The sequence below is a fragment of the Macaca fascicularis genome, chromosome 5 (genome assembly GCF_037993035.2).
Source record: "Macaca fascicularis isolate 582-1 chromosome 5, T2T-MFA8v1.1".
Classification (NCBI taxonomy): domain Eukaryota; kingdom Metazoa; phylum Chordata; class Mammalia; order Primates; family Cercopithecidae; genus Macaca; species Macaca fascicularis.
In genome coordinates this window covers 113,508,127-113,796,484 of record NC_088379.1, presented here as the reverse complement: position 1 = coordinate 113,796,484, position 288,358 = coordinate 113,508,127, and the positions used below count along the sequence as shown (strand labels likewise).

Here is a 288,358-nt window from a genome sequence, read left to right as displayed (position 1 = left end):
TCTGTTTAGACCACAGACATTTCATTTACTACAATGAAAAACAGTTTAGAATACAAATTATTTCATGCAATTTACTTGGTCATTGTTTCAATTCAGCACTTCGATAGCCAATCCAATAACCTGAGTGCCATTTCTCTCCTTCCTGTTAAGTACATTACATTATTAGCATGTTTTCTAGAAAGGCATACTCTTAAGGTGACAGGTTGTTCAGATAGAGGAAATAAATTACAGAGTTGAGGAATATATCCAAAGCAACCAGTAAGAAAACCACAAACTACCAACAAATGACATTTCACCAAAAATGTAGCTTAAGCTTGGAAATAAGTTCATCCCATAGGGGAAATTTCCGGGACGACTGAAATGTTCTATATCGTGATGGAATGATAGTTTCACAGGTGTATATATTAACCAAAACACACTGGGGAGTCTTTCAGAATCACCTGTGACTCTGAGGGCTGCCTGATTAAAAAAACACACACACACACACACGTGTTGATTTGTACACGTAAGACCTACGCATCTCATTGTGTTCAAATTTTACCTTAAAAAAACCCAAAAAAAAACAGCCCATCTTTCTGATCGTTATAAACCAGGGGTGTCCAATCTTTCGGCTTCCCTGGGCCACAGTGGAAGAATAATTGTCTTGGACCACACATAAAATATACTAATAGCCGATGAGCTAAAAAATAAAATAAATCATAATGTTTTAAGAAAGTTTACAAATTCATATTCGACTGCATTCAAAGTTGTCCTGGGCCATATGTGGGCTGTGGGCCATGGGTTGGACAAGCTTGCTATAAACTGTCAAAGCCCTTTTGTATTGACCTCTGAGTGACCAGCAGGTGGCCCTGAAATTGTGTCTGCTATGATGCAGTGGCTCCAACACTGCCCCCAGTTCCTGATACTCTTCCTTTGTGATTTACTAATTTTTGTTGTTGTCAAAATTACCCAGGACAGCTCTTTCACTTTTTAAGATATTTTTATCACATAACATTTAAAATTATATTTTATTACTTTAATAATGTTGGTTCATTGCATATAAAATTTTCCAAATGCGGCCAGGTGCGGTGTCTCATGCCTGTAATCCCAGCATTTTGGGAGGCCAAGGCGGGTGGATCACCTGAAGTCAGGAGTTCGATACCAGCGTCGTCAACATGGTGAAACCCCGTCTCTACTAAAAATACAAAAATTAGCCAGGCATGGTGGCGCATGTCTGTAATCCCACTTAATCAGGAGGCTGAGGCAGGACAATTGCTTGAACCTGGGAGGCAGAAGTTGCAGTGAGCCGAGATTGTGCCACCACACTCCAGCCTGGGTGACCGAGTGAGACTGTCTCAAAGAAAACAAAAAAAAAAAGAAATTTCTAAAAGTACAAAAAATAAAAATCACAATAAAAATCTCCACTATTCAGAGAAAACCACTATTAGTATCTTACTGTCTATCCTTCCAGATATAGTCAACAGATATTGACTAAGTGCCTACTTTGTGCCAGGAATTGTTCTAGACATCAGATATACTGTGCTAAACAAGATAGTGCCCCTGCTCATAGAGTTTACATTCTAATAAATGATCTGTAGACAAATTTTTTTAAATGAGGCATGATTGCACTTATTCTCTTATAACTCTCTTTTTTAACTTAGTAATGTATCACTAATATCTTTATGGGAATAAAAATAATTGAGCATCATTATCAAAGGTGTGTGATATTTCACCATCAAGCTATATTAGAATTTCAGAAATCCACAGCTAGACCTTTCCAAGTTTTTCAAAGTTATAAAAGCTTCCTTTTCTTCCTCTTTGTCTTCTTCTTCCTCCTCTTCTTCTTTCTCTTTTTTCTTCTTTTTCTCCTTCTTCCTTCTCTTCCCTCCTCCTTGTTTTCTTCTCCTTCTTCTTCCTCTTCTCCTCTTACTCCTCCTCTTCCTCTTCTTCTTCTCTTCCTTTTGCTCCTTTTTCTCCTTCTTCCTTCTCTTCCCTCCTCTTTTCTTCCTCTTCCTTTTTCTTCTTTCTCAACTTCTTTTTCTCCTTCTTCTTCCTTCTCTTCCCTCCTCCTCCCCCTTTTCTTCTTCTTTTTCTCTTTTCCTCTTCCTTCTTTTTCTTCTTCCTCTCCTCCTCTTCCTCTTTCTTCTTTCCCTCCTTCTTCCTTCTCTTCCTCCCTCCGTTTTCTTCTCCTTCTTCTTCTTCCTCTTCTCCTCTTCCTCTTCTTCCTCTTCTCCTCTTCCTTTCTCCTTCCTTCTCGTCCTTCCTCCTCCTCCTCCTTTTCTTCTTATTTTCCGTCCTCTTCTCTTCCTTGTGCTTCCTTTCCTCCTCTTCCTTTCTTCTTTCTTTCCTTTTTCTTCTTCCTTCTCTTCCCTCCTTTTTCCCTCTTCTCTTCTTCCTCTTTTTCTCCTTCTTCCTTCTCTTCCCTCCTCCTCCTTTTTCTTCCTCTTCTCCTCTTCCTCTTTTTTCTCCTTCTTCTTCCTTCTCTTCCCTCCTCCTCCTCCAACTCTTTCTTCTTCTTCCTCTTCTCTTCCTTTTCTCTTCCTCCTTCTTTTCTTCTCCTTCTTCTTTCTTCTTTTTCTTGAGGTAGGATCTCACTCTGATGCCCAGGCAAGAGTGCAGTGGCATGATTACAGCTCACTGAAGTCTCAAACTCCTGGGCTCAAGTGCTCTTCTTGCCTTAAGCCTCCTGACTAGCTGGAACTACTGGCACACACCACCACATTCAGCTAATTTATTTTATTTGTAGAGATGGGGTCTTGCTATGTTGGCCAGGCTGGTCTTGAATTTCTGGCTTCAAGCAATCCTCTTGCCTTGATTCCAAAGTGCTGGGATGACAGGTGTGAGCCATTGTGCCCAGCCTACTCTCTGTACTTCGATGAAAATCTATGGTTCATTTTTATTTTTATTTTTTTTTCTTGAGATGGAGTTTTGCTCTTGTCACCCAGGCTGTGCAGTGCAAGGGCACGATCTCAGCTCACTGCAACCTCCTCCTCCTGAGTTCAAGCAATTCTCCTGCCTCAGCCTCCTGAGTAGCTGAGATTACAGGCGCCTGCCACCACGACCAGTTAATTTTTGTATTTTCAGTAGAGACAGGGTTTCATCATGTGGGCCAGGCTGGTCTTGAACTCCTGACCTCAGGTGATCCTCCTGCCTTGGCCTCCCAAAATGCTGGGATTACAGGTGTGAGCCACTGTGCCTGGCCTATGGGTCATTTTTAAAGTCACAGTAAAGGATAGTATGTTTATGTAATACTTCTCTTCCATAAAAGCACATCAAGGCTTTAGAGGTATATCTCTCAACAAAAGAGTCTTTACCCATTTCTTCCAGAAAATGACCTTGCTCTTTTGTTCATCTTTCTCCTCTTATTGCATCAGGTTTAAATCTCTGAAATGGAGAGGGATGACTTTTGCAACTAAAAGCATTTGCTAGGCCTAAGGCTAATGCCTTATTAAAGTATTTTAGTGAAAACTCAAGGCACAGGACAGAATAGACTTACCATTATATCCAGCGCATGTGTACCAAGAAGTAGTTCAGGAATTGTACTTGAAAATGAAATCTGCAGTGGGAGTAGGCACTCTCCATGGTATACATCTCTGGAGAAACCTTTGATCCTGGATGACTCTTACAGAACTGCAGGTTTGGCAGTTTTACAGGGAGGAGAAAGTTATTCTAGAGAATATGATACAGAAAACCTTCAACTTATGTATTTCCTGAAGCTCAATGATAAATCTATTATTTACAGCGTAGAAAAGTACTTAACTCAGCAACACATGAGAACGACAACTATTCATTGCACACCTCTGTTATGGGCAACGCACTGTTAAAATATACTTAAAATGATTATAATCTCAAGCTACTTCACCAAGACTTATTTCACCCTCCAATAAGTTGAAAGGCTGAATTTGCCATGAAAAATAGTATATAACAATACATTGTTATGATATTGATACATTTTTGATCACCTACTGTTTTGAGAAAAATGTGTAAGGCAGTATGGGGGTTACAAAGATGAATCTGACAAAGACTTGTCATTAAAGAGTTGACTAACTGCATACAGTAGCCTCTAGCTATACTCAAGCACTCAAAATGTGGCCAGTTAGAACTGAATCATGCTGTAAGTTGCTGGGCGGTGGCTCACGCCTGTAATACCAGCACTTTGGGAGGCCGAGGTGGGTGGATCACGAGGTCAGGAGATCGAGGCCATCCTGGCTAACACGGTGAAACCCCGTCTCTACTAAAAATACAAAAAAAATTAGCCGGGCACAGTGGCGGGTGCCTGTAGTCCCAGCTACTTGGGAGGCTGAGGCAGGAGAATGGCATAAATCCGGGAGGCAGAGCTTGCAGTGAGCTGAGATCGCGCCACTGCCCTCCAGCCTGGGCACAGAGTGAGACTCTGTCTCAAAAAAAAAAAAAAAAAAAAAAGAACTGAATGGTGCTGTAAGAAAACTGCACTGGATTTCAAAGACTTAATGTGAAAAAAGAACGTAAAATCTTTCATTAGGAAGTTTTAATAATGATTATATATTAAAATGGTAATAATTTCAACATCTGGGTTAAATAAAATTACATATGTGACTTGCATTATATTTCATTTGGCAGTGTTGATCTACATAATTATAGTATCACCTACTGAGTGTATCTACTGTATGCCAGGTAGTTTTATATCAATTATTTGTAATCTTCCATAAGGAAGGTATTCCAGATAAGAAACCTGAGGTTGTCAAAGGCATATTAATTTATTCTTCTACACACCTTGTATTTTCTATGCACCAAGAGCTGCCACAGGCAGTGAGGATAAAACAAAGCAAAGTCCCTACCCTCATGGAACTTACGAACCAGTGGGAGAAAAAGCTAATAAGTATAGTAAGTAAGTATAAAAAATAGGCCAGGCAGTGACACTAAAAGAAGATGAAGTCCATTAAAAAAATGGAGGGTGACCGGAATTGGAGTGAAGGCAGAAGGTTTGGGGGGATGGCTATTTTTTAAGATAACAAGCTCTAAGAAGGGGCTATCTAAGCAGAACCTGAATGAAGTCAGGCAGTGAGCCCTGTGAACATCTACCTGGCCAGGAGCTTCTGGGAAGAGGGAACAAGGACTGAGGTGTATTGTGTGTGTGTGGGGGGGGGGGGGGCGGTGGTGGTGTGTGTACACGTGCGTGCATGTGTTTTGCACTCTGAAGGAACAGCTGGAGAGCCCGTGGTGCTAGAGAGCAGTAAGCAAGAGGAAGCCAGGAAACAGTTTACGTAGGGACTTGGAAGCCACGAGTAGGAAATGTTGAAGGATGACTTTGGCTGCTCTATGAGGCATGGACTATTGTGGGGCATGCATGGAACCCAGCAAGAATAGACGCCAGAGCACTTTGAGAGGTCAAGGCGGGTGGATTGCTTAAGGTCAGGAGTTCACCAGCCTGGCCAACATGGCAAAACCCGCTGTCTACTAAAAATACAAAAAGCCGAGTGTCATGGTGCACACATGTAGTCCCAACGACTCAGGAGGCTGAGGCACAAGAATCACTTGAACCTGGGAGGCAGAGGTTGCAGTGAGCTGAGTTCACACCACCGCAGTCCAGCCTGGGCAACAATGGGAGACTGTCTCAAAAAAAAAAAAAAAAATGGAAGCCAGAGACTCATTAGGAGGCAACTGCAAAGGTGCAGGACAGGGAGGGCTAACAGTGAGAGAGCTAGAGCTTCAACAAGGTCTGTCTAACTCAGCCACTGTAAGATACAAAGTAAAACAATGTAAAAATTATCCCAGTAATTTGAACTGCAAAAATCAAATATCTGGGTAATTCAAATACATTTCAAAATATATTTGGGAGTCTGTGGTTATCAGAACTGGCAGTCAAAAATTACCATCTAACCTCATAGGATAGTAGTTTATCTCTGTCCCTTGCTTTCTGCCAATTTAACCTAAGGGAAGTAGACTTGAGATCCGTTAATTGGCAGAGCGGGATTGCAGGACCTTTAAGTCAAATTCAGATAAGGCAAATCAGCTTTATTTCTGCCAAAGAAAAGTGTTTGGTGGAGCCAGATGACAATTTTGTAGCCTAAACTATTTGCACTGGCTCTCTCTACCATCTGAATTCACTCCCGTTATTGTTAATTCTGAGTTTAAGCATAGCCATACAAGCAAGACAGAGTTAAGGAAGGAACTAGAAATTGGCCATGTCTTGGATAAATGTATATATGACTACGGGTAACCTCACTCAAGGAGTCTGTTTTTAAGGACAGAAGTGCTTTAAAACAGAAAGCATCCTCAAGGTCAAATGTCATACAGGCCAAGTTCTTCCTCTGAGAGGTAAATAAGGATTTAAAGCAGTCACCCAGTTTCAAATGAAAACAAATACAGACCATTCCCAAGGACACTCAAAAGCCATGTCATGAAAAAAGGAGGCTCAATCCTGACCCTCTAGGTTGGTTTATTTACTTTGACGGAACTCACTGGAAAATGGTTCAACTCTACGCTTCACTGTGCCTGTGCAGGATGTGTTTTCTGGGCATTGGATGTAGATCTTGTCAATCAGGCACTTTCCTGGAGCACTAAAATGTACAGATTACACACATCAAAGGCAGGCTGCAACCACTGTAGCTGAAATTTACACAAATCTGTGCGGCTAGTAACCGGATAAACAATGAGACTAATGACCTTGTTCTGCATTAATCTCCCAATGGCTCAGTTGGTACTGCAAGAAGGTTGTGGCTTTGGCTTCTAGCCTCAAACCAGGGATTATATGCTTGCCCAATGTCAACGGAGCCCAGGAAGCCTGAGAATACAGCCCCAGTCCATCCATTTTATGAGGTGCATTTACCACAATTCAAGAAACACATCCATTACCATATCCATCCAGGAAAGAGATTTATAAAAATAAGTAAATTCCTTGGCCATGCCTCCCCTTTCAGGGAGTTTATTTTCTTATAGAAGGCCCCAGGGTTTTCCTTGTTTTCAGGGTCTCTCCATTGCCCCGCAAAAGCAAGATAGAATCCTTGATCTATGTTCCTCTTTTGACCAAGAATAAATTTCAAAAAGGCTGCATCTGTAAAGAAAAGGGAAAGGAAGAATTGAAGTTGACCAGTGAACTTGATCAGCATCCACTTTTAATTTGGGACATTTGGGGGAAAGGTACATTGAAAATAGAAGGTGCTTTCTAAGTGCCAATAAAAATTGCTATAGAGTCCCTTCTACACAATTGGCAAAGGCTGAGGGTTGCTGCTAGCAGGAGGCAACTGAAGGAGATGGAGCATCTCAGGAGGAGTCTGCACCCTGAGCAGCGTTGGGCCATGCCAAAGGGACCTAGGAACCCTGGAACCCCATCCACCTCCCAGCCCTGCTGCTTTCATCACTTTGTACACAGGTCACACTGAAAAGCTTATATTGGAAAATGGCTCCCAATGAGCCCAGGAAATGGCTCCCTTGGTGGGGTTACCTTAGGTTAGAAAGGATCACACTGAAGTGCATTCAGCTAAATGCCCTATGTACCACACCTGTGGTACTCCTGTCACTTCACAGTCAGCCCTATCAATAATCTTCACTGCATTGTAAACTTGAGATACCTCTGCCTGGGATACATAATCACTTTCTATTTTAAAACATAGATTTTGGTGGCACTTACACAGTCCCAAGAAACAACTCTTATATACCTTTCTAGTCACTCTCCCTACTTCTGAGTCCTTACAACTGTTGTTGGGGGTATTTTATCCACATAAATATTACTACTTTCTCAGGCCATTATACTAAGACTGTTTTTAGAGCTGCTGTAATGTGTGTTAAATGTCTCACAAAAAGGTACTGTTTTTGGTGTTATTTTCTTCATTCATTTATAAATTCATTGAGAGCCCAACATAAACACGAGTTAAAGCATATTCACCCTGTTCTTAAAATGTTCTTTCATTACACTCACTTGGGGGGTAACAACCGCTTCAATGGCCTTTGTAACACAACTGATGGAGGCGTGGAGATGGTCATAGCGTGGACACGAGAGTGTAACACTGTCCCCATTTGCTCCTGTGGTAAGGGTTCCTAGGGCTTCAGAAGTTTTTGATTTTGCAACTTAACAGGTCCCCTTAAAAGGATCGTCTTTGCTTCATGGACTAATAATACCTTACATTTGTACATACTTTCACATGCATTATCTCACTTAATAGTACGGTATTATATCCATTTTTCAGAGAGGAAACAGACTTTGGGAGAGGTTAAATGGCTTGCCTGAGGTCACCAATGGCATGAGAGGGAGTGGCAGGGCCCATCTCCAGCCCAGGATTTCTGACTTTTCGCATCACAGTATTTCAAAGCTGTCTCTTTATTTTAGTTACTTCCATAACAACAGAAGTGAAGGGACCTATAGTTTTTTAACCTTAAAAACACAAAGGTGTCTGATTGAGTGGCCTGTAAGAAAAGATCTCTGCAGTCTATCGACGAGAGGGTTTCAAATTATAGGGATCAACTGTGATAGTGAGTACTTTGATAAAAATATTAACATTGGTTTTCCAGAATCTAACTTCTGTGAAAGAAAACTATACGGTGCACCATATCATGTGTAGAAAAAAAGGACCACTATACACAACGAACATATCCACACGTGTTGCGTCAACGTTCTCTTCCCAAATGTGGCCGCAGAAGAAAGTGCGAAGCGTGCTGAAATAAGACAATATTTACGACTGAAGAAATTCGGCTTCACATACCAGTAATTATGAACAAGACATTTTCCCTAATAAAAGTACTCCAAAACGAAATATAGAGAAACTGTTTCCCTATGTTCTCTTTATTTCATTCCATGTGCTCAAGAATGGTCACAGAAAGAGGCAAAGGGAGCAGAGAGAGAAAGAAAGAGAGCTATATAGAGAGCCGGCCTCTGCTGAGGGTTGGTTTTGCTTTAGAAACTGGAATGTGTCCAGGCTTGATTTTTATTTTCAATTCACATTTCAGATCCAGCTCCCCAAACTCTTTGATCTTTCTCCCTGTCTCCTTACCCGGAAGAGAACCCTTGGCCTTCTCAGCTGGGAGCTGGGAGCACACGTGGAAAGACTGGCTCGGATCCATATTCTTGCCAAATTTAGTCACACAAAGGGGCCTGCGAGGGAAAAAAGAAAGGATGAAAGCGGCAGCCGCCGCGACTTCAAAGGCCGCGCCGCCGCGCCGGGCCCTGCGCAGGCGCCGCCCTCAGCCGATATAAGGCGCGACTCGCGCGCGCGGGCGGCCTTTCCGCGCGCGTCCCCGACCCGGGGGGCGGGCCGAGGGACAAGGAGGGACTGGGCGAGGAGGGCCCAGGGCTGGACGCCGCGGCCGTGCTACCCGCCGGCCTTCCGAGGCCGGTCCCCGTGCCAAGTTCAGGCGCCTGAGAAAAGTTTTTCAGAAAGGAGGGACAAGAATGTCACGTCCTGCCCACGAAATGAGCAGTCCTGTGGCCCGCAAAATGACTCCAGCTCCCACCTCCATTCCTGCTCCATTCTAGGCATTCCCCATGCGTGGGAGCCCGGGTTCCCGTCGCGGAGAGCAGCCCAGCGACGAGGGCGCGTGGCCGGGCCCTGTCTGGCTCGTTCGGCTCCCCTGTGCCTGCCTTGCGTTGCTGGTTCCCGTGCGCTCTCCTACCGGCGCGATTCCTCGCCCTCTTGGGCAGCCTTAGGACGTGTACCCTCGCCTCCCAGCTGGCAGAGGGGCGGCCTGCAGAGCGGGGTGGGTTGCGCCCCTTGCCCGCGGGCCGCGGGAGGAGGCGGCCCTCTGGACAGCCGCGCCCGGGACCCCCACCCAGCGAGGCAGGGACGCGGGGCTCGGCCTGCACTGGCCCAGCGCGGGGAAAGCCGCAGGAGGGCGGGAGGGGTGGCGGACCCCGCTCGCTCGAGCCCCGCGAGGCTGCGCCGAGCTGCAGACGCCAACGGGCGCCGGCCCCGCGGAAGCCCGACGTCCGCAGGCGGCCGGATTTGGGAACGACTTTTTCACGGTCCCACGAGTTCCCAGATACCCCGGAGGGTGGGGGGTTGAGTTTGTTTGTCTTTAGGAGGCGGCAAGAAGAAGCGGAAGAACCCTTGGGACACAAACTGCCATTTCCCTCGCCCCCCTTCTCTCCTTTTCTGCGAGGTCCGTTAAACTGAAGATGCCCCACAGCTTTCGTCTCCAGGCGAAGACTGGGTGGGAATTCGAGGGGGTCGGAGTTCCGCCTCTGGAGTCACATTATTCGTTTTCTAGCCCTTCTCCTCGGCTCCTGAGTATCCTCTTCCGTAGGCCCCGCCACCTCCTTCCTTTGGGATCCCACCAAAGTTGTAGCTGGGAGAGAGTCCAGGCCACACAAAGGGGAAGACCTGGAGCCTGGGCGGGGGTTAGGACCGAGGGGGCGGAGAGGACTCGAGGGGCACCGTGCTTTTCTCTCGTCCTTGTAATTAAGGACTCACTGGACTGTCTGTAGCCGACTCGAGTTGGCAACAAAATCGCCGGGGGGGAGGGGTTTTCTGGTGTGAGTGGGGGTCACTCCTCTGGCTCTGCTGCCTGCTCCCGAGCTTGACTGGGCTCCGCTTACCCCTTGGGCAGCGAGGCCGTCTCTTCTCCCCGGCTCCTCTGTTCTTGTGCGGGGTGGGCGCCTCGCCCCCCACGCACAGTTGAGGCGACGGCGCCCGATGTAGAAGGAAGTGTTGATATAAAACAAGTTTGCTCCCAAACTAAACCCAAACCAAGCAAAGCCACCAGGAGGGGAAAAACCAGCAGCAATCCAGCCAGCCCCTAGCAATTGTTTTCACGGTCGGAATTAAATCACATCAAAACGCCCCCTGAAACCCACATCCTGAAGGAGTGAACCTACAACAGCCAACCTCCTCCAGTCGTTCGCTCGAGTTCACACCAACAACTTGCCTCTAACATCCGAGTGAAGGGGGCGGCGGGCGGCGGGTGCCTCTCCCGCACCGCACCCACCACATCCCGGACCTGGGATCCCACTCGCACCCGAAGAGGCGGCTGCTTATGTTAATACCAGCCCCCACACGAATTAGACAAGACCGCCCGGTGACAGAATTGCCTATGCCAGAAACTACACTGAATCCGTAAGGGAGGGGGAAGAACGTCTTCCCCGGGTTACTTCGCCCGTCCTGCGTCCTCCTGCTTTTTCCAAAAGAAAGACTTCACGTGGAAGTGTCAACCTCTCTCCCAAACGAAGCTTCACAAATTTGGGGCGCATGGATTTTACTAAAGCCCCTTCTAAGTGCTGCTCATCAGAAGATTTACAACAATCCTAAAGACAATCAGCTAACACCAGTTACACCACTGTAAGGAAAACAGTCACGCAAATAGAGCAAGGTGCTGGGTTATTTCGTTAGAAACAATGTTTTCAATGGACAGGGTCACAGTAAAATACCAAACGCAGCCACCTACCCTTGGCCCTTCAAGTAAACAGTTTCCACTATTGTTCTAAAAATTCGCATCTTCTTGAGCTTCTACCCTTCAGGAAACCTGGAGCATAGGCTCCAAATGGCTCGGGGAATCCAGAGAGTTAACATGAAGGAGAAAGTGGCATCTGAATTAGTTTCAGCACTTCAACAGCGGGGGGAATGTAAGAGTCATCATTTAATCTCTCTTTGGCTTCCAGAAACTACCCCCTAGCCATTTCTGTATTCCTCCCTCCCCCTCCTGAGGGTTTGATGAAAAGGAACCTCTAACTCTGCTTTGGTGAAACTGCATTTTCTAGTTGTTTTCCTATTGGTCAAATTGGTGCAGTTATGGGAGGACTTTTGACTTTATTTTCCCATATGTCTTTTAAGAATGGGGCTATAAATGTCTGACACAGCTATATATTCACCTCTCTGGGACACTCACACTGGTGCATAACTTTAAGGGAAGTGACATACCACCATCATCCAAAAACAAAAATTGGGTTTCTCACACACTGTAGCAGAATATACTCCTTTTCTTCTCTTGAGGCATAGCATTGTCAGCTATTAAAAGTGGATTTAATGTTTTACTTTTCGTGGATTCCTTCACCAACCCCTTAATTTTAATCCAATCTCCCAGATAGAATTTACATGTGACTACTGGCCATATTCTAGGGACCAACTGGATCCTTCGTAAAGTTTTAAAAATTGCTTCCTAGTAAATTCTCATTCCCAAGAAGTAGTAGTTATTAGTAGGTGAAGTTTTAAGTGCTCACTTAGATACAGCATTGTTAAAATCTTTACCCATTCAATATTCAGCAGCCTGAAATTTCACCTTTAGGAAAATAAGAGGAATCTTTGCTAGACCATTCCTATATAACAGAGCAAAATCTGATTCTGTAGTGTTTTCCTTATTTTCAATTTAAGGGAGATGAAGATACATTTCTTTATGTCCTTTGTTTACTGTTCTGAAGTTTTACAGATGGCTACTGTATTGGATATAATAATTTTGCCTAGATTTTTAACAGAGGGGGTTTGAGAACCAAGGGACAAAATGTAATGTGTTTTCAAACTTCAGCTTCCCTTCTGCTGTAACTTTCACAAAGTATCTCCTGAAAACTCCTGTCTTTGTACAAAATGCATCAAAGACATAGTGGAGACTGGGGAATTTTTGAGGTTGTATTCGGATTTGCATCTTCAAGGGTTCCTTTCAGCTCGCAGTCCAAGGTGCCAGGGACTACCCCGTCCTCCCTCCCTCTTTTGGCTTTGCTCTCCCGAGTCCTTTTGCCTTCTCTTCCCCCTTCTTGGATTATCTTTTCATTCTCGATGAGGTTCCCACACACTGCGGTGTGTGTCTTTGAAAACCCACGAGAGACCTAGCACAACTCTCCGTACATCCCGTGGTGAGGACAGAATGAAAGAGATATTGTTTAAAAAGCAATAATTAAAATCTAGTCTTCAGTTCCTTCTTCCTCGTCATATTTTTTCTCGGTAAGCCTGGAGATTTTATTTTCACTAGCGTGTTCCCTTGTTTCCAAAGAGCGTGTGTATGATATTATATTCGGGAAAGCCACAACTCTCTTTTCCTTGTCCTTCTGTTCTCTCTTAATAGTTGAGCAATGTCTGTTATATTTTTCCCTTTTCCTTCTTTTCTCAGTCCCAGATTCCCGCCTCTCCCCACTGTCAGAGCATCTATCAATGTGGTGTCGATCACAGCGGCGGCGGCTTTCTCTTTCATCTTCCTCCCCCGGCCAGAGCGAGGGAGGGAGAGTGGGAGGCGTCAAGGAGGTAGGGGAGAGACTGGCAGAGGAAAAGGAGTGGGTGGGTGGGGGCCAAGAAAATAGATACTTAGATGATGAAGTCAAGCCATTGCGGCAATGTTTCTTGTCAATTTCACGCGGGCAAAGCGTGCCTCTCGGTGGGTTATAAGCAGCGCCGGGTCATTCCTTCTCTCGCCAAGTTGCCTGATCCTTCCCTCCAGGCGCGCGCGCACACACACACTCACACACCCCAAAACCAATACTCGTCCTACAGGATCTGGGAAAAGAAAAAGAAAAAAAAGCCCTCAATCACCACCTCCTTCTCGCCGACTCCCCCTCACCCCCCGCCTCCCCTCCAGCGGGCAGCCAAGGAGAGCTGGAGGCGGGGGAGGGGAGAGGGAGGAGAAGCGACGCAAGTGGGTAGCTTTTCAGCGCCGGCTAGGCGCGGGAGGAGGAGAAGCAGTGGGGAGGCGCAGCAGCTCACCTGCGGGGCAGGGCGCGGAGGAGGGACCCGGGCTGCGCGCTCTCGGGCCGAAGAACCAGGACGCGCCCGGAGCCTCGCACGCGGCCAAGCTCGGGGTGTCCCCTCCCCTCGGCTGGGCGAACCCAAGGGGCGCAGCTCTTTGCTTTGACAGAGCTGGCCGACGGAGGCGTGCAGATCCGCGAGCCGGCTAGCCAAGCTGAGAAATTCGAGCCGGGAACAAAGAGGGGTCGGGCTGAGTGTGTGTGTCGGCTCGAGCTCCGGGCAGAAGCATTTGGGCCCGAGGTCCCCGCTGTGACTACCCGAGACTCCGCCGTGCCCTCCACTGCGGAGTCCCCGCGCTTGCCGGCAAAAACTTTATTCTTGGCAAACTTCTCTTTCTCTTCCCCGCCTCCTCGGCCCCCACCTTCTCCTCCTCCTCCTTCTCTAGCAGATTAAATGAGCCTCGAGAAGGAAAACCGAAGCGAAAGGGAAGAAAATAAGAAGCTCTAAAACGGACATCTCCAGCGTGGGTGGCTCTTTTTTCTTTTTCTTTTTTCCCACCCTTCAGGAAGTGGACGTTTCGTTATCTTCTGATCCTTGCACCTTCTTTGCTGGGGCAAACGGGGGCTTTTTGCCCAGACCCCCTCTCTTTTCTCGGCAAACAAACTACTAAGTCGGCATCCGGGGTAACTACAGTGGAGAGGGTGTCCGCGGAGACGCGCCGCCGGACCCTCCTCTGCACTTTGGAGAGTGGTGCTCCCTCCAGAACCGGCGTCCTCCGCGCGCAAATCCCGGCGACGCGGGGGGCGTGGGGTGGCCGCCGGGGCAGCCTAGCCTAGCGCGCGCCGCGCAGACGCCCCCGGAGGCGCCAGCTACCGCGGCCCTCGCCGCCCAGTGCCCTTCGGCCTCGGGGGCGGGCGCCGGCGTCGGTCTCCGCGAAGCGGGAAAGCGCGGCGGCCGCCGGGATTCGGGCGCCGCGGCAGCTGCTCCGGCTGCCGGCCGGCGGCCCCGCGCTCACCCGCCCCGCTTCCGCCTGCTGTCCTCCTGTACGAACCCTTCCAACTCTCCTTTCCTCCCCCACCCTTGAGTTACCCCTCTGTCTTTCCTGCTGTTGCCGCGGGTGCTCCCACAGCGGAGCGGAGATTACAGAGCCGCCGGGATGCCCCAACTCTCCGGAGGAGGTGGCGGCGGCGGGGGGGACCCGGAACTCTGCGCCACTGACGAGATGATCCCCTTCAAGGACGAGGGCGATCCTCAGAAGGAAAAGATCTTCGCCGAGATCAGTCACCCTGAAGAGGAAGGCGATTTAGCTGACATCAAGTCCTCCTTGGTGAACGAGTCTGAAATCATCCCAGCCAGCAACGGACACGAGGTGAGCGGGCCGCTGCCCCAGTTCCGAGAGGCGTGGCGGGTCCCTGGGAAACGCAGAGAGGGAGGAAGGGAGGGAAGGCGCCCGGCCGAGGGTCCCGAGTAGATCCCTCGTTTGTTTTGGGGTGTGTGCGTAGCTGGGGCCCCGGTCCGCATTGCATATATGTGTGTGTGTGTGTGTGTGTGTGTGTGTGTGTGTGTGTGTGTGTGTGTAGAATGGGAGGTAGAGGGGCAGGGAAACTTATTCCAACTGGATCAGTTTAGGGGGTTCGGTGGCTGAACGGTTGGTTCGTGGGCAGGAAAACGTGCCCTTAACCCACAATGTTTCGTCTTCGGTCTTTTTGTTGGGCTGAGGAGTGCCAGGCTTTAAAGCGAGTATGGCTGAATAACGCTACTGAGAAATTCTTCCGTGGGACGGAAAACAAAGTGCACCCGCTATCTTTTGGTAGATGTCTCTGCAAAAGTGCGTTAAACCACCAGAGGCTTAGGTGGAGACGAGCAGAGCCACAGGCAGGAGGAAGGGGAGGCGGGCGTGGGCTGGGGCAGGCGGGGCCGTCCCTACCACCGCCGAGACCGGCCGCAGGGAGCCGGCCGGCCTAGGGGGCGCGCGCCCGGGCTGCGGGGGCGGTGCGGGGTTCAGTCCCTGCGGCCCCAGAGCCTGGGCTGGCAGCTGGGAGCTGTGGGTGCGCCGAGCCGAGCCACCCCAAGCTGTACCGCCCCCAACTCTAGTTTTCTCCAACCGCCATCACTTGGAAACAAACCCACAACTTTTATTTGGGGTTTGGGACCGGATCAGGCCTTAAATCTATGTAAAAGAAAGGCGGAGAAGCGGCGGAAGCCGGACACTAGTCCGGCAGGGCGGAAGGCGCTTTATCGGGTCTTCTGGTCCGCTGCGGGCAATAGAGCTGGTAACCTGAGTAGAGTAAATAGAGACACGTGGGTGCTGGCTGGAGAAAGCGCGGAGCGGGGCCGCGCTGGAGGGCTGTTTGAAGCCTAGTCCAGAGCTGGTAGGGGGCGGATGGACCCTGATACCCGACACTCCACTGGTCACTCTTGTTCCACAACTGGGAAACCTTTCTCTGGAGGAAATCCGGTAGAAAAGTCCTGACACCCGAATGATTTAACCAACGCCTTTTCCCTCCAAAGAAACTTGAAGGATATACCTTTTTTTTTCCCTTAAATGGCATCTTTCTACCCCCAAAAAGAAAGTGTGTGGTTTTGAGGGCGGGGACATTTTGGGTTTTAAACAGCGCGTTTAAGAACATCTCAGATCTGCCTTCTCTATCCCAATGGCAGAGGTGAGTACGCATTTTGAAAGGCTGGGGGCCTGCGTTCAGAGAACAGAAGGGTGTTCTTTACCCGTTGAATCCAGTTTGAGCGGGATGGGGGCGGGAGTAGGGTGCACCTAACCCCGCGTAAAAGATTTGTGACTATTGTCTGTGCTAGGAAAAGGAGGTCAAAGGGAGGACACACGTTCCGAGAACCAAACAACATCCAAAACACAGGCTTTTTGCCAAACTCTCCTATTTGTAGAGCAGCCTCTTTTTCTACCCATTTTGCTAGTCCTGTCTTAGTCCGTAGATAATTTTGCCACCCACTTCATATTCTCCCCACTTTTCTGGTCTGGGTGAAGGACCCTGCGTTCGAATCCGAGCACTCGGGTGTTAAAGCGTTACTCTTCGCTGGGTGTTAAGTGGGCATGAGGCCTGAGGGTGAAGGAGTAATACCACTGATTTGCACGTGGTTGAGTCTGTCTGGGTGGATGGTGATTACCAAAACTGATATCAACTGGGCTACTTTTTAGATGTCTATAACCTGACTCTCTAATTTTCCTCCCTTTAACCACAGAATCGTTCTACTTTTGTAAGCCTGCGCTCAGCCAGCCATAGTAGGTTATAAGCTCGAGTGGAGCTTCTACTGAAACTGCGCTCAGGGCACTTGCCTTAAGGACTCATCTGAGTGGTTGGCTTGTTTATGTTTAAATGTCATTTTCAGTTGCAAAATGATATTTCAGCCTTCTTTTTATCAGATCTGATTGAAGTGAACAGTGGTTGAAGAGGCTATCAAAACCATCAACCCCATTAACTCCTACTCCTTTAATAGTAGTCATCCAGGGAGCCTTGATATGGCTTAATAAACAGCAGTCAGAACAGCATGTGGATCATTCCCAAATTTAACTGTATTTTTATTGGTGTTATTATTTATATGTTTTTGCTCTCGGGTGGATAATAATCACTCAAAAATACATGTTGACAAGAAAAAGATTTTGCAGTACTAAACACTAACTTATGTCTGTTTCTCAGAGTAATAAAACAGAGTTGCCCCTAAAAACCTTCCTTTGAATTACCAGTGCACACACAATTGTATCATTATTGTCACAAACTCTAAGGTGATTTTCTTTCTTTTGGGTGTGGGGATTCATGATGTTAGGTGGCCAGACAAGCACAAACCTCTCAGGAGCCCTACCACGACAAGGCCAGAGAACACCCCGATGACGGTAAGACACCCATTCTACTTCTTCTGACTTTAGCAGATAAGGTGTGCAATTTGTTATTTTTGAATTCAAGAAACTGGGACTAGGTCAGACTATGCCCACTATTTTAATAAAATGGTAAAGAAAACGCAGGAAACTTATGGCTTACCTCTAATGTATGTTACGTAATTTAAAAAGTGTTTTTGAATGAGTTAGGGACCTTTGGATTTCAAGTGGGTTCCAGATTCTTTGGGGAAGAGGGAATGTCTATAATGAGTTTTTCTCTTCCTCATCTTACTTTAAGTTCTAATTAGCTTAGATCTTTAGTATTTTTAATATATTATTAAGAAGAATGACAGTATATATTGATTTGTTTTCCAACCAGAATAGTTTTGAGTGGATTTTCACTTGCAAAATTGCTGTTTCTTGTTCCTTATTACAGTGAAAAGGCGCTCAGTAAATGAGCAGAGCAGAATCTAACTTGTAAAAACATAAAACTTATAATTAGGAATGTGCATATCAGAGATGATACACTTTCTCCGTATTTCTGATTCTTACTAAAAGCTTTAAAATTACATACATATGTATTTAGACTTAAGGAGAATTCCTTGTGACTTTAAAAGAATGAAGTCACCTTAGGGTTTCCTTGTCAGCCTGTCTGTTCTCCATTAATTACTTAACAATTGGCCTAACTGAAATGAAGTGTTTTTACATACAAGATGTTAACCAGGAGCAGGGAAGAGAGTTATATATTAGGCTTCTTCCTCAGCTACAAAATAGTTACACAGATTAACAAGAAGAAATATACATATTGAACAGAAATTTTTTGGCAAAATGATCTAAGTGTAGCACGTGAAATTAAACCTCCCAGAGTTAATCCTTTATAAATTTGGATAGTTGCCTATATACTAGATAACAACTCTTGCAGTAGAATCTAGAATTTTTCTGGAAATCTACAAGCACAGGTAGAATTTTTGAGTTTGTCTGCAAGGCAAAACATAACTTCACGTGTATAAATCTGTATGTGTGTGTAGCTAGATGGCTTAATATATTTATATTACAGTTTTAGATTTGTGTGTGTTCTGTATTTTTTAGTCCAGTTTGTTAGTGTTAGAACAAATTAAGTTAGATGGATAACACTTAGTTTTGTAAAAACATCAGTTAATAGTGGAAGAACTGTTTGAACCACATGTTTTTAAAACATCTGGTTTGCTGCTAAGCTATTTAAGAGAATAAATACTGTCAATCTAAAATAGAGCATAATAATCCAGTTACAGTATTTTGTAAACAAATCTTTTATATAAGGTCTGATTTATCTTAGAACGATTAGATTTTGAGATGAAAAATACAGTAATATAAAAGGAAAGTCATCATTGATTGTTCTTTGGATCCTCCCAGGAAAGCATCCAGATGGAGGCCTCTACAACAAGGGACCCTCCTACTCGAGTTATTCCGGGTACATAATGATGCCAAATATGAATAACGACCCATACATGTCAAATGGATCTCTTTCTCCACCCATCCCGAGAACAGTAAGTAACATGCTGATGTTGCAAATTATGTTCAGAAGTGCAAATTGATTCGTATTTTGGCAGAATGTTTATTTTTCCAAACTCATTGGAAATGCTTTCATTATATATAACTAGTCATTGCTAAATAAGAGCTGTTGTGAGGAATGGCCACCTTAAAATAGTGCTACCTTTGATGTCTTGCCTTTGGAATTTTAGCTTTTGGCTTATCGATTAAAATAAATATGTAACAGATCATAAGTTATAAAATCAAGTGAAGTTACATCAACAAATCCATGATTTTGTGAGTGTTGTACTCTCTATGGTGATAAGAGGAAAAAGAAACTGATTTATTTTTTCACCTAAATAAGGACTGTATAGCTTTTAATGCCCACAAGCTTTCTAGAACCTGAACTACTTTAGCTCATTTGGAGCTGAATGTTTGTTATGTTACTTTGGCTTTTAAAACAGTGTCTTATTTTGTTGTATCAGTCAATGTTTCCTTAGGATCGGTTTGGTGAGGATGAGTTATTTTTGCTTTATTGTCAATTGTAGAGAAAGCATCACTCAAAGATAACCCTAATGAAAGTTGTTCCTTTCTTTTAATCTTGTGGTTTAGTTAACTTTTAAAATTCTAAAAATGCAGTGGTATTATAACTGCATTATGCAAATGCATAACATTATAAAGAATTTCGGGTTTATTTGATGACATTTCTCTTAGGAAGTGGAAACCTCATTTAAGTGAGAAAACACCTAACTGGTAACTTGTGTAGTATGTAGATGTAAAATGTGCTGGTGATGGAGTTCTCTCTTAGAATTAGCCCACCGGCGGTGGTGATGGATTTTTTACTGACCCATCAATATATTTACCTTCTCTCCAGCCCCACTCTCCCTTTACCACGTAACCCCCAATGAAAAACACATGTGTGTGGGTCTCAGGGATTAGGGTTCCAGTCTCACTGACAGCCCTGGAGGTCAAATCTAGGATTGTAAAATGGAACCTATAGTGTTTGACTTATTTGCCCAGTGTTTCTACCAACTGAAAAAAATCAGTCACAAACATCTGGGAAGAGTAACGTTGTTAATACCTTAGTGAACAAAATCTGGGAGTGAGAAGATTCACCAAAGTAGCAGAGAATAGTGGTTCAAAATCAACAGTTATCAACAAGAGTATTTGTGGTTATCATTACATGTAATCTTCAGTTGTTGAAATGATACTTATATCAAATATGATCACTTTGAGCACTGTGATTTAGATGTACTGTAATTATTTTCCAATAAAGTTCAAAAGGATATTTGATCTCTCAGCTAGGGAATAAGATTTTTCTAATTTTTATATAGTAGTTAAAGTGAAGATCTTGGAGTTCTAATCTTGAGGGAGATCTTGTGATGGTTGCTATAAGAAATAGGTATTTCATATTTTAAGGCTTTTCAAGTATTTAATGATAAAGATATCTGTGTAATGAGGATGAATCTCCTACCTTAAAAGGAATTTTAAAAAGTGAAAATAGTTTAATATTTAGAGACCCCTCAAATAAATGCTTGAGTTTTAAAAGTTGTAGGAGACTTTAAATTTTTGAACAAAACATGCAAATATATAGATATCTCTTTAATATTTGGGAAGGTTTTTTGTTATTTTTTGGAGGGGGTGGAGAAGGGAAGGAGAATATGTTTTAGATAAGGAATAATTGAAGATGCCTGTTAAATCATTTTGAGAATAACAAATAATCTTGCCAAATCAAAGTACAGTGTTGGTGACAATAGAAAATAGCCACCAAAACAGCCTTATGTTTTTCAGCTGTGCGTATACAGCATTTGTGGAATTTATTTCTTAAAAAGATCAGCTACTTCTCCACTTCTCCTTTCAAAATGGTAATTTTTAAAAATCAGTATAATGAAAATGTATTGGTATTTATAAATAATCCCTAAGAATGTTGAAAATTAAGCTGGTCTTCCTCTTTATGCCAGCATTCTGTCTTCTGTTTCCACAGTCTTTTCTCCCAATCTACCAGTATACTAGTCATTTTGAAATTTTGATAGAAAATATCTTTTGATGGAAGGTATTTATTGTTAGTATATGTATTAAAATTTTGAGGTCAGTGAATCAAACAGTCATTCATTGTTTAGGAAAGATTTGTGGCCAGAATAAATGTTGGTCTGGGTAGAGTGTAAGAAAGGGGTGTGGTCAGGAAACAGTTACCCTGTTATCTGTTGCTTAGCTTTATTCTGTTGCATATTAGGATGTATTTATTTTAGGCATGTTTTCTTGAGATACTCTGCAGTTTGCACAATTCCAGAAGCTTTTCAGCTGTAACCACAAGACTATGTAAATTTTTTTTTTTTAGGGTGCAACCGAAGTGAGTTACAATCTTTGGTTTTTAATACCTAACAGCTGTTTTTAATGTTTCTGAGATCAAAAACACTAACCGGAAGACAGCCGCTCTTCTTCACCCCTAACCACACTTCTGCCTTCTTGCTCTTTAACTCTGTCCTTAGCAGAGCTGAGTGTTTCTGTCACTAACATCCACAATGATAGATTTACATCTAGGGTGTCAGGAGCATGGTGACCATTTGTGTTTGGGCTTAGGATGGGAGCATCCCCTTGGCATCCTGCTACTTGAATTTGCATTACAAACAATTGCTTGTTTACTGCATCTGCTTCCCAAAAGTGTTAGGACTGGAAAAACACCTGGGGTGGGGGAGGGACCTGACCACTCCTTCCCTAAATAGTCTTCTGCTTGTATGTAACTGCAGATAATCCAGAGGATACCAGCTATGGCCACCTGGCATGCAGAGAAATGTTTCTGCTGGAATCTAATTATAAAAAGTGCATATGCTTTTGCTTATTTTTTAGACAAACGCTAATTTATGTATGCTCGAACAGATTTTAGCTGTGACTAATATACAGTATTATCTGTTCAGGAGAACCACTTTAACCTACTCAGCTTTTTTTCTTCTCAAGGGGAATTTTAATTGGCAAATTACATCCTTCTAGAACTGGAATCCTTAGGGGTATGAATGTGTCTATACCAGAAGTCTTATGAATGGGTCTCTCACAGAGTTTTAAATAAGAATTCTTCGTTCAGATAAATTGAGTCTAAGAAGAAAGCACCTATCATGACATATTTGGTGTCAGCGTGAGTTCTTAGGGCATAGTAAACCTTGGCTTGAGTTGATCTTCTTCACAGAGAGTGAAGAGAAGATGCAGAAGCCTGTTAAATATTTTAGAGCCAGGACCCTGGAGAGTTTATTAAAAGCATACTCCCAAACCTTTCTTTCTCTGAACTTTATTTATGAAAATCCCTGTAGGCCAATGGTAAAGTATTAAAAGAAGAAAATCGTTCTTTACATCCCTAGTTTGGCTCTGGCAGTTGTGTGCCTGAACACCGTGTGAATGGTGAGCTTGGCTAGCTTTAATGTAGTGAAAGTTCCCGCTCGCCTAATGCACTGTGGTTATTCATCTTAGGTGTCAATCTTCCATTTGTCCCGCATGCAACCCAAATGTTTAACACCTCAGAAAAGAAACATCTCATTTCTCTTCAGATGCTTGGGGCGGGAAAAGCAACACAGTGCAGGAAGCTGCAGCAAACATTGCAGCTCAGTCACACCAAACCACAATAACACCTGGTCAGTGTAGCGCTGCGAACTTCATTGTTTTTGGTTCTTTGTGATCTTTCTAAGAGTCAATTTTTAGGTGAGAAAGGAAAGATAGGGGTGTTCTCATTTCAGCTATCTTTTAAAATGTTTATTTGTTTATTTTTTTTTAAGTAGAAATTGCTATGAAAATGTTCCATGAGTTCTTTTCTAATTACCTTGTATAACTTAGTTCTGTTGTGACTTTTACCTTAAGCGAATCAACACTTTGGTTTCTATTAAACAGAATTATACCTATTATAACTTGTCTTACCCTCCATATTTGTACTTGCTTATAAACAGGTAAAATCTGATTTTGTCATTGTTCACATCTGGAATTAAGGAACTAAGTTGGGCTTGTCTAATCAGTAAGCTTCTGAATATACTACTGTATGTGACATTGTTGGATACCTTTGAAAATAATCACGTAAATAATATTCAAGGATAGACGGAGACTAAGGCTTATATCTCATGCAAGATTTTTAAGGTAGAGTATCTTTTCACTTTATTGCAAGAAGCTATTGCGTTTGACTTACCTATAATTTTCACTTTTCTATTTTAAGTTGTACACTTTTTGAGTTTTCCCCTTCAAGTGTAGAATAAGTTTTAGAAAGTATATTATTCTAACTCAAATGTATATATAGATGTCAGGAGAATGTGTGGGAAAATTCCTCAGAACCCCCAAAGTTTCCTGTTTGATCCCTCCTTAACTGCATTGCTACAGTTTGGGACAGGATCATAGTCAGAATAATTGGGAGCTCTTGCCATTCCCCCATCAAATACCTTATGGCCAGTTTGCTTATTTAAGTGTCCCAGGGAGCCATACTACACGTAACCCTTGCAGAGCTAATATTGCATTTACATACTTGGTCCTTACTCAGATAGTGTTTTTGAAATGACCCTAGTAGTTTCTTCTTCATTCATAAAGACATGAGAACAACTCAAAAGATAGTCTGGAAAAAAAAAAAAGACCACACACTGAAAAAGAGACCATTGGGCCAATGTGCAAAAATCTTGCTTTTGAAGTGTTTTTTCCACCCCCATGCAGGTCTTAAATTTGCTCTCATCAACCTCATTGTTTTGATCGAGTCTTTCCTGTGGTCCGAGACTCTTAGGTGATTTAACAGAACAGAGATAGGGTCTCACAAATGGCACCCTCTGGACTTGAATTTGTGGACTCACAAGTACTTGCTATAATACCAATTTTGTAGCGGATGAGGTTTTTTTTTTTTTTTTTTTAAACGTTCTTTAGGCAGAACCATTTTGGGTTTATGTGACTGAATTTTTTTTGAACAATCAAATCACTTCATTTTTGACTCCTTTTGTTCCTCATTTATGTATCATAGACATGATTGGAATTTTATAAAGCTTATTTCCTTTTGATTTTGGTAAAAGACTTGGAATTTAAAGAGAAAACATGCTAGCACTGTCTGTGGCAAGCAGAAAAACATGTATGTTTTATTCCCAGGTAAAAGTAGAGCTCAGCATGATGTAGGTGCTGCTGTCCTGGGACTAAAGGTCTCTCTCTCTCTCTTTTTTGTTTTTTTTTTTAAGGGAATGTTCATTTAAAACTTGTCTTCTTTAAAGCTGTTGCTTAAGTGATTGTGCTGAGCTGAGCCAGTCTGTAGGAAGCTAATACTGTAGTAATCAAGAGACTTAATACTGCTCTGTGCTATCCTCTCATGTCCTTACTTATTTAGAAAAGGCAGCCATTGGATTTTATTCAGATAATTTTAAAAATTATACTTTAGGTTCATCATTACTTTTTACATATTATGATCTTGAAGTCCCTGCCTAGGAACTGTAGACTCTGCTATAAACTCTTTTAGGGATATAAATGATCCAGTCTTTCAAGAGAAGCCGAAAGCCTTAAAATGTCCTAGAGTACAACAACAAAGACTGAGGGTGGAGGTGGGGGGAATTGGGAGTTAAACTGTACCCAAGTGAAGAGTGGGGAGTTGAGCAGAGGACTGGACAGGGAGCAGGAAGCATTGCTAACTCAGAAATTCTGATAATCTAGCTGGGACTATTTGCAGACTGTTAGCAGTGGCTGTGTAGAGGATTATAAAGTCTCTGTAAAAGAGTGCATTTGTATACAATACCCACTCTAGCTAAACCTGTAAACCTGCTGAAATTATCCACTTGTAAGATCACTTACAAAGTTCACTGAGCGATGGTACTCACATGCCATCAATCTGTATAGGGAAAAATTGTAAGGGCAGTGCAGAGCAAACAAGAGTTTTGTTGCCAACCCCATTTTTCCATTTATAGGAGAAATAGGACTAGCAGACAGGTTGCATCACAGAATGTCTAGAAATATAGTTTATTTTTGCAGCTAACTAGGGACAAGTAGAATCTTTAAAAAGCTGGATTTCTTGACTGTTGTATCTACCTATGCCCACACGGAATCCTATGTGGAACTTGATGACAGTTTTGCAGGTGAAATTTTGATCTTCATCATAGTAATTTATAGTCATTGTTATGTTCGCTTGTAAAAAGTTGCCTATTGCTAGAGGCAGGTGGATCACCTGAGGTCAGGAGTTTGAGACCAGCCTGACCAACATGGTGAAACGCCATCTCTACTAAAAAATACAAAAATTAGCTGGACTTGGTGGCGGGCGCCAAGCTACTCAGGAGGCTGAGGCAGGATAATCTCTTGAACCCAGGAGGCCGAGAGAGAGAGAATGAAGAGGTAGATAGAAGGTAGGCTCTCTAAAAATGAGAGTGGTTCTAGGGTATATTTAATTTTCTTTTATTATTATTGACAGCTTCTGAATGAAACAGTAACCAGAGCAAAATTTTAAAATTTGACCTACTAAGATATATTTCTTTTATTTGTATAAGTTTATGGAGTACAAGTGTAATTTTGTTACATACATAGATTGCATAGTGGTGAAGTCAGAGCTTTTATAGAATCCATCATCCAAGTAGCATACATTGTATCCATTAAGAAATTTCTCATCATCCACCCCCCTCCTACCCCCTCACCCTTCCCAGTCTCTACTGTCTATCGTTTGACACTCTATGTCCACATTATTTGGCTCACACTTATAAGCAATAACGTGATATTTGCGTTTTTACTTAGATATTTTTATAAATTTTTTGAATCCTGGAAAACCTTACAATAAAAATTGTAAAAAATATTGATGATAGTTAATGACCTAGTGATCAGTTGCCATCATAAAGTAACTGGGGGCCAATCATCAGCAGTCCTCCAGTTTAAACTCAGGGACTGCTGATGAATTATGATAGTTACAGTCAGCCTAGCACAGAGTAGAAACCTCAGTAAATTTGCTGAGTTAACGAAGAATGTAGAAGAAATTTTGCGTGTGTGTTTTCTGGATATTTCCAAATGATCTGTCTTTATGAAACCAAATGCTATGTGAAAAGTAAAACTTGAAAGTGTTTACTAAGTAATCCTTAGTATTTGATTATTTTACTTTTTCTCTTATTTTTTGCGTCAGTGAATAAAATAGCATTAGACCAGTGTTTTTAATGAGGAAGTCAAAACTACTCCATATGGAATATTGAGTTTCCAGGTAACTCCTGAAAACAGCTGGGTGAGTGCACTACTGGAATAAAGAAAGAAGGGACTAGACCCTCATATGAGGATTTATCTTAGGAGTACTTATCTCTCAGTTAGATCCTAGAAACCTAATTGAAGAAATGGAGATGACAGAAATGCTTTTTTCAGAAGGATTCTTGAGATGGAAACACAGTACTAGTAAAAGGAAAACCATCTTCAAGTATGTTTCAGAATCATGTGGTTAATGCTTTTCAATTCATTTTTATTGATAGAAGGGACTTTTTTTTCAGTAACACGAGGTATTTTCAGGTATTAAAAAGTTCTGTCCTTTTCAAATACACATGGCAACCTCAGTGCTGACTGTTCTAGGCCATTGTGTGTTGTAAATTGATTCTATCGTTTTGCAATGTGGTGAACAAAATTTTTGAGCCTTAATTAGAGAGAGAGAGGTAGGCAGTGCCCTATGAAGACTAAACATAGAGGAGGGAAGGACTAGGCTAGATGTTAAAAGACCTGAGATCTAATGTCAGGTCTCCATCATCTGAAAACTTTGGGAAGGTAAAATGGCATATTAATATTTGGCTTGTCTACCTGATCTGGTTGACAAGAAGTTCAGATGGCACAAAGCCTGCAAAAGCGCTGTTTTCTAGCTGTGGCCGCAGAGCAGGAGTCTAAGATGGTGTCAGTCAGTGCCTTGGGCCCCACCTGGTGGGATTTCTGCAGCCATAAGAAGTGCTTGACTCTACCTGGGAAACTCCAGAGAAAGGGAAGAAACTTTCAGTTCCTCTTGTGCCATCATGCTGACTCAGAGTTTGGATACTGGGTGACAAACCTTTAGAAAATGTTTGCATAAATAAAAATTCAGGGGAATGTCATTGTATTTTTCCAGATCTGGTTTTCCTGTCTTGGGCTCACTTTCCTTGTGATTGTTAGGAGAGCAGCAGATTTTCCTCTTTAGCACCGTAATCCACCATGAAAGGGAATGAGACGTTTGAGGGAACAGATTTCTAAATTTCAGGTTAGCCGAAAGTCTCATAGCCTTCTAATATTTGATATGAAATTGCCAGATAACTCTTAACTACTTGAATGGAGTTGAATTGAGGTAAGAATATGTTTTTGGTTAGGAGATTTTTTTCCCCTTAATCCTGTAGGAGCTGGGTTTTTTCTCTCCACTGCAAAAATTATAGAGAGAGGATATCCAGGAGCCATATGAAGGACAACGGGCAAGTAATTTTTTTTTTTTTTCCCTTCGAATTTCCTTCTGGCTTAAAGTTTTCTAGCTTTCTTGTCACCAAAAAGGATCAGGTCCAAAGGGATATGTTGGCTGGCCAGCAAGGAGAAATCAGTGTTTTTCTAGCCTCCTGGGAAATTCCAGCTTCTTTCCTTTCAGGACTTTTCTTTTTCTTTCAGTAAAATCCCATGAATGTTAAATATTTATATATTGGATGCAGTTTTCTTTGTATGGGATTCCTCAATTTTGAACACTATAAATGGTACCTGAAAATAATTATGGTCGTATCATCTTGGTATACTAGTTAAAATGACCTGGATCAAGGGAAAAAGGTGCTGAAGTCTTATCTCAAATATATTAGACTTTGTTTTGGCATCTTAAAGTCTGTAACAAAACCAAAAGTACTGAAGTAAATAATATTTACTGTTTATTACAGTTGGGCTGACCAGTCAGCTATCTGGCAGTGTTAGGAAAATAATCATTGCTTGAATTTTTTTTTTCTTATTTGTATTCATACATTAGAATTTTAAGTTAACACTCAAGTTTGTTTGTTTTTTTTTTCCTTGAAAGAGAGAAGGACTGATTTTTTTTCCTTTTTTTTTTTTTGCTACTACCTTGTGCTACGTACTCTCCAAGGCACCTTACAGGGTTGTCATATTTAATTTAATCCTAATGTGAAAACTGGGGTGAGTGTTACACTTCTGGTGTTAAAGACAAGGAATCCATCCTCAGGAACAGCAGTAACCTGCCCCAATTTAATACACTTCCTTAAGGTCTAAAGACTTGTTTGTTTTCATTAAAAATAGCCATATTTACCTTTAAGAATACAAAGTACTTATTAAATTCATCATGATATTGATTGAAATTGAAAGAGGAGCAATTGTTAATACTTTTCTTGGAAATTTCGAAAATGCTTAACCATTTTTATTAAAATAAAAAGAAATTTAAAAAGCAATACATGTTCACTAGAAAAATTAGAAAACTCAAATAAGCAAAAATAATACCAAATATTAAATTCCCAGGATCCCATTGTTAAAGATGATCACTTTTTCTGTGTGGCCTTTTAGACTTCTTTCTATGCACACATATAAATGTAGGTAAACAAACGCAAATACTTGTTATATATTCATGGTGAAAGGAACATAATATATCATTTTGCAACTTTTTCCCCACCAACATATTATGTATATCTTTTTCTATTAATAAATACTCTTCTGTAACATCATTTTTAATAGATTGCCTAATTTGTTTAACCAGTATTTTATTGGTAGGCATTCAGATTGTATCACCTTTTTCCCCACCTTATGCAGTACTGTGATTAAATGCATATATTCTAACTAAAACGTTGCACAAATTCTGAATTGTTTCTTTGGAACAAATTGCCAGAATTGCAGTCAAAGGCAATGTACCTTTTTAGGTAGGAGTTACCTGCATTGCAATTTAACCTTAAAAACATGTTTTTTAAGTCAATATATAAAAATATGTACTTGTTTACATTCAACTTTGGTTGTGGTGTTTTGAGGCTAATTTTCATTCCTCTTCAAATCAAGAATTAGTCCAGCAAAATCACACAGAGGGAAAGTATAATATCAGCTTTATTATTAATAAGGCCAGACAATATCAGGCAGTATAATACGAACTCTATTATCAATAAGGCTAGATTAGAGAATGTGACTTGAACTGTGATACAAACCGTGGACTTCCTTTGGTTTTCCTAAATTGAACCCAACACCAAGCCACATGCCTCTTCCGCAGAGACAGGGTGCTCACATCCTGTAGAACTGGAGACCAGACCAAACCCATGTTTGGGCAAGCTGGCCCGACAGAGACAACAAAGGGTCAGTCTGTCCTTGCTCAGTTCCTTCTTCTAGGCTGCCAAAGAGATGAGTGTCCTTCCTTGTAGAGAGTGCATGAGGTGCTGAGGAGGGAAAAGGGCTACAGCCACTGCTGAAAGGGCAGCAGTTCCTACTTTAGTGGCCAAGCTAGGGAGGAAGGGAAAAGGGTGAGGTGATGGTCTCTATAGTCATGACTTGCAGTCAGTGAGACTAGGGTCCAACCAAGATAATGGTAAAATAAATGAGTAAATAAATGAGAGCAGCAGCAAAGCACTGCTGTTGGAGTCCATATACCTAGATGCCACCACTCTGCTACCGACTAGATGTGTGTTCACACGCTTTGACCCTTGGTCTCCTCATCTGGCATTGGTGGTGGTATGGCTGGAAGGTGGCCAGTGGCCTCTGAATTACAGGTGTTTCTGTTAGAAAGGCAGATTACTGGCCCCCTCTGCAAATGTCCTGAATCACACACTACAGGCAGGTCATGTAGATGCACTTTTAACAAACTCCATTGATTGTTCCATAAAATAAGTTTTGGAAAAACACTGGCACAGTAGATGCTCAGTAATTTAACTGAGGTTTAGATAATGTAAATTACTTTCCAGAGGTCTCACACCCAGACAGCAGTGGAGCTGGGACTCTAAGTGTGGCCCTTTGGCCCCAAGCTCACTTTCTCTTCACTCAACCATATCAGGCCCTAATTGAGACCACTGGCACTCTTCACTTCTAGTCAGACCTCGTGAGGTTTTCTCCCTGAGTGCCTTGCCCCACTGGCTAAACCACATTCTGGGGCATTATTTTTGAAAGCTTTCCACACCGTGGAACCATCTCCCTTTCAAGTCTTACCTCCTCCCCACTCTACCTTGCAGCTTACGATTCAGCTACACTCCCAGACCTGCGTCCTAAACCCTTTTCCAAAACGCTGTCTTTGGATTCTTATAGCTTGCTCTCACTGAAATGCCCTGTTCTCTATTCCCTGCCAGCAGGGTCTTGTCAATCCTTAAAGGTCTGGGGTAAGTGCTGCCTCCTCAGTGAAGTTCTTCCAGATCCCACCATCAGTCAAGACTGACTGCTATCTCTTTGGGGTCCTCATAAGTCCTCTCTCAGAGCTCTGTAGCCATGTTTTCCAATAGCTTTTTGTCTTTGTGTTTGTATTTCTCATTGATTATTAGTTTCCTTAGGATAGGGAGCATGTCTTATTCATCTTTGTTGCCCAGAACCTGTTATGTTACTTGCCACAGAGCAGGTTACTCACCAGATGTTTGTGGAACAAACAGAACAGAAATTTTAAAACTTCAAGAATGTAAGGCAGCAACACCAGATATCAATCCATATTTCAATGGAATCTCTTAAACATATATACATTTGTATGGAATTGCAAAGCCAAAATGGAGCTTAGAAATTACTTGACCATTTCGTATAGAATCCATGGACTAGACGTTAGTTATTAGTTTTGAGTACTTAGTACATGCCAGGAACTGTTCTAAACCCCTTCTATGCATTAGCCCATTTAATCCTCAGAGTAACTCAGTGCTATGTCTAATATCCCTGTGTTATAGTTGAGGGAACTGAAGTATAGAGAAGGTTGAGAAATGGCATGCAGGGCATAGAGAAGGGTAAGGACGACTATAAACAGGTCAAGAAGTAGAAGATCAGATAATTTACTCTGATTGCACGACTGGTAAGTAGTGGTACCAGATAGAGGCTCAAGTCTTCACTCTCACAGTAGGGCACTTTCTGTAACTTCAGTTTCTTATTACCATTTCTGCCACTAGCGTGCAGAAGATGCTAGATGATTATTGAATCATTGAGTTTCCCATAGGTAAGATGGAAATGATTCTTAGTTGGGTTTTGTGAGAATAAAATTAGAAATTGTACATTTCTTTAACATAGTTTGGGTAGTAATAGCTATTATGGTGCTAGTGGAGAACACAAGAGTTCAAAGGTGACCGGTTAGATGTAGAGGAGGGAAGGAGTTGTGTAAAAGATGATGAGTGTTCTAGCCTGATGGTGAGAGGACAGTATTAATGGAAATAATGAATTTGGAAAGAGAAGCCAGTTTGCAGACAGGCATTCATGAGTTTAGCTTAGGAAGCATTTTTTCGGTTTTATGCTAAGAAAACAAAATTGACCAAGATCTGGAACCAAACCATTTTACATTATGGGCATCTTTTTGGTCCATACTTTATTTGATGTAAGTCAACAATGCCTCACAAAATCACTTCACTTACCTGTGAAGCTTCCTGGACCTTGACCAGAAACCTCCATGTGATTATGAGAAATAGGTATTTTGTCCAAGGGTGAAGAGAGTACTTGTATTAATAATATACTAACATGTAATATTTAATGATGTACTTTACATGCATTTTTCTTATTAAATCTTTACTATAACACTATGAAGTGAACGCTACTAATATGTCTATGTTTCCAGTGAAGAAACTGAGGCACAGAGAAGTTACTTGAATGTCCATAGTCCCAACCAGAGTTTAATAAGTGGTAGAGAATTTGGATTCAAAGTCAGGTATTTTGATTCAGGAGCTGGGGCCCAATTCATAAATTAGTTCATCTCTCGAAGAGTTGAGAGTAATCCTTAGTCAATAAACTACTTTGAGGATTAAAGGTATCTGTTATACTTTTATTAAATAATGTAAATGGCTTAAATAAAAGGTTCTAAGAATACTTAGAAATTGTCTTCTGGTTCATTCAACACATAACCATGTGATTGCTCAATGTATTCTTGAAAATTCCCAGAAAAATACTGCTTCCTGGGGTATATCAGACATATTTTGATAAGTGTCTGATTTTTATGGGAATCTCTGTTGCTCACTTCTAGAGGCCCAGTGTCCCCAAGTCTTAAGGACTAAATAGATTAATCAAATAGCTGTATGACCAAAGGTTTCATGATTCTTATAATCTTTTTGGCAAATGATGTTGCCTCCTTATTACATAAGAACTGAGCATTTACAGGCAAAAATCTGCCAAAGAGCATTCTTTGCACAACAAGCAATTAAAATGTGGTATGTGCTTCATTTTTAGGAGCAGTTAGTGGTGATTTTTGTGGTATCAAGATGTTAGTTTAAATAAGAGAAATTAGTTTAGGATTAACTGGAACTGTGATCATTCCTGAGAAGTTGCAACAGTGAGTTTCCTTTAAAAAGTGAAGAAACTTTTCTTACTAAGGAGATATTAGGAACAGTCTTTTCTTTTTCTCAAAAGGAAATGTCTTTTTTTTGGTTGTTTGTTTAACAGTAATATATAAAAACAGGGGAAAACCCATGAAAGAACAGAAAAAATAAACAAAAAGTACCTATATTTCTGTCATTCTGATATAATGGTTTCATTTTGATGAATTGTTTCATTTCAGACATTCTTTTTGTATCTATACCTGTAATACAAACGTTTTTATAAATGAGCTTATAAGATTATTATTCTATTGTAATCTTTTGTCATTAAAAATGTATTACGCGTGCTCATCTTTTTATGTGAATGTAGGTCTGTGTCATCGGTTGTAATGGCTGGATAGTATCCAGCCATTTTATATATATGTATATATATGTGTATATATACACATGTATCTATATATACACATATATATATACACACTTTAATTTATTGGATTTATTCTCAGTTATGGATGTTAAAGTTTTTTCGTTGTTATTTTAAATACTACTACAATGAAACCATGTTAAAAATATATTTATAATCTATTTGTTTATGTTACTTGCTGGTTCATAGCTTTCTTGATTTAAGATAACTTTTTACATATTAAGCATGTAAACAGTTTTGACAAACTATTCATGAAATAATGGTTCAAAACTATTTTACACCAACATCATGTATCTGTTTCTTTACTCCTGCACAATTAAGATCTGCTTGCAAGTTAATATGTCAAGAACTCGCTGCTTAATATAAGAAAATTCATAGCAACCCAGTGCTATCTCTGATATCCCTGCAGCATTAGTTTGGTTCATAATTTATACTTAATTTCAGGAGTGAAGATGCTAATACAGCTCTTTTGACCGTCATAGGATGGTGCAATGACCAGAAAGCATATCTTATTCCAGTTCACTAATTAGAAGATATATGTTGTTTTAGGAGTTTCTGAACTAATCCTAAAGTTTAAGGATAAACAAGTTTCCTGGTAGAATGAAGATAAATACTGAAGAATGTTTTCAGGAATGATTTGTCATTCGTTCCATAAATATTCATTGAAGATACTTATTTTGACAGTCAGTGTGCTGAGCCCCATTGTGAATACATGATGATAAAAGCAAAATCACCACCCTCAAGAAGCTTACAGATTAGTGAGGGAGAGACACTTGTGCAAACATCCACAGCTGAACAGAGTGAGGCAGGCATGACATCAGTACTACAACCCAGGGATACAGGTGTGGGAAGAGCCTAGCCCGCTCACCCTGGAGTGTTGCAGCCTAGTAGAGCAGTTCCAGAGGACTGTCTTTATATGTGCGATTCATTCTTTACCTGCTTTCAGTTCCATGTGGCCCATTTGAAGCATGATGGGGGAATATTTGGTTTACTTGTTTAAAAAGGGCTGTGTAGACAACTCTGGGCTGGGCCAGGAAAGTTGCTTGATAAATTTTTTTTTTTTTATTATTAAAAGAGCATTCATGTTAAGTAACCTAAAACTATTTAAGAATAGAACTCAGAAACTCAGAACTATTTATAGAGCATTTGAAATGAACAAGTTTATAAACATTGCTGCCAAGTTAACTGATGGTTGGTAAGAGTGGAGGCCGGGACTTAGACCCTCTTCTGTTTTATGCTGTTGGTACTGTGTCACTGTTTCATTAGTACCACCACCAGAAACCTTTACCTTGTGTAAGGCACTTGCTTTGTGTACTATTTAACCACATTTTAAATTGTTGTTGTTAAATTTGACTACAATTTGAATTGGGCAAACAGAATATTATGAAGGTAGATAAGTTTTCATAGTTACGTATGTCATGTAGTGGCTGAGAACACATGCTCTGCATCTTAAGTGCCTGAGCCCAAATCCAGGATTAGCCACTTACTACAGGTGGGAAAGTTGTTTTACTTTTTTGTTTCTGTTTCTTTACTCATAAGTACTTTGAAAAAATTTCTGGCATCCTAAAAGTAAGTTGGAAAGAGTAGGAAATGAGTGTTTCAAAAATATTACTTAGTTCCCACATATAGGAAATACTTGGTCAGAATTCATTGCAGAGAATCACTATACTGCTAGGAATAAGGTGCCAACATAGGACTGTGAATTGCAGGCTTGAGGATATTAGATCCCATTTAGTGAATAATGTGAAGTCAACAAAAAGTTATGTAATACAGGATTATATGTACTAGATTTTATGAGGGCTTCTTATGTATCTATAGAGGAAAATGCAGATTACATTTTTCAAAAAGAAATATTTCCTCCTAAGATGGCTGGGTATCAGGAAAAAAACAGAGGCCTCTGTGTAGTGGTGAGAGAAATGTGACATTTAAGCTACAAATGAAAAAATGGTTCATAATTCAGGGATATCTGAGATGTTTGTTTTTGTTCTTATTTGTTATTTTAATAGTTCTTGAGTTAATTCAATAATGTCTATGCGAATTTGAAAATATTTTGGCTACCTGAGAAAAATCTTTTAAAGACTTTTTTTTTTTAGACTTCTATTGTTGCCAATCTCGTGGTAGAGGAAAAAATACTGACATAGAGTTAGGCAAGTCATTGACTAGCCATGTATCCCTGAACAAACTAGTCCCTAACTTCTTCAAGCCTGTTTCCTTTTCTCCCTCCCTCCTGGACCTCTCTCTGTAATCCAGGCTGGAGTGCAATGGTGTAATCATAGCTACTGCACCCTCAACCTCCTGGGCTCAAGTGCTCCTCCTGCACTTCCCAAAGAATCAGGTATGAGCCACCGCACCCCACTGAGCCTGTTTTCTTATCTGAAGTTCTAACGAAGGACTGTTGTATAGACTAAGGGAAACATAGTCGTATCACTGTGCTTCCCCTGCTTAAAAGCTCCTGGACTTCTTATGGTACCAGACTTTAGAGCTCACTCAAAGAAGACACACTTGCATTTCTCTTGAGTTGTTTTATCAATACAGGTTGAGTAACCCTAATCCAAAATCTGAAGTGCTTCAAAATCTGAAACTCTTTGAACACTAACATGAAGATCAAAAAACAAAAAACTTGTCAGAGCATTTAGGATATTGATTTTCCCATCAGAGATACTGAATTAATAGGTATATAATGCAAATATTCCAAAATCTGAAATGAAATCTGAAATGCCTCTGGACCTAAGAATTTTGGATAAAGGATACTCAACCTGTACCGAAAGCATCAAATTTACCTCAGTGCTTTAAGAAAGGAGTGTTTTTCTGCTCTAGAGGTGAAGCAAGGTCTGATGGCATGAGAAAGGTAGAAGATTGACTCAATACTTCTTTTTGCCTGGTTCTGGGAGGGCATCTCATACATTAATAACTTACTAGGGGCACCGCAAGTGCATACCTGTTACAGCAAATCAGATCTGGACATCTAATGGGAATAATTCCACCGGGTTGGGTTGCTCCGAAGGTCTGCCTTCGGAGCACCAACCCGTACCTACTTTCTGCTCATCCTCTGCTCACTCTCTCATAGAATCCTGGAATTCCTTGACCCCAGTCATCATCCGGATACTCCTTTCCATGAGCAAACATTTGGTGTTTTAAAGTCACAGGGTCGCTACGTGGACAAAGACTAAGCAACACAGTTGTTTTTACTCATGGAGAACATGTCCAGGAGAGCTTTTCCTCTGGCTTTTGTTTAATTGGGATAGGAGGAATTCATTCACTTATTCATTCAGCAAATGTTTTTTCAGTGGTTACTTATTTTTAAAATAGTTTCATTTTTATTGAGATATAATTCATATAGCATACATTTTACCCATTTTGAGTGTACAGTGTAGTGGTTTTTAGTATATTCCCATAGTTAATGCAGCCATCATCACAGTCAGTTTTAGGACATTTTCATCACCTCAGAAAGTAACCCCATAGCCTTTAGCTATTATCCCCTTATCTCTCATTCCCTCAGTGCTCACCCCAGGCCTAAGCAACTGCTAACCTAGTTTGTCTCAACACATTTCCCTATTTGGGACATTTCATAAGAATAGAATCATAGGCACATATAATGTGTAGTCCTTTGTGACTGGCCTCTTTCACTTAGCGTAATGTATTCAGGGTTTATTCGTGTCACAGTGAGTATCACAGTCTGGCTTCCATGGCTCCATCTTGCTTCCTGAAGGTTAGATCAGTACAGTGAGAAAAGGAGTTGATTTAATCTGTATTGAGAGGAAGGAAAGTGAAATCAATTGATATTTCAGATATCGAAATCCGTGGTGAGAATTATTTTATTGCAAGCCCTCATCAATTAAAAATTTTGGCCACTGTATAATTATGAATTATATACCTGAACTATATAATTATCTAATGGCTGTTATTTCAAATAAAATTGATAATTTCTCATTATTTTGGTCAGCTTCTTGACAAGTCTTGTCCAGTGTCATTATATATTTTAGCTTTAATGCAAGCTCTTAAAGTGTTGATATTAGTGGTAGAAGTGTTGGCTTTGCCATTTTCTTGATGTTTCTTGTGCTTACATTATTACTGTTATCTTCAATCCACTTGGCATTCTTGACCATCTGGCATACAGAGCAAATGGGGGCCCCAGTGGCAATTTGTATGTTAAATATTTTTGGTAAAACTTAAAATTTTTCATGTAAAAATATATATTGAAGTTGTAGTATTTTCTTCCTGCTGCACCCCAGTGGATAATGCTACTCTTTGTATGATGTGTGATAACCAACTATTCTAGATTGATGGCTGGGAAAAGTCAATGGGAACTCTATTCCTGTTTGCTCCAATAAGATACTTTGGAAAGTGTGGCTGTTGAGTGTTTCATATGAAGGATTTTTATGAGACCTGCAGATTATGCAGTATTCATGAGAATACTTTTTTTTTTTTTTTGGCTGGTTGGGTCAATTCTTTGCTGTACAGATTACTTGCAGATTGGTCAGAATCACCTGGGTTTGCTGCACACTGAGCTGTGGGCTGAGACTGTGTTTCACCCTCAGGTGGCCCAGCTAAATGACATCATTTGAGGTCATGCTTCATGGTGACCTTGTGACATCTCCTGTTCACCCCTCCTGTGGCCTTGCCCTCCAGCAGCTGTGTGGGAATTATGCTCCCTTCCTTCCCTCTAGATTAGATGTCTGCACTAGGGCGCTTGCTATTTTAAACCAAAGATGTACTGTGTGTGCAAGTGATGAAACCGCTTGAAAAGAAGGCTCTGTGCTATATGAGATGGTTCTCAGTCTTTCATGAGCATGTTGAAACTTGGGCACCATCCAGTTTTTGCCATATGATTGTAGATCTTGATGGCAGAACTCTGCCAGTTCCCAGGGGGATCTGCTTGATAAGCTGTTCATTTGACTTGGGGAAGACGGGAGAGCAGTTTAAACTCAACTCCAAATATGAGGACTGTTTCTTCAACATGTGCCTGAGACCAGCTTTGTTCTTCACTGAAGGAATAACCAAAGGAAATGGACTTAAATTGTTGGAAGAATTTAGGTTGGGAGAATTACTTCAGAGGGAGGGATTAATAAACATTGGAATGGTTTATCAAAGGAAAGCATCGAATCTGGTTATTTAAAGGTTTTAAGAATAAATTTGTATTTGTGTGAAGCGATTGGAAGGCCTCACCTGGAGGGGTCCCAGACTTTGGGCAGTGCCTATTAACTCCTGCTTCCCACCCGGCTTGCCTCCCCCACTTCTCACCTCTGAGGCAGTTTTCTTTTCTTTTCAGTAAGGAGCATACGGACCCTCCAGGTTCTTCAAGAGATTATATTCCTTCCTGAAGGGAAAAATAAATAGGCCAGCACATAGATTATGCTATATAACGAGTCTCCTGTGTATCATTACGGTGTTGTCACCTCCATTCTCAATTATGGCAATTTTTGCTGAGGGCAGTCTGAGGAATGTGTGGAGCCCACAGCTCGGGGGGCTACTGAGATTCCATATGCTTTTAGTTTGTCTCTGCTTAGCCACTGGAGTGCCTCTCTCAAGGTTGGTAGCTGAGCAAGTGGTGCTGTGTTCTCTCACATGCTGTTCAGGTGACTAAAATTCTAAGTACAGGTTTCTCTGAGGAGCGCCTTGAAGAAGGCGGGGGTGGGGGTGTTGAGGGGCTGCCATATATTGACTTTTCCTTTGGTTTGAATGAGAAGCCTGGGATGCTTCCAGTGACTATTTTGCTTGTTACTTTGCAAGAGAAGGCTAATGATAGAATCATAAAAGAAATTTTTTTTTTTTGCCTGATAATCTGAAATTAGAAGGGGGCCTTGGGATATGGAAAATGCAATAAGCTTATTAAGAATGCAACCTACAGAAAAATAATAACACTGGAACTTATTTCTGGCATTTTCCAAAAATGGTAAAATTAAGGAAAGATAGCACTTTTCCAAGAGAAAAAGATACAGATTTTGAGATGTTATTATTCAGGTTTTCTTGCCGATTTTGGTTTTGCAGTTCTGAATTCATGTAGTTTGTACCCTTTCCTCTAAAGCAAAACAAACCCTGAATGAAACAAACATAAAAACTGTAACCCAGTAAACTGAAGTAGGCAGGCTGTTAAAAGAAAGAGTTTTCCAGTTCTGCACAGTTACAGACAAATTTTCAAAGAAAATTTACAGTTGGGTACCTTACAGCCAGGTCTGTTGATTCAAAATCCTTTCAAACAAAGGTGGCTTTTGTTTGCCAATTACTTGGTGTTTCAGAACTAAGAAGTTTTGTGTAGAATGAAAGGAAGCAGTTATTTCATAGTCATTTCTCCTATGTCAATAAGTTTTAGAACTTTGTAGACTTGGAAAAGTTGAAGAGTGATGGTTCATTGACTACTGTCTACATAAACAATATTAAATCTTTGTGAAAAGGGGACTTTATTAAACGAGATGCATTTTGTTTTATAAACTCTCTTAAGATTCCACTTTCCTGCTCTCTCCGTCCATAATCTTGTCCTTTCAATGTGAGTGTAAATTCAGAGTTTCTCTGTAGAGCTATGTATATTGATTAGGGCAGACATTTTCAAAGGCAGTAATTAAAAATTAGAATTGGAATAACAGAAGGTTTTCTTACTAGGGAGTGATTACTGGACATACATAACACTAAATGTAACACCAGAGACATAGTATAGTGATTTATGGTCGCCCTGCTTGCTTTTTATGTTGATTTTAAATGTAATAATGGATGGATTAGACAATGTATTTAATCATAAGTCCAAAATGCCTTAATTATTTTAAAATAATTAGAAATAACTTTACTCTTAATTTCCATTTTAAGAACTAGGATACTAGTGTTGATGTATTTTGGTTATTATGTTCTTAGGAATTTTTCTGCCTCTTTTGGTGGCGTTAGATTTTGATTCAATTGTCAAGACGTGATCCTGTCAGACTGATCTGTGTCTGTGTATCTGGAACCAGAATTGAAAACCACCTTTGACTTTCCTGTTCTTCCTCTTTTGTTAAAGGAATCATACATTTACAACTTCCCAAATAAACCTGTGATTCTTACAAATGCAAGTATCTGCTCTGCATAGTCGATTAAAAAGGGCTAAGGAGGAGCAGGTAAGGCAGGGGGACAGGCTTGAGCAGCTGCATCCGTTCACCTTGCATCAGGTGTCTGCAAAGTCTGCAGACCAAATACATGTTAGAGTCCCTTTCCCAATTGGAATCACTTACCCCATAATTTTCATTTTACCCTTTAGGCTTGAAAAAGTGTGTATTTAGCTATCAGTTCATTTTGTGTGGTCTGAGTTATAAAATGCCCCTGCTGGTTTTTCCATATGAAAAACATGGTTTTCATTTGTGGAAACTTATATAATTTTTTTTTCTGGGCCTTTTGTGCTGCTTTAAATTAAAAGCAAATGTATTTCCCTCCCCTTCATTCTTACTTCCCCACCCCCATCTTTGCATGTTCCAATTACAGAGTTGTGAAAATAAGTCATCTTTCAGCTTTTGTTACTTTAAAACAGCTATCGGTGATGTCAGAGTCAATACTAAAAGCATTAAGAATGCTGGCAGAATGTAATGCAGCTGCAATCCAACATGATGCTGGAAATGGGGTTGAGAGCATAAAGGCTTTCCATATTCCCAGGGCGCACAACTGCTTGCGGCCTTGGCTTTGATCTCTTCAAAGGCTGCTGCCTCCTCCTAGATGGAGAGACTTGGCTGCCACTCGCTTGCATTGAAAAAAGGCAGAGGTCTCTATTCAGGCAGAAATCAATCACTGTGCAGAAACAATTATGTGTAATTCAACCATCATGAAAACAGGACGAGATTACGGGTTTGTTACCTGAGTGACTGTGTGAAGACGGGGAGCAGAGAACACTGGAGTCCCGCTGACATGCCACATCTCGATGACAATTATAGACATATGAATGATGTGGCGGGCGGGGGAGGCACTATGACAAATACTGGTCACGCTGTCCAGCAGAGCAGAAAATGAGGTTACAATTGGGAGATAATGTTTGCATATGTAACCATATTTCAGCAAGCTGAACAACTTCAGGGAACAGAACCTCAAAACTCTTGTGAATATTTGTATGTACAGAGACTAGCATATGAATTTGATATTGGCTGAATTAGGACAAAAATAATCCTAATAATTTGAGGATTATACTGAAAGAGAGAAGGAAAGTGAATTTAACTTTGGTTTATTACAGTTGCTAATTTGGAGTATATACTACTGCTGACACCAAACTCTGAAAACACAACTAACTTTCTAACCTAATATATATGGATCTGTCTTTAAACCTCTTCTGTTTCAAGAATAACATTTTTATTTTGAATCTGTAAACTTATCTCAAAAAAGCATGTTTTTTTCATCTTGATTGAGGCTTTTTGGGGAAATGATTTTTGTCAGTTGTACCATCTTCCCTTATTTTCAGATTTAATTTTTGAAAAGCAACTTTCTCAAATGTGTTGAAGTTTCCTTTCACTGAGAAGAAAAGCAAGGCATTTTTCTAGGTAGGAAATAACTTTTTGCTTTAAGTACAAGTATGCTTAATCTTGAAGCCCTGGCATGCAAAGCTATCGAGGTATTTATTTTTATTTTAACTTTCTTCTTGTCACCTAACAAAGGCGTAGGAGTAACCTCACACTTTGCTAGCTAACCCGACTCCGGGTGAGGGGAAAGGCAAAATAAGATGAAAACCTAGATGGCTGATTATAAAATGGTATTGCTTCTGCTCAGTTTGATACCCAGGCCTGGGTTTACCTTTTATGCTGCTCCAGCTTAGACATCAGAGGCGTGAGAGCTGCTTTGAGTTACAGATCTTCAAACAATAAGTCAAAACAAAAAATCAATCCCCTCCGGTCCCCGGGTGCAGTTATCGAAAGATAAAAGAGAAAAATAAAGTTATGCTAAAGCAGATAGAGGAAAGGAGCAGATATGCCAAGGAAACACGGAGGACAAGTGCAGAGTTGAAGTGGGCCTCATATGAGCCAACATCAATGAATTTTTATCTTATCAAAAAGTTTTAGGGTTGCCAGTTCTTTTCAAACTGGATCCAGTCTGCTCCAGGGCTGCCTGGAGCGTTGGCTTCAATGAAGTTGCTTTTCCCCCCCTCCCTCTAAAATATAACCACATAGGAATTAGATTGCATTTCACTCAAGATATAAAACTTGCCACAGACTTCAACAGCAAATTAGGGGTTTTGATAATCCCTTGATATTTTGAATATAAATTGAGGGGAGAGAGAGAGTGTGTGTGTGTATTTTTATGTTTATTGAAAGCTGAGATTTACATGAAAAGTAAGGCAAATCTCTAGTGTGTTTTTTCTTCAAGACGAATTTCTAAGGAGAGCTGGAAAGTCCCCATGAATTCTTTTTGAGGTAAGAAATCTGTGTTCTTCCTCTGTTTCTTGTGGGTAATGTCAGATCTTTTTGGATATTAATTATAACTGTCTGAACCATTTTCGATGGTATTTTAACATATGAGCCAGTATATATTTTTATGAATCTGAGTTATAGTTTGAAAAAAAAAAAGCCTTACATTTTTACATATTTTTAGAAAATAATAAACCAGTTTACTCAATTGTTTTACAGCTGTAAACGTTTGTGAGATGATCCAAGATACAGTTCTTCTATTAACGTCCCTAAAGGTCTCTCACAAAATGGCAGCACGTATTTCATTCTTGTCCTTCCCTTTGCTTCCTCTTTGTTTTCCTTACTGAGAGAGTCATGTTTTTGAGCTAATGCTAGCAGGGCCAGCGGGGCGAGCAGGGCCAGGGTGGAGGTCCAGGCTCTGCATCCACCTCCCTAACCACTGTGGAGCCCAGCCTGCACCTTGCCCTGTGATCTGTGCTGGACATAGTCACATTTAACAGCCCTTCAAGTTTCCAGGTTTTCAGAGAGAAAAGGATAGTTAGCTTGGCATTGTAGATGTAGATGCCCTGCTATTTAAAGATGCGTGTTCTATATATAAACTCTAGTTAATCATTTGAGTAAAACCATCATAACTTTCCTTTGCATAGTTCGGATGACTCACTGTTTTGAAAACTATGTGAACTCAAATGGAAAACAACCACGCACTGATGGTTGCAACTTATATTTCCCAGTATAGAGTTAATGAGCAGAAAAATGGCAGAGCCACTTCCACACATCTAAGGCTGAACATTTTTTGGAACTATTAATGAATGTACTTTACTGTAAACATTGAAGCTTAGCAGTATGTTCTATAGGCCCTGAGAGGAGGGGAATGAAGATTCTTTCTAGTTTCTTACAATTATACCATGGCAGGGCATCTCAGTCTGTATTTTTAGGTCTTTGTCCTCCAACTCTCCTTCAGGCTTGGTTCAGCTAGCATTTCCACTGCAGTCTCTCTTTACCATTTCCTAACCTTAATCCCTTCTTGTTATCCTTCCAGGCTACTTAGAGGATGTTGCTACAAGTGGCTTCATGTTTACATGCAAGGAAGGGAAGGCAGAGGAGGAAAATGGGACATGGTGGCACATGTAGGTCCCATAGGCATCATGCGTCAGCAAGCTCCGTTCTGTCCTCCATGGAAGCACCTTTGAATTTCTGATGTTCTCAGCCCTAAATTCTCAACTCTTCTATTCTCATATAGGCAGTGGCAACTTCAAGAAGTTTGGAGCCCCCACCATCTCCAGTAATACCCTTCGCCATCCCAAATAAACACCTATGCTAAGGAAAAATATTCTTCAGATACAACATTTACTTCAATCTTGCAACCAGATTGCTGTTCCTAAGCCCCCTTTATGTAGAAATGTATATGCTAGGTAAGCTGTCAGGCATATTCATGTGTGTGTGTGTACACACTTGTGCATATAATGCAGTGTTTAAAGCTCATGAGTCAGATGGCCTGTGCTGGAATTTCACTGCCAGGTGAGTTCCTAAAGCATTGTAATGCTCACTTTCCTTATCTGTATAATGGGAGTAATCATAGTAGCGACCCATGGGCTTGTGTAAAGGCAATGCAAATACAGAGCATACTTGATACCTCTTGTTGTTGGAAAAGAACAATTCCATTCCATACATCATGAAAACATTATTTGGATTTCATTACTGACCTTTTGAGATGTACTCTTTCATCTATTTATTTTATACATATTTGATATTTGAAATTCCACGTTTGACCAGCTCCCAGAGTAGAGGCCAGGGGTGGAGGAAAGAACTGAGTCCAACAAGTCTCATCTAAACCTGTATTTCTGTTGAAGAAGCAAAAATAGGAGATTTTGTTGGGGTTATCCTAAAGGCTGCATAATTCCGAGAGAAAGTTATGTGGTTAATAATTTGTTAACCTCTTAGGTTTCAGTAATTTGGAATTTAGGAAAGCAAAATCATAGTTCACATTTTTCCCTAGTCTTTTTAGTGTTAACATACTAAAGGAAATTAGATATCTCTTTCAAAGGAAAAATGTTTTAAAATTAGGCAAATGTTATATTTTGGCGTGTTATATTGGGTTGATATATTCTATTAGATAGTATTAAGTTTTTATTATAGAGTCTATGAGTATGTAATTCATTAGCATTTGGAATGGTAGCAGGAAAACCATATTCAAATATTTTGAGTCACAAAATATGAGTTAGTATCTACAATTTGTAATATTCAGGGATATGATGGGTGAGACGAGCAAGATTCAAGTTAATAAATTATTATAGTCTTCTGAATAAAACCAGACTCTGGACAGCAAAGTAACCAATACCGTTCCTTCCTACATTCAGACTTTGCTCTTCTTCCCCCACAGTCTCTAATCCTCATGCCAACAAATCAGTGCCACTTTCCTCTTTTCCTATCTTTGAGGGCATTTTTATCACACACAAGCTCCACATTGAAAAATCTAAGTTGCAGTATGAAGATAGCTTTATGATGTTTAAAATATTACTTGGACTTTCTGTTTTAATTTTTTTTTTGGATGCATGAATCAGTTTTTTTAGTGGTGATTTCTGAGATTTTGTTGTATCTATTACCTGAGCAGTGTACACTGTACCCAGTGTGGAGTCTTTTATCCCTCACCCCACTCCCACCCTTTCCCCTGAGTCCCCAAAGTCCATTGTGTCATTCTTATGCCTTTGCAATGAACTCTTTATTTTAATAGGAAATTGCTAGCTTTGATGATTTGTGATGTTTTGTAAAAAATGTTGAAAATAACTATTTAAAAAACTATTCTTTGTGGCTTCAAAATTCTGTACTGTTTGAAGAATAATTACAATACTTATTTAGGGAGAGGCACCAAATACATATTTTAACTAACATTAAAGCCAATTTTAAAGTACTTACAATAAAGAAAAAATTGACTTTTTAATAGGCCAAAAGAAACTTAGTCTGAGTTAATTAAATAGCTTTATCTTTAGCAAAAATGACCAGACAACCTATCAGAATTTTAAAGGAAGACTTAGAGCTCTTTTTGGCAGCTATTTAGTTTACAGAGACTACATACTTACATAATTTCATAAAAATTAGTGGAAGTTATTTCCCTTTTTACCCTTGGATATTTTGAGTTAGAACATTATTTTTAAAATCTTACAAGCACAGTAGGGTAAATAATCACAAACATTTATGTTTTTTAAAGAAAAAGACACCTTATTGGAGGGCAAATGACCCTAAATTATTAGATTTGACTATTCAGTCACTGCAGGAATTACATAGCATGTTTTATACAATGTGTGAATTGTAACTCTAGGTCTGCAGTTATAAGACCCCTGAAAGACAAACTTCTGGCTGAACTTTCCAGATCTGGAATCCAAACCTGGAATTGTTATAATACTATGCAGCATAAGCATCTAAAGTTTTTTAAAAAAGGCAATTTAAGGAGATGAGAAGTATTTGAACTGGCAATATGCTATATAACTGTACATGTTTTTATAAAGATTAATTCTTTGATTTTAGAATACTTGGTCAAATAGCCAGCAGAATTTAAGTTTTGAAGGTTTGGGGGGAATATACATGTAGTAGAAGGACAAAGCAGAAATGGTTAAGAAAGATACGAATTTTATAAAATGCTAAACCAATACCACATGAAATTTTATAGGTGCAGATTCTTCATGGAACTTCTAATGCTTGCACATTTGTTTTAGAAAAGATTAACTATGCTTCTGAAAGTTATTTTACATTTAAGTTCAGAGTTATTTCCTGTTTTCTTCTCTTGTCTACCATAACTTGTTTTGTTTTTTTCTACCTGAATTTTAACCCTTGAAGGATTTCATTATTTTCACATCACATCATCACCTTCCCCTGAGCAGCTAAGACCAGATTTTGCTCATTCAGCCTGTTTGTGTAGTAATTTTGTGACTGATTTTCTTCATGGATGGGCAAGGAAGAAGTCATACTGTTTGTACAGTTCACATTTGGGCAGGATTGGGGAAAAGGGGGATGAAGCCAAAAAGAAAAAGTTCCTTGGAGCCAGCCCATGGGGTGCGTGGGAGGAGAGCAGAAGGAATTGCAGGCTCCAAGCGGGTTAGCTTGAAGGACTCACAGTGGATAATTACCTACACTCTATGGCTGGAGGAGGGCTACAAGTCTCCACTTGCCTAAAAACATCTCCCCCGCTGGCAGGCCATTGAAGTGTCACTCAGCCAGCTTCCTTGCCCCCAGTTCCCACTGCTAGAGGCTCTCCACAGACAAAGCGGGGCGTTGTTGCCCAGAGGCCCCTGTTCTTGCTGGCTAGCAGACACAGCATTGTACCTTTCCTGGGGCATGCCAGCCCCCCAGTGGGAATAACTCCCTCGACCTTCACTCTCGCCATCCTGAACCTCCACTGGAAGGGATGCTTGCATTTCAGGGCCATCACCAGAAATAGATGGAAGTGCATCTCCATCTGTATTTGAGCCTGCTTTCATTTACCTCCTGCCACCCTTTATCACTCTTCCAGGCTAAACAGTCTTAGGTCGCCAAGCCTGCTGGTTTCAGAACATTTGCTGTTCTGGCCCCCCTCCTAGTTACATTCTTTGTTTTGGCCCAATAAAAGTTTGGGTTTTGAAGTGCACTCAGTGCTTCAGATTGAGCTGGCCCCTACAGGATAGGAGTGGTCTGTAACTTCCCTCATTCTGGACGTTTGAGTTCCATTAATGCAGCTGCAGGTTTTAGAGTCTTAATAGCCTCTTGACACCTGGGCTCAAAGTAGATTTTAGGCAGCTAAAACTCCTGTCTTCCTCTAACAAGTTTGGTTTATGGACCCATCAACTTGCAATGTTTTACTGTAATCTATATTAGCACCCCCCTTCTCAATTTACTTGGTCATTTTAATCATTTGGGGTCTTTTTGGATCCAGGGATGTAGTGTTTTTTATTCCTTCCATTTTCTTGTCATATGGGAATTTGAAAGGCAGGCATCTGTATCCCCTTTAAAGTCATTGATTAAAATGTATGAAGAAGCAGGGATGCTGGGTGGGTTATCATTACCCTTTGAGTATATGAAAGGGTTCTGCTTCAACTTGGGAATCAGATAAGAATCCTGGATATCCCTTTGGCTTGCTATATGACCTTGAGCCATTTACTTTAACTTCTCAGGGTTTTAATTTCATCGTATATAAAATGACGTTACCTCCTACTTCATAGAGCAGAGTAAGGACTGGAGAGTATGCATGCAAACCATCAGATGTGCCTCGCACATTGTAGTGGGCAATACATGTTAGTTCTTTTTTATCCTGTTTTGGAATCACATTGATAGAGTTTAATCCTTCATCTGTATGTCTTGATATATTTGGAATAACTCTGTGTGGCCCATCAGCTTCTCCAGTCTCCTCTTTTCTAGGATGGAGTGCCATTGTTGTAGCCTGCTCCTCCAGTGCCCTGTATTATTCCACATTTGAACTTTAAATAAAGAAATTAAGCTGCTCTGGATGAGTAGTGGAGCCCTTCCCTCGCCCTCTTCGATTACACTAGGTTAATTTGTCAGTTGATAATTTAGAAGTATAACGTGTGGAGGCACAGTGGATAAGGGAGCAGTGTAAGAGCTGTCTTCCAATAGTGGAATGACCGCTAGCACGGAAGAGAAGTGGACTTACTTGTGTATTCACTGAGGACAAAATAATATATGTCCACAGTTCTTTATTTGTAAATTTGGAATTGAAAGATATGTGAAAGTTGATTTTTATTTATTTTTTTGGTAAATTTGGTGGCAAAATCCAACTTTAATTAATGTGGAGTTATTTCTATATACTTGTTAGCCCACTAATTGTGAATATTTATATGCTTCACTGCAAAAATACAAATGCGTTTGATGATAGAGTGCTTCCCTGGACCCCACTGTGGAGAGTATAAAATACGCAGTATGTGTGCCCTATCTAAAACCTGAAAAATTAAGTTGTAAGACATGTAGCTCCAAGGATTTTGGTTAAGAGATTAGGGGCCTGAACCAATGAGTAGATAGAAGTCTTGACAAATACAACCAAGTTTAAGGAAGACATCCTCACATATTTGACAATAAAATGAGATTATTTTCTGATGTAATGACATCTCAGACACAGATCATTCATGGTGGAGGTGAGGGTTGCCATGAAACCATCTATTAAGGATATTATCACAGGAGTTAAGGATATTATCACAGGAGTTAATGATATTGAGTAGGAAACTGGACCTCTAAAGTCCTTCCTAACCCTGCATTTATTGATTTAAAAGACACAGTTTTGCCAGTGCAGTGGGCACATGCCTGTAGTCTCAGAGGCAGGAGAATTGCTTGAGCCCAGGAGTTCAAGTCCAGTTTGGGCAACACAGCAAGACCCGGTTTCCTTAAATACATTTTTCTTTTAAAGGACATAGTTTGTTTAGCCCTAGGTGGATGAGCTCAACAGAGGTTTCTCTGATGGAATGAGCTTACAGCCCAGGCCCATTCTGAGAATTAGGGCATAAACTGAACACGGGACACTGTGCTGGAGAGTACAGGCACGTAATGAAGGGCGAGTCTGTAATTGCTTAACATTTATTACTTGTATTCTATGATTACATAGTCACTGTCACATTTAAATAAAAGTTACATGATAAACTCTTATTTAATAAGGTTCATCTAACCCAGTGGTTTTCAAAGTGTGGTCTCCAGATCAGCCACATCGGCATCACCTGGGAACTTGTTGCAGACACCGAGGTGGGCAGATCATGAGGTCAGGAGTTTGAGACCAGCCCGACCAACATGGTGAAACCCCGTATCTACTAAAAATCCAAAAATTAGGCATGATGGTGTGTGCCTGTAATCCCAGCTACTCAGGAGGCTCAGGCAGGAGAAGTGCTTGAACCTGGGAGGTGGAGGTTGCAGTGAGCCAAGATTGCGCCACTGCACTCCAGCCTGGGCGACAGAGTGAGACTCCGTCTCAAAAAAAACAAAACAAAACAAACAAACAAAAAAACATATTTCCGGCTGGGTGCATCTGTAATCCCAACACTTTGGGAGGTAGGGGCAGGCAGATTGCTTGAACCCAGGGGTTGGAGACCAGCCTGGGCAACATGGCGAAACCCCATCTCTACTAAAAAATACAAAAAATTAGCTGGGTGTTGTGGTACATGCCTATAGCTCCAGCTACTCAGGAGGCTGAGTGGGGAGGATGGTTGGAGCCTGGAAAGCGGAGGTTGCGGTGAGCCGAGATCGCGCCGCTGCACTCTAGCCTGGGTGACAGAGCAAGACTCTGCCTCAAAAAAAAAAAAAACACCACCAGATTTTCGCTCTCATCCCGTATCTATTGAGAATGCTGTAGTTGAGGGCTGGAAACCTGCATTTTATTAATCCCTCCAGATGATTCTGATGCAGGCTAGTTCAGTAAACAATATCAACTACTTTTCATAAGGAAAATCTTTGGAGGGTCCATAGTACCCTGCACTCCAGGTCTCAAAGTATACTTGATCTAGGTTATCCTATGCCAAGGTGCTATCCTGAAAGGACTCTAAATGAGACTCTAGATGCAAAAACAGAATAGAAGAGGAAAAAGGGATTCTAATTGGGATGCCAAGACAAAGCTTTTTGGGAAGTATGTGCTTTAAGACATGGGTAGGATTTTGAGGGGATACAGAATGGGATAGTATTCCTCGCTGAAGGAAGAGAACAGTAAAACCTCTTCATTGGCTGGGGAACAGAATCATCTCTAGAATGTCAGTGGGGGTACGATACTAACAAGGGAGAGCTCCTATCAGCCAGACTAGTTAATTACATTTTTTACATAATGTGAATATGAAATAAATTCTTTTTGGACCCAAGTACCTGCCTTTATCCTTATTAAGGTTAGGCACATCAGTCTAGTCCTGTGATACATTTTGGATTCCTGAATCTCTAGCCCTATTGCCTAATAAGAGCGCCATCCTAATTGTCAATAAAAACCTTTACCTTGAATTCGAAATTTCGTTCCAGATCGACCTAAATCCTAATACTGCTTCAGTGCATTTTGTTGCACTAGAAAGAAATGACCCTGATTTCATGTGTGGTTTTATACAACCAGTATTTCATTGAACTCACTATTATATCATCATACCCTATGCAATGCACCTAAGTTTTTTACTGGGAGTTTTTACATTTTAAGTTTTTTATGAGATATATTTGATACAATAAGCTGCATAAAGGCAGGGTTTTATCTAGGACTCTTAGCATGTCAAAAACTAAAAAAAAAAATTTGTTTCCAAAGAGCCAATGTCTCATAGAAGCCATAATTGTGCCTAGTACCTTATATCAGCTTGTATACTACTCAAAACACAGGCATTTGGTGGGTATTCAACAACCTTGTTTTTCACACCATGTAGGCAATTTGTGGAGACTGGCTTTGATGGTGTTGCTTGAGTTTCCAGTGTTTCCAAATGTCTTTCAGCCAAAATTATGTCCAGTGATATATGGAAGTGTGGTTTTGTCTCTTGCATAGCTGTGTAGGCATTATGTAGATAATCTTGAATAGATTTTTATTTAAAACTTTTTTTTTTTTTTTTAAGAGATGGGGTCTTACTCTGTCACCTCACCCAGGCTGGAGTGCAGTGGCACCATGATAGCTCACTGCAGCTTGGACCTCCACATTAAATGACTAGCTAATTTTTAAAACATTTTTAAATAGAGATGGGTCCTTGCTGTGTTGCTCAGGCTGGTCTCGAACTCCTGGCCTGAAGTGATCCTCCTGCCTTGGCCTTCCAGATCACTGGGATTACAGGCATGAGCCACTGCTTGAGTAGTTTAAAATAAGCTGGATGTAGTGGTGCCACCTGTAGTCTCAGCTGCTCGGGTGGCTGAGGCGGAGGATCACTTGAGTCCAGGAGTTTGAATTCAGCCTGGAAAATACACTGAGACTCCTTCTCAAAAAACAAAATAAATAAATAAATAAAAAATAACTTGGGAGGAAAGATACAGTAGTTTGGCAAAAAGTTTCCTAGGTGATTTAAATTAAAGAAAACGTTTCTCTTTAGCACCTTACTACCACTACCACCAAAATACAGTTGTTTAATATTGTTAAAGAAAAAAAATTATATGTCTCATTAATTTTCTTTCTTTGCTTGTTAGTGGAGTGTCTAAGTTCTAAGAAGCAACTTGGGAAGGGCAAGGAAGGGAATGTGTTACTTTACATTTTAGCAAATTAACTGGAAAGTGTTTTTGTTTTTTTTTTTTGAGTCGGAGTCTCACTTTGTTGCCCAGGCTGGAGTGCAGTGGCATGATCTTTGCTCACTGCAACCTCTGCCTCCTGGGTTCAAAGGATTCTCCCACTTCAGCCTCCCTAGCACCTGGGATTACAGGTGCACACCACCACACCTTGCCAATTTTTTTTTTTTTTTTTTTTTTTTTTTGTATTTTTAGTAGAGACAGGGTTTCACCATATTGACCAGGCTGGTCTTGAACTCCTGACCTCAAGTTATTTGCCTGCCTCAGCCTCACAAAGTGCTAGGATTACAGGCATGAGCCACCGCACCCGGCCTGGAAAGTCTTTTGATGAGCCGTAAATAGTTAATAATATGATCTTAGACTGATAATGCAGCATCACAGGACTGGCAAGTAACATAAGAGAGCATTCTTGTGCCTTTAAGGATCTCATCAAAATTATCCAGGTAGATAGTTATCTGTCAAACTCTTAATGGTCTCATTTAAGGAGAATCATATAAGCAGTCTTAATAACTGGTTCTGGTCACTAATGTTATCATCGGTCCTCCTCTTTTTTTAACCTTAATTCCAGTTGCTGCTCTGAATGTCCTTGTATGAAGGGAGCGATTTGAAGGGCTATTTTAGCTCACCCTAAGACTCAAAGGGAAGTATATGAACTAGTATTTTCCTCTAGGTGATTATTGGAATTGATCTTATGGAAGAAAAGAAATGAAAAATGGGATCACTATTGAATACCTTGGTTGTCATTCACCCTGTAAATAGTATCTTTACTCATAACACAGCTTAAGAGGACCGTGTTTCTTTCCTAAATAGATACCATTTGTTATTGGTACTTGAGAAACACTAAGAAAATTGTTCAAAGCGTACACAGTGTGATTCCTGTGTGTAATCACAATGTGATTATACCCTACTAAGTACCCAAATTTGTATCACATTTTTTGTGCCTAGGATTTGCAGCCAGCTTTTACTAACATAAACTAAGCATATTTCTAACTTTATTCAACAATTAGAATGCCAAGGTATGACCTTGTTATTAATGGGGAATATTTTGTTGTTGAAAAGACTTATAGAGAACGAGTAGAACAACCTTAGTTTTGTTGTTTATGAAGTGGAACATCCTGGCAAGGTTTTTGTTCTCTATCTGGAATTTTCTCAGAATCCAGAAAAGTGTTGTTTTACTTGGATGGTTCCCTCTCTCCTTTGCTTCTCCATTATTCATGAAGGACCATGTTTTTATAGAACAAAGCATTCAAAATTTATGCAATCCATACATGGTTTGAGTTTCTAACTATTACAGGAAAAATTATGACCCTGAGGCTTAGAGAAACTATGATTCAGTGATATTTTTTCTTCCTAAAATTATAATTTGCTTTGGAATTCCAGTACTCTTGGAATGCTAGAGGTAAAGAAAGCATTCTAATTGGACACTGGTTCTTGGGAATGGAAAGGGTTTGTGTTTTTTGACCTCCTTCTAGTGATTTGGTTGACTAATCTACATTTTATAGTAGAAACAATGTGGAGTTGACTAGAGGGCCATATACTCAGAAGGACTTCGAAGTGGCCCCAATCCTGCAGAGGTGTTCAAAGGAACGTTCTGCTCTGTATTCCCGTAGAAGCAGCAGATTCAGTAATGTGAGGACTTTGAGGAAGAACAGACGCAGAGGGGATGTCCTGATTCGGCTTTGAGTGGTGGGAAAGGAGGGAGTGATGAAGCTGGTGCCCAGTGGACCCTCTCCAGGATTTTTCCTGGCCTTCTTTTTTAAAGTAAAAATGTTAGCCTATAATTTGGGAAATATTCTTTCATCTGTAATAATATTTATTTGATTGCTACTGACAACCACTTGTATGGACACTTTTATGGGTTTCTTCTCTCTTCTTTGTCTTTTAATCTCTATTAAACCAACAACAAAGGAAATATATTTAACTGTACTGCCCTGATAGAGAACTCTTGTCATGATTTACAATTTTTTCTAGTCCTGCCCATATACATAGATATTGTGTACATTTCTTAGTCTTACCCGATCAAGATATAAGAATAGGTTCATACTGATTATCTTTTCAATAAGTATGGCTTCTGTATCTTTATTTATTTGCTAGCTCAAATGAACATATTTTACATTTTAGAAAAGAACTCCTTTAGAATCAGCCTTAAAATAAGTAATGTATTTCCAAAGGGCAAAAGAAAGTCCAGTTTATCATAGGAAAAAAAAAAAAAAGTCCTTTCTCAGTCTGTTTTTTTCCCTGGAGAATTTTAATCCCACCTTGTTTTTCTGCCAATGACTTACTGATACCTTGCCAAGCTTTTATGAAGTTTTTCTAATGATAAATAATTTTGTTTATATTGTAATAATTGACATTTAGGAGTTCTTGTTCCACTTTGTTCATCTTTTTGTTGTTTTTCTTGAATCCATAACTGGTGTTTAGAGGGCAGGACTGAAGATTCTTGTGAAGGTTCTGACTTGATTGCTGGACTCTGCTACCACTGGTAAAATTTCCTTGGTGAGAACTCTGCTCCCTCCCAAATAGGTGAATACTCTCAGTTTTATAATAGAGTTTGCATGTGTATTTATTTTGAGAGTCTGCCATTCTCTCCTGAGAATGGTACATAATTCATTTGCTAATTTTTTCCAATAATCATAATTACATATACACACATTTATAAACACAAATAAAATATAACACCTAAGCAAACCTCCAGTGGTTGAAGAGTTAAGGAAGTAGAGCCCGTAGGGCTGAAATGGTCAGGACAGACCCTACAGAGAAGATTCAGGATTATGTGGAAACTCCAGAAAAAGGGACGCAAGGACAAACACCCAGTCCGTGACCTCGTTCTTTTTGCCTAGTCCCAGATCTTAAATTTCTGTTTCCCATAATCCAGACTTTTTGTCTTGTACAAGTTACATATCCCACTATTGCATCTCTAAGTTCTGTTGACTGCAATTTTCCTACTATTTATATTCCTAAAATCTTTGGTTTCCTACAGTCACGATAATTTATTTTCTGCTTAAATAAGTGAGAAATGGCTAGATACTTTGCCAAAGTAAGTGAGATGAGCTGTAAAACCTGTTCAGGATACTACCAGGAGTCCCATTGAGGTGGTTTTCAAGTAGAAGGGGAGAAGGAGAGAGAACATACATTTATGACAACATGATAGTCATTGTACATAATTTGTCAGCAGTGAATCCCTGGGTTTGCTTCTTTCTTGCCACTTCTTTCTCCAGTTCTCTCTTTAGCCTATCCCTGGAGAGTCACATGAGATTCAGCTTCAGTGATATATATAGCAGCATTCAGGCGGTAAACATTTCCGTAGATACACAACTTTATAAATGACATAAGTAATTTGTGGATATTTTTATTCCTTTAACCGTCCCCTAGATTAAAGGGTTTTGACATGACATGAGGAGACTTCCCGAAAAATAACCCAAAGAATTAACTCGTCAAATGAGAAGTCCCACGTCTGATCACCGAGCCTCTCCCTAGTTTTAGCATACTGTTCTTGGCCTCTGGGCCTTCACCTACCCTGTTCTTTCTGCCAAAATGAGCCCCCAGCACACATGAAAAACTCCTATTTCCAGCCTAGCTCCTATGTCTCCTATGTCCTATGTCTCCTGAGAAGGATTCTTCTAGCCCCTCATTGGCCATATAATTACCCCTGTAGTATTTTATCCATGTCTCACATACAGCATTTTTCACATTGTATCGAAAGTTGTTCATTTACATCTCATCCCCCTCATTAGACTACATACAGATTCTTAGGGACAGAGGCCGTATTTGTATGACTAGCCCCTGAAATAGAGCTACACACACACACACGTATCAGTAAATAATAGAGTAAATGAATGACATTTTCCACCTATTCTTTTTTTTTTTTTCTAAGAGAAAGTCTCCCTTTGTCACCCAGGGTGGACTGTAGTGGCATGATCTTGGCTGGCTGCAAACTCTGCTTCCCGGATTCAAACAAATCTCACGCCTCAGCCTCCTGAGTGACGGAAACTACAGGCATGCACCATCATGCCCGGCTAATTTTTGTATTTTTAGTAGAGATAGGGTTTCACCATGTTGGCCAGGCTGGTCTTGAACTCCTGGCCTCGAGTGATTTGCCCTCCTTGGCCTCCCAAAGTGCCGGGATTACAGGCCTGAGCCACCATACCCGGCTGCATTTTCTACCTAATTTTTATTAAAAAAGAATAAAAAATCAGGAAATGAGTATTTTGAGAAACTATTAAGTTATAATTTATCCTAATTCATGATTATTCCAACTACATTTTGTCCTGGTTCTTTTTTTTTTTTTTTTTTTTTTTGAGACGGAGTCTCGCTCTGTTGCCCAGGCTGGAGTGCAGTGGCCGGATCTCAGCTCACTGCAAGTTCCGCCTCCCGGGTTCACGCCATTCTCCTGCCTCAGCCTCCCAAGTAGCTGGGACTACAGGCGCCCGCCACCTCGCCCGGCTAGTTTTTTGTATTTTTTAGTACAGACGGGGTTTCACCGTGTTAGCCAGGATGATCTTGATCTTGTGACCTCGTGATCCGCGTGATCCGCCCGTCTCGGCCTCCTAAAGTGCTGGGATTACAGGCTTGAGTCACCGCGCCCGGCCTGTCCTGGTTCTTTTAACCACTTTTTCTTCATTCCTATCACACCCTAATGTACATACCAAAGACACAGGAAGATCAAATTCTATAATCAGTTTAAGTCCTGGTCGGGGACTTAGATGAAAAATTTTCAGTGGAGAGATTGGTAAAACTGACTAAAATAACTTCCAAAGACTTACAAAAATATCCATGATATCTCTGTTTATTTATTACTGTCAAAAATCTAGAACTGGCTTCTTATTCATGTGTATTTTGCAATTGAAGAAACTTATAACTGGAACTTTAAGTCCTTAGTGGAAAATGGAAGAGAGTTTCAGAACATTTTATGACCACTAGATTCAGGAATAGGACTATTTCCTGAAATAAACAACAACAGTAAAAAATTCCCTATTCCAGTAAAGTTGTTTCATGTACCTCTAAGTACTTAAACATTGTAATTGGCAGGTTACAGTTAGTGTTGTGAATTTTGGTGGTGAAAAATCTGATTGGTGTTAACGCTGTTATGATTAGTAACTTTTTGAACTTAGAGTTTTAAGTAAAACAACCTTTTTAGGATCCATAATACACCTAGGATTACCTTATAGATGAATCACTGCACAGTCACACTGCTGTACTTAAACTGTTGTGGGTCAATTATTTCCAAAATTTGACTACTAAACTGTTTTCCAAATATGTTAAAAAAAATGTGCCAAAGATGTTAAAAATGCGCTAAAAAAAAAAAAAAAATCCCAAGGTGTGTTATGTACCAAGCAAGTGATTTTTCTGGAAGAACTTAAAGTTGTAAAAATTTCTGTAATATCATAAAAACTATCAGTAATATGTACATATCTGCTGAACTTTCATAAATTTTCATTAATTTATTCAGTAAATTCTCAAACACTAAATATTTTATGTGTAATAGTGGGAAACTGGAAAATGATAGCATGTGGAAGGATATATTTAAAAGAGTTCGAGTCATACCACTGTAAATAATATTGGTATGGCCGGGCATGGTGGCTCATGCCTGTAGTCCCAGCTCTTTGGGAGGCTGAGGTAGGCGGATCACCTGAGGTCGGGGGTTCGAGACGAGCCTGGTCAACATGGCAAAACCCCATCTCTACTAAAAATACAAAATTAACCAGGCGTGGTGGTGGGTGCCTATAATCCCAGCTACTCAGGATGCTGAGGCAGGAAAATTGCTTGAACCTGGGAGGCAGAGGTTGCAGTGAGCTGAGATTGTGCCACTGCACTCCAGCCTGGGTGATAGAGTGAGACTCTGCCTCAAAAATAAATAAATGAATAAATAAATAAATAAAGGTACACCGATGACTAAATTATATTGAATTGATGAATGTAGTGAATACCAGTACAGTGCATAAGTTCAGAGACGTAATTACTGACCTATCATGGGAAAATATGTTGGTATGTTAGAATTCTAAGTCAGGAGGAGCTAAATTCTATATGATTAGCCTTTTAGTAGAGAAGTCATTTCAGATATAACCAGTCAAGAATAATGACTCCCACAGGTTGGTACCAGCTCTGCCCCATTCAAGTGTATGGAACAAACCTAGTGATACCTAGAAAGGAGTGTTAGAAAATCTGTTTTATTCCTAGGTCCAAGTTGACCTTTGGACAAATTGACGACAAAAGAATGTGGAAATCCGCAAAGCTCTGAAATCTTAGTGTTTTCATAACTTTTATGTGGTGGCCCAAACTGACCGATATTAAGACTTTTTATAGCCTTGTCTTTCCTACTTGGATGTTTCGCTAAAGCAGTGTTCATGTGCCGGGCGCGGTGACTCACACCTGTAATCCCAGCACTTCGGGAGGCCAAGGCGGGTGGATCACAAGGTCAGGGTTTTGAGACCAGCCTGGCCAACATGGTGAAACCCTGTCTCTATTAAAAATACAACAATTAGCTGGGTGTAGTGGTGTGCACCTGTAGTTCCAGCTACTTGGGAGGCTGAGGCAGGAGAATCACTTGAACCCGGGAGGTTAAGGTTGCAGTGAGCCTAGACTGCACCATTGCGCTCCAGCCTGGGGTACGGAGCAAGATTCCATCTCAAAAAACAAACAAACAAACAAAAAAACATTTCATGTATCTGTTTAAGGAGTATATACTCACCACACTTTGCTGGGGGTGTTACATAATGAACAGTGTGCATTCTGTATTTTTGTATATGTGAATATTTTGGAAACTGAAAAAATATCTGGCTTTGTGAGTTTCATCTAACACATATGAACCAAAATATCAGTTATCTCATGTAAATTAGAATAATAATACCATACAGTCTTGCTAAGAGAAAAGATTTTTGTTTTTAATTTTTTAAGGTAGAGTCTCTCTCTGTTCCACAGGCCGGAATGCAATCATAGCTCACTGAAGCCTCAACCTCCCGGGCTCAAGCGATCCTCCCACATCAGCCTCTGGAGTAGCAAGGGCTACAGGGGCATGCCATCCCACATGGCTATTTTTAGTTTTTATTTTTTTGTAGAGATGGGGGTTTCTCTATGTTGTCCAAGCTGGTCTTGAACTCTTGGCCTCAAGTGATCCTCCTGTCTCAGCCTCCCAAATTGCTGGAATTTACAGGCATGAGCCACTGTACCTGGCCCAGAAAAGTTTTTGATATCAGATTATAGATTGTTAATTTTAGATTTAAAGCTGATATTAGGCATCTTAAAAATTGATGTTCTGGCATTATGGTAGATGTAATACCCTGACCAACATCTGCTGAAGTACACTAAAAATATGGAGACATATTTTACTTACATACACATGCACACACACACAAATATCACATATACATAATATATACTCACAGACATACTTACACATATCCAATCTGTAAAGTTTTCCCCCCAGAATATACATTTTGAATGCATCCATGAGCTGAATGAAAGTTGAGGGTACTCAGAAAGCAGTAAATGGACCACTAAAGCTGGCTGCTGTAGAATGTGGTGAACCAAGCTTCAGATTCTATCTTGTAGGGTACACAGGACAAAAAGTAGACTAATAGGTAAAAACAAAAAACAAAAAACCAACACTAGCAGAAAGCTGGGGTCCCACACGCTATATCTTTAGTGTAAAGGCAAACTAGAAATAAACCCACCTTCCCAGGGAACTGCAGTGAAAATTTCTTGTCTCAAGTACTGTCACTGACTAGAAGAGGAAAAACGCTGTCCTGAGAATTCTAACGGCGGGTGGTTTTGATGCAGGTTTGCAGTCTTAGTTCATATTATCAAGGGAGACCAAAGGACCCCTAGCTGAGAATTTCCTCAACAGAGACCTGGTTTGGTAATGCTCTGCATAATATGGTAGAAGTGAAGACAGATTCATTCTGGAAGCAGATACTATATAGGCCTCAGGTAATTTCTGCAGCTAAACTTGTAAGAAATGGACACTTACAGTAAAGAAAAAGAAAAAAGAATAGAAAATCACAGCACACAGGAAACATGGCCCCATGAGCCAAAGTCAACATATGCAGTTGAGTCAGACAAAAATCTTTAAATCTGTGTTGTCATAAGTATTATCCAACCTAGTAGTTACTGCATGCATGTGACTATGGAACACTTCATTAGTGTAACTGAGAAACTGAATTTTTACTTTTACTTAAGTTAAATAGCTACATAGCTGATGACTATTCCACTGGGCAGTGCAACTTTAGAAAACAGAATTATTGGCTGGGCATGGTGGCTCACACCTTTATTCTCAGCACTTTAGGAGTCCAAGGTCGGAGGATTGCTTGAGTCCAGGAGTTTGAGACCAGCCTGGGTAACATAGTGAGACCCCATCTCTACAAAAAATAAAAATAAAAATAAATTAGCTGAGCATGGTGGTGCACGCTTGTACTCCCAGCTACTCAAGAGGTTGAGGTAGAAGGATCACTTGAGCCCAGGAGGTCGAGGCTGCAGTGAATCACTGCATTCTAGACTGGGTGACAAAATGAGACTCTGTGTCAAAAACAAAAATGAATGGGTGGTAACAGCAGATTAGATCTGACTAGATTAATGAAACGAGAGATCTGAAGAAGTGATGCAGAATTGTAGAGACCAAAAGGAAAATTATGAAAGGTATGAAAAAAATATGCTATGATCATCCCAGAATAAGCTGATGGAACTATGGTAACAACAGATAAAGGAAGATATAATTCTGAATCATTATGCATATAATAATATAACTTTAAGATCTATAAAGGAAAAATGGACCAGAACCACAAAGACAAATCTACCTTCCAGTAAGAGATTTCAACTTATCTCTATCAGTAGTTAGTAAATCAACAGGAGCCCCCTACCACCTTCAAAAAGTAAATAGGCTATAAAAGATTTGAACAACCGTTAAGCTTGATCAAATGGGTTATATGAGCTGCCATATCCAACAACTCTAGAATATAAAATATTGGGCCACGAGTAGAGTGTTAAAAAACTTCAAAGGATTAGTTGTGACACAGACCATATTCTCTGCTCAGAAAACCATTTAGAAGGAAACAACTAGAAAAACCCTCTTTTATCAATAAGGAAAACTCTTCAAAGGTCAAAGAAAAGATTTCAGGACTGAATGGTAATAAAAAGTTTACATATCAAAACCAGTGATGTACAGCCAACAGGTACTTAGAGGAAAGTTACGGCATTAAGTAGTTATACCAGCAAATAAAGACTAAAAGGTGCAGTAAAAATGTGGTGGATCAAAGAGAATGAATGGGGCACGAAGAATGATTGTAGCATAGTGCAGGCAGGGACTAGTGGCCTTTGCTGCTAGCAGTCCTTTCGCCCCTGTATTTTTGGGAGTGCTCATGATAATGTTAGGTGTGAGTTTTTTATAATCTTGGCCAGAAAATGTTATCCAAGTTATTGGCAATACCTGGTCTAGCAAGTAAGAATATTAAAGTGACAGCTCTGTAATGCCTGAAATAGTGGAGTGTAATTGACTTGTGCATTGGTATCTATATTTTTCCTCAAGAGTTAAAAAAATTCAGCTCCTTTTGTTCAGTATATCAGTAGCAGCAGCTTTGGTTTAGCAGGTAGATTCTCAGAGTGTAGTCTCTGTACCTCTGGGGTCCCTGAGACCTTTTTAGGGGGTCCATGAGATCAAAACTCTTTTCACAATAATACTATCACTTTTTGCCATTTTCGCTGTGTAGACATCTGCACTTGTATGAAAACAATAGTGGGAAAGCTGCTGGTCACTTGGCACAAATCATGACAGTGGCACCAACTGTAGTAGAAGTTCTTTAGTTACTATATTCATCACCGTGGACTCTCAGTTAAAAAAATGCTAGTGTCACTTAATAAAGCAATAGAAGTTATTAATTTCTTAAACATAGGCCCTTAAGCACATGTGTCTTTTTAATATTCTAGTGATGAGATGGGAAGTACATATAAAGCACTTTTACAATGTGGCAAAGTGCTATGGTTGTCTCAAATACCAGTGTGATTGAGTTTTTACTTTGCAGAATGATTGACAGGTCAGCTATGGCTCTTCAGACTTGGTTATTTGGTAGAAAAGTGAAATTAGCCTATTGTTTTAAGGAAAACAATTGTCAAGTATAAAATTCAAGCTTTCAAATACAAATTAGAATTTTGGAAATCTTGTATTCCGCAACATAAGCTTGACAGCTTTCTTATCCTTTAATGTCTCTTCTGATGAGTTCAGTGGTGATATTGACAAATGTGATAGTGATATTATATAATGAAACAGGTAAACAAACAGTGGGAAAATCTGCATGACTCAGTAAACCCAACATTTTTCAAATGATCAGTGTTTGTTGCAAAATCATACATGGATGAGAGATTCATTCAAAGTGTAGGACTTTGATAGATTAATGGATTTCAATATAACAGAGTAGGAAAAGTTCACTGATAGTTTCAGATTCCACATTGCAGCTGACCTTTAAAAAGTTACTGCTTTGTCCATTGTAGTATCAAAGAAGAATATTCATAATTATCTTAAAAAGCTATTAAAATAATTCTTTCCCTTCCAGTTATCTATCTGTGTGAGGCTAGAATTTCTACATGTACTTCACAGCAGATTTTATGCAGAAGCAGATATGAAAAGTTAGTTGTCTTCTATTAAGCCAGATGTTAAAGAGGTTTTCAAAAATATAAAATGGTGGCTGGACACAGTAGCTCATGCCTGTAATCCTAGTACTTTGGGAGGCTGAGGCAGGAGGACTGCTTGAGCCCAGGAGTTTGAGACCAGCCTGGGCAACAAAGCGAGACCACATCTCTACAAAATAAAAAGAATTATCTGGGCCCGGTGGCACATGCCTGTAGTCTCAGCTTCTTGGGAGGTTAAAGCAGGAGGATTCCTTGAGCCCAGGAGTTCAAGGCTGCAGTGAGCTGTGATCACACCACTGCACACCAGCCTGGGTGTCAGAGTGAGACCCTTCCTTAAAAATATACATACATATATACATATACACACACACGTATATATAAAATATATACATATAATGGTACAACTTCCTATAAAAATATTTATGTTCACATGTAACAATTTAAATAGATTTTTTTAAACAAATTAATAAATATTTTTTAATTTTCTCAGTTTCCAATATGGTAAACATTGATAGATACAGTCCACATAAACAGAAACTCCTTGGGTGTCCTCAGTAATTTTTAAGTAATTATGAATGGATGCTGAAACCAAAAGTTTGAGAACCACTCAAAATTAAGTCAAACTTGTAGGCTGTTTCTTAGGAAAGACTTGAGGCTACCAAATGCACAGATACATGTGTGTTTCTTTTTGTAATGAAGGCTATCGTGATGGGCCAGATCATTCAACATATTCCCAAACAGGGCACATCCTGAAATCCGCAAAGACCTTCACACCTTTTATTGAGGGTTTTTTATTTTAATTTTTTGCATTACAGTGGGACTTCTTGAAAAGTGTGGTGATTCTCAGTATTTCATTTGGTACATTACCATAATACTTTTACATGATATTTTGAACTCTGTTATTAGGTTCTATATATAATATGGACTCAGAAATTTCTTGAATGAAAATTTATGATGAGAATTAGTCGTGTCCCTAGGGTTTAGTCAGTGAAAACAAAACCTCAGTGTGTGCTTTCAAAGGTGATCAGGAATAGAAATTATCTATTCTAAATGAAAGGAAAAAAGATAGAAAATTTCCCCGTTTTAACAGAAAACAAAGACAAATGATTTAGAAGGCAAGGACTTGCTTTTCTCCTCAATATGTGATTTTCCATCACCTGATGTTGAACTTTTATCGTGTATGTGGGAGTTAGCTTTCAGTTCTACAGTTACAATCTGTATAGCTGACCTGCTTGAAAGGCAGGGAAATTGAAAAAAAAAGTTTTTTAAAAAATTCTTATTTTTATGTGTTTTTCTTTTGTGTAAGTTGCTTGACTGTATTTGATCACAAACTATGTGCTGTGCAGTGTAGTTCCCTCACAAGGATGCATGCTATTGAATATACACAAAAAAACTTTGTTTAAAAAAAATACTCAGAAAGTTTTTGCTTTAACCAAAAAGAAGCTCAAGAATAGATTAGACCATAACAACAAATTATGTAAAACAAAACCCAGAAAACAGGTCTGATGGAGTTTGTGTGTTATACTTTCTCATTAAAGAAAATTAGTCAAGATTGATCTAATTAACCACACAGGTTCAGTACATTTTACCTACTGGAGCAGGCTGCAGTGGCCATCTCCTGCCACAGCTGTTTGTTTAAATTGTTCACATGAGTCATACTGAGAAAGAGCCTTTAAAAAAAATAAGTAAACAAACTATTTGAAATCTCTGTCTTCTACCTGATAATCATCTAAGAGAAGCATTGTAATTATGTACTTGGAAGAGTCCCTGGCCTAAGGCCTTTCTAAACCTGAGATGGCCTTACATAGATATTTAGAAGTAATGTCTTTTCACATGTCATTCATTGGATGTGTAGTGTTTTATGCAGTCTTTTACCTCCATGTTAGTTTAACTATAGCATGACAATTGACAGTTCACATTAAGCCTAAGTTTTGCACTCAAAATCATTTTTCTATAAAATGTATGGAACTTGACTGTTGACAAATCCATCTGTTGAGTATTTTTATGTCACTGTTTAGCAAATGCAGTGATGCAGATTTGTAAAAAGATGACTAGGGATGAAAGCATGAATTCTTTGCCACCTTCCAAGTTAGCAGTATTAATAAGCTCATCTTTTAGAAAACAATGCAATGGAAATAAAAATAATTATTCGTTCTTGTGGTATGCTTGAAAGTATTGTGGACTTTGGTGAAAGATCTGGATTTGACTCCTACCTCTACTACTTGTTAGCTGTGGGATCTTATGCAACGCATTTAGTCGAAGCTTCATCACTCCCCACTCCCTAAAATGGAAATAATGATAGCAATCTCACAGGGTTGTCACTGGGACGGAACATTTATTTAGCATAATACTTGGCTCATAATGACTGCCCCAAATGCTAGTAATAGTAATTGTGGCTGTTATCACTGCTAATATTAAGTTGTATTTCACAAGTGCTAATTAAGTCCTGTTATCTTCCTGAACCTTGGTTTTCTTATCTCTAAAATGGGGACTTGGGAGGTGATCTCTAAGATTCTTCCAGTCAGACCTTTCCAGTCACCCTGCAGAGGTTGGCGAACTGCCCATTCCTGGGATCCTTCACGCCCACCCTGATCCCCTCCCTGCTCTTCCTCCCCCTTCCCTCGAAGCTTCTCTCTGGCCAGTTCTGCTCAGCAGGAGGTCGTTTGATCAAAGTCCTGGGAAAGGTCAGACATTCCTGGAGTGGTGACACTCAGCCGACTGCAAGAGCTGCCCTTACAGAACCTTGTACTGCAGAAGCTCTAGCTCAGATGGAGAGGCGTTTTCTAGGAGCCATTTTCTGAACACTGGGGCTTAGCCCAGCTGGGAAGAAAGTTACTGAAGAACACCTATTTGGGGGTGGCTATCAAAAGCTTTGTTATGCTTTCATTTTCTTTTGGGATGTGCAAGCGGTGGGAATAGAAAGGTGGAGGTTAAATCTTGTCATAAAGATGCTAACACGTGGTAAATTACACTGTAGTTAAACTGTGCAACCATTAAAAATTCTGTTAAAATATTTAATCAAGGGAAAATATTTACAACATGTTGAGTAAATTAGATTATAAAATAATATCAAGGTTTTAAAAAAATGTTTATACGTGAAGGTATAATGGAGAAAAAAGGTTAGAAAGAAATTTATCTCTACGTTTTTTTCTGGGTGGCAGTATTAGGTAATTTTTGTTTTGTTTTTGTTTAGATTTTCTAAATGTTTTACATGGGTTGATTCTAATGGGAAGAAACAAAAGAAAGAAAATCAAAGAAATAACCCTAATTGCATTTCAGATGAAAAGGCTAACCTCTTCACAGAAAAGAGGATGTGTGAATGTGAATTGTGTACAGTGATGTCTCAGAGTGAGGGCACCCTGTGTCACATGTTGCCACCTTTGGCGTCTTGTGGGCTTGAAGCTATAGAATGTGACCAGTCCCTTTACTTGTGAGCACTTACACAGTGCTTATGATGTGCCCAGCACTGTTCTTGGCACTCTTAATACTAACTTATTGAATCCTCTCCACAACTTCCTGAAGTAGATCCTGTTATCCTTACCTTACAGGAAACTGAGACACAGGGATGTGAAAACAGGGCATACAGCCAGTGAGAAGCAAAGCCAAGATTCACACCCAGGTTCATTGGGCCCCAGAATCCAGGCTCCCACCACATACTGTTCCACTTTGTCCTGACAGCCCTCAGGGCACACAACTCTCAAGTTGGATTTTATGTGTGTGGCCATGATGAGGGTTAACTGGGGTGTACTGTACTCTAGTGTGGTTCAGAAGTGGACTCAGAGGGCTCTTTGGACCCTTCTCTTTTTTTGAGACAGTCTTGCTCGGTCACCTAGGCTGGAGTGCAGTGGCGCAGTCACAGCTTGCTGCAGCTTCTACCTCCTGGGCTCAAGCAGTCCTCCCACCCCAGCCTCTCAAGTAGCTGGGACCATAGGCATGTGCCACCATGCCCAGCTAACTTTTATGTTTTTTTTTTTTTTTTTTGGTAGAGATGGAGTTTCACCATGTTGCCCAGGCTGGTCTTGAACTCCTGGGTTTAAGCAGTCCTCTCACTTTGGCCTCCCAAAGTACTGGGATTACAGGTGTGAGCCACTGTGCCTGGCCTGGACCCTTTTTTCTTGCTTACTGTTTCTCTTTCCTGTCAGCTGAATCCAGCTCATGTCCCCCTGCCCTTTTCACTGTTTGAGTTCCAAGCCAACTGCTACACAGCTACCTTGACCAGATTTGGCAGTCAAAATCTTGCCTGGGCGGGAGCACAGCAGTGAGCCTATAGCTTAACTTGGAATTGAAACCACCATCTATTTTCCTTCTGTCATTGTCAGGGACCTCAATTGTCTGTACAAAAATAGCTTTCCATAACTGCTCCTCAGTAGAGGTAAGAAAGCAGTAAAGAGGAAGGGGCACTGCAGCCTTCAGACTGCAGGCCTGTCTTACAGCCATGTGTGTGTGTGTGTGTGTGCGTGTGTGTGTGTGTGTGTGTGTATGTGTGTGTATGTTACATAAACCTCCCTGCGCCTCAGTTTCCTTATTGGTAAAATGCAAGGATTGAAGTAAATGAATTTCAAGGTCTCACTGCTCTGATGTTTTGAAAAGCTTCAGTGTATCTTTCAACATTTTCCATTACAGATTCTTTTTTCTCATGCTGTAAATGCCAGAAGCAGAGAGAGGTTAGTCTTATCTATTTCTACAGCAGCAGCTACACAACTATCTTATTCTTTCTCTCTTTAACCTCTTCCAGTCTGATTAGGACTCAGCTTCATCCTACTGTTTTGATAGCAATTATCTATTCTGTGGCATCAGCTACTATTTATTTTTGAGGTAGAGCTCAGAGTTACCAATTCTTGGGTTATTAGCACAATTATATTTAGAAAGACCAATAATGTGAACCATCTTAAAATTAACACTTAAATAGAAATTTTCTCAAGGTTACATAGCAGAATAATGACATGGATTCACCATAGCCACCGAGAGAGGGGGTAGCTTCCCAGTATTAAACTGAATTATATCTGAGTAACTTTCCTTGATCAAGTCTCACCACTGTTCCTACTTACTACTACTGTTCTTGCCCTCAGATTCATTCAGTTGTGTCTATTGATCTGATCTATTTGGATAGCTCATTTCCAATATATAAATTTGGATACTTGCATTGTCAGTAGATACTTTCTCCAAGAGATAGTATAGGTGTGCATATGGAATTATATGTGGACATAGATCTGTATTTGAAGCCTTACAACCTAAAATGGATTATAAATTGCTTCTTTAAATTTAGCCTCCTGGATTTAGGTTGTCCACAGCAGGCCAGTGGGAGCACAATTCAGATGCTCGTCTTCTCCTGTCCCATCCCGTCCCATCCCATTCCCTTCCTTTTAGGCAGCAGCTCCCTGCCCTCCCCGACCCCCAGAAGTGCTGCTTGAGATAATTCCGTCCTGGGCAAATGCAGGGCAGTGGTCTCTGGAGTTTCTGTTCGCAGAGGAAGCCGGCTGTTCCATTTAGAACAAGGAAGGGTAGTTCTCTCAGACATTGCACGTGTGCTTTGATGTGATGTGACCTGACAGCCCCTGACGGAAGTCCGAAGGCTCTCTCTTTAAACCCTTTTCCAAAAGGCAAGGTGTTTTCCTTCCTGTTTGGCTGCTGCTCACAGTATTTCATGTTATCTCCTCAGACATTAAGTCCCATATCTTTAGCTTGCGGAGTTTGTCTGCTCATATGCACCATACTTATGTCGACATCTAGAAAACACTCTTGTTTTCACATCACTTTGGGCTAGTTCCCCAAACTACTTACCTTTTCACCACTGAGGCTTTGCTGTTTTCCTCATTTTGACCTTTTCTTGTTAACAGAAGATGCTTCTGTGTTGTTTCTGCAATAACCACTTTCTGGAAGGGCCTAGTTGACATTTCTTATCATCCTGCTGTTTTGACTATGATGATGATGATCATCATCATCATATATATGATTCTTTGCATACAAAGTGCTTTTACAAACTCTTTATCGTTTAGGCCAAGCTTGGTCCTCCTCCCTGGCTTATTGTTACAGATTCCTTTACTTGACTCTGATAATACTTTTTAAATTAGTTTGCTTACCAAGTGGGTTAATAATAAATAAGAGAGAAATCTCTGAAGGACACTTTTTCTTTGTGTTTGTTTGCCTAAATGCTAAATAACTGGCCTATTACAGAGTCACAGAGTATGACTGTAACTACTGACTTAAATATGCTGATTTTCTGCAATGAAAAGAATAACTTTTGGTAAATGCTAATAAATAGCTGAAAATTTTTGAGTAATTGTAACTTCCTGATTTTTCACTAACATACTTGCCTTAAAAAAACTCTATATTGCTTTAAACTTATGTGTGTTTATTTTTTATTCTTTGTCTTCATATAGTGGTTTTTTAAATGAGTTTAGGGTCTAGAACTAAATCTTTTACAGCTGAAAGCAGAACAAAGCAACTTTCAATTGGATCCATTTTTTCTTTTATTCAAAATGATTATTCTAAGCAGTTGTGACAGTGGGTAGCTGAGTAGTAGAAATAGCCACATAGTGCTTCATCCTCCCTGCCTCTCTTACTTTTCTCTTAACATGCATACCTGCAGTTTATCCATGGTCCCACCCTCCCAACACATTACGGCTGTTTTGCATTTGCCCATCCTCCCATTTGAAAGAGTGCCAGGGAAGTCCTGTCGAATTCTTCGAAGAACAGATTTGTAGGTGTTGTATGTTTTGGTATTTTGACAGCACTAGATGCAGACTTGGGTTTAGGATGCTGTGATCTGTGGCAAAAACAGGATGTTTTAGGTGAGCCTGACTGTACATGCAGTGGGCTTGTGGCAGGGTGGGTACTCCCTAACTTTGGTCCCCATTTCCCTCCCACCCCCACAACAATTTCTTTGTGTGTGGGTTTGTTTCAGGACTTGTCAAAAGACAGTCGTTCAGTAGGTGTTCCCTTCTCCCCTGTAACGCAGCTGCGGAGATCTTCACTTCCCCCACCCAAACTCAGCCGGCTCTCCTCCCTGACCCATGCCCCTGGCAGCAGCTGGTGCTCTGGGGCTCTTCTACCTTTTTTCTGCCATCCTCAAAATGCTGTCTGGTTCCATGTAGCTTTCTTTCTGATTTCCAGATTGAAAAATCTGAATAGGTTTACTGGCAAAATGTGTTTCTTCCTCTTTAGTGAACAGTATGGCAGTAAACAAAGAGAATGGTTTCCATCATTGTATTAATTTAAAAACGCACCATGTCCATTTCACTTTAAGAATGTCTCACCTCGGATAGCATTCCACAGCTCAGAGATGTGGCAGCATTAGGCTTCCATGCCTGGGCTTCTGCTGTTCTAATGTTGTTTTTCCTCCAACAGGTTGGTTTCTGACAGTGCTTTGATGACGTTGTCTAATGGGGTACCTTATGGGTAGCTGGGGGACGTCTTAGAGACAGATAATATTTTACTTTGTAGAGTTAGACTCTGGTTTGACTCTGCCTTTTCTGAGAAGGCTGTTTCTGTACAAGAGTGTAGGATTAAAATCAGGAGCATATACTAATTATGTTTATGTGAAACTATTTGTATTAGTCCCACTTGCAGGCAATGACATTTGTTTACTGTGCAGCTGATGTTGATTTATCTTTACATTTTATCTAGTTAACAAACATACTTATATATCATTATGAGCCAGGAATCATTCTAAAAACTTAACTAATACCAGCTCACTTAATCCTTAACAACCCTATGAAATAGGTACTGTCATCATGATCCTTATTTTCCAATGAGGAAAAATCAAGGCACGGAAAGAATAAGTAACTTGCCCAAGGTTGTACAACAAGTGGCAGAGTTGAGATTCAGCCCCCGGCAGTCTGACTTCAGGCATCATCCTCTTACTGCCCCATGGCCGTGTGCCCATGGGTGGGTGGAGGTGGCCATCACACAGTCCTGAATGGCATTGCAAGGGACATTTTCTCGTTGCCTGGAGAAACCAGGATCAGAACACTCTACCCCAGGGATGGGGGCACATAGCGAAAAACTGACTCTCAAGCCTAGGAGCTATTTGTACTGACTTTGGCCCTTCTTGGACCTCTGCTTACAGAAGCAGGTACCTCACAGCCCTCGTCTGACCACACGAAAGCCATCATAAGCTCATAGGACAGAGTTCTAGAGATGGAAGCTTCTAAAGCCCCAGCACCCACACAGTGTGTATCAATGCCTGACCTCCCAACATCCTAGCACCACTGAACTCCTGACAGGTCATTACCACTGTTTTTTGCCTGTCTTCAACAGCCCAGGTCTTTGCATACTCAGATCACTAGCTACTGAGCCTTGGAGGGGAATTAGGGCAGGGTTGATTTCACAGATGAGAAGATACAGTGTCAGTAGTCCACCTTAAGACTAGGACCTAAATCCTGCTGCCACTTTTTTTGTATGTCAGTACTTTTACTTTATAACCTGAGACAGGGTCTCACTCTGTCACCCAGACTAGAGTACAGTGGCGCATTCACAGCTCACTTGTGCTCCCAAGCTTAGGTGATCCTCCCACCTCAACCTTCCGGGTAGCTAGAATAGAAGGGTGCACCACCACGCCCAGCTAATTTTTTTGTATTTTTTTGTAGAGACAGAGTTTTGCCATGTTGCCCAGGCTGGTTTAGAACTCCTGACCTCAAGCAATTCACCTGCCTTGGCCTCCCAAAGTGCTGGGATTACAGGCATGAGCCATCACACCTGGCCTGTATGCCAATACCTTTCTTGCCTCCCTCTACCTCATTCTTCACTCTTCCTCCTCTGATTAAATGAGGTAAATAGGGATACATGACAGTTAGGGCTAGAAATATATATGGTGGCTACAAAAGGTAAAGAATCACTTTTTGCAGGCCGCTCCTGTTTTCCCCTCCTTTCTCCCTTCAGGCAGGAGTTGTGTGGCCTGCAAGATGGCCTGGTTGCTGGAAGGTGACTTAGCCAATAATGCAGTGCATTGGCTGGGTCCCCAGGTGCACTCAGCAGGTGGTGCTTTCAAAGATTAGCTACAGGCCAATGTGCTGAGAGTCAGGATAATAATACAGCTCTTCTGCAGTCATCACAGCTTTAGATACATTCAGGAAAAAAGCCAGTGGGAATGGAAGGAAGGCAGAGACTGTCACAAGCACCTGGGCACATCTTACATTTCTTCATTTGTTCTTACAGAGGTTCTGTTTGCATCATTAACACGAATAATTCTGTCTTCTTTTTCATTATGTGTTCTTTCATTTGGTGTATCCTATGGAAATATTGGGGGTAGTTATTGATTAGCACTATATTTTGCCTTGGAAGAACTTAGAGAAAATTGTTGATCCAGTTTTACCCAATTGTTAGGTCATCTTTCTATATGCTAGATTACCTATCTTTCATCCAATTTAGTAAGTGCTCATTTTCATTGAAATGCCATAAAATGAATTGTAACCTAGAGTCTGGACAGATTTCAGAGGTACTGTGGTTCTAGGACCTACTCAAAGTTTGAAATAATATGAAAGATTGCAATGTGCTTACTAAGCAGCTTATGAAGGGCTGTGAATTCTGCATATTTTCTGTAATTCTTACTACAACACTGTAAGGTGGATATTATCTTCATTTTACAGTGGAGGAAGCGGAGGTTAAGTCACTCAACGAGGATGAGGGAAGGGAGCAGGGTCAAGGTTTAAGCCCAGGTCTGTCGGTCTTGTCCCATACCCTAGGAGACCCGCATGATGTGCCCATGCAGGGGGTGGGGCACAGATCAGCTGCAGTGATTTCCTGAGAGAAGCGGTGATAGAATTTTTAGGATAGTAAAGAGATAAAGAACATTGATATGTCTGTCTCTTTAGTGGGGAAAAAAACTCCATTGTGTGTGTGTGGTTTTTTTGTTTGTTTGTTTGTTTGTTTTTGCTTTAAAATATCCATACAAATTCAATCTCAAAGAAAATTGCAATCATCTTATTAGCAACCTTCTAGGCAACAGACAAACAGTAGTTTCACTAGGGGCATATTAAGGCTACTAAGTTGTAGAGATAGTAAATGCTTGCAATGTTGGATGTTTGAGAAAAATTCTGACTTCAGAGAAACAAGAATAGTGAAATTTGTTAATTTTAGAAAGTGAAAACATGCTCCATAAGGAAATGATTTATAATACTTAGTGACCCCTGCTGCTCTACTTAAAATAGGAGAGACAGAAACATTTAACAATTAAGTATTGTTTGGAGAATGTTAGTTTTCTACCCGGAAAACTGTTTAGCCAACAATGCCACCTGCCTTTCTTCCGCATCTCCCCTCCTAGTGGAGGCTGTGTGCTCTTGCTGAAGAGAACAGTTCTAATACAAATCCTCATTACTTTCCCTTTCACACCTTTCCCCCACTAGACTTTAGAAGTGATAATTGCTTGAAATACTGGGAGAAAGTAATTTGTATTGGTAAAGCTCCCGTGAACTTCAAACAAATCTGTGTTCTCTAATGGTGACTTCTTTTTAATTATGGGGCTGGGCAGGTGTGTATTTTGTGGACCTGCCGCATCTGCCCTCCTACCCCAAGAGCCTCCCATCTCAGCCTGGGACACTTGATGATGGAAAATAACTTCTCTGGATTAAAAAAAAACTGTATGTATACAGTAAGAGGCCGTAGCTTAGAACTTGACGGAATGTCTTAGTATTCAGGACCCTGAATATTTTGCCTTCTGTTTTCTAGATTAAAACTTACATTAGATAGGAATGGTAATATCTAGTGCCTGTTGGTCATCATTCTAAACACTTTACATGTTTTAACACTTACATAGTACTTGCTATGTGCCAGATGCTGTTCTAAGTGGTTTGCAAATATTAATGCATGTCCCGCTCATACAGTCCTTCAAGGGTTATTCTGGGTTTTTTTGTTTTTGTTTTTTTGTGTTTTTGTTTTTATTGAGACGGAGTCTCGCTCTGTCGCCCAGGCTGGAGTGCAGTGGTGTGATCTCGGCTCACTGCAAGCTCGGCCTCCCGGGTTCCCGCCATTCTCCTGCCTCAGCCTCCCAAGTAGCTGGGACTACAGGCGTCGCCACCATGCCCGGCAAATTTTTTTTTTTTTTTTTTTTTTTTTTTGTATTTTTAGTAGAGACGGGGTTTCACCGTGTTAGCCAGGATGGTCTCGATCTCCTGAGCTCGTAATCCGCCCTTCTCGGCCTCCTAAAGTGCTGGGATTACAGGCATGAGCCACCGCGCCCGGCTGTTCTGTTCTTAATACCATTTTACAAATGAGGAAACTAGGCACATGGAGATGGAAAGACTTGCCAAAGGTCACCCAGTTGGTAAGTGACAGAAGTGATATTCAAACCCAGGCAGCCTGTCTCTGGAGTTCATGCTTAATCACCTTCCATACTGGAAAACAACTTGTCCTTTTTCATTTTTAGAGGCCTTTCTAGATGATTACAGCCTCCAGCAAGTCAACAGCGTTTAGCTTCTGTCTGTTAATAATTGAAACAAATTGAGCTCCGAGGAAGTGCTCAGGCTAAAACACTGAGACGTAATAGTTGATGGCCCTACAAGGAGTGGATTTCTCTTCTTTCCTCCAATTTAATTAGTTCTGCACAGGGGCTAACTGAAATATGCCTAAAGATTGCATGCCCACAGCAGATAAGTAGCTTCTAGCAGATTTAACAAATTACCCTTTGTCTGCCAAGCTCCTTTTTTTTTATCAAAACTACATCCCTAGGTAGAAATGTTAAGTTTTTACACATCAAAGTTTGCAGGCTGAGCTGGGGACACTGGAGAGACCTATTGAATTTGATTCAGTCCTGCATTCCCGGTTACAGATACAAAATGAAATACACACATAAGTCAACTCTAATTATTTGTACGATCTTCACTCCAGATCTTTTTAATGTAATTAAGAGGGTAAGAGTATGAAGGAGGAGAGAGAAACTTGCAGTTCAACAGGAAGAGCTTGTTTGCTTGTTTTCTGTTTATTTTTTAACCTAATATTTAACTGCTAATCCTAACTCAGTGCCTGTATGTCTTATAAATAAAGAAACTGAGAAGTTAGTGATTTGTGTCAATTTTATGAGTGATCCTGTTTACCACATGGAAAATTCTGGTAAGATCAACAAGTGGGACTCCAGCTACTTGAGTGTTTCTCCTTACAGTGTGGCTGCTCTTATTTTGATAGAAGTATCCCCGGTTCCAAGACCACTGGACATCTCCTACATTTTAATATAATTTATTTTACACATACAGAAGGAGAACAGCAATCTTTATCCATGTAATACTTTAATTTGGATAGGAAAAATCAAGTCCAGAAAAATATTATTGGTGCTGCACCTCTTAACCAGGTCAGCTTGCAAGGAGAAAGGGTATATACTACGAGTGAGTCAAATCTAGAAGAAGCTGAAAGTAAGAAAGAGGCGCTGTGACAAACTGATTGCAGATAAGATGATGATAATCTAAGACCTTTTTTTATTACCAGCACAATATTAGGACTTGTTACAAAACAGTCATCTCTTGCAAAGCACCTGAAGGTTGATGTGGAAAATCTGAGCAATTGGAAAGGAAACCTCAAAGTCGAAGCACACTATTAAAAGCCATGTATCACGGTTGAGGTCCTTTGCAACTATACACTTTCCAGAGTGATTGAATAGATGGTTGGGTCTCTTCGAAACTTGCATCTCTCTCTTGAATTAAAGTGAAGACCAGCCTCACTTTATAGCTTGCTTTGCTTTTCCCTATCCCTGCCCAGGAGACCTGTCCCTTTCTAGCCTGCTTTTGCACTGTGGATGTCTGACTCTGAATTGAATGGTGGGAGCTGTGCTTTCTGGGGATCTCCTGGGTGTAAGCATCTAGAAGATCAGTATAAGCATCTTCATGTGGTAATTGTCCTTTTGAATTATGTGCCTGTAGTAGGTTTTCTGTCTATTGTTCTTTCTCTTATCAATAACAGGGAAAATGGCAGTGAGAAGCAGCATGTTGGGAGGGGGTGAAGAGTGAAATTGGACTGTTAGACTCCATGATAGTCAAAGGACATAACATCCTATTTTACTGTCCTTCAGAAGAGCTAAAGTGTTCTCAGAGAGTGACAAAAAGATGGTATTTACTTCCTTGACATCAACATAGGGTGAAACTTTATGAAAAGTAAAAAATCTCATATGCGTCTGACTTTAGTGACTATCCAAAATAAATTTCAAAGTATACAACTGTTTTTTTTTTTTACAAGACAGCTCAAGTAGCACTATCATTTCCCTTTTTTAAAAAAAATAAAATAAGCATTTTCTCTGATTGTAAGGATAATACACAATATTCTAGATAAAAAATTTGGAAAGCATGAGAGACGAAAATTACCTATAGTCTCACAAGTTAACATTGTGGTTTACATTTCAGTGCATATACTTCTGGTCTTTTTTTCTCTTTGTAGACTTTCTACGAAATTTTATATTTTTCCCAGAAGTCAGGCTACTAGATCTGTGTGATCTTTACCGAAAAACAAAAAACAAAACAAAACAAAAAAAACAAAAAAACACCTTTCTCTCTCTGTGCTTATAAATTCTATCATGTTTGCCTGCAAAGGTCATTGACCTCAGCTCTTCTTCCGAGGCATGAGGCCATACATTTGTGCAGAATAAAACCAATAAGAGTCATAATGAGAGGCAGAGAGAGTGGACTGTTTAAAGGCTCAGTCCTTTCGAGCCAGCTTAATGAGTCTTTTTATCTTAAGAGGCATGTGAGGTGTGGGGTTTTTTTTGTGTTTTCCAATCATGCACAAGTGACCAGCCAGCTGTTGGACTCTGGGTGACAATGCTTGTGTCTGACCTGCTGTCTGATTTCTTCTCATTCTTCTGTCACTACCCATTTTTCAGCCTGTGTACTGCCTCCATGCAGATGGGTTTCCTCTATGCACTCACAGAAATAGAAAAGGAATGTAAATATGTGTAAACTCCCCTTCATTGTTGAGTGTTTTTGGATGACCATGTCATGTCAAGTTTTCTTGCATATTTTTGACCAACTTGACTCACTTTTGGAAAAATAATTTGTATTTCTTCCACTGATCTTTGCAACTCATCCATGATAGATAGTCTTCTGGAGCTATGGGATGGCTCGGAACCAGAAGTTGAGCCTTAGAGTCTAGTGCTGGCTCTACTACTTTGCAGCCCGATGACCTCATGCAAGTCACTTTGTAACTTTTGTTGCATGAAATGACAACAACAAAAGTACCCTAATGTGTACATCAGTGTACCATATCGTCACTGACTTGCTTCCACTGGACACTGAAAATGAAGCCCATCATCTCTCCTTATCCTGCCTGCCTGCCCCATCCTAGTCCATAAAGACAGCCTCAATCTTGAAAACCTAGAAGCCTCTTTCTCCTGGCCTTTCCCCTTCACCCAGCACACCCAGGCTGTCACTGTCTTCTTCCCATCCTTATTACCTCCTGCCTGGACTTTCATCTCCTAATAACTGGCTTTGTTCTTAACATTCCATATTATAGGTGTTTGCATATATATCTTACCTCCTTGAGTAGATACTAAGTTCCTTGGGAATAGTGATGAGATTTTACTTATCGTTGTCTCCTTGTCATGCTTCCTTGGGATGGCACCTTAACATGGTAGGCGTTCACTTAAGTGCTTTTTGAGTTGGATAGATTAACTTAATTGACGGAACCGTTGATCTCCCTGAGCCATATCTGGGCTCACCTCTGAGCATTTGTGACTGAGTCTGGTAGTAGCTTTGTATCCCAGGTGGGGCACTGGATTCGGAGTGGCAAAATTTGGAGCCCGACTGCAGACCCAGCTGCCTGACTTCTCTGAATATCACTTTCGTCGTTGACTGACTGAGGGTAGTTAGAATTTATTGAACCCTCAGGCTCCTTCAGCTCTGGAATTCTACATTCATAAACTGCTTTGCACTTAATTACTTTGAAGTGGAAGTTTCCTGCCTTTCTTTATAAGGTAAATGAATTTTTCATTTGGCCCAGGAGTCACTTTGCACATATCCTATGATGGGAGGCTAATGAAAGCTTTGATAGAGACCTTAAATTGGGAGAGATGGGATCATATCCATTGCTCTGTCATAAGAATTTTTTCATATCTATAGAGAAACGAGATAGAAGACTTAAAAATTTCATTCATAGCTGTACAAATCATGATTTGAAACATTATTAAAATTAATTTTGAAAACACTTGGGAAAATGGAGATGTTTGAGATAAAAACAATTTTTGAAATTCTAAGAGTGGCTTTTAACCTTTTCATTAGAACCCTAGTAGTCTTCTTAAGGAGTGGATATTTTGAGTGGATTCAGGCTGGGCGCGGAGGCTCACACCTGTAATCCCATCACTTTGAGAGGCTGAAGCGGGCAGATCACCTGCGGTCAGGAGTTCGAGACCAGCCGGGCCAACATAGGGAAACCCCGTCTCTACTAAAAATACAAAAATTAGCCAGGTGTGGTGGCACACACTTGTAGTCCCAGCTACTCAGGAGGCTGAGGCAGGAGAGTTGCTTAAACCCGGGAGGCAGAGGTTGTGGTGAGCCAAGATTGCGCCACTGCGTCTCAAAAAAAAAAAAAAAAAAAAAAAAAAAGAGTGGATTCTTCATGCAATTCTAAGTTTAAAAAAACAGTGTTTTTAAATGTAGGAAAAACATAAACCCATAGTCTTAAGCTCTGAGGGTTAAATATGTATAGCTTCCAGGTTATTGATGAAGACTAACTGGGCATGGTAATAGAGACCTTTGCTCATGCCTGTGATTTTAGAGTCTGAACGTTCTCTTCAGTTCCCATGTCACATGCCTGTCTCTCACCTGGCAGCTGAGAACAAGCCTAGAAGACAGCATGGATTCCCAGGAGGCTTGCACATTCCCTAATTGTCCTCTGGCAGTTTGGAGGAGACCTGAAAAGGCACACCTCCAACTCCCAGCTGTCAGTTCACCGGCATGCCTACAGAGAGTCAGATTGATGCCATTTATGGAACTCCAGAGAGAGCCCTGGAAGGGGAGGGGCAAGGAAGACTAATAACAGCCCTTTTGCCATCATGGGGAGATAGGCTTAGGAATTGGGGGCGGGGAGTGGGAAGGAGCATTCCTAGGTATGTCCTTCATACGATAGTTTGGGTGTCATCTGTCTGCCTAAACATACACAATATGTCATACTTTTGCTGTGGGTTGGACACTGGTTATATAGCATTCCAATTTTAGCTTGCTAGGATTCCCCTGTCATGACTACATGTGAAATTACAATATTCAGAGATATAATATGTATACATGGTAAAATTTCACTTGGATTTGCCTTCTGTACAAAGTAAAATTAGCCTTCAATTAGTCCGAATCAGTTTTTGTGCCTTTGGTTTGTTGTTTAATTGGATATAATTCACATAACTTATAATTCATCATGAAATGTGTGCAGTTCTGTGGTTTTTATAGTACATTCACTATGTTGTACAACTATCACCACTGTCTAATTCCATCACTCCAAATAGAAACCCAGTATCTGTTAGCAGCCATTCTCAATTACTTCCTCCATTTAGCCCCCGGCAACCCCTCATCTACTTTGTTACTATGGCTTTGCCTGGTCCGGACATTTCATATACATATACATATCATATAATATGTGGCCTTTCTGTTTATGGTTTATTCACTTAACAGAATGTTTTCAAAGTTCATCCATTGAATGTCAGTACTTTGTTCTTTTTCATAGACGAATAATATTCCATTGCATTTTATATACCACAGTTTGTTTATCCATTCATCAGTTGATGGACATTTTGAATTGTTTTTAGTTTTTAACATTGTTAAGAACATTTTGTATATATGTATTTGTGTGAATATATGATTTCAATTCTCTCAGAAGGAGTGGAATCACTGGGTCATGTGGTAGTTCTGTGTTTACCTTCTTAGGAACTGCAAAACTGTTTTCTATTTCTTTTGAATATCTTTAAACCTCGAAATATCAACTACTTAGAATTTTTTAAGAGGGAGAGGGAGTTAAATTAACACATTTGGTTAGAGAAAACAACTGGATTAGTAGAGGAGAAGGAAAAATTCAGGTTATGTTAAGCAGAAGGAAACATTATTTACATTGACTTACAGTATCTCCCTGTTTACACATAGAAATGATTAAATAGGGTGGGTGGAGAAATTGAATTCCCACAGATCTTTTAATAGACATATCCAAATTCTGGTGAAATAAGTTGTAATTATTGTCAAGAATTAGATGTAACAAGGTAGAGAAGATATCCTGAGCATTTCTAGTTAGCTGGAAGAATTGAGAGCATGAAGAAATTACCATTATTAGCGTAAACTGGAAAATTAAGGGGAAGGTGAAAAACATAGGCACATAAATTCATTCCTTAAAATGGATGCTTCTTTGTTCTATGGATGGGATTTTTCTGAATATGCAAGAATAGCTTACATTCTTTCTTGACATCCCATTTATCAGCTTGTCCTGGGACTCACAAGGCTTGTGAATAATATATTGATTGATTGTACTGTTTGTTAGCACATTCACATGATATTGCATAACCATTTCTAAAACATAAACACAGATGATGACAGCATTTTAGGAGGAAGGTGAAGGTTACATGGTGATTCTTTGTTGTTTGGCTGTGTGTTTGCAGCTTGACAATTCTCACTCTTGCCTCTGAGGCCTATAGTCGCCCACTCTAGGTCAACTTTTGAGACCCATGTAGTGACAGGAGCTGCGTGCTCTTAGAGAACCAGAAAATGACAGATTGGATTAAGAAAATGTGGCACATATACACCATGGAATACTATGCAGCCATCAAAAAGGATGAGTTTGTGTCCTTTGTAGGGACATGGATGCAGCTGGAAACCATCATTCTTAGCAAACTATCACAAGAACAGAAAACCAAACACCGCATGTTCTCACTCATAGGTGGGAACTGAACAATGAGATCACTTGGACTCAGGAAGGGGAACATCACACACCGGGGCCTATCATGGGGAGGGGGGAGGGGGGAGGGATTGCACTGGGAGTTATACCTGATGTAAATGACGAGTTGATGGGTGCAGCACACCAACATGGCACAAGTATACATATGTAACAAACCTGCATGTTATGCACATGTACCCTACAACTTAAAGTATAATAATAACAAATAAATAAATTAAAAAAAAAAAAAAAAAAGAGAACCAGAAAATGGACTGCATCATGGTTTGGCAAAAGAAAACAGGATTGAGTTCTACTTTGTTACTTACTGTGTGCTTTTGGACTTTGCTGAGCTTTCTTGTCCTTCTCTGAAACATGGGATATTTATTAATACCTTTCTTGCAGACTTGCAGGGTGATAGTGAGATCCAAATGAGATAAGGGTCATGGAAGCACTTTGTAAACTAATGTAAATTTGATGGTTTTCATTATTGTTTAATTCTAGCTGTCTCCCTCAAGACATCACCCTTTCGTTGGAGGAGCTCATTCATAGCTATACCACACTGCCAAAGATGTGTCCGCTTTGAAATAAAGTACTTACTGGAGACCCAGAATCCAGACCACTGGAATAAGACAGGACTCTTATTCCACGTTTGCTGTATGTAAGACCCTAGCTCTGTAATCATACAAGGCATAGAACTTAGAACCACTGAACATCATATCCCTGTATCTGCTGGAGTCTTTGGACTGACTTTATGTCTATGCAACTGACTCCAGGTGCCTGCCATCTCCTTCCCTTCTTCTGAGACTGAGGAATGCCACTTTTCTCATCACAGACTTGTCCAACTGAGTTTTTCTGTGAAGGTTAATTTAGTGATAGAGATTCGAGGCAGGTCGAAGGCGTAGGAGTACAGAGTGGTGCCTTTGCTGAAGAAAGGGCATAGCCCTTTGTGAAATTTTGGCAGGATGACCACATCTCATCTGTAGGTTGTAGTGATTAGCACAACCTTACAGGTCCCTACACTGGAAGAAATCAGGTTAGTAGTAATTTTAATGATAATTGAAGTAATGTAATGACAGAATGCTCCTGCTCTGTGTCTTAAATCTGTTCTGTAAGCTTTATTGATGTTCCTTCAAATTACCATTTATGTTCTTTCAGATTCCCAGTGCACATTGCCATTAAACCAGTGTCCACCATCAGCAGTGTGGCACTGATCCATCTTAAAACTGATTCTTAAGATGTAAATAAGTCCTTTCATTTTTTGTTTTTTTGAGACGGGGTTTCACTCTTGTTGCCCAGGCTGGAGTATAATGGTGTGCTATCGTGGCTCACTTGCAACCTCTGCCTCACGGGTTTAAGTGATTCTCCTGCCTCATCCCTCCAAGTAGCTGGGACTACAGGCGCACTCCACCACGCCCGGCTAATTTTGTATTTTTAGTAGAGATGGGGTTTCTCCATGTTTATCAGGCTGGTCTCAAACTCCTGACCTCAGGTGATCCGCCTACCTGGGCTTCCATATGCAGTTCTTTCTTTTGCTTTCCTGACTTTTTTCCATAGCTGCTTTTAGCCATAGTGTCAGAACTACAAAATATTAGAGTGTTGAAATTCAAAGCTTTAGAACCCATAGGATCACGGGATCACTGGAGCTGGAAAGGGCATTGGAGATAATCATTCCCATACTTTATCATTTGTTGATAGCAGGAATCCAGTGCTCACACTTTATCATTTCTTGATAGCAGGAATCCAAGGCTCATGGGTCACAAACTCCAAATTGTCGTACACAGGATCTTGCCTACCCACTCCTCTCACTTGTGTTTACCATTCTTGCTACATACAAGAGTAGACTGTCTTGAGAACATTCTTCAGTAAGCCCTTAAATTATTTTTACTTCTTTACCCCTCTTCCTGAGATTCACAGTGGTTTTCAGAAATCCCTAAACTGATTTTCATATTGTCTAGAAAGAATTTGTTTCTTGAGTGAATCTGCTGCAAAGACAAAAGTGTCTCATCTTTCTCTATTATAATGCTGTATTTAGCCCAATGTCAGCTTGTGTGCATTTGGCCTGGAAAACTGCTCTCTGATATACTGCCTCATGTCAAAAGCTGCATTAATTATTATTTAATGCACTTGTGAAATAGTCTCAATTATTTGCTTTTTTGTGTAAAATTTGTGTCTTATGGATAACTTTCTAAAATAATCATTTCAAGCGTTTTACATTATGCCTTACATTAACTATTTCCTTGAGAAGTAAAAGGAAGAAAACACCTGTGAATCTTCTACAGATCTCTTCTCACTGCTGTGCAGTAAAGCTCCTCCTTGTATCCAGTGACTCAAACCCAATGCTGTCTAGGCTCGAGGCAAGGAACCAGGCAGAGTAATTAGGGACGAATGCCTGCACATCCCTCCAGTGTTAGCAGGAAGTGGGTCATGAAGCAGGTCACCCCAGGCAATGTTAAATGATGATCTTTGAAATTTTTCATCTGAAATAGTTTCAGACAAAGATCAAGATTATGATCCTGTTGTTTTTCAAAGAGAAATAAAGAAAAGAATTTTTCACCTAGTAATTTAGTAAGGGATTCAACGTTTGCCAGTGGGGTGCTGTTACATGTGAAACAATTAGCTCAAGGGAGAGGGGACTTTTCACATGTGCCAATTTCCATGGTATAAATAATCCTACCATGACCAATTTCAGGCTACCAACATGATAATAACAGGCTCTCAAAATTCCTGAAAATTTAGCCATCAGCTCTCTGAGCTAGAACAAGCCGCTCCTGGACACTACTGTAAATTCAGGATAATGTAGATTGCTCTTGGGAAAGGTATATAGATTAGGCATTCAGTATCTGTCTTGAGTTCTTCAGCATGTTCCCCTAAAAGAGATGGAAATAAAAATAAACTTCAGGAGGAAAATTTTCTATTTTTAATACATGGAACAAAATGGAGTTTATCTTTGATTTCATATCCACAGAAGTGCCCTTTTTCACTAGCAGAGAATAGCTGTTGTTGTCTTTGCTACTACAGTTTTCCATGGTCTATAGAATATTTCCTTTTTATAATTTATTAATAGAATTGAATGTCTTTTAAAAGGTCTTTAAATTTTGCTTCCTCTTCTTTGAAACAAATGTTTTCAGGGAAAATGTTCTCTTCTGGCTTGACTTATTTGAGAGCTTTAAGATGATGCAAAGTTACATAGAACCCAGTTTATGTAATCTGCTTTCTTTCTCATTTAAGTTTTCAGACTCAATTTCCAACTCATTTCAGCTTTTGTTTTTAAGTCTACAACAAAAGGTTATTTTTTTTTCTTGACTCATATAAATATATCCTGTGAATAGTGTTGTCTGCAGCATCATTTTTCACTCAAGATAAGCTCTGTTTTTTCTTTCTAGATAATGTGCTATGATGTGAAATGGAAAAGATAGTTACCTGTCAAGAAATGAGTTCATTGGTAACTTGTAACGAATCTGAAAATGTGTATTAGGTATTTGTAAAAGTTATCTGAGCTGACTGACAAGTTGAAGAAGTTACATATAACTGCCTCAAGACACACCATTTAATCATAAGGATCATTCTACCCTGCTTTTAGTAATTTTTTTTACACCATAAAATGAAAGGTTATAGTTCTGTACTAGTTGTCATATAAATATTTTTTGGTTTTAAATATATTGACTTTAGCATTAGGAGAAATATCTATTGTAGATGATGGGTTGATGGGTGCAGCAAACCACCATGGCACGTGTATACCTATGTAACAAACCTGCACGTTCTGCATATGTACCCCAGAATTTAAAGTATTATATATATGTACACATACATATATAAAAACATACATATATACACACACACATATACACATATATATACACACACACATATATAGACTTGACTCTCAGTATGGGATATTGAAATGCAATGTTAAATTACCAGCTCTACCACTTACCTTCTCTGATTTTCAGTATTTTTACCCATAAGTTTTCTTTTCCATAAAAGGAACCTTTGTTTTTAAAACGCCAATTTTTTTTTGTTTAAGTCAAATTGGAGTACAAGATGAAAAGGGGGCAATCCCACCTACAAATTTTTAAACTATAAGCAGAACTGCCTGATGGAAATATAATGCAGATCACAACTGCAAGTAATATTTGTAGTATTATGTTTTCTTAAGCTACATCCAAAGGTAAAGACAGGTAAAATTAATTTTAGTAATACATTTATTGAACATAATATGCCGAAAATGTTATTTGAGCATGTAATCAATATAAACATACTGAGATCATTTACATTCTTTTCACACAAAATATTTGAATTCTAGTATGTATTCTACACTTATGGCATGTCTTGACTTGGACTAGCCACCTTTCAAGGGCTCGACCTAATGCCTAATGGCTACCATATTGGACAGCACAACTCTACAACACTATAGAATATCTTTAATGCTGATCTTACAGTGTAAATATCAAATTTACATGTTCGTAGAAAATGATTTGAGTTTTCCAATAACTTTAGCTCTCAATTATTCATACTTTTAGTCCCAATCTTACTGTTAGTAGCTGAACCCAATTAATTTGTTGTATTTTCCCCATTTGACTTCTGAAAGGCTCTTCAGAAGTTCTGTAGAAAGATGGGGACCCCTGTAGACATAAATGTTATCTTTGCACTTATTAAAACACCCAATTTTAAGCAGAGAATACTGTATACATATGGCACTTATTAAAATCAGAGAAGGCTTGGTGGGACAAAATCGTACACATAAGCATTTATGTTACTGTTCTGTAAATCCTTCACACCTGATCTTAAAATAAGAATCAGTTTTACTTAAACTAAAATCAGGCAAATGCTTTTCATAGAAACTTAAGCGTGAAAGACACCCCCTTTGAATAGGAAATAATTAGATTTAAGTCTGTTGGCTTCGCCTATGGAATTTTACACCCTCCATTTGCAGTCTGAACATATAAACAGATCATCTGCACTTCGCGTCTGGGTAGCTGTGGGACTTCTCTGACCTTGACCTTGGGCAGGCTGTAGCTTGCCGACCCCCGCAACCCCGCCACAGGAGATCTAGAGTCCATATCTCAGGCGCGACCATTCGTCATTTCCTGCTGGACATTCTGCATGCCAAGGAGAGCTCTTCCACCCTCTAAACTGGGTAATAGAGAGGTGTGGCTGTGGTGGCTGTGGGAAGTCCCTCCCTCTTAATATGCCATCCCTGGGCAGTGGAGGCAAAGAGCCTTTTCAACCAACATGTCCCCAGACCAGCACCAGAAAACCTTGTTGAGTCTATTCAGGATTGGTGGCTGATGAGGTTCTGAGGAAATCTTTCTGGAATTTGTCCCCCGCTGAACCAACCCGCCCCAAAAGTGCCCCCCCTCTCTGGTTCTGGAGTCCCTGGGGTTGCCTCATGCTGCTTCCGGTCTGAGCTCTCTGCATGGTAGACAGAGAAAGCTTTTGCTCCTGACTTCTCACTCACCTTAATTGATTTGTTTACCTTGCATTATTTTCCAGTGACTTGCACAAATACTACTTTCATCAAGCTGACTACACTTCAGCTTATTAATCATAATAAGTTATTATGCAGTGATTGGATTGGTAAAATACTTCTCTCAGAATAAGGCAGCAGATATTTAAAAATTTCTAGGTTTTAATTATTATGGGTACATAAATCGGTGTGGATATTTATGGGGTACATGTGATGTTTTGATGTAGGCATACAAGGTGTAGTAATCACATTGGGGTCATTGTGGTATCCGTCGCCTCCAGCATCTATCATTTCATTGTGAGGAACATTCCAATTCCACTCTTTTACTTATTTTAAAACTTACAATAAATTGTTGTTGACTATAGTCACCCTGTCGTGCTAGCTATCAAAACTAGATCTTATCCTAACTGTATTTTTGCACTTATTAACCATTCCCACTCCCCCACCCCCCATCCCAAGCTGCTGGTAATCATCATTCTACTCTGTCTCCATGAGTTCAATTGTTTTAATTTTTAGCTCCCACAAATGAGCGAGAATGTGATATTTGTTTTTCTGTGCCTGGCTTATTTCACATAACATAATGTCATCCAGTTCCATCCATGTTGTTGCATATGCAAAGATGTCATTCTGTTTTGTGGCTGAATATTATTTCATTGGGTATATACCACATTTTCTCTATCCATTCATCCATTAATGGACACTAAGGTTGATTCCAAATCTTTGCTATTGTGAATAGTACTCAGCAAATATGGGAATGCAGATAGCTCTTTGATATACTGATTTCCTTTCTTTTGAGTGTACCTGGCAGTGGGATTGCTGGATAATAAGGTGGTACTATTTTTAGTTTTTTGAGGCAACTCCACACTGTTCTCCATAGTCATCATATTAATTTACATTTCCACCAGCAGTGTACAAGGGTTCCCTTTTCTTTACACCCATGCCACCGTTAGTTTTACCTGTCTTTTGGATAAAAACCATTTTAACTGGAGTGAGATGATGTCACATGGTAGTTTTGATTTGCATTTCTGTGATGATTATTGATGTTGAGCACCTTTTCATATACCTGTTTGCCATTCATGTGTCTTCTTTTGAGAAATGTCTATTCAGACCATTTGCCCATTTTACAATGGGATTATTTCACTTTTTCCTATTGAGTTGTTTGAGCTCTTTATATATTCTAGTTATTAATCCCTTGTCAGATGGGTAGTTTGCAGAAATTTTGCCCATGCTGTGGGTTGTCTCTTCACATTGTTGACTATTTCCTTTGCTCTCCATCCCATCTGTCCATTTGCTTTGGTAAGGTAGCAGCTTTAAATCTAGGGATCATGGGCCACTTGTTTCCCTGTCCTCCCCTGTGCATACTGTAACTCCTCTGCCCCAACCCATTGATATGTGATTATATTTGTGTATAAAAACATTTATACACAACTTTCATCTTATTTTTCATGTCTGTGATCCAGAAAAGATGAACCATTGGACTCTTGCTCTGCCCATGTCCTTCCACTACAAAGTTTTCCATACCCCATAGAATCCCTGCACCACTACAGCTAGTGGTCCAGGCAGGCAGCTGCTGCTGCTCCTCCTCCTCCTCCTCCTCCTCCTGCACCTCCTCTTTCTCTTCCTCCTCCTCCTCATCCTGTTTCTCTTTCTCCTCGTCTTCCTCTTGCCTCCTTAGAATCTGGTGAGAATCTGATGGTCCTTTCTTTTACTTATGCCCCATCCCTTTATTTGACCTCTGAATTAACCACTGTAATGCCGTACTTGTATTATTTTACCACTAAATAGCACAAGTAAGTAAATTGCAAATTGTAGTTTTAGTTTGTTTTTTGGCTCATTTATCTTGAATGACTCCAGTTCCTTCTCTTAATTTTCAAAGTATTTTCTTCAACATGAAAAATTAATGGAGTACTTAGATGATTAGGGGTGTGGTGAGGATGTTGTGAAATCAATCAAATAATAGGATGTTGCAACTTTACATAATTAGATGTCATTTTCCCTTTACCCTGATCTTTTCTCAGCGTCTAACCTTAACCCCACTCCCTCTATTTACAGGCTCCAGTTACTGAAAACAGTGGGTCTCCTTTTGGCTCCCAGAATGAATTATTTTCAGAGCCTTGTTTCCTTCTCAATAAAACAGAAATCTTAACACCTAACTTAGGAGTGGCTTTAGGATTAAACGACGTAGTGTTTGGAATTCATCACCTTACAGAGAATGTGGAGAATAGTGAGTTTTCCATGTTTTTTAAAAGGGAGCCCTTCCAGCATTCTGTTTGTAGTCTCATTGACTCTGGGGACATCAGTCTTCTCCCGGTGGTCCACTGTTCCTGTCCAGATGCTTCGTTGCAGTTGAGTCCACAGCTAGCCACATTCACTTGGTTGGGGGGTAGTTTGGAACAGAGATGGAGAGAGGAGCTGAGCACCAAACAGTATGGGGCAGGAAGAGCAGGGACTTCGATATCAAACAAATGCCGGCACAAATCCTCTCTCCACTAATTATTACTTAGCTCTGTGTTCAAAAAGACTCAGCCTTCTCATCTGTAAGTATGGGGGTAATAATACCCACTTACATGGGTGAGTGCCAGAGTATATAAAAGCACTACTGTAATGACTGGTACTTACTAACTGTGCAACCCATGTGTTAATTCCTTTCCCTGTGATATGTTCCTTCCCCTCTTAAGAAAACATTTCAGTTGTCTGATGATAGTGCAGGTCTCTAGACCGTCCCTTTCCCTCCAGAGGTGGACTCATGGACCATTTGAATCTTAAGAGCCTGGAGCCTCATTCTTACCTGAAAAATGCCAGCTGCATCACCACCAGTAGGGGGTCTTAGATTTGAAAGCCACATCAGACCTGAAGCAAGTGTTTGGCTTTGGTGCATCTTAGAAAATATTTCCAGTACTTTATTTCTGAGGTCTAGATGCGAGAATCAATGTATCCTTTTGGAGTAAATATGCCTCTCTTTCTGAGAAGGCTTGAGAAGCTCAGATTCTCAGAAAAGGAGGGAAAGGCGCAACATGAAGTTACATGGCTTTATCTCACGAGTACCAGACTTCTGAAGTGTTTATGAAAAGCAAAAATGCCACCTCATGACAATCAAGGCCAGATGAAAATTCCTGAAGTGTTAAAATTCCCCTGGATTCAGTTATTACCAGAGGATTATTGATTAAATGCACAGCCAGTTGAAATTCAAGACCTTTATGCACAGCCAGATCCTGCACTTTGGGTTTAGTTTAGTTAGAACCTGGAGATGTGGAAAATGAGAACTAGCTACCCGGCCAGCAGGTTTCTCCCCCAGTTACTCCTCTTACCAGGAGGCCCCAGGCCTTAGCCAGTAGGGAGTTGAACCACCTTTTTAGTTCTTCCCAGAACCACATCCTCTGAGGCTAACAGCTTTCATGACACCTTCAATTCCTGCCAGCGGTGAGTGGGTCATTTCTGGGAATGCTGCTTTGGGGGTGGCTCTCAGGATCCCTAAGTGGCACCCACTTCGTGTCCACAGGAGGTGTGGGTTTTATTGGCTGTGATGCCAAAGAGGTCCTTACCTGCAGGGACCAGCCTGGGTGGCAGCCAACCAAGCTTCCTTGGAATGTTTTCCAGTCCTGGAGAGAAAGGCTGCAGTTGAGTCTCCATAGCTCTAACCACTTCTGCTGAGGTGCTTCTTTGTCTGAAGTGATTCCTGTGCCTGGGACAGAGACCACACACCCATTTCATAGATGTCACATGCTGTCAGGTGTGGCCCAGATGGTCACCTCAGTGTCCAAGATTTTATGAACTTGGCTTTCAGGAAGGCCACATGATGTACGGGTAATGAGCTTGACCTCTAGAGCCAGACTTCTGCATTTGAATCCTGGCTTGGCTGTTTGCTAAGGCACATACCCTTCAAGAATATTTTCTTCTCTGTGCCTGTTTCCTCATCTTTAAAAGGGGATAATAATAGTACCTGCCTCAAAGCTGTTGTGAGGATAAAGTGCTTAGCACACAGTAAGCAGTTGATAAGTATTAATTGCTATAATTACTATGTATTATGTGGGTAGGTTGGCCTGATGGTGATTTGCAAATTTAAGAAAGGGTTTCAAGCTTCTCCCTGAACAGCCATCCTTGATATTTTCTCCGTTTTCTTTTTCTTTTTTTTTTTTTTAAGTATCTACTGTTTTCATCTTTTCTTTGGCTCACCCACCAATCACCTGCCTGAGATTAAATAATGTGCAGTTGGAATCAGAAACCAAAGGGTTTTGACCTCCTACTGCCTTGTGAGCTTAAACAAGTCACTGAACCTCTGAGCAGAAGTGGAGAATTTGGGGTGACTTAGGGCTGCCAGGTATCTTGTAAAGCTGGAGTACCCGTGCATCCTGTTACCCTGGGATAATGAAACAGAGCACACATTAGGACTACCTGGTGATTCTTAGCTGGAAGCTAAGACTTACCTGATTGTATCTGTGAATGAAAAAACAAGGTGATTTTTATCCTTTTTCCCTCCTTCCCTCCCTTACAGCAAGATGTGTAGTAGGGAAAGCACCTGAGTAGAAATAGGGAGACTTGGGTTCTATTAAGTGAGGTACTTACTATGTGTACAGTACCCAGCACAGAGTAAGAGCCAAAAGGATGGAATTTCTCTGCTGCTTGATTCCACTGTATTGGGCAACCCAGGGGGTTCATTCCTATTGTACTCAAAGTGTCCCTGTGTTACTGGAGTTGTGTAGTGAGCAGCGCTGTACTATTTTGTACAGTAGTCCTGACTTGAGCCATCCATTCCCTGATGACCTCTGTTTCTCAGCTTCCAGTCTGTAAAATTAAAATATGGAGCTAAAATAAGCTACTAAATGTACTTTAGGTTTCTTAGAGCTTAAACATAATACAAAGGCATATTCTTAGATACATACTTTCTCCTATCACCAGGTTCATTTTCTTCATAATACTTGATGCTGCCTTTTCAGATTTTGCTTGTCTTTTTTTGTCCTTTAGATATTCATTGTTTCCAACACCCACCCTCTGCTGCTTGATCCCACTTCCAGAGCCCCAGAAAGTAAACTGCATGAGTTAGAGACCTTATCTGTGTGTTGGTCATTGGTGCTAGAACAGTGCTTGGAACATTTTAGGTGCTTAATAAATACAAATGCACACGGGCATGTGTAACTCTGCATATAATGTAGCCACTTAATTTGTCTACAAACACTTAGATAGTTGGTTGATTATTCTTCCCCTTACCTACTCCCCACAGGAAAATACATACCACATAAATGAATGGAATTAAGAATGGTTATACTGGCTGTCTCAAAACTTAACCAAAGTAGCAGTGCCAGGGTTCTCACTTTGTGTGTGCACATAGTGTCAAGGGGCAGTAACTCCTGAAATCAGAGGAAACCCGCAGATTTGTGGGCTGAGGACTCTTGACCGTGATGACAATGTGCCACATATCTGCAGTGTAAGTTGGAATCCACTTTGTTCTGTTTATATATGTAGTGGAGATGGGTGGTGGGAAGCAAACCATAACCCTTGGAATTCTGCTCACACATGCTATTGAAATTTCATATTACTTTCATTATTTGGCCACAAAAATGGACATAATCCTTGTTGGCTTTAACACACCTACTAGTACTGCTTTTGCTATCCATCTTGCAAAATATAAGACAAGGCCAGGCTTAAATTAAAATCCTCGGCTTCTTATCTCCTTCCCACAGGAAAGCAAATCTGTGTTGAAAACCGTAAAATTAAGAGGAGAGCAAGGATAGCATAATTTAGCAAAAATTCATGGCACCAGATTCTGAGCTGTATGACTGGAGGGATAGGTCAGACATTAAGAAGATGCTGCCTGCTAATGCAAGTTCCTTAAGGTGGTGCTCTGGAAAAAAGAATATATCCAGAAGATTTCCGCAGTGTTTACTCTTTATAAGTACCCTAAGAAAATACCTTTATAGATTGTTCGGCAATTATGCTTATTTATGAGAATTTCAAAATGAAACTAAAAGCTATTATTCTAAAGTATATTTGAAATCTATTCATTTTAACATTTGGGTGTTGAGATTTATGTTTCCATTTTAAAAAGAGTTTATAATAACCTCCTCCTATCCCCATGTCTACCCACCCCCACTTCTAGCATTCTAAATTCCATGTATTTAAGAAGCTTATTCTGTTATTTGGAAAACTGCATCATTAACACTTGAAAAGCATTAAAAGATTTGTTTAACCTTTTACACATTTATATGCATAGATGTTTGTGCTGAGGTGTTTAGAGAAAAATCGTGTGGCTTTGATAATGGCGCTCTATTTAATATATGCCAAGAGCTATATGAGCTATGCAAGTTTTGCCATTAATGAAGAGCTGATAATTATAAAATAGGGAAAATCTAGTATGGAAATTGTATCATTTTCCAAAAAAAGTGTGATTTTTTTTCCTTTGCTTTTTTTTTCCCCCCTGTAAGTTTTTTTTGGATGGAGGTTGTGATGATAGGGTATAAGGAGAATTACTAGGGTAATTATTTCTAATTTTCCTGAGGGGAGTCCTTCCCATTGGAGCCACATATTTTTTATGCCTAATTTGTAAAAAATATCAAGTTCAAAATTAGTGTACATCATGGGTAGAGCCACCATACACGAGTGTTTTGTGGGGGCCCTCTTAACCATTCAGATATGGACTTACATTTTAAGCAGTTCACATTGTGCAGTTTTAGGCACTTCCTCAAATTTTAAAAAAAATATGAATATTTGCTTCAGGAGAAAACTGATTCCACATGCGTTTTAGTCAATAATATTGTAAGATCTTACTAATTCAAACTAATTATGATGAAGACATGTCTGAACTAGTGAATTGAGCATAATCTGCTCAGTTTCTCTTAAATTCATGTTACCCGTTAGTACAGTGTTTTCAAGTAGAGATTTTCCTGCAACTGCTTTAATTATTAGATTAGTTTAAAATCAGAAACAAACACCTTTAACAGGTATATAATTGCTTGGAGTCCCTTTTTATTTGGTGGAAGGGTTATTGGGTCTCTTTAAAATGATCCCCCTAGAGAAGTTGTTAATGGGTATAAAAATACAGTTAGATAGAAGGAATAAGTTGTAGTATGTACAGTAGAGAAATTGTAGCTAACAATAGATTATTAATAGCTAGAAGGGAAGAATTTTAATGTTCACAGAACAAAAGATAATGTTTGAGGTGATGGATATCCCAGTTATCCTAATTTGATCATTCTACCTTTTATACGGATATCAGAATGTTACATATACCACATAATTTCTATAGCTATGCCATATCAATAAAAATAAATAATAAATAAATAAGTGATTTTACTAATTAGGTTAAACCTACTTAAGTCTTCTTTATATTTTTTAATTACTTAGTAAGCACTTTTGGGTTGGGGAGGAACAACCTTAACTTTGTAACCAAAGTGATCACAGATTTCAAATTGATGAAGTCCAATTAGATAACTTGAATTAAAATGTGTGACTGTTGACTTCCAAATTAACAATAAAATGTTTGCAAACAAGTATAAGACATATAAAATGTGTTAAAATATACAATTTTAACAATTAAAAATATTATTAAAGCAGTATTTCAGTTGGACATGGTGGCTCATGCCTGTAATCCCAGCACTTTGGGAGGCCAAAGTGGATGGATCATGAAGTCAGGAGTTCAAAACCAGCCTGGCCAACATAGTGAAACCCTGTCTCTACTAAAAATACAAAAAGAAATTAGCTGAGTGTGGTGGCGGATGCCTGTAGTCCCAGCTACTTTGGAGCCTGAGGCAGGAGAATCACTTGAACCCGGAAGGCAGAGGTTGCAGTGAGCTGAGATTGCGCCACTGCACTCCAGCTTGGGCGACACAGTGAAACTCCATCTCAAAAAAAAAAAAAAAAAGGCAGTATTTCATGTTATGCAGTTCAACTCAAGATTGGAAATTCCTTTTTATCAATTAATATTTATGGAAACTAGAGAAACAGAAGATGAACTGAGGAGGGCTAAAGCATAATGGCTAGTCGTGTTTGATTGACAAAGCTGTAAAACTTGAAAGAATGGTGTAACATGGTTCTTAAAGATGTACAATGATAGAATTATGAATTCTATAAGCTGAGGGGATATCAGTATAGGAAATTTATATTTATTGGGTTTAAAAATTTGTCCTTCAAATTGGCAATATTTATTCATTTATTTGCTCATTGAACAGTTTTTTACTTTTTGTGCTAGACATACGTAATGAATACAAATGTTGTAAAACATTCATAAATTTTGCTCTGATTCGCTCTTTATTGACTTAACTTGAGAAAATAATCTAAAAGAGAGGGTAAATAGATGTGTACCGAAATTCATGCCATATGGAAGAGTAGTGATCAACCTAAATCTCTGAAGAGGCACTGGTGAAATAACTGATAACTCATGAATATCAGTGACATATTCATATATTTGAGAAGTATTTACCATGGAAAAATTGAGAAAAATTCTAAAAGAGACAATTCCACTTGTCCAGGTCTGAAGGTGATTCTTGGGTTATGTCGATGACTGGTTACGGCTGCTATGTGATTTTTTTTTCTTTGGGAGAAAAGACTGGAGCTGAGCATCCATATTAACTGTTGACCTTGTGGTTACTTTGCAGTCAAATAAAGTGCCCGTGGTGCAGCCATCCCATGCAGTCCATCCTCTCACTCCCCTCATCACTTACAGTGACGAGCACTTTTCTCCAGGATCACACCCGTCACACATCCCATCAGATGTCAACTCCAAACAAGGTGAGAGTCCCTGTCTTTCCCAGCCTTTTTTGCTAAATGAAGAGCCAAGTCTCATCAGCCTGAGTGACCCTCCGGACGCCGGTGCTCCATATCACTGGGTGGATCAGAATACGTTTTTACAAGACAAGAGTAATTCATTTGATAGCAATTCTTTAGAAACACACAAGAATTTGTTACATGTATTATTCATTATTAAAAAGCAGAAGAAAAGCATAGCAGGGCCACAGGTGACAGCTTTGAAAATCTTTCACTCACTATGTAAACCAATAGATTGTGCAAATATACTAAAAATTCAGTACTCTACAATATTTATTTATTGCAGCATGTACAACATGTTGATGCTGGTAATTTTAAAATAGGAATGGGGAAAGTAGGAGATTTTTACTTCAGATGTTATTCTTTTGAATCTCTTTTGGTTATTCCATTATATCCCTATGGTGTTTCATCTTTTGTTATTTACCAGCACTAGGTTACATATTCTAAATAATCATTGATGTATAAAATCTCTATTTAAAGTCCAAGAATCATGAATCTTATTTTATGCCTCTGTATTAATATTTGCTTCTACTTTGTTTATAGAAAAAATATATAGTACAAGAGGTCTGAAAAATTAAAACATCCTGTTTCTGCCTGATGTGTGCGAGTACGAGTTGGGAATAGGATGGAGAGCTCTGGTCCACCAAGCCTTCTGGTCCCATCACTCAGGGCAAACCTCAAGGGTGGATTTGCTCTCAGGATAGCTCGTTCCTCTTTGCATGCACATGCACACTTGGACTTCATCAGGGTCTTTGAAAGTTCAAAATAAAAGATTTTAAAAAAAGTGAAGGCAGAGAATGTAAAGGGGTAAAATTTGTCCCTGCCTACATTTTACCCTTTTGTCCATCCCTTTCTAAGACTTACAATGGATAATAAAATTTAATGACTGTGTGAAAAAGAGTGGCATAGAGGCTGGGTGTTCTTTCCACTACTGGTGAACACTTCTAGATTAAGTACTTAACGCTTTCATTTCCCTTCATTGTTAAAACAGAATGCTTATTTGAGGACTTAGTTACTAGTGCACTAGACTTGAGTAGTCTGAGTACTTTGAAAAGGTGAGAATCACTTATACATACATTTCCAGGTTTGCCTCTGTTTTATTTTTTATCCTCAGTCCTTCCTCCACCCTGCTTCCTTTAATCAAGAGCCTCCAAAAAATTAGGAATGTCCAAGAGTCAGGTCTATGGCTGTATAGTGAGAAAGGGAATTAAGATAGGGGTCTCAGGAAGTAGGCTGAGTTTGAGAGGGAGGACTCGTCTTGGTCGTGGTCATGGTGAATTTGAAGTGTCTGTGAGATACCCAAGGGGAGACAGGAGGTAGGCCACTGAAACGTGTGGGTCTCCGACCAGCGTCCGAGCAGGGTGTGTACGTCTGGGAACCTATTTAGTTGTTAATTATTTCTTTATTTAACAATTAAATAGTGCTTACCCTGTCCTAGGTCCTGTTTGAAACTCTTTGAAACATTAACTTTTTAAAAAGAATAATAAATCAATCGTAGTTCAGTAGTTTTTCTTTCAAGAATAATAGGACAGTTCAATTTTTTTAAAAAAGTTAAGTTTATAACTGGCTCTCAATTGCAGTTATAGTTTCTCTTCTGTTTCCATCTCTTACTGCCACCCTACCTTGTTTTGAGTAATTGTAAGTTGTATCATTGCTTCTCAAACTTTTTTTAAACAAACTCTCCAAAACTACAGAGAAGGGACTACTGGTCATCACCAGAAGTTGTCTGTTTGCAGTTTCTTCGGTCTTTATTTTGTTCTAAAGATTGGTGTGATTTTTGTATTCTGGTCTATGCACTATTTATGCTTGTTTTAATATAAAGATCCTGTTTTATCCCGGGCTTTGTGTTCCTTATTATCATGTACTTCTGGAGATATATAAACTCCACTTTGAAAAAAGCACTCACTTTCATGATACTGAGTTTGTATCATTCCAGTTGGGTACTTTTGTTGCGAAGAAAATAAGCTTTCTAGATCTCTTGCTTTTAATTCTTTTTCTCTCCTGCCTTTTGGGATATATCATGAGCTCAGCTGGTTAGCGCATGATGGTACTGAGGCCAGAGCTGCTGGTTTCAAAGATGGTAATAGACTACTAGTTAGCTGTATCTTTCCCCAACCCCTCCACCTCAGCCAGAAAAAAGCAACCAAAGAGTATCATATTCACATTTTAACCCTAGGTAGAACTATCGCGTAAATATAAAATGTTTGCCAGCAGAACTCGTTCTCACTGGTGGAAAAACAACTCCAGGTTAATTTTCTATTAGGGAGCACATTAGTTTTCACGCGTGTGTGTGTGTGTAAGGGAAAGTATGTTAATGCCAATTTTCTTATTATGAGTCTGGTAAAAATATCAAAAGTAAAGCACTTTTAGGAAATCCTAGGTTTATATGTCTGTTTTTATCTATGTGTTACCCATTTTATCCTTACAATCGACAACAAATACTTATACTTTTGCACCAGGCACTTTTCCATAGTACATATATTAATGCATTTATTCTTCACAACAGTCCTATTTTGATTTTATAAAACAGTAGCAATTAAATAATTTCCTCAAAAATACATAGCTAGTGAGCAGTATATCCATATAGTCTGACTTCAGTATTATTTCACCTATGTCTATAGAAGTTACCTATAAAAGTTTAAAAATCTTAAAGGCTATGCTGAGTATATCCTCCAGCACATAGTAAGTGTTCAATAAATACTAGTTGAATAAATGATGTGAAATGGGCTGGGCACAATGTGGTTCATGCTTGTAATCCCGGGTACTCAGGAGGCTGAAGCAAGGATCGCTTGAGGCCAGGAGTTTGAGGCCAGCCTGGGCAACAGAGTGAGACCCCCCTCAGCTCTAAAAAAATTAAATAAATAAAAAACAAACTTAAAAAAAATGATGTGAAATGTGTCTTCAGTGGCATAGTAGTTGGTGGAGAGACACACACTTCTGAGACTCTTTGGAAATAGGATTTTTAAAGGACGACGACCTATTTAGAAAACCCAGATCCACTTTCTGCTCACATGACGTAAGCTACATCATGTATTTGCATGTACGTGCCAAATGATTGAGGATATTGACCCAGCATATGGAATGGGTCTGTTTTAACACTTCTGACTTCACTTGTTTGTTTGTTCAGTTGGTCAGAAATACTAACTGAGAGGCTTCTCTGCAGAATACCATGGTTTGATACATAAATTGGTAAAATGTGATCTTTTTCTCCAAGCAGTATATAAGCTCATATAGGAAATCATTTGCACAGACTAACTAATAAAACAAAATGAAAAGCATCCCAAGTACCACATTAAAAGTACAAATAAAAAACTTGTAGATTCAAAGGAAAAGATTTCTCAGAGCTGTAAGTTAGAGAAAATTGCCTATGAGAAGAACATTTGAAAGAAGAGTAGAATTTCTATAGATAACAGTCAAACGCCTAGCATAGGACCTGCCCTCTAGCTCCTTCCTTCTTCCTTCTAGCAGGCCGGGCCCAGTGGTTCATGCCTGTAATCCCAGCACTTTGGTAGGATGAGGCAGGCGGATCACCTGAGGTCAGGAGTTCAAGATCAGCCTGGCCAACATGGCAAAGCCCCATCTCTACTAAAAATATAAAAATTAGTCAGGCGTGATGGCACACACCTATAGTGCTGGCTACTCGGGAGACTGAGGCAGGAGAATTGCTTGAACCTGGGAGGTGAAGGTTGTGGTGAGCTGAAATTGCGCCACTGTACTCTAGCCTGGGTGACAGAGCGAGACTGTCTCAAAAATAAAATAAAATAAAATAAAGTGAATAATTCAGGTGGTCTGTGACCGCTACGATTTTCAAGTACAGAACATTGAAATTTTTACTAAGTTTCTAATGTTTTTCAGGGTTGGTCAAGTCGTATTGTTTTGATTTTGTTTCCCCCGCGACTGAGCAATCCCCTTACAGACCCTGAGATCTGGGGTGGTATCTGGATCTCAGAGTTAAGGGGACAGCAAATTGAAAACCCACCTCAGTGATTCTGGTATGTCAAGAATCACCACTGCAAACTCCCCCACCCCCCAAAAATCCTAAGGTAAAAAATTTATGTTCCGCTATAACCAAAAGAGTCAGTATTTCTAACAAAAACAATGTTTTAAATAAAGGAGATTTGAGACCATTATTTTAAAAACAGCAAAACATGAGATGATTTAAGGTAAGCCCTCTCTTGAGAGATTAAAGAACGTTTTTTCCTTCCCACCTACTTTCTGTAAGAATTGAGAAATAGTTCATTCTAACTTCAAAGTTGAATTAACACCAACTTTCAAGACAGCACTTCTTGTCATTCCCAATTTGAAGGCTTTTAATATCTTTAAGATACAAATGAAATTCCTAGGCACTTTAAATAGTAAAAAGCAGAATATTTAAGAAACATCTTCCACGTACTCGTCTGATTCCACAGATTAGCCAGTATGTGATATTTACAGTCACTAAACATATAATCTGAGTGTTAAACCTTGGAATTTGTGCTTGTATATGGAAATGGTCTTTTAAAGCCATCATTAGCTACGTGAAGACACATCTGTGGCTTTTTTCTGTTCTGAATCACTTTCCCCCAAAAACATTGAATCTAAGTTTTTATATTTTACATTTTATGCATTTGTCTTGTCATTTTTTTTCTTCTGTACGTAGGGTAAGGTATAAAGGGATGTCACTTGGGACTAGGATTACATATAATCTTTAGGTGGTTTTCACAGTTTCAGGGCAGTGTACTCCAGGGAGTGTGAGCTCAAGAACCAATTTGGTGGCACTCTCATTTTCTGTGGAATTCAGCTAATCCAGAACAGCTTGACCTTGCAGCCCAGAGGACTCAACTCGATGAAGAGCTTAGACAGAGACCAAATGAATCATATCAAGTGTGACCATTATGGGGCTGAAGATGATTCCTTATTAATCTTTGATCCTCTGAGATGTCACATTTCTCAAATCTGTGTGTCCATAAGGGAACCAATAAAAATACAAAAATGGCAATTTACCTAATCCTTGAACACCATGGCAAGCCATCTACTTATGAAGGGCTCTCATTTTCCATTCTACAAAAAAAAAAATGATTCTCATTCTATACAAAACAATTGTCTACCATTTTCTTAAATAATGTGAAATATTGAGGGCAAAATAAATAATTTAAAAGTCTATTTTGATGATTGTATTACTAGCAGCATCTTTACTCCTTTTGAGTTCCTTAGGATAATACTGTCTGAAGGCCCAGTTTTCCCAGATGTTGAAATCTTGAGAAAAGCTAACAAATTGACTCCTGTTCTTTGGCTCTGGTGAATAAATATTGTTTCATTCTGAACCTTAAGTTTGAATGGTATAAAACATGTTGTTGCGTTTCTGGTTAAATATCCTGTGAATGTGCAAATAATACCTCTCTGTTCTGTTTAACAGGCATGTCCAGACATCCTCCAGCTCCTGATATCCCTACTTTTTATCCCCTATCTCCGGGTGGTGTTGGACAGATCACCCCACCTCTTGGCTGGTAAGAACCTTGCTGTACCCTTCAGCCAGGCATTTGAACACATGTTCCTCCACTTTGCATTCATGGAAATTAGATTTATGAATGGTAACACTTGAGGAGTTGAGAAAATTTCATAGCAACAAGCAAGGTGCTAACTTTATTCATTTTTCATTTAAATTTAAAAGATTAAAAAACATACAGACTTTGAAATGGATTGATCTGATTGCTAATATGGGTAGAAAATGACTGTAGCATTTGCTTTGAAGCTTATAGTTTTATGGATTCCATTTGTGGCTTTGGGCATTTGCTATGCCTGTACAAAGTTAGTACTCAGTGTGGTTTTTCTTTTCTAGGTTTTTTTAATGAACAACTTATATTTTTCAAAAATGAATTTAGACACATTTAATATCTACCTTTGCTTGTAAGTGGGCAAGTAAGGTAAATGACAAAAATAACTAGAGAGAAATTCAACAATATAAGAGCATTTTGGGGATGTTAATGAAGTAAGTGTCCAATTTGAGTTCAGAGTAGTAAAAAACTGATTTGGGGGCCTTCTTTTCTTCTGAATATAAATGCTAATGCTCTTTATTTTGTTGTTTATTTCTAAAAATATGCTTACTGCTGCCTCCAAAATCTTATCAATTATGAAGGTGAAGGAAATATATTTTGGGAAGGAAGAATAACATAGTATAGCCTATTTTTATTATTTTATGATTAGCCCACAACGTTTCCTCCTCCCACTCCCATACTCTCTCCACTCTTCCCTCCCCAATTCTCACTCCATAGAAATAATGCTCAACTCTAGCAATTGTTTCTCTCTTTTTTCCACTTGACTCTCTATGTCACAGCCCCCATGTCATTTTCCCCCATCTCCCTACCTGTACATCCTTGCATTAGCCTTCTTCAGCTAGGAAGGGTCATCCTGCCATGGACAGTCCAGCTTTCTGTCTTTCTCTCTCTCTCTCTCTCCCTAGCATTACATCTCTTAGTCAGTAACTGCTTGAATTTAATTGATTATGCATACACTTTCAAACCTAGATCAATTATTCTGTCTGAACTTAGCGACTTAGGGGCAATAGTCCTGTGCTGAATTGTACCACTGGCAGCTGGAAATAAAGTCTATGTAAATGAAAAATGAGAGATGTAGAAAGAACACAGGGAAAAATGGACTTCTCAGGGTGGAGAGAAAATAATTCCAGTGAATTAGTCTTTTATTTCTTGACTTTAACATGAATATGGGGGAAAAGGTACAGTGTTTTAAAACTGTTTATTTTTATATAAATATACAATTTTATTTTCTTTCTTCCCTTGCCTGAAATTCTCAAATATTCAGATAAAGAAGTCACTCAGCTCCTTCTCTGAAGGGAATATTTCACTGTTCTCAGGGTTCTGTTATATTCAGTAAACATTTAAGTGCTTACTTTGTTCAAAGCATTAATGGGATTGGGAGAGGGGATGGGATAAAAGAGACATAATTGGTGGCCGGTTTGTTTCAAAATTGAGGGTGGGAGATTTCTTTGAAGGCAAATGACGCTTTGATTGGGTGGAGGGTGAGGAAGGGGAACGGTTACATATCTGAAACAATGCCGGGGTCTGTAATGCTTCCACAAGATTCTGTTTGAATATCTCCCTCTTCTCCCCTCATCCAACTCTTACTACTGGTTGGTAACTCGTGTTTTGTCATTGATGGGTTCCTTTCTTCTGTGACCTCAGGCAAGGTCAGCCTGTATATCCCATCACGGGTGGATTCAGGCAACCCTACCCATCCTCACTGTCAGTCGACACTTCCATGTCCAGGTAGGTGGAGGTGGAAACCGGGGCGCTCGAGGACAAGTTGCTCTTCTCGTGCTTGCATCCTGTGCGCCTCTGCTTGCCTTTTGGTTGGCTAGGAGGGTGCATACCTCAGCCATGTGTCTGTCTGTGCAGTGTGCCTGGCTCCCACACTAGGTGTCAGAGAGAGTCCCGGGTAGGAGCTCTGTGCTATGCCCTGGCTGGATCAGCCACACCATCGGGGGATGGACTCAGCCTCCCTGGAAAGCGTTGCCTCCAAATGAATTCATGGCCGCCTGACTGTGGGATGGAAACTGTCCGGAAAGCGGACATTAGAAGGAAGAGTTGTTTGATTCAAAATATGCCGGGGGTGGGGTAAGGGAGGAGGATAAAACTGGTTTGGTCTCAGCTCTATAATTTGCTTCCTTTGTGGAAAGTTGTATCAGTTTGATGCGGCAGTGTTTGAAAATGCCCAGATAGTCTAGAGTCTTCCTGGACGGAGGCTGTCAGAGGAGACAGAACAGTGCGGACAGGCTGGCAGGCCATACAGGGTGTGCGTCCTAGTGTGTGAATCAGGCCCTGTGTGGACATGGTCGTGCCAGCGGAGCTCGGGAGGCCTGCCGCGCCGCACCGAGAAGCTGCTGTGTATGATGCTTTTGCTTCTGGAGAGGATGGCTCTGTGCCCTGTGCTTGATGTACACACACATTTGGGGTGCATCATCTGTGTGTTCGATGTGGCTTTGTCAAGGGAGCTAGCATTATTGTGCCGGAAGTCAAACTGGTGGGTTATTAACTGGTTGTGAATATGTCTTTTTTATATGGGTATAGTTTTCAAAGTTTCTGTGGTGAATTACAGTTTTAAAAAAATTTTTTTTTCAGTGAGTTGTAAATGTAGCTGATTGTGGGAGGAGGTGGAATTAATATCCTTCCCCTTAAAACATATTTTTATACTTTATAACATCGTAAGAACTATCTGATGATAGAATTCTCACAGGCAAATAACTAGCATCATGTATTTTTGCAAGTAATACATTTAGCAAAGCCTCATTATTTGGTCAAATATTTGTATTTTTACCATGCTTTCTTCATATTTTAAAATTTGTTTTTGAAAAATATATATTCTAGCAGAGTTCCTTTCAAGAAGAGGAAATTAATTGTATAGGCTGTGATGAAAGACCCGAGAATGTTGTTCTTGCTGAATTAAATGTTTACTTTAAAACAGTTTGAAAAGCAAAAATTTCTAAAACATATCCAAATTTATCTAGAGAGCTTATTGAAAGTACTGTCTTTATTTTATTTTTCTTGCATGGCAGTTTCCCTCCTTTGTGTTGGCTGGTGGTGGATATTTTAAGATTTTTTTAATGCTGTCCAAGCGTACTTGGGGAAAAAGCCTTTGGCAAGTGTAGTTTTTAACCTTGATGCAAAACTTTATCCTCCCTTTAAATTCTTCTCCTTATTTCTCTTACCAGTTTTCCATAAGATGAGATCTCTGAAACATTAGTGTATTTCTGCACAGAAAATCATTTTGGATGATGTTAATGGAAACCTTATTAAATGGGAGATTGATTCCTATCCGTTTTCTCAGTTGTTCCCTCCTAATATGGATGAGAAAGCCAATAATATGAGAAAATTCGCATTGTGATGGTTTGCTTAGGAATATAGGCAGAGATTTTAAAATATGATGTCTTTTGCCTTCATTTAAAAAGCATTTAAAAAGCTAAGTCTTAAATAAAGTGTTATATTTCCAATAATTACTTTTAGTGAAATTCCTATTTCAAAATTGCTTTGCAAGAAAAATGATTCACTTTTTTTTTAATCTCATGGCCTACAGCCCTCCTAGGAAAAATGTCAGATTCTACTATTAGTTTCAAAAAAGTACAGGAAATAATTACAAATACTTCCACCCGAATATAGAAAGAAAAAAAAAATAATTATCAGCCCACTCTATAGTTAATGTTTCTGTGCATAAAGATGTGTTTTTATTCTTAGCCAGTAGCAGTTAGTGGATTGCTTTGAAATTCCATCTAGCTTTTGCTGCAGCAGCCAGTAGTACATTGTTTTCTTCTCTTTCCTTCTTTTAGGTTTTCTCATCATATGATTCCCGGTCCTCCTGGTCCCCACACAACTGGCATCCCTCATCCAGCTATTGTAACACCTCAGGTCAAACAGGAACATCCCCACACTGACAGTGACCTAATGCACGTGTAAGTATCCACCCGGGCTCTGCTGTGGTTGCCTGAGGATACTGAAGATTTCTACACTGTTGCTCCTTTGCAACAGTGATCCTTCACCCCTTTCTGTGACTGTGAAACTCAGTGCACCTCTGCCTTGAAAGCTCTGTCCCTGAGGACATTAAGCAGCCTCATTCCTACTGTGCTGATTTTGATTCTGAGGTTGCAAGGAGTGTGGACCTTAAAAGATCATGGGAACCTCAACAAAATGGAAGAATCTTCAGAACATGGGCATTCAAGACTCTTGAGCTGTTTAGCCATTTACCACTGAATTTTCATTTGGTTCAGATTATTGGGGAGAACCTGTTCCTACCTGAGTGAAGTAGATTGGAGGGTTTAATGCACTTTCTTCTGGAAGAAGAAAGTGGCTCCAAGCTTCAATAGCACAGAATTCAAGGGAAAGGAACAAATAAAGCCCAAGATTCCCTGTTGGGCCAGGGTTGTCTCAGACTGTGAGTGCAGGGCTAAATTAATTTACTCTGAAGAGATTAGTAATTAAGCTTCTTAATCTAGGTTTTGTGAATGGGAGGGTGGGGATGGGAGGCAGCATGTGATTGTCCATAAAGCCCTTGCAAATGTATGCAAAGGCAACATGTATTTGTTTGGGGGAAAAGGTCCAAAGATTTAGTAGCTTCTTGAAGTGGTCCTTAACCCCCTGCAAAACTTAAGAGCCTCTATTCTGAAAGAGGAATGATCACCTGTGCTGTGTGTTCAGCTTCTTCTGAGGGGACCAGAGAACTCAGCCTCAGAGCCCACCTGGAGCATCTTCACAATGCCAAGTCCATTTCTACTTGGTGTTCATAGTTCTCTAATGACAGGTCCACTTTCTCAAACCAAAGCGTTTTATTCTCAGTCACTGAGTAGATAGGAAGCCCTATTGGATGGGTGGTTTGCCTCCCAGTGTTTCATCAGATGAGTCAAGAGCTACTCTTCCAAGTTGGTGGTGTTCTGAGGCGATAGGGTTGTCCCCATCCTGAGTGCAGCCATGTGAGCAGGTGCTCTGCTTCTCTCCTCCTCCATCCCTTCCTCATTCCTTCCACCCCTTCCCCTAACCACCACCACCTTTTAGGAAGCCTCAGCATGAACAGAGAAAGGAGCAGGAGCCAAAAAGACCTCACATTAAGAAGCCTCTGAATGCTTTTATGTTATACATGAAAGAAATGAGAGCGAATGTCGTCGCTGAGTGTACTCTAAAAGAAAGTGCAGCTATCAACCAGATTCTCGGCAGAAGGGTAAGTAGTGGAATCATGTATAAATGTTTATGGTAGCCATGGAACTGCTTCATGAAAATCTGCCCCAATTTAATCACATATCAGGTGGTCATAGAATGTGTTTGCACTTCAAGATATGATATGATGCATTTTAAACAATTTCGATAACTGTTTTTACTGTTACTGTTTTTTAAAACAGTGGTATGATCATGGTTCACTGCAGCCTTGACCTCCTGGGCTCAAGTGATCCTTCCACCTCAGCCTCCCGAATAGCTGGGACTATAGTCGTTGTGCCACCATGCCTGGCTAATTTTTTTTTTTTTTTTCCAATTTAAAACTTTTCATTAAAAAGTAAACTTTAATGTTGAAAATGCAACTTGGGGAGGGCAGGAAGATCACACACAAGGCTGTCAACTTCACACTTGGAGGGTTGCACAGTGGTCGGGCAGAGGCGCTCCTCACTTCCCAGATGGGGCGGCAGCTGTGCAGAGGTGCCCCTCACTTCCCAGACAGGGCGGCGGCCGGGCAGAGGCGCCCCTCACTTCCCAGACAGGGCGGCGGCCGGGCAGAGGCGCCCCTCACTTCCCAGACAGGGCGGCGGGCGGCCGGACAGAGGCGCCCCTCGGTTCCCAGACAGGGCGGCGGCCGGGCAGAGGCGCTCCTCTCTTCCCAGTCGGTTGGATGGTGGGGCAGAGGTACTCCTCTCTTACCAGTCAATTTGGGTGGCTGGGCAGAGGCGCTCCTCACTTCCCGGACAGGGCGGCCGGGCAGAGGTGCCCCTCATTTCCCAGACGGGGTGGCCAGGCAGAGGGGCTCCTCACTTGTCAGACGAGGCAGCGGCCAATGCCTGGCTAACTAAAAAAAATTTTTTGTAGAGATGTGGTATTGTTATGTTCCCAGGCTGGTCTCAAACTCCTGGGCTCAAGCAAACTTCCCACTTTTGGCCTCCCAAAGTGCTGGGTGAATAAGTGTGAGCCACTGTTCCTGGCCTTGTATTCATTCTTTTTTTTATTTTTATTTTTATTTTTTTGAGATGAGTCTCGCTCTGTCACCCAGGTTGGAGTACAGTGGCATGATCCTGGCTTACTGCAGCCTCTACCTCCTAGCTTCAGGTGATTCTCCTGCCTCCGCTTCCCCGGTAGCTGGAATTACAGTTGCCTACCACCACACCTGGCTAATTTTTGTATTTTTTTTTAGTAGAGACAGGGTTTCACTGTGTTGGCCAGGTTGATCTTGAACTGCAGACCTCAAGTCGTCCATCTCCCTCGACCTCCTAAAGCCCAATTATCATTCTTTAAACAAATATTGATTATACTTTTGGGCCAGGCGTGATGCCTGGAGATTAGGTAATACTTGCTGAATAAAACAGATGCAGCCTCTGGGCACGGTGGCTCACACCTGTAATCTCAGCACTTTGGGAGGCCAAGGCAGGCAGATCACCTGAGGTCAGGAGTTCGAGACCAGCCTGGCTGACATGGTGAAACCCCGTCTCTACCAAAAATAAAAAAATTAGCTGAGTGTGTGGTGGTGGATGCCTGTAATCTCAGCTACTCAGGAGGCTGAGGCAGGAGAATCACTTAAATCTGGGAGGCGGAGTTTGCAGTGAGCCGAGATTGTGCCACTTGCTCTCTAACCTGGGCAACAGACAGAGACTCTGTCTCAAAAAATTAAATAAATAAATATTCAACTAGAATTTACAGATATATAAATCACTGTTAGGGCCTGTATTAGCCAAAATAGATACAGCCCTTTCTGGAGCTTCAAGTTTTATGACAGAATACAGACATTAGATAAATAATTGCCAATAAATATATAATAAAAATTATGATAAATACTGTGAATGTAGGGAATCAGATTCAGTGAGAAAGAACAGTAGGGGCTTGGGCAGGCCCCTCTGAGGAAACTGTATTTAAGCTGAGATGTGAGAGCTAAGTAGAGATGAATGGGGAGAGGTAGATTCCCCCACATGCAGATGGAGTAGCATGTGTGTGCCTCCTCTGAAACAGGAAAGCACTTAGCCCTTTCAGAGAGCCTACAGCAAGGTCTTTGGGGGACCAGCCTGGCAAACAGAGGTGGCCACTCCTTCCAGGACAGAAGCAGAGCTCTTCTACCATGAGGTTTTATATGGAAGAATGTATATGATCCTGAGGAGTCTTGATTCTAGAAAGACTGTTCTCCAAATCTCAAAGTGTACACCTGCCGTTTCTGGGTTGCCCTTTTCTTTTCATTCATTCATTGACCAATGCTATGATGTTTTTCTGAGCACCTATTATGTACCAGGCAGCAGGCTACAACTAGGATAGACACTCTAAGATTGTTTATCCAGCTGTCAGCCAAAAGACATACATAGTCAGTCCTTCCAAGTACTTTGCATGGGATAGAAGTGATTTTAGTTAGATGGCTGAAGAGTGGTAGAGAGAGTTTGAATTTCTCTAATTTAAATTACATTTTCACCATAATCACAGTATCATTATAATTTTAGAAATGTTTCATTTTAATTTGTTGATGCTCTTCATATCTGTGTGGTAGCCTCTTAATTTGTGACCCTGCGTTTGTTTTTGCAACCTCTCAAATTCATGATTGGCAAATGAACATTCAGTTGTGTAGGATCTAACAACCCTTGTGAAACATAGAGGATCATGTGTTAGCTATTGTTGATGATAATTTTACCAGGTCTGTTCTGAACCTAATAAATTTGAACATTTATAAGAGAAAACATTCAGGAGATTTCCAGTCCGTGTGAACAGGAGGGAAGCAGGCCCTCTTACATTATTGATTCCCGTCGGATAGCCTCAAAATGCAGCTATTTCCAATCTGCAAGTCACCGGGGTTTCCAGGGGAGGATGCGGTGGTAGATTATAGCTTTTTTTGGTGTCCTGTGTACAATGCCCTATCTCCCTGTGGATCCTTAGACACTTAATAACAATAATTACAGTGCTTTCCCAAGCCAGATCATGGCAGATGAGTGATTCCCATCATCTTGGAAGAACTCTGCCTTAAAGGCTGATGATCATTTTCCCTGACTCTTTAAAAGAAGAAATCAGAGGAAAAGAAGGGCTGATGTTTTTATTTCAGCTTGTATGCAACTCTTAGTTTTTTCTTTTTTGAGTTAAGGGCCCCCTGGCCTTCCAGTGGGAAGTACTTTCCTGCTCAAGAGAGTAAGTGAGGATATGATATGAAGGTATGCTTCCTATTCTTAATGCACATTTCCAACAATTGCTACTTTCTCAGCTCCCTTAACAATCCCCAGATCTGAGCATGTGTCCTAAAGGATGGTTCTTATTTGGGGTCTCTGTCTGTCTCTGATTTAGACACCTGTTTCTATTTATAGGCCTCTGAATCTTTGATTAAGATCAGGTTTTCGGTCCTTTCATAACTCCCCTCTGGCAGGGCAGCCCTTGCTAGCTCTTTAAAGTCTCTGGCATCAAAATCATGACGTTTCACACTGGGACAATTTGAGTTCTTAAAAATGGATCTTAAATCCATCCCAGAACATTTTATCTTTTGATTTTTTATTCATCTTTACTATATCTGTAAAATAGAAGTGTTCATGTGAATTAATCAAAGTTTTATTTTTAATCCACATTACAAATAATAATAGGACAAATTTTATTGTAAAATAAGGCTTTTCTCTTCAGACCTTCCTGGCTATTAAAGGAAATCCATTTATCACAAATTTGTCATGAGAATGTTTTATCTTGGAACTGTACAAGTTTATTCAAATTAAATGGGTATTTTCCCCACAACTTGGTGAAATCTTGACAATGAGATTTGATTTTTAAAAAGTTTCACTCTCTATTTTGCAGTAAACAGAGATAGAGAAGCATTTTTAGTCAATTGTGTTTCAGAAATTCCCGTAAAGAAAGACCATCTTTCAGGTCTGTACTAGACTTTGTTTTTGTTTTCAATGCAAAACTTTAATTCCATCATTTTATCTACTGTTCATTTTGGTAAGTGATCTTCTATTTGTGAGTCATTTTTGTACATTAGAAATATCAGAGAACTTCCTGGCTAACATGGTGAAACCCCATCTCTACTAAAAATACAAAAAATTAGCTGGGCGTGGTGGCGAGCACCTGTTGTCCCAGCTACTCGGGAGGCTGAGGCAGGAGAATCACTTGAACCTGGGAGGCAGAGGTTGCAGTGAGCTGAGATCGCGCCACTGCGCTCCAGCCTGGGCAACAGAGCGAGACTCTGTCTCAAAAAAGAAAAGGGGGGGGGATCAGAAAACTTAAAGCAGTTGAACATGTAAATAGTTTAGCTTATGCCTACTTTGCCTCCTTGCCTTTTATTCAGTTTCGTTAGCTTGGATCTTTTTGTCAGCCTGTTTCTTGTTTTAACTGAAAAATCCCTGGTTGTTTGGGTAGAAGACCCAACCTTGATATCTGTTTTGGGAGTTAATTTGTATTTATGAATCCAGGTTTTCTCAGCTGCTGTAAGTTATGTAAAATTATACTGACAAAAGGTGTTGTATACAAGGGAATGATACTTGTCAAATAATAAATTTAAAATGGAAGACTTCTTGTCTTCTTTTCTTTTTTTTTTGTACCTTGTTTTTTTCCTTACTGGTAAAGCTTTGCCTCTTGCCAGTCATCTTTATTTAGCACTAAAGCTCACTGTGTAAATATCAGTTTTGTTTTTTCTTTGTGAGATAGAATCTTGCTCTATCACCCAGGCTGGAGTGCAGTGGTACAATCTTGGCTCACTGCAACCTCTACCTCCTGGGTTCAAGCAATTGTCATGCCTCAGCCTCCTGAGTAACTGGGATTACAGGCAGGCACTGCCACACCTGGCTAATTTTTGTATTTTAATAGAAACAGGATTTCATCATGTTTGCCAGGCTGGTCCTGAACCACTGGCCCCCAGTGATCTGTGTGCCTCAGCCTCCCAAAGTGCTGAGATTACAGGCATGAGCCACTGCACCCTACCATAAATATCACTTTTCTTTTTAGAAATCAAAGATTAGCCAGGCATGGTAATGTATTCCTGTAATCCTAGCTCAGGGCTGCGGTGGGAAGATTGCTGGAGCCCAGGAGTTCGAGGTTGCAGTGAGCTATGATCACACCACTGCACTCCAGCAACACAGCAAAACCCTGTCTCAAAAAAAACAAAAACAAAAAGAACAAAACATCAGAAAACTGATGATGTTTCCTTTTGTGTCCAATTTGGTTTTTCTCCCTCTGAAGGTCTGTAATACCAGGCCAGTGTTCCAGGTTTAAAAAGCTGTCAGTTGCTAGAAGCAGTGTGACTTTTCCATCCCAATTTAAACCACCGCTGCTGCCCCAGAAATAGCTTCTTCTTAGGCTCAATTTGTCTAAGGTTTATTCTAGTAAAAAGAACTGTGCTTCAGGTAACTGTTTCCAGGGTTGTTTTGTTTTGTTTTGTTTTTCTGGCACCTCCCTGTAATTTTTTTTTTAAAACAAAAGCACATCACCTGATTTGCCTTTAGGCTCGGGGCAAGCCCTGCTTTGTGTCATGCTTTTTAACCTCATACTCTGTACTTCTAAAGCAATTAAACAATAAATCACCTATTCTCTTCAGCACAGCCTGACTGTTAAGGGGCTTTCAAAGGAAATGGACTCTGTTGCCCTGCTAGTGGGAACTGCTGCTTCTCACACTGGAGGCTGGAACTGGAGGTGGGGTGTGGCCAGAAGGTGCTGTCGTGTCCTGAAATCAGCTTCATGTTCTGTTGTCAAACAAGAGCAGCAGGTGTTTGTTGTCTTAGCTACACTTTAGGGGCTGAGTCCAAGTTGATTAAGACTTAGACATATAGCCTCCTCTAGGAGAAGATTTTCTCTCTCATCAACCTCTCTCACTTGGTCCTTCCTCCAACCCACCCACATCCTTCTTATATAAAAATCATTTTAAAAGACATGAACAGGGAGATAAAAATTAATATGCAGGGCAGCCGTGAATGGGAAAGGATCTCGTAGCCTGGAATGGGAAGGAAGCAAACTGGGAAGCTCTACACCTGAGAGCTGGGGGAGAACAGGAGCAGGGAGGCTCCCAGCTGACAGATGGTGTGTGCGCATGGGTGAGCATTGCAGGTGCAAAAGTGAGCATGTGTGGCGTGCATGTAGTTTATGTGCACAGAGGAGCATGTGTGTTATGCATGTGGGTGTGGGTGTATGTGCTCAGGTGAGCATGTGAGTGGTGTGTGTATGTGCTTAGGTGAGCATGTATGTGTGCGTAGTGTGGGCTCTGGTTGGTCTCCTTGGGTAGCTACCATCGCCTCTGTGTCATACTCTCATGGACAGTGGTTCCCCCAAATCCCAGATGGTTCTCCCTTGGAAAGTTCTGCTGGCAGGTCCTGGCATTGGGGAAGTTGGGAAAATACATGAACACTGTCTGCTGGGGACTGGGGTGAGTCATGTGCAGATATATGCAAAGCAGTGTGCAAATGTAAACCCCTTAAAATCCCAGATACCTTTCCTATATAAACTACTTTGTTATATATGCTATATAATCAGTTATGTAAAAAGGAGACAAAAAGTTTGTAGGATATTAGCAGCTGTATTCTTCATATTAGAAACTATAGTCTCAAATTCTAGATGGCAAAATAAACTTCAATAATGCCACTTGCTGTCCATCAAAAGGAAGCTAAAAGCCATAGCCATAAAATGTGCTTGTGTGACTGGACAGTGTCGTCAGTGTTGTCCCTATAGATAGCGTCTATATGAGTTTGAGGAGACAGTGAAGAGACGGAGACAGACAAGCTGACTTTTCATGTCCTTCTCTATAGACAAGGATATGATTAAGGTTTCAGACTCTTCCTATAACAAAACGGGAAAGTGTTCATATGAGGAGAGGGTGTATCTGTTTTAAAAGACATCTGGAAATTATCACATTTTGCATAAATAAAAAGTACTTGGGCTCAGATATCAGAATATGCTACTAACTGTGAAAAACAGTTAAGTTGGGTGTTGAGGTTCACCATTGAAAGTTCTTTTTAATTTATATTGGAAAAGAGAAAGGGTGGGTGACAGAGATCATTTTACTTTGAATACTTTGATTGACTTTGATGTGTTTCATGTGATATCGGAGAACAGGATAGAGAAACCAAAGTTTGAGTTTCACTGTAGCCACTAGACTCTAAGTAGATTTCTATAGCACTTGGCACTTGGTCTTCTGCAATTTAAAAATAAATCAAAGTTTAAATGCTTAATATTTTCATTTTTTGATTTTTGAAACATAAAATATACTATTGCTATTTTGCTTATTTTTGTATTTTTCTTCCTTCCTCTCTGTTTTAGTGGCATGCCCTCTCCCGTGAAGAGCAGGCTAAATATTATGAATTAGCACGGAAAGAAAGACAGCTACATATGCAACTTTATCCAGGCTGGTCTGCAAGAGACAATTATGTAAGCCCCTCCTCCATACCCGTGGCTCTCCACTCTCATTCGCTCTTTTGCTTTCAAGAAGGAAATGTGTTTTAGGGTGTATACAATGCTGGTACTACTTATTTTTTGGAAGTTAATGAACTTTGTAATAAGGATTTCATGGATATATTGCATTACGAAAGCCTTGAGCTATCTTTTTTTTTTTTTTTTTTGCTATGGGTGCTAATGAATGCTTTTAAATAAAATTTTTTTAATAAACTAATACCTTATTATTAAAATTTGGTATAAGAAAGATTAAAAAAAAAAGAAGACCATAATCTTACTATGTAAAGGCAACGTTAGTAATAACTACTTACATTACTTTCTAATATTTTTTCTATGCATTTTTTGACTTGTATATTTGTGTACATATATATACATGTTTGTTGCATACTTCTCAATCTTATATATAAAAAGCATTTCTCATGGCACAGTGTTTATGTATATCAATATTCCATTAAGTGAATTTCACAATTTATTTAGTCTTATTTTTTCCTGCTTTTAGACGTTTAAGTTGCTCCCTTTTGTTTTTCTTACAAATGTAAATACTCCTTCAATGAACATGTCTATACATAACAGTTCTTTTCTATATTTAGGACTATTACTTATGTTGAAGAGATTCATTGTGGAGGTAAAGGATATAAATATTTTAAAGTTATTTTTTGGTTTTTTCTTTTTTTGAGATGGAATCTCACTCTGTCGCCCAGGCTGGAGTGCAGTGGCGCGATCTCGGCTCACTGAAACCTCCGCCTCCTGGGTTCAAGTGATTCTTCTGCCTCAGCCTTCCAAGTAGCTGGGATTACAGGCGTGCGCCACCATGCCCGGCTAATTTTTTGTATTTTTAGTAGAGACAGGATTTCACCATGTTGGCCGGGCTGGTCTTGAATGCCTGACCTCAGTTGATCTGCCTGCTGCTGCCTCCCAAAATGCTGGGATTACAGGCATGAGCCAGTGCCCCTGCTATTTTAAATTTCTTGATACATATTGTCATATTGCTTTCCAAAGGACTGTATTATTTTACACTTCTTATAAACAATGTATTCAGGTGACTGTTTTGCCACAAGCTACTTAGATCTGGGTAAAAAATTCTTTTTTCATGTTACTGTACCCCAGCATCTATCATGTATTCTATTCAGTGTAGGTATATCATGTTTAAGTCATACTAATTTTATCTGCAGGAAATACCTCATTTGTAGTGCCAATTGTTTTATTACTGTAGAATTTGAGCATCTTACTTATGTAGTCTTGATAGGGCAAAGACTGTTTTATTTTATAGAGGGGAATAATTTTCACTATTTAAGCTCTTAAAATAATTTAATATTTTGCAGTTATTATGTCTGAGTTCATGCAGCATGCTATAATAAAATACCATAGACATGGTGGGTTATAAACAACAGGTTTGTTTCTCACACTTCTGGAGCCTGTGAACTCCAGGATCCAGGTGCAGGCAGGTTTGGTGTCTGGTGAGGGCCTGATCCCAGTCTTCTGGCTGTATCTTTACAAGGTAGAAGAAGGGGGAAGAGAGTGCTCCAGGATCTCTTCTATAAGGACATTAATCCCCTTCATGAGAGCTCCTTGCTCAGGACATGATCACCTCCCAAAGGCTCGCCTCATTATACCATCAAATTAGGGGTTAGAATTTCAGCATATGTATTTGGGAGAACACAACATTCAGTCTGTAGTAATTCTCAGGGTCTGTGTGAGACGAGCATTAGAAATGCCAGCAAGGTCAGTCTTAATAAAAGTGGAATTATTTCTTTTTAAAAAAGCAAGAGCGAAGCCATTAATTAACATACAATTTAATATGTAGCCATTGCTTTAGGTGCTCCTGTGGGGCTCACGTTCTCAGAGATGATGACAAGGATGCATATCTGAGGTCATACACACATGGAAACTTATTTCTGGAAATGGGTTGCACAATTTATTTCCTATAATGTGCTCCATACAAAAAGTCACTTTACTGGTCAAGGTTTGGAGCTCAGACATTGGATACAAGTTTGACACAGGAAGTAAGAGTCTGTTACTTATGGGAAACAGCATAGTCAGCTCTTCTGAGTTATTTTGGTTGCCTTAATAACTACCATATGCTGATGGTTAGGAACTGTCTTAAATTCTTGACAGCAACCCAGTGGTGGAATGAATATTATTACATGAATATTATCACCCCATTTTTCAGGTGAGGAAATTGAGGGGCTGAAGAGTTTAGGTAATTTATGCAAGGCCTTGTAGTAGGTGGCTAAGCTGAAGTTTTTACCCAGGTCATTCTGACTTCAAAATCTACATGGTTTTCCTCCTCCTGAGTGGATTAGCTCGGTCTTCCAGTACCTTCTTTTTTTTTTTTTTGAGACAGAGATACGCTCTTGTTGCCCAGGCTGGAATGCAGTGGCACGATCTCGGCTCACCACAACCTCTGTCTCCCGGGTTCAAGCGATTCTCCAGCCTCAGCCTTCTGAGTAACTGGGATTACAGACATGCACCACCACACCCAGCTAATTTTGTATTTTTGGTAGAGACGGGGTTTCTCCATGTTAGTCAAGCTGGTCTCGAACTCCTGACCTCAGGTGATCTGCCAGCCTCAGCCTCTCAAAGTGCTAGGATTACAAGCGTGAGCCACCGTGCCCGGCCCAGTGCCTTCGTAAGACTGCTGTAGTTGAAGAATTTTCACCCCTGAACCAGGCTCCTGTTTTCTGAGCAGCAATTACCATCTCTGTATAGAGCCCCTGGCACGCCCTGTAAGTAGGAAGATCAGTGTTCACCCAGAAGATTTCAAAAGTGTCGTCTTCTGGCTGGCCATGGTGGCTCACGCCCGTAATCCTAGCACTTTGGAAAGCTGAGGCAGGCAGATAACTTTAGGTCAGGCATTCGAGACCAGCCTGATCAACATGGTGAAACCCTGTATCTACTAAAAGTACAAAAATTAGCTGGGCATGGTGGCGTGTGCCTGTAATCCTAGCTACTCAGGAGGCTGAGGCAGGAGAATCTCTTGAACCCAAGAGGCAGAGGTTGCAATGAGCCCACATTGCGCCATTGCACTCCAGTCTGGGTGACAAGAGTGAAACTCTGTCTCAAGAAAAAAATAAATAAATAAAATAAAAAAATAAATAAAGTGTCGTCTTCTAATCCTGCTCTGGGTGGCTTTTGGATGTAGTTTGTCTAAAGGAGGAGAGCTCATCTTCCTCATTTGACCTTTGTAAACTTCATTGTGCTGTGAATTTTATTCAGCGTTGCTTGTTGAATGCCTTTAAATTTATTTTTCTAATTCTTTAAGTAATGAGTTTTAACTTTTAAAAAGACGCAAAAGAAACACCTACATATTCTGTCTGTTTCTCTGCTCTCTCTCCTTTCCTCCATGTCGATGGGTGGGAAGAAAGTAGTTTTAAAGAAAGCTACTGTAATGTGAATTTATCTTTAAAGATTTCCCTCTGCACAACTTTTAAAGGAAATTGTTTTGCATATTCCTTGAATGAAGGGAAAGCCCAGCTTCATTCATAGTGTTTTCATCATAATCAGAATAAGTCATTCAATTACTGAGGCAAACAGAAGCTGATCAGTGATAGTACTTTATCTAAAGATACTGTTCTTTAAATAACAGTACTGTACAGGGATAGAATAAAGGTAAAATTAAGGTATTTAGTGTCACCAGAATGGTACCCTGATCCTCAGTGAGATCGTGTGAAATATATGTCTCAATTATTCAATATTAAAATACCCTATTACATGACATAGATTTATAATTTCAATTTGTTTTTATAACTTTGGCTAATAACAGGCTAATTAATAGTGCACAAATTTTCTAGGGTGAGATTAGCCAAATATTTATAATGTTAGAACTTTTCAATTTAGTTTTTAATGCTTCCCAATATTATATAGTCCATATAATTTTAACAAAATTTTTTGTTTTTACCATACATGAATTTGGGTTTTTGTATAACTTGACATTAATACATCCAAACTACTTAGTTCTTTTTGCATATCATAAATGTAGATTCTCTTGAAGAACTGGTTGATGCCTAGAAGGTAACAGGTTATTTGATTTAGCAGTAGAAGCGTAACGGTGCAGGCTTCACATGGTCGCTGTGTGCCGGCTATGTTCTAGGCATGTGTAAGTGGGGGAGCATGGTGCTAAGAGACCCAGGTGGTGCTCTGGGGACAGAGCCAGTTATAGCACCTGTGAGGCATTCAGTCATGCAGTGAGCTCAGGGTCATGGGGAGCGCAGAAGAGGAGCCCCAGCTCTGCCTGAGGTGAGGGATGGACGAACAAGGTGTGGAGTAGAGAAGGTTCATGGAATAGATAACACTTGAGACACAGGTAGAAGGGTAAATGGAGCTGAGAAAGAAGAAAGTCTGAAATAAGGTTCCAGACACATGAAACAACCTTGTAGCAACTTCCGAACCTTGCAGTAATTACATTGAAAGGACCGCTGTGGATACCCGAAAGAAGCGTGCCCTCCCTCTCTACTCTCTGTCCCCAGAGCACCTTTAATAATCTTGGAAGAAGCCGGGCGCAGTGGCTCACGGCTGGAATCCCAGCACTTCAGGAAGCCACGGTGGGCAGATCATGAGGTCAGGAGTTCAAGACTAGCCTGATCAACATGGTAAAACCCCTGTCTCTACTAAAGATACAAAAATTAGCCAGGTGTGGTGTCATGCGCCTGTAATCCCAGCTCCTGGGGAGGCTGAGGCTTGAACCCTGGAGGTGGAGATTGCAGTGAGCCAGGATTGCGCCACTGCACTCCAGCCTGGGCAACAGAGTGAGACTCTGTCTCACAAAATAATAATAATCTTGAAAGAGGACTCCTTTTTTTTTGATGTGCCATTTCTCAGGGTCACTAATACCTGTTCTTCGCCTCAGTGTTAGGGAGGATGATTTCAGTCACCCTTCCGAAGCTGTAAAGCCTCAATGGCCATGTGACATGAAGAACTATCTTGAGGTGCAGAAATATGCACTTTTGTAGAGCCACAAAATATATATGGTACAGTCTTAACAGCTTTTAAATGTTCATGTGAGTATTATAGCAGATGTAAGCTAGAGACATTGGATGTGATATGTGTTCCATTTTAGTTATTTGAAAATACCTGATGCAGGTTGGTCATTTACTATAAGCGGACTATGGCTGTACACTATTAAAACAATAATTATTTTGAGACAGGGTCTTGCTCTTATAACATAATTATTAATTATGTTATAATTAATAAATAATTTATGTATTATCAATAATAATTATCTCAAATAATATCTCAATAATTATCTCAAAATAATAATTATCTCAAATAATTTATTTATTATAAATAATAATTATCTCAAATAATAATAATTGTTATTATTTGAGATTATTTATGATAATTATTATTTCTGATAAATAATAATTATCTCAAATAATAATTAATAACAATTATTATTATTATTATTATTTGAGACGGAGTCTCTGTTGCCCAGGCTGAGTGCAGTGGCATGATCTTGGCTCACTGCAAACTCCGCCTCCCAGGTTCAAGCGATGCTCCTGCCTCAGCCTCCCAAGTAGCTGGGATTATAGGCGCACGCCACCACGCCTGGCTAATTTTTGTATTTTTAGTAAATACGGAGTTTCACCATGTTGGCCAGGCTGGCCTTAAACTCCTGACCTCAAGTAGTCTACCCGCCTCAGCTTCCCAAAGTGCTGGGATTACATGTGTGAGCCACCACACCCGGCATAAAATTATTTTTGAGGGCAAAGTAGTTATGAAGGAAAAGGGAAAATTAGATCACTATAAGTGGGATCTAAATTTTTAAATCTGGCATTGAGGTGTTTTGAAATGTATTTAAAATGGTGTGCATATCCATGTTATTTTGTCTGTTTTAGGAAGCAAGGTCCTTAACTGCCAGAAATAAGTCTTTGAGATAGCTCCAGTTTTCTCAGGTTCTCTCAATCTCTTCTCCCTTTCTCCTTGGTTTTGTCGTGCCTGTGCCACAGGGCCTGTGGGTACTCGATTAACACCGGGGAACTTTCAGTTAGACAATGGAATTCACAGTAAGGTTTATCTTAAGCACTACCAGAAGTGGGTTCTAAGTGTGCTGGTTACTAAGAAAAGGAATGGCTCATTAAGCTGGCTTTTCTTGAAGAAGAGGGTCCTATGGCCACAGCTCTAGGACATTATTATCCGTGTGTGTGTGTGTGTGTGTGTGTGTGTGAGAGAGAGAGAGAGAGAGAGAGAGAGAGAGGGAGAGGGAGAGAGAGGTCCTATGGCCACAGCTCTAAGACATCATTATCCGTGTGTGTGTGTGTGAGAGAGAGAGAGAGAAGGTCCTATGGCCACAGCTCTAGGACATCATCCGTGTGTGTGTGTGTGTGTGTGTGTGTGTGTGTGTGTGTGAGAGAGAGAGAGAGAGAAGGTCCTATGGCCACAGCTCTAGGACATCATCCGTGTGTGTGTGTGTGTGTGTGTGTGTGAGAGAGAGAGAGAGAGAAGGTCCTATGGCCACAGCTCTAGGACATCATCCGTGTGTGTGTGTGTGTGAGAGAGAGAGAAAGAGAAGGTCCTATGGCCACAGCTCTAGGACATCATCCGTGTGTGTGTGTGTGTGTGTGTGTGTGTGTGTGTGTGAGAGAGAGAGAGAGAAGGTCCTATGGCCACAGCTCTAGGACATCATCCGTGTGTGTGTGAGAGAGAGAAGGTCCTATGGCCACAGCTCTAGGACATCATTATCCGTGTGTGTGTGTGTGTGAGAGAGAGAGAGAGAGAGGGTCCTATGGCCACAGCTCTAGGACATTATTATCCATGTGTATGTGTGTGTGTGTGTGAGAGAGAGAGAGAGAGAGGGAGAGAGAGGTCCTATGGTCACAGCTCTAAGACATCATTATCCGTGTGTGTGTGTGTGTGTGTGAGAGAGAGAAGGTCCTATGGCCACAGCTCTAGGACATCATCCGTGTGTGTGTGTGTGTGTGTGTGTGTGAGAGAGAGAGAGAGAGAGAGAGACAAAGAGTCTACCCACGGTGTCAATATTGATGATGTTAAATATGAAGCTATAGAGACGAAGGTCAGCAGGTCACTATTTTCTCCCATTCTCTTGCTCTCTGACTGTTTCTAGATAGAGATAGTGAAGAGGGAGAATGAGTCATCTTTACCTCTTTGTTGACCGCCTGCCTGTACTTCCACATCACATTCATCTGTGTGTTCATGGTACAATCTGTGACATGACAGTATACTCTCTTCTTCCAGGGTAAGAAAAAGAAGAGGAAGAGAGAGAAACTACAGGAATCTACATCAGGTAGGCACCATGAGACTTTCCAGTCAGTCCTCAGGCTTCTGACAAACACCTTTTAAAGCAGCCTGCATCTCTCTACACATTCTTTCTTCTGTCACTATAATTCATGATTCTTTAACTCTGCTTTTTCTTCCTGAAATTCTTTTAAAAAATTTAAAAGACCTCTTTTAAATGTGACTGTGGGAAGGTACATGTAAAAACTGGTTCCCAAACCCTGTCACCTGGAATCCTGGTTGTGAACTGTGGGATTTTTGTTTATTTGTTTTATTTTTGCTTCTGTTTGTGTTTACTTTGCTTTAACACTCTTGCCTTTTCACTATTTTATATAACTCCTTAAAGATACAATATTTTGTGATGATTAATTGATGTGTTACCTGGTATTCCCTTGAGAATCTCTTTTGTGATTTGGGTTTTTTAAAAATGTAAAACATCATGATAGGGTTTGTCTTTCTTGTACATTAATTCAAGACATCAGTGAGGTCCCATTTATTTTCCTTTTTTCTTTCATTAAAAATAAGGCCACTACTTGTACTGCACAAATAAAAATGGCTGGTATAAGAACCATGAAAAGTAAAGCAAACAAGTTCACATGATATTGTAGCTACTACGTATTTGGAATGTACAAAAACCTCTTCAATAAAAATTTGTTAAAGACACAATTTTCTGCAGGTACAGGTCCAAGAATGACAGCTGCCTACATCTGAAACATGGTAAGAACGACTCTCTGGTCCTACTGCTGACGTTAGTTGTTATAAAAAGAGGCACTTGCTTGTGAATCTTCTTGCTCATAACGAGTTCATTCGACATTGCTCCTTAAAGAGGAGAACTCAGCAAAATCAAATTAGTGCTTTAAAAAATCTGATGGTTTTTATACCGGCTATGTATTTGCAATATAGTATGCTTTTATCTTTTCTCTCCCTTTTGGCCCATTTATTCTTCCTCCATTTCCTTTCCCCTAACGCTTTCTTCTAAACCATTTCTTACTGATCAGTGGCAAATAAGCCTGCTTAAAAAAAGAACAAATGACAACAAACAGTAAGCAAAATGCCATCTTACTCAGCAAATCCAGGGTGGGTCTGAGGAGCACCATTTTAGCCCAGGACTCCCAACCTTTTGCTCAGTAGAGATTTTTTCTCAATTGAAATCACATGTAGTCACTCAAAAGTAATATATTTGTTTCTAGTCAGAAAGCTATATATGCTTTATTTTTTTTCTGTTATTTAATATGGCATGGGCACTTATTTAACTGTGTTTCTTCTATCAAGTATTTCTCTTTATTGATAACTTGCTAGATTTTACTCTAGTATTTATAAGTAATATTTTATTTCTTTTTACTATAATTTTTAAAATTTATTTCCACATGACCACTAGCCCAAGGAACTTGACATTGTAAATTAAGGCTTGGTCTTTATTAAGCTTTGAATTAGCAGTATGTGTACATCTTCTCCTGGTAACAGTTCTCAAAGGAGCTGCCTTTGGTTATCCTTTCTCTCTCCAGGAACACATGTCCAGTCAATCACCAAGTCTTCCCATCCCTGTCTTTGGGGTCTGTCTTGAGCCTTTTCTCTCACACTTACCACTGCCACAGCCCTAGTTCAGGTGCTCAGACTTTCCATCTGGAGTACTGTAATACATGTTAATAATTTTTCTGCCTCCAGGCTTTATTTTTACAAGTTCATCCTTCACATTGCTCCCAGAGAGATTTCCCACAACTCAGATTGTATGTCACTTCCCGACATGGAAACAGCCGGTGCTTCCCATTGGCTGAAACATAAAGCACCCGCCACTTAGTGTGTGGGTCTGCCCAGCCCTGCCCTTGTAGCTTTGCCCCCAGTCATTCTTGCTGTCTGCCTCCCCTCACTTTCAGCATAGCCCTTCTGAGTCCTGTGCTCAGTCCAAACAAAATTATTAGCAGTTCCCCACATGGCGGGAGGGCACCGCACATGCTGTCCCTGGGCTTCAAAAGCCCATTTCCTCTACAGAGGAATGGACAGATCTCTGCCGTGTTTCTTAGGAAAAGAGTGTTATCCTGCAGCTCATTTGGCTCTTGACTAAGCCTGGTGGCCCTTACCTAAACTGTTAGAACTTAATTTTGGTGCTGAGGTTTCAAACAACTTGCCCAAAGGGACCAGCAGAAATTTTGGTACCAAATAGATCTGAATTTTAAATCAGGTGACTGCCTGAGCAATCTACTTCAGCTTTTTACTCTTCATTTTCCTTACCTGGAAAAAGGGAATATTGATGCCTACCCCCTGTGGTGGTTGATGTGCAGGATCTGCCCCGCGGCCAGCACACAGCTGGAGCTCAGAACCGTTCCTTCCTCCTACTGAGACCTAAGTCAATTGCCCTCTCCTCTGTGAAACTTTCTTCATCTTTCTTCAGATTCCCCAGGTTTTTCCAAATCCCATCACTGTGGTTTTATGATATCAAAACTCTTCTAAACTAATACTGAGTGGCAAACTTTCCTCCAAGTGAAAGGAGGACCATCCCTTCATATACGATAAAAAATAATATAATTGTTTTAACTTAGTGGCTATTAATCAAGAACCTCTTCTGAGCCAGTCACCTGGCTTGGTTATTAGAAGCACAGATAGGATGTAAGCATGGCCGATGATACCAACCCCTGTAGCTCATGGCTTCATAGTAGAAGTAAATCTAGTCAAAATCATAAGCCTTGTTTTTTTTTTTTTTTTTTTTTGTTGAAAACAAATTGTTTTAATTACTGAACACTTAGGAATGGCCAGAGTTTTTTCATGTTCTGCCTCTGAACAGAAAGCCCTCAGAGTTGCAGTGTGCTAAGGGCTGGTACTTGATTTACTTCACTTCTGTTTGCACCAAAATCTGTGAAGCTGTTTTTATTAAAAAGCATGCAAAAATGTATTTCTGTATTTCAGAGTTTGGTACTCGATTTGGTGTTCTTCACGATTAGCATCCTGTGGTATTTTAGATGTAAAAGATGGCTTTTTTGGTCCTAAAGTGTATCCCAAACATCTTTTTCTAGTAAGTCACAGCTGTCATTGTGCTTTCTTGTCACTTATTTATATTTGCTTAAGGTTAAGATGTTCTCTCTATCCTGCACAAGAAAAACAGAAAGAACCCTCTCTCTCCACCCTACCCGCCAAAAGCATTCTCAGGCCGTCCCGCCGCTGGTGAGGCTCCAGTTGGTTGAGCTTCCTGTAATCAGAGTCTCTGGTGCTGCCCTCCCTCTCATTCCCGGATCAGTCATGCAGCCTTTGAAGTCACTGCCCTGCACAGCACCTGAGTTTGGAGACCAGAACTGGCAGTTACTGGATAAGACTTGTAGAGTAGAGAGGAGCTCAGATCCACCTTCATAAAGATTTCCATAAATTAGCCATGATAATATTTCTGTTGTACCCCCACCCCTTCCTTTGTTGTAGGAATTCAGAGACATTCTGTTTGTGTAGAGCTGACCTATTCAGTCATGATTCAGCATTTATTGAGCACCTAAGATAGGCCTTGTGGAGACTTGTATGACCTGGAAATAGAGTGCTGGATGGAGCAAAGAAGGTCCCTATTCTCACAGTGCTTGCTATGTTGCTGTGAGGGTAGTTGATTAAAAAAAAAAACAGGAAGGTATAAGTACTATAATAAAAATAAATTAGGGAGTAAATTAGGGTCTGCTTTTAGGTTGGATGGTCAAGAAAGGCACCTCCGAGGAGGTGGCACTCAGAAATAACTCCTGTTGTCACAGAAAAATGGAGGGGGTCTTCTGTTTTGGAGCAGAGCCCTGGCAAAGAAATGAAAGACAAAGGGAACAGAGCGTCATGTTATGGAAACAGCAGAGCACAGGAATGAGGCCACCCAGTCTCCCAGGTTAGCTCTTGTGTAAATTTGTGTGGGCTGGGGCAGGTCACCTAAAGCCTCTGGTTTCTCGGTATAAGTGAAGGATTGTGTCCAGCGCCCTCTGAGATCCCTGTCTGTCTCTCCCTCAAGTCCAACTTTCTGGTCTGCTTTGCTTTTGTGTGGTCTGCACTGCCTCCCAGTGTTATTATAGGGACTCAGATCTCTTTTTTCATTTCCTAATTTATAGTCATCATTTTATGTCTGAGTGGCTCTGTATAACTATAAAGCCTCTGCATGACCTTGAAAATGGCTTATACGTGATGGGGTTGTTCTTCAGTTCCTGTACAGATCACCCCCTGTGTCCCTCTTTCCTCCCCAGGATGGCTACCTTGTGTCCTGGGATATTAGAAGCATTGCCTCTAGTTTGAGAATTTGATTTTCCACTAATGTAATAATATGGCTCCTTGTTTGCCAGACTACAGTCATACTAGTGCTGACCTCACCTTAGAAATAATCAAATACTTGATTAGAACCAATCCTACAGGCCCGGCATGGTGGCTCATTCCTGTAATTCCAGTACTTTGGGAAGTTGAGGTGGGTAAATTGCTTGAGCCCAGGAATTTGAGACCAGTCTGAGCAACATGGCAAGATCCCTTCTCTACAGAAATTAGCTGGGTGCAGTGACGTGTGCCTATAGTTCCAGCTACTAGGGAGGCTGAAGTGGTTGGATCTGTTGAGCCCAGGATGTCAAGGCTGCAGTGAGCTGAGATCACACTGCCACACTACAGCCTAAGCAACAGAATAGGACTGTCAAAAAAAAAAAAAAAAAACAAAAAAAAAAAAACCAGTCTGTCAAAGAGTGTGATGTGGAATCTCACACAGCTGGTTTTCAATTCTGAAGGGAAGTTGACGAGTTAAGGTAAAGCTAGGCCAGATACAGTGGCTCATGCTGGTAATCCCAGCACTTTTGGAGGCAGAGGTGGGAGGATCACTTGAGGCTAGGAGTTTGAGACCAGCCTGGGCAACATGGCAAAACTATGTCTGTACGAAAAATAAAAACCACTAACTGGGCGTGATGACACACACCTGTAGTCCCAGCTACTCAGGAGGCTGAGATTGAGAATAGCTTGGGACCTAGGAGTTCAAGGCTGTAGTGAGCTATGATTACACCACTGCACTCCAACCTAGGTGATGAAGTAAGACCCCATCTCTCAAAGAAAAATTAAAAAACAAAACACTTGTGTTTTCATTTCTTTAAAGAGCCTGTGGGTTGCATGGAATACTTCCCGTTTTTTGATAGGCAGTGCCAGCGCTGTGGCCGTATGCAGCCCAGCAGAGAGGCTGGCTCCTGAAGCGGTGCTTTATTCACCCGGTTGTGTTCCTGTCTCCCTGTGTGTTTCTACTTTTGAGCATTAAAAAAATTTTCACTCTGGTGAAATCAGATTGAAACAAATAAATTGCCATTAATGTGGTCTCAACACTGCGGAGAAACTTTTAGGATAATTGGAAATGAGATCCCTAACAGCCATTCCTCCAGGTTGGAGATGGTGGTCCCCAAGCTGCAGGATCTTTTGGACTAGCTTTTCGGACTAGTCATTTGTGGGAATGCTGGGAGCCCAGGACCTCAGGGGTAAGGCTGCACACACTGTCCTGGGTCCAGCTGGAAGACCAGTGTCATGACGTCTAATCACTTGTTTCCTCACCACGCAAACATTTAGTGAGGACTGCTGTAAGTCACGAATCCTGTTAGGCGGTGGCGGTGCTTGCAAATGAGACCCTATCCCTTCCTGGAGGAGCTTCAAGTTTAAGAAGATACAGACATATTAAATGGGTAGTTATAAAAGAGTATGTTTTATGCTGTGAAGAAGTGGCATGCTGTGCCTGATACAAAAATAGAATAAGAAAGAGAATAAGAAATATGTAAATCGGAGTGAAATCAAGGAAGGCTTCCTGTAGTAGACAGCACTCAAGCTGTCAGGTTGGTTGCAGAATTTGGGGGTTTGATAGCATAGTAATAGAATTGATGTGAATTTCCGGTATTTGGGTATATGTTTGATTTGGAATACCACCTTTAAATTTGTCAGAAGTTAGAGATTATTATCAAATACTGAACTTTGCTTTCTTCCTGACTTAATCAAGATTTATATGAAATTAAAGAAGTAAAGAATTATAATTTTTAAAGTGCTGGAGAGAATTATGACTCTGAGTTTACTAATTAAACAATTTTCAAAATTGGCTTATTATTTATCAAAACAAATACAAAAAGTACCATCTTTAAATTATATAGATTGAAAAGATATTTTTAGATACTTTAATGTATTTCCTTTAGTTATATGACGTAAGAGTTAATTTAAAAGAAGGAACAGTCTACTTTTGAAAGATAAAAAAGACTGGGTGCAGTGGCTCACGCCTGTAATCCCAGCACTTTGGGAGGCCAAGGCGGGCAGATCACAATGTCAGGAGTTCGAGACCAGCCTGGCCAGCATAGTGAAACCCCGTCTCCACTAAAAGTACAAAAAAATTAGCCGGGTGTGGTGGCAGGCACCTGTAATCCCAGCTGCTCGGGAGGCTGAGGGGGGAGAAACACTTAACACATGGGAGGCGGAGGTTGCAGTGAGCCGAGAGAGCACCATCGCACTCTATCCCGGGCGACAATGTGAGACTCCGTCTCGGGGGGAGAAAAAAGATTTAAAAATCCTCTGGTTAAACACATTTTGCTAAATAAAAACTTCAGCCTTTATTTCCCTAGGGCCAAGAGATGAGCATGAGAGGTAGTTGCTAAGCTAAGTTAATGTTCAGTACTTGGAATTACATTTTATAAAAGATTGTTTCTGGCTTTTCTTTGATGGTGATGTTTGAGAGCCTGATGAGGTGGTTAAGGCTTGAGAACTTGGGGCTTCTGGGTCCTGTGAAGCTGTGCTACAGAGCTGAAAAGTTGCAGAGTGGGAACAGAAGCATCATCTGGACCAGTGAGAGGACTGCAACCCTGAGGGTCTGCCAGGAACTGTGCCTGGTGTTCAACATTTAGCCCTGTCCTCTTAGAGCTGCCAGGGAGAGTTCTAAATATTTTCAGTGGTCTCATTGAGAAAAATATTTAATTCCTATGATTTTTGAAGCTCACTCTGGTAAGTTTGACACTTTTGCCTAATCTTTGTTCCAAGTTCTGTTCCACAATGTCGTCACCAACATTAAGTATCAGTAAGCTTCTTGGTGATGTCTAGTTAGAAAACAAAATCCGGTTCTTAAAAATTAATAAAATTAAAAGGAAGTTGGTGGCTGAAGAACTCTTAAGTCTTGTCCAAGTCTCAGAGTAAAAATTAAGGCTTCCACAACTAGAAAGTGAAAAAATGACATCTTGTTTTCCATTCTTTATCTTTTGTAACATACTTAGAAAGCACCTCAGCTAGAATTGTTACCAAACAAGCAAAAGACCCCTGGGGGTTCAGAACTCTGGGAAGGCAGCCTACATCTGGGGAGGGGAAGGGGAGTGGCAAACTGGGGAGAACAAAGCCTCGCGTGGCAGCCACAGCAACACGTGGCAGCGCAGCTACCCTTGGCCACAGTTTGGTAGCTCCTGGGAAAATGTCTGCACCCAGCTCAGCACTGTCCCGCACTTGGGGGAACCTTGGGCCGCCGTTTTACCACAGTAGTGAGGTCCTATGGAAGCGACTGCTGGCGTGCGGATGGCCAGATCGTTGCATAGGAGGTGAAGGTTATGGTGGCCCGGAGAGGCTCCCTTACGCGTCGTTTCTGGGAATGCTGCAGTCTGAGGTGACGGCCCACCCATGTCTTCCTTCTTCTTATGCTTGTGTTCACAAATCCCTGTGACATCTGTCACAGACTTAACAGGAAATGTGTACAGGATTCACAAGGTGATGACACTTGACTACAGATAAGCTCAGGCTTGGTCTCATTGTCTTAAATAGCAATGACAGCATAATGACAGTGTGGTTGGACTCAATTATGCGTAGAAGGCAGGTTTTCACATCCTGGCCATTGCTCCAGGGTCCCTAGGTGATTATGCGTGGACTGCAGGTTTTCACATCCTGGCTATTGCTCCAGGGTCCCTAGGCGCGTTCATGGGAGCCTTTTGATGGTTAAGTGCTGGAAACAAACCATGCTCACTTACGGAGAAAGGGGAAATGTATTTTAAAGATACAGGAGCATCTTGTGGAATCCAAGGACAGTAGTGCAGTTGGGCCAAAAAGAAAGCTGGAAATTGGAAAGCTGTCCAGAGACTTTCCCTGCTTCTTCCATCTGCCCCGCCCTGAAAATCACTTCCTCCTTCCCTTCCCAGATTGACTCGCTCAGTTCTTTGAGCCATATGTTCAGAGCACTCAAGCTATATGTTGTTACGATATCATCTCCCAAAGTGACAATAATTCTTTCAAATTCTATAGAAGCGACTCTGGTTAGCCCAACTTGGGTCAAACTTCCACCCCAATCCATCATCAGCTGTGGTCAGAGGAGAAGGTCACATTGTACAAAATGGCTGTCAGGAGCTCACTGCTCTAACAGTGTTGGAGTTGGGATAATGGAGAGGAGAGCTGGGCAGCAGCCAGACAGATGTCCACTATAGCTCGCTAGTAAGCTGGTAGTTGGGGTGGTTTTATCTAGACAGCTCTGTGTTAATAAAGAAATTGGGTTAGGTTCATAGGTACAGTGAAAGCTTTTAAGAATGGGCAGTATCCCTTCCATCAATTCTCTTTTCTCTCCTTAATGATCAGAGGAGCTAGAATTGTGTTTAAGTTGCCTTGGGGATCAGAAATAGAGAAATAGACCCTCAGGTAAGCAAGACTGATCGGTGCCATTAAAAAATAATAGCAGAGGGAGAGAAGTATATGAGGTTCATTAAAACCCTCTTGAGATGCTTCATGTTTAGTATTGTTCATCAAAACTTACAAAATGAAATTAAGATCAATGCAGTAGAATATTAGAATGAAAAAGAAGGGTTTCGGATAAATTTTGTTGAATAGAACTGTTTGTTACTGAGTTGTGAGGAACTGTGTGGAAATGAGCCCTTCTGGATAATGGAGTTTTTCAGATAACCTATATGTTTACATCTTTAAGTGTCAAAACATGTAATTTTTCAAAACACTTTTGGATGCAACTCTGTCTTCTTCAGCAGAGTACATTGAAATTGATTTGAATACGAATACGTCATGCCGTTGTTTTACAGTGGATATTATATATGCCACAAGGAGTATGGTGGTTTGTATAATACTATTCTAAATGACCCCAAATAATGTGGAATTTTAAGAAACTGCTTTTTAATAATTATTTTGTGGCTTCCTTTGCTGTTTGGGACTATACCGTCTGCCCACAATAATGTTTCTTATGATTTGTGTGGATTTAGGAACCAGAAAAATGAAGCTTAATTGAATAATATATAAATTAAAAGTAAATGGGGTCTGAGTTGGGGTATAGAGGGTAGGGCTTTTTTAAGAAAGGCTAAAATGTGCTATTTTTGCACATAAATTTTGTGACATTACTGTGATACCTTGAGATCGTTTTAATGTGTTTTTCCTCAGCAGTGTTCTTCATAAATGAAGCTGCCATGTTACTGAAAGCCGATGAGTGGGGAATCCTGCTGCTCATAGCTGTCCATGACCTTTAGCAAAGTGACTTTATTCTTTTTTGACAGAATGAGAGAAAAATTAAAAGCATTAAAAATTAAACTGCTCACTTTTAGGCTTAAGGTTTACATCTGTCTCTGGACTAAATTTTTCTAAATGCCTAAATATTGTTTTTGTGAATCTTTTTTTTCTATTGGGATTACTTTTTCTCCTCTAGCATCAGCTTTTCGAAACATTCCGTTTCATAAGAGATATTTTAATTAATTTGCAGAATACTCTGTTGGTCTTAATTTTCTACCAGAAGTTCTGTAATAGTATGAACCTTGCTTGCTGCCCCGAATGTGTCGCGTGAAGTTGGAACAGCAGAAATGGTCCCAACCTGTATGGACCACCTGCCACATTCCCGAGGCTTTAACAGATGCCTCTCCATGTGTTGCCTCCTCTCATTCTGGAACAGCCCCATTGTGGAGGGGACAGATTTCAGTCCTGTCTGAAGGATGAGAAAACATCACTTGTCCAGGGCCACACAGCTGGTGAGCAGCAGCGCTGTGTCCGCAGAGTGAATTACTGTCAGCTCTGAGCCCAAGTTCTCCATCCTCTGCTGTTTACTGCACTCACTACGTGGGCTGCTTCAGGGCGCCTGCCCCGCACTCACCCAGCTCTGCACGTACATTTCCCACATCCCGCAGTGCACCTGATGAGGTAGAGCAGCTTCTTATCTTCACTTTACAGATGAGGAAACATGTTTGGTGCGTTCAGAGTGCATGCCCGAGATTTCCAGGTGGTAACCAATGGACCCAGGATCCAAACCCAACCCAGAACTGTCTGTCCTCAGAGCCCACACTCTAACCCACACAAGTTATCATCTCCCTGTGCTTAACCAGATTCACAGGTGCACACACAAACACTGTCATAACCGTGGAAGGGCTTGGTTTGGGGGTGGGGGGGAAGACAAAAGTGTGCCCTGATCCTGTCACCTCATTTGTAGAAGGTGAACTTAGCATCTTTAGTCTGAGAGAAATGTGGGTTGGATAGCGTTTGGAGGTGAGTAGATGAGGGAGGTCTACCTAGCTAGTTATTGTCCTCTGGAAGCCCTTCAGCTGACAGAACTGCAGTGGGCTTTTGAGGCGCTCTCCTTCAAAACTTGCTCAAGACCATTTCTCCCATGTTTCCCGTGATAGGAAGGATCTAGCGGTCATGACCTGCACCAGGAGGTCCAGCCTACAAATAGGACACACGTCCTCACAGAGGAGACAGACACAGAGGGCTAGGCTGATCAGGAAGAGAAACCAGCAGCTACAGAAGAATTCCCCTGGAGTAATTCATTAACAGTCACAGGCTTGTCTCAAAGTCATCTTGACATTGCCAAAGTCTGGTTGAGCTGATGGTAGTTCACTCTGAATAGCCGCAGGGGAGGAAGCCGCACAGGTCACTCAACCTTGCCTTGGTAGAACATGAATCCAGGAGTGGCCAGTGACCCCTTTCCTCCCACCTCCGGCTTCTGGGAATCTTTTTGTTTTAGAGCTTTGTGGTTAGGGGACTAACTAACTAGTCTTGAATGCTGGGACTAAGGAGTCACTCAGCTGCAGAAACAAAACTCAGTGTTAACCTTCCTAACCACATATTTTCATTTTTCTTTTTTTCAAATGTTGGGTAATGTTTACTGTCAAGAAGCTGAAGCTGGCTTTTGTAGGTTATATTTCCAGTCTTAGGGACTTAAATTTCAAAGTTAACTTATGTGTTTGATTCTCTTTATCATGCTTCTTCAAACAGAGCGTGATATCCTGGGGGGCACTGTTACAGATGTAGACTGCCTCCACCAGCATACAGGGGTTGTTGCCTAGGGACGGACAGACAGAATGATGGAAGGTAGGAAGGAGAGAAGAAAGTGAATGATAATTTAGTTCCAAGGTATGGTGGAGAGAGCACGTGTTGAGAGTTCAGAAGCTTATCCTGCTGCCTATTAGTTGTGTGACCTTTGGCAAGTTACTGAACCTCACGCAGCCTCAGTATCCTTACCTGTAAGTGGGTGGGAAGATGCAAACTGTAATGATGATTATGTGAAATTCTAAAGTCCGTGTCCCAGTGCCTGGCAAATCAGTGCCCAGTGGACAGTGTTTTTGTTCCTTTCCCCTCACCAGCTTCTTATAGACAAGACCACCTTCAAGTCAACGAGACTGTCACTTTTGTGGTGCCAGGAGGCCTAGGGAACAGCCCAGCACTGGGACTCTCTAGGGGTCACCATGGGCCAGTCATTTTATGATCATATTCCTCAGTCTCTGCTAAAACAACAGGAGTAGACGAGCTCTCTCATGCTTGCTTCCTGCTCTAGAAGTCTGTACCTCTCTTCCTTCATACACACATGACATTGTGCAGCAGAAGAGTTCACACCCTCAAATCACAGGCTTTTGTCAGTTTTTCCCAAGGCGTAAAAATGGAGACAGTTGACATGAGGTGTGTGGTGTGCTGCTGGAATGCAGTTTTTGCAGTTAAAACTGTGAATCTGTTCACCTCTCATAAAACCAGTCTCTAATATTCTCCCCTCAAACTGCACGTGGCTTAAGGCTCCTGCCTCTTGTTAGTAGCATTTGAGAGTGGCGTAAAAGGAAGAGGACAACAAAGGAAGGATCTTTTATTCCAACATTCCAACTCACTTTTTTTGTAACCTCACCAATTCTGAACAAGGAAGTGATATTACATGATGGGGCGGGGGTGCATTTTGTTCCTAGACACCAGCTTTGCTGCCCTTGCCTTGGCCTGGACAGCTTGAACTGCCTGGCCAGTGAGCCCTGAGTGGCACCGTGACAGGGCTGGCCCTTGCCTGCTCCTGACCCTCCACTCCGCCATCTCAGAGCTCACCCATAGGCTTGTCTCCTTGGCCCTCCCTTCCAGAGGACAGCCTGGGAAGGAACCCACAGGACATGAGCTGGCCAAGCGCTCTGCTTTTGGTAGGATTTTACATTTGTTTGCGCTTAGAGAGAAGGAATTTCCCGCTTTCCCTTTCTTCACTCCTGAGTCAGGCTCTGTAAAGTCCTGTTGGCCCAGGGTCGGTGCTGTTGATCTCCCAGAACAGGCCCACTTTTGAAATCTTTAGATTCATCTTTATTGCTTGGGCTTTTAGTAAGGAACTCTGCCCATTTGGGTTCCTGGTTCCATTTGGTTGATGGGATATTTTGTCAAGATTGGAATTTGGTCCAGGAGAGCAAGGGGTTCTATTATATGGGGTTGGTGGGGTCTCGTGCCGCCTTTGCATCCCCAGTACAAATGCGTGGTGACTCCTGGTGGAGGGAGCCCAAGTCTGAACATATGTAAGATGGGCCTTGCCTCACTTCCTTTGAAGCCCAGCCGCAGCCGGAGAGCAGTAATTGCTGGCTTTGATTGCGCAGACTTCACTGGTGGGTTGGGCTGTGCCAGAGCTTGCCTGGCCTGGCCCAGCTTCAGCTGCAGCCCCCTAGTGAAGCCTTAGATGTGGGAACGCTCCAGCCTCTGGAGCCTCATGCCTGTGGTTTCTTGAAAAGAATCTGGACTGGACCTGTTTTGTATCTGTAAAGCAACACTGCAAGGCCCCCGTTTCTCCCACTCGGAGGTAAGACTTGGTCTCCCCTGACGTCCCTGTATTTTAAAAGAGCCACCAGGGACAAACTGCCTCATTTCATAGTGAAGGAATTTATTTGCTTTTTTTTTTTTTAAAGCACTAGTCCCTGGAAGGGATTAGTTGCTTTTTGGTAAGCAACTGTACAGAGGCTCTCTGAAGCCAACCTTCCAGGAGAATTTGCAAGATGACCCCATGAAATGAGGAAATAACAGGTGGGAAAATGTGAGACTGTGGAAAGAGATGACTTTATTAGGAGATGTAGACTCTTTCTGGGTAAGTGACATACTATCTTTTAGTTAATGGCCATCTCTGGGCACCCATGTTTGTGTTAACCACTGTATTATCACTTGTACTCAGCTTAAGAAGAAAGGAGAAGTCACCCTTAGGTAAGGCAGTGAAGGGACAGGAAGACTCTGGGGGAGCCGGAAGTGCAGGTGCTCTAGGTTGGAGGTGTTAGCCCTGCTTGAGAATGGGGCCACAGCAGGGCCATGGAGGTTGTCTGTACCTCAGTACTTCCGGGTTCGCTATGTCAGGCAGTGGAGGGATGGCCCAACAGAAGGGCAGGTTGTCTCCTTCAGGCGTTGCTGGCTGCCAATGGCCAGTCTATTCTGAGCCCCAGTGCTTGTCTCAGGCGCTAGCCTAGGACTGCAAGGCCAGGCCTCATCAGGAAACTAAATGTTTTCACGTCAGACTGAGAGGAAAACCTTCCCAGGAAGAGCAACCTGGACCAAACCTTTGAAAATCTGTGATGTAAAATTATAATGTAAATAGGAATCTGTGGGGTGCCCTCTCTCCCACCCCAGGCTCTGCTAGAGCCCTGTTTCTTTCTCCAAGAAAGGCAGGGTCCTTCATAGCTCTTTGATCCTCCTGCGTGAGGGATCCATACCTCTGTTCAGTTAAAGTGTCATAACGCACTAGTGTTTTCCTGTTAAACAAGGAATGGTTGATTTTCCAGGAGGATAGGAATTGAAATTGTCCTTGAAGTACCTCCTCAGTTGAAATCATTCTGTGGCTGATTTCCTCCTATTTTGTTTTTTGTTGGTTGGTTGGTTTTTGCTTTTCCAGTAGCTACCCAGGTATACAAATAGCTTCTTTGTAGTCCCGATCATTTTTAGGGGCCTCATTGGGCGCAATTGGAATAATAATACTAGCTAACCTGCTTGCAGGGCTTGCTCTGCTCTGTGCACTTTGTGAGCACTTTAAATATAGGAGCCAAACCTCTCTTTCCAACAGCCTGAGGGGCAGGTGTTCTCGCAGTTCCCATTCCATAGATCACCATCCTTCTGTGGAAAGTACTTCGTGGACTGTAACTTGCCATCTAGACTTTTGTATTCATTATTAAATATGTCAAAGCTTCCTTTTATTTCTCTTTTACTTTCTGTTTCCATTGAAATGAAAGTGTACGATAATCCACCATTATTTAGACTGAGTTTCTAAAAGGAAACTCCTGCTTGTAACACGGATAGCACAATCACAAGCACAAAGTGTTGGGATTCATCTGAGGCTGTCGAGGGACCCAGGTTGAGAAGGTGCTTCCAGCATCGCTGCCACCAAGGGAAAGCAGCCTCCCCAAGTTCAAAGCAGCGGAAGCACGTGCTCTCTGGAGTGAAGGAACGGAACTTTGCCATGCTTTTACTTTCCTTTTGTCTTTGTCTTATCTTGTTACACTGTTACATTTTACTATTAATCACTTTTTTAAAAATCTCAGATCATTAAAGTTTTGGGGATGTGGGAGTTCTCTTTTTTGAAAATCATTATCACCAATATCTGGCAACATTACTTTAACATATTTGCTGAGTGTCCTTTCCGAGGTTAACATTAAAGATCCTAGATGTTAGGAAGGAAAAAAAAAATCTTGAAAATTGTAAGATCTTAAGGAAAAAGGGAGAGGTTTGTATCCTCTGGACTGTGAATATGAGCGGACACAGCACACAGCGTCACGGGAGCTGGCAGTGCGTTGGGTAATGTGAATATGTCTATCCTATGTGGAATCATAGAATGGCTTCCCACAGTGGACTAAAAACACCAAACATTGCGGCATGACACGTCTTTCCCTGATCCGGCTGTTGCCTGTCTTCCCTATTCTTGTTTGGCTGTTTCCTACTTGTGTTTTTCAAACTTTTTTCTGTTCTTTTTACTATGACCCAGAGTGTTAGCTACATTTCACATCATAACTGTGTGCATACATATACATGGAACCAAAGTAAAAATGTCACTATATTAACTCTGTAGTGTACTCTCAGGATTTTTGACTGCATAGGGCAATTCGTTTTAGCCATCCCCAGATCAGCAAAATGGATTGATTAAATGCAGAGGTTATAAGACATATATGGTATGGAATAGAGGTTATAATCTTAAGGCCTACAGCAAATTCATATTAATAGCATTTCATTTGTTCCTTCTTGAGGTGGAAAACGAAGCTCATTCCCAACGTGCAAAGCCAAGGCAGCGACCCCAGGACCTCTTCTGGAGATGGAAGCTTGTTGAAAATCCAGACTGTCTCCACGGCCTGCCCAGTCGACCCCAAAGGAACACTGACATCAATTTTACCCTGAGGTCACTGCTAGAGACCCTGATCCATAAAGACAATCACTGCCAACTCCTCTTTCGTCTACTGCAAGGGCCAAGTTCCAAAATAAAGCATAAAAAGGTTTTTTAAAAGGAAATGTTAAAGCACGTGAGAACGCTAGCAGGCTGTGGGGCAGCTGAGCAGCTTTTCTCCCCTCATCTCTGTGTGCACTTCCCAGAGCATCTTGCATCCAAACCTGTAACCTTTCAGCAAGGACAGTAACTTGGCTGCATTTGCCTGCCATGCGCAACTGGAGCCAGCAGCCAGCACATCCATCAGCACCCCAGTGGAGGAGTTCGTGGAAGAGTTCCCTCTTTGTTTCTGTCTTCATTTTTCTTTCTCTTCTTTTCTCCTAAAGCTTTTATTTAACAGTGCAAAAGGATCAGTTTTTTTTGTTTGCTTTTTTAAACTTGAATTTTTTTAATTTACACTTTTTAGTTTTAATTTTCTTGTATATTTTGCTAGCTATGAGCTTTTAAATAAAATTCAAAGTTCTGGAAAAGTTTGAAATAATGAAATAAAAAGAAGCCTTCTTTTTCTGAGACACCTTCTCTGGTAAGTGGCTTCTCTGTGAATTGCCTGTAACACATAGTGGCTTCTCTGCCCTTGTAAGGTGTTCAGTAGAGCTAAATAAATGTAATAGCCAAATCTACTCTGTTGGTAGCAATTGGCAGCCCTATTTCAGTTTATTTTTTCTTCGGTTTTCTTCTTTTTTTTAAAACAGTAAACCTTAACAGATGCATTCAGCAGACTGGTTTGCAGTGAATTTTCATTTCTTTCCTTATCACCCCCTTGTTGTAAAAAGCCCAGCACTTGAATTGTTATTACTTTAAATGTTCTGTATTTGTATCTGTTTTTATTAGCCAATTAGTGGGATTTTATGCCAGTTGTTAAAATGAGCATTGATGTACCCATTTTTTTTAAATAGCAAGGCACAGCCTTTGCCCAAAACTGTCATCCTAATGTTTGTCATTCCAGTTTGAGTTAACGTGCTGAGCATTTTTTAAAAGAAGCTTTGTAATAAAACATTTTTAAAAAGTGTCATTTTATTAAGAGTGAAGTTCCTGATAACCTAAAATTGGTAATGAACTAAATCCACAGGCCAGGGCAGAGCTGGTTTGTAGAGAGGAGCAGTTTGTGTAAGAGGGGTGCTGCTGGTGCAGCCTTCTCCAGGGATAGGCCAGCACTGGCTGTATACGGGCACCTTGCCCTGTCTCCTAGACATGCAGTCCTCAAAAGTACTTGTATGGCTTGGGCCTCCCTCCTTTTCCAGGTGTAGGTATGAAACAGGGTCACAGCAAAAAAAAAGAGGGTTGTCAGATGGGAGTGAGTCCTTTCCTGAGCACAGATCATGGGCTCCCACCATCTGATCGTGGTGCTCATTGAAAGTCCACAGGTACTGCCTCTCTTCAGAGCCCATTGGTGTTCAAACTGGGCTTCTACATCGTGGGGTCCCAGTGGTGAAGGTATGTCAACACCCCCACCCATCTTCCCAGTCAACATTTTCTAAGTCCTGAGTTGTATTTTGTAATTTTTACCTTACTAGTACATGTTAGAAGTTGGTATCTGATTAGGAAAAACTGTATTTTCAGTTTAAAAGTGAGTATGTCATGTTCTTCCACAATGGTTTTCTATCCCTTGAGCTACTTTGAGAACCACTATCACTGGTCCAACTTAAACCTCTCTGCTGAAATTTTAGCTCGATTTCCCCTTTGTAACCTTCAGTGCAGCTGGGGAACAGCTGGCTACCATACTTACAATAACCCTCCTCATACTGTACTTGAAGATTGCCATTAAATCACCCCTCAAATTTCTCTTCTCCAGGCTAAGTAATCCCAATTCCTTGAACCTTTCATCATCAGTCCTTTAATCATTTTCATTACTATCCTCTGGAACCTTTCCAATTCCTCTTCATTTAGTCCTAAACTTGAACCAGGAAAAAAAAAAAAAAAAGTTATGTTTAGGGGGCCTACTTGTTATAAAGGTTTCATATTCAGCCCTGGCCAGAACTTCATTTGAAAATTATCTCTCTCTTGAATTTTTTTTAGCATGCATGAACCAACTAGTTAAAAACAGTCTAAAGCTGCCACCATGATCTTTTTGAGAGTTAACTAGAAAATCCAACAAAATGGTAAGGGAGGTAACATCCAACAAAATGGTAAGGGAGGTAACAGTGGAGCATTATGCCAACACATTGATGGGCTCTTCTGGATGTAGAAAGAAAGCAATTAATAATAAAAGTCTGTTCATCAAGGCAACAGGCATAGCTGGATCTATACCTGAGACTTGGGACTTGGCCAAAGCCCACTCAACTCTTCTCTCCCTCGGTTCCTCCTCCTCTCAAAAATGCAGAGGCCAAGCTCCGAGTCTCAGGTGTGTATATCCTGCTATGGAATCTAATAATCCATGTCTTTCAACTTACAAAAAATTAGTGAAGTTGAAAGAAATGGGTTGCTTGGACCCTCAGCCAGTTCTTTCCACAAACTTGGTCCCCTCCTAGTTTCCTGTATTTCTTCCAGAATAATTTTTCCCAAATAACTTTGATGTCACTGCACAGAGCTCATTCTGGGATCATTCTGCCCAAATCCTGCTTTCTGTAGGCAGCAGTTCTGGGGGAGAGTCAATAGTCCCCCTAGAGATAGGGATCAAAGCGGGTGTCTGCGGGGAGAGGGACACTCCTCTGGCCACTTCTTCTGTTTGATCTTGAAGGGATTTGGCCTCCTTCCCTGCAGCGAACTCAGCTGAACTGTGTGCCAAGAAGAGGCTAGGTCAGCCTTCTTTCTGGGAGCTCAGCCTTCTCTGAGGTCACAGCTGGCATGCGGCTCTCTATGAAGGGGTGTTTTCCTTCTGGTTCTAGTTTGGTTGCTAGGGCTGCTGGCAACTACCTGTTTAGCTGGAAGGTGACTTTGAACTGTGTGACTACAGTTGCCTTAAGTATTATACAATAAATTTTTCCTCTAGTTTGGTCCAGGGCTGCAACAATATGGAAACTCTAATAAAGGGCCTATGAACAATAACAAGATGTCTGTGTGGCTGTGCTTTTAAAGTAGAAGAGTCACGAGCGAGTAATACACAGTTCTGACAGAAAAGAGGCACCTGACATCCACATGATGTAGTAGTTGTTGAAAAATCACATTTACCACTTCTGCCACGCAATGTGATCTTCCAGACGTGGAAGATGAGAACTTTAAGAGCTGCCCTGTGAAACCTAACCTCTAAAGATACACAAGAAAATGTGGACTGCTTTTTAATAGAAACTGTAAAAATTGATGGCAATTAAGTATCTTAATACTAATAGAAGGATGTCATTCTGTACACCATTTATACTTATGTATTGTGGGAAAAAATAAGATTGCTTTTCTTGGCAATTATTCGGCGGATATCATTCTGGAAGTGGCTTTTCTAAATTTCTTCAACTCTTTTCTGGGAAAACTTTTATCTTTACTCTGCAGCCAGGCGTGACTCAGGCAGAGTGTACCGAGGTGACTCACCTCTAAGCAGGGTGTACCAACAGCAACTATTTAAAATAAAAATCATTAGCATGAATCAAAGTAAACTACATACATGTTAAAATAAATAATTTATAGTAAAACTTGAGACAAGTGAAAACTGTCTATTTGCCTTTATTGAAGAAGCAGTGCTAATGTTTGTTTATAACATGGTTCATCCACAGTAAACTGGTGTTAAATAACAGTTGCCTTCATTCAGTACATTTTTACTGAGCACTTTCTAATGGGCTATGCTCAAATAACTGGACGCCAGAAAAATGTTTTGTATTGTCTGTCTACCGTAGGCATATAAGAAATGCCTACTGTCTGTATTTGTTACAATGTGCAAGGGTCCTTTTCTCTGGATGGTAATTTGGACTTAAAACAGGTTATATTAGGAAGGAGGCGGCCCAGCGGAGAAAGCCCTGGTTTAGAGTCCACAGAGCTGGACAAAATCTACTCATCCCACTGTTGGGAACAGCACACTAAACCCCTCTGGGCACACTTCCTCATGGGCTAAGGTGTCACAGACCTCTGCCAGGGTATGTGAGAGGTAAAGGAGAGAGAAGCCTGACAGGAAGTGACTAGTAAATTAATTTCCCCTTGAATTGTTTCATAATGTGTTAGAAAACATGTTTTGTCCAGTGCAAAAAGTATCTTGTTTATGTACTGCCTTGTAGCCACAGAACATGTGAGCATATTTCTGCCTAGGGAAGCAGTTGGTAACAGGACTAAGCACTCTGTTTTGGAGTCAGGATCATGGAAGTACTTGTACAAAAGGGGCAGAGTTTGGATTTTATTGGGTCATCTACACTGATGTGTTCATATAAGTATTTTTCTTAATGTATAATAGCTTGGGATGTTACCAGCTAAATTATTAAATTTTTGATCCCCACTAAGTGGGAGAAATTGGTAGAAAATGTATTTGCCAGATGGAATGAGAATACTGCATACAAATAGAGGTCATCATACATCATCTTAACGGTTTTCTCTGTAGTCACAGTGGAATTTGTATACTAGTCATTTTCTCTTCTCCATCTATAACTTGCCTTGGAATCTGAAATCAGTAGAATCACTGAATTATATTCTACACCATAGTGATTTTTTTTTCCCCCAACAGGAAGATGTATGAGGCAACCACAGTAAAACAGAGCCCACAGGTTGGCCTGGTTGTCATTACAGGTCCTTTCAAAGTTAGTTCAGACTCCCACTGCTCAACTGGAGGACAGCAACAATGGCTTTAGAGTCTCACCTGCCCTCCAGGCTCAGCTCTGGAGACAGCCCTCAGCGCTGCACAAAGCCAGGACTGTGCAATGCTCACTGCAGGGCTCACCAAAGCTCAGAGGTGCTTTGTGAGCAATCTCATCTGCTCGCCACATGCTGGCATCTGGTATAGGCTGTGCCTGCTTTGCTTCTCATGTTCCAATTAGCTGGGGCTGATCTTTCCTCAGTGCCTGGTCCTAGAGAGTGCAAACCCATCCAGGCAGCCCTTACGAAAACCACCCGGCTTTCAAGTGCTTTCAATCTGAACGAAAGACAATATCGTGGCCACTGCAACTTTTATACTCAGATTTGTTTAGATTGTCTCTGTTCTTCCCCAGGCCTTTGCTCCTTAGAATAGCATCTCTCAGACTGGGTGATGAGATCTTTAGCTGGCAGGGATGAGGATGTCAAGGAGGTGCAGAGTCTCAAGGAGGCCATGGTTAATTGGGAAGGGGCAGGCACTGTAAACTGCAAATCATGTGAATGAGATGAGAGGTGCTGTTCTCTCCCGGCATTTGGGATTAACTAATTATTTTAATAAAGGCATGCATTTAATAAAGGGTGTGTGTGTGCGCACACATGCACACACATGCACACACAAGACTTAAGAAGGGGAGGACAACAGAAAAAAAATCAAGATAAAAGTATTAATACCCTTACATGAGTCCTGTGATTTGTGATAACATTGTACCAGCTAGCGGCAGAAGCCACCACGAGACTGAGTGCAGAAAGGGTATTTGGTTCTAAGCAATCTGTGTGCACTGTTCACTCTGACTGCTCTGAGTGTGTGCAAGCTAAAGTCTCTGCCTAGCTATGTAGACTTTGAGGCTGGACAGAGCTTTTCCATTTCAGCCCCCTTGGTCCTACTACAAATTGGTGTGGTGGAAGGATAGATTGCTCTCCACTCCCACCCTTCCCTACAACTTGAATATTGAGGCTAAAGGGCTCCAGAAAACTACCTTCCCAGCAGCATATACCAAAACCTCCACACAGAATGAGGCAGTTGGGAACCATTCAAACTGCCTCAAGTAGGAAATTCAGTTTCAAAAATGCCATCCTCCCTCCCTACTAGTTTTGTAGGCATCCCAACTTCCTGTCTTCTATACCTGCAGTCTGAGTGAAATGGTGAAGTAGCTGTTCAAGAGCAGGTAGCAAGGGCAGAGTTCTTATTCCAGGAGGTTTTCTCTTCTAATACCTGCTTGCCTGAGAACAGACTACATTTTCTGGTAGAATATTCCAGTAACTGCATCTATAGAAGTGAGGCTGAGATGTCTCGGTGGTTTATTGACATCATGAAGGGCTCCACTGCCACTCTGTCATCCAAAGGGATTCTACCTCAACAGACTATTTTAAGAGATGGGGTCTCGCTATGTTGCCCAGGCTGGACTCAATCTCCTGGGCTCACACAATCCTCCACCTCAGTCTCCCAAGAAGTTGGTATTACGGGTGTGCCGCACCCCACCCAGCTTGACAAACTGATGTTTAAGTTAGCTATGGTATCCTCTCCCCTCCTTGATGATGAATTTTTCAACCCTAGGGGCCATCCTATTGTTCCCTTGGCTAAATAATAGACCTAGTAGGGACTCCCACAATTGTGTTCTGAAGAAATCTTTAGGAGTCACCTAATGTCATTTAAAACTACTGGCCACTACAATCCTAGCACTTTGGGAGGCCGAGGCAGGTAGATCACTTGAGGTCAGGAGTTCGAGACCAGCTTGGCCAACATGATGAAACCCTGTCTCTACTAAAAATGTAAAAATTAGCCAGGTGTGGTGGTGGGTGCCTGTAATCCCAGCTACTAGGGAGGCTGAGGCAGGAGAATGGCTTGAAGCTGGGAGGCAGAGGTTGCAGTGAGCCAAGATCACACCACTGTACTCCAGCCTGGGTGACAGAACAAGATTCTGTCTCAACAAAATAAATAAAAATAAATACATAAAACTACATAACGATAGAATGAAGCATCATTCTGCTCTTGTTCATATGCCACCACTTCTCTAATTACCACGTGTTAGGAGAATCTTGGGAACTTCTCTCCTATACACTTGTTTGTCTGGGGTCTTAAATCATCTAGTCTACTGCTCACACGTAACATGTAGCCTACCTGAGTGACAGCAACCCCCTTCTGACTAGCCCCAACCAGTACCTCTCTGAAAGCGCGGGAAGACCTTCCAGAGGAGCTGTGCGGTGGAGTGCAGAGCACTGGTCTTTTTGCCAGGTAGCCCAACCGCTTAATTTCTGAGACTCACTTTTCCAACACTCAGTCCTCTTCTGAATCTTCAGCCTATTCCCCGCTGCTGTCACATGTTAAGGGCTGTCATCTGTAACCCGATGAACACAGGTTACTGGGGGCTTCCTTCACAATTGGCCTATAGATGACAGGCAGTGTGCTCAACACCTGAAACCTACTTCGCTCAGTCCCCAGCAACCCTATGGCATAGGTTCCATCCTTATGCCCATTCTTCCGATATATCCAGAAAACAAATAGCTTCTCTAGGTTACACAGGGAAAGACAGTGGAACTGAGAACTAGAACCCAAGTTGGTTTAATTGCAAAGCCCATGCTGTCAATTAGTTGTGTTGGTTAATCCTGCAGCAGCTACAGTTGGTGATTTTCACTAAAACATTGAATAACATCAGTATCAATGACAGGGTTCTCTGTCTTTCAGGAGTTAAAGTGTGTTATGCCATGTCAAATAGTAGCAAGAAAAAAAATGCTAAAATAGACATTAAAACTGTGATGATGAAACAGTGAGACTTTAAAAAATAGAATTTACACAGCCAAATGGATTTTTTCAAAGTATAGTACTGAAAGCACAGCCATGATTTCATTGTTCAAAGCATTTTTTCAGATTACTATTTATGTGGCATCAATGCCTGTTTACAAGAAAATTAGTCTCATAAAATTATAGCCACACCTTATACTTTTGGTAGACTTAATGAGTTACTTAGGTTGAAATGTTAAAGGGATTAAAATCAAGGTGGGACAACACAAAAGCTTGTTTTAAATATGTGAGCCGTACAACTCACCAAGAGAAAGCATAATTAGTGTATATTGTTGTATAACATAGTGACTAACAGTGGCTGTACCCTCTCCAATGATGACTGGTTGAATCTCAAATGAGTTTCTGAAAGCTGATATGTTAGTCAAAACACCTACCATTAACAGAACCCAGTGGAGAATCATTTTCTTTTTTTTTTTCTTTTTTTATTTTTGAGACAGAGTCTTGCTCTGTCGTCCAGGCTGGAGTGCCATGGCGCCATCTCGGCTCACTGCAACCTCCACCTCCTGGGTTCAAGTGATTCTCCTGCCTCAGCCTTCCAAGTAGCTGGGATTACAGGTGCCCGCCACGACGCCTGGCTAATTTTTTGTATTTTTAGTAGAGACGGGGTTTCACTATGTTGGCCAAGCTGGTCTCAAACTCCTGACCTCATGATCTGCCTGCCTCGGCCTCCCAAAGTGCTGGGATTATAGGCATGAGCCACCGCACCCAGCCAAGAGTCATTTTCTAACACTGGATTTGTACATGGTAGTTTCCCAGTTCCAAGATGTGGTTCCACCTTACCCCCACGCTGCATCATTCAACAGTTCCCAAAGAGGAAACACATTTTACAATTGATGTCAGAAAAAGTTAACCATTTCCCCCAGAAAAACTACTATTAACAGTGAATCTTAAGAACGTGAGAGGGCCATGATTTTTATTTTAGAAAGGTATCTTAGTAAGCATTAAAACGATCCTTCTCTCCATTTTACTAAACAGAATTGAAGTCTAGGTGATGGCTATCAGAGGTTCACCATCTTTTTCAGCAAGTCATCTCATAAGTTGCCTGGTTCTTTTTAATCTCAAACTTTCATTTGTATTATAGGTAAATAAAAATATCACTGGCCAGGTGCGGCGGCGCACGCCTGTAATCCCAGCACTTTAGGAGGCTGAGGTGGGTGGGTCACGAGGTCAGGAGTTCGAGATCAGCCTGACCAACATGGTGAAACCCCATCTCTACTAACAATGCAAAAATTAGCCGGGTGTGGTGATGTGTGCCTGTAATCCCAGCTACTCAGGAGGCTGAGGCAGGAGAATCACTTGAACCTGGGAGGCAGAGGTTGCAGTGAGCTGAGATTGCGCCACTGCACTTCAACCTAGGCAACAGTGAGACTCCATCTCAAAAAACAAATAAATAAAAATATCACTAAGAGGAAGCATAGGAGAGAGGGAAAAAAGTGGCTAGGTACGGTGGCTCACGCCTGTAATCCCAGCACTTTCGGAGGCTGAGGCAGGCAAATCACGAGGTCAGGAGTTCGAGACCAACCTGGCCAGCATGGTGAAACCCCGTCTCTACTAAAACTACAAAAAATTAGCCAGGCATGGTGGCACACACCTGTAGTCCCAGCTACTTGGGAGGCTGAGGCAGGAGAATTGCTTGAACCTGGCAGGTGGAGTTTGCAGTGAGCCAAGATTGCACCATTGCACTCCAGCCTGGGTGACAGAGCGAGACTCCATCTCAAAAAAAAAAAAAAAGGATCCTCTTGACCTAAAACTTGGTCTTTACTTTCAAGTGTCAAAAAAGATTCATGACGTTTAGGAGGCAAGTTTGGGGAGATGAGGAGAACCAAGAGCAGTGACACTAGGCCCAGCAGCACTGCCAGGACCCACCCTCCCTCTTGAACAAATGCTGTCAAAACACAGTGGAGGATGATGCAAGGCACCTGGGGCTCTCACTGAGGCTCAGTTCTTAACCACAGACTGAGCAAACAGCAGCAGCGGGCCTGTATTTGGAAGCAGAGAACCTGACTGACATGACCTTCCCTCCCGCTGGCCCCAAGATCTCTCCATGGCAAGCAGCTTCATTCACCTGAGAACGCAGAGATGTGGAGTTGGGAAAGAAAAAGCTACTCCCTCACCTCCTATGTCTAAGGGAAGGATGTTAAAAATCCCTTCCTGGTTCCAAACATGGTGCATGGAAAATATTTTTTGAAAACAATAAAAGGATACTGAGAGACTAGGCCTTTTGACTATTTGGTAGACTTAAACTATTTTAAAACGCCAGCCAGAAAGACTGCTGCAGCCCCTACCTTCTCATCCTGGCAGGCTGACAGTCGCATTGCTGAGTTACATCTTTCCTGGAATTCAGTGGTCAAGAATGAATGCTGCCATTTCCAGGACAAGGGCCTGCATCCTATGGGGACTCTGGTGAGACGGTAAGGAAGTGAAGCCCCCACTTAGGTCCAGGGCTCATGTCAAAGGTCAAAAGCCAGCCTGAGAGAAAGCAGGGAGCTGTCAGACCGCAAGGGTAAGCTTTAGCGATGGAAATGCGGGTGGCCTCACAGGTGCTTCCTTTTGTTCGTTAGGCAGCGTTTTATAAGAATAACCTAAAAGTGTCCTACCCAGGTTCTATGTGCGGTAAAAATGCACCGATGTATTTTTTTTCCCACTATGCTTATATTCAAATTTTTAAAAATTAATAAGCTCCCTTTTATCAGTCATAAAATGAAGAAAAAAAGTCTCTCGACTATTAGACCTATATGACCCAGGATACCAAACAAGGATGTCCATTTTAGGGAAAGTCCTGTCTGAAAGTCTGGATCTGAGATTTTCAAATGGGCTATTTTATACTTAATTTTATCAAAACCTAGTCCTAATCTAGGCTCTGTGACAAAATATCTAGTGACTTTGGACACATTCCTTAAGCTTTCTGCTAATGAGGCTACTGGACCTCAGGATTTCTGATGTCTTTCCAACTCCAAAATTCTATCTTGGAAGACATTTTCTCAAGCCAATGATTAAAAGAAGCTTACGTTACACTATTTCACTTTGTTGGCAAAGAAGAAACAGATGTTCCTTAAAAATTGTTCTCTGTGCCCTTATTACTGCTTTCCTGGTAAGAAATCTGGCAGCGATGGCCACAGGCAGGTTTCACACAAACGCCTTCTCCTGCCACTCCTCCTTCCCATCACTCCCACTTTAAAAATTAACAGCCGGCCAAAGAAGAGGGGAAATAGCTTCTGCTAAATTATCAACTTTTTACTTTTATAAACGTTTGAGTGTATTACAATTTTATATTATACATTTCTTTTTCAATTCAAATTTTCAGACGAAAACATTGTATTTTAGTAGTCAATTTATAGGCAATTTGCAACAGCGATTTCTCATGGAAAAAAGACACAGACAGACAGTAATCATTCAGATCTGTGGAACTGACTGACCATGAAAACTGACCTCCTGCAAACCATGCACACAGAGATATGCCGACCCATCCAGCAGCAGCATCTTCACGATGAACTGAATAAAGACACATCTTATGTCGTGCCCAGAATGTAGGGCAAGACTCAAAGCTCCAGGCAGTAAAATGTTCTTATAAAGGCAAGATCCAGGTGCTGCTCGCTGCAGTGCTTCACAGACATACCACGTCGTGCCGGTGGCTTGTCACTCTCGCATGCAGCAACAGGGGGCATGGTGCACTCGCACTCTCGGAGGAAGTACTTTTCCCTTGATGAGAGAACGAATCCAGGCAATTCTTCATAAAAATGACAAGGTTCAAAAAAAAAAGTTTGCTCCAAGGCACCAAGGGTATAAAGCTGTTTAGAAAATACACAGAAGTGAACAGACTAAAAAAGGAAATTAGTTCTTAATGGAGAATCTATTACTGCTGTAACTGGTGTAATAATCACTTCAGATAGATTACAATCAAAATGCACATTGATTAGACTGTGCTGTGTGAGAGAATGTCAGAACAAAGAGCCTTCCCACAGGCACTCGGGGCACTGGCTGGAAAGTGCTCTCAGGGGTTCTTCTCAGAGCCGGAGAAGCTGCACATCATTTGTATTTGTAAAATCCTTCTCCAGTCTTCTTGCCAAACTTGTTCTCTGCTACCAGCTTATTCAAGAATGGGCTGGGCTGATGTAATGGGTTCTTCACATCTATTTCATGCCACCCTATTGAGAGGAGGGAAAAGAACTCAGGATGAAGTGCTGGGTTTATTTTTACACCTTGGCATTCCCAAGGGCAAGTCTGGAGGCCTGCCTCTGCTGTGGGAGAGCCCCCCAGGCATGGCACCCCTCTGGCCACCACTGCAGAGGCACCAAGGAAGGCTGTGCTGGTGCAGTCACATCAGCCCCAAAGCTGCTGCACTGCCACCCACCTGTGCTGCCTGAAGCCTGGCCCTGCTATGGCCCTCCTGCTTATCCAGTGTCTTCTCAGAAATCACTAAGGCCAAAGGCCCAAGTACACTGACAGAAGCCATTAATTTGCTTCTGTTAGTTAACTATCACTGGCACAGTTAACTTTCAGAATACACGATAAAAAGTCTGCATTCCTGCCATTGGTATTTTGCATTCACATAAAATTCAAAATTTAATTCTTCAACTAGTATTCTGTGAAACTTGGGAACAGATAGCTACATTCAACTTCAGTAGTCCAGTTTTAATTATTATTTTTACCCTGTCTTCAGAGCTATTACATTACAATGGATATATATATTTTTAAATGGATGTGTATCTTGCTTGCAATAGAGGTTACACAAATCAATTTATGTGATAAAATAATACATTGTACCAATGTCAATTTCCTGGGATTTAATATTATACTATGGCTATATAACCATTGGGGGAAACTGGGTGAAGGTCACACAAGACCTTTTTGTGCTATATTTTGTCTTCAAGGTTACCCTGTTAAAGAGATACTAGGCAGTCACATTCTTCCTTCTCCTGTCATCTGTTCATGAATCCTCAACCTGCTAAGGCAGGATTTTGGAAGGTCTTAATTAAGACCCCTGCTAACTTGTTTTTAAAAGGCATTATAATTTACAGTTCAGAAAAACTACCTCAACTCAATAAAGACAACAAAAAATTCCAATTCCTACCATCCACGATGAACTTTGTAGTATCTAGTCCGACATAATCTAGAAGCTCAAATGGGCCCATGGGGTAACCGGCTCCTAATTTCATAGCAGTGTCAATGTCTTCTTTGGATGCATCACCTAAGGAGAAAAGGGCAGCACTGGGTCACCACCACCTTTCCTTGAATTCTCCTTATCACAGGATTAGCCCCAGAATTACTAGAATTTTATATGCTTGCACAATAAAAAAAAATGTCTTAGAGTGAGACTTTCTGGCTTGGGTAAGATTTCCTCTCTAAAGTACATGCCAAAGAGGTCATAAGGTTTTGTTTTTTTGAGACAGAGTCTTGCTCTGTTACCCAAACTGGAGTGCAATGGCACAATCTTGGCTTGCTGCAACCTCTGCCTCCTGGGTTCAAGTGATTCTCCTGCCTCAGCCTCCCAAGTGGCTGAGACTACAGGTGTGCACCCCCATACAGAGCTAATATTTATATTTTTAGTAGAGACAGGGTTTCACCATTTGGCCAGGCTGGTCTCAAACTCCCAAACTCAAGTGATCCTCCCGCCTCAGCTTCCCAAAGTGCTGAGATTACAGGTGTAAGCCACAGTGTGTGGCCCAAGATTTTCAAAGCTACTGCACCACTGAGGTGAATTCTGGAGTACTAATACCCTGTTCACTGAGACAGAAGCCTCCATGCCTGGAAACTTCAGCTACTTTCAAATAAATTGGGATTTTCCAACTCTGGAATCATTTATTAAAATATCATTTAATGCTACAGCATATTTTTGATTTATAAATAAACTTTCTTTAAAAAGAAAACTAAGCTTTCTGCTTTTGTATGTATAGTTATTGTATGTATTTTTTTCCCCTAGTTTTTTGGGTTTTACAAGTAAGGAGTACTCCTCTGGCATCACATTCACACAAATCTTTTAGTCAAGATACCTTTTAAAGAAAATCCCAAACCTGAGTTAGAATTGCCACACGTTTGGAAGTCTGTTGAGTAGACTAAGACAAGGATCAATGTGCTTTTCCCTTGGAAATTTACTCTTACTATGTCCTTTGGCCCCAAGAGGCCTTTATAGAGAACAACCTGTTCCCTTTCTTTGAAATCAGAAAAGTAGAATAGTCTGCAACAAGTGGCTATCTAGAATTTTGTTCCAAAGCATAAAGAAGTCAATCAGATCAAAGTTAAAGAAAACAGGGAAAAATGTTGACACTCAGAGAAACTACTTAAACATTGATAAAGACGACATTTTTTAAAAGCATATAAAGTACTAAAGTAATGCCAAAGGATTTCAAGGCATTATAAGGTGATTAAAATACACCTCAATTATTTATTATGGTTGACATTACTAATAACTACACTAATCAGGATTAGAGATGCCTGAGAAATCATGATTTGAGTGTTAGGCCATAAGAAAGCAAAGAAACAAAAATAATCATATAGGCAGCCTCATTCATTCATTCAACTTCTATTTATTATGTAGCAGGCACCAGAGATGTAGAATGAGACAAAGATAAACAAGACAAGCATTCAAGGTACTCATGATATAATGGGAGAACTCAGATGTGTAAGCCAAAAGCTTCAACACAATAAGACCTGAAGATTCATGACTCACACAGCTCTGTGTGAGAAAAGATGGACAGGTTTACTCACACTGCCAGGGCTTCACCAAAACCACCTCCATGCCTGGGTCCTGGAAGATGAAGGTAATCCTGAGATGAGCAGACCAGGAAGGGCATTCTAGGTAGAGAGAACAGCACATGCAGCGGGAGGAATGGGAAGGAACACAGCATATTTGGGGTGTGGCTCTGAAGCTTAAAAGTGGGTTCTACTCAGAGGATTTCATTAGGAAGCCTCGCAGCTTCTGTGCTGATAGAGCCCCGGAATGCTGGAAGTGCTGGCCTCACAGGCTCCTCAGGCTTGGGATAAGCTCCCTGTTCTTAGGGTGCTGCCCTCGGACATCTTTGGGGCTCAGTCTCTTACTTCCTCCAGGCCTCTGCTCAGGTGTCATCTTTCAGAGAGCCTCTTCTCCCTGCATATATAAAAGAAGCAACTCCCTGAACTAAAGAAAAGGCCAGGACAAGACTCTTGCCATCTCTTACTATCTTCTTCTCTACAATTATTCATCACAACCTAACATGCTTACGTACTGGTTCATTTATCATGGGCAGTCTCCCTGGGACAGAAATCTGACAGCATAATGGTTGCAACTCAGCTAAAGTCATTTAATGAAATCTATATTCAAGGACAGGACAATGAACCCTAAAAGCAAGGCTGTAATTGCAGATTCAGAGACTCACTTGAGGACTGTTTTATTTCAACAAATAATATGAAGATACAGCACATGATAGAAAAATATCTAAATAACCCTACAAAGTCAGCACAACTCAAAAAATCCTGTTCTCAATAATGCAGAGAAAAAGAGGCAAACTTTCAGAAACAGAGAAATAAAAATTGTTGTGCCAAGTGAGAGTTAGACGTGGAATCATGTTTTAAACGAGTAATTCCTAAACTTCTTTAGAATCAAGTACGTCTGACAATCAGACACCCTCTCCATAAAAAGTGCACATATACCCCAAATTCTGCATCAACCTTAGGAGGTTCATTGGACACCCTCTCCCTCCTCCCTCCAGTTAAGAGCCTCTAACTCCAGACAAGACAGCAAAGGAAAGCTTCCTCAGTAAACTCCAGATCAGCACAGCTGAGGGCCTGGGACTTGCCCGACTTCTGTTTCCTTGGCTGGCTCAGCAGCACCACCTGCCAACCATTCTTAGCATGAACAGAGGCACCCAGCAACAACTCAGAAACAGCATTTTTACTCATCAGCAGCTGCCTATGTGCCCGCCCTACACAGGCACTTTGGGGCAAATAAAGATGAAGAGGAGCCAGAGTGCCCCAGAAAAGAGAGTACAGTAAGGGAAAGAAAACACCTGCCATGCCACAGGGAAGACAGTGACAAGTGACCCAAGGGAGAGCCAAAGCATGAAGAGTTGTGATGACAGAGATGACATCCAGCTGGGAGCTCTGCAGACACTCAGGTGGGGCCATGTGGGAATGGCGGGAGTAGAATCTGCGGTGATGACAGCAGGGGCACAGAGTGGCCAGAAGGAAGGCTCTCTGGCAGAGCCTGTAGATGGCAGGTCACCAGAGAACCCCTAAGCCTGTCTTGAGCAGGGGCGACAATGTGAGCAAGATGTCACATGGTGACTGGGGGACAGGCTCATGTTCCTCCCAGGCCTGCTGCCAGCAGAGCCCTCCTGAGAAGAGCTGACCATTCGGCCCCACCGCCCTGCCCACGCTGGCAATTAGGAGTGGGTGCCTGGCAAAGGCAGCGATCCACTGTCAGACACAGCCCATCCAGCCTCTGTCCCTCTGACCCACAGGTGTGACAGTTGACTGGGGCATGCATCAGGCCTCAGTCATAGTGTGAAGGAACAAGAGCAACAGAAGAGTGAGGACAGAGCTGGGACACTGGGAAAGAAGGCCCAACACGGAAGCCACAATGAGTGGACAGACATCAGAGCAAGAGGGCATGAGCCTCCACGAGATCCTATGGGGACTGGCGAGAAGTGCTCGTGGCGGGGGCCCAGTCATCCAGGAGGCCCGACCCATAACAGCCCACACATCATTCCAGGGAGCCTGCGCCACTCACGGCAGCACTGGCGACACCACGGCATGCAGCCCCAGGTGGATCAACAGTGGGGGACAGGAAGTTCTCCTTGCATGAGTTCAGAAACAGTCACAGAGCATCTGCCGAGGCTGTGCAGGGGGTGTGTGGGCAGATGCAGTAGGCAGTGTCTCAACTTCCTGGACAACATGATACTTTCTCAGTAAGCGCGGTAGTGGGGACCAGTCAGGAAAAGACATGAGTGGCGTGAATTTCTCTGCTACCTGAGGAACCTCATGAAGGCAGCCAGACTGGGATGGGGAAAAGCTGGATGAAGAGGCGGAACAGGCATGACAGGAAGGAATCAAAAGTGATGAACAGATGTGGCAGACAAGAAAGGGAGTCTCCAGATGCTTGAGGCTTCAAGGTGGAACTGTGGGACGGAGATGGCATGGTGGGCGTGCTCTGAGCACTCCTCTATGTTGGCTAACAGGAGGGAGCAGGCAGTGGGTGGGGGGACATGGTAAGAGGCCTGGGGTGTGACTATAGTGTGCAGTGGGGAACCAGCACCCACCCCAGGCAGGGCACCCAGCTCCTTCAGAAGCAGATTCTGAAGAGGTGGTGGAAAGAGAAGCAGGGGGACCAGCAATGATAGGCTGTTGAAGCCCATGCCCACAGAAAGCTAAGAGCATGTCCTGAAGCCAGGTCCTGCTTCTCCAGCTTCAGCCCACAGGTGGCCAGGGATAGTGAGGGCCAAAGGGCACGCACCTGTGCAGAAAGGGACCACAGACAAGAAGAGGGCTTTCAACTTACCATCTGATACTTGGTGCACTGGAGAATGTATCAAAGGGACAGTGAGGAAAACACCATCAAGAGGTGGATCTCTCACATGCTACATTCTAAAACATTACATTTTGTTTAAAAAAAAAAAAAAAAGACATACAACTGCCTTTCAAGGTAGGGCAAAATGCTCCGTGCTTTCTTTGAGGTGTAATTAGGCATATTTGTTGATAGATAAACATAGAAGTGTTGGTTTGATCTTGGAGCAAAAGTGAGGCAATTGCTTCCATAAACCAGAGAGAAAAGTTTTAATATTTAAAGCAGATTTTGAGGAAGCAAATGTGCTTTCATCTCTCTGGAAGAGCTGGTGTAAATGTTTTGTTTCAAAAATGACACTCTCAGGAGTGAGCATTTATGAATGAAGTAATTGAAAACAATTACACTTGCTTTTTATCCAGTCCTATTAAGGCTTGTTTGCCTTTGAGGCAGATATGATAGCTACCTTTCCAGAAACCAGGGAGGGGAAGCAAGCAGGAGGATGCAGATCAATTCAGAAGCCTGGACCCTGTCCCAAGCGATATTTCTACAGCAGAGAAAAGCACTCTTTGTCAATCAAGTATTGAAGAAAACTGTTTAGACCATTCTTAAGGTTACAAAAAGTGTATCATGACATCATTCAGTAAGGACAGACACAAGACTACTAAAAACTGTCCTTACCACATATCGGCCTTGTCACATATTTCTCATCACCTGTCAGTCACAAGTTTTAGAACCTTAAGGAACTTTCAAGATCCCCTAGCCCAGTGATTTTTACATTACGATAATTTTTAAAAGCAGTAAACCTTTTAATCAAAAGCAGAGATCCAGGATATCAACCTGGGCTGGCCGTGCAATTGCTCTGGCTGGGACTGTAGTTGGGAGTTCCAGAACCCTTTCTCAGAGGCCTCACAGGGAAGCCAGGAGGCCCTGGGAAAACAGTGAAAAAGGTACCAGGGCCCATGGTGCAGCTGAGCTCACACAGCTAGAAAACAGACACTGCTTCCTCCATTGTGCATGGCCCAACCCCTGCTAGAGACACTGAGAATTCCAGACAGTGGTGCCAGGAGCTGAGGCCTGCAGCTCCTGGCCTGGGTCAGGAAGGATACCTCGTTCATACAGCCTGATTGCTTCCATGAGGTATGGAACCAGGAGGCGGTTCACAATAAACCCAGGAGTGTCCTGTTTTGGGAGAGAGAAAAACAAAAAACTAGTAAACTTTCATTAAATGGCATCTTTTGTGAAGTCACCAAATCGCCCCTTCTTACCCTGGATCATGTTTGCCCCCATTTATCAAGCTGTACATTTTCAAAATCTGCAGCATGGCTGTATATCTATCTCATATGACAATTTATCCAACAATCATAGTCCTTAAAAAAATTCAAACCCAGATGCCCCACTGCACAGATCCTGACATAAAGGCAGATGAAGGCACATGGGTGACCTGGAAGAGCATGGCTTTGGGACAGGCAGATTTGGGTTCAATCTTGAATGCTCTCTTGGTCCTTCTGTCATTCTGAATCTCAGTTTCATCATCTTTGGATTGGGGGTGACAGTTTGTCTCAAAGTTGTGAAGATAAATCAGAAAACACATAAAATGCTGTACACACAGCCCTATACTCATCCCTTTACTCCTCCTCTTTCCTCCCACTTCCCTTTCAAGAATCGACAAAACGTCACACTCCACCTTGAACAGTCCTCAAAGGAGGACTGCTTTCCAGGCTCCTTGGAGCCAATCCTAGGCTACTCAGCATCTTCTCAGGTTCCAGCGCACAGTGCAGTGGAGCTGACTTGGCGGCAGGTGCTCCGACAAAGGAGCAGAGCCCCTACAGAGAGCTGGCCTTTCACGGCACACCCCCTAAGACCTCTGCATCCTGGGGTGGACCCTGTGCCACACACGCCTTTCATCTGTTTCCCTTCTCAGTAACTAACATTAATCATCTCTCCGGAGGACAGGTGTGGGATCTGGATTTTATCTACTGATCTCTTCTGGGGATTTGTAGAGAAAAACAGGTGATTTTTTGTTGAAGCTGATTTCCACTAGGCAAATGGTGCCTCCTCTTTGGTCAAAAGGCTGTGATCCTCCTGAGGGCAGAACTCCTCACCCTGGCCCAAACTCTGCATTCCATTTCTAGCACACACTAGGTACTTCCTTAATGTCTAAATTACAGATGACCAGGCACTCCTCACAGAGCTAACCTGACTGCATGCTGGGAAACTGGACAGTAACACAAAGGATATGAACCTCCTTTAACCCTGAGCAAACTGAAACCAAGTCCTAATCCCATCTACTGCCACATGAGCACAAAGATGCACCAACAAGTTTTATCAGCTTAATTAAGATTATGAAACAATACAGATTTTATAATTGAGGCAAAAATACTCTTTTCAACTTCAAAAGGTTCACTATAGAAACTCAAGATAGGGTACCTGAGAACATGAAGCACACTATATGTAAGGTCACAAGTCAGAAAGCAGCCTGAGAAAAACATTTGCTCCAATTAGAATAGTTAATATCTTCTTGAGAAAAAGCTCACAGAGCTCAATAAGGAAAAAGTGCCAAGACTCATTAAATATTTAGACTCACTGGCCAGACGCAGTGGCTCACGCCTGTAATCCCAGCACTTTCGGAGGCCAAGGCGGGAGGATCACGAAGTCAGGAGTTCAAGACCAGCCTGGCCAACATGGTGAAACCCCGTCTCTACTAAAAATACAAAAATTAGCCGGGTGTGGTGGCGCGCACCTGTAGGCCCAGATACTCAGAAAGCTGAGGCAGCAGAATCGCTTGAACCCAGGAGGTGGAGGTTGTAGTGAGCTGAGATTGTGCCACTGAACTCCAACCTGGGCGACAGTGCGAGAGTCCATCTCAAAAAAAAAAAACAAAAAACAAAAAACAAAACAAAACAAAAACTCACCAGTAATTAAAAAAAATATGCATTTCTGCCAATAAGATTATCAAAGGTTTTTTCCCCCATGGTAATAACATTTGATGCTACTGAGAATGCAGAGAGACAGAGGCTCTCAGTATAGTGGTGCAATGTGAAGAGATATAGTCTTTTTTTTGGGGGGGGAGGGTCTTGCTCTGTTGCCCAGGCTAGAGTGCAGTGGCGTGATCTCAGCTCACCGCAGCCTCCACCCCCTGGGCTCAAGCGACCCTCCCACCTCAGTCTCCCAAGTAGCTGGGACCACAGGTGCATACCACCATTTCCAGCTATATTTTTGTAGAGAGGGGTTTTGCCATGTTGCCCAGGCTGGTCTCAAACTCCTGGGCTCAAGTGATCCACCTGCCTTGGCCAAAGTGCTGGGATTATAGGCGTGAGGCACCGTCCCTGGCAGAAGACATAGTCTTTAAATAAAGTAATTTTATTTTATGTAATCAAATTCATATTTTTCAGATTCTTATTTATTAAACACATTTTATTTACTATACTGTGTGCCAGGTACTGTTCTAAATACTTTAAAAAATTAATTTATTCATTCCTCATAATAACCCTGTGAGACAGGTACTATAATTATCCCTATGTGAGGCATGAGGACACTGAGGCACAGCGAGGTTAAGTAGCTTGCCTAAGGTTACACAGCTAATAAGTGCCGGTGCCAGGATTTGAACCCAGTCGGGCTAGTTCATACCCTTAACCTTTATACCACACTCCCCTCATGAAATCTCACTAGGAAGGCACATTCCAGGCATATTAATGTCCCTCTTCTATGTCAGGTATTGGTAAAGTACAATACTGTAGGCCAAATCCAACCCACAGTCTGTTTTTGTAAGTCAAGTTTTACTGGAGCATAGCCATACTCATACTGCATATACTGTCTATGGCTGTTTTCATGCTACAACAACAGAACTAAGTACTTGCAACAGAGACTGTATGGCTGAAAATATTCACTATCTGGTCCTTTACAGAAGTTTGCTGACCCTTGTCCTATGTGGTTGCCATATGCTGTCCAGATGCCTCATCAAGAGCTTCAATAACTGACCCAGAAAGACCCTCTGAAAGCCCTTAGAATACCACACAGAAAGAGTTCTGGAATGACCTAACGAGAACAACTTAATGAGAATAAAGAGTTCCCATATCTGCAGCTGCCGTGGCCACTCTGATGGAAGACTGAATCATTACTTTGTAAATTAATGATTATGCTGCTGAAGATAATCATTAGCTTTTCCCTATACTTCTGTTTCCATATCTTTTTGTCTTGCACAGATGTTCTTTTCAATACTATTACTACTTACTTCCACTAACAAAGCATAACTGGGTAAGAAAGTACAATCATAACATCCAATTATTAACATGATTTTAGAAATCTAGATGACTTAAGACTACGGAACTAAACAAACAAAAAATGGGCATTAAAACATGAGACTCCCTAACAACACTTTACCTATGGACAGGGAAGAGCAGAACACACAAGCCTGCTTTCTTCGGCTGCTGGAGTCCACCTCAACAGATGGCTTCTTCAGATGATTCATGAACAACATGATTTTTCATGAGTTAGTACAGTACTGTGAGTTCAAACTCGAGAATATTTTAGAAAGCAAACGTTTGCTATGAGAACTATAATGATATAAAGGATTATGGTTTTAAAAAAAAAAGTAGATGACTTATATGTAAATCTTTGTAATGGTGTAGCATTTTGTGACAAAACTACCCCTTAACAAAAACTTCCAAGTCATGCATAAGTATAGTCCCTGAGTTTTGGGGGAACTAAAGAAGAACTAAAGCAAATGGAGAAACTTAAGGTAATCAAAATAATTACCTTCAGGTAGGTTATCATTTCAGCAACTGGGATTATTTTATATACAATAACTGGGTAGCTTAAGAAAGGGGAAAAAAAGACGGAAGTCAAGCAGGCTTTTCACTAAACCATGCTGCTTCTTGAAAAACAAAACAACAAACAACAAAAACATAATGCAACTTTCCGGTGAGAAACAGGTTCCTTACTGCTACTTTGGCAGGTTGGTCACTTACTGTCTTATCATTTATTTCACCATCTGTAGTATTTTTTGCAAAAGTAAAGCCCTCATTTTCTGTGAGGGATGTATGTATTTACCAGGCTGTACCTGACACACAGGGTTCGGACTCCCAGCGGCCCAGTAGAAGTTAAAGCTGATAGGGCAACCAAAACCATTTATGAAAATGCAGCCATTCATTAGGAGACAAAAGCCAGGACCTAGAGAGCAGTACTGAGGACTCTACTCAGCTGGAGTCCTCAGCTCCATTCAGGTCTCAGACTATCCACCTGATGGCCTTAGGCATGGCTTAGGAGTCCAGTTTCCCTATCTGCAAACTAGAACAGGAGGCGCGGACTGCTCATTACAGCACGTGGACAAGCTTGCAGTATACAATGCTCCCTCTCACATAATTCTATGAGAAGAATTCTACCAGGAATAAGTCAGGGTCCAAGAAGAAAAGAACCACCTCCTTCCCAAGCTACCCATACTCTTACCTTGCAAGCAACAGGATGCTTTCCCAGGGCTTTGCTAAAGTCTACCAAAGATTCAAATGTCTTCTGGCTGGTCATTGGTGTTTTAATGACCTGGAAATGCAAAGCAGAGAATTATGACCAGAGTCAGCAAGCAACTTCAGTAGAATGGTTCAAGGAATGATTGATCAAAAGGTTCCATATAGGCAACAAAAATAGTTTGAGTTTCAGCATAGAAGTAGGAATCTCAAGCCAGAAACAATGTATTTCCCAAAATGACTATTTTAAGACAACAGAGGCCGGGTGTGTTGGCTTATGCCTATAATCCCAGCACTTTGGGAGGCTGAAGCGGGCAGATCACGAAGTCAAGAGATCAAGACCATCCTGGCCAACATGATGAAACACCGTCTCTACTAAAAATACAAAAATTAGTAGGGCGTGGTGGCGGGCGTCTGTAGTCCCAGCTACTTGGGAGGCTGAGGCAGGAGAATAGCTTGAACCCGGGAGATGGAGGTTGCAGTGAGCCGAGATCATGCCACTGCACTCCAGCCTGGGTGACAGAGCAAGACACTGTCTCAAAAAAAAAAAAAAAAAAAAGACAACAGAGTACTGTAGAATGTACAAAATCAAGGCTTAAAATACAAGTGTGTGTGTGTACGTGTGTGTGTGTATGTGTGTGCATAGGACAGTTTTACAGGCTTTGTTGTTGAGACAAGCCTGGGTTCAGTTGCACCACTTACTGGCTGTGTGTCCCTGAGTATGTTTCTTGAAACTGAAATGACACTGAAATCTCTCTGTTCACCTCAAGGAGAATGAAGTTAGATTGGGAGTAAAGCACAAAGCCTAAGCACAAATGCTCAATAAATGCTGACTTCTGTTATTTAATTATTTGAAGTCTGGAAGTATATGATGGTTGCCCTTAAAGTCCTCTGCATGGGACCTGACCTTCTATTATAGATGATGAGGAGCCCCAGGAAAGTGAAGTAATTTGCCAAAGTGACAGGTCTCCTGGATTCCTACCTGAGTATTCCTCCCATGACTCCACCCTCTGCCACACAGATGCTCTAGAGGCCAGCGGCCCCTTGGCTTTAGAGCATATTCATCCTGCTGGGGAAGGCTTTTATTACAGCAAGCGGGGCCTGCTACCTGCTCCAGCAGCCCTCCTGACCTCTGTGAGGTGCAGGCAAGGACACAAGGGCTGTCCTACTGGCTTCTGTAGGAGACAGCATCAAGCACAATGCCTCACACAGTCAGCCCTCAGTAAGCATTTACAGAACTCATGTGTCGGGAATTATATTTTGGTAAATGGAAAGAACCAGATGAAGTTTATATATATATATATATATATATATATATGTAAAACGTAAAGGCCAGTAAAGAACTTCAATCAGAGTCAAAGAGTCTACTTTGACCCTTTGGGGCATGTCTTCACTGTGCAAGAGGGCCGTCTGACTTGGCGAACTAATGAGCTAGTGTCTGTGCAGGGATGAAAGGTGCTACATAAATGAAGAAGAGTTCTCACTCCTGTTTCATGTGATCACAGCCTGGGCTATGGTGTCATGTCGTGACACCAAGAGAAGTGAATGGATGGAAACAGAAAAAGACACAGTGAAGATGGAGATGAGGAGGACGAGAAAGACCAGAAGCTACCCTGTGGGTACCACAAATCAAACAGAATCCCACAGCTGTTTGAAAGGAGGTCTAAAAAGTCTGCATCAAAACCACAGACTGAGCTGGGACAAATGTTGCTGACTATGGAGTTTTCAAAATAAGTTTTTGGTTTACAGGAGTTAACAATAGTGAAGGTTTGTTGTTTTTTTTTAAACAGGAGAGACGCATGTTTAGTCACTCATTCATTCATTCAACAAACAGTAATTTGTACAGATATGCTGCTCATAGTTACAACAGAGTCTGAAAAAAAAATACATACATATACATTTAAATGAGCCCAGTCCTAAGTAAAGGAGCCACTCAGCTTATTATACAAGTCATTTTGGTGTACACCACCAGCAACACAAGGAAGAGTTAAAGTTAAACAATAAAAGCTGAATAGAGAAGAATACTTTTACAAAATACTTTCTAGAAAATAGCAGGATTTGCTAAACATCAGCTATTAACAGCCAACACACTACACTTCCAAAGACAAAAGCATACATTACCAGATAAATGCAGTTGAAAACATTATTAAAGTAAATCTACAGAATGTGTCTATCTCTAAAACACTTATATATACAATATAATAACTAAAGAAATTAGTCCCTAAGTACTGAAATGTTGGAAATGCATGCCACTTCTGTGCTCTTATCTGCATGAGGATAAACACTATTTCTTCTGTTCCCCAAACCCCTCCACTCATTCTTCAACTTCCTCAAAAAATCAGACTTGGAGGATAGGAGAAAATAGGAAGAAGCTGAGAAACAATGTTAGCAAGACAGAAAAGTCCTACTGCAAGATAGTCGAAGTTGTCACTTGAGAGAAAACTAAAAAAAGGGCCATTGTTATGATTTATTAAAAATGCTTATGCTTAGTGGCGGGGGAATGAGGAGGATAAAGGAAGGAAAAGGAGTTGGAAAAGGCAATAAGGAAGAAAACAGATGATACACAATCCCAGAGAGGCCACAGTCAGTCTCTGGAGGTTTACCTGGCCCTACATCACCCGCATGGCAGCATAAGCGTCCCCCACACTTCGCACGGCAATAACTCCTCAACCTCAGAACAAATAATAGTGGCTGCTTCTCAGACCCTGTAATTAGGGCCCTGTAAAAGGAAAGTTGCCCCACTTCAGGTGCAAACTGCCTACTGTGACTCCAACTCCAACATATTGGAGTCTCCAAGCATTCCAAATAGGATGCTGGGGAAACCCTCCCTGCCTCCTGCCTCCTGCCTCCACCTTCCAGGTTTGTGGTCAGGAGGCTCAAGGCTATCAGAAGCTGGTTTTATATTTTTACTTGTAGGGTTTTTTTATTTGATATAGGATCTTGCTATGTCGTCCAGGCTGGAGTGCAGTGGTGCAACCACAGCTCACTGCAGCCTCAACCTCCCAGCTCAATCAATCCTCCCACTTCAGCCTTCCAAGTACCTGAGACTACATGCGTGTACCAAAACACCTGGCTGATTTTTTATTTTTTGTAGAGATGGGGTCTTGCCATGTTGCGAGGCTGTTCTTGAATCCCTGGGTCTCAAGCAATCCACTTACTTCCACGTCCAAAATTCTGGGATTACAGGCATGAGCCACCGCACCCAGTGGGAGCTGGTTTTAATAGCTCTGATCACAACACACAGGAGACGTACCTCATCTGGGGACAACGCTAAGGCACCGTTACACGGAGTCAGAATTAACCCCAGGAACTGTGGACAAGCTAGTAGAACGGATCTAATGAGAACTGCATTTACAGCATGGGCAAGCTGACCTCGACGAGATAATATGACCATGTGTAGCTGCCCTCTCCGTGGTCCCATCAAGCCTGTGGTTTCTAGTGCTGCCTTCCCATTCTGATGCCTCTCAGCACTGACCATCAGCTCTGGCACAAATAAGTAAATGACATTCCACAAAGTTAACAGCCCTTCTGGACATCACTAAGCAAAACACAGGGCTGTGAAGAAACAAAGCATAGGGGCCTTCCTAGATATGAGCCTCAGGGACAACCTTCTACCCTCAGGTTAAAACCCATCCTAGACAACTGGTGGCAGGGCTGATGTAACACAGAAAAGCAGGACTGAGAGAGCTGGCAGAGCGGGCAGACACACACAAGCTGATACCCACTGACCTCCACAAGTTTCATCAGGGGCACTGGGTTGAAGAAATGGAGGCCAGCGAATCGGTCTTGTCTGGTGGTGGCATTGGCTATGCTTGTAATCTGCAAGGAGGAAGTGTTGCTGGCAAAGATTGTATGTCTGTGAAGAGAAAATATGGTGGCGTATCAGAGTGAATCTCATCTTTCGAAATAGCATGACTCTTGGGTGCAATGCGCAAGGTGACTAGTTACTGCCCCATCTGTTGTCCTGACCCATTGGAGGAATCAGGGAAAAGACACATCTTCATACAAGAGGCTGAAATCAAGTGATGCTTCAGTTTTTACATTTTGAAATTTGAAGGTAAATAAAATTGGAATTTCCTGTTCCAAAGGGATATTTAACTTTCACCAATCCTTCCTTGATTTTCCGGAACAAAATTTCCCCTACCTACTTGTATTAGTTAACTTCCAAGGTATGTGAGATAACAGGAGGTGGCTAATTAATCAAGCTATTTAACCAATTCCAGTCACAAATGAAACTCTCAGTGATCAAAGAATAATGAAAGAAAGAGACCTAAAAGACAAAAGTCTAAATGAACACATAAATCCTCAATCAGAAACATCTGATAATAAACATGAATTAAGATACTTTCCCTCAAGTGAAAAGCTTTATTTTTCCATTGGATGGAAATAAAAATTAAAACAAGGAACCAACATGGTTCAAAAAAATTTTAAGGTTACACAGGTAGATCAGGGGAAAAGAGGATATAGGCATATGCATATATAAAACATTAACTTCTTAATTTAAAAAAATCCATACTGACTTAAGCCAAATTTAGTTTTTTAAGGTCACAGTAAAGTGGGGTGCCAAAGGCATGAGAGGAAAAGCTTTAAAAAGGCCAACTTCCAGGCTTTCCTGCAGCGCCACCTTGTGGATAAAAACATACAAACCGGTCTGGTGCTGATGCCAACCAAGATGGCCTGTGACACGGCAGGAAAGGCAAGGATCCCTTACTGACCAGACTTGGGGATTCCTGCTTACCTAAAAGGCAATACTATAATCTGCTTAAGTCCGGTGGGAGGAGAGGAGGAAGAGAAGGGAGAAGAAACCAGTTATTTGGAAAGGAGGGAAGAGAGGTAAAAGGTGAGGCCAGTGTGGGTAGGCAGTGGAGAGACTTCTCTTTCCAGGTAGGAGCACATCTGCCTTCTCCAACAGCTTCCAAAGTAGGCCATTTAAAGGCCAGGCTTTCCTTTTTTTAAAAAAAAAATGACCTTTTTTAAGGTCTTAATATTTCAGTTTTCAAAGTTTCTCGCTTTGGTCATTGGGGAAAAAAATAAAAACTATTCCCCATTACAGAAGGTAATGAAATAAAGATCCTCTTCCAATAACAATGTGTGTGGCCAACACAAGCACTCTTCAACCACACAACCTGCACCACAAGCACCTGGAACCACAACAGCAGAGCAGAGACAGCCTGGGCCCAAGGCTGAGCCAGCTGTGGCTCCATACTCCCCTTAAGAAAAGAAAGGGTTATTTTAAAGATTAGTATTACAATCGTAATACTCCTTTTCATAGAACGTTTGAAGGGCCATTCACCTGCAAAAATGGGAAACTCGGGCACATCTGGTAAAACAAAGTGACATCAGAGCCCGGTTCCAGGTCTCACCAGTCCAAGGCACTCCGGCGCATTTTATCAGAAGGAGGAAATGATCAGCAGACCTCTGTTTCTGCCTCTCCCAAGAGGGTCAGGCTGACTCTGTTCCTAAAGGTCTCAAACTGTCTTCTCTCAAGACATTGTGTTTACATATTAAACACAGGACTGTCTTTTCGTCTACAAAAAAAGTGTACTCTGGGCTGGACACGGTGGCTCACACTTGTAATTCCAGCACTTTGGGAGGCTGAGGCAGGTGGATCACTTTAAGTCAGGAGTTCAAGATGAGCCTGGCCAACATGGCAAAACCCCATCTCTACTAAAAATACAAAAATTAGCTGGGCATGGTAGTGCATGCCTGTAATCCCAGCTACTAGGGAGACTGAGGCAGGAGAATCGCTTGAACCCGGGGGCAGAGGTTTCAGTGAGCTGAGATCACGTCACTCCACTCCAGCCTGGGTGACAGAGCGAGATTCAGTTTCAAAATAATAATAATAATAAAAAATAAAGTATCTTATATTTTCCTGGACACACCTGTCTTGAACCATCTTTTGTTTTTCCCATTCTGACACTCAGGTACCAAAAAAACTACTTTTCTCTTAAATGTTCTAAAAGAAAATCGACAACACAAGCACAATGATGATTAGCAATGCCCCCAGACCCTAGCATCAAGAAGACAGGAGGGGTGGTGGGGACGGCAAAGGATCCAACAGTCTGTACTTTGTCTAAACGGTAAAGTCAGGACTTCGCTCAGGCTGCCTGTGGGCCTGGTCATACTTTTCATTAGTGTGTCTTAGGCTGCTGCTAGAGAAGTCATGTTCCTCTCCAGAATGCAACTGTTTCATCAGGGCTTCCAACGAGAAATGTATCACTTGACTGTATTTTCTTCTCCCATTATAGGATGGAACTGTAAAACTTGCCAATAAAGTACCTCTCAATAAAGCTGTTTAAAAAACGTAGCAAGCATTCAGTAATGGTGGTGATCTAAAACAAAAACAAACAGTGCCAAGAAATCTGGAGAAGGTCAGAAGCAAAGCCACATCTTCAGTGTGACTATGGGTCATGTCTTCCTTTCACATGTCATATCTGTTTTGCATCACTTCAGGTGAAAGAGCCTAGTGTAGTGCCTGATACACACAGGCACTCAGGAAATGTGAGCTAAATTAAAGGAATTTCCTAAACAACTCTATACAACAGGTACCAGTGCTGCTGCTCCTATTTTACCCATGAGGGAAGCTAGTGTTGGAGAGTTAGAGTCAGAAAGGTCTAGGAAATTATTTACCCCAAACCCTTCGAGTCACATTACAGATGATGAAACTGAGGACCTTTCCAAGGTCGGAGGTGGTGGGGGGTCGGCACCAGGCCCATGACTTTCCCCAATGATCCTTCTGTAGCAGACACAGACAACGGAGGGCAGTCAGGCCTTTCACTGTCACCAAGAATGACCAATCTTTTCAATAAAGATCAAACTGCTTGACAAAACTCCCTTTTTTGGGATGGGTGTTTATTATTCTAAAGGGCTCCCTGTTGGCCTGGGAGCCAGCCCTGGTACCACAAGTTCTTCTGTTTTTGTCAGATGTCTCTGCAGCCTCTAGATGCCAGTGTGAAACGCACAAGGACACTGACTGGCAGTGATGTACAGATGACAGAAAGGCAAGTCTCTTTGTCAGGGGCAGGGCCTCTCTGGCCACAAGGCCACCCATCTCTGAAGGTTGACAATCTGGCAAGCTGGTAGGCAAGTGTCTCTCTTTAGCCACTGCCCACTGGAAGTGCCCTGAGAATTGTTTTTGTCATATAATCTTATTCTGCCATTCAATTCCAACCAAGAAGCATGAAGTATAGTCAAGCAAATCACTAGAAGAGCACTGATCAGTGGGTCAAGTGCCACACACTCGAAGGCTCTGGATCCCGAGGTACATTCTGCCAGGAAGAATTCCACCCAGGAAGCCAGGCAGCTAAGAAGTCAATGCTCCTTTAACGCTCCCAAGAGTACTTCGATGGAACCCAGATAAAGCTCAAAACAGGAAAGTCCTCTCTGCCTACAGGCAATCCCTTCAATTACACCATTCTGTTTGCTCCATCCAAAAAAGGAGGAAACACAGAACTGCTCTGAGAGTCCTTGGCAGACAGTTAAGGACACGTAGGGTACTCCTACGCCCGAGAATAGAGTACAGGAGTACCTTACATGTCCTTAACTGTCTGCTGTCAGATGTCTCTGCAGCCTCTAGATGCCAGTGTGAAATGAACCAAGGAACATAAGAGCAGTTTCGTGTTTTGAGGACCTAAGCCTCCTCCATTCTCTAGCATAGGAGTACTCAAGACCCACACACTTCAAGAAACATATAGGCCTGTCCCTGGATGGACCCCTCTAGGTTACCATGGGTAATTCTACCCTCATGTAGGACAAGGATCAGATCAGGGCAGCCCAAGCCTCGGAAGCAAACTGGGAGCGGGAGGATGAAGAACAAAGGAAACCATACTGGCTCTTCTTGAAATAGCTGAGGGGTAGGAGAGAGGGAGGTGGATGAACTTGGTTAGAGGATCCCTTCCTGGGAGAAGACAATAAACAACGAGGAAAGTTCAAGGCCCAGGGAGGGACCCCTCAACCCCTGTCAAGAATGTCCAGGGGTCATAAACAGATATTTTTCAAAAAAAGACACACAAGTGGTCAATAAACATATGAAAAAATGCTCAGTATCACTAATCAACAGAGAAATGGAAATTAAAACCACAATGAGTTTAGCACCTGATACCAGTTAGAATGGCTTTTATTAAAAAGTCAAAAACAACAGATGTTGGTGAGGATCTGGAGAAAAGGGAACCCATGCATGCTGCTAAGGCAATGTAAATTAGTACAACCTTTAAGGAAAACAGTATGGAGATTTCTCAAAAACTAAACATAGAACTACCATGCGATCCAGCAGCCCCACTATTGGGTATATATGCAAAGGAAAATAACTTATTCTATCAAAAAGATCCCTACACTCATATGTTTACTGCAGCACTATTCACAACAGCAAAGACATGAAATCAACCTAAGTGTCCATCAATGGCTGATTAAAGAAAATGGGGCATATATACACCATGGAATACTACTCAGCTATAAAAAAGAATAAAATCATGTTTTTTGAAGCAACATGAACAGGAATGAAGGCCATTATCTTAAGTGAAACAACTCAGTCAAATACCATATGTTCTCACATATAAGTGATAGCTACGTAACAGGTACCCATGGACATACAGAGGGAAATAACAGACACTGGAGACTCCAAAACGTAGAAGGGTGGTGAGGGCTGAAAAATTACCTATTTGGGTACAGTATTCACTATGTGGGTGATGAGTATACTAAAAGCCCAGACTTCACCATTACATAACATATGCATGGAACAAAACTGTACTTGTACCCACAAATCTATAAAAACAAAAAATAAAAATGAAAAACAAAGTAAAAAAAAAAAATTGTCCAGAGGTTACATACTCAGCAGCAAACTTGTCCAGCCTTTTGAAGAGCTCGTTTTTCACCTTCAGATTCTCCACGATGGCTTCCACCACCAAGTCTGTGCTGTGGACAACAGAGGCTGCATCCGTGCTGGTCGCTATGCTGCTCAAGGTCTTCTCCACAAATTCACCGCCAGCCTAATGTAGTGGGAGGAAGAAGAGAACATTCACCGGGCTCACTGGAAATCAAGTTCTTAGCTCTGGTCCCGTTAGTAAACTGGGTGTTCAGAACACCTGTACTGGCCCACCCTATCTGTTCTCAAAGTGTCCACGAAGCCTGTAATTTATCCTTCCACAGCTCCGCACCATCCACTAGTCTTGAGGTGGTGCTGGCTATCCATCTCTAATAAAAGCAGAGACTAGCTCCTATTAGAGCAAGGGCAAGAGCCAGGGTAACAAAGCCGACTTAGCATTTATCAAATAATTATTGCCAGTCGTGTGCCTGAAACCGTTGTTTCCGAAACAAGCTAGACACAGCCTCCGCTGCCAAAGAGCTCGCAGTTTTCATTGTTTCCTCATTTTCCTCCTGTGACTCCAGGTTTCCACAGACCTCAATAAGGACAGAATCGGAGATGGTGCCTCTATAAGCCGCCATTTTATTTCATGGTGTAATTTGTCCCCAGGGCATCAAAATAGTCATAATCAGCAAAGGCATCCAAAATCATCATGGAATAAGCAGCTAGATCTCAGTTGTTCTACAGAAATACTTTACTAGCCGCATTAAAAAAAGGGAAAAGAGGCCGGGCGCAGGCAGATCACAAGGTCAGCTAATTTTTTTGTATTTTTAGTAGCGACGGGGTTTCACCATGTTAGCCAGGTTGGTCTCCATCCGCCCGCCTCGGCCTCCCAAAGTGCTGGCATTACAGGCATCAGCCTCCGCGCCCGGCCTCTTTTCCCTTTTTTTAAGGTGGCTAGTAGAATATTTCTGTAGAACAGCTGAGATCTACCTGCCTAGCTACTCGGGAGGCTGAGGCAAGAGAATGGCGTGAACCCGGGAGGCGGAGCTTGCAGTGAGCTGAGATTGCGCCACTGCACTCCAGCCTGGGCGACAGAGCGAGACTTCGTCTCAAAAAAAAAAAAAAAAAAAAAAAAAAAAACAGGGAAAAGACATTCACAGGTAAAATTAATGTTATTTAACCCAATATATCTAAGATGCCATCATTTCAACAGGTAATCAATATTTAAAAACATTGAGATGTTTTATGTATTTTTTTCCCCTATTACAGCTTTAAAATCTAGTGTATATTTTACACTGAGAGCACATCTCCATCTAGACTAGCCACATTTCAAGCACTCAGTAGCCACTTGTGAGTAGCTATTATACTGGTGGTCAGTATAGAGCTAGATAAACATAGTATGTCAACTAGGCAAAGTGAAACTGACACCTCCCTCCTCAGTGGTGTCCCTGGCAGAGGAGAGAAATCTCAGGAGTATAGACTTCTGAGGAGTAGCTAGCCAGAGCTGAGCAACTTGAGTACAGGGGCTATCCTTTTATCTTTAGGGTGTCGCTCAAAAACTCAGCCCAAGGAGATAATTAGCTGAAAGTTTGTAAACAAGGGGAAAATGCAGGCTATCTGGGTCAAGCTCACTCTGTCCTAGACTCCAATCCTCAGGCCAAGGCTCTTATAATCTCATCTGTCTGGACCCTCCTCATAACACATCCCCTGTGTGGGGTCCCACTACGATTAAGAATATCAGGGACAGGTGGGCCAGGCGCGGTGGCTCACTCCTGTAATCCTAGCACCTTGGGAGGCCGCGGCGGGCGGATCACGAGGTCAGGAGATCCAGACCATCCTGGATAACATGGTGAAACCCCGTCTCCACTAAAAATACAAAAAATTAACCAGGTGTGGTAGCAGGCACCTGTAGTCCCAGTTACTCGAAAGGGTGAGGCAGGAGAATGGCGTGAACCTGGGAGGCAGAGCTTGCAGTGAGCCGAGATTGTGCAACTGCACTCCAGCCTGGGCTACAGAGTGAGGCTCCGTCTCAAAAAAAACGAATATAAGGGACAGGTGAAGAAGATCTTAATGTAAAAAGTAAAGTAGAGGTTCTTCTTCAAAAAGACTGTCCTTCCCGTCTAAGAATAAATAGTAACTTTTCTTAGAAGCGAAATTTAGTCTAAGACCTGTGCTAACATTCTTAAATATCTGCTAGCTGTAATAAAGAAATCAATGTACTTTATGTTCTTAGCTCCCACAATTTAGCCTAAACATTTGCCCTGGCATGCTTATACTGGTCCAAGTGGGCATTAGGTCACAGCCTCTTCCTCTTCCTTATTTAGAGGTGTTTTTACCTTTCTCAGCATTTCACAAGTTACTTCCTCCTTGCTTTGTTCTTCTCTGCCTTTGCCTCTTTTTAAAAGTTCTAAGTTGCTAGCCAATCAAGACAAATACATTTGAATGTGAAGTTCTGTTCCAGCCAACAGAAACCTGACACAGCAGTAAAGTGGACGTGTCATGTGATAAATGACCCTGTCTCCTTTGTTCGGTGTACTCTTGTGGCAAAACTGCTGGCAAGTGTACCCTTTCTGCAAAAAGTAAAAGTGGCCTTGCTGAGGAAATTAAATTTATGTTCAAGTGCTATTTCTTTACAGCACCAAAGAACAAGCATTTCTAACATTAATCTGCCTGGGATATTTATTCTTTGAATTTCATCCAAGAGAAGGTAAAATTATCTCCACCGTCACCTCTCTGGCTTTTAAAGGCCACTAGACTTTGGGAAAAAAAAATGCATATCAAAACCACAATGATTGCAGGACTCGGTGGCTTATGCTTGTAATCCTAGCACTTTGAGAGGCCAAGGTGGGAGGATCACTTGAGGCCAGGAGTTTGAGAGCAGCCTGGGCAACACAGTACAACCCCATCTCTAAAAAAAAAAATTTTTTTTAATTAGCTGGGTGTGGTGGCTCACATCTATAGTCCTAGCTACTTGGGAGGAGATCCAGACCATTCTGGATAACATGGTGAAACCCCGTCTCCACTAAAAATACAAAAAATTAGCCGGGCGTGGTAGCGGGCACCTGTAGTCCCAGTTACTCAAAAGGGTGAGGCAGGAGAATGGCGTGAACCTGGGAGGCAGAGCTTGCAGTGAGCCGAGATTGTGCAACTGCACTCCAGCCTGGGCTACAGAGTGAGGCTCCGTCTCAAAAAAAAAGAATATAAGGGACAGGTGAGAGAATGGCTTGAGCCTAGGAATTCAAGGCTACAGTGAACTATGATCACACTACTGCTCTCCAGCCTAGGCAGCAGAGCAAGACATTTCCAAAAAAAAAAAAAAAAAAAAAAAAAAAACACAATGAGATACTACTTCACACCTAAGATAACTACAGTAAGAAACAAAACAAACATGGAAAATAGCAAGTGTTGGCCAGGATGCGGGGAAACTGGAACCTTCGTACACTGCTGGTGGGAATGGGAATGTAAAATAGTACAGTCACTACAAAAAACAATTTGGTGGTTCCTCAGAGAGCTAAATATAGGATTACCATACAACCCAGCAATTCTATTTATAGGTATATAACCCAAAGAATTGAAAACAGAGACTCCAAACCAATAGTATACCAATGTTCACTGCAGCATTATACAAAATAGCCAAAAGGTAAAAACAACCCAATTCCATTAACAGATAAATGGGTGATATGGTTTGGTTCTGTGTCCCCACCCAGATCTCACCCTGAATTGTAATAATCCCCACATGTCATGGGACAGGCTCCATGGGGGGGTGATTTATAAAGGACAGTTCCCCTGCACATGCTCTCTCTCTTGCCTGCTGCCATGTAAGACATGATTTTGTTCTTCCTTCACCTTCCACCATGATTGTGAGGCCTTCCCAGTCATGTGGAACTATCAGTCAATTAAACCTCTTCCCTTTATAAATTATCCAGTCTCAGACATGTCTTTATTAGCAATGTCAGAACAGACTAATACAATGGGTTAAAAAAAAAGTGGTATAAATCCAATGGAATATTAAATTGGAATATGATAATAATCCAGTGGAATATTAAGCCGTAAACAGGAATGAAGTTGGCTGGTGCGTGCTGGCTCACACCTGTAATCCCAGCACTTTGGGAGGCCCAGGTGGGTGGATCACAAGGTCAAGAGATTGAAACCATCCTGGCCAACATGGTGAAACCTCGTCTCTACTAAAAATACAAAAATTAGCTGGGCATGGTGGTGCATGCCTGTAATCCTAGCTACTCGGGAGGCTGAAGCAGGAGAATTGCTTGAACCCAGGAGTTGGAGGCTACAGTGAGCCGAGATTGTACCACTGCACTCCAGCCTGGCGACAGAGTGAGACTCTGCCTCAGAAAAAAAAAAAAAAAAGAATGAAGTTGTGACACATGTTACAACATGGATGAACCTTGAAAACTTTATGCTAAGTGAAATAAGCCAGACACAGGACAAATATTGTATGATTCCACTTACATGAAGTATGAATGTGCAGGCGTAATTAATGCTACTGAATTGTATAGTTTAAAATGGCAAATTTTATGTTATATATATTCTACCATAATAAAAAATTTTTTTAAAAGCATCTAGATATACCACCTTAGATAACTGAAGTGAGAAACAACAAATGCCCTATGCGTACTTTTCTCTGTCTGCATACAGTGAGAAATTCTATCCAAGCCCCAAGGAAATCAATCTTAAGCAACTTCAACAAGATGACAAAGGTAAATTAAAATTTGTTTGGGTGATTTGTGCTGTATTTCTAATTAAATGCAAACTCCTACGTGAAAGTGCACCGAAAAAGCAGCATGGCCCTCAGTCACTGACTCCTTCTCATCCCACCATGCTGTTTTTTCCCAACCTCTACGGAGTTCCTCAAATTCTTCTATCTCTTCTGCTCCTGGAAAGCAGAATTATTCATTCTTAGTTTCTATAAATACCATATTTATTATATCATTCTCTTCTTAACTTGTAGTATAAAAATTATCTTCCCGTTTCTTCTTCCATCCTTTTAGCAAAACAAGTGTTCTTCAATTCCAAATTCTCAGTGTTCTTCTAGAATGAGTTCACTACCTGTACAAGCTTTCTTCTCAACCTTAAATCCCACCCAACAAAATGGTTATTTACTTCTCCTGTTTTGTAATCAGTACCCCCTGAATGTTTAATAATTACGTTATTATATTGGTTTAAAGTTATGGAAAAATGAGTTTTACACGAACAAACTGAAAAAAAAGAAAAAGAAAGCAAGCCAGAAATCCCCCATTGCCTGCAAATGTAAAGCAGTCAGAGGACTTGTCTTAAAGACATCAATAATAAGAAATTACCTTAGGGTTTTCTGCAAACTTCTTCTTTGCCACTTTCCTAAGGCTTTCCTCAATTCCCTTTTTGGATTTTGCCAGAATGTCCTCTGTCTGGTCTACCAACACTACTGTGTGACCAGTTGCTGCAGCAACCTAGAGCAACAAAAGAACAGTTTCTTTTTAAAAGAAATAAAACATAACACACACATACACACACACACACACACACACACACACACACACACACACACACCCCACCCCACCCCAAAAAGCAGTGGCATTTCATATTCCACATGAATTCTACTATCATTCCATTCAAACTACTGAGTGAACATATAAGAAGTCAACATTAACTAAACGCACACTTCTTGCGAGGCACTGTTCTAAACCCTTTATATTGAATACAACAAATTCTCAAAACAACTGTCAAAGGTTAAGAAGCGTCCCTATGGTTACTCAATGGGTAGACAGCAGAGCCAGAATCTGAATCAAAGTCCTGAAGGCCACGCTCTAGATACTTCTCTGTACTGATTCTAACACTGCAACTGTTCCATTCAGGGGCTACTAGCTACATGTGGCTATTTAAATTAATTGGAATTAAGTAAAATTAAATATTCAGTTCCTCAGTGGCACTAGCCATATTTCAAAGTGCTCAGCAGCCTGTTCCCAGAGCACCCACTCCCCAGCCACCATCCTTTTCTCCTTGGAGCTGGAGCCCCTTGTGCAGCTTGGCCTCTTGGCCCTTCTCTTCTGCAGCCCTTAAATCAGCAATAGGTAAGACTTCAAACTCTAATAATGGTGGCAAAAAGACTCCTGTCCCCAAGGGCTATTTGGTGACAAGACTCCCATGAAAATGAAGTCTTTGGGATCAGCTAATTTAGGATGGGCAATTCCCTGCCTTCACCATGCCACCCTGGCTGAGGGAGGAATCCTAGGGTACAGGGTATGTTTAGTGAAACTGCCCAAGCTCACACACAGCCAGCTAAGCGCAGTCACAGTGAGTGACAAATCAATCCCTATTTCATCACTGTCTGGCAATAGCTTCAGCAAGGATCATGGAATAGGTATTGTGGCTAAAAGCAAACCATTGGGTCACCCTGATCACCTTACAGGCATGTGTATGTCAATCAGTTCAGGATAGAAGCAAGAGGACAGGCGTGACCTAATACAATCATAAATGATGCAAGAGGACAGTAGAACTGAGATGCCCCTCAGGATCCGAGAAGCCCCCTGCAAAACCATTGCTTTGGAACCTCGATGATACCAACAGTGTGCAGGAGAGGGGCAAGTTATCTGGAATGAACCTGCCCAGAGAAGAACAAGGAGATGACAGAAATAGTCCCAAACCATGGTTGTGATATAAGATTTTTGAAGCCAGGCAACCAAAACTCAAAAGCAGAAAACCAAAGAGCAAAAGAAACAGAAACAAAAGAGCCAAACCTAAAGGCAAAGACGTTCAAATCCCAAGGCAAGATTTCCAAAGAACAGTTTGGTAAGACAGGTTTTAAATGCAAGGTTATTTCAACTGCACTCATGGCTCCCTGAGAATGCAGCACACGGTGGGCTCATGTCTGAGCCTGTGGACCCATAGGCTGCATCAGCACCGTCTGGGAACCAAGGCATGAAAACGCTCCCAGGACCGAAAAGTCTGACAACCAGGACTGGGCAACCGGAACAACGGGGGATGAGTTATCTTGATACAAGGACAGAGGCAAGCAGGAAACCAGTCCATCAGCAGAAACATTCCACAGGCTGCAGGCAGGCAGCAAAGTAAAACAACGTCCCCAAAGCAAAACCCTCATCAATCCAAACCAAGGTTTTTCTCTAAGTGGCAATGGACCAAGGCCCATCTAGTCAATGATTCAAATCATCTGATGCAAATTTGAACCTCCAATTCAATAAATTCAATGTAAAAAAGCAAGAGCAAATTTTGTGCAGAAAAGACTTAACATGGCAGGCCTGAAACTGCTATCCTTAGAAAAAGGCCTGTTAGCAAGGTTGGCCCTTGGTTGCCATCTGGAACTTAGATCTTTCAGGAGGGTTCTCAGCATTCCCTGATAAGTATGCCTTGCTGTGCCTAGACTGTGTGTGCAAACAATGCAGTTTATGATGCATACCTGCTTTCCTTCTGAGTATGGAATTTTCAAACTTGCCAGGTAGGGGTGTTACATGACCAATCCCAACAAAAAACCTGGACACTCTAATGAGCTCTCCTGTGTTAACAGAAAAAAACAAACTCTGTAAAATATTTTAAAGAGATTTATTCTGAGCCAGTGAGTGACGATGGTCCAGAGAACAGTCTCAAGACGTCCTGAGAGAGAGTGCCGGAGGTGGGCTGGTGGGCAGTCAGGGTTGGTTTGGTTTGGTTTTGTCCATTTTAGGGAGACAGGAATTGTAGGTCATCAGAAATCAATGCATAGAAAGTAAACATTGGTTCAGCCTAAACAGGTGGGATATCTTTAAGCTGGAGCTTACAAGTCATAGGTGGATTCAAAGATTTTCAGATTAGCAATTGGCTGAAAGAATTAAGCTTTGTCTCAAGACCTGAAGTCAGTACAAAAGAATGCTCAAATTAAGAAAAGGGAGTCTGCTGTCACATGATGGTATACAAGAAGTTGGAAAGTAAGCCACATTATAGTAGGTTAATTTTAAAAATCTGTTTAACAAGAGTATGGTTTGCAGGGCATGACTTAATGCTTGCCTGGCATGGCCTTAGGTCCTGTTTCTACAAAGAGTCTGTTCTGTCAGTCTTTTGGTCTCTATTTCACCGTTAATGCTGATCAGTTGTGCCTAAACTCCAAACGAGAGTTAGAACGAGGTGCCTCTGACCTCCCTTCCCATCATGGTTGGAAAGCTCAATTTTTCTCCCTACTTCAGTTTAAAGGCTGGAGCATTTTCTATAATTTCGGACTCTCCAAAATGCCTACACTTGCATACCTGGTCTAGTGAGAAGGCAACAATTGTATGCTGTAAATGGTTATTCCTGGCAGACTTTTAAAAAAAAATTATCTTTACTTTAGCTTTTCTTTCCTTGATTATCTCACAAAGCTTCAGGAAAATACAAAAGAAATCTTATAGTGTAGACATTTCACAGACATAGATAGAAAGGACGCTCCTGCTTGAATGTAAAGTGCATATGGTTAGGTCTGAAAGGAGAAAATACAGGTAAACAAGAGAAATTTTAATTCTCCTTAAATTTTTCCATTTTATGGTAAATCTCTGTGATGCAGGTCACAATTTATTGTGTTGCAATAAACTACCACTATAGCATAACTTCAAGTGATTTCAAGTTATAGTAGCATTTTCATTTTACCCACGTGCAGAGATCAACCCAATCTAAAAGTGCAAGGTTCCTTGCCATCATTTCTTACAGTCATACCCTAGAGACACAAGGTCAGCAACTTCTAAGGGCAACCTCAAGTCTTAATCATCTTTACAAACCCCAGTGCCCGACCCATGACCCACAGTGAGCAATCAATGCATGAACAACATACAAACCTGATGCCTGGTACATATTAGATGCTTAATAAAATATCCACAGGATTATAGGTACAATGTTCTTTGACTAATCTATCCACATGGAGTTGGTGTTCATCTCCTGCTGGTGCGTTAGTCTAAATGGGCCATCACAGAGATGGACTCAAGATATTAGATAGGCTATTCCTTTCTCTCATTTGGACCATAAAAACTGCACAACTTTTATCCCAGACTGGTTCGAAAGGCTAAGACACTCTTAAGCATGGGTGAGCAGCCATAGGCCACCTGAAGGCCACATCATTTATTTCTGAATTATGAGTGCACTTGTCTTATTTCTTCTATGAGATCTCTAAGAGCTGAGACAGCCAACAGAAGTCAATCTCTACCTACTCTCAGAAAGAAGCTTTTGAAAAGAAGCCAAATGCAGCAAAAATAAGAGGTGCCACGTACTGAGCATCTACTATGTGCCAGGTTCATAATCTGCATTTTCCAAAACTATTTCTGATTAATCCAACAACCCTAATCCATTTTATAGATGAGGAAAACTGATGCTTAGAGAGGTTAAATAACGTGTCTAAGGCCGCAGGGCTACTAAGTGAAACTAATACACACCCTCAACAAGAATCCTTCAGCTTCAATCAAAGTCACAGTAATAGCAAAAATTACTCGATAAACAAGAGCACCTACCCAGACAAATGACAGTTTCCATGTCAGTATTACAGACTCAAAAGCAACACAGAACACCCGCACCCTTTTGTGGTTTTAGGACAGGGGTTCTCAAAGTGTGGGTCATGGACCAGCAGCAACAATCACCCGGGGACTTGTTAGAAATGCAAATTCTCAGACTCCACTCCAGACCCAATGCATCAAACTCTGAGTAGGGCCCAGTGAGCTGCGGTTTAGCAAGCCTTCCAAGTGATTCTGATGCTCACCAAGGTTTCAGAACCACTGCTCTAAGATCTGTGCTCCAATCTGGCACAGATTAGAAACAACTGGGAATATTTTAAAAGCCCAAAACCCAGGCCCCACCTACAGATATTTGAATTCCTCTAGCCTGGGGTGGTGCCTAGTCATTCCTACTTTTAAAAACACCCCCAGGTGCTGAGCACCGCCCTAAAATGACCTGTTGGCCCTGATCCCTATCCCTGCCTACACCAGCCACTCCTGGGTTGCCATCTATCTCCTCAAACCACTGAGAAGCTCTAAACCAATTGAGTTCCAAAGTCTTCCTGTTGCTCTCTGAAAGTTCCAGACGCTATCCTGAAGATACTATTGGGAAGACTCCTCCCCCACACATTCCCCAAGGAAAGGTCAAGCCCCACTAGGCCTCCTGCCTGGGACTCTTCACATCAGGGTCTTGCTCCATCACTCCTACATAAAGCTTGCTTCTTAATTCCTTTCTTGAAGGTCAAGCCCTGCACTTGCTTCCCTGATTATGTTTGTTCCAGCCCCTTTCTCTGCAATAGTGCTCTTCTAGCCTTGACGTCTGGCCACACTTGCATCTACCATCCCCTGTACAGATCCTTGATGGTCACCTGCCTGCTCCTGGCTGACTAGCCACCACCTTTGAGCTTTGATCCTCCTTTCTTCTCCCCAGGCCACAATGCTGAGAGAAAATCCTGAATCTCCTAGAGAAGAAATTCCTTGAAAGACTCCACAACCAACTGAAACCAGAGCCCACTGAGGTTTGCCAGCCCTAGTACCAGCTCCCATAGAGAGTGCATTCCAAATGCCAGACACCAGGCCTATCCTATCTCATTTAATTTTATTTAACCAGTTCTCCAAGGTCAAATGTCAATTTTAATGAAGCGTCACTTCACAGTTATGTAGTTTGTTCTTTTGAAACAGACAATTATGATATTAAAATCTGGATTAAATGAGCATATGACTGTTTTTGATATTTGGAAGAGGAAAATTCATCACAGTTACCATTATGCCTATAACTAATTATTCTTCCAAAGAAAGAATCTGGACAACACACATTTACAACATAAATACCGTACTGACCATTGTGAGGCTCCATTCTTTAGCATTCAAAGTCCTAACAACAACATTATCAAGTGCCTGTAATTGCTCCATTCTCCCACCACTTTTCTTTCTTCAACTCATGGCAAAACGTCCTTGGAGGAGACACTGTGGCTTCACTTGGCACAAATAATATGAACACAAATGCACATAAGGGCATGGGTATCTCAGATCTCATTATGCCTGGTACATTCAAATCATCCAGAATACATTTATATTAATTCTAGGATCATCCAAAAAGAGGCAAATTTTAAGACTTTTTTAATGTAAGTTTTAGATCCCCAAAGACCCTAGTTTGAAAAACAATGGCTTCATCTAATCTTTTTGGCAACCATAAGATCAAATATTAAGAAAGAAGTATCTTGATTAGGAATATCCAATACAGACAAGAAAGAAAGAAAAAAAGAAAGAAAGAAAGAGAGAAAGAAAGAGAGAAAGAGAGAAAGAGAGAGAGAGAGAAAGAGAGAAAGAGAGAGAGAAAGAGAGAAAGAGAGAAAGAGAGAGAGAAAGAGAGAGAGAAAGAGAGAAAGAAAGAAAGAAGAAAGAAAGAAAGAAAGGAAGGAAGAAAGGTGTATATGGTAAGTTACAGTATCAAATAAACATTTAAACTGAATACAGTGTTATCACTTGGTTTAACATTCCTTTTAGTACCACATAACACCCTGAACACTAGTTTAGGGGCATCTTACCTCTTTAACAATAGCCTCCCAGCTGGGCTTTCAGCCTCCAAGCTCAGCTTTCCCAACCCTTAACAGATATTTGTTTCATCTTCTTAAAGTAAAACTCAAACATCATCCCCGCAGGGTCATGTTCCTTCCTCTAGCAGACACCCAGGTCTTGAAGTGTAGTAACTCCTAAGGCTGTCCTACACACATTCTTCAGCTGCTTCTTTTTGACCTTAAAAATCTCTTTTCTATCTTTCTTTCTTCATTCCTTTCTTGAAAGAATTATCCCTCATTGCTGCTGAGGTCAACCTTTTTCCTATGACAGATATGGAAGTTCATGATTATGGTTTCCAGTTATTCCTCCTGAATAAAATCTGGAGTCCTTCAAGTGATTATTCATTCACAGCTTTTGGTTACATGTTGGTTTGAGGCTACAAACAGAACAAGAAGTGCTATGTTTCTCTTGAAAGCCAGGTAGATACACTGGAGTATACCACAACTTGGACAGCAAGGAAGCCTTTGTAGGGTAAAAAAATGCAGAGGTTAGAAAATGCTTCCCGTTGAATGATCAAAGGTTACAGACAAAAACACTTGGCTTCTCAGAGGTATGTGCTTTTGATCCTTTGCCCAAGACTTGTGCTCCCCTAGGGATGGACCAAAACTACCACTTAGAGCACCACACTACGCATGCTACTGCATTCATTCCTTCACTGACTACAGTCTATTGACTCAACACCTACCCTGTAAGGTGAACATAACAAAATCCCCTACTCTCAGAGAGCTTGCACTTCTCATAAATTATCCCCTCTGATTCTCATAACTGCCTTTGGGGAAGGCACATTATTCTGTCTACACGTGACAGGGAGCTCAAGCTGCCTGCGCACACACCTTTCTTGACCCTGGAAGACATGGGGGGTCTGAGGGCAATAGCCTGAAACAGCACCGAGACAGGCAAGGGCCAGACTCCAGAGCCTGTGTGCCAAGTGGGGGGATGGAAAACATTCCTTAACCTCAGCAGGCTGTCTCCTCATCTATAAAACAGGGGCAAGAGGGTTGCTGGGAGGGTTAAATGAGTTAATACAAGTCAAAAACCTGCAGTGGTGCCTGGCACATCACAATAGCTTGGGGTTTTTTATTTCCTAGATTTAAAATCCCTTAATGGCTGAAATTGACTTGGTCTTTGTATCCCTTAGTACTTATCACATGCCTTGAACATGATAGCTGTTCAATCAATAACTGCTAAATAACAAATGCTTAGGACAGTAGTAACCTGATTTGTAGTCTTCCCCAGCCACACCACACGTCTCCCTCCTCTGTGCTATCTCATGGCTCTGTGCCCTTGCTCATGTGGTCTCCTCTGCCAGACATGTCCTGCTCCCTCATTGCTAATTCATGGACTTCAACTCTTCATAATCTAATATGGACACCACATCTCCTTTAGTGAAACTTCTCCCAACCCTTAGTAGAGGTAATCACTTCTTCTTTGTGCCTCTAGTGATTTACAGATATAGCAGATCTTTTGCACAGGAATACTGAAAGAAAATAACTGGGTGTGCAGCTGGTGTGAACCACCAATGGGTGCTCAGTTATGTAATGGCAGCCCAGTCCCCAGGATGTGAACAGAACAGAGAAATACAAACTTAACTGGTTATAGACTATTTCATATCATAAGAATCTCACTGATTTCGGAATAAAAGTTATTAACCAACCAGAGCATAGGAGAAATCCCAGAAGTGAAAGATGAATGATACACTTGAAATAGAAAAGCTAACCATACCAACCTTTTTTTCTTTAAAAAACTGATATGTAATAGCTGTACATATTTTTGGGGTACATATGACATTTTGATACTTACCTAAAATGTGTAATGATCAAATCAGGGTAACTGGGATATCCAGTTATCTTATCTGAACACTTATCTTCTCTTTGCCAATACCAACTTTAGATGATGAAATCAAGATAGCATGGAGAGACCTTTTCAAAAGTGCTGTTGCATCATCCATTTCAGATTCTCAAGCTGCCGTTACCACAAATCCCAATATAGGGTGGTTAGGCACACTCCTATCTGCAGGCCAACTAGTATTTCCAGTAAATACAAATTTCATAAACATAAAGGCAGTACAATGTATACATATATCTTTTTTTAACATAAGCTTTTTTAATGTCCCTTTTTCCTTAGCATAAGATATATATACACACTATATGTCATATCACATCTTAAGTATTTAGAAACCATACTTTAAGGCAAGGTATGTAAACTATTAAAACTTTCATCTGTTTCAGATCAAATCCCAGATATGACAGGTAGGCTGTCTGTGCCTACATTACAATTAGTTGTTCATACCTGTACTTCTTCCACTAGACAGTGGGTTTCTCAAGAGCAGCAATCGCATCTTACTTTTTACCTGCCCAGATGTCTAGCACAAGGGAGATATTTCATACTCATGAAATGAACACTTGAATGACAGAGCTATTTTTTCATAAGCCTCAATTTGTAAATTATTTTAGAAATAAGTTCTCAAGAAGTCATGACTGGTTTTGTTGCTAGAAACCTTTATGACAAACTTTGTGTAAGCTTCAAGTTACTTTAAAATTATGAGAAATTACATTATTAGTTTGAAAAGGATAGTAAGAAAAAAAAGGAGCTAATAGCCAGAGTCTTTAGTCAATTCCCGAGTGGAAAAAATGCTACAAAAGTCTCTCTCTGTTATTTTGGTGAGCAGATTAACTGCTTTCTAGTACTGGTGGTTGTGATGCTAGGTAAAAGGGGAAATGGAGGGCAGTTGCTATGTGTTGCCCAGTGCAAGATCAATATTCTTTAAGCGGTACCCAGCCCTGTGATTTCACAATGGATGTGAGCTTAATTCACTCCAACATGTGAATGTGTCTTATACCTTTCACCAAAGAGGCTGTACGTAAGGCCAGAGGCATGCCAACCCTGTGTCTGCGCCTGTCTGTGAGGGGCACATGTGTGAATCAGGTCAGAGATGGCCACAGACACACAAGCTCACTGCTCTCCAGTACAGGTTTCTTCTCTATCACAGAAGGGAAACTAAGACACCTAGTTTCTCAACTACTTTAAGAGACTGGCAAAAGCATTTGTTGTTTAATCAGGATCATCAGTTTTGAGAGAAAGCAACCCAGAGATCATTCAGTGTGGGACTCTCAAACATTTTAGCCATGAACACCTTTCTCCTTAAGAATGCATATTGAAGGCCAATATGTAAAACAAAGGTCAGAGAAGGAATCTTCGCCAACCTTCTGGGAGCCATTAAGGAGATTAATGAAATCTCTAATGTCCATCACAGTATAATGTTAAAAACCTCTGATCAATATATTCATATCCATCAGGATGACTATTACTAAAAAAAAAAAAAAAAGAAAAAAAAGAAAAAAAAGAAAAAAAAGAAAAAAAGGACAAAACAAGTGTTGGCAAGAACATGGAGAAACAGGAACCCCTTGTGTATTGCTGATGCACTGTAAAATGGTGCAGCTGCTGGGAAAACAGTACAGCAATTCATCAAAAATCATATACCCCAAAATATTGAAAACAGCCACTTGAACAGATATTTGTACAATCATGTTCAAGCAGCATTATTCACAATAACCAAAAAATCAAAGCAGCTCAAGTGTCCATTGATAGATGAATGGAGTGGTCTATGCATACAGTGGAATATTACTCAGCTGAAAAAGGAAGGGGATTCTGGCACATGCTACAACATGGATGAACCATGAAGATACTATGCTAAGTGAAATAGGCCTGTCACAAAAGGACAAACATTATATGATTCCACATATATGAAGTAACTAGAATAGTTAAATTCATAGAAAAAAAGCAGAACAGTGGTTGCCAAGGGATGGGAGCAGGGAGAATGGGGAGTTGCTGTTTAATGGGTACAGAGTTTCAATTTTGCAAGATGAAAGGAATTCTGGAGATGGATAGTGCTGATGATTACATAACAATGTGAATATATAAGGCCACTGAACTGTACCCTTAAAAATGGTTAAGAGGGGCTGGGCATGGTAGCTCACACCTGTAATCCCAGTACTTTGGGAGGCCAAGGCAGGTGGATCACCTGAGGTCAGGAGTTGGAGACCAGCCTGTCCAACACGGCGGAATCTTGTCTCTACTAAAAACCAGTAAAATTAGCCAGGTGTGGTGGCAGGCACATGTAATCCCAGCTACTCAGGAGGCTGATGCATGAGAATTGCTTGAACCCGGGAGGCAGAAGTTGCAGTGGGCCAAAAATCATGCCACTGCACTCCAACCTGATGACAGAATGAGACTCTGTCTCAAAAAACAAACAAAAAAAAAGGTTAAGAGGGTAAAGGTTATGTTATGTGTACTTTACCACAACTGAAACAAAAACAAATCTAAAATTATCCAGGCGTGGTGGCACATGCCTGTAATCGCAGCCACTTGGGAAGCTGGGGCAGGAGAATCACTTGAACTCAGGAGGGTTGAACCCGGAGGTTGCAGTGAGCCGAGACTGTGCCACTGCACTCCAGCCTGGGTGACAGAGTGAGACTCCGTCTCAAAAAAAAAAAAAAAAAAAAAAAAAAAAAAAAAAAAAAAAGATGTGTCATACATATAGGCAATAGTGTTCCACCTGAAATGCAATTCTGTGTGAGGTACTTCTGTCTGTGTCACTTACTCCACCAAACTTCCATGGCTCCCCATGACCAAATAAAGCTTAAATTCTACAAATGGCATGCAAGGCCCTTAAAGGACTGGGATTCACCTCCTCTCCAGACACACCACTCATTGTTGCCTCATGCATGACAGTCTTAACACTACCACAAGGCTGGTAGCTCCCTACATCTACCCCTCAACTCCAGCCCTTCTCTTGGCCTCACCTTCTCCCCAACTTCACCTATTAACCAAGCCTAAGCATCAGCCAGGCGCGGTGGCTCACACCTGTAATGCCAGCACTTTGGAGGCTAAGGCGGGCAGATTAGGAGATCAAGAGTTAGAGACCAGCCTGACCAACATGGTGAAACCCTATCTCTATTAAAAATACAAAAATTAGCCAGGCATGGTGATGTGTGCCTGTAATCCCAGCTCCTCGGGAGGCTGAGGCAGAAGAATCGCTTGAACCTGGGAGGTGGACACTGCGGTGAGCCAAGATCATGCCTCTGCACTCTAGCCTGGGTGACAGAGTGAGACTCTGTCTCAAAACAAAACAAAACAAAGAATCATTTCCAGATAGAAAGCCTACTCCTCAAGATCCTCTCAGCCCCAAGCTAGATGTCCCTCATGTGCCCTGTAACATCTCTGCATCCGTGTACCACAGCACCTACCAAACTGTGTTATAGTAATCTGAACTCCTCTACTGTAGGCTCTTGACCAAATGTCATTCATCTTTGTACAGAGAACCTAGACCCTGCCTGGCTGTGGCTGGCCCTTAGGGAATGTTGACTGAATAAACACATTTGTTGGTAAAGTCAAGATGAGACCTGGTGGTTCTTTCCACTGCTGTAGCTGATGGCCTCTCCTGATAACGTAAGCTCTTATTTAGAAAAGAACTGCAAAGAAACAAGTAAAATTTGTTCTCCTGAGTTATGTAGTAACACCCAAGTTACCGCCAACTTTCTGGGAAGGAGAAGGCAGTGGAGGAGTGAACCACAAAGAAAACAAAGGCCTTATTTTTCTCCTCTCATAGACATCTGTTATCTTTACCACAAACGAGGAGGACTCTTCCTGACAGTTTAACCTGAGTGATCATAATTTAAATCAACCCACTGAGAACTCATGTTTTATGTTACAGGGACCTACACGCTGGTAAGACCTTGAGGACAAGCAGTCTGCAATGGAAAAATAAAATTATATGAAGGCTATGTCCTCAGCTCCACGACTTTTCTAGGCCTGGTGGAAGGCAGGCTCAGCCAGAGAGGAAGTATTTTTAGACACGGGTGCTTCAGAGTTGTAAAAATAGGCTAAGTGTTTAGCACACTTGTCAAAGCCCCAGAGTACTCTGACCACAGGACCAAGTAAACATGCCAAGCGGAGGCACACTGGATTTATTTATCTTTGTAAATGTATCAAGACTTGAAGCAGCTTTCTCTGAAGCACAACTTGAGTGGTGAGTCTATGAGACTTACATCAGCTGGCGTGGTGACTGGTCTCCCTCCTATCTCCTTCCTCAACAGTTCCACTGGATGTCCCATGTGCCCAGATATTACAAGGAGGGCCACCGTTTTCATCCTCTCTCCAGAAAATCCCAAAGTTATGCAAACCCTACCATATCTGATTTCTGACTTTCTCCAGATCCCCAGAATAAGTAGACTGAGTCAGAGCTCCCTGAGGCCCACTGTGCTTCAGAGGCTGCTGCGCCTTGACAGCAAGGCCTGCCTTTTACGGTTCTCATGATTTGATCCAGAGAAGAAAAAAGTCATAGGTCAGTTGCATCTCTCAGGGCTGGCATTTTTGGGTTTATTCTTGTTTCTGGTTGTGTAATGTCTTGAACTCTGCCATCAGCACAAGTTGTCTTCCCTGACTTCAACAACTAGCAAAAGGTGTTCTGCTGAGGATGCCCCCCCGCCCTTTTTTGAGAAGGAGTCTTGCTCTGTTGGCCAGGCTGGTGTGTAGTGGTGTGATCTTGGCTCACTGCATCCTCTGCCTCCCGGGTTCAAGCAATTCTCCCACCACAGCCTCCTGAGTAGCTGGGACTACAGGCATGTGCCACCATGCTTGACTAATTTTTGTATTTGTAGTACAGACTGGGTTTCACTATGTTGGCCGGGCTAGTCTCGGATGCCTGACTTCAAGTGATCTGCTCCCCTCAGCCTCTCAAAATGATGGGATTACAGGCGTGAGCCACCACGCCTGGCCTGGGTTGTTCTTGAAACAGTTAAATTAATTGGCCAGCCTCCTTTATTAGACTTAAAATTTTACATTTCAAAAAGTATTTCTAAAAAGCAAAGAAAGTATGCCCCCATTTTTAGACTAGAATTCTGTTACAGTTTTTTTAAAAATTCATTAAGTGTGTAGGTTTCATAATAACCCAGATAACCTCTCCCAGACTTCTCACCTCCTACAAATTCTGAAAAGGTAAAGGGATAACCAGTCATGTCAACAGCATCGTTATATTTAAGAATCCCTGGAAGATGTTGCTATGCTGGACACTTTCTGGGTAGAGGAGAGTTATAAATCCAAATGTCTCTCTAGGAAGACTAATCTGACAATGTTTGTCATGATGAGTGGGTTTTTTATTTTAGTTTTTGCTGAAAGGACCAATTAAGAAGCTCCCATGACAATTCAGGTTAACACACCTGGTCTAGGAACTGCAAAGGAGAAGGCAGAGGAAAGAGCCCTCCCTGGACAGAAAAGTTACAGAGCCTTTTCTGGTATGAAGACACTGATTGTGATCCCATCTTCAGAGTACATGTGGCTGGAAGAACAACTGCAGCAACAGGAGGAACAAGCTCTCTGGAAAAAGCTGGAGGGGTAAAAGGGAGGGAACATAATGAACTAGGTCTTGGCAGGGGAGTTTGAGTCTACGATGGGCAGAAGGATGGCAGCACAGCACCCTGATGGGAGACGACCAGCAGGTGACTAACTGAGTCCAGAGCCAAAGAGACGTCAACCTGGGATGTACTGATTCCAGAGAGCCACAGAGGATCCTCTGCCATGGATGCCCCACTTCTCCCCACAATATAGCACATGCCAGAGGTGCAGGCAGAACTGAATTCAGCCTTGGGGATTTACAGGCAGCAGAACAAAAGAGAAACTCAAGTTCAGGCCCCGGCTCTGCCTGTAACCACTGACCCCAGGAACCATCTCTGCAGGGGTGATTACTGTAATGGTCACATGAAATTAAAGAAATCAAAATTCTTTGAACAGAATAAAGTGTCACATTTTGTAGAGTGGTTTTAGCTCTACAGAAACCAGTAAATAGTACACTAAGATTATCTTTCTCAACAACCCACATAAATAAGTCTTAACATCTTTAGAATTGTTGGAACTCCCTATACCAAATCTCTTCAGACAGTGAAGACAATCTAAGAGAAATCCTCACTAGATCAGGTCTGAGGGTCTATGTGAAAGCAGCTAATATTTATCGGACAGTTACTATCAAATACACTAATGCTATTCTAGGAGCTTGTATATTAGTTCATTTAACTTTCACAACTGTGAGGTGAGTCTCATTATTCCCAGGTAAGTAAAGAGGCAGAGAGGAGTTAAGTGATTCGTCCAAGGTTCCTAAACGCAGGATAGGAAGGCTAGCATCTAAACCCTGGCAGGGACCTCATAGCCTGTACTTTTGAGCTTAAAATACCACTACCAGAAATAATAACATCATGAATATAACAGGGAGAGCCACAGAGAACAGCCACATTATCTTCCTGTGGTCCCAGTAGAACTAGAGAGTGAGGTGTGTGTGCCTACCACAGATAAGGAAGAAAGAAGGGAGAGGGAAAGAAAGAAGAAACTCAAGGAGTAAGTGACTAAAGCTCGAGGCAGGACATGGCAGGAAAAGGCCAAAACCTGACTGACTGAAGTGCCATTTCTGCTCTACAAAATGTCCAAACATATCCCATAGCATTATTTTCTGTTGCCTGTCAGCTCTACCTCTTCTACCCTCTAGGAATGACAGTATCTTCAACCTCATCCCAAGTCCAATAACTAATATGCTAATAGAGGGTGGTTCTACATCCCAGTACCTCAACCAAGAGCAGAGAACAGCCCAACAAAGAATTAAGCAACAACTCAGGAAGTGGGGGGAAAACTTCATAAGAAACAGACACATCTCATGCCCTTCAGTAGGAAGGTAACAACTGGGAGTACAAATATTCTTTCCATAAGGAACAGTCAAAAGGAGAGCTTACAGCCAGGTAACTGTGCCGGTCTCCTGTGATCCTGAAACTTCTCCTAGGCGTCTGCACTGCTTTGCAAGCAAACCTCAACAGAGCTGTACTCACAGAAGAAGAGAATAAAGCTAAAAAAAAATGAAACAACTCTGATCACTCTCCTTTTCAGCATCAGAAAATGCAGAGTTGGGGGCAAGGAAAAGAGATGAGAGAACAAATCCAGTGGCTGGGGAGAAGCTTTCAGGTCTATTTGAATCCTTATCGAGCATGGTAGAGTAACACAAAATGCCTGCTACGTAGCAGGCTCTCCCTGCCCTTACTTTGTTTTTAACAGTCAAAGAAGCTCTCTCTAGAAAAAAATATGCACTTTTTGCTTTTTAAAAAGGAGGAAAAAAAAAAAAAAGCAAGCTTTGGGAGAGAAGAACCTACCCCCAACCCCCTTTAAGATGCAAACTTTCTCACTTCCTCAAAGAAGTGTAGTGCACTAAAAAGAAGGTTGCACCAGAGAGCATGTAAGTGTCTGAAGTGGGACATCTCAAGTGCCCCATTCCCAGGGAGCCCACCAGCTCCTCACAAGTAATCTAATGAAAGCTATGCATCCTCTCTGGGCTCCTCATATGAAAAAAATGCAATATATGAAGCAAACTTTAGAAAGGATTCATTACTGGAGAAATGCACACAGCTATTAGCTTTCTTCCTTTCTTTTTTCCTCTTATAAAGCAAAAAAACAACTTGTCCCTCACTCAAGGCTCATTTAATCATATAAGCTTCTTTGCTGGCCTAAGTATCCAGTGAAGATAAATTAGCAATCAAAACCAAGTCAGAAGTGTATAATAACCAAACACATGAAACAAGTTAACTTTAAATATTAACCTGCAGTCTAAGGGATTTTTTTTTTTTTAATTTAAAACTAACAAAAGAAATGACAGGCAAAGTAGATACTCTCGGAAAACACACACGTACAAATGGCCTGTGCTCTGATCAAATGTAATTAAGCACTGAACGTGTCTTACATTGCTTAATTGCTTGAGAAATGCATCAGGCTCCCGCAAAATCTATTTATTTTTCCATCCTGCTGAGCACAAACTGGAACATGTGTTTAAAATGACAAATAAAACTATTAACAATTATAAGAACTGCACCTTGACTAACATTAAAACTACGTCAGAAAGTTCAAGAAAATTAAGCTAATGAAAATTAGTAATATAACCTCGATACTGGTTTGTGATTGTACTTTTATGACTTTACTACAGTTTAACAATAAAATGGGGGGTAAGTAAAAAATGCTCTCCTTCCTTTCAGAGGTCGCTGAAAAAACATACCCGCTGCTGCATCAGTGGGTATGTGCATTCAAGATTAAGCAAGATGGAACAGGGAATCATGACCAATATTCTCCATCTAAACATTACAGGCCTACCTCAGCAGCTATGATCAGGACGGAAGTGGATATGACGGGAAAAGGGCAAAAGGACAAGGACAACTGCAATGAAGATGATGATTTTACTTATTTATTTATTTATTTATTTATTTATTTATTTATTTTTGAGACGGAGTCTCGCTCTGTTACCCACGCTGGAGTGCAGTGGTGCGATCTCGGCTCACTGCAACCTCTGTCTCTCAGGTTCAGGTGACTCTTCTGCCTCAGCCTCCCAAGTAGCTGGGACCACAGGCACATGCCACCACGCCTGGTTTTTCTGTATTTTTAGTAGAGATGGGGTTTCACCATACTGGCCAGGCTGGTCTTGAACTCCTGACCTCAGGTGATCTGCCTGCCTCAGCCGCCCAAAGTGCTGGGATAGCAGGCTTGAGCCACCATGCCTGGCCGAAGATAATTATTAGGCAGCTAACTTTCTGCCTTTATAGGCAGCTAACTTTCTGTGAACTCTTATTATGTGCCAGACCACTGTGTAAGTGCTTGACATATGCTAATTCATTCAATTCTCTCCCTATGGGGCCAGTACTAGTATTAGTACTACTTTAGAGATGAGAAAACCGAGACACAGAGGTAAAGTAACTTTCTCATGTTAATACAGTGTGAGGCAGAGCTAGCATGCAGACCATCCAACTTCCTATATTGAACTGCAGCCCATCTGTACTCAAAACACATCAATTAATTCGTCTCTGGCACTCAATAAGCAAAACAGATTTACCCTATGCCAAAAGCTGTTGGTCAAGGAGCATAAAAAATGAAGCAATACTGCCTAGAACTACATGCTATAGGGTAGAGTGCAAAACCAGATCAGCTAAACCACTGGAAAGCATTGCTCACAAATGTTTTATAGGATTGGAGCTGTCAACTAAAGTAACTGAGGCTTTTCCAAACTGTGTTACATAAGGATGCAACTACTGTTTCTCATGGTCGTCCACTTTATAGATTTCTGGTCATTATAACCTTTCAGAACGACAATTCCATTATGTGTCCAGCCTATGGCATAAATAGCTTTTTTTCCTTTAAGTTTCAAAAGGCACTCCCTGGTCCAACTATTTAAGAGTTTGATTGACAAGCACAAGCCTGTGTTCTCCATTAATGTCAATCATTTCTCCTAACTCCTGTGTCAGGTGAAAGCTCCAACACCATACCCGTAATTTTAGGTGTTGCCCCTCTGCCTTTTAATGCAACACAACATCCTTTTTTGGTCAATGGTGGATGCAGCATTCAAAGAACTAAGCACCCTGATTTTCTACAAAAGTTGAAGTGACGCTTTCTACTTAGTTTCTAATCCTTTCCACTGCTGTCTTCAAGGATACCAGCCACAAATTTCTGGACCCATTTCCCACAATGTTCCTGCAGGCTGCTTAAGGCCCTAATATTTTGTTACTAAGATGTTGTCAAAATGTTTTTAAAAAACACATTGTTCTATTCCTGCTCACAACAAATCTCACTCTCACAGCCTTGGGAGATTTTGGTGGAGCCTGGGGATACAAACACACTCAAACTAAACTTTCGAGTATAAATGTGTGGAACTTTTAGGTTAAAGGGAGTTACTCCTCCCAGCCCATGTACAACATGGATTATGGGGATACTATAACCTAGCAGTCAGGGGATCCACACAATAAAAATGGCAATGTATGTCCAAAATTATGGTCTCAGAGGAAATGTGAGACTGTAAGAATTCATATAAATAAAACATAACAGCTCTTCCGGTCTCTCTGGTCTCGGCTGCAGAAGCGAGATGACGAAGGGAACGTCATCGTTTGGAAAGCGTCGCAATAAGACGCACACATTGTGCCGCCGCTGTGGCTCTAAGGCCTACCACCTTCAGAAGTCGACCTGTGGCAAATGTGGCTACCCTGCCAAGCGCAAGAGAAAGTATAACTGGAGTGCCAAGGCTAAAAGACGAAATACCACCGGAACTGGTCGAATGAGGCACCTAAAAATTGTATACCGCAGATTCAGGCATGGATTCCGTGAAGGAACAACACCTAAACCCAAGAGGGCAGCTGTTGCAGCATCTAGCTCATCTTAAGAATGTCAACGATTAGTCATGCAATAAATGTTCTGGTTTAAAAAAATAAAAAATAATAATAAAAAAAAAACATAACAGGGATATGGATTTTAGAAGAAAATGCAATCAAATAAAAGTGTTGCAAAAAACTTGCCAAGGAGAAGAAAATTGAGATATACAATACCTAATAGTAAAAGGTTTTTTGTTTTTGTTTTTAAAAAGCAAGCACGAAAGCGTGGACTTGGCTGGAAACAAGACATTGAAAAAGTAAACTCTCTCATGACTGTAGCCACTGTAGTACTGTCCCCAAGAAAAACTAGATGACTATAACCGCCTTGCCCAACAAACCAAGTTGGAAAGGACTGAAATGCTAAGAATATAATCAGCTAGGATACGAAAACCATGGTTCTCCAATGTGAGCTGAAATGGAATAATTAAAAAAGAAAAAAGTACAAGCATTACAGTAACCAGGTAATCAATCACTCGCACAACTGAGCCTGAACCACAGCTCAGCCTAACAACGGAAAAGTCCTGAAGATGTACAACGGGTAAGAGACTTGTTCCGGCTGGGCTCAGAGGCTAACGCCTGTGATCCCAGCACTTCAGGAGGCCAGGCGGGCAAATCACCTGAGGTCAGGGCTTCGAGATCAGCCTGACCCACCAGGTGAAACCCTGTCTCTACTAAAAATATAAAATTAGCCGGCCGGGGCGCCTGTAATCCCAGCTACTAGGGAGGCTGAGGCAGAGAATCGCTTGAACCCGGGAGGCGGAGGTGGCAGTGAGCCGAGATCGCGCCACTGCACTCCAGCCTGGGTGAAAGCGTGAGACTCCACTCAAACACACACACACACACACACACACACACACAAAAAAAAAAAAAAAAAAAAAAAAAGAGAGAGAGAGACTTATTCCGCTGCAGAGCCAAAATCGCAAGCTCAGAACTCTGCACAGCCGGCACTGTTTCAAAGGTCAAAACCAGGACCTCAGCAATCTTCCATTAGATGACTTTACCAAGTGTTACAAAAGTCATCACTATTACTAGTCTTTACAACCCAGGAAGCGAAGGAAAGACCGGGGAGAACCGGGAGGCCGTTTAGGAGAGAAAACTACTTTGACAAAGACTGCACAATTACAGAATAAAAATCAAAAATAACTGATAAAATAAAATTAAAACTGATCGATCGCAGTTCACGTCTTTGGCAGCAAACTCCCGTTTGAGCCGAGCAGGAGCAAACGCGTTATGCCTGAACCTTGTGCACATATAATTCTTCTCTCGCACGGCCCGGTTCCAAAATGCATTCACCGCCACTCTCCGCGGAACCTTCAGCGGGCTCTGGGAGCGGCCAGAATTTTCCAAACGAGGAAACTAAGGATCGGCCCAGAACCCTGAATTTTGAGGGGAGTGAGACTTGGGCCCTCACAGGCCCAGAAGCGAGGTATTTCAACTACACCGGGGAGGGGCGGGGTGAAAACTCCCGGGTGTCGGGCTGGCGCAGGCCCCTCGCGGCCGGTCGCGCCAGCGCTTCCACCTCAGGGTGGGCGGCCATGCGCGTGGGCACGCTGCAGAGAGGGCCGCTCACCTGGGCGATGCCGGCGCCCATCAGCCCGCCGCCGATGACCGTCACGTGCTTGACGATTATCTTCTTGGCCGAGGCCGAGGCGGTGGACGAGGAGGACATGGAACGCATGAACTGCCTGGTGACAAAGGCCATGGTGTGGCAGCGGGGGCGACAGCGACGAGACGCGGGCGGAGAAGATGCGCCTGGCGGGTAGCAGCGGAAAGCCAGCCTTTGGGGGTGGGGACCTACGCGGCCCTGCCTCCCGAGCTCCCCTGGCGTCACCGTGACGTCACCAGGCAGCGGGGCGGGGCCTTGAGGCCCGCTCCTCCCATTGGCCTGGGCCGTAAAGTCCCAGCGCTGAGCGGGTATACGTGCGCGGGCTCGTCATGTCAGCAGCCGCAGGCCCGAGTGAGTCCGGGCTTGAGACCTGCTGAGCAGCGGGACCTGGCGCCTGGCGTTCTGGTGTGGGACCGAGAACAGACCCTTCTTCTGAAAAGTCACTGGCCCCTTGTTCAATGAAGTGAGTCGTGCTGACTTTGTAAATGCTATCCTTTGATGACGTGTGCATATCTAGGCTCTGAAGAAATATGTGCTGCTTGGCTGTGTTGGTAACGGACCCAAAATGTGCACCCTTGGTTGATGTCACCAAATAAACAACTCGGGATTATTTTAATCCCGTGAACAGTGATTGTTTCCCCTAAAAAGGAAAGAAATTTAGACTGCAAACACCCAAAACAAATGTCTAGTGACCCATGAGTTCCAATGCAAAAATCAGGCTCAGGGAAGGTAAAGGGAGAGTTGACTTTTAGTTACCCATCTTGACATTGGACGTCTATCAGTGTAGTGAACATGTGGACGGTTTAAGGTCATAGAGCAACCTTTGTGGAATAACCAATACTTTTAGAAAGCATAGGAAAGAAATGTCTTGTCAAATAATGGAAGACTTGATAGCAACTTGGCCAGTCTTCTCACTCAGGTGAATACTTTCTAATTACTGTAACTTAATGATATAGGATTTTTATTAATTTATTTGCTTTATGTTTAAATATTGTTAACAAGAAAAACTTTAAGCAAATTAAGTTTAGCAGAGTTTATCTGAGCGAAGAAACCATGAATCAGGTAGTACCCTGAATCAGTAAAGATTCAGAGAGCTCCAGCCGGTAACAGTGGGCAAGCAGCGTTTATAGACAGATTTTTTTGCAGCCTGTAACGGGCTAAAAGCTCCGCTGCTGTGATTGGCCAAGACTTGGCCACTTGTTAGAAGAACATACTCTCAAGTTACACTGCAGTGTATTTACATATTAAGTATGATTATACTTTGCTAGGTAGGGAGGCAACTTTAGGCCAAATTTAATTTAATAACAGTTTCCTGCTTTGGTTCAGCCTCTCATTTTTAAGAGATTGACCAGAAGCTTGTTTTGTCTCAGTATGGAAGTCACAATGTCAAATTAGTTGAGTGATTATACTTTCTTCATGTTGTTATTCTAACTGTAATAACACCATTTGGTGTACAAAGGATGGCTGCATAGAGACATTTAAGACTCTTGAGGGGAAACAACACATCAGGGAGACTGTTATGGCCACGAGGAGGAGAATAGCAATAAACTGAGGTACACACCTTAACAGGAGTGCCCGCAAACTGATCGAAATCAAACAATTCAAAGTTCAGGCAATAAAGATAGTTCAAAGTATTTGAGTCCAGTTGGTCATAATCTAATTTAGGGCATTATGGCAATTAAGGACTGTTAGAAATGCTTGTTTCTCGGTTCCATAAAGAAATAGCACTTGAACATAAATTAAATTTCTTTAGCAAGGCCATTTTTACTTTCTGCAGAAAGGATACACTCACCAGCAGTTTTGCCACGAGAGTACACGAAACAAAGGATACAGGGTCATTTATAACCTGACACGTCCACCTTACTGCTGTGTCCGATTTCCAGTGGCTGGAACGGGACCTCATATTCTGTATTTGTCCCGATTGGCTAGTAACTTACAACTTTTTAAAAGAGGCAAAGGCAGAGGAGAACAAAGGAAGGAGGAATTAACTTGTGGAATGCTGAGAAAGGTAAAAACACTTTCAAATAAGGAGGAACAGGCTATGACCTAATGCTCACTTGGACCAGTATAAGCATGCCAGGGCAAATATTTAGGCTAAATTGTGGGAGCTAAAAACATAAAAGTACATTGATTTCTTTATTACAGCTAACAGATACTTAAGAATGTTAGCGCAGGTCTTTGAACAAATTTTGCTTCTGAGAGAGGTTACTGTTTATTTCTAATGAGATGGAAAGGAAAGTCTTTGAAGAGGACCCTCTACTTTACTTTTTACAAGGACCATAGTTCACTGAATGACCTGATTCAGCCTGATGGCCTGATATAAAGAGGTATCCATTTTTGTCGTTAACCTGGCAACACAAGTTATAATAACCTGGAGACCCACTAAAGAAACATAAAGATTAGAAAAGTTTGAAATAGCCTAGCTTGTCTTTCACTACCCAGGATGCCTGCAAACCCACTATAAGCTGCTCCCATAAATGTATCATGTGTTCCTTTCCCTTGAGAAGTTTCCTTAATATATTCAGCGGCAGTGTCTAGAGAAACAGCAGTATCTGCCACCTTTTAAATCAAGGTTTCTGTAGCAGTAACACTAGAGGAGAAATAAGTGCAACATTCAGTTTTACTCAGCACCATACAAAAGCCCCCAGCACAAGCAAAGAGGGGATCCAAAGCTGTGTAATGTTCCATGAAGTTTGTTGAACACAAATGTTTTCATCCACTGAAAACATTTAAGTAGCTTACACCCTCTGAACCCCTGGGAAATCTGACTGCCTGCAAATTCAAGATTTTCCCCAATTTACAGATTAGTTTCAAATTCCATACAACAGGCACTCTGCTAATGCCAAGAGTAAGTTTCAGCAACTCCATTGGAACCTCTCCTCAGTAGAAACTAACTTATCTTCATCTATTTTTAGGTTGGTGGTAACTTTGGTTATTGACTGCTTTAACCTCTGATTATGGAAGGTATTATGGGAACTTTCACGGAAAGCTCTTCGGATGTAGGAGCAAGCCAGGCCAAATAGCAAGATCTGAACCAGTGGGGAAACAACAGAGTAAGCAGATTATCCACCAACCCAATATAGGCCCTTGGAAGCTTGAAAAGAGGGCCATTTAGTGGTGTTTGAGCAGAGGTCAGTTAAGGTTGTCCACCCGTAAGTTGGCATAGCTCCTGAACAAAGTCCAGTGGTAAACTTACTCTTCTGTGGTCCCTGTATAGCATGTTGTAAGGGTGCAAACCACTAGATCTAGTAAAAAGACTTTCCTAGATTTAAACCAGTGACATCATACGAGCAATTATTCATACCCACGTAGGTAGTCCCCAGCATCTTGAGTATGCAATGCCTGGAAGCACAAGATAACTTTTGCAGGCATCACTCTTTTTTTTTTTTTTTTTTTTTTTTTTTACTTTTATTGACAATTGGCACATAATAATTGTACGTATTTATGGGGATGACTCAATGCATGTATATGTTGAACAATGATCAAATTGGAGTAATTATTAAATAATATACCTATCACTTTAAACATTTATCATTTCTTTTTGGGGATAACATTCAAAATCATCTCTTCTAGCTATCTTGGAATATACAATACATTATTATTAGCTGTAGTCATTCTACTGTGTAGTGGAATAGCAGCTTTTATTCTTCCTAACTGTAACTTTGTACCCATTGACCAATCCCCTCTATCCAGATGTTCTACATTTGGTGACAGTTCAGTTATTAACTGGAAAGATCAAGATACTATTTTCAGCAAGTGTAGGAAGGCAAGTAGCAGTGATGTGTAGCATATCAAGGATGACTTTCCTCTCTTTCCTTGGAGTTGCAGGGTGACTCTCTTTAGGAACACAGAGAGGCATTAGTGTTAATGAAATTGTTTCCAGATTTTTGGGCATTAGCTCATAAACCCAACAGTTACTTTGGTTTCTTAGAGACCATAAGACTTTGCCAAAGTCATCCACAGAGTGTGGTCCCAAGTTGACAAGGAAATTCAGTTATTTCTGTTGCATACAACATTTTGAGATAACTGGAATTATGATTAATAGCCTTATACCAGGACTATTAGATTTCTATTAATTTCTTACAAGTTCTGAAATACATAGTAATAACATATCCATACATATATAATTCAAAAAAGGTCTAGCATTATTTAGGGTTTTCCTAAAGAAAGGGAAGGAATTCATATTGCAGGAAATAGAGAAAAAAGGAAAAAAAAAGATAAGCCTTTCATGATAGCAAAGAACTCTTGATCTGCAATATTAGGAAAGCTGTCTACATATAGGATGCCATGTGCTTCTAGGGAAAAACTTCCCCAGTCAGCTTTATTTCAAGGTCTCCAACAGGTATACAGTTCCAGAAGTCTACAGGAGCTCTTTTGTGTTGAGAAATGCAGATCCAAGATTCAAGGCCTTGGAGTTTGCTGCAGAGAAGAACTTGGTATGGTCCCTTTCAACTGAGTTCAAGTACTGTCTTTCTCTGGGGTTATTTCCAAAAGACTCCCACCTCCAGGTTCTATATTATGAAGCAGTTGGTTGTCATCAGTTGGTGAGTCATGAAGGACTTCTTTCACTTAGTAAAAATATCCTTTTCAGAATGCATTCAAGCCTTGCACTATTAAGTCATGCCAGGGTTTGTAAGAGTGGAAGATACATGAGACTTTATTATTAGGAGCATAAGCCTTCCAGTAACTATTTTATGAGGGGTCAATTTATGTTTTCCAGTGGGAATGGATCTTATTGCCATCAATCAGTAATACCTTTGACCAAGGGAATCCAATCAATTCAGTTAGCTTTTCCTATGCTATTGTGTTTATAATACCTGTTTAACGGTTTTACAACTTGTCTAGTGAATTGCATAGACAAGTTGCTGGAAATTTCTCCAGCAATGCCCCGTAAGAGAAACACATTTTCCAATAACCTTTTCGCTATTGTTATATCATTGGCCTCCCTGCATTGGAAATCTTCTGTACAACCAGAAAACATGCATTTAAAGTGGAAATTGAATGAAAGCCATTTGTAAGTGTTCAGGAAATGTATCACCTAAAGTTTTTATTGTCTTACCACAATTATGGGTTTGACAAACCAAACATTGGTTATAAACTATTTTAGCAATTTGGTAAGTCACCCCACCAATCTTTTTTCATAATTTGAATCATTTTATCTCCTCCATAATAATCATGGAGCGCAGAGCTCTTAATACTGGAAGATTTAAGACTCCAGGAGAACCAGGCAGCCATCCAGGTTCTTCATGTGTCCAGGCTTAACACTGGATTTACATTTTCCTAAGTACCAACTTTGTTTCTCCAATTCAGGTGCTTATAGCACTGTTTATTGAATAGGTTTTATCAAATGTAATTTGACTTGAATCAATATTATAGAGTTCATTCAAGTTGTATATCTTAATAATTTCAGTACTGACTTAATTAGCGTGAAATTCTGCCCAAGTCGTTTCCTTTGTATTATCTTTTATTCTGTGTGACATTAGGTTAGCAGTTTTATGAATCAGTCAATTTCTTCATTAGAGTCCTGGGAATTCTTACCCAATCCAATGGTATGATTTTAAAGTTATGAGAAACCTGCATTCTCAGAGTTCTTTCTATAAATCTCCTTGAAGATGAACATTTTAGGCTTATGGTTTCTCAGGAAAGTATCAGAGTAAACAATTAACTATCTGTGAAGACTTAAAATGGTCACGACTTTAAAGATCTGGTAAGGGTTTATTACAATAATGACACACTTGACAAGGAAACTCAGTTACTTCTGTTGTATTCAACATTTTAAGACAATAACTAGAATTATGACTGATAGCTTTATAGCAGGACTATTAGATTTCTATGAATTTTACTCAATTTCTGAAATACATATTAATAGCACATTCATACAAATATAGTTCAAAAAATTTAGTATTTATTATTTTATAATCCTTCCCATATAATTTAACATATCAGATCAGACCAATTAGTTTAATATGTCTCTTTCTATAATGAGAGATGTCCTTTTGAGATATTCTGAAGGCCCATATGGAAAATCTCAAAGTTAATTCAATTTCAAGAAAAGACTTAATTTAGAATTTTACTTTGGAAAGTTTAGTAAAAATATCAAAGGTTTAAAACATTTGATCAAAAAAGGATCACAGGTCACTGTGAACAATAGTCATTCATTTAATCAAAGTGATAATTTAAAGACTTCAAAGGCAAATACAGAAAGTTACATAGTTGTAACTTACATTTTTTAATAAAGGGGACTCAGTTTTCATAAGTGATCAAAAACCTAATTAAGGCAACATAATGCACAGGAAATTATCTTGGTAAAATACAGAATCTTTGCTTCCTAGGCAAATTATATAAAAAGTAAAGAAAAACTTTTCATAATTTCCTATCAAGAGCAGGCCAACAGTTCAAGAAAACCTTATTGTTTTAACAGAGAGGACTACATGCTAGTTTTGCATCAGTATACTTTTGATATTGATGCTCAACTTTTGGAGAAACTCATAAATAATTTTCTTCTAATATTAGCCAGCTTAATCACACATGAAATTCCATTCATAAGATTCATCTTCCAGAAAACTTCTACAACTTCCTTATCTGTTCAGTTTTTTTCCTATGCTTTTCCTTTTCACATTTGAAACAACCAGTCATTCTATTTGAAGACAAAAGTTACTCATTTTTTCCCTTAATGAAAAAATTCTCATACCTTATAACTTTTTCTTACCCAACGTACATCTTAACTTCCTGATATACTTGCATATAGAGTTTTTCTCTATTTCTAATAATTCTATATATTAAATAAAATATATTAATTACTTTTTTTTTTGAGATGGAGTCTCGCTCTGTCACCCAGGCTTAAGTGCGGTGGCACAATCGTGGCTCATTGCAACCTCTGCCTCCCAGGTTCAAGTGATTCTCCTACCTCAGGCTCCTGAGTAGCTGGGACTATAGGTGCATGCCACCATGCCCAGCTGATTTTTGTATTTTTAGTAGAGATGGGGTTTCACCATATTGACTAGGCTGGTCTCGAACTCCTGACCTTGTGATCCTCCTGCCTCAGCCTCCCAAAGTTCTGGGATTACAGGCATGAGCCACTGTGCCTGGCCAATTAGAATTCTTAATCCTTAGTGACCTTAATTGCCACTGAACACTACAAAGTAAGCAATTGTGAACTGTCACATCACCTATGGAACTGCCACATCACTCATCTGTACCTTGGCAAATTTATCAATCATTACCTCTAGAAGCATATGCTTTCTTACAGTACAATTTGTCAGTGTTGCCCAGAACATGTTTGTAACGTTACAAATATCTTTAGTGTATCAGTAATAAGAAACTGTAGAGGAGACAAAATTTCAACTCTAGCCTCTTAGTTTTTCTTTTTTCATGGCTAGGCCTGAGAATTAAATTGTGATTTGTACAGATTTCCCTCAACTTCAGTTTTCCATCTTGATAAGAATGTTAAGACCTTCTAGTATAGGAAGGACTCTTTTACATGGGAACTTTATCTTATATCTATTTAACTCACTTATTTTTCACAATTATGCATAGATTGCTTTATAAAGATGAGATAGTAAGCAGCTAGTCATCATATCATCTAAGTTATTTCTCTTGCTGACATATTTTGTAATATAGAGGTAGCATAGGTTTATTTTACCAGTGAACCTAGGTAGGAAAAGTTATGTGCCGGTATTATATTTAGTGCTGAAAATTCTGAAGACATGACTGTTTTAATGGAATTAATAATATTCTTATTTATCAAGCTCACCCAAGTGAGCATTTGAGTTAGTTCTTAATTTTCTGAGCGAATACTTCATTTATATTAGTGCTTATTTTTGAAAGAGCCAAATAAATAGAGCTCGTTTTCAATTTAATTTGGCAGTATCATAAGGAGATACAAAAATATCACACATATGTGTCATACATACAGATCTGTCCATAAACATATAAACAGACACAGATCTTAAATAGCTTTTGTTTAAAATTTTTAGCCATTTGCCAAGCACAATAAGATAAAACTCAATAATTTATTTAAAAATATCTGAACCAAAATTGTTTTCCTGGCCAATAGCATAAGATTTCCTGCCCCCGTGGGTAAAGTTTTTAAATAATATTTGTGAAAAAGATATTTAACATTTTTTTCATTTGTTTTCTGTAAGGAACCTGATAAAGAGGCAATCTTTGCTTTATTTAATACTTTAGATGCCTGTATATGCCAATTTAAAAATGTATCCCATTGCTTTATGGCATTTTGGATTCTTTTTTTTTTTATGCTCCTGCAAATGAACAATTTTATATATGTTAAAATTTCCCCATTGTAACAACTATAATTCTAAGTTGTTCTAGTAAGGGACATTTTTTTCAAAAACACACAGGTTCTAGGCCCAGCCCATAATTTTTGTGTATAAAGTTAGCTGGTGTACCAAAAATTGAAGTCCCAGATTCTTGGAAGTCCAGAGTTTTGTTTTTTTTTTTTTGAGAGGGAGTTTCACACTCACCCAGGCTGGAGTGCAGTGGCACATTCTAGGCTCACTGCAACCCTTGCCTTCTGGGTTCAAGTGATTCTCCTGCCTCAGCCTCCCAAGTAGCTGGGATTACAGGCACCTGCCAACACTCCTGGATAATTTTTATATTTTTAGTAGAGGTATGGTTTCGCCATATTGGCCATGCTGGTCTCGAACTCCTAACCTCAGGTGATCCACACGCCTCAGCCTCCCAAAGTGCTGGGATTATAGGCATGAGTGCCTGGCTGGAATCCCAGATGTTTTTTAAATTTGGAGAAACCCATTTTCAAAAGATACTGACCTCCAGCCCAGTCCAGTAAAATTGCTCAAATAAAGTCAGAAAGGTCAAAACAAAAATTCATAGAGCTTGAATTTAAGAGAGAACCCTGCCATGATCCCAGTTGCTGTGAGAGATGAGTGGGCAAATGATCCCTGGTGAGTACCTTCACTTGGCCATACGGTACTCCCTTGTGTCCCTGGAGGTCTGCTTTGGGTCCCACTTCTGACACCAATCTACTAGAATAAATGCTTTAGACAAATTAAATTTAGTAGAGTTTATTTGAGCAAAGAAACAGTTCATGAATTGGGTAGCACCTTGAACCAGTAGCAGTTCAGAGAGCTTCACCCAGCAACAGTGGATAGGCAGTATTTATAGACAGAAAAAGAAAGTGACATATAGAAATAGCCTGATTCATTACAACTCTTTATCTGTCTTATTTTGTCATGGTCTGAGCAGTTGCAGCCTGTAATTGGCTGAAATCTCAGGTGCTATGATTGGCTGAGACCTAGCTACTTGTTACAAGAATATACTCAAATTAGATTGTAGTTTATTTACATATTAAGATAGGTTACAGTTTGCTATGTATGGAGAGAACTTTAGGCCACATTTAATTTAACAGTGTATAATAAAGGCCCACAAACATCAAACAAGTCCTCCCCCTACTAGAAGTAACTGTCATAGTAGATCCTGTGTTCACTTTTTTTTTTTGCTTTGATCTCATCTTTATATCTAATTCTGTAAACAATATCAGAAAGCACTGTTGTTGAGCACCTTGTTAGGCTTGGGAGATCACTACTGGCTGAAGAGAAAGTGTTAGGTTCAAATAATAAAATCTATTAAGTGCTAGATGGTAGCAAATGCAAAAACCTATAGGGTATAAATGAAAAAGGAAGATTGCATAGACAAACCTAGTAACTTGAAGCATGAGTCAATTTATGAAGAAAAGAGAATTTGCTTCAGAGGAAGCAACAAATTCAAAGGCAGAAGCATGAGAAATTAATGCAACAGGAAAAGGGGGTGAGGAATTAGGTATAGTTAGAGATGAAGCTAGGATGATAGATTGGGAGGATGATTAGGTGAGTTTTTAGTCCTCATTTACAACTTGTATCTAATCTGAGGCAGAACATAGTCTAATTACAGTGTTGTCATATATTTTTTAATGAAATTTGTGTGTAATGGACAGCAGTGATGCCTCAGTATGGTACGTTTTCAGATCTGTAATTCTTTTCCTTGGGAAAGAAAGAATGGCCACCTGTCTTAGTCTATTTGGGATGCTATAACAAAATACCACTAGTTTGGTGGGTTATAAACAATAGAAATTTATTTCTCACAATTCTGGAGGCTTGGAAGGCCAAGATTAAGGCACCAGCAGATTCATCCTACTTCCTGGTTTACAGATGACTCCTTCTCATTGTAACCTCACATGGTAGAAGGGGCAAGGGAGCCAGCTCTCTGGGGTCTCTTTTATAAGGTCACTAATCCCATTCATGAGAGCCTGCCTTCATGACCTAATCACCTCCTGAGGCTCACCTCCAAATATCTTCACATTAGGATTCAACATATGAATTTTGAAAGGACACAAACATTCAGTCCACAATACCGCTGCAGTATTTTTTTTTTTTAAACAATTCTCAAATGTGAGGTACCTATAGTATATAAAGATGTGATACGGCCAGGTGCAGCGGCTCATGCCTATAATCCCAGCACTTTGAGAGGCCAAGGTGGACAGATCACTTAAGCCCAGAAGTTTGAGACTGGCCTGGGCAACATGGTAAAACCCTGTTTCTACAAAAAAAAAAAAAAAAAAAAAAAAATTAGCTGGACATGGTGGTACTTGCCTGTAGTCCCAGCTACTAGGGAGGGTGAGGTGGGAGGATCACCTGAGTCCAGCAAGATCAAGGCAACAGTCAGCCATGATCATGCCACTATACTCCAGCCTGGGTGGTAGAGTGAGACCCTGTCTCAAACAAAACAAAACAAAACAAAAAGTGATGTAAAGAAAGGAACACTGTAGCCAGAATTCAGTGTCCTGGCATAGTCACTAGTGTGCCATATGACCTTCTACAAACATTTACCCTCCCTTGGCTCCAATGTCCTCATCTCTCAAAAGAAATGGTTGGACATGAAGTCCTTGCCCATGCCTATGTCCTGAATGGTATTACCTAGGTTTTCTTCTAGGGTTTTTATGGTTTTAGGTCTAACATTTAAGTCTCTAATCCATTTTGAATTAATTTTCATATAAGGAGTAAGGAAAGGATCCAGTTTCAGCTTTCTACTTATGGCTAGCCAATTTTCCCAGCACCATTTATTAAATAGGAAATCCTTTCCCCATTTCTTGTTTTTGTCAGCTTTGTCAAAGATCAGATGGCTGTAGATGTGTGGTATTATTTCTGATGGCTCTGTTCTGTTCCATTGGTCTATATCTCTGTTTTGGTACCAGTACCATGCTGTTTTGGTTACTGTAGCCTTGTAGTACAGTTTGAAGTCAGGTAGCCTGATGCCTCCAGCTTTGTTCTTTTGGCTTAGGATTGTCTTGGCAATGTAGGGTCTTTTTTGGTTCCATATGAACTTTAAAGCAGTTTTTTCCAATTCTGTGAAGAAAGTCATTGGTGGCTTAATGGGGATGGCATTGAATCTATAGATTACCATGGCCAAAACACCAAAAGCAACGGCAACAAAAGCCGTAATTGACAAATGGGATCTAATTAAACTAAAGAGCTTCTGCACAGCAAAAGAAACTACCATCAGAGTGAACAGGCAACCTACAGAATGGGAGAAAATTTTTGCCATCTACTCATCTGACAAAGGGCTAATATCCAGAACCTACAAAGAACTCAAACAAATTTATGAGAAAAAAAAACAAACAACCCCATTGAAATGTGGGCAAAGGATATGAACAGACATTTCTCAAAAGAAGACATGCAGACAGCCAATAGGCACATGAAAAAATGCTCATCATCACTGGCCATCAGAGAAATGCAAATCAAAACCACAATGAGATACCATCTCACACCAGTTAGAATGGCAATCATTAAAAAGTCAGGAAACAACAGGTGCTGGAGAGGATGTGGAGAAATAGGAACACTTTTACACTGTTGGTGGGATTGTAAACTGGTTCAACCACTGTGGAAAACAGTATGGCGATTCCTCAAGGATCTAGAACTAGAAATACCATATGACCCAGCCATCCCATTACTGGGTATATACCCAAAGGATTATAAATCATGCTGCTCTAAAGACACATGCACACGTATGTTTATTGCAGCACTATCCACAATAGCAAAGACTTGGAATCAACCCAAATGTCCATCAGTGACAGACTGGATTAAGAAAATGTGGCACATATACACCATGGAATACTATGCAGCCATAAAAAAGGATGAGTTTGTGTCCTTTGTAGGGACATGGATGCAGCTGGAAACCATCATTCTCAGCAAACTATCGCAAGAACAGAAAACCAAACACCTCATGTTCTCACTCATAGGTGGGAACTGAACAATGAGATCACTTGGACTCTGGAAGGGGAACATCACACACCGGGGCCTATTATGAGGTGGGGGAACGGGGGAGAGATGGCATTGGGAGTTATACCTGATGTAAATGACGAGTTGATGGGTGCTGACGAGTTGATGGGTGCAGCACACCAACATGGCACAAGTATACATATGTAACAAACCTGCACGTTGTGCACGTGTGCCCTAGAACTTAAAGTATAATAATAAAAAAAAAAATAATGAAGCCATGCATCTCTCCAATTTGCCAGCAATGTCTGAAATTTCCGTGCTTAACCTAATGGGTTAATTGGATCACTCTGCCATCATTGCTTCCATTCAAAGGAGTATTTTGCACAGCATAAAAACAAATTAATTTGTATCCAAATAATTTGACATAAATTGTAGGCCTCTCAACCTCAATTTCCTTCTGGATAAAACAGGCCTAGATTCAGTATCCACATTTGTTGCAAGAATAAAATAAAAATATGTTTATAAAAAAAAAAAAGAAATGGTTGGACAAACAGCGTTCCAGCTGTTTTCCGCTAAGAGTCTAACACCACTTACGATCTTCTAAAGTGGGAGGGCCACCACTGCCCCTCCCCCTGCCTAGTGTTGTTCAGATGACAGTTACAATAGAATCATTCTTCTTTTGCCAGAAGTGCAAATTGTTTCCCAAATGTGGCCTTGGGCTTTCAGGAGCCCAGTAGTGACTTCTGTGGTCCCTGATTTGCACCCTCACCCTGTTATTGGGGTTGTGCTTCATTTCTCTCTGTGGAAAGAGTGAAGTATTGCGAAGTATGACCCTCGTCACCAAACCAACTCAGAGACAGCAAGTGCTTTGGCAAAGGAAAGGGCTGGCACAGAGAACAGAGTAAGTAATAACTGCTTTTATTTGTCCTATAAATGGATAATTATAGTACTTAAAAAATAAACATCAAAGAAGCATTATCTAACAACATACATGATGGTGGGCTGTGAGTGCAGCAGAAGTAGTGTGTAAAGTAGGTCTTCTCCAACAGAACAGTGGTGGGCAAAAAATATCAATGGTTTTCCAGTCTTCAAGCTTTATGAAGCAGGCAGGCAGAGAGAGCTGAGCTGACACAGTACTTACACTGTCAGGTGATAGACACATCGACCCAAGCACAGGATTTTTTTGGTTGATTTGTTTGTTTTTGAGATGGAGTCTTGCTCTGTCGCCCAAGCTGGAGTGCAGTGGCGCAATCTCAGCTCACTGCAAGCTCTGCCTCCTGGGTTCACGCCATTCTCCTGCCTCAGCCGCCTGAGTAGCTGGAACTACAGGTGCCCACCACCATGCCCGGCTAATTTTTTGTATTTTTAGTAGACACGGGATTTCACCGTGTTGGCCAGGATGGTCTTGATGTCTTAACCTCGTGATCCACCAGCCTCGGCCTCACGAAGTGCTGGGATTACAGGCATGAGCCACCGTGCCCAGCCCCGAGCACAGGATTTTTTAACAGCCAGGAAGGAGCATTTGGGGTTGGGATTCATTGAGTAAGTTGGGATTTTCCTTCTATTTGTGGGAAATTAATAATTTCTGGCTTACTGGATCAAAAGTGAAAAATTAATGCTGCCTCTTCTCTTTTATTGAGCAATTTAAAAATTTCATATGGCAGAAAACCAGAGGCTGTGGCTGCTCAGGGTGGCATGAGAGCAGAGTCTAGAAAGTTCAATCAAAAGCTTACCTACTGCAAAATTAAAAATGGGTGACATTACCACTCTCATCTGCAGAGTTTTCAAGGAAATAATCATATGATTTGCATAATTAAGACATAATTAGTTCAGAAGGGAATGATCATAATCATGTGTTTGTATGGAAACTGAAACATGCTCTCAGGATGACTTATAAGACACATAAAGTAAAATCTCTAATAATACTGGATAATTTATCAAATAATTCTGTGCTCTTGAGCTTTTAGAAAAAAATTTATCCTGGCAGACTTTAAATATCTTGGTTTTTCTCATCATGCTAGCAGTTGTTGTAATACCAGCTACTTTCTACCTCCATTTTCTCCTCCACTTAGAAAACCTTTATTCCACTTACAGAGCATTATGGCCTTCCCAAATAACGAGTTGAAATTAAAGTCTGTGGAGTGTGAAGCATAGGATTCCTGGGATCAAAGTAGTCAAAACACATGCAAAACAAACATTTGTATAAAACGCTGCCTTTGGAAAAAAGAAGGTGATGTGTAGTACAGCTTATGCAATCTTGATTCAGGGTTTTAGGCACATTCTGCAATCTGGGTGAGAGTTTATTTGGACTCTTTTGCTAAGGAGATGAAATGTTCATTCCACCTGAAACACAGATTTTCCACACAGTGGTTAATAATAGCCTATTTTACCATAGGTGTTAGTGGCTCTGTGGATTCATTGAGTATAGGTCAGGATTCTTTTTCTATTCTATGGAAAGGGAAAGATTTCTGAATTTTGAGAATGAACTATTTTTCTAACCTCAGCCCACAGTCTCCAGAATGCTTGCATGAGATCATAAGACTCACTAAGTGGGACAATGAGAACTGTGCAGTACACATTCACTACTACCCAAGGGGGAAACCACCTACAGAATGTGTGCTTTCACATAAATTACACCTTCTGATTTGTTTTCTTAGGAGTTCCAGGTATAAAGTTTTATACAATGAAAACTAACCATTCACTAGCTTTAAAAACAATGATAATGATGGCCATCCCTTTGAGCAATTTTTATATACCATTCAGTTAGGTTAAGTGGTTTTGCATGTAATATCAGCATTTATTGAGCCCATTATTATTTTTATACCATTCTGGGTACTTCATGTGAATTCATTCATTAAATTCTCACAATAAGTCTATGTGGCAGGTACTAAGGGTACCCATCTTTTACAGGTAAGAACAATGAGACCCAGAAAGGTTCAGAAACTTAGCCAAGGCTACATGGCTAATGAATGGCACTGGCAGACTTCAAATTCAGGACTGTTTTCAGGGGTTGTGTTCTTGACTACATGCTGTTTTGCCTTTTCATAACAACCCTCAGGCTTTCGTGCTATCCTCATCTAAAATGAAGAAATAGGTTTGGAGCATTTCAGCCATTTATTAAATGTAGCTCCCCTAATACTTGACCAGGCTCAGATTTTATCCCGCTCTGATCTCAAGGCTCTCATGCTTTTCACAATTCCATACTCGTTAGACAGTACCCCTGCTTGTAGAGGGGAAAAAATGAGGGAGATGTTCTCCAGTAAACATTATCTATGTTTAGATTTGGAGCTTTTTCTGTTATACTAATATTGTCATAAAAATTAGACCGATTAATATATTTGGACATTCTTACTAATAAACCCCAGAGCTGCAAGTTTCCCACAGTGATTCCCAGTGGTTCTACCTGAAGACTAAGAGTCATGTGTTTATACCATCTGATTTCCAGCATGCAGACTCTTGTTTCTCAAACACAAACATCCATTTTTAATTGTTTATTGCTCACCTCTCCTTGATACTTCAAATACATATCAGATACTTCAAATGTAACTTACCAAATTTGAGCCTGTTATTTCCTACCCTCTACCTCACTCAAATAGCTTCCACCTCTTCTTGCATTTGATGTCTCAGTTCATTATGACTCGCCCCCCTCCCCCATCCAAGGGGCCTTGTGATGTGCTGTGTATCAGCAGTTTGTTACTTTTTATTACTGAATAGTATTCCATTGCATGGCTTTACCAGGTTTTGTCTATACATTTAGCAACTGATAGACATTGAGGTTGGTTCCAGTTTGGAGTTATGAATAATGCTGCTATGAACATTCACAAGCAAGTCAATGGAGTCTTGCTATGTTGGCCAGGCTGGTCTCCAACTCCTCTCAAGCAATCCTCTCACCTCAACTTTCTAAGTAGCTGGAATTACAGACATGCACCACTGTGCCCAGCTTGGACATATATTTTCATTTCTCTTGGGTAGATAGTTTTATGTTTAACTTTTTGAGAAACCACAAAACTGTTTCCAAAATGACTACACAAATTTTATAACCACCAGCAATATATGAGTTCCTTTTTCTCCACATCTTCACCAACACTTGTTATTTTCTATAGCTTACTTTTGATAGCCATCCTAGTGTGTGTGAAAATGTACACTTAATGCTCTTCCCTAATTAATAATGATGTTGAGCATTTTTATGTGCTTATTAGCCATTCGTGTATCTTCTTTATTAAAATATTTCTTCTGGGGCCACCACTGCCCCTCTTGCACTTTTGCCAGAAGTGCAAATCATTTCCCAAATGTGGCCTTGGGCTTTCAGAAGCCCAGTAGTGACTTCTGTGGTCCCTGACTTGCACCCTCACCATATTATTGGAGTCATGCTTCATTTCTTTCTGTTGAAAGAGTGAAGTATTGGGAAGTATGACCCTGGTCAATGAGTCAACTCAGAGACTTATTTTCAGTATGTGTTCATGAATTCTTAGTCTTTACAAAGGCGTATAATTCATTACTGTATTTAATTATTTTGATTTTCCAATTGAACCACATTTGGCCAGTGGGAATCTCTCCAAGATGGTTCCTTGTGACATTTCCCCACTATCTTCTCACTTCCTGATTTTTGGACATAAAAAGGCTCATCTTGTACCTCTTCTGCCCTAGCTCCAGAAACAGCCATTTCATTTAGAAACTCTGGTTCCTCTGAGTGGAAATGGTATTAGAAACCAAGGTCTGGGCACAACTGTACTTTAAAGAGAGTAACCTGGCAGCTGAGTGAAGTATGCATTAGTTCTCTATTACCCTGTGTATTAGTCTGTTCTCATGCTGCTGTGAAGAAATACCTGAGACAGGGTAATTTATAAAGAAAAGAGGTTTAATTGATCCACAGTTCCAGATGGCTGGGGAGGCCTCAGGAAACTTACAATCATGGCAGAAGGTGAAGGGGAAGCAAGGCACTTTCCTCACAAGGCAGCAGGAAAGAGAAGTGCCAAGAAAAAGGGGAAAAGCCCCTTATAAAACCGTCAGATCTTGTGAGAACTCACTATCATGAAACAGCATGGAGTAACTGCCCCCATGATTCAGTTACCTCCCACTGGGTCCCTCCCATGACATGTGGGGATTATGGGAACTACAATTCAAGATGAGATTTGGGTGGGGACACAGCCAAACCATATCACTATGTGACAAATTACCACAGCTTTGTGGTCAAAAAAAGAAAAAAAAAAAGTCTCACACTTTGTTTCGATCAAAGAATCAGGGGTAACTTAGCTGGGTGGATGTAGCTAATGGTTCTTCATGAAACTATAGTCAAAATGTTGTCTAAGTCTGCAGTCATCTAAAGGCTCAACAGGAACAGAAATGTCTGCTTTTGAGATAACTTACTCGCATGTAGTACATGACTGTTGACAGGATGTACCATATTCTTACTGGCTGTTAGCAGGAGGCCTTGGTGCCTTGCCACATGAGCATCTCCACAGGGCTGCTGTGTGTCCTCACATGATAGCAGCTGGCTTCCCTTGGAGCAAGTGACCCAAAAGAGAGCAAGGCAGAAACCACAATGTTTTTTTATGACCTAGCTTCGAAAGCTGCACATCTTTTGCACAATAGCCTAGTGATTACACAAGTCGGTGTTATTCAATGTGGGAGGGAACCATATAAAGAATCATCAGGGGCCATCTTGGACTCTGGCTACCACACAAGCCCAAGATGGTAAAGAGACTTTTCTATGTAATTTTTATGTTATTTTCTATGCTGTGTTTTACTTTTCACATGTAGGTGTATCACCCATCAGGAATTGTTTTTAAGATATGGTGTGAGATAGGGAGTCAGGGTTCATTTATTCCTTTACTGATAGGCAGTTGTTATGGCACCATTTATTGAAATTTCCACTCTTTCCCCCACCATACCGCAGGGGCATCTTTGTCACAGATCATGTGCTCTTATATGTATAGGTTTATTGGTCTATTTGTCTTTGTGCCAGTGCTATGCTGCCTTGCTTATTGTAGCTTTATAAGGAGTCTTGACATCTGCTACCGTGATTGTTTTGGCTATTCTTGGCCCTTTGCTTTTATAAATAAATTTTATTTAGCGTTGGCCACTTTTTGCAATTATTTCTGCTCAGGCCTAACACTGGTAAGACTCTGATTTAATTGGCCTGGGGTGAAACCTAGGCATCAGGATTTTTATCAAACACTCCAAGTGATTCTAAAATACTGCCAGAGTTGAGAACCATGGATCTAGATGAACTCTAGTCTGTGGCAGCAGGGAAAATTAAGGCCCAAGAAAGTGGAGTGCTTGCCAAAGGTTACACAGAGAGGCAGTTGCGGAACCAGGGTTCCAGTTCAGGTGCCTTGTTTTCCAGTGCAGTCCTCTTTCCAACATCTATATATACTCCTGGACATGCCACTGTAGATAAGTAGCAGAAAGGCAGAGAGGAGAGAGGTACCCAGAGACTTTTTAACTCCTTGCATCTGGGAGCTTCAGAGGAAATGGCAATTGAGGGACAAGGGGGATATTAGATGGTTAGTTTACAGACACATCCAAGATGCTCAGCAGGGAGGGCATAACAATGGAATAGTAAAGCTACACAGAGACCTGAGAGATCATCTTTCTAAATATTTGATAGATGAAGAAACAGGCCAAAGAGATCGCATAACTAGTTACAAGCAGGGGCAGGACTTGGGTCTGAAGTGTGCCACACTCCTGGTTCAGTCCTCATTGTCCCACCATTGTCACAGACTGACAGGTTCTTCTTGCCTGCTGCTCAGAAAAACCAATGCACTGAGAACAGCAGGTATTGCAGCAAAGAAAGAGTTTAATTATTGTGGGGCCAGACAAATGAGGAGAATGGGAGAAATTTCTCAAATCTATCTCTCTAAGAATTCAGAGGGTAAAGTTTTTAAGGGTAAACTGGTAGTCAGGTGGTGGGGGAACTGAAACAATTGATTGGCTGAAGATGAAATCACAGGGGTGTCTAAATTGCCTTCACACAGCTAAGTCTTTTCCCAGGGAAGGGGGAAAGGGTGTTCTCAGAACCAAGTGGCATCTCTTTGTTGAAATGCTAAATCTGAAAAATATCTCAAAGACCAGTTCTTCAGGTTTCACAATAGTTATTTTATCTATAGGAGTAGTTGGGGAAGTTACAAATCTTATTACCTCTTATGTGACTTTGGAGCAGAAAGCAATGTATAGAAAAGCAAACTAAGCAGTGGTAGGTTATTGTTTAACCATGCTTATTCTTTAGCAAGGTTCAAGCCCCAACCATAATTCTAATCTTGTGTTATGAATGCAGCATCAGTCTCCAGCAAGAGGGGGGTCAGTTTTCCTTCCTTCAAAGTTTAACTGTAAACTAAATTCCTTTCATATTATCTTGGCCTCCATGCTAGAATAAACAACAACAAAAAGAAAGAAGAAAGAAAGAGAGAGAAGAAGAGAAGAAAAGAGAAGAGAAGAAAGAGAAGAGAAGAGAAGAGCCTGTGAGGTTAAAAGCAAGATAGAGTCAGTCATGTTAGATTTCTCTCATTACTTACAATTCTGCAAAGGTAGTTTCACTATGTTCAGCGTTATACTCAGGTGCATTTAGGCAAAATTGTTCATCTTGAATATTTTAACAGTGTTGGCATATGCTAACCATTCAACATATTTTTTGAATGAATAAGTGAATAACTTGAAATTTATGGATATTTAAAAACAATACCATTTCATGCAGTAACTCCCACAGGCATGAGCCACCGCACCCAGCCTAGACTAAAGACGTATTCAATTAAACATTCTTAATATGCTTTAGTAAGAGCTATTGAGGCTTTCATTTTACAGATGAATATTAAAGTATCATGAACCAAATAGGCTCAGTGCTGTAAGAAATAACTCAATAGTCCTGACATGGTGGCTCATGCCTGTAATCCTAGCACATTGGGAGGCCAAGGTGGGAGGATTGTTTGAGCCCATGAGTTCAAGACTAGCCTGGGCAATGTGGTGAGACCCCATCTAAAAAAAATACAAAAATTAGCTGGGCACAGTGGTGCATGCCTCTGGTCCTAGGTCCTCAAGAGACCGAGGTGGGAGGCTCACTTGAGCCTGGGATGTCCAGGCTGCTGTGAGCCATGATTATGCCACTGCACTCCAGCCTAGATGACAGAGTGAGACCCTGTCTCAAAAAAATAAAAAGAAAAAAGAAATAACACAATTGCTTCCAGACGAGCAATCGCAATCTGGTAGGACACTGTTCCTTTATTTCTCAAGGAATAGATGTTCGTTATAGAAAATTTGAGAAATATAGAAAAGAAGAGTAAAACAAAAATCAAACACATAAATTGTAAGTCAGATCATGTCCCTTCTCTGCTAAAAACTCTTTTTTTTCTTTTCTTTCCATTTCTCTTCTCTTTTGCTATCAAATATATCACTGCAATGAATAACTTACCCCAAACTATTTTTCATCTGATTATCTCCCATAGTGAATATCTTAAGAGTAGAATTTATTGGGTTAAATGACATAAATGCCTAATTTTTAAAATTTGGGGTTGATTTTAAGTTACAGAAAAATTGCAAAAGTGGTCCAAAGATCTCATATTTCCTTCACCCAACCTCTACTAATTTTGACATCTTACATAATCATGGTTCGTTTGTCAAAACTAAGAAATTAACATTGGTGTCATACTATTAACTAAACTACAGACTTTATTTGAGTTCCCCAGTTTTTCCACTAAAGTCAGTATTCTGTTCAATCTAGGATGCCACTCTGCGTTTAGGAATAATTAGAATCTTGGTACATATTCTTAAATTTTCTCCAGATATGTGGTTCCAGTCTGTATTGCCAACAGCAATGTATGACTGCTTCTCCCTTATCAATAAGGGAGTGTTTTCCTTTTTCAAAAATATCTTTAAAATTCAATGGTTAAAAATGGTATCTCACTGTAATAGTTCTATTTCGATGAATTTGAAAAATGTTTTGTATTATTGGCTGTTTATATTTTTAAAAATTTTTAGCCAGGCATGGTGGCTGATGCCTGTAATCCCAGCACTTTGGAGGCTGAGGCAGGTGGATCACCTGTGGCCAGGAGTTCGAGACCAGCCTGGCCAACAGGGTGAAATGTTGTCTCTACTAAAAATATAAAAATTAGCTGGGGATGGTGGCACACACCTGTAATCCCAGTTACTCGGGAGGCTGAGGCACAAGAATCGCTTGAACCCAGAAAGTGGAGATTGCAGTGAATCGAGTTCAAGCCCCTGCACTCCAGCCTGGGTGACAGAGCGAGACTGTCTCAAAAAAAAAAAAAAAAAAAAAAGTATCTCAAAATTTAACTCAAGATGGATTAAAGACTTAAATGTAAAACCCAAAACTATAAAAACTCTAGAAGACAACCTAGGCAATACCATTCAGGACATAGGCACTGGCAAAGATTTCATGACGAAGATACCGAAAGCAATGGCAACAAAAGCAAAAATTGACAAATGAGATCTAATTAAACTAAAGAGCTTCTGCACAGCAAAAGAGACTGTCAACAGAGTGAACAGACAACCCACAGAATGGGGGAAAAATTTTGCAAACTATACATCCAGCAAAGGTCTGATATCAAAAGTCTATAAGGAACTTAAACAAATGTACAAGAAAAAACAACCTCATTAAAAAGTGGGCAAAGGATATGAACAGACACTTCTCAAAAGAAGACATACATGTGGCCAACAAGCATATAAAAAAAGCTCAATATCACTGATCATTAGAGAAATGCAAATCAAAACTACACTGAGAAACCATTTCACACCAGTAAGATTGGCTGTTACGAAAATAAAAAAATAACAGATGCTGGTGAGGTTGTGGAAAAAAAGGAATGCTTATACACTGTTGATGGGAGTGTAAATTAGTTTAACCATTGTGGAAGACAGTGTGGTGATTCCTCAGAGACTTAAAGACAGAAATATTTTTTGAGCCAACAATCTATTACTGGGTATATACCCAAAGGAATATAAATCATTATATCATAAAGACACATGCACACATGTTCATTGCAGCACTATTCACAATAGCAAAAACATGGAATCAATCTAAATACCCATCAATGATAGATTGGGTATAGAAAATGTGGTACATATACAGCATGGAATACTATGCAGTAATAAAAAAGAACAAGATCATATCCTTCACAGGGATGTTGTTGGAGCTGGAGGCCATTATCCTTAGCAAACTAATGCAGGAACAGAAAACCAAATCCCTCATGCTCTCACTTATAAGTGGGAGCTAAATGATAAGAACACATGGACACATAAAGGGGAACAACACACACTGGGGCCTATCTCAGGGTGGAGGATGGGAGGAGGGAGAGGATCAGGAAAAATTACTAATGGGTACTAGGTTTAATACGTGGGTAATGAAATAATCTGTACAACAAACCCCCATAGAAGCGGCTACATTGTCTGGGGTATATACCCTGGGGTTCATGGTCATGCACCAGGAAAATGTAAGACATGGACACACAAGAGGAGTTTAGGAGTGGAGGTTTAATAGGCAGAAGAGAAGAGAAAGAGAAACAGCTTTCTATATAGAGAGAGTGGGGTCCCTGGGTGGAAAAGACCCGCAGGCGGCACTGAATTTTATGGTCAGGTTTGAGGAGGCAGCGTCTGATTTACAAAGGGTTCACAGATTGGTTCGATCAGGTATGACATTTACATAGCAGATGGGGAAAGGCCAGTTGTCCCACCCTAATCTTATTATGCAAATGGGCTTTCCAGTTGATCTGAGCCCTCTTGTCTGCTTCTTACTGTACACATGGCTGGCAGAGAAAGGAAGATGAAGCCGCCATCTTGAACACGTCTAGCCCCTAGTTCCTGCCAGCATTCACCTGTGCAAGCTCCCAGCTTGCTCGTCTATGTCCGCAGATCGACTTTACAGGCTATTCTTTGTTAGACAATGATTTGGGGCTGCTTTTCATTAAAGAGAAAAGCCTTACCGAGGACTTCCGTACCCTCACTCTCTGCCTAAGTGATTTCTTCTTAACTCCTGTATCACCATGACACAAGTTATCCTATGTAACAAACCTGCACATGTACCCCTGAACTTAAAAGTTTAACACAATAATTTGTATCTTTTGCCTATTTTTAAAATTAGGGTGTTCTACTACTGAATTATAGCTCTCACAGTTCACTAGAAGAAATACTATGCTATAGTATATGAAAATACTGAAGATACTATATATTATAGTATATACAGATTTATAAGCACTGACTTATAAGCACTTTATATATTAAGGATATTGAATTTTTGGCAAGACTGATACAAACATTTTTTTCATGATTTGCCAGCCGTTTTTTGGAATACTAGAGTTTTCTATTTTTATGTCATTAAGTGTATTTTAGTTTTCTGATTGATTCTATTACTTTTTTTAAGAGTTGGATTTTTTCTTTCTTTTTTTTTTGAAACAGCCTTATTGAAGAACATTGACAGATAAAAATTGTACATATTTAAGGTATACAACTTGATGTTTTGATATATGTATACATTGTGAAATGGTCTTCACAATCAAACCAATTAACATATCTATCACCTCACAAAGTTACCATTTTCTTTTTCTTCTTTTATTATTATCTTTTTTTGTGGTAAAAACATTTAAGATCTACTTCTTAGAAAATTTCAAGTAAGGAATATTGTTAACCATAGCCACCAGGCTGTACATTAGATCTGTAGAACGTATTCATCCTGCATATTGAAACTTTTTATCCTTTGACCAACATTACCATTTCCCCCTCCCCACTGCCCCTGGCAGCTACCATTCTGCTTTATAATTCTATGAGTGTGACTGTTTCAGATTTCACACATCAGTTAGATCAAGCAGTATTTGTCTTTCTATGTCTGCCTTATTTCATTTAGCATAATATCCTCCAGGTTCATCCATGTTGTTGCAACTGGCAAAATTTCATTCTTTCCTGAGGCTGAATAATATTCCATCGTGTGTGTGTGTGTGTGTGTGTGTGTGTGTGTGTGTACACCACATTTTCTTTTATCCATTCATCCATCAGTGGATGTTTACATTCTTTTCATATTTTAGCTGTTGTGAATAATGCTGCAGTGAACATGGGAGTGCAGATAAATCTTCAAGATCTTAATCTTCATTTCCGTTTCTGTGGGTATATCCCGGAAGAGAGATTGCTAGATCATATGGTAGTTCTATTTTTTATTTTTTGAGTTTTGAGGATCCTGTATACTGTTTTTGATAAAGGCTGTCCCAATATACATTCTCACGAACACTGTACAAGAGTTCCCTTTTTCCTGCATCTTTGTCAACACTTTTAACCTCTTGTCTTTTTGATAATAGCCAATAGCCATCCTAATAGGTAAGAGGTGATGTTTCATTGGGTTTTCATCTACATTTCCCTGATTATTAGTGATGATGAGCACCACTACATATACCTGTTGGCCATTTGTATGTCTTCTTTCTAGAAATGCCTATTTAGGTCCCTTGTCCTTTTTATAATTGGATTATTTGTTTCTGCTATTGACTCGTGTGAGTTCCTTATATATTTTGGATATTAACACCTTATAAGATGTATGGTTTGCAAATATTTTCTCCCATTCCATAGGTTGCTATTTAACTCTGTGATTTTTTTTCTTTGCTGTGCAGTAGCTTTTTAATTTGATGTGATTCTACTTGTCTATTTTTGCTTTTGTTGCCTGTACTCTTGGTATCTTATTCAAACATATTATTGCCAAGACAAATGTCAAAAAGCTTTTTCCCTATGCTTTCTTATAGTAGTTTTACAGTTCTGAGTCTTATGTTTAAGTTTTTAATCCATTTTGAGTTTATTTTTGTTTATGGTATCAGATAATTTCATTCTTTTGCCTGTGAATATCCAGTTTTCCCAACATTAGTTAATGAAGAGACCATCCTTTCACTATTGTGTGTTCTTAGCACTGTAGTTAAGATTGACTGTAAATGCATGGATTTATTTATGGGCTCTCTATTCTGTTCCATTAATCTATATGTCTGTCTTTATGTCAGTACCATCTCATTTAGATTACTGTAGCTTTGAAATATCTTTTGAAATCAGGAAGTGTGATGTCGCCAGTTTTATTATTATTTCTCAAGATTGCTTTCAGCCTGGGCAACATGTCAAAACTCCATCTCTACACACACACAAAAAAGTACAAAAATTAACTGGGTGTGGTATTGTGCATCTGCAGTTCCAGCTATTCAGGGGGATGGGGCAAGAGGATCACTTGAGCCCGAAGGTCAAGGCTGGAGTGAGCCATGATTGCGCCACCACACTCCAACCTGGGTGACAGAGCAAGACCCTGTCTTAAAAAAGCAAACAAAAAAAAACCAACCAAACAAACAAACAAAAAAGAAGACAAGCAAGATTGCTTTGGCTATTTGGGGTCTTTTGAAGTTCCATATGAATTTTAGAATTGTTTCTCTCTACACGTGTGTAGGGAGTGCTATTTGAAATTTGTTAGGGCTTGCATTGAATCCGTAGATCATTTTGGGTAGTATAGACAATTTCATTATATCCCTCTAATTCACAAACATGGGACGTCCTTCCATTTATGTAATCTTCTTTAATTTCCTTCATCAGTGTTTTGTAATTTTGAGTGTACAAGTCTTTCCCCTCTTTGGTTGGTTAAGTTTATTCCTATGTATTTTATTCTTTTTGTTGCTATTATATATGGGAATGTTTGCCTATTTCCTTTTTGGAAAATTTATTGTTAGAAACAATATAGAAACACCGCTGAATTTTGTATGTTGATTTTGTATCCTGCAACTTTATTGAATTTGTTAATTAGTTCTAACAGATTTTTTGTTGAGCCTTTAGGATTTTCCACATGTGTAAATAATCGGGGTTTTTTTTGTTGTTGTTTTTGTTTTGTTTTGTTTTTTGAGACAGGGTCTCACTCTGTCACCCAGGCTGGAATGCCGTGTTGTGATCATGGCTCCTCGCAACCTCTGCCTCCCGGGTTCAAGCAATTCTCCTGCTTCAACCTCCCTACTAGCTGGGATTACAGGCGCCTGCCACCACGCCTGGTTAAGTTTTGTATTTTTAGTAGAGGCAGAGTTTCACCATGTTGGCTACACTGGTCTCAAACTCCTGACCTCAAGTGATCTGCCTGCCTTGGCCTCCCAAAGTGCTGGAATTACAGGCATGAGCCACCATGCCTGGCCATGTGTAAATAATCTTGTCATCTGCAGAGATAATTTTACTTCTTCTTCTTCAGCTTGGATGACTTTTTATTTCTTTTTTCTGTCTAGTTGTTTTGCCTAGGTTTTCCAATATTTTATTGATAATAGTGGTAAGAGTGAGCATCCCTTCCTTGTATCAGGTCTTAGAGGAAAAGCTTTCAGTTTTTCTCCATTGATTATGATGTTGGCTGTGACCTTTACATATATGGCTTTTACTGTGTTGAGGTACGTTCCCTCTATACCTATATTGTTGAAAGTTTTTTATTATGAAAGGATGTCAAATTTTGTCAAATGCTTTTTCTGTTATCTATTAAGATGATCATGTGGTTTTTACCTGTCATTCTGTTAATGTAGTATATGGCATTGTTTGAGTTGCAGATGCTGAACCATTCTTGCATTTCAGAGATAAATCCCACTTGTTCATGGTGTATGATCTTCTTAATATGCTGTTGAATTTGGTTTGCTGGTACTACATTGAGGATTTTTATGGCTATGTTCATCAGTGATGTTGGCCTATGGTTTTCTTTTCTTGTGATATATTTGGCTTTCATATTGGGGTAATGCTGGCCTCTAAAGTGAGTATGAAAGTGTTCCCTATTCTCCTATTTTAAGGAGTGTAAGAGGGATTGGTTTTAGTTCTTCTTTGAATATTAGAAAAAGCCATGGTCCTGGGCTTTTCTTTATTAGCAGGTATTTGATTACTGATTCAGTGTTCTTATTTATTTTCAGATTTTAGTGTTTTCTTGATTTAGTTTTGGTAGGTTGTATGTTACTAGAGATTTTCTGTTTCTTCTAGGTTATCCAATTTGTTGATGTGTAATTGTTCATAAATTGTCTCATAATGTTTTAATTTCTGAGTCATCCATTGTAATGTCTTATTTCTTATTTCTAATTTGTCTTCTTTTTTTTTCTTAGTTTAGCTGAAGGTTTGTTGATTTTATCTTTCCAAATAATCAACTCTTGGTTTTATTGATTTTTCTATTGCTTTTCTATTTGCTATTTATTTATGGTCTAATCTTTATTATTTCCTTTCCTCTGTTAACTATGAGCTTCGTTTGGTTTGTTCCCCCTAGTCTCTTGAGATGTAAAGTCAGGTTGTTTATTTGAGATCTTCCTCTTTTAATATATGCATTTATCACTATAAACTTGTCTCGTAACATAGCTTTTACTGCATCCCATACATTTTAGTATGTTGTGTTTAGGTTTTTATTTGTCCCAAGATGTTCCTTGAATTTCCCTTTGATTTCTTCTTTGACCCAATCTTTATTAGAGTGTGTTGTTTTGTTTTCCCATATTTGTGAATTTTTTCATTTTCTTACTGTTTTTGATTTCTAATTTCATTTCACTATGGTTAGAAAAGATATTTGGTATGATTTCCATTTTTTTTTTAATTTGTTAAGACTTGTTTTGTTACTTAATATATAAACTATCCTGGAGAATGTTTTGTGTGCACATGAGAAGAATGTATATTCTTCTGTTGGATGGAAAGTTCTGTATTTGTCTGTTAGGTCCATCTGGTCCATAGTGTTGTTCAAGTCACCTGTTTTCTTTTTTTAATTGATTTTCTGTCCAGATGTTCTATCCATTATTGAGAGCAGGGTGTTGAAGTCTCCTACTGTTATTGTATTACTGTCCATTTCTCTTTTAAGATAGATCAGTATTTGCTTTTATGTATCTAGATACCCTGATATTGGATGTGTATATATTTATAATTCTATCTTCTTCTTCAGTTGGCCCTTTTATCATTGTATAATGATCTTTTTGTCTCTAGTTACAGTTTTTTACTTAAAGTCTATTTTATCTGGCATGAGTATAGCCATCCTTGCTCTCTTTTGGTTAACATATGCATAGAATATCTTTTTCCATTGCTTCACTTTCAGCCTATGTGTGTCCTTAAATCTGAAGTGAGTCTCTTGTAGACAACATACAGTTGGATCTTGTTTTTAAATCCATTCAGTTACTCTATGTCTTTTGATTGGGAAGTTAAGTCTATTTACATTTGAAGTAATTATCAATGGGTAAAGGCTTACTATTACCAGTTTGATAATTGTTTCTGGTCTATTTTGTTACTCTCTATGTATTTCTCCCTCTTTCTGTCTTCCCTTGTGATTTATGTTTTGGGCTTGCATAAAGCATCTTATAGTTACAACTGTCTGTTTCAAGCTGATACTAACTTCAGTCTCATACAAAAATGCCATTTGCGCTAACTAGAATAACCAATGCAGAGAAGTCCTTAAACGACCTGATAGAGATGAAAACCATGATACAAGAACTACTTGACAAATGCACAAGCTTCAGTAAATGACTTACTCAACTGGAAGAAAGGGTATCAGTGAGAGAAGATCAAATGAATGAAATGAAGCAAGAAGAGAAGTTTAGAGAAAAAAGAGTAAAAGGAAACGAATAAAGCCTCCAAGAAATATGGGATTATGTGAAAAGACCAAATATAAATCTGATTGGTGTACCTGAAAGTGACAGGGAGAATGGAACCAAGTTGGAAAACACTCTGCAGGATATCATCCAGGAGAACTTACCCAACCTAGTAAGGCAGGCCAACATTCAAATTCAGGAAATACAGAGAACGCCACAAAGATACTCCTTGAGAAGAGCAACTGCAAGACACATAATTGTCAGATTCACCAAAGTTGAAATGAAGGAAAAAATGTTAAGGGCAGCCAGAGAGAAAGGTCGGGTTACCCACAAAGGGAAGCCCATCAGACTAACAGCAGATCTCTTGGCAGAAACTCTCCAAGCCAGAAGACAGTGGGGGCCAATATTCAACATTCTTAAAGAAAAGAATTTTCAACCCAGAATTTCATATCCAGCCAAACTAAGTTTCATAAGTGAAGGAGAAATAAAAATCCTTTACAGACAAGCAAATGCTGAGATTTTGTCACCACCAGGCCTGCCCTACAAGAGCTCCTGAAGGAAGCAATAAACATGGAAAGGAACAACCGGTACCAGCTACTGCAAAAACATGCCAAAATGTAAAGTTCATCGATGCTAGGAAGAAACTGCATCAACTAATGAGCAAAATAACCAGCTAACATCATAATGACAGGATCAAGTTCACACATAACAATATTAACCTTAAATGTAAATGGGCTAAATACTCCAATTAAAAGACACAGACTGGCAAATTGGATAAACAGTCAAGACCCATAAGTTTGCTATATTCAGGAGGCCCATCTCACATGCAGAGACACACATAGGCTCAAAATAAAGGGATGGAGGAAGATCTACCAAGCAAATGGAAAACAAAAAAAAAAGGCGGTGGTTGCATTCCTATTCTCTGATAAAACAGACTTTAAACCAACAAAGATCAAAAGAGACAAGGCCATTACATAATAGTAAAGGGATCAATTCAACAAGAAGAGCTAACTATCCTAAATATATATGCACCCAATACAGGAGCACCCAGATTCATAAAGCAAGTCCTTGGAGACTTAAAAAGAGACTTAGAATCCCATACAATAATAATGGGAAACGTTAACGCACCACTGTCAATATTAGACAGATCAACGAGACAGAAAGTTAACCAGGATGTCCAGGAAGTGAACTCAGCTCTGCACCAAGTGGACCTAATAGACATCTACAGAACTCTCTACCCCAAATCAACAGAATATGCATTCTTCTCAGCACCACATCACACTTATTCCAAAATTGACCACATAGTTGGAAGTAAAGCACTCCTCAGCAAATGTAAAAGAACAGAGATTATAACAAACTGTCTGCCAGACCACAGTACAATCAAACTAGAACTCAGGATTAAGAAACACACTTAAAACTGCTCAACTACATGGAACTAAACAACCTGCTCCTGAATGACTACTGGGTACATAACGAAATGAAGGCAGAAATAAAGATGTTCTTTGAAACTAATGAGAACAAAGATACAACATACCAGAATCTCTGGGACACATTTAAAGCAGTGTGTAGAGGGAAATTTATAGCACTAAATGCCCACAAGAGTAAGCAGGAAAGATCTAAAATTGACACTAACATCGCAACTAAAAGAACTAGAGAAGCAAGAGCAAACACATTCAAAAGCTAGCAGAAGGCAAGAAATAACTAAGATCAGAGCAGAACTGAAGGAGATAGAGACACAAAGAACTCTTCAAAAAATCAATGAATCCAGGAGCTGGTTTTTTGAAATGATTGACAAAATTGATAGACTGCTAGTAAGACTAATAAAGAAGAAAAGAGAGAAGAATCAAATAGAGACAATAAAAAATGATAAAGAGGATATCACCACCGACCCCACAGAAATACAAACTACCATCAGAGAATACTATAAACACCTCTACGCAAATAAACTAGAAAACCTAGAAGAAATGGATAAATTCCCGGAAACATATACTCTCCCAAGACTAAACCAGGAAGAAGTTGAATCCCTGAATAGACCAATAGCAGGCTCTGAAATTGAGGCAATAATTAATAGCCTACCAACCAAAAAAAGTCCAGGACCAGATGGATTCACAGCCGAATTCAACCAGAGGTACAAGGAGGAGCTGGTACCATTCCTTCTGAAACTATTCCAATCAATAGAAAAAGAAGGAATCCTCCCTAACTCATTTTATGAGGCCAACATCATCCTGATACCAAAGCCTGGCAGAGACACAACAAAAAAAGAGAATTTTAGACCAGTATCCCTGATGAACATCGATGCAAAAATCCTCAATAAAATACTGGCAAACCGAATCCAGCAGCACGTCAAAAAGCTTATCCACCATGATCAAGTGGGCTTCATCCCTGGGATGCAAGACTGGTTCAACATATGCAAATCAATAAACGTAATTCAGCATATAAACAGAACTAAACACAAAAACCACATGATTATCTCAATAGATGCAGAAAAGGCCTTTGACAAAATTCAACAGGCCTTCATGCTGAAAACTCTCAATAAATTTGGTATTGATGGAACGTATCTCAAAATAATAAGAGCTATTTATGACAAAGCCACAGCCAATATCATACTGAATGGGCAAAAACTGGAAGCATTCCCTTTGAAAACTGGCATAAGACAGGGATGCCCCCTCTCACCACTCCTATTCAACATAGTGTTGGAAGTTCTGGCTAGGGCAATCAGGCAAGAGAAAGAAATCAAGGGTATTCAGTTAGGAAAAGAAGTCAAATTGTCCTTGTTTGCAGATGACATGATTGTATATTTAGAAAACCCCATCATCTCAGCCCCAAATCTCCTTAAGCTGATAAGAAACTGCAGCAGTCTCAGGATACAAAATCAATGTGTAAAAATCACAAGCATTCTTATACACCAATAACTGACAAACAGCCAAATCATGAATGAACTCCTATTCACAATTGCTTCAAAGAGAATAGAATACCTAGAAATCCAAATTACAAGGGATGCAAAGGACCTCTTCAAGGAGAACTACAAACCACTGCTCAGTGAAATAAAAGAGGACACAAACAAATGGAAGAACATACCATATTCATGGATAGGAAGAAACAATATTGTGAAAATGGTCATACTGCCCAAGGTAATTTATAGATTCAATGCCATCCCCATTGAATTGGAAAAAACTGCTTTAAAGTTCATATGGAACCAAAAAAGACCCTGCATTGCCAAGACAATCAATCCTAAGCCAAAAGAACAAAGCTGGAGGCATCATGCTACCTGACTTCAAACTATACTACAAGGCTACAGTAACCAAAACAGCATGGTACTGGTACCAAAACAGAGATATAGACCAATGGAACAGAAGAGAACCCCCAGAAATAATACTACACATCTAAAGCCATCTGATCTTTGACAAACCTGATGAAAACAAGAAATGGGGAAAGGATTCCCTATTTAATAAATGGTGCTGGGAAAACTGGCTAGCCATAAGTAGAAAGCTGAAACTGGATCCTTTCCTTATTCCTTATATGAAAATTAATCAAGATGGATTAGAGACTTAAATGTTAGACCTAAAACCATAAAAACCCTAGAAGAAAACCTAGGCAATACCATTCAGAACGTAGGCATGGGCAAGGACTTCATGTCTAAAACACCAAAAGCAATGGTAACAAAAGCCATAATTGACAGATGGGATCTAATTAAACTAAAAAGCTTCTGCACAGCAAAAGAAACTACCATCAGAGTGAACAGGCAACCTACAGAATGGGAGAAAATTTTTGCAATCTACTCATCTTACAAAGGGCTGATATCCAGAACCTACAAAGAACTCAAACAAATTTATGAGAAAAATACAACCCCATCAAAAAGTGGACAAAGGATATGAACAGACACTTCTCAAAAGAAGACATTCATACAGCCAACAGACACATGAAAAAATGCTCATCATCACTGGCCATCAGAGAAATGCAAATCAAAACCACAATGAGATACCATGTCCCACCAGTTAGAATGGCAATCATTAAAACATCAGGAAACAACAGGTACTGGAGAGGATGTGGAGAAATAGGAACACTTTTACACTGTTGGTGGGACTGTAAACTAGTTCAACCATTGTGGAAAACAGTGTGGCCATTCCTCAAGGATCTAGAACTAGAAATACAATTTGACCCAGCCATCCCATTACTGGGTATATACCCAAAGGATTATAAATCATGCTGCTCTAAAGACACATGCACACGTATGTTTATTGCAGCACTATCCACAATAGCAAAGACTTGGAATCAACCCAAATGTCCATCAGTGACAGACTGGATTAAGAAAATGTGGCACATTTACACCATGGAATACTATGCAGCCATAAAAAAGGATGAGTTTGTGTCCTTTCTAGGGACATGGATGCAGCTGGAAACCCATCATTCTCAGCAAACTATCGCAAGAACAGAAAACCAAACACCGCATGTTCTCACTCATAGGTGGGAACTGAACAATGAGATCACTTGGACACAGGAAGGGGATCATCATACACCAGGGCCTATTGTGGGGAGGGGGCAGGGGAAAAGGATAGCATTAGGAGATATACCTAATGTAAATGACGAGTTAATGGGTGCAGCACACCAACATGGCACATGTATACATATGTAACAAACCTGCACGTTATGCACATGTACCCTAGAACTTAAAGTATAATAATAAAAATAATTTTTTTTGAAAAATAAATAAATTAATTGTATTAGCATTGCAAAAAAAAATAGATTGACCAGATATTTTCTTCACTTTCAGCCATAGCTATAAGTTTAGGTCCATACAAGGAGTTTCATTTTGTTACGCAAGGTTTCATTTCTTCCCCATTTTTAAAGCAAAGTATGTTTCTGTAAATATAAACAGTTTCCTCTAGTAAAAAAAAAAAAAAAAAAAGTGGCATGTATACAGCATGGAATACTATGCAGCCATAAAAAAGGATGAGTTCATGTGCTTTGTAGGGACATGGATGCAGCTGGAAACCATCATTCTCAGCAAACTATTGTAAGAACAGAAAACCAAACACTCATGTTCTCACTCATAGGTGGGAATTGAACAATGAGAACACTTGGACACACGAAGGGGAACATCACACACTGGGGCCTGTTGTGGGGTGGGGGGAGTGGGGAGGGATAGCATTAGGAGACATACCTAATGTGAATGACGAGTTAATGGGTGCAGCACACCAACATGGCACATGTATACATATGTAACAAACCTGCACATTGTGCACATGTACCCTAGAACTTAAAGTATAATAAAAAAGAAAAAAAAATGCCATTCTCCCCAACGTTTGTGTCCTTGAATTCAGTGTTTAATTCTCTTTATAGTGTGTATCCATTAACAATTTTTTTGTGGTTATAATTATTCTAAATGTTTTTGTCTTTTAGCTTTTGTTGTTGTTGTTTTGTTTTTACGAAGTCTTGCTCCATCACCAGACTGCAGTGCAGTGGCACGATCTCGGCTCACTGCAACCTCCGACTCCCTTGGTTCAAGCGATTCTCCTGCCTCAGCCTCCTGAGTAGCTGGGATTACGGTGGCACAGCTAATTTTTGTATTTTTAGTAGAGATAGGGTTTCACCATATTAGCCAGGATGATCTTTATTTCCTGACATCATGATCTGCCTACCTCAGCCTCCCAAAGTGCTGGGATTACAGGCATGAGCCACCGGGCCCAGCCATCTTTTAGCTTTTATATTAGGGTGAAAAGTAATTTATGTACTATTATAGTGTTACATTATTCTATATTTGCCTGTATATTTACTTTTACCAGTGAGAGTTATGCTTTCATGTTGCTATTTAACATGTTTTCATTTTAATTTGAAGAATTTCCTTAAGCATTTCTTATAAGGCAGGTCTAGTGGTAACAAACAGATTCCCTCAGTTTCATTTGTCTGGGAATGACTTTCTCTATCCTTTATTTTTAAAGGATATTTTTGCCAAATGCAATATTCTTATTTGGCAGTTTTTTTTTTTTTTTTTTTTTTTTTTAGAATTTTGAATACATCATCCTACTCTATCCTTGGCTGCAGGGATTTTGCTGAGCAATCCACTGAGAGTCTTATGGATAATTAGCCTTATCCCTTAATGAAAACTGATTTGACCCTCATACAAAGGGAAGAACTGATAAGAATATGAAATATCTTAGCCAGGCATAGTGGCATGCGCCTGTAGTCCTAGGTACTTAGGAGGCTGAGGTGGGAGGATCACTTGAGCCTGCAGTGAGGCGTGATCATGCCACCCTAGCCTGGGCAACAGAGTGAGACCCTGTCTCAAAAAAATAAATAAAAGAATATAAAAGTATTATCATTTCAATCATGATAATACCAAATTTACTAATGAACAAATACCCTACTTAAATGAATTTGGTTTCTAAAAACAATGCAGCTGAAGATTTGAGGGTGCCACATTATTCAGTGTTCCTCTTGTTTCACTACTGTTATTTCACTAAAACTCATACTCTGGTGGCACAGGCACAGTCACTAAGGAAGCAGACAGAAAACAATGACAGGTTTGCTTGTATCATCTCCTCTCTAGCCTAAAGGGTCAAATAATCACCTTCCATCAAACTCACTTAATTCTTCATTTGCCCAACATACTTACTGATGCCTGCTCTGCATAAGGCATCCACTCTTGGTAAGGTATCAGATACAGTTAGTCCCTGACATCCTCATGGAGTGGAGATGAGAGAGATGATAGAAACAGAAGGTTTAAGTAAACAAGGTAGTTGCAGTTAGTGATGACAGCTCTGGAGGAAATAAACTGGGTGATGAGATTAGGGAGTTCTCAGGAAAGACCACTTTGGATGTCACGGTGGGTGACCTCTCTGAGGAGATGCTGTCTGAGCTGTGACTTCAGGAAGAAGAGTAGGCTGTGGAAAAAACTGGCAGGGGGTCCCTCCACAGGCAAAATAGGGTTCAAGTATGAAAAAGCTCTTTTTCCTGAGCTGGGAAATGTGAGACCAGCACTCAATACCTGGCCACAGCAGGCTCATGTGGGCCCATCTCCTCTCAACTCATGCTGGGCTTCCACAGGGAATATAAGACACCTGGGCGGTGATGCAGTCCTCTAAGAACTTCACTCCGCAGGGAAATTTTAAAAGAATTACCCTTGTTTCTAAGGACCATGCTTACATTCTATTGTGAACATCTGTCTTTGGAGGCCTATTTTCTTTTTTCATTAACTTGACATCTGGAAAACAAAATTTTGTATAGCAATTAAAACACAACAAAAAAAAACCCAGACATGACACTTTCTCAGTTAAAATAGTTTAATAAAAGCATCAAAACTGTGCTAAAGATGAGAACCAAAAATGAGATATTAGGTAGACTTATAAAACAAAGTACAGTTTTTCATTTCAAATAAACCATGATGTGCAAAATTGTAAAATGTCAATATGTCTGAGAAAAGCATTAACAGTCCTTTTAGCAATTTATATGTAAAGATTTTTTAAAGTGCTATAGCTTAAGGCATTATATTTTAAAGTTTAATAAACATCTAATTTCAACATCTCTCCAAGAACAGACTTCTTCTCAAGTAAGCTATAAACTCTTTGGTTAGGAATATTGAAAATGCCTGTAGAATTTAAGGAGTAATACACTTGTTAATGCTGAGTTATTAGTACGATTCAAAAGCATATGAATTCCATATCAAGAACAAACTGTCCTGCCCAAGGTGCATTGTAATCCACACTGTATCATCTCATCTAAAAATCTATACAGCAGCCGCCCCATCCACTCAGTTCCTCTGCAGTTAGGCTATTAGCTTTTCTTTTTCAAAAAGCAAAAATTCTTAAGACACCTAAAAATTAGCCTGTATTTCATTTATCTATATTGAAAGTGCTTAATAATATTTTTAAAAAGGAAAAGAGCAGTATGGTAGATAAAGAATGTAGAGTCAAAAATCAGTCAATTATTTTAAAATATCTTTTCTTCTTCCTCTGATTGTTTTGATTAAGCAGATATTATTTTCATTTTTTGAGCTTGCAAAAGTTTGCCTAGGCATGTGCTAAATCAAAGGAAAATCTAGCCTCATGTTCACAATTGCCCTGGAATGCCATTCCCAGACTGAGATCTAACTACACAGAGTATGGCTAACGGCAGATGAAGTCAGAGGCTGGGGAGATCTGGTATCTCCATTTATCTGGAAAACAGAGCAAAGAAGGATGATCAGTCACAGGAGGCCAGTCAGACAGAAGTGTTTAAGTTCAGGGTTTCATCTTTCGTTTAATTCCCGAAGTAACAACCATTCTGGATCTTTTCTCGCCCTCTTCTCTATCAGTAGGAACAGCAGTAGCTGCTTCTCTCCTTTAGGAAAGTGAATGAGAGGTCCCTGGATATGGCCCAGTCTTCAGGTGGTGGGAGCTTACATTCTGTTAGATATAAACAGCTAAGGCATCATTCTAAGTTTGTTTAAAATGGTTGTTTGAAATGATAAACACAAAAGTCCGGTGATTTTTTAAAAACTGGCTTTAATGGACATTAACAAATAACATACACTGATTTATCACCTTTAAACAACAAAAATATGACTTGTAATTATTCAAATAAGGTAGGATTTTTCTCTTAAGTACACTTCTTAAAAGTCCTTCACAAGATGACTGGGCATCCACTAAGACCAAGGCACTGTGAGGGAGGCAAACAGCATGACATCCTGACCTCAAGGAGCTCAGCCTGGGATGGAGACGGACACACACAACTCCAGCATGAGGCCAAGGGGTAGCCTGTTATGGGATCAAGTGGTGGCAGAATCAAGAAGTGATTCTGAAAGTGTTCTTTAGTCACAGAGACCAGTAGGTTTGAAACCCAGTGATGTTACTTTTTAACTTTGTGCCTTACCTTCTCTAAGCCTCAGCGTCATCCACTACAGTATGCCACCCTCTTAATAGAATTTCTGTAAGAATTACAGAAATATACAAGTAAAGGATTAAGTGTAGAGCCAGCATGAGGAAAGGTTCAGGAATATGGTTGCTCATATTACTACTATGCTTGCTTCTGTACATGGAGCACTGTGGGAGAATAAAAGAAAGGGGTGGTCATTCTTTGGAGCATGTTCTCACTGGGGGAAATCCTGGCATCTTGAGCAGGACAATTCTTCACTGTATAGGACTACCTTGACATTTAGCTTCCTGGTCCCATGGCAGCAGAAGGCCAGTAGCACCCCCATCATTATGATAACCAAGAAACAAACCCACACATTTCCAAACTCCTGCTGAAGGGGTTACCACCCCTGCTGAAAACTGCTCTTCCAGAGGAACCTTCTACATTTAGAAGCAATTTAGTTCTCTTAATAAAAAGAGAGTGAATTCTTTGAGAGTGTATTCAAGGATCAGATACATTGGGCCTGGTGGCAGGGAGGCTAGGACAGGAATGTTCAGTATAGTTTGAAAGCAGAATCCTTTCCTGATGAGTCCCAGCATCAAAATCCCCAAGCTCACCATTCAGGCCTTAAGTAAAAAGGCCGAGCTGCATCTTTGCAAATAACTCAGTAGAAAGGAATTCTGCCATGAAGCTACTTCTTTAGCAAGGCTTACTGCTCCTGTAGTTGAAATAGAAGGTAGACATATAAATTTATACAATAATCCTACAAGGGATTTTTTAAAATTATAATTTCTTTTTTCCTCAATATACATGACAGAGCCCACTTCATCCCACATCTACAAAAAGTAAAAACTAAAATCATAAACAAAAAGATAATAACAGAACAAGCCCAAAGAAGCTGGCATAGAATCTGTGCTGAGAAAAGTTCTCCCCCATTATAACCTAAATCCACACCCATCTCTGACAAAGCATTACAGGCTGAACACCACTTTCATGTTGTCACAGGTCTTTAAAAGCCAGCTGATAGATCTTCTCCTGAATATCTTCTCCAGAGCTTAACAGCATTTTAGAGATACCAGAAAAGATGTAAGGCATTTGACCATCATTAGTGCTGAGAGGTAGAGAGAAGCCAAGTTTTATTACTCTCATTTTACATATGGGATGTCTGAGGCACTGAGAAATGAGAAGATCGGCCCATTGGTGGAAGCCACTGCAAGTAAAATCCAGATCTCCTGTTTCCTAGGTACTTTGGTTTCTATTCCCCAAATCACAGACCTGCATGACTAAAATGGCTGAAGCATCCTGCTGAGGAATCCTCCAAGATGAAAGCTCCCAGTATGCTTTACCCTCCTTCTGATCTCTCTGAGCCCAACCTGGATCCACTGAGTTGCTGGATTCACTGTCCCTTGCAGTAGAAAGAATCTGCTTAGAAAGATTTATATATCTTTTTACCATCTCTTCTTGGAGATGCTCTTCATCTCCTTGAAATAGTTATATTAAATGGATGTGGGGCTAAAGTTAGACCAAATCTTCCAGTCAGGAGGGGCTTCTTAGAATCCTTAGGTAAAGCAAATGCGAAACTCTGCATTAGGCTCACAAACATTAGGAATAATTCCATCTTTGCCAGTTGTTCTCCCATACACACCCGCTTCCCTAAAAATGAGATCAGAAAAAAATGAAGGATTATAACACCATTCCTTCTCCTGTTTCAAAAAGTACAAATTTATAGGAAATATCTAAATTGAGTATTCTAAATGCAGATGGAGTTTTTAAATCAAATTGCCATTTATACTACATAGCCTCCCACAGCATATGCTGATCAGAATTTTTACATATCAAATACACATTTTAACTCCTACTCATAAAGACCTATCCTCATTCTAGACAGGAACTAGAGACGGATCCAATGTGGCAGCTACCCTGTCTCTTCTGTGCCTACTTGCCTCTTTCCTTCACTTTTACCTGGAAGATTAAGGCAAAAAAAATTCAGATTAAGCATCCCTAGAGCCTCCCTTTTTCCACAGAAAGAATCCTATGTTCCTAATCTAGGAACCTAAAAGAGGAACTGTTGAGATTAGAGAACCCATCCTCTCACCCACCAGACCAGATCAAAAATTGCTCTTAACTTCAGTAGCTCTCTGGGACCCCCCAAAATTACCTGATCAGCCCTGAAAGTAAAATTTCTAATCAAATTTAGAGATTTAAAACCAACTGCTTTATTAAAATCTGAAGTGAACATAGAGGAGATGCCTTATCTAAATTATTGATCCCTTCTCTTACATTAACTTGCCAAGAAATAAACATTTTTAAAACAACATGAAATAATAAAATATTATTTTAGTTCTACTTCTTTTAAAAATTACACAGTTTAAAAAAGTGTAACTGACCTATCCCAAAAGGAATAAAGGTTTCTTTTTTAATTAGTTGTCCTTGGTCATCCAGAAATCGATTAGGGTAGAAATCCTCCGGTTTCTCCCAAATGGCTGGGTCTCTATGTACTGACCACAGGTTGGGTAAGATCAATGTGCCTTTAGGAATGGTATACCCTTGGAGCACTAAAACAAAAGACAACATATGGGTGTTATTCAGTATGCTTTTACTAGTAGTTCTCCCTAAACATCATTATCTGGAAAAAAAAAAATGTAGTTATATACCTAGCACTTTAATTGGCTGAGACCAAACTGTGAGGTACTTGAGGGCAGGGATATGATCTTGTCAACTGGCATCCCTCTCCCTGCACCATCCCAGGGCCCACCTGAGACAGGGAGCAGGCAATGTTGCAATGAATGCTGAATTAATACATAAAACCATAAAAACATTACAATGAAGATAAAACACTAAAACAAAAACAATAGGGCATTTCAAGTAAACTTTCCCTAAAAATTAAAATTCCCAATATGTATAAAACTTAGTTTACAGGGTCATTTATGTACAACAATGTAGTGAGGAGGTAAACTAAGATAAAGAGATACACAGGGAAGCCAACCCTGGCTTTTACTAGCTGACAAGTCAATATGCACTTTAAACAATGCCCAAAAGATACTATAAACACGGTCTATCTAACTTGTACCAAAAAAAAAAAAAAAAACCTGTTAAGTGATCCAATGTCATTTATAAGCAATGGCATGCTATAACTGTCTTAAAACTAAATCAAGCCCATTACACTATGGGCTGACCCCAGAGGTAAATTCCTTGTTAATAGGGATGTTTAAAGAGAGTCTGGACATGACCAAATAGACATATTTCACTGTAGGTGAGAGGCTGAAACAGGTGACTTTAGAATAAGATGGGCTTTTCTATTCTTTTTTTTTTTTTGAGACAGGCTGTCTCACTCTGTCGCCCAGGCTGAAGTGCAGAAGTGCAGTGGCATGACCTTGGCTCACCGCAACCTCTGCCTCCGGGTTCAAGTGATTCGTCTCCTGCCTCAGCTCCTGAGTAGCTGGGACTACAGGAGTGTGCCACCACGCCCCGTTAATTTTTGTATTTTTAGTAGAAATGGGTTTTTGCCATGTTGGCTAGGCTTGTTTTCAACTCCTGGCCTCAAGTGATCCACCCTCCTGAGCCTCCCAAAGTGCTGGAATTACAGGTGTGAGCCACTGCGCCTGACCTTTTTTTTTTTTTTTTTTTTTTTTGAGACAGAGTCTTGCTCTGTCACCCGGGCTAGAGTGTAATGGCACAATCTCAGCTCACTGCAACCTCCCAGGTCCAAGCGATTCTCCTGCCTCAGCCTCCTGAGTAGCTGGGACTACAGTTGTGCACCACCATGCCTGGCTAATTTCTGTATTTTTGGTAGGGATGGGGTTTCATCATCTTGTCCAGGCTGGTCTCGAACTCATGACCTCAAGTGATCCGCCTACCTCGGCCTCCCAAAATTCTGGGATTACAGGTGTTGGCCACCATGCCCAGCCTTCTAATTATTTAATATTTATGCTTCAGCTGCAGAATTTTAAAAGTTGAAGTAAGGTAATTTTCAGGCAAAATCCTTAATCCACATTTAGATTAGCTCTTCTGACCTCCATGAAAAGGAGGGAGAGTTGCCTTTGTCAATTCTGGAGCTTTTTCTGCCAACATAGCCAATTTAAATTTCGACATTATTTGTTTTGCCAGTATAAGTGTGCATGTTCTGAAGGCTATAGAGCTACTAGTAAAACTAAGCAGTGGTAGAATTCTAGTACAACCAGTGATGCACAGCAGAGGGCTGAACATTCCCTAGACATTTTATTATCTAGGACACAATACTAAATCTTTAGAAGGATCAAGCTAGACAACAGTCACCACACCCCTCACCTCAACTACCCTGGATTAGAGGGCCCTGCTTCCCTCACGGGCATTCAAAGAGGAAGACCCTGGACTTGCCTGTGTTCCCTGAGGTCATATGAGGAATGGCAAGCGGAACCACCACAGTTAGCCTCTGCACTTCCATGATGGTGGCTTCTGTGTAGGGCATCTGGGCCTTGTCCGTGAGGGAAGGAGCTCGGTTGGCACCAATGACCCTTTCAATTTCTTCATGAACCTTCTCTATGTAAAAAGGGAAGAATAAACCAGAAGATAAGCGTGGGAGAGAGTTGAACCTGCCCTCCTCTGCATACTTTCCATCACCGCTAATACCTAACTGGTCAGTTAGCAGTTCAGGCCTGACTCTGCCTCAGTAAAGGTGAAGCATTTGTCAGACATTTCAAGTAGAGACAGCTAGCCCCAGGGTACCTGTGCTACCCTGTGACTTAGAAGTAGGATAGTAACATACAGAGGGGCCAAAGAGAAAGCACTCTGGATTCAGGAGCATCCTAAGTCATACTCTCATATGAACATGGGATTGACTCTCTAAGTAGACTGAGACAACATGTGATAGCCTAAGGTGGCCCCCAATATTCCCTGTTCTTGTGGTTTATATCCTTGTGCAGTCCCCTCCTACTCTGTACCAAGTTGGTCTATGTGACCAAGAGACTAAGGGTGAAGTGAGGACATGTCACTTCTGAGATCAGATTATAAAAGACACTGTGGCTCCTCATCTTTGCCACTCTCTCTCTCTCTCAGGTTGCTCAGTTTTGGGGAAGTGAAGCAGCTTTATGGAAGGGTCAGAGTGGTAAGGAACTTGGCCAACAGTCATATGGATAGCCACCCTGGACCTGGATTCTTTAGTCTCAGTCAAGTCTGCAGACCCAGCCAACATCTTAACTCTAACTTCATGAGAAACCCTAAACTGGAAGTCATTCCTGGATTCTTGACCCTCAGAAACTGGGAGATAATACATGGTGGTGGTTTTTGTAAAGCTAGCAAATTTTGGGGTAGTTTGCTACCCAGCAATAATTAACTAATACAGGTAGGTATAATCACATCTATAGTAGGCAGAATAAGGGCCCATACATGTACACACCCCAATGCCCTGGAGTCTGTAAACATAATACCTTACATGGCAAAAGGGACTAAACTGATGTAATTAAAGACATAGAGATGGGAAGATTATCCTGGGTCACTTGGGTGTGCCCAATCTAAGAACATGGGTTTTTAAGTCAGATAACCTTTCCCAGTTGAGTTCAGAGTCAGAGAAAGATGTGACTATGAACGAATGGTCAGAGAGATGCAACACTGCTGCCTTCAATGACAGAAGGAGGAAGCCATGAGCTGTGGAAGCCAAAAACAGCAAGGAAATTGATTCTTCTTTAGACCCTCCAGAAAGGAATGCAGCCCTGTCAACGTCCTGATTTTCAGCCCAATGAGACATATATGAGACTTACAATGTATAGAACTCTTAAGAAACTTGTGTTGTTTTAAGCCACTCAGTTTGTGGTAATTTGTTATAACAGCAACAGAAACTAATAATACACCATCCTCCCTGTATTCTTCTACTCTGAACTGCCATGGACTTTCAGTATCTATTGGGAATGAGGTGGTAGAACTAGCTGTGTGACCTTGTGAAAGTCACACAACTTCTCTGAGCCTTTGTTCTCCAATTTCAAAAAAACAAGATATGTTCAGATCAGCATTATGATTCCCTTCAGCTCTAGAATGTTCTTCTCTAAAGGTCTTTCACGATCATATATTTCACACAGAATCAAACCCATAGAGATTTAAGCAGGGGTAAGCAAGTTATGACCTCAGTGCTACTATCTAGAAACTTGGGTTTCACTGTTAACATCTTACCAACTCCCTGTGAGTTGCAAGTATTTGTTTGCCAGCCTGAAGACACTGCTCAGTGTTAGGAGCCACCAGATCACTGAGGTTGCTAATCCTGATTTAAATTACCTGGTTTTGCCATGAACAAAGGAAACACCTATTAATTACCTTGTACATCGGGGTTCAGTGACATATACAGCAGGCACCAAAGCAAAGAGTTAGTTGTGGTATCAGTCCCAGCAATGAACAGATCCCCAATGATATAAAATAGGTATTCTTCATCAAAACTGCTGTTACTATTATTTTTCCTCTCCTCTTCCATGTGGAGAAGGTACATGTCTATGAAGTCCTGAGGGTTCTCTCTATCCAGAGACTCTTGATGGTCTTTGATGATTTTTTTAAGGAAACTGGTTATATCCTTTTCAATTTGTCTTAATTCCTTAAATGGTCCAAAGGGAAGGTAATAAAGCCAAGGGCATATGTTGACCATGAGTACTTGACTGTTCAGACAGATTTCTAGCCCTCGTGACATAAAACCAAGCATTTTCTTGAACTCACTATTGGTGTAATCAAAGCGCTGGCCAAAGCACAAGGAGCAAATGATGTTAGAGACGGCATTGCTGATGATGGAGAAAGGGCAGAAGGGGTCTTCTCCATGCTTTTGCATTTCTGTTTTCACATATTTGAACTCCTCAATAATCTTGGGCTCCAAGCTAAGTTTTCCCAACCCAAAATGACGAAGAGTTGAATGAGAGAACTTCCTTTGTTGTCTCCAGATGGGACCATAATGTGCAAACACAACCCCTGCAAAGGGACACCAAGAAAGGAAGATGAGAAACAGCATTCCTGATAACACTAAACAGACCTACCATGGAGTGCATTCTGTATTTTTCAAGTCACTTATGGAAAACTCCTCATATATAGATAAAGACCACTAGTCAAGAAAAATGATTGGCAAAATTTAGTTATCAAGATAGTATGTGTTTCTAATAACAAAAATCATATCTAATTAAATTAGGAGAATTTGCTCTAAAGCTTATTATTATAGATAGTAACTCCTGGTGAAATGAAAAGCAATGAGTTTCCTTTTCCAAAGTTAGTGTGCATTTCAAAGTATTACATTTCATAAGAGTGAATCCAGGCTTAGAAAATTTCTCAGGTGGACAGGTACAGTGGCTCTTGCCTATAATCCCAGAGATTTGGGAAGCTGAGGTGGGAGGACTGCTTGAATCCAGGAGTTCAAGACCAGCTTGGGCAACAGAACAAGACCCCATCTCTAAAAAAAAAAAAATTCGCCAGGTATGGTGGCATGCATCTGTAAGCCCCAGGTACTGAAGAGGCTAAGGTCAGAGAATCACATGAGCCCAGGGGTTGGAGGCTGCAGTCCACTATGATCATGCCACTGCACTCCAGCCTGGGTGACAGAGAAAGACCCTGCCTCTAAACAAAGAAAAAAAGACAATAAATATTTCAGGCTATATATCCCCATATTCTAAACACCTATGTTCTAAACATTCTGAACTGAAGGATAACTATAGCAACAGATTAAAATGAGGGCAGAGACCATATCTCATAGTGCTCACCATTAAAATCCAGCTTCTGGCATAGTGCTTGGTACATAGGAGAGGTTGTTAAGTATTAGCTGACTAAATGAACAGCCCAACTAGATTAGAACTATTGGACATCAAAATTTGGAATCTGATAACTGGCAGGTAATCTAAAATGTGTTATTGGCAGCAGCCCTGATTTTAAAACATATGAACATGTTAAGGTCATCCACAACTACATCCTATTTGATTTTCACTTATACATCCCACCATCAAACCCCACAAAATTGCTCCCAGATATATCAGATTGTTCTCAAATATTCCTTGTTTTCTGTCACCTATTTCATCCTATTTTCCATGGTATACTCTATCATTTTGGCTAGCTCTTCTTCCTTCCCACATTACTTCTGAATTCTTACTATGTGCCAGGCATGGGGGTGCAGTAGATACAGCTGCAAATGAAATAAAGACCCTGCTCTGTGGTTAAATTTTCTCATATCCCTACAAAATGTCTTTCAATGTAAACATCCACGCAGTCAAACGTATCAGACAATTTATCAGTTCCACTTTCCTTGTTGGAATCTTCCAAATGTCTGCTCAAATCTGCAGTGGTTGCTCTGTAGGCCTTTGGTTCAGGTGCTATGACTTCTATTAGTCATTATTTGGGAATTTTCTTAGACTCTTCTGTATCAGAACCCATTTCCTGAATTATATTTCTTCCTCTTTGTTTTACTCCCTCATTTTGCTGAAGCACATCCTCTAGTAGCTTCTGAGAAAGGATGCATGGGAGGCGAATTTCTAAAGATTACGCGTGATTATTTATTCTACCATTGGACTTCCTCAGAATTTTAAAGACATTGCTAAGACTGGACTGACTGATGAGTCATAAGATATGTACATATTCAGTATGACTAGATATTGCGGATTACTCTCTGAAGTGGAGAGTACTCTGAAAGTGTATTCATAGAAGTGTTTAAATGTTCTCATTTGTTCAGAATAGTTGCCCTCACTTGATACTTGTCAATGTTTTTAGTTTTGTCAACAGAAGCCTGGAACGTATCTCATGTGATTTTTATTTGCATTTCTCTGATTGTTACCAGTGGGTCAGAGCAGCTTTTTATATAGTTATTGGCCAGATTTCCTATTCTGTAATTTGCATTTATCTACTGTGCAATTTTTTCTTATATATTTGAAATGCATAGCAGATCTTTTATCATGTGATTTTTTTACTTTCTAAGTGGTATTTGTTAAGCAGAAGTTTTAAATATAGTTGTATTTATCAATCCTTTGATTTGTGCTGCATATCTTATTTTAGAAATCTCCTCCTACCATGGGTTCATAAACACATTCTCTATTTTCTTGTAAAAATTTTAAATTTTCACATTTAAGTTTCTGTAATCTACCTGGAATTGATATTTGTGTTAGGTATTCCTACCTATTGTGAGGTAGGAATCCAAACATTTTTTCCGTATGTAGACAACCTATTGTTCAAGTATGATTTGTCAAAGGGTCCTCACTCCACCTCACCAAACCACCAATCTGTAATGCTGTCCCTGACAAACATTTCCTTTATAGGGGTGGGCCAGTTGACAGGCTTTCTAGTTGGTTATATTGGTCTATGTATTTATTACTGTGCTCAAAGCACATTGTCTTAACTACTGTTACCTTATAATAAGATATAAATAGACTTTATTTTTATATCGAATAGGGAAGTCCCCTCTTCCCTACAAAACCTCGTTCTTTTTAAAAACTGTTTCAAAAACTTCAAAATCAATTTCTCAAACTTATTTAGGGATTTGGTTGGAACTGCAATTAATTTCTTTTTTTCTCTTTCTTTTTTTTTTTTTTTTTTAAAGACAGAGGTCTGGGGGATCCACGGAGCATAGGAGGTGTTTGCTGAGGTGCAGGCAGTGGGTGGAGGAGCCTAATAGGTGGTGTATGGCAGCTAAGTTGTCTCCTGGGAGGGCTTGGGTTCACCCTCAGACCCCATCCCCACCCTGAGCCTGTTTGTCTCTGGATGTGGCCACCAAGACCCCAGGAGAGGCAGAATTTCTGCTGGCAGAACCTGGCTTGGATGCCCACTTTGTAGCTTCTACGTCTCCATTCTCATGCAGATACACTTAATTTCTACATTAATTTGAAAACTGCCTTCTTTATGATGATTGAACTTGTAATCTAAGAATGAATCTAAACTTGCTTGTTTTTAAGTTTCTTTAAAAAATTGCTGGATTTTGTTTCCTAATGTAAGTTTTTAAAAAATAGTATATTCACGAATGACAATGGCTTATAAGTTTCCTTTCTCATGCTGTATGTGTCTTGAATATACTGGCCTCCTAAAGCAAGCCAGGGTGTAGTCTTTGTCTCTGAAAGAATTTGTCTAAAATTGGAACATGTTTCTCTTTTCCTTTAGGTTTATTTATAACGTTGGCAATCTGACTCATTAATCGTCAGACCTCTATCTTAATAAATAATTTAAAGCTCTACATTTGCCTCTGTCTGGGTACTACTCTAGCTGCAGTCCACCAGTCTTGTTTCCATGTATTTTCATTATTTGGTTTTAAGTAAAAAAAACAAAAACAAAAACAAAAACAAAAAAATTTCTATTTTAAGTGTTCTTTGCTACCTTACCTGGTTTATCTTATGCTGATATTTGACATTTGCTTGCTTTTTTACCCTAGTATGTGGCCAATGAAATTTCTAAATAAAGTTGAGAAGAATGTCCAAGTAATTTTGAGGAATATGTCCTCTCTCTATGTCCAATAGAGAAAGCTTGATAACGGTCAAAGCCAAATTTTCTGTATCCTTAACAAATTTTTAACTATTTGATCTCTCAACCAAATACTTATATTAAGCTATTTTGCTATAATGGTGGATTTATCAGTTTCTCTTTACAGTTCTGTAAGTTTTTGCTAAAGGTAGATAAATATCAATGTAGCTATACAGATTTATATTTATATATATGCTGTTAAATATATATTAGATGACATTGTTAGGTACATTCAAGCTTAGAATTCTATCTTCCTGTTTTTAAAATTTTTAAAAAATGGATCCATTTATCATGAATGCCCTCTTTTTCTTAACAATAAAGTATCATTTAGAGTACCTTTTGTCAAAAAAGAACCGGCTTTTCTTTTTAAAGTATTTTCTTAGTATTGTAACACCTTTTCATTTTGAACTTTTCTGTACCCTTATGTTGGGGGAATGTCTCTTTCTTGGGGAAGATAGATTATGTCTCTTAAAACAACATATAATTGGATATAAAAAATATCCATTCTGGCAAGCTGTCCTTTAGCCAGTAAGTTTAGTCCTCTTACATTTATTCTAATTACTAATTTCTAACATACTATTTTGAGATTTGTTTATCTGCTTTGCTCATTCTTTTCCCCCTTCCTTCTCATCTTCCTGTTGAGACAAACAGGGTGAATGTTCACTCTTACATTTTTAACATGCTTACTTAAAGTCTAGTTAAGCGGTTGGCAAACTACAGCCCAAAGGCCAAATCCAGCCTGCCGCCCTTGTACAGCCAGAGAGCCAAGACTAGTTTTTACATTAATAAATGGTTGAAAAAAAATCAAAAGATTATTTTGTGATATGTGAGAATCATACGAAATTTAAATCTTTCCTTTAGTGTAAAATCAAGGGGCAAAAAAGAAATTCAAATTTCATGATCTATAAATAAAGTTTAACTGGAACACAGCCAGTTCATGAGTGACATGAATTTGTTTACATATGTTCTGTGGCTGTTTTTGCATTAAAACAGCAAAATCTGCCAGGCATGGTGCCTCATGCCTGTAATCCTAGCAGGTTGGGAGGCCAAGGTAGGAGGATCGCTTGAACCTAGGAGTTCCAGACCACCTTGGTAACACAGTGAGACCCTGTCTTTACAAAATAAAAAAAAATTTAATTAGCTGGGTGTGGTGGCTCAAGCCTGTAGTTCCAGCTACTCGGGAGGCTGAGGTGAGAGGATCACTTGAGCCTGGGAGGTCAAGGCTGCAGTAAGCCGGTATCATGCCAATGAACTCCAGCCTGGGTGACACAGTGAGACTCTGTCAAAAAAAAAAAAAAAAAGAAAAAGAAAGAAAAGAAAAGAAAGAAAAGAGAAGAAAAGAAAAGGAAAGGAAAGGCAGCGTCAAGCATATAGTTGCTGCTTAGAGTGGGGGTGGGAAAACATTTTCTATGCCAAGGTCCAGGCCAAGACAGACAAACGTCTTTGTTTTCTTTTGTTGGTGGCTAGGGTTGTTGAGTGTTCTTTGTCAAACTTTCACCCAGTTGAAGCATTTCAAGAGTTCTGTCTTTGTCTAGAAACAACTTTTCATTTTGCCAGGCTGTATCTTTTCCCCACCCCCATTCTCCAGCCAAGGCCCTCCAGAGCATCTACTTACTATTTTCTGCAGGGGTGGGGTCAGTGATAAGGACCTGATCTTATTTTATGTGCATTTCACACTATCCTTCTTCTCAGTCTACTGGCTCATTTCTGTCTCCTATGATCACTGGTACCTCCAATTTCTAACCCTTTTTGAGATTCTGCATGGTAAACTAGGGGAGTAGTTCTCATTCTATCCTCTCATACTCCACTGGCATTCCCCTCTGTAGATGCTTAGGTGTAGTCATCCTCCACTCTATTAAGTCATTTGCCAATCCTATAGCCACTGTGTCTTCAGGTGTTATGGTGCAGAAATGTAGATGTGTCATTTCATTTCAATGTAGATAGAGTATGTGCTTCTGTTGAGCATCCCTCTGGTATGGTATGTGATTGTTGCGACAAAGGAGGAGTGGAAATGTCTTAACCACTCCTGAAACCAGAACTCTCCTTTTGTGTAATAAAGGCCCATAAACTATTTCCTAGGCTACCAAAGTTTAATCATTCCTCCTGTCTTTAACCATGAGCAAGTCTTCTGCTGCAGAGTATTCAGCGGCCAAGTGTTGGTGGGCCTCCTCTTTTCTTGGATAGATATGGTCTTCCACACCAGCTTTAGGATTTGATACCAATCCCACCTACCCTCTCTCTTTATTTTTATTTATTTATTTTTTTGAGATGGAGCTGCACTCTCTCACCCAGGTTGGAGTGCAGTGGCGCGATCTCAGCTCACTGCAACCTCCGCCTTCTGGGTTCAAGTGATTCTCCTGCCTCAGCCTCCTGAGTAGCTGGGACTATAGGCGCATGCCACCAAGCCCAGCTAATTTTTGTATTTTTAGTAGAGATGGGGCTTTACCATGTTGGCCAGGCTGGTCTTGAACTCCTGACCTCAGGTGATCCACCCGCCTTGGCCTCCCAAAGTGCTGGGATAACAGGCGTGAGCCACCGCGCCTGGCCCTCTCCTTATTTAATATATCACATATAACATCTCTGCTTTGTCCTCTTTATCAAAAAACATTACTTTTCCTTTGTTAGGTCCTTGATCTTACCATCTACTAACGATTTTTAAACTCCATATTTGTATTTTAGAAACATTTTGTCTACCGAAATGGCTCGGAAGCAAAAATCAGGACTCTTTTGCTTCAGAATAACAAAAATATACCCTAAAGCTAGTTCATCGAACAGGCCAGTTAGGCTATGGAATGAAACAACAGGAAGGAAAGGGTATTGCCACCTCAGGGAGTACTAAATGTCACAGAACTCTTTCTCCCTGTATCTATTTTTCCCTCCTCTCTGTCTGACTTCATTCTTTCCAACTGCAAACCAGCTTTTCAATGAAACATGAGCTATCCTGAGATGCCTATTTTCCCAGTTTCACCACCAAAAGAAAAAGCCCTCTATTTTCTAGATTCAACCTGAGAAATTCTGGGGAAGGATTCAAATGCTTCAGTAGGGTGTCCTGCGGTGATACCAACTTGAGATACCTTAAATTTATTTTGTGGCTTGAGGTTTCTAACTATGTCACGCTATTCTTATCCCAAAATTATGTAGGGTTTGATGTGTAGTTGTGAATTATTGAGTTCTGTGCCTGGCCTACAGATTAACCAGTTACAAAAAGGTTAGAAATTCTGATCAGTCCACTTTTGGTCAGTGTGTCCCTCAACTTATCACTGTGGCCAAGAAGGTAAGTTCATGTAAAGATATGGCATCTCCTGTTCAATCAACAAAAGGGATTGAGGTCAGAAATAAAGAATTCCTCAGAAGAAGCGGGTATTCTTGTCCAAGGAACAGGTGCTAGGCAGTGGAAACATAAAAATCCACTCAAACCAAATAAAGGATGGACTAAACTGACATTGATACATTCTCACAAATGGATATTATACAGCTCCTAAGAACTTTAAAGGAGGATATTTAATAATATGAAAATATGTTCATAATACTTTAAGTGATAAAAAGCAATTTTTAAAATTATGAAAATTATTCCATTTTAAGGAGGCAAATATATTTCTAAAAATACATGTATATGTAGAAAAAAGACTGGAAGGTGATACATGAAAATGTCAATACTATCTCAAAATAATGCTGATCACAGATGATTTTCAGTCCGTTTTTTCGTTTTCCTTGTTTTGTTTTCCAGTAACATATACTACTATAATAAAAATACTCAAAATACATTAAACATGAAGCAATTCTACATTGACCACATATACGTCTTTATCTACTGAACAGAGAGGGTGTCATACACTGATTACACTTACCCTTTTCTTCCATGGGATCATAGAAGTATTCCTATTAGTGGGAGAATTCAGGCCATCTCAATGTGAGTGCATAACTATTTCAAAATCAGTTCAAATACCTATTTTATTGCATACTCAGTTAACTTGTTTCCCTCATTCATTTTCAAATTCCCCAGATGAACTTTCATTTTCTGTTTATCTTCATTTCCTAATTTCATTTTGCATCTTGTTGTCCTTTGAGGTATGTATCAGACTGATCTATCCCATACTTTTAAAATTCTTCAAAATTTCGTTTTACCTTCTATTTTTATGGCTTTGCAACTTGCTTTGACTCTTGCTCCAAGTCTCCAGTGATATTATCTGAGCCATATCAGGTTTTACAAGTCAAATCAGTGTTTCTTTTTCTACTTTCATGACTAGTGTCCTACAAACATTTGTGGTAGCATAGTTGGTAAGAGCAAAAAAATGTAAAATTTACCTAATTTTTATCAACAGTGAAATAGAGAATTTGATGCCATTTTATTCATTCTATTTAGTGGAATACTGCATAATATGGTTAAAACATACCACTTTTAAATAACAAAAGCTAGTTAGAGAAAGATACTTTAAGTATCCAACATATGCAAGTTTTAGAAGAACATACCAAATAAAGCTATGTGTTATTTATGAATCTGAAGCAGATCTGAGCTGCAGATAATCAAGTTTATACTGTTCTTTGAGCTTTACTTTGAATATTTTAAAATAAAAATGTGATGTATACAAACCTTTTAGAAGAAACAGATCACATGTCTTACCCTGTTTTGTGTTGCTATAACAGAATACCACAGGCTGGGTAATTTATAAAGAACAGAGATTTATTTCTTACAGTTCTGAAGGCTGGGAAGTCCAAGAGGATAGCACTGGCATCTGGCAAGCGCCTTCATGCTGCATCATCCCATGGCAGAAGGCAGAAGTGTAAGAGAGGATGAAAGAGAGAGAGAGAGAAAGGGGGCCAAACTCATCCTTCTTATCAGAAACCCACTCCCACAATAACTAACCCACTCTGGTGATAACAGCACTAATCCATTGATGAGGGCAGAGCTCTCATAACCTAATCATCTTTTAAGTTCCTATCTCTCCACACTATTGCATTAGGGATTAAGTTTCTAATACATAAACTTTTGGGGACACCTTAGCAGCACACTTAAGAGTGAAACACTCCTCTGGTAGACTTAGCTCTGATTTTGTAGTTTTCTTTTCTTTTTGTGCTTAGGAAAAGAATCAATCAGAATGATGGACGCAGCATCTTTATGGCCTACCTAGTTTACTGTAGTTTTTATGGGCTTAAGAAGACGACCAACTTGTCTAATCATGAAATTTTGAAAAATTTAAACATAACAAATAAACTTCCTACATCTGGAACTTTCAGCAAACGTATTAAGTCAACTATTTCTAGCCTCTCTTCGCACATCACTGTTTATGAAACATACTCTTCTCTGCTATTCTCATTAACTTCAGCAGCAAAGTTCTTTCAAAAAATAATAAATATTGAATAATGTTATCGGCCTCTAATTCCTAACATAATTTCTTTTCTCTTATGGCCTACACATCTTGTTTCTGGACAATATCACATTTACTTCTTTGCTACTGGGTACAGTAGCCAAAGATGGTTTGAGCTATCCTCAAGTCTTGCTGAGCTGAGCATCTTGACTGTAGTCACAGTGACCTTTCTTCTTCAGGCTGATAATGCTGTCCCTTTCTTGATCTGGGAAGTCCACTCACAACTCATCTGCTCCTTCATCCTCTGATGATCATCTTGAAATAAATTCACACCCTCCCTTTTTATTCTTCACCCTTGAAAAAGTCCTATTTAAAAAATCCTCTGCTAGCTACATTTTCTTATTCAGATGATCTGTTCTTTATTCCAAGTTAAGTCCACAAGCATTTTCTTTATGCCACATGGTTCTTGCCTTGTATTATCTTGTCAACACCTTCTCCAGCCACTGAAATTTCTCTCATTAATTCTTTGACAGCATATTCACCCAACACATACCAGAGCAGCATTGCCTAAGAAAACCCTGTCTCTTGGGGGAATACTTGAGTTGAGATACTACTGAAGCACCAAATTGCCCCCAGGCTCCCCACTCTTTTCTAAATAGAGATTTAATAGTAAGCAGTGTCCAACTAATGCTTAGAAATGACCTTATTATAGATTCTCAACCAAACAGCCACCAAGAAGCACTCTGATAAACTGTTTTTTTAAGAATTGGAAACTATACTGTTAATATCTCAAAGAAGAAAATCTAATTCCTACCTTAAGAAATCCAGAGGAAGAGAGAGACACACAAAACAAATTATAATAAAATGTGATACGTACATCAATAGATGCTTGTATGCACAAATTCATTCATCTTTTGGTTCTCTATTCTGTGCCAAGAAGTAGGGATACAGTGGTTAACAAAAGGAACAAAATCTCTGCCCTAAAGAAACTCACATTCCATTGAGAGGTGGGGGTGGTAATAGGCTAAATACTATACTTCCCAGTGTTTAATGAGAAAAATATGAATGAGATAAAATAAGAGGTGGTACTGGGCATTGACCAATATAGCACTGAAAGGTAACAATTGGCCTGAGGGATGACAAGCAATCAGTCAAGCAAGAAGTTATTCCAGGCCCAAAGAAGACAAACATTGTACCTTGAGGCAGGCCCAGGCATGGCAGAAATCAGGTTAGTGTGTCTACAGTAGGAAGGCCAGGTTGAAATGTACAAATGAAAGGAGAACTGAAAAAGAGAAATGCAGCAGCCAGATCCTTCAGGCCACAGTAGGTCAAGTATGGAGTGGGGAGGCAATTGGTTTCAGCCAGAGAGCTACAGGGTTTGATTCATAGTTTATGTAAGAGATCCTTTTGGCTGCTCTGTGGATGCAAATCTGGAGTGGAAGCAAGCAGGTTAGTCAAGAGGCTTCTAAAGTATCAGATTAGAAATGATGGTAGCTTTAGAAAAAAAGAAAAATAAATAAATGATGGTAGCTTGGATGAGGGTGCTGGCAGTAGTGATGGAGAAAAGTAGATGGATGTAGCACATATCTACTGTAGGAGTCAATAAGACTTATGGATTGATTAGAAGAGACTGGGAAGGTCTTAAAATGAAACAATAGTATCATAGAAGTTAATCTCGTTCTGCAGGGTAGGGAAGCATCTCAGGGTACACATTCTCAGAGAGGTAACATTTAAGCCCAATCTTAAAAGCAAGTGTGAAAAAAAAGAAAAAAGTGTTGGTGAGGACGTGGAGAAATTGGGACCCCTGTGTGAATGTAAACTGGTGCACTCACTGGAAAATGGTATGATGATTCTTCAAAAAATTAAACCTAGAATTACCACATGATCAAGCAACTCCTAGGGACTCAGATATTTGTACCCTTCTATTCATAGCAGCATTATTCACAATAGCCCAAAGGCGGAGGCACAAGTGTCTATCAATGGATGAATGGGTAAACAAAATGTGGTATATACAGTCGACCCTCCACATTCATGGGTTCCACATCTGTGGGTTCCACCAACCGCAGATCAAAAAACCGCATCTGTACTGAATGTGTAGACTTTTTTTCTTGTCATTCCTTAAACAATACAGTATAACAACTATCTACAAAGCATTTATATTGTAGTAGGTATTATAAATAATCTAGAGACGATTTAAAGTATCCAAGATCCCTATGCATAGGCTATATGCAAATACTACACCATTTTATATCAGGGACTTGAGCATCCTAGGGTTTTGTTATTCGCAGGAGGTCCTGGAAGGAATCCCCTACAGATAAGGAGGGATGATTGTACATATGATGGAATATTATTCAGTCTTCAAAAGAAAATTTTCACACATGCTACAACATGGATGAACTCTAAGACATTATGCTAAGGATTTTAAATGAGTAGAGATAAAGATCATAATACTTCAAATGCCCCACTGAAAAACAAATGTCACAGTTCACACCTCATCCACTGCATGCTTTCATAATACTGCTTCTACCTAGAATTCTCTTCTGAGCTCATGGCTGCCTGGAGAAAACCTACCTGCTTTTCTTTTCTTTTTTAAAAATTGTGGTGAAATACATATAAAATTTACCATCTTAACCATTTTTAAGTGCACACCTTAATGGCATAAGGTACTTTCACACTGTTGTGCAACCACTGCTACTGTCCAGCCACAGAACTTTTTCATCTTGCAAAACTGAGACTTTCTGTCTCTATGAATTTCACTATGCTAGGAGGCACCTCATATAAGTGGATCATACAATATTTGTCTTTTTCGTTTAAAATCCTGATGCAAAACTCTGGCTTTATCAGATTCTGAAAAGCCTAGATCTCTCTTTGCCATTTCATAAGGACAGGAAATAGCATTCATTTATTTAATAGATACTTGAGCTCCTACTATGTTTCAGGCAGTAATGACTCTGTCCTCCTAAATGTCAGAACAGTGGTGAAGACTGACATCCAGGCCCAAGGTCACAAAGTTATGTAGCTTCAGTTTTGAAAAGTGCAGTGAAGGAAAAGTGCTTGGGTAAGGGACCTAGTTCTAATAAGGGAGCCTACCCTACTTGGAGAGACTGTGAGAAAAGGCTTCCCCGAGGAAAAGGCATTTAACACCTGACTGATGGATAGGAGTGACTCAGAAAAGAAGTCAGAGACCTAAGCCAGCCAATAAGACAAAGGGGGACGGTAGAGACAGGTTAGATTGGACATTTTATTGCAGCAGATAACACGTTTTCCAACCCGCAAAAATGTCCAATTTAGACTCCCATACGCAGGAATCAGAGGCTATGAACCAGCGCCTGAGATTTGGTAATAGGCTTCTACCGTGTTTTCTGGACTTTTTATCTTATTGGAAAATATCTTAAATTCTTGCATTTGAAACTCACAAGGTAAAAAGAACATCCTTCCCTCTTTCTAACATGGGGGCCAAAGTTTCTCTCCGAGGTCACAGCTGGTGGAAGGGAAGACTACTTTTGGAAAGATGGAACCTGGCTTGCCACCTTGTCCTCCCGCTATCCCTATTATTCTCCTGCAACCTCCGGATGACTTTTCTACTTCTGATCTTGGAGTATGAACAAGTCACGCGTCCGTCACTACTTGATGGGATCTTAAAGGCATCAGGAAGGAGAGGCGCCGCAGCCAGCAACACCTGTTAGTTCAGGATGCAGGTGTGAGGCAGGCTGGGGGCGCGCGGCCGGAAGGGGCACAGGAACTGCAGACCCCGCGCACCTGGAGACTCATCCGCTGCATCCGCATACCCACAGCCCACAGCCCACGCCCCACGCCCCCCGCTCCCGCTCACCCTTCTCCTTGGTTACAATGGAGATGAGCGGCACCCGCGGGCGGTCGCTGAAGACCTCGGCCTGCTGCACCAGCGCCTCGCGCACGCTGTGGAAGTCGCTGAGGACCACCACCAGGTAGTGGCCGATAAAGAAGCTGAAGATGCTGCCGTACACACGGGCTAGGTGAGCCAGGAGCACCTGCGGGCCGACGACCGAGGGATCAATCCCTGCGGCCCTGGTCCTGCTGCTCAGCCAGCTCCGCCGCCGGAGGAAGGGAGGCAGCAGCACGTGACCGAAGTTGCCCACCAGGGGCCAGGGCGTGGGCCCGGGCGGGATGCCCCGCGCCCGGCGACGCCGCAGCCAGCTCCAGCCCAGCACCGCTACGAGGCCGCACAACAGCAGCGCGTCCCCACTCGGGTCCATCCGCAACAGCCCCAGAGGCGCACGCAGGAGGCGCGCGGGCCAGGGCGGGTCCTCGGCGGGGGGCTGCGGCGGCCCCGGAGAGGACATGGTCGGGGCGCTGGCGGCCTCGGGTTCCCCTTGCTGCCTGGAGGAGACGCGCACGCAGCTGCCTGCCCCGCGGCGTCAGTGTCTTGCTGTGCCCTGGAAGGTCGGGGGCGGGCAGGGGCCGTAGAAGCGCGCCCGGATTGGCTGTGCCGCGCGCATTCTCCCCGCCGCCTCCATTCAGTGACGCCGGGGCGGAACCTGGAGACGCGCGGGCTGCCTGGCGGAGGGGGTTGGCGGGCGAGCGGGTGCGGAACCTGAAGTTTGCCCCGAAGTCCCGTTACGCCCCTTTGTTGGGTCGGGTCTGGTGGTGACTGTCCCTGAAACTGGGATGCTGGCAACACAACCTTGCGCTCTGATTGGCTCTTGGATTCGCTTGTGTCATTCGTTTGTGATTATCACTCGTTTGTCAGTTGACAAACGCAAACGCGTAGTTACGAAGTGCATAAACCGTGCTAGGATCTGTGCTGAGTGCGGGAAACTGGTGAGCAGGCCAGTGAGATAGCTCGGCCTTAGCACCTATACCCTGAGCTGGGAGAATGGGGTCAACGCCATATTCCCGCAGGTTTCGGTGTAGTTCTTTATCCAAACCGGGATTCGCAGCACCCTTTTCTCCACGCAGAGGCAGCAGGATGCTGGGAAGCCATGGAATGCAGAATCTGTGGGTGTCGGCTCGGCAGCCGACGCTGCGGAAGGGATGATGGCGGGAGTGGGGGAAGCGAGGGGTGGGCAGCGAGGCAGGAGTCACGTTCTGAGAACTTGCCCTGGGCTAGAAAACTTCTATGCGGAGAGCGAAAGCTGTGTCCATTCCTGCGTGTGGCCTGGGTGCAGCAGAAAATGTACTTAAATCCAGAAATAGCGAAACCAGAATTTGCTTGGGGGATTTAAGTAGCCAGAAATATAAAAAGAAAACCGGTTGAGGGAAGGGTGGCAATATTATTGGTGTTAGACAACACTTGAAAGGCTAAGGTTGAAATATTGGATATGAATTGTATAATACTTTAAAAACAAAGTCTTACTTTATTTAATCTTCCCAGATAATGGCTTTCCTGATAAGGGCTTCCCTTTCTGTCTTGTTTAGGCCAAATCCTGTAGTTTCTGTTCAAGTTGGGTTGAGCATAGAACTGTCTGTACTGGGCCATTTTTCTAGCCTTTTCATTTTTCTCCATACATGAAAAGTTTGAACACCATGCTGTACCTATAAAAATGTGACCAAATAAAGCATAGTGAATCCTCTAAATAAATACATGATTCATTTTATTTTTCTATAAACAAGTGATGCCAGTAGGATGTTAAATTTCAAGTCCACTCTGTTCTCATATTCTTTTTGACAAGCTTTTCATGTTATTTTAAGCTTATGCACCCCAAACAAAAAAAACCTCCACACCTCTCATCTTCTATAATTAACCACTACTTGTGAGATTACTTTTCTCAGTTTTTTTGAATTTTTAAATTGTTAAGAGAAGTTTTTAAAAATTTAAACTACTTGTTTGCAGATATGATCTTCAACATGACATTCTGGATGTCATCTGATTCTAGGGCTTTGGTCTCTAGAGCCGCTATATACATCATCCCATACAAGCAATTTAAATTCACAAATGATTTTAAAATAGTTGAAGCTGTGACTAATTTAACAACTCCAACAGCCACCCTTTTATATTGTACAGGATGTAACTGCATGTATAGTGTTTTCCTAAATCTCTCATTTTCACTATGTTAACAGATCTGTGGGGCAGATAGGAAATCTGGGCTGAATTTGGCCTCTCCTCACCGTTCATATGTGGAAGTCCTAACCCCCAGTGCCTCAGAATAAGACTGTATTTGGAGAAAGGGCCTTTAAAGAGGTAATTAAGCTCAAATGGAGTCCTGTGGATGGGCTCTTACCACTATGACTGGTGTCTAAAGAGGAGATAAGGACAGAGAGAGGAAAGAGGATGTGAGGACACAGTCAGAAGGCAGCCATCTGCAAGTCAGGAGAGAGGTCTCAGAAGAAATCAACCCTGCTGATACCTTGGGTTTTGACCTCTAGTCTCCAGAATGGTGAGGATATAAATATAAATTTCTGTTGTTTAAAACGTCCAGTCTGTAGTACTTTGTTATGGCTGCCCTAGCAAACTAATACAGGAAGTGATACTGTTCATCATATTATGGATACACTGTTTTATTTTATTATTATTATTTTTTGAGATAGAATTCTCACCCAGGCTGGAATGTAGTGGTGTGATCTTGGCTCACTGCAACCTCTGCCTCCCTGGTTCAAGCGATTCTCCTGTCTCAGCCTCCTGAGTAGCTGGAATTACAGGCCTGCACCACCACGCCTGACAAATTTGTATTTTTAGTAGAGAAGGGTTTTATCATGTTGGCCAGGCTGATCTCGGACTTCTGACCTCAGGTAATCTGCCCACCTCAGCTTCCCAAAGTGCTGGGATTACAGACGAGAGCCACCATGCCCAGCTGGATACACTATTTTAAACATGAAACCACACAGCTCATTCAGTGCTCCTTAAGGATGAATTTCCCCAAATTACATTCAGGGCGATTTTGCCACATAAAGGAATACTTTCTGCTTCATGTCTCTTATTTTATATAGGTAAAAAAGTAATAGCAGAAGCAGTAAAGGAAAAGAATACTAAGAGATCTTTTGGGTGGGCAGAAGTGGTAAGAAAGATAGTGAGAGGATTATGGGAAAAATCATTTTTATTGAGACCCTAAAGATAATTTTAAGCCACCCACTTTCCTACCTATATCCTTCTTGTTCTACATGGATTTTGGCCAGAATTGTTGGTTACAGTATATCTAAAATAGCTGAGTACTTATTTTGTTATAAAGAGTGGTATTAAATTACTCTATTTGTAAAACTACAATTGTTCAGTTGGTTTGTAATTCTCGGGAGGTAAATGCCACACACCACACCCATCCAGAGTCAATGAGTATGAACAGAGAGAGTGCATCGCTTAAGAAGGGTTTGCAAAATGCTAATGAAGAGAGAAAGTAGAAATGTTATTAGCACTATTTAGTTGCGCAACTCCACAGGTCATTTAAAAATTAACACCTTCGTTCCCTTTAAGTTCTTATGATTCGCTTCATATATACTCCTTTGAGTGTCTTCTATATATGTGTTTATGCACTCTCTGAGCCTCCATGTTCCTGAACTGAAATTGAGATAATAAATATACCTATATCAAGCATAGGGATTAAATAAAATAACTAGCACAATGTCTAGCAATTAGTACTCAATAAACAAAAGCTGTAATTATAATAGTTATCACTGGGTTCTTGATAATAGTTTAAACTTAATAGGTTGTCACTATTGCTGCCTCTTTTTTGCACCTTGCAGATTTACTAGTCTTTTCCGAGCTTAGAATGTGAGACTTGCCAGGATATTGTTTCCTATATTTAGCCTTTATGTCTTGTATAATGAATAAATAAACGTGCCTATCTTCAATATCACCCACTTCATTCCTCTCCACTTGCATATATTATGTATGATTTACTTGGAGAAGAGATGACGGGAGAAAGGCCCCTGAAAAAAAAATAAATATCAGTGTAAGGCAGAATCTCAAAAGTCACAAAATCCAATTCCCAAAACATCCCTTTATTTGGTCAAGGTGGTGCCAGGATTAGGACTTATTTTTTATTTAACACCAAAATGAACACAATCCAGATGTCCTTCAACAAAAGAGGGGGGCAGGGGAAGGGAAAACTATGGTATATTTATTTGATAGATCACTATACCACAATAAAAATGAATCAGCTATGACACACTCTACAGCGTGGATAAATATCAAAAAACATGCCAAGTGAAAAAGCGAGGCACAAGAGTACATACTAAATACCTGCATTTATATGAAGTTCTGGAACAAACAAAATGAACCTATGGTGATAGACATTAGAACAGGGTGGATTGGCTGGAAAGGACATTGAAAATTTTTTCTAGGGTGGTAGAAATGTTCTATATTCTGATTGAAGTGTTGGTTACTTGGATGTATGCACTTGTCAAAACTTAACTGTACATTTCACTATAGGTAAATTTTACCTCAGTAAAACAAACAAACAAAAAAAGCCAATATCTTGGTGAAAAAGACATGGTAAAGTGACTTAGCAGGTTTAATTTATGAGATGCATGTATTGTGAAGTGGGTACCCATAGGAATAGTTAGTCACTTTAGTTAGCCTGGCCACAATTGTTACCAATTCCTGATGTTTTATTTTTGTGTAGGCCAAAGCGTTGCTGAATTCTCTGTTCCTTACTTCTTCCTCATTTACTTCCGTTTACTATGCAGAAATCATCGTGGAAACCACATGGGGACCTCTGTCCAAATCTAACTGGGTTGGCCAGGGTATGTTGTTAACATTTCTGATTTGTTTTCTTCATCTGGTCAAAAGAGAGAGTTGTAACACAAGGACTCTTAGATTCCTCTGGTGTCTAACATTCTTCTTCTTAAGTGGATTCTCAGGACTTTGACTTTGGCCTCTGATTAACAGCATGCTTAGTCAATAAAATCTGAAAGAATAAATTATATTTACATGGCAAAGTATAAGCCAGTTACTTCAATAAAACTAACACAAGGAGGCTGGGCGTGGCGGCCCATGCCTGTAATCCCAGTACTTTGGGAGGCTGAGGCAGGCAGATCACTGGAGGTCAGGAGTTTGAGACCAGCCTGGCAAACATGGTGAAACTCTATCTCTACTAAAAAAACAAAAAAATTAGCTGGGCATGGTGGCACATGCCTGTAATCCCAGCTTCTTGGGAGGCTGAGGCAGGAGAATTGCTTGAACCCAGGAGGTGGAGGTTTCAGTGAACTGAGATCACGCCACTGCATTCCACCCTGGGCAAGAAAGCAAGACTCTGTCTTGAAAAAGAAGGAAAAAAAAAAAAAACCACAAAAAAAAAAAACTAACACAAGGTTGTTAGCTCCTGGTTTAGGTAACTGTGCTTGGCCCTTTGCCTAATAATGAAGTCTTATTTCTAAAACTCACTAAGAATGAAGTTTTACAAAGAAAGGACATTGAAAGGTTACCTACTTCTTCTTTTAGGCAAGAACATACTCATTGCAAACCAGATAGTTCAAAGCCAATATTTTATTCTGCTTTTTAAAAGGGTAATACAGTTTTCATAGAAAATTTGAAAATGCAGGAAACTATAAAGGAGCAACGATCACCTTTTTATTCTTACCACTCAGAGGTAATCATTTATAACATTTATGTGTATATTCTTCTAGTCTTATGTATTTCTAAACTTTATAAATATTCCTATTTATAATATTCACATATTTATAAGTATATGAGGAAAAAGTATCATTAACATTTTCCATGTTGTTCTCCCACAAATTTTTTTTTACATTCTTTAAGTTCTAGGGTACATGTGCACGTGAAGGCTTGTTACATAGGTATACATGTGCCATGTTGGTTTGCTGTACTCTAACTCATCATTTACATTAGGTATTTCTCCTAATGCTATCCCTCCCCCAGCCCCCAACCCCAACAGGCCCCAGTGTGTGATGTTGCCTGCCCTGTGTCCATGTGTTCTCATTGTTCACCTCCCACCTATGAGTGAGAACATGCAGTGTTTGGTTTTCTGTCCTTGTGACAGTTTGCTTAGAATGATGATTTCCAGCTTCATCCATGTCCCTGCAAAGGACATGAACTCATCCTTTTCATGGCTGCATAGTATTCCATGGTGTATATGTGCCACATTTTCTTAATCCAGTCTATCATTGATGGACATTTGGGTTGGTTCCAAGTCTTTGCTATGGTGAATAGTATCACAAATAAACACACTGTGTGGTGTGTCTTTATAGTAGCATGATTTATAATCCTTTGGGTATATACCCAGTAATGGGACTGCTGGGTCAAATGGTATTTCTAGTTCTAGATCCTTGAGGAATCGCCACACTGTCTTCCACAATGGTTGAACTAATTTACACTCCCACCAACAGTGTAAAAGCATTCCTATTTCTCCACATCCTCTCCATCACCTGTTGTTTCCTGACTTTTTAATGATTGCCATTCTAACTGGCGTGAGATAGTATCTCATTGTGGTTTTGATTTGCATTTCTCTGATGACTAGTGATGATGAGCATTTTTTCATGTGTCTGTTGGCTGCATAAATGTCTTCTTTTGAGAAGTGTCTGTCCATATCCTCTGCCCACTTTTTGATGGGGCTGTTTTTTTCTTGTAAATTTGTTTGAGTTTTTTGTAGATTCTGGATATTAGCCCTTTGTCAGATGGGTAGATTGCAAAAATTTTCTCCTATTCTGTAGGTTGCCTGTTCACTCTGATGATAGTTCCTTTTGCTGTCCAGAAGCTTTTTAGTTTAATTAGATCCCATTTATCTATTTTGGCTTTTGTTGCCATCGCTTTTGGTGTTTTAGTCATGAAGTGTTTGCCCATGCCTATGTCCTGAATGGTTTTATTTTTTTATTTTTTTTAGACAGAGTCTCACTCTGTCACCCAGGCTGGAGTGCAGTGGCACGATCTTGGCTCACTGCAACCTCTGCCTCCCATGTTCAAGTGATTCTCCTGCCTCAGCCTCCCGAGTAGCTGGGATTACAGGCACATGCCACCTCACCCGGCTAATTTTTGTTATTTTTAGTAGAGACGGGGTTTCACCATGTTAACCAGGCTGGTCTGGAACTCCTGACCTCGTGATCCGCCTGCCTTGGCCTCCCAAAGTGCTGGGATTACTGGCATAAGCCACTATGCCCAGCTCATTTGTTTTTAAATTTATTATTATTATTATTATTATTATTATTATTATTTTATGAGATAGAGTCTTGCTGTGTTGCCCAGGCTGAAGTACAGTGGTGCAATCTTGGCTCAGTGCAACCTCCACCTCCCAGGTTCAACAGATTCTCATGCCTCAGCCTCCCAAGTAACTGGGATTATAGGCGTGTGCCACCACACCTGGGTAATTTTTGTTGTTGTTGTATTTTTAGTAGAGACAGGGTTTTCCCATGTTAGCCAGGCTGGTCTTGAACTCCTGGCCTCAAGTGATCCTCTTGCCTCCCACAAATCATTTTTAATTACTATATTCTAGCCCAGGGATCAGCAGTTTTTGCCTGAAAAGGACCAAATAGTAAATATTTCAGATTTTGTGTGCCATATGGTCTCTGTCACAACTGTGTAACTCTGCTTGCCGTGGGAGTAGGAAAGCAGCCATTGACAATAAGTAAATAAATGGGCATGGCTATTTCCAATAAAATTTGCTTTATGGAAAAAGGCAGCAGCTGTGCTTAGCCTGCAGGCTTTTATTTCCTCACACTTGAATTCAAAAAAATCTAGTCCATTGTTTAAAAATATTTCAAAGTTTAACCAATAGCTAGTTGTTGACCCTCGTTAAAGGTTTTTTGCTATTGTAAACCATACTGGGATATATACATCTTTGATTATTTCAGTAGGATAAATACCACAAAGAACTGGTACATTTCTAAGGCTATTGATACATAAAGTGTACACATGCACACACACATGTGCATGCACACACACACACACACACACCAACTTTTGCCTTTATACCTCTCGGAGTTATTTGTATTAAAAATGTGATATATCCTTTTGGATTTCTTATGTTTACATAATTTCCCTCCTCCTCCCCCATAAATGGTGTCACACTCTGCTTTTGGTTAATTAACCTGCTCTTTTAACCTACCAGTGTATTTTGAGAATCTCTCCATGCCAATGAGAATCCATCAGCCTCATCCTTTTTAATAGCTGTCTGATAATTTCACTGAATAGATTCTTCATCAATACATTTTTACTGGAGTACACTAATTGTCATGAACTATTCTCAGCACTGGGGATACTATCTAAGCAAAACAAAGTGCTTGCCCTTAGAAGAGGTTTTTCGCGGGGGAAGACAAAAGATGGACAGGCCAGGCATGGTGGCTCAAGCCTGTAATCCCAGCACTTTTGGAAGCTGAGGCGGGTGGATTGCTCAAGCCCAGGAGTTTGAGACCAGCCTGCACAACATAGTAAAACCCCATCTCTACAAAAGATAGAAAGAGATGGACAAATGTATAATGTCAGTTGGTGATAAGTACTATGGAGGAAATAAGGCACATGAAGAGGATGGTAGGTATTTGTGTGTGTGTGTGTGTGTGTGTGTGTGTAGGGGAGTGGTTTATTCAGGTTGTTCAGGGAAGGCCTCTTTTAAATAGACAGGTGATCACCTGATGGAAGGCTTTTACATACCTGGGGAAAGAGCATTCCAGACAGAGGAAATGGTGAGTGTAAAGGCCCTGAGGCTGAGGTGTGCTAGGAGTTTTCCAGGAACAAGGAGGCCACCTGGCTAGGGTGGAAAGAGCAAGGGCAAGGTGGTAAGAGTTGGAATCAGAAAGGTAGCAATGTAGGGCGTTTTAGAGATGTTGATCTTTACTCTCAGTAACATGGTGCATCACTGAAGAGTTTTTGAGAAGGAATGCAATCATTTGGCTTGTATTTTAACAGAATCACTTTCACTGCCTGTAAAGGGGCAAAGGTCAAACCAAGGAGCCCATTAAGAAATCGATTTAAGTATGTCACAACTTATTACTCATATCCTCTACTAGTAAACATCTAAGTTATTTTCGGTTTCTTTCAATTAAAAATATGCTGAAATATCGGGAGTTTTTTGGGTTTTTTTTATTGTGGTAAAAATATGTATAATATTTACCATTTTAGTCGTTTTTAAGTGTACAGTTCAGTGGCATTAAGTACATTCACAGTGTTGTGTAACTATCACTACTATTTCTGGAAGTGTTTCATTATTCCAAATAGAAACTCTGTACCTAATAAGCAACAACTTGTCATTCTCCCTTCCCTTTAGTCACAAGCTCTATTCCATTTGTCTTTATGAATTTGCCTATTCTAGGTACCTCTTTTAAGGTGAATCATATATTTGTCCTTCTGTATCTGGCTTATTTAACTTAGAATAACATTTTCAAAGTTTACTCATGTTTGTAGCATGTGTCAGAATTCCATTCCTTTTAATAGCTGGATAATACTCCATTGTTGCATATATCACATGGTTTATCCTTTCATCTGTTGATAGACACATAGATTGTTTCCACCTTTGGGCTACTGTGAAAAATACTGTGAACACTGGTGTGCAAATATCTGTTTGAGTCCTTGATTTCAATTTATTTGGCTACATACAGAGGAGTAAAATTGCTGGATTATATGGTAATTCTTTTGGGGACCCAACATGCTGTTCTCTACAGAAGCTGCATTATTTTACATTCCCACCAGCAACAATAAGGGTTGCAATTTCTTTTATTATTTTTTAATGGGTTCTGTAAATGGCGAATGCAATATCTTTATATCCTCACCAACACTTGTCATTTTCTGTTTGTCTTTTCCTTAATAGCCATCCTAATGGTAGTAAAGTGTATCTCATTGTGGTTTTGGACTTGTATTTTTCTAATGACTAATGATACTGAGCATCTTCTCATATGCTTTCTGGACATTTACATATATTCTTTGGAGAAATGTCTATTCAAATCCTTTGCCCATTTTTGAAAGCGGTTGTTTGGTTGTTGCTGAGTTGTAGGATCATTTTAGATATTCTGAATATGATCCTTTATCATAGGGGTCCCCAACCCTCAGGCTGCAGACTGGTACCAGTCCGTGGCCTGTTAGGAGCTGGGCTGTATAGTAGGAGGTGAGTGGCCTGTGAGCATGCATGACCGCCTGAATTCCACCTCCTTTCAGATGAGTGGTGGCATTAGATTCTCATAGGAGTGCTGACCCTATTGTGAACTGTGCATGCGAAGGATCTAGGTTGCATGCTTCTTATGAGAATCTATTACCTGATGATCTGAGTTGGAACAGTTTTGTCCTGAAATCATCTCCCTCCTCCCTGCTAGTCCGTGGAAAAATTGTCTTTCACAAAACTAGTCCCTAGTGCCAAAAGGTTGGAGACGACTGCTTTACCAGATACAGGATTTGCAGCTATTTTCTGTCATTCTGTGGATTGTCTTTTTGCTCCCTTCATATTGTAATTTGATGTAATAAAGTAAATTTTGATAAATTTCAGTTTATCTGTTTTTTATTGCCTATTCTTCTGGTATCATACTTAATAAGTACACAGTCCAAGGTCATAAAGAGCTTCATCTATTTCTTCTAAGAGTTTCATAGTTTTAGCTCTTAAATTTAGGTCTTTGATCCATTTTTTTGCATTAATTTTTGTATGGGGTATCAGGTAAGAGTCTAACTTCATTCTTTTGTATGTGGATTTCCAATTTTCACAGAGCTGTTAAAAACACTATCCTGCCCAGGCATGGTGGCTCACACCTATAATCCCAGCACTTTGGGAGGCCAAAGCAGGCAGATCACTTGAGGCCAGGAGTTCAAGACGAGCCTGGCCAACATAGCGAAATCTTATCTCTACTAAAAATACACAAATTAGCTGGGTGTGGTGGCACGCACCTGTAGTCCCAGCTACTTGGGAGGCTGAGGCACAAGAATTGCCTGAACCCAGGAGGCCGAGGTAGCAGTGAGCTGAGATTGTGCCACTGCGCTCCAGCCTGGGTGACAGAGTGAGACTGTGTCTCAAAACAAACAAACAAGCAGACAACAACAGCAGCAACAAAAACAGCAATCCCTCCCGCCTGCCCCAATCCTTTCTCCATCTAATGGTCTTAGCGCCTTTATTGAAAGTCAACTGACTATATATATGTGAGAGTTTATTTCAGGGGTCTCTATTCTATCCCATTAGTCTATATGTCTGTCCTTGTGCCAGTACCACACTGTTTTGACTACTGTACATTTATAGTAAGTTTTGAAATAAGGAAATATGAGTTCTCCAACCATTCCTTTTTCAATACTTTTGGCTATTTTGAAAAATTTGGCTATACTGACAAACAATTTGGCTACTATTTTAGTCCCTTGAGATTTCATATGAATTTTTAGACAGGTTTTTCTATATCTATAGAAAACACCATTGATATTTTCATAGAGATTGCATTGAATCTGTAGATTGCTTTGGGTAATATTGTCATCTTTACAATATCAAGTATTCTAATCCATGAACATGGGATGTCTTCCCATCTATTTAGATCTTTAATTTCTTTCAGCAATGTTTTGTACTTTCAGCACACAAGTCTTTTGCCTCCTTGGTTAAATTGATTCCAAAGTACTTTATTCTTTTGATGCTATTATAAATGAAATTATTTTCTTAATTTCTTTTTCAGATTGTTCATTGTTAGTGCATACAAACAACTGATTGTGTGTTTTTGTCTGCAAATTTGCTGAATTCATTCATTAAACAGTTTAAAATTTATTTTTTTATTTTTAATTTTTCATTCAGACTCATATAATTTGAAATCTACACAAGTTTTTCTGTTGAATTTTTATTTTTTAACATATAAGATCATGTCGTATGCAAATGGTTAATTTTACTTGTTCCTTTCCAATTTCAATGCCTCATTTCTTTTTCTTGCTTAATTGCTCTGGCAAGAACTTCCAATATTATGTTGAATGCAAGTGGAGAACTGGGTATTCTTCACTTGTTCCTGATCATTCTTGACATTTCCCTTTTAGGGGAAAAGGTTTTAGTCACCATTGAGCATGATGTTAACTGGCTTTTTCATAATAACTTCCTTATGTTGAGGTAACTTCCTTTTATTCCTAGTTTGTTTAGTTTTATCATGAAAGAATGTTGAATTTTGTAAAATGCTTTTTCTGCATCAATTGAAATGATCATGTCCTTTTCACCCTTCGTTCTGTTAATGTAATGTATTATGTTGATTGATTTTCATGTTAAACCATCCTTGCATTTCAGGAATAAATCCCATTTGGTCTTGTTATATATCCCTTTTAATATGCTGCTGAATTCAGCTGACTAGTAGTTTGTTGAAGATTTTTATGCCAATGTTTATAAGGGATATTAGTCTTTTTTTTTTTTTTTGTAGTGTTTTTGTCTGGCTTTGGTATTGGTGATAACTCTGGCTTCATAGACTGAATTAGGAAGTGTTCTTTCCTCTTTCTGGAAATGTCTGAGAAGGATTGGTTTTAATTCTTTATTTTTTGAGACAGGATCTTGCTATGTTGCCCAGGCTGGAGTTCAGTGGTATGATCACAGCTCATTGCAGCCTTAACCTCCCAGGTTCAAGCAGTCCTCCTACTTTGTGCCCAAGTAGCCGGGACCACAGGCACGTGTCACCATGCCCAATTTTTTTTTTTTTTTTTTTTTATAAAGATGGGGTTTTGTTATGTTGTCCAGGCTAGTTTCAAACTCCTGGGCTCAAGTGATCCATCCACCTTAGCCTCCCAAACAGCTGAGATTACAGGCATGAGCCACCATGTCTGGCTACTTTTTCCTTAAATGCTTAGTAGAATTCACCAACAAAGCCATGGTTCAGGGTTTTCTTTGTTGGAAAGTTTCTGATTACTCATTCTACCTCCCTGCTAATTAGAGGTCTGTTCAGATTTTCTATTGCTTCATGATTCAATACTGGTAGGTTTTGTGTACATTTGTTCATTGTACTCTTATAAACCTATTTCTGTATAATCAGTAGTAATATCTCCACTTTCATTTATGATTTTAGTAATTTGAGCCTTCTTCTTAGGCAGTCTAGCTAAAGGTTTGTCAATTCTGTTGCTCTTTTCAAAGAACCAGTTTTTCATTTCATTGATTTTTCTATTATTTTTCTATTCTCTATTTATCTCTGCTCCAGTCTTTATTATTTCCTTCCTCCTGCTAACTTTGAATTTTATTTGGTCTTCTTTTTCAAGTCCCTTAAGATCTAAAGTTACATTATTGATTTCTTCTTTTCTAAAACATATGCATTTACAGCTATACATTTCATTCAGTGCTGTGTTTGCTGCATCCCATAGTTTTGGTATGCTGTATTTTCGTTATGTCTCAAGATATTTTCAAATTCCCCTTGCACTTTCTTCTTTGATCCACTGGTTAAGTGCGTTGATTAATTCCCATATATTTGCAATTTTTTTCAGTTTGGGCAATTTCATTTTATATAGCTCCAGGAGAAGTCTTGTCACCACTTCTTTTGTAAAGGCTGCTATACAAAACAACATTGAACAATTATTTCTGTTTTTGAACTGAACTCTGATATAATTTAATCTCAAAATGCTCTTGAGAACTGCCCAAACTCTGATATTCTCTCCAATATTTAGGCAGGTTATTAAAAAATCAACTCACTAGTTACTGGTGAAATACAGTAACTTTGTTGGTAGTACAGGATGGTACTAAACATATTGTGTCGCTGTGCTGGATCAGCTGTAGTTATTAGGTTGTTGCAAAAGTAATCGTGTTTTTTGAAATTAAAAGCAATGGCAAAAACTGCAATTACTTTTGCACCAACCTAATACTTGGGACTGGGATAACGGGATCACTTTTAATCCCATGGTCAAGGGTACCATAGATTAGTGAATGAAATCTTCCATTAGAAAAAATACATTTCCACACTAGCAATTCATCTTTCACTTTTCTGGAAGTTTCTGGAGAGATTATGGCCAAACAATTCATGTATCTGATTAGTGTGCACAAATGTAGGAAAGACAGGCAGAGTGGGGGCTTTGGAAACATAATCTTAGACATATGACATTAAAACTCATTAACAGTGAGTTTGCTTTATTCTAACAAATTTGTGGGGCTCAGACACTTGAGGATTCTTGAGGATTCTTTTGCCTTCAAGGTCATTTTGCACTAGGAGTCAACTTTTCTCTCCTTTGAAATGTAGTGAATTGTAAGAAAAATCTGTAGCATGTGACAAAGAACCTGGCCCAAGGACAGTTTGCTTCTGAAACTAATTTCCTAACAAAACCCTAACAAACGGTGATGGTGACCATAGTAATTATGCAGCAAGCTGTAGCCCACAAAAACAAAACTCAAGTTCTAGCTCTAACATTTATGAACCCTTTCATGTCATAAAATGAGGTCACCTTCTCTTGCCTTGCTTACTTCACAGGGTTTTGTGAAGATTAAAGAATGTATGTCAAGCGTTAACTGTAAAATGCTGTTTGATTACAGGTGCCACATATGGATTAAATGTGCATTATATATATATCTATATACACACACATAGTAATACATAATCCATTACTATCCTAACTTATATTAGTAATACAGTATTACACTTCTGATATTCTTATGTATTAGAAGAAAATAAAATTTACATGTCAGTCTCTGAAGCATCTGTGACTTTACTTACAAGCCCACAAGTTAGCCTGATTCCTGTTTCATTGGACACTGGGAGAAGACACAAGACTCCTGAGTCAGAGACAAAGGACTTCACTACGCATAGCATAGCAGTAGCCAAAGTGTCAGCATGGTCCCTTTGGCTCCCTTGTCTCTCAAATCCCATAGGGATGACTTGGAGAGGTCAAGACAGATGTTACATATGTAGTGGGTTTGCAACTCAACTGAGGACCACTGAGCTTGGCGTTTTTACTGCTTTACAGTAAACAGAAAAATAGACTTCTCTTATTTAGGGTGATATGCTACCTCATTACTTAACATTGCTTACTGCAAATACAATCCTGAGAAATGGCCTGGGAAACAGGAGTTAGGGCCTTGCACTCAGCATGCCCAGCAAAAAATGTCTGGATGGATGCTCAGAGACCATGGCACATCACCTCTCCCTACCTTTGGATGAGATAAAATTTGATGTCTATTTTGCGATTTTGCTAAAATATTAAATAGAAAATAATGGTAAAATTCAGTGACAATGCATCCAGAAAAGCAATTCACTTCCACTTCTGGAACATCTAGCTGGCTGTGAAGGCCCTGACCAACACTTCTTAAAACTTACAAACATTTCCTAAGACTTGCATATATTTTATGCAATTGAATTTATTATGATGTGACTTAGGAGTTATGGACGAGTCTTACAGTGCAGACATTCCCACTTTGATGTCAGGAATTTTATGTATCAGCAGCTCTAGTGCATGGCACACAGAATCACTCAAATGGTTTGTGAACATAGTCTAGTTTCCTGTCTTCCTATGTCTCAGCAGGAGATTCAAAATATCAGAGAAGATGAACATTATTAAAAGTTGTGGTGACCTCTTAATAGCACGATCATCTGAAGAGACTGAAGGCATTGCGCAGGGTCAAGACTGTAATGACCTGCAATCAAAAAACCTTACAGACTTGAAGCTGAGTCCGTCGTTGAGTAGGCATATGGATCATACAGATGATACTTTGCTACCTTTAAATGTGGTGGGGATGGGATGGGGGTTGAAGTAAGTGAATTTAAATTCACTTTCTAGTGAGACTAGCATCTAATCCTGGTGGCAAAACTTGTTTGGACACACCACTACACTCTGATTCTAAAATCAACAGCTGTGAGGTAGAGATCTCAAACCAAGCATGAATGATCACCATTCTTTTTTGTTTCAAAGTGGTTTTATTACTTATGAAACTTGCCCATGATTAGTGTGATTGAAAATGCCACTTTACCTGCAGTTGTAAAGTTCCTATTGATTCCTTATTGGAGTAAGAGACAGAGTACTACTTTAAAAGACTTCACTATCCTCAGAACTTTCAAAAATCCCCAGAGAGTTTTATTCTCTCATAGGAGGCACACTCAAGAGCTTTTGTATGAAGAAAACAAATGGAACCCAGAATGAATTAGCCCCTTAGTAAAAGTTCCTGTTAGTCCCTTGCACGACAAACAAGAGTTCACATTAGTTTCTTGCACACTGCATTCTAGATAAGGGCAGCCTTTGAAGCTATGTGGCCAGCAAAATCAGCATGCCAGTGTTTCCACAGGATAATCAGAACATCACTGTGATGAGCTTTTCGTCCAAGGTCTGAGTGGAGGTGGCAGAAAAACTATTCTGATCTATGCTCTATCATTTCTAGACAATCCAAGGATAAAGCATGGACTATCTCCTGTAACTTACTCTTTGAACCTTATTATCTTATCCTATTCACTTCACCCCACTGAATTGCTTTTACAAAATTTATCTTGGAGGAGGGGCATTTGTCATCAGCAGGTTCAAAACCAACTTTCTGCACCTTGCTGTTGCAATGTCTAGCAAACTCCAGTTGAGGACATTACCTTAGGCTTCTGTCTTGTGAAGGCATAAGGAGACCTAGTGACCAAAAGGGGTCTGCTTTTCATGAGTGACTTTGTCCTCTTGTGAACAGTGAAAATCAGAATCATGGAATGTGTGATTTTCTTCTCCATGAATGACCTTGTATTGTTCTGAATTATTTTTCACCTTAAATCCATTAATTGAAAGTTATTACTTTATTTTAAAAATAGTCTTTGAAGAAAATATCCCTCTTGTGGTTTTAACAAGTACTCTAAAACTAGAACTCTTTTAAAAATGACACATTTTGTAAATGGAAAGAAACAGTAATAATTTTGAAAAGACTGTTGATATCATTGTGGTTTATTAGGTAAATACAAAGTATAGGCTCTTGCATTTTTAAAAAAGCAAAACCAAAGAGATTAGAAACCAAGTACACATATCCCCTTTAGAAGAGAAACATAAATCAGTTTCAACAGTTAGGCACTTAAAAATGTAAATGTAAGACAACATTTTAGAAGTATAAACTATAGTTACACTCCTAAATTCCTCCTGAAATGTTTACAAACACAAAATCACAAGCATGGAAAACAAATTTCCTCTTTATCAAAAAAGGAACCTGAATTTGAATCCAATGTGATAAACCAATGATTAAGGTACTGGTGGGTAGGAGAAAAGAGCTTCTGAAATTTACATACTTGATTAAAATGTAAGCATTTCATAAAACTATCACAATAGCATACAGTAGATATAATGAAAAATATATGTCAGGAAAATAATGAATTCTAGACTTAAAATTTTACTTTACAACAAGGCACTTAACACATTGAAACAGTACAGTAAATTTCCAAAAGAATGCAATTGGCTACCTCTGAAACCTTGTAATATTTCTTTTGTGAATATACGGTAACATAACCATACGTTTTGCAGCATTAATCATTGCATAGGAGGTAAATTAAATAATGAATTCCAACTTGGCAATTAGATTAGTTTTTGTTCATCATTTCCTCTTTTTCTTTTAAAGGACAGTTTTAAATAATTCCACAATAAAGCACTCTTCTCATTCATGATTTATTTAGAACATAGCATAGATTAATGAGTAAGAAAATAAATCAGAACTTATAAGGTGTGTATCTGTATAAAAACTTATCTTTGGGTACCATTGACATGATTTTCAGTGTTTGGGTGTTGAAGTCAAGAGCACTTCTTTATAGAAGAAATATTTTCAGCAACTGAGTCAAAGGCGTTAAATTATTGCAACACAAGGACATTAAAAACAAATACTAAAAATCTTTATATATATAAATAGAAAAGCCTTCAACACATGGCATATAACTTATAATATGCTTGATTTAAACATGTAAACTCATTAAGAAATTCCTTCTCACACTTCCTTACACTACAGAGGCTAGTGCATTAAGATTGGCTTAAAGTTTTAATCAGTTTTACAGTGCAGAACAAAAACAAAAAATAATTAGGAAAGAAATGTTCAAACTATTTAAGGGGCAAGATATGAACTTTCAATGAAAAAAGAAACTGCATGAGTTCTGTCATGTAAAAAAAAAACAAGACAACAAATTTGGTGTTTCAAAGTAAACAAAATATAGATCGTTATAAAGGGAGACACTAATGATTGTGATCATGAGAGGTAAAAATGTTCTACAAATTTCTTTGATCAAATGGATAAAAGGTTAGAATTACACGTGCCTATCATCTGAGCACATTTTACCTTTGGGAAAGGTTTAAAATGCTTTTAAAATAATTCCTTTCACATGATACTTTCAGATTATTGGCACACATAACAGAAAACAAATGCCTTTCAAAAACTTGAAAACAGGCTTTTAAAAGTGGTGTTTGCATTCCTAGTCATAAAGTATATTGCCACAAGGGGGCACTGGTAATACAGCAAAGAACCCTAATGCAATGTCATCCACAAACCAGAGTAGACTCAATGCTCACTCTCAAAACAGCCTTCCTTCCACAGCAAAACTTGTTTCCCAAGATGCCAGTAAGTTAAGTAACAAATTCACAATTAGTTCAAGTGGACTCGGGAAAGGATGCTTTATTTTCAGATCTAGTGGACGAGTTCAATGATAGGATCTGAGAGAACTTCATTTGAAATCATTTAGGAAAAAAATGTGGCATACTCTGTAGGAATTATATGTTATAGGTATTTCACAGACAACCTAAATTACAGGAAAAGCTTCAACAGGAGCACAGACTTAAAAACAAAAAAAGGGATAATAAGATATGTATCTTAACTGGCAAAGAATAGGTGCTCCAAACATTTATGATTTCAAAGGCAAGATCATACTTGTTTTATATCCCAAAGTGGCACACTGGGTTGAAGGTCAAGTTTTCTTTCCTATATGTAAATGGGTTTTACTATGTTTTTTTTTTACCATCCTGAAATTTTGATTCTCCCACCCTTATTTGCAAACCATGGACTTCCTCAACTGAATGACAGAGCTATACGACACATGCGTGTAAAGACATGGCAGTGGCAGTGGCCACATTGGCATCACAGGTGTTTTTAAAGTTCTTTAAAAGGTGATGGGTTTTTTTTTTAAATTAAAAAACTGGATTACTTGACTAAAATCCAAGGCTTACTGTTTCAGGGGGTCTGTAGTAATTGGTACACAATTTTTTTTTATTTATTGAGTTTAAACACTTTTTTTTATTCAATAGATGAAAGGTGGGTTATCCAGACACAGCTGAATAAGGTTGTAAGGTGTATCGATTTGTCTTATTTGAATTAGAGGCTCAAGGAAAACACCAGTGTTAGGAGAGTAAAATCCAGGCTTCTGTGTCAGATTATTTTCTTTATAATCAGTCAACAGGAACTTAAAAATCAGTGTTTTCAAGTAGAACACCTTGTTCTTGCACAAGTTTTGCTATTTAATAAATGAATATAAGTGAACATTATATAGAATTATGTCTAAACTCATCAGGTAAACTAGGCATATGTTTATTATTGGTGTATTTAATAAGAAATACTGGAAAATTCAGTGTGCTTCAAAGCCTGCCAAGAATGTTTGGGGTTTTAATTCTTGTTTAAAATAACTGAATTAAAGAGTCTTGCTTCATGACATTAAATTCAACTACCTTTCCTTTAGTGATTATTCTATGACACACAGAAAAAGCCATTCTGAAAACATACACAAGATTTTAGCACCGAAGAATGTTGACCCTTCTGAACGATTTGCATTGTGCTTTTCTCAAGCAATTTAAAGGTCAATTTTGTGCAGTCAAGGCTGACTAGTTTATAATGATAAATTTGAGAATGTTTTCCATTCCAAATGAAAGACAAATTTCACCTTCAATATAAACATAACTGCCTCCTTCTACCCGCATTGGCCTCTCCACCCTCTGCCCTAGTGTTGATAACTTTGCAACCTTAAAACTTTTCTAAGGTTTCTAAAAGTCTTGCAAATCAACCTTCAAAAGTAGTTAAGAAATTAAGCCAAGAATTATCCAAAAGATTCAATAGCATTAAATAATGCACTAAATCTGATAACATTAAATCTGATCAGATTTTTTTAATCCATTTTTTTGGCATCACCTTAAAGAAATTTAGAAACAGTTATCCCCCTTCACTGTGTAGCTGTAACTAACACACTGATTCCGAGAGTATATTATAGTGCAGCACCATGTTATTTTCACAGGGTAGAAGTAAAATTACTCAATTGTGGCATATGTCCTTAGGACTAGTTATGAGAAGCTGAGTCTCCTGCTAAAAGCAAGGACACATTTTTAGCAAGGATACATTAACTTTCAGGTTCCATCTTGGTTTTTCCATAAAGTACAATATAAAAAGGAAGAAATCACCTTCAATGAAATTTGACCAAATATATTTCTGTGCTCCAATTAGGGGCCCTAAAATTGATCTCACACCAGGGCCTGGCCTGGAAGGGAAACAGGCTCATTCCCCAAGTGGCGTGAGCCTCAGTTGACACACGTGTGTTTTCAGCCTATGCTAGAAGAGTTGACTGCCCTGGGGCACCAGATCCAAATTTACAGGGCAGACAGCATCTAAGTGTGTACTCAAGGGCCACTCATTAACAGAAACGACCTCATGTTTCCTGTGTGTCTGTCATAGAGATTTTAAAGTGAAACGTTTACACACATGTAAAATCTGTGGGGTGTGTCAAATACTTTCATGTTTACTTGGATCAGCTTTCCTTTTTAAGATAAAATGATCTTTTAAAAACAAAACAAAACAAAACAAATTAAAAGTGATACATAGCGCGTTGGGTGGCAGCAGCAGCGTGCACTCCTGGACTCAACCCTAACTTTCCACGTGACAGGGTAGAAACAAAATTCACCCAACGCTGACGCACAACCCGTGGATCTTCCCCTTGCTAAACCTAATGCTAGAAACCACTCTCAATATTAGGCTGTTCTATTTACACAGTGGCTGTAGATGTCCAGATATTTTATTTAAAATATTAACACATTCTTCTGACCTTGGGAGGAAAAATATCCTGAAAAAATTCTGAAGTAGAGGGTTTTGGTGGAGAAAGAATAAAGAAAGGAGGAATATGTTCTTTGGCACCTCTTTAACAAGCTCATTAGTAAAGTCCCAGGGTGGGGGCTTGTCACCAATGAATGAAGAGCTGCAAGAGAATGTATCTTTCTCGGGATGAAGAAGAAAAGCAGTCAAAGGGTAATACTTTGTTCATCTTTCTATTCATTTACACAAAATTTGGTCCATTTCTTCATTTACCAGTCAGTTCTCCTAAAATAAAAAACAAAACTATACCTTTGGTTACAGCGTTAACTCTTTTGGTGTAAGAGCTGATGCCTTTGTTTTGCTCCTCAGGTCGATTTCTCATTGTCTTCACCAATCTTCTGAACACGTGAATACTTTTTGCATGATGATTTGAAGCAGCCAGGAGGCCAAGACAGCGGCCAGGAGAAGCAGCAAGGAATTGAGCCTTGTACATTTTTCTCAAAAAAATAAAAGATGGGGAACCACCATGCTCGAGATAAGAAATTAGTCTGTGAAGAGACCTTCAAGTTCTGCAAATGGTAGAAAAAAAGTAAAATGAGACATATCTTTCTCAATTTGCATCCTAATTATTTTCTTAAATTGGCATTCACTGTAACCTAAGGAAAACAGAATTCAGATCACATAGCAGTAATGATTTTCATGTCCTTTCCCTAACTCTACCATGACTCCGGTCCCCTAACACACCTAGGTGTCTTGCCTTCCTTTGTGGCTCATGCAATTTCTTCTGCCTGCAATTCCAGTAAGAATGGAGACTCTGGGAGTGGATGTCAGAATTACTCAGGAGGAATAATTTTCAGGATGTGTGAGTGATCAAATCTAGGGGTCAAAGAGTGAAAGAAGAGCTCAGAAGGTTGAACACATTTAAGAGGAAAGATGAAAATTTTGGTTCAGTGTTGTCAGCAGTCAACTAGATGGAAGTGTAAGAAGGAAGATGGAAATAGGAGACTACAAAATAGGAAACAGAGCTACAAAGAGAAATAAAGTAATCCATAGAAAGAGCATTTATTAGTGGACACCAAGAGTTGGATGTCGATCCTTTGGAAATGTCATATTTCAATTGCTCACAAATTCTTCAAATTGACAATATGGCAAGTCTATACAAAGATAAGTAAGTCATGGTACACAGACCAACTCTATTATACCAAGGACACTTACCTAGACTAGGAGAAAACAGAGACTGGGAGGAATAATTCTGCCTTGGGACCAGAGGAAGAGAGCAAGAGTTACAGAAAAAAGAGGTGGCATTTGAGCTAGCTCTTTAAGTATGAATGGGAGAAGAAAGAAAAGGGTATCTGGAAACAAGGAAGCAGCAGTAGCAAATGAGGAAGAATCGGAAGGGAAGCCAGAGAGCACCATTATCACCAGAGGATATACCAAATCCAGTCATTCATAAGCTATTTAGTTTGTGATTTTAAACAATAGCTGCTATCAGCCGGGCAAGGTGGTTCACGCCTGTAATCCTGGCATTTTGGGAGGCTGAGGCAGGAGGATCACTTGAGGTCAGGAGTTCAAGGCCAGCCTGGCCAACATGGTGAAACCCTGTCTCGACTAAAAATACAAAATAAAAATTAGCCAGGCGTGGTGGGGTGCACCTGTAATCCCAGCAATTTGGGAGGCTGAGGCACAAGAATCGCTTGAACTTGGAAGGTGGAGGTTGCAGTGAGCCAAGATTGTACCACTGTACTCCAGCTTGGGCAATAGAACAAGACTGTCTCAAAAAAAAAAAAAAAAAAAAAAAATTTTAAATAGCTGTTACCTTCTCCTTAAAATTAATTTAAGTTGAAGGCAGGGATTATGTCTTACCTAGCTGCACTACAATGCTTTTACAGAGAAGGTTCCTAAATTTTAATTTAGTACATATATTTCTTCATTCTAGTGTAAATTACCTGAGTTAGTGATGCACTGTGCTCCATAACCTTATAGCATCTTTATCCATAAATGGCATTCATATTTGTGAAGTTCTTTGCTTTATTTTAAAAAGCAGTAATGGATATATGTTTAAGTGAATGTGGCAACATCAGTTATCCCCATTAAGCTATCTAAAACCCCATGACATGAAAAGGGTCCACTGCATTCAAAGCAAAGAAATTATCCAAGCATCTTCACTGCTCTCACCTTTTCATTGGCCATTGAATGGTACCACCAAAACAGTCGTGTTGTGATATAATAAGCAATGATCACATCGACAGTGTAGTGTTCATGTGCTACAAGAATGCAGATGATCCCGGCAGCACTCAGCAGCCAGCAGATTAAATGATACCACCAGAAGTGACGAGGCGAATCTGGACAGCAGAAAAATTACAGAGTTAATAAGATTCCCAGAGATGAATATAATGATTACAGTCTGTCCTAACGACCTTAAGTAGAATAACCCAGGATCAAGAGGTCACCAGAAGGAGAAAACTGATAACGTAAACTGAGTCACTATGAACTGCCCGGGATCTGCTCAGGTAGGAGGGAGGCAGAGGGGCTCCCTGGCAGTGGGCGTAATAGTCATTCGCTGGGGAAGCTGGTAACACTAGACATTCTAGGCCTTGCCCATGTGAATAAGCTGTTTCATAAGAAAGAGAACAGAATTGTTTATTAGGTTGGCTGGAATTGCATACTGGCTCACATAAAGGAGCCACTTTCCCACTGGAAAGAAAGATAGTAGGGGTCAAAAGAAAAGGTGGTTGTCTATGAAAATAAGGAGGGAAATGGGAAAACAGGAGTAATTTCAGGTTTTAAATTTATATTAGTTCTCCAGGGGTATGTGTAGGGTAAGGGCGTCAGAAGGAATGGCATTGTGGCTAGCAGTATTTTGATTCTCAGCAATTTTACACTGTTATTGCCAATAGCAACTATAAAACATTCCCTCTGTAAAGGTTAGGATTCCTGACCATTCACTTGTGGACTCAGCCTTCCTGGTAAGGCCACTTAAAAGTTCATTCTACTTACCAGCTGTAAGAAACAACTATGGCACTCACTAAGGTCTCTTAGCAATCCTGCTTCCCAATGTATAGGTCATCTGGTATTTACCTTAGAAGTTCAAAATGTTTGGGCAAACTAGAACTATTTTGCATTTGTTTATTCACAAGAAGCAAAGCTGAAGTAGGTATAGAGGTGGCCTGAATCTTCTTTTTACTACTCATGGAATTGCAAGTGAGGTTTTAGGAATGGCTGGAAACCCCAGCAGTGCTTTCACATAAAAATGTATTTCCTATTATGCTACCACATTGGGCCCACCACTCATCAACTGAGAACACTGGCTGACCCAAAGAAAAGATTGAATAGAAGGTGTTTTGAAATAGAAATGGCAAAATGGTAATCCTCTTACTTTCTCATTCATCCCCTAGGGATAACAATGAGCTAGATGATGACACAAATAGTAGTTAACATCACTGTCTGTGTGGAATTCTAGCCCTAGGAGGCATTAAATAATAGAGACAATGGACTTGGTAGGGTGGCAATGTGAAAAACCAAAAAACTGTTCTCTACTAGCCAGATGTTTGGCACTAACAGCTAGTCTGATTTCTCCAGGCTAATTTTATCAGGAATCTACACCCCAATTATAATATTTGCACGACTGTATGAAGCCCTCCCTTGTTAACCCCAAAATGGTCCTGGTGCCACATTTTCATGTGCTCTCACAACTAAATTTAAATCTACTTATGACAACACAGCAAAGAAGGAAAGAGTCCAAACTGATCAAAAGGCGGAAAGTAAAAATATATATATAAATGATGCATCTAATTCTAGAAGCAGACTTTTCAAAGAAACCACTGGAACCACTGCTTACTCAGAACAAGAACGTACAGTATAATTTAGAAGATAAATGTTTTTCCTAATTGCCTAGAAAGAAAGCAGACATAAACATGGAATGCTCTGCTTATATACAGAATTGACTATAAAATTGAGTTTGTGTTAAGTATTACAGATATGTCCCTTTATTTCTCACCAAAAATTGGAGAAAGCAAAATGGTATTCTTTGCATGCTACATATAAATTTACACAATTTTAGAAACCTCTAGTCAAAATGTCTTGGGGAAAAATGTCTCTACATACTGAGTGGCCTTCATTAAAGTATAAAATCAATCACAAGTTGCCTTGCTGTTGCTCTGAGGTGAAAGAATGTACAATAATGAGCAATGTCCCTGCTTATAGATAAGTATACTATTCCTTGGCAGTACAATAGAGTCAACCAGCTTGAATTTCCAAAGTTCTAAACACAGCCAAGAAATTAAAAGCAAAACCTCTGGATTCAGCCTGCTTCAACCTGAATACCTGCTTCTCCAAATGATGGCTATGCACTGTGGCCAATCACTTTCTCTATGCTTAAGTTTACTCATCTGAAAAATGGGAAAAAAGTAATGCATCCCTCAGACGGTGGTTGTAAGGATCAAATGAGTTAATTTACATCAAGGCCCTAGAATAGTGCCTGGGACAGAGTAAGTATTATGTCTATTTGCTAATATTGTTAATGATATGGTTTGGCTGTGTCCCCACCCAAATCTCATCTTGAATTGTAGCTCCCATAATTCTCGTGTGTTGTGGGAGGGACCTGGTGGGAGATAACTGAATCACGGGGGTGGTTTTCCCCATACTGTTCTTGTGGTGGTAAATAAGTCTCACAAGATCTGATAGTTTTATAAGGGGAAACCCCTTTTGCTTGGTTTTCATTCTCTCTTGTCTGCTGCCATGTAAGATGTGGCTTTTGCCTTCCACCATGATTGTGAGGCCTCCTCGGCCACATGAAACTGTGAGTCCATTAAACCACTTTTCTTTATAAATTACCCAGTCTTGGTTATGTCTTTATCAGCAGTGTGAAAACAGACTAATACAGTTAATATCAGTTGGTTTTCAGTTATTTTAGAAAACTGAATCTAAGTTTCCTGGGGGTGTTTTTATTACTTTAAACCTACAATGCCTTCACTCTGAAATGCCCTTCCCCACCTCCACCCTCATCCCCATCTCCTTCTGTAAGTTTTTTATGATCTTCAGATTAGAGAGAAGATCCGAAACTCAAATGTACATCTAGACTAGACAATGACTGATCTTACATTGCACACTGATGGAACTTTCCTTGGCAAAATTAGAGTTAGAACCATAGCAACATATGTCCTTCCACCCAACCCCCCAGAACCAATAACTCAATATTAGAAATGGAGTGACTAAATTTAAGGAAGAGACCATCCTCTGATGATGGTGCAGAGACAGATCCAGGACCCACCCCACCACCCCAAGAGTGTGAGAATAGAAATAAGGGAAAAGGTGCAGAGGCTTCAACTTTTAAGTCAAGTATGAAGACCCCACATGTATCCCAATTTCTCCCTACCGCAGGTCTGTATGTAGAATTTACAAAGGAAGCAACAAAGAGATGCTACAATTCTCACAAAAAAAGACTTGACTTCATCTACTACAGAGAACCTCAACTCTTTTGTCATCTTGCCCTCACAGCAGAACTTAAACCAAATACCCCAGGTAATCAAAGGGGCAATAATTCACTTCTGCACCACTGAAGATAACCCTTGACTTCCACACCACCATTCAATTAGGATGAACCTATTTGGATTAACAAAGGGCCAAGTGAGGAGGGAAGAGCAAGGAGGACAGGGGAGGGGAAGCTGCCTTCTGCTGCTCTCTGCTGAAAGACCTCCTTTTAAATATGTCCAGTGAAAAGGATTAAGATAAACCTCTAAAAAATACTGGCATGAGGTAACTTGGAACTAAAGATGAAGGGTAATACTGACCAGCTTTGCAAACCTGAAGGGAGAAGCATTATTACTTCAAAAGGATTTTGAGGTAACAGGCCTAAATATACAAAACCTCGGAAATATATAAAAATGGGATCTACTGGGCAGCTAAAACAGTACAACCCTACAAAGAACAAGACATGATAGACATGATTTTGGCCATAAAACCTACTAGAAAACCCAAGGATTTTCTATAATGTGAACTAAGCATATAAATATAGAAAGATTTTTATTTTTTGCCACCACATTTCTTCTTGAGAAGAAAATAATCAGTATTGGCAAAATGGTCCATGAAGACTCCTATGAAAGCATAGAAAGTGCTGGAAAATGATGAAATTAGAATAAAGTGGGACTTGGAAATGTTTTAAAAAGAGGAACACATTAACTGAATTATTTGGAATGCTAGAATGGAAGTGTCCTACAAATAATGCAAAGGTCATTACAACTGTCTTTAGAATGTACCAATCCTTTTTGCAATAAAATTAACAATTAATTCTAATATTAAGATAGATTTTCATACCTTAAGAAGTACTAACCAAGAAGGGAGATGTTTTAGAGGCATGTTAAATGCTAGAGAGAAGCCAGGGCCAAGTTTTAAGCCTTCAGGGTTCAAATCACATATGACTAGTTGAAATTTTATATATATATATATATATATATATATACACACACACACACACACACACACCTGTCTCTTTCACAGCTTATCAATCCCAAGAAAATAAGGGCTCCTATCAATTTCAGAGCCCAGGGACCCCTCCCACTACAGTTATCAGTTCAGTGGGAATGGGCTATTACTTACATTCTTTGATGAACAAATAAGTCAGTGTCAGCGTAACCGTGTGACCGCTGAAGAGGAAGTCTCCACATAAGATATGTGATCCAGTTATGGACAATCCACCACCAGAAATCAATCGTAGAATCCGTTGTACTTTTGCCTGAGAGTCTCCATTAAGCTGAACGACACAAGAAGATTAAGAAGGGAATCTACAAGTGGCTAAAATCATGTTTCAGTCTAATTGTGTGACTCTTAGAAAGGACACCAGGTTGTGATTTTTTTTTTTTCTTTTTAACCTAAAAAGTCAAAAAGAATCCAAGGAGAAGCTCCTCAAACTGGGTTTTATTCATTTATTGGCAAGTTTTATTGACATGTTTTAAATTATTCAATATGTTACTAATAATATGTCTTGGTGGTGGTGTGTCCTTGGGCAAAGCTTTTAAAAATATTAATAACCAATGACTTCACCACGACTATGTGCTAAAAAGCAGATCAAAGCTACTTTCTTTCCTTTTTGCAGGGGGAAGTGAGGGTTTTGAATGGTTAATATTTGATTCAGCTGCATACCACATTACCAATATTCTCTACAGTGAATTGGTACCTTGTATTAGGTGGGCAGCCTAAAGTGGACAGACATATAGCTGTATTAATGTCTGACAAAACATTTACAATTAAGAAGAGGAGTTGCAACTCATTAAATAATTTAAATAGGTTTGAAAATGATGGATTAGGGATGCACTGGCAGCTTTAAAAACGAGTAGCTTTGATTAGGAAAAACATCCCTAAAGAAATAGCCTGTGTGCTATGGCAGGAGGCTAGGAGAGCTCCTTTGGACAAGGTGCAGCAGCCCCACAAAGCCACTGTGATGACATGAGAAACAATGCTGGGCTAGGCCAAGGGCTGGAGAGGTTTGTACTCCATTACAATTTAATCATACAGGAAGGAGTTGGTCAAAACTGTAGGCACAGAAAATTGGAATACTGAATTATTGAGGGGCTAGATTGGGTGGGGGATTCAGATCAGATGAGTGTAGAGCAAATTGATTGAGAAAATCAAAGAATAATGCTCAGAAAAAAAATCATGTAATAGAATACACGGGAGAGAAATACAGAAAGACCTTTTGAGACAGGGTCTTGCTCCTTCACCCAGGCTGGAGTGCAATGGGTGGTACATTAGGTACAGGAGAGACCAACTTGGCTGCTGCCAAATAGGAAAGCTTATCATCTACATTGTTTCTTCCATTAAGAAGGTAAGTATCTGAGGTCAAGAGTTCGAGATCAACCTGATCAACATGGAGAAACCCTGTCTCTACTAAAAAAACAAAAACAAAAACCAGCTAGGTGTGGTGGCACATGCCTGTAATCCCAGCTACTCGGGACACTGAGGCAGGAGAATTGCTTGAACCTGGGAGGTGGAGGTTGTGGTGAGCCAAGTTTGCACCATTGCACTCCAGCCTGGGCAACAAGAGCAAAACTCTGTCTCAAAAAAAAAAAAAAAAAAAAAAAAAAGTAGGTGTTTGGCCACCTGTGGCCAAGGTGAGGGATAGCTCGCCCTAGAAAGCTTTCTCAGGGAAGGGGAATGTTGCTCTCCCAGCCAAACATTCTTATATGTGGAAAAATAGGTTTGCAAAGCTAAATCATTTCATGTAATCATTTTATAATAACTGGGCCAACACTTATCTAAACACACTTTGAAGAACACAGATTGTCCGACTGTCAATCAAAACTTGGATTGGAGATTAAAGCAAATTCTAAGCAAAAAATTAAAAGTGAACCATAGGATACATAAAGGAGAAGGCAACTGGAAAACTAGGAAAGCAAAGCTTTCGCTATGATGGCTCTTGTAAGCATGTCTGGTGAGTTACAAGTTGTACAGGCATCAATTACTATAACAGATATGACACTTTTCCATAGTGAGTGGCTTCCATATACAAAGTTCTGATATTCCTTATAGTCATGAAGGACATTCTATAGAGTCAGCAACACAGGAGACAAGTAGATTATCTAATAGCTTTGTAACCATAAACATCTAAGCAGCACCCAAAGCCAGCAGACGAACCAAATTCAGAACACAACTCTGATGCCTGTTCTATGACACCACCTCACCTCTAGTCAAACCAACTGATTTGTGTTTCTTTTACTGAACCATGATTCAGGCATGTATAGCTTGCTTATGCTTCAGGAAGGGGTCCCAAGAAGTGAACCTGGGCGATGATTAGTAAGGATGTTACCAGAGGTTCCACTGTGACTATTTGTAGCTTGGCTATCCAACAGCACTGATGTGGCTTCTGAAGATTGCAACTCTTCCACAGAGGACAATCTTTAATTTACTTTCTTTCTATAATCATAGCAATTCATCCTGCAAACCTCATCCGTTACTAAGATGGGTTTGCCTTCTTTTCTGTGGCCATTTCTCCATTTAACACATTGCAATAGCCCCTTAGAAGTGTTTATTACACTTCTGAACTTCTCCCACGCCTTAAATTAGCTTCACTAAAATCAGCCAGTGTTTAAATTCAATATGTACACTGTTTTAATTACAGACATTTTCTGCTTTGATGGCTTTGGAAAAGTATAGCTTCTCCAGCCACACCTATATTTGGTGAGGGAGACTGTGGACGTCTTCAGAGAAGCTCGATTTTTCTTTCACCTCAGACATCTGCTTAGTGTTCAGTAAAATATGATGTTAGACTTCATTCCTTTGTCCAGAAAGCACATGATTTGTAATTTTCCATTTTGTAAACCAGGGTGCACTGAAGTCCGAGATGATTAACAGCTCTCTCAAGAACTCGCTCTTCCTGGATAAACTGTAATTCCTTCTTAGGACGGTTTCAGAAGACATCCTCACGCACTGTCTCACTCAAAGGCCACTCTCTCTTTCCAGCTGCTAAAAACCTTGGAGTCATCCTTGACTCCTTTCTCTCAAACCCATATCCAAGTTATTAGCATATCCTATATCCCGAACTGAACAACTTCTCATTATTTCCACTGCTACCGCTAAGGCTGAAGTTCCTATACCGCACTGCGAGACCCTATGTGATCTGTGGTCTGCACACCCCGACCCTTCACAACTCCACTCTGACACACCGGCCTCCCTACTCTTCCTTTATTCACTGTGAATAAGCAGTGTTTTAGCCTAGAGCTCTCATGCCATCCACATGCCTCATTTCCTGGTCTTGGTTCCTGCCCAAATGCTTTGTTATTAAAGACCTCTATATCATCAAATAGAACCCTCAAGCACCCTTTCACCTTACTCAGCTCTGCTGTTCTCCATGTGACAATCACCTGACTTATCATCATGTGACAAATTATGACTTTGTTTATAATTTGTCATCCCTAATAGAATATAAGCTCCAGAAGAGGGACATTGTTTGGGTTACTACAATCCCTGGTACATAAGCTTAATGCCTGTAGAATGAATGCATTAATGAATAAGTAAATGAGAAGGTAACAAAGTAGAATCAAACCCCCAATGGTAATTTTCAGTTAGCAGAAAATATTTTTTTTAGCACAAAATATATTTTATAAATACATTTTAATTTCTTCCTCTCAAATCTAAATAGAAGACAGAAAAGATGCTAGATTTCAGTTAACACATAGGAAAGTGTCTAGAAGAATGTATAATAAAGGGTAAGTGATCAATGACTGTTTGCCTGGTTTCTTCTAAGTGGTAGTTTGGAAGTACTGACCTTTGGAGCACACTGGAAATGCATTCCAGGCACAGGTAGAGTAGTAACATACATTGTAATGCAGCGATACAGGTATAAAGTTCCAATAATAAAACAGAATCTGCGTCCCACTATTGACCTAAAGGAAAAAATAGGGATGGGGAAAAACAGGTTTACTGTTTGTTTTTATTCCTAATGAAAAATAAAACAATGTTTAACAGGATAAAGAATAATCGGTACAGAATGGCATTAACAAACAAACCACAGTTTCACAGAGTTTAAAGGCTTACTTGTGAGTTGCCCATCCCTACAGTTCCATGGAGAGATTGCACCACAGTTTTCAAAATGAAGATTCACTTACTGCAATAAATCTAGGTGGTTTGACTTCCAAAGGATGTGTGTGTGTGCAGTGGGGGAACTAAAGTAGACGAAGAGTCTACGTAATCACCTCTCCTCAAAGGCACTCTTTACCAGAGAATTCAATGAACCTGTCTGTATTTTCAGTCAACTCACCGCATTAAAACCCTCTCTTGAGAACATATGAAAGGAATAAGCAAGCTACGATCACAGAGGAATTAACTAATGAGTCAAGGTGACATTACATCATTAGACACATAGGGAAATGTGACAACACATTTAACCCACGGTATAAGCAGGGTTTATTTGAGGACCATCTGAAGGTATTTTGACAACACAGGCATGAACTATTCTCTCTGTGGCTAAATAGATTTTCAAAAAACTCTATCTTGAAAATGTCCATAAGTGTTCTGATACAATTAATTACATTTAATAGTGAATTATAAGCTGATTATTTTATTCAATCTTGATCAAAAAAGGACAAAAAAATCCCACAAGTCATTTTTCACTTTATATTTCTGTGGGAAGAAAGTTGTCTTAACTAACATTAGCCCCTGTGCTTCATGACCTGAGTCCTCAGCCTAAGCCAGGCTTCCCAGTGGATGACTGAGGATCCTGTCTTCAAAGGGGAAGGGCTCTGCCATTGTACCATTGCCTCATGGGTATCTGAATGGGCATCACAGGTCTGAATGTCCTCAGTCCAGCTGAACAGGACAGCTCCTTTTCTGTTGTATAGTTAGGTCTATAAGCTCTGGGCTCTGGGGATTAAGAGATGAGTGGGACTCCACATAAAGCCCCTAGACTTGCTAGGTGTTATTTCCTTAGTACATAAAACATATTACTCGAGGTCTCTCATTTTCAGAGCTCTCAAGCTTTCAAGACTGGTAGTGATCAAAGACTTCGGGAAAAACAGGCAGTTTCAGGTAATGTGACATATTTTAAGTTTTCCGTAAGATTGTGGTTCTGACATGAATCAAAGTCTAACTCAGGTACCATCTGGAACTTCTAATTTCAAGAATTATGTGTAAATATATATTTCAGCTGTCTGTTTCCAATAGCTATTTTAAGAGTATTCCAAGGTTTCTGGGGTCAAAAGAAAAAAAAATAGAAGGGAACACTACCTAGACTGGTAGATGAGAGTATTTATTCATCCCTAAGGCATTTCTTTAAAGGTTTGCTATTCTAGTTCTGCCTTTCCTGGTACTAAAAAGGAGCAGGTAATAAACAGTGCTGAGTTTCTCCCCTCGGTTAAGGGAAAACCAATTCAGCCTTTGATCCAACCTCAGGTTCCAACAGAGTGCTGTTTTGAATTGTGCTCCATGCTGTTAGACAAGGTGAAGTAATAAGCAGAAATTATTATGAGTCAATTACATTCATCCCAGCATTCTGAGTTGAGCTGTACTCAAAACAGAAAACTTAGAAGGTGAAAGATGTACTCTACAGCCTTATTTAGAAAATGAACTAGTGCTAATGATTTTTTTACCATAGCTTTGAAAGGTGCTTTTAAAAGAGAGAGTAAGCAACATTCCTCATTCAGCTGGGATGCTCAAAACAGGTTATAAAAATTATTCTACTAGTTACTAAAATGTAAGAGCCAATTCTACTTCAAATGTAAAAAGGCAAACTTGTGTGAATTGCAACTGAAACAGTGGATATCATTAAAATGTATGGTCCGGCTATGTGACCCTGTGTTTGGATATGTTGAAATCTAAGGTGGTAAGTACAGGCAGTTAACAATAACTATCTAATGAAAATTCAAAAAGAATCTAGATGAAAATATAGCTAAATTGAGGGAAAAACTATACTTCAGGGTGGAGTCCACATACTTACCAGATCCTGGACAATTTCTCGTTTCACACATATATCAATAAAACCTTGCTCTAAATAAAGAAGAAAGCAAATTATCTGCAGCCTTAGCAGGCTCTCTTACATTGTGTTAATTTCCAGACACTAAAAAGAAAAACACTGAAGTTCATAAATACATTTTTTGCTTTTAGCATAAAGCATCCTTTAACAATTTAAGGAGCAGGTTACTTTTTTAAGTAAAAGACAACTCATAGTTAAGTCTATTACTTAAGCATATTAAGGAAACACATGAAGAGTTATATTAAGGAAAATGCTTAGGAATGACTGCAGTTTGTGGAATAACGTTTTAAGACTGCAAAGTTGCATTTGGGGAACTCTTTGAATTCCTCTAATCACAAAACAGTAACAGTGTTAGGGTCTGAGTGGATATACCACATTGAGAGTCCTATAATTGATCAAGTAATGAAAAATGTTACCAACTGAAAAACAATACAGCCAAAATTCTCTAAGAATGATCTTGTGGCATTAATACTGAAATCCTATGTGACCTGGAATCTTCAGATTGTATACAAGTTAGCATATATTACATTTTTAAACTCCATATTATGGTCAGTGTTTTGATCAAAATCATATTTTAGTGATTTAATCACTACCATCCCAGTAGAAAACAAATGTCTAAATGATGAATGAGAGGAAAGGAGGAATTAAGGAGCCTTTGTTTTTATGGACTAGGAGTCAGAATTCACATAGAGAAGCAGAAATAACCACTTCAGGGCTATGTCCAATTCTTAAGTGTCTTCAAAGCAAAAGTACCTGACTTATTTCTTCTTGATTTCCTACTATTCCAAAAATGAGGAGGCTGAACCCAGTGAACCATGAGCTCCTTTGTGATGTCCAAGGAAAACCAGAGGGCAAGTTTACTTTAGAAATCTAAAAATCAAAACCGCATGGATTCAGTTCTAAACTCAGTTTCTTAAACTCTTGTAACTAGATAGCAAGCAAACAAAAAACCAAAACCACACCCACACACCCAGCCCCACAGAAATGTAAAATTTGAGAACTGAATCCAGGCAAACCTTAAAGCAGGCTATTGACTCTAGACCAATACAGACATCACATTATGAGTAATGGAGAAAAAAGTTTCTCAACCTATTCCTTTTCCCACTTGTCAAGAGCCTGAAATAACAAACATGATGGAAGTGAATGTTATTCCTTTCCAAGCCTCTTGATTTATCATACAAATACCATAGCTGGAAGTCAGGAACTGCACCTTAAATTCATCAACTCTGAGTCACCCATCACAGTACTGCTGTACACTGCCACTTTCATACACAGTTGCTCAACAAACACTTACTGAATAGTGACTGAATTTATTCAATGTGGTAGAGCTTTCTACTGCTTTCTTTCATCAAATGTTTGGGTAAGACTGAATTTATTGGAATAAAAAGGAAAGATGATCTCAATTACTCATCTATTCACTCAAAAACAAACCCATGGCAAATCCCCAAAACATTAGATTTACTTACTTGTATCTTAGAAACAGCCACTGGGTGATCCATAATCCAACTAATATAATCCCATTTATTTCTGATACAGAAAATGCCCATTTCACCCTATCAATGTAATCAAAAAACTTGTCTGGGAGTGGAGGGCTAAGCTCCTTGGGAGGGACCCTCTCATGTACAACTGTGATCATGACGGTTGTCAAGACGAGGTTGAAAACCGCATATATGAAGGCAATGCCCGTTTTCCACCACTCTAGTGGAAATTTGTTCCTTGATTCAGTGGGCATAGCAATTTGGATATAGTCCGGGTACTTTTTGGTGCCTTTTCGCAGCCCACTGGATAAGCTCTTGGGTTTACCATTGCCATTTTTGTTTTCTTCTTCAACAGGTTCAGTGGGTCTTGTGTAAGTGTTTGTAGGATCACTGGGTTGATTTTCCAAATGTTCTTCAAGTTTTGCTGTCTCTATGATATCCATTGTCCCCTAGTCTTCAGATCAAAAAGGAGATGGTCAAGTTCTTGTTCTTTGTGGAAATTTAGCTTTTTTCAATCCTTCTATTTCCAAGATCAACATGGACTCTTACAATGGACTTTGTTTCCTAACACAAAAGGTAGAAGGTAGCCATCTGATTACCGTTCCTTCCATGCAACTATATGCTGTACCTTCACCACTTTCAAGAAAGGAAGCCAATTCTTCCCTCAAAAAGATGTTACTATCCCACCTAAAAGAAAAACAAAATTATGTTCAGAAACTATGCTTGTCCAATTATCAACCATCCAAAAAAAAAATTCTTAAAATAAGGAAACAAATACCAAAGTCATTTGCTTTATAAACATAATGTCAGAACCTAGTTAAAGCTGCCGAGATCAAGTTGATTTACAAAATAATGAACTGTTTTATCTTGGAATTCTCATCTCTTTTTGAGCTAGTATCGGTAGAAATAGGAAATAGGAACATTTTAACAATCAGTTCCCTTTAAATTTCCTTAAAGAAAAATCAGGACCCAACATTGCAAACACTTCATCAGACACTATCACTTGTTGCTAACCATGAAGTCATAATAAGCTAGAAATTAACCAGAGATCACATCAATCCTTCCAAAGACTGTATTTTCTATGAGCCATAAAGAAAGAATACAAAACTGGTAAGTGGCTTATATGCATTGAATAATTGTTACTCTCTGCATTTGTCAAAATAGTCAATTTTCTATTTTCTAATTAAAAAACAAGTCTTTTTAAGTGCTCGCTTTCAAGAACAGATTCAAGAACACCACATTCAAGATATTTAAAATGGCACAGCCTCAGTTTATCCTTTTATATTCAGAGATGCATGCCATATACAAGAAAAGCTGGCAGTCTTCAAAATAACTCTGAAAAGATACACCAAGCTTTAGCTATGTCTCTCACACAGGTAACAAGTAGAATTTATTTGAAGGATAAAAATACCTCACTACAATTGGCATGATAAATTAGTAACTAATGACATTTTGATGCAGCCACCACAATTTCTACCAAACAATAGAAATGGGCCTCCAGAGGACCAGCTCAGGGGACTCACCCACCACGACACTGATGAGGATAACTACCTTTGGCTTCAGCTTCACAGGTTCCAGAGAGCACACATTTCTTTAGGACACAGGGCGCCACTGCCACCTCTTTTATACTTGCTCGTACACGGCCCCAGCTGTTCTCAATTTAGGAGAGCAGTCTTTTAGTCCTGCTACAGAAGCCAGCCACCTGATGAGGTTTTCAAACCTTGTAATTAGTCCCCTCCCTGGATACACTGCTCAACTTAAGCACAATCCACTGCATTTTAAAGCGCCCCCCACCCCCTTTCAGGGTAACTTCAGGGAAAACTGAGGAGGACAAACTCAAAGTGATGACAGCTAAGCCTTTATTTAATGAAAGGAAAAAAAAGTGAAAATGGCAGTCAATATGTACAGGCAATGCCTGTTTACAATTATGGGTGGCAAATAAGCCACAAGTGTTTACTGTACACCTAAATGCCCCAGTGCTGAGGGCTATGTAGGGGAAATTAAAAGGAGTGAAAAACACCTGACCTGAACATTCAGCCAAAGAGCTTGCAGTCTAACCAAAGAGACAGGGCTAAAACGATGAAAGACTACTGGAGAAGACTGATTGGCATATTGTGAAAGGAAGGAGTGGGATGTGCTGGTCACTAGATAAAGTGAGAGGTTTGGTTGTACTGTTTCCCTGCTCCCGGGACAAGATGTGTCCACACACAGGCTCTGATTCTGAGAAAGCAAAAGCATATGGAAAGCTGGCCTGGTAGAGAAATAGGGGATAAGGGAGCATGAGACTAGCTAAAAGGTGCTACTGAGAATTATAAACATCTCACCTTTCTCTTGTCCTTCTGCAGAGCCCCCAGCTATCAATACATTACAGCAGGATAAGAAAGGCCCAGTGGCCCTCTGGCTTGACAGTGTCTTGGCACAATGTTGTGGGAAGAATAGGCACAATGTTGTGGGAAGAATAAGCACAATGAAGAGGTGCCTCAGGAAGGTATTTTCAACAACAAACCTTCAACACCATGAACTACTACTTCTAACGGAGGTCGGTCCGAAGCACTAACACAGCCATTTCCTGTATCTCTTTAGCAGCCTTGCCTAATCCACTTACAGCATCTTGCCAAACCATCATCCAAATTCCCTTCAACTTTACTCTTTCATATGTGCTCCTAGACTTGTGTTCATGTGTGAGAGAAGCTTGTGATTTTGAAACTCCATTTCACAGTGGATGTACAGATGGTCTTTATAAGGTAGCTACTTGGTTCTAGAACACAGAATGTGGAACAGAAGAAAATCCAATTAGTAACCTTTTTTCTTTTTTTTTCCCCAAGAGGAAACACTCAGCCACCCACCTCATGGGACTGCTATGAGAATGACTAAATAATTGTGAAGAGCTTTGTGCCCCTGGGAGTAAGAACACTATGTGAGTACAATGCCCATTTATCGTCATTAGTGTTAAAATTAATATTTTCCTTGGGATTAAGATTAAATATACACAGCACATTCATCATGTGTCAACAAATCTTGGGACAGAATGTTTGTCATCAAGACAATGATCGCAACATATTCATTCCTATTGTGACAGGAAAATATCTCGGGGTCCCAAAATCACTAAGCTAGAGGGAAAAGTCAAGCTGGGAACTGCTTAGGGCAAACCTAACTCTCATTCTCACACATCTGCTCACTGAGATAAATGCATATCTCATTGCCTGCTTTGGAGAGGCTAATCAGAAGCCCAAAAGAATGCAACCATTTATTTCTTATCTACTTATGACCTGGAAGCCCCCTCCCTGCTTTGAGTTGTCCCACCTTTCCAGACCGAACCAATGTTCATCTTACATATGTTGATTCATGTCTCATGTCCCCCTAAGATGTATAAAACCAAACTGTGCTCTGACCACCTTGGGCACATGTCATCAAGACCTCCCAAGGCTGTGTCATGGGCATGCATCCTCAACCTTGGCAAAATACTTTCTAAATTAACTGAGACCTGTCTCAAATTTTCAGGGTTCACATTTTGGTAACCACAGAGGGATTCTGAGTGGAGATGCCCCTAACCTTTGACAAATCTATCAGTGCTTGGTTGAGTCTTGGGCTATCTTTATGGCTTAAACCAACAGGACAATTTGCTGAGGCCTGGAAGCACCCATTCCAGAGAATCCCTGATCTCCCCAATTCTAGTTGAGATCTAAAGTTTATTTTGCTGTCACAACTTTTTTTTGGAGTTTTAGTTGCTTCCAATACAAGGAAGACACGTTTTCTTGCTTCCATGATGATGGAACGCAGGTAACTCCTTTACGGAGTTTCCCTTCCAAAAGGGAAGATGAGTTTTTTTTTTTCCTGCTCCTAGTGACACAGAAGATAGAAAAGTTATTTAGGCAGATAGTGAGGGTAAAAGAGTCCTCAGCAAGGCTTCCCTTCTAACAGAAAGCAGCCCGAGAAACATTTTTTTTTGTCTAATGAAGAGCAGCCTGAAAAATTGAGCTGCAAACATAGATAAGCAAGCTGGAAGCTTGCACAGGTTGCTGCTGGCAGCTGTGCCAATACAAAATGGCTACCTGGTAGCCAGGTATGTTCAACGTGGAGGCTCCATCTTCCCTTTTGTCACCATGTGTACAGTAAAGACACAGGCAACATGGTGCTGGCCAGGAAGATAACCTATTTGCATAATAAAAGATTAGGGTGGAGGTGGCCAGTTTTTTGCACCCTTATGCAAATGGCACACCTGGTCCAGGCAATCTTTCATGCCCTATGTAAATCAAACACCACCTCCTCAGGCTCATCTGTAAAACCTCCTGCATTTCACTGAGGAAGCAGAAACCCATTTGGGACCCCTCTCTCTGCAGGAGAAAGCTCTTTTCCTTTTGCCTATTAATTCTCTGCTTTTAACCTCGCTCCATGTGTGTCCATGTCCTTGATTTCCTCTGCATGAGACAATGAACCTCAGGTATCACCCCAGACAACAAGGCTGCTTCATTAGGATAGACAGCAGTCTTCAGTCTGAGACCCACCCACCCCTAGATAACTAACTAAATCGGGGTTTGTCTTGGCTAAAGTTAACATTAACAACCAGCTGCTCTTAATGTCTCTTTACCATTAGAGCGTTCAGTAATCATATAAGTTGTGTAATCATTTGTTTTGCTTAACTGGTTTTTTATTTATTGTTTCTGTTTTTGATATTGTTTCAGTCTTTTTCCCATTGGGTTTAACCAACTTCACCCAACTTGATCAAATCCGAATGAAAGTTCCAAATTATGGGGAACAAGGCCTCTGAAGTGGCTAAATTCTCATAGACACACACAAAAAAGGTAGTACGGTAAGGTGGTATAGTGGGGGGAGAAAAACAGCCAGAAAAAGGAAAAAAAAAAAAAAAAGGAAAGATTTTTTATTTTGATTACTTAAGGGGCTTTATTTACATAACAAAGCCACCTTTTTGCTAGCCAGGTCAAACTGAAAGCAATGGCAGTCACCCCATGCTGCATTTCAATAGCTAAGGTTCTGCCTTTTCTTTTCCCACCATGACAGCCTGAGGTTTGGTTACTAAATCAAGCCC

General features: G+C 40.4%; 5 protein-coding genes and 2 long non-coding RNA genes across 21 annotated transcripts; 3 read left to right on the top strand and 4 right to left on the bottom strand.

Annotated features, from left to right (window-relative positions):
• Nucleotides 1–13,540: 13,540 nt before the first annotated feature.
• On the top strand, nt 13,541–135,748 carry LEF1 (lymphoid enhancer binding factor 1). 8 transcript variants are annotated; one of them, XM_005555635.5, is made up of 12 exons: nt 13,541–14,922; nt 17,349–17,415; nt 18,790–18,923; nt 93,693–93,825; nt 99,257–99,347; nt 101,040–101,123; nt 103,178–103,300; nt 104,397–104,559; nt 111,792–111,899; nt 119,115–119,163; nt 119,830–119,870; nt 134,543–135,748. In XM_005555635.5, the coding sequence occupies exons 1-11, from the start codon at nt 14,710–14,712 to the stop codon at nt 119,862–119,864; spliced, it is 1,200 nt and encodes a 399-aa protein (XP_005555692.1). In that variant the 5' UTR covers nt 13,541–14,709; the 3' UTR covers nt 119,865–119,870; nt 134,543–135,748. The 8 variants fall into 8 exon arrangements, with proteins under 8 accessions (XP_005555692.1, XP_005555696.1, XP_015306214.1 ...); XM_074040268.1 differs by lacking the exon at nt 13,541–14,922 and adding an exon at nt 15,397–16,216; XM_005555639.5 differs by lacking the exon at nt 101,040–101,123.
• Nucleotides 135,749–138,309: 2,561 nt separating this feature from the next.
• LOC141410329 (uncharacterized) lies at nt 138,310–141,821 on the bottom strand. Its single transcript, XR_012435000.1, has 2 exons — nt 141,702–141,821; nt 138,310–139,923 (listed from the first exon to the last, which is right to left on the bottom strand). It is a non-coding gene; the product is annotated as an uncharacterized lncRNA (long non-coding RNA).
• A 3,632-nt stretch (nt 141,822–145,453) lies between these two features.
• HADH (hydroxyacyl-CoA dehydrogenase) lies at nt 145,454–191,490 on the bottom strand. The gene is made up of 8 exons (XM_045392727.3): nt 191,273–191,490; nt 171,293–171,421; nt 166,001–166,158; nt 160,904–161,030; nt 157,161–157,250; nt 152,822–152,894; nt 147,309–147,425; nt 145,454–146,382 (listed from the first exon to the last, which is right to left on the bottom strand). The coding sequence occupies exons 1-8, from the start codon at nt 191,402–191,404 to the stop codon at nt 146,264–146,266; spliced, it is 945 nt and encodes a 314-aa protein (XP_045248662.2). The 5' UTR covers nt 191,405–191,490; the 3' UTR covers nt 145,454–146,263.
• Nucleotides 189,382–189,783, top strand: LOC107129805 (large ribosomal subunit protein eL37). Its single transcript, XM_015450727.4, has one exon. The coding sequence runs from the start codon at nt 189,420–189,422 to the stop codon at nt 189,711–189,713; it is 294 nt and encodes a 97-aa protein (XP_015306213.1). The 5' UTR covers nt 189,382–189,419; the 3' UTR covers nt 189,714–189,783.
• A 128-nt stretch (nt 191,491–191,618) lies between the features above and the next one.
• LOC123573606 (uncharacterized) lies at nt 191,619–269,987 on the top strand. The gene is made up of 2 exons (XR_010586943.2): nt 191,619–191,771; nt 269,743–269,987. It is a non-coding gene; the product is annotated as an uncharacterized lncRNA (long non-coding RNA).
• CYP2U1 (cytochrome P450 family 2 subfamily U member 1) lies at nt 227,324–249,002 on the bottom strand. Of its 7 annotated transcripts, none has more exons than XR_012434999.1 (7): nt 248,457–249,002; nt 244,011–244,069; nt 235,173–235,808; nt 233,247–233,408; nt 231,278–231,445; nt 230,166–230,543; nt 227,324–229,608 (listed from the first exon to the last, which is right to left on the bottom strand). XR_012434999.1 is itself a non-coding variant. In XM_074040266.1 (7 exons), exons 2-6 carry the CDS (start codon nt 244,066–244,068, stop codon nt 230,365–230,367), a joined length of 1,203 nt encoding a protein of 400 aa, XP_073896367.1. In that variant the 5' UTR covers nt 244,069; nt 248,457–249,002; the 3' UTR covers nt 227,324–229,608; nt 230,343–230,364. The 7 variants fall into 7 exon arrangements, 5 of the variants coding, with proteins under 5 accessions (XP_073896367.1, XP_073896366.1, XP_005555686.2 ...); XM_074040266.1 differs by having other exon boundaries at nt 230,343–230,543; XR_006698261.2 differs by lacking the exon at nt 244,011–244,069.
• On the bottom strand, nt 265,266–283,973 carry SGMS2 (sphingomyelin synthase 2). Of its 2 annotated transcripts, XM_045392726.3 has the most exons (6): nt 283,300–283,973; nt 282,587–282,703; nt 279,632–279,749; nt 275,968–276,121; nt 271,549–271,715; nt 265,266–269,942 (listed from the first exon to the last, which is right to left on the bottom strand). In XM_045392726.3, exons 3-6 carry the CDS (start codon nt 279,683–279,685, stop codon nt 269,739–269,741), a joined length of 579 nt encoding a protein of 192 aa, XP_045248661.1. In that variant the 5' UTR covers nt 279,686–279,749; nt 282,587–282,703; nt 283,300–283,973; the 3' UTR covers nt 265,266–269,738. The 2 variants fall into 2 exon arrangements, with proteins under 2 accessions (XP_045248661.1, XP_015306022.1); XM_015450536.4 differs by lacking the exon at nt 282,587–282,703.
• Nucleotides 283,974–288,358: the final 4,385 nt, after the last annotated feature.

What these genes read in the sequence shown, in the direction of transcription:
- HADH (XM_045392727.3), bottom strand. Translation starts at nt 191,404, where the DNA reads ATGGCCTTTGTCACCAGGCAGTTCATGCGTTCCATGTCCTCCTCGTCC. An exon ending in CTGGACAAGTTTGCTGCTGA is followed by an intron (nt 161,031 to 166,000) that starts GTATGTAACCTC and finishes TTCTCTTCACAG; the next exon opens with ACATACAATCTTTGCCAGCA. An exon ending in AGCATCCTGTTGCTTGCAAG is followed by an intron (nt 152,895 to 157,160) that starts GTAAGAGTATGG and finishes CTCCCAAAACAG; the next exon opens with GACACTCCTGGGTTTATTGT.
- SGMS2 (XM_015450536.4), bottom strand. Translation starts at nt 283,754, where the DNA reads ATGGATATCATAGAGACAGCAAAACTTGAAGAACATTTGGAAAATCAA. An exon ending in TGGCTGTTTCTAAGATACAA is followed by an intron (nt 279,750 to 283,299) that starts GTAAGTAAATCT and finishes TTTTTCCTTTAG; the next exon opens with GTCAATAGTGGGACGCAGAT. An exon ending in ATTTCCAGTGTGCTCCAAAG is followed by an intron (nt 276,122 to 279,631) that starts GTCAGTACTTCC and finishes TGTGTCGTTCAG; the next exon opens with CTTAATGGAGACTCTCAGGC.
- LEF1 (XM_015450728.4), top strand. Translation starts at nt 14,710, where the DNA reads ATGCCCCAACTCTCCGGAGGAGGTGGCGGCGGCGGGGGGGACCCGGAA. An exon ending in CAGAGAACACCCCGATGACG is followed by an intron (nt 17,416 to 18,789) that starts GTAAGACACCCA and finishes GGATCCTCCCAG; the next exon opens with GAAAGCATCCAGATGGAGGC. An exon ending in ACCAGATTCTCGGCAGAAGG is followed by an intron (nt 104,560 to 111,791) that starts GTAAGTAGTGGA and finishes TCTCTGTTTTAG; the next exon opens with TGGCATGCCCTCTCCCGTGA.
- LOC107129805 (XM_015450727.4), top strand. Translation starts at nt 189,420, where the DNA reads ATGACGAAGGGAACGTCATCGTTTGGAAAGCGTCGCAATAAGACGCAC.
- CYP2U1 (XM_045392724.2), bottom strand. Translation starts at nt 248,946, where the DNA reads ATGTCCTCTCCGGGGCCGCCGCAGCCCCCCGCCGAGGACCCGCCCTGG. An exon ending in CATTGTAACCAAGGAGAAGG is followed by an intron (nt 235,809 to 248,456) that starts GTGAGCGGGAGC and finishes GTCCCTTTGCAG; the next exon opens with GGGTTGTGTTTGCACATTAT. An exon ending in TATGACCTCAGGGAACACAG is followed by an intron (nt 231,446 to 233,246) that starts GCAAGTCCAGGG and finishes CTTTTGTTTTAG; the next exon opens with TGCTCCAAGGGTATACCATT.